Source organism: Camelus ferus, chromosome 25 (assembly GCF_009834535.1).
Source record: "Camelus ferus isolate YT-003-E chromosome 25, BCGSAC_Cfer_1.0, whole genome shotgun sequence".
Lineage (NCBI taxonomy): Eukaryota > Metazoa > Chordata > Mammalia > Artiodactyla > Camelidae > Camelus > Camelus ferus.
Window position 1 is genome coordinate 4065145 of NC_045720.1, and position 288358 is coordinate 4353502.

At 47.0% G+C, this 288358-nt stretch overlaps 1 protein-coding gene and 2 long non-coding RNA genes across 3 annotated transcripts; 1 reads left to right on the top strand and 2 right to left on the bottom strand.

The window, feature by feature from the left end:
* Positions 1-1276: 1276 nt before the first annotated feature.
* On the top strand, positions 1277-235903 carry FAM135B (family with sequence similarity 135 member B). Its single transcript, XM_032467566.1, has 20 exons — positions 1277-1793; positions 83360-83455; positions 117928-118007; positions 148111-148250; positions 151492-151562; positions 156623-156796; positions 160044-160170; positions 199497-199650; positions 201718-201767; positions 208565-208720; positions 209486-209559; positions 216395-216549; positions 220383-222402; positions 224301-224467; positions 228718-228809; positions 229489-229586; positions 230616-230767; positions 233263-233373; positions 234945-235058; positions 235405-235903. The coding sequence occupies exons 2-20, from the start codon at positions 83379-83381 to the stop codon at positions 235608-235610; spliced, it is 4218 nt and encodes a 1405-aa protein (XP_032323457.1). The 5' UTR covers positions 1277-1793; positions 83360-83378; the 3' UTR covers positions 235611-235903.
* LOC116659737 lies at positions 201015-211857 on the bottom strand. Its single transcript, XR_004315071.1, has 3 exons — positions 211540-211857; positions 207886-207890; positions 201015-201026 (listed from the first exon to the last, which is right to left on the bottom strand). It is a non-coding gene; the product is annotated as an uncharacterized LOC116659737 (long non-coding RNA).
* Positions 214704-228163, bottom strand: LOC116659736. The gene is made up of 3 exons (XR_004315070.1): positions 227774-228163; positions 217321-217326; positions 214704-214719 (listed from the first exon to the last, which is right to left on the bottom strand). It is a non-coding gene; the product is annotated as an uncharacterized LOC116659736 (long non-coding RNA).
* Positions 235904-288358: the final 52455 nt, after the last annotated feature.

Sequence of the window (288358 nt, forward strand, 5' to 3'; positions counted from 1 at the left end):
CTTCACAATAGATTCTGGGGCTCTTTTAACCCAGCGATGGAAACCCATCCCAGTACAAGCAAACCCTGTGCTCAGGGCACATCTGCACTGCTGAGGACTCAGAGGAAATGGTGGGGACTTGCATTGCTTTTCACAAACAAGTTTGCAGAAAAATGGAGTGTTAATAGCAAACGAGCTGGTCATGTGATTTTGACCACATTGTAAGAACCAAAATTGTGAAAGAAAGGCATACCATTTCTCTGTGGAGAAATAAATATCGATTTATTTGCCATTCACCAGACATTGACAGAGAACATGCACTGTCCAAGGCTTGGCTGGGTGCGGCGGGGCGGGCAAGCAAGGTGGAAGGACCTGGCCTTCCTCTGCCCTGGCCAGGCTGCAGCAACACCCTCCTCCTGATCCTCCTGGCAGCCTTAACGCCCTCTTTACCCCTGAGGCAGGCTGAGACCCGAGACCAGGACCCTTTGCTGCAGTGCCTGCACCTGGACAAGCATCACCCCATCAATAGATACAAAGAAACTATAAGGGACTAAAAATAACTGCATACATGCGCAGTGGGAGCAAATTATGTACAATAAGATACAAAAAGAACAAAACCCCAATTGCCACGTCTGAAATGCTCCCTGCATACAGTAGGGTGGGCCGACCCGCCTAAGCCACCCATCTGGCCCCACCCCTGGACCTGACCCCACTCTCACCCCATTTAAGAGACCAGCTTACACATCCCTGAACCCTCAATGTCCAGCATGAAGTAGGGGACCAGCAAATGACGAGTGAGTTGGTTGGTTGACAGCTACTGCTGTTTAGAAGGTAGAGAATGCTCAGGGCTTTATTTAACCTTTTCTCAAGCATCTAATGGGTTGCCCCGGGGCCCCTCTTCAAAGTCCACCACTATTCCCTCCCCTCCCGGGCCCCAGGCACCCATCCCCCTTCCCTGGGGGTCTGGAGAGAACCTTTTTATTTCCCCTGCGTCCCAGTCTTCCAATTCGGGAGGGCATCTCCCGACGTGGAGACTGAGCATGCTCGCGGCCAGGCCGGGCTGGCGAGGGCGGGTGGGCGTCGGGTCCGGCTGCTTGCGCCCCCCACCGGCCGGGCGGGCGAGCGGGCGGAGTTTGGCTCCCGGGCGGCGGGCCCGGCCCCCAGGCTCCGAGCGCCGCCTCGCCGCGGAGAGGGCCGAGGCTGGGGGAGCGGGCGCCGCGCCGCCCCGCCGGACGCGCAGCCTCTGGGCGGCGCGCAGGGCTGCGGGGAGCCGGGCCAGCCGGCGGCGGCAGGGCGGGCTCTCCGGGCCGCGAGGGCGCGCTGCGCGCGGCGCCGGGCTCTGGCCGCGTCCCGGCGAGCGAAGGAGAGGAGCAAGGGCGCGGAGGTGAGCGGAGCCCGGCGGGCGCGAGCTGAGGGGCGCGAGCGCAGGCTCCCGCTCCTTTCTCTTGTGCCTCGGCGGCGGCGAGTCCTTTCACCGTGTTTGCAACCTTGCCGCCCGCCCGGTTCACTGGGGCTGCCCGGAGGCCGCGGCTGGGCAGCTGTTGCGCCGAGAGGGGGCAGCTGCGGAGTTCCATAACCATAGCAACCGCATCAGCACCACGGCAGCGGCGGCGGCGAGGGCAGCATCCTCTCGCTCCTCCTCCAGGCAGCCTTGCTGCGGGGACCCGAGACCCAGCTCGCAGGTGCTCGGACTCGGCGGGCCGCTTACTGCCGCCGCAAGTGTTGGCGGCCGGAGAAGGCGAAAACTGCAGAGCGAGAGCCCCAGGAGCGGTGGCCCAGGAGGCGAGAGAGGGGAGCCCTGCAGTGGGAGACAGGTAGGTGAGAGCTCTCCAGGGTCGGCAGCTGCAAAACTCTCCTCTGTGGCAGTGACGTTTCTGGAAGCGTGGTTGCTAGTTGGATGGCTTTCTATTACTTAACAGGGATTCCGCCGTGAAATGTACTTTATCTCTTTCTGTCTCCCCCAGTCTCTTGTCCTCTAGTCTCAAGACACATCTGGGCACGTCTTGAGAGGGCAAGAGGGGAAATCTGATGTGATTGGTGGGGAGGTGCTGGGTTAATGATAACGAGGTGGTCCCTGCAGAAGCCCCAAATGGAGGCTGAGGGGGCACATCCGGACCCTTGCCGAGCAAGTCCTCTGAGCCCGTGAACCCCGGGCAGGTTGGGGAGAAGACCAGGGTGGGAGGAAAGGAGCAGTGGTGGCGAATCTCTGTGATCCAGGCTGACCCAAGGACCTGTTCTCTCTGTGGCTTGGCTGGGGACAGGGTTGGGGGGCATTGCAGCTCAAGTGTGACATGGAAAGGGACCAGAGCACACACCAGGTCTTGCTTTGTAAGGTCAGCTTCAAACCCAGCAACTGGAGGGGAAATTTAGATGAAGGGAGTAGAAACTATTACCATTTTGGGATGCAGAGGTATCCCTGGAGTTTATCCTGTTTATTGCCTTTGGCTGTAAGGGGTGGAGTGAAGGTAGATATGGAATTATAAACCAACAGTCAGAAAATCTCCCCTCTTTTTACCTTGTCTCACTTCAGGCCAGTCCCCCCCCCCAACTATTGCTAGCAAAACAAGACTTTCATGAAGTATAAAACAGCCTTTGTCCCCTTGGCCGAAGGGGACGCTAGCCATTGGCAAACTACCCCACTTCGAAACAGCTAGAGGATTCTGCTTCCGTTCTCTGTTTGAACCACGGAGGCATTGTTTTCCATCAGGTTCCTGACTATAAGCGATGTGTCAGAGCTGAGAGGCACCAGCGCTGTTCCCACAGAGTGATGGGCCGTTAACCTCATCTGCAGGCCAGAGAGAGGGGCAAAGGTTTGGGCATGACTTCAAACCCAGCTCTGCAAGGGCCAGGGCCCCTGAAGACCATAGAGGAGGGAGATAAAGTTAGGTGAACAATTTGGGTCTAAAGGCTCTTGCCTATGGGTATGTGGGTCTCTGGGTAATTTCCAAGATGGGCCACTGACTTTGATAGGCTTTTGCTTTATATCCTGGCCTCAGGGGACAGAGATAAGTCCCAGTTAAAAGGCCATGCTCTTTAACTGGGCTTTTAATTTATGCTGTAGTTGTGTTGCCCAAGGGGATGTGATTTGACCAGCATTTCATTTGGGATTTGTGTCATAATGAGGATGATATTACTGTATTCTGGGCAGATAGTAAGGTGTAGAGAAAAGAGGACACAGTTTGAGAGTCAGGAAACATGGATGTGAACTCTGACTTCATCATTCACTTGCTGTGTGACCTTGAGCTCCTGCACCTCTCTGAGACTCCTTTCTCCCATCTGTAGAATGGAGATGCTAACGATTCTTGCAGCTTGACAGCCTCTTGTGACAATTTAGTAGCACATTGGAGAGGATGGATGGGAAAGGACTTCTCCAAACCTAATGTCTTGGGCAAATAAAAGGAATTATCATTGTTTTCTAGAGAAACTTTCTTCCTCAGGTCAGCAAAGCATTAAACAGACATCAGCTATGAGAAGGGAGTAGAAATATTGGTCAATGACTCACAGCTTAAGCATTGTAGTCTTGTCCACGATACACTCAAGGAAATATAAAGGGGGCTTTGTCGGGAAAAACAGCATGTCACCCTTATTTACAAATGTTGAAGGTCAAGGGCTTTGGCATCAAATGCAATGCTTATCTAGTTTGGGAACACTGAGGTCTGCTCATCGCAGAGTTGGACTAAGTGTTTAGTTTACAGTGTAAACAGGGATTTGCACACAGTGGGGACTCATTTAAATGTTGGTTAGATGGAGACGTTAGATACATTGTGAGCTCCTTTGGGCAAAATTCACCTTTATCCAGCTGTGCTCTGTAATGCCGAGTGTTTACCAAATGTTTGTCCAATTTTGACTAAATGCTTACAGCTTGATGGAATGGCTGGGCTGTCTTATACTATTTCCTCCTCTTTTCTACCCCTGTTTTTGCTCATACTGTCTTTGCCTGGAGTGATCATTGCTCACTTCCTTTTCCCCTTCATGACCCAATTCAAATGCCCCTTCCTCCAGGAAGCCTTCCTGGGCTCTCCCCTGTGCTCCGGCAGTGCTTTGAACCGGCTCTGGGACAGCCTGTGCTGTGTCATGTTGTTCTTGCTTGCACCCATGCCTGCTTTCTCTCTAGATGTCATGCTTCCTGAAGGCAGGAACCTGGCCCTTCCTCCCATGAGTGAGGCCTCTGCTTGTAGCGTAGCCACGATGGGTGATTATTGATCACGTGCATGAGCTGTACCTGCGACATGACCACCTGCACAGGAAGAGGCTGGCACGAAGGCTGGCCTCGCTGCCTTCCCCGTCTCAGAATGTGCAGGAAGCCTGAAGGATGCTTGCTGGGTTGTTGTGCATTATTTAGGGTCAACCCACTGAAGCAGAGTGAAGAAGAACAGAAACACATACTTTGCCTTAAAAATGCTCATTTTTTTTCAAGTGGGTACTTTAGAATAGCTGTAATCTAGTGTTGAATGGCCTTCAATAGCATTGGCTGGCAACAGCTGAAGGAGAATTTTAACGTGAAAGTGTATTTCTCTCCCTTCAATTTCTTTCCTTGATTTCAGCTCCAGTGTAATGGAAAAGCCCATAGATCGGATCAAGAAAGCCTAGATTTGAATCCTGGTTCTAGGTGGATTGGGAGCTAGGACACTTGGTCTCTTTGTGCCTCAGTTTTCTCATCTGTAAAATGTGGACGGTAACACCTGTCTCACAGAGATGCCAAGTACCTGGAGCGCATGAAAAGCTATGCAGGAAAAGCAATTCCTAAATATAAAATAACTTACCCCAACAATGATTTCTTTCAATTTTTTTTTTTTTGTCCTAGAAAATGAGCAAAACCTCTTATGTCTGATTACACAGCATCAGAGGACGTGCTGGAAATCCTGGCTCGTTACCCACTTACAAGCTTGGTGTGACCTTTAGTAAATCATTTTGCCCCCCGCCCCCAGCCATTTGCCTTATCTGCATTCCATTATAATGACAGCTACTTTTCAAGATGGGCTGGGAAGACATACATTAAGAAAAGTGTCATTCTGGCACATAATATGTGATATCTGTAATTTCCAAATGACAGATATAATTGCCAAAAATAGAAGGTTCTAACTTTTTTTTTTGGAAATGTCCCAAAATGCATTGTTTCTGTCTATCCCCCTGTTTCACTTACCTTTTAGAGGGGGTGAGGGTGGAGAGAGAGGGAGGGAGGAACTACTAAGAAGAAGATAGTGGGAATATGAAAATGAACGTGTTCATGTGTACGTGTGACTGGGGCCTTGGGCTGCACACCAGAAATTGACACTGTAACTGATTGTACTTCAATTAAAAAAAAAGGAAGATAGTGGTAGTTTACAGAACCCTCTTTTCATGTGAGATACCGTGAAAAAGTAGAATAAGCTAAAGGTTCAGACTGAGTCCTCTAGCTCTGAGCCCAGCTGGCCACAGGACTGTAGACCTGACCTCCCCTTTCTGGGCCTCTATTTCTTAACCTGTAAATAGCCTAGGTGATTTCAATGGCCCCATCTTACTCTGTTTTCACTTTCTGCTTCCGTCCACTAATTAATGCTTCTCCTCACCAAGGTTACCTCTGTGGCCCTCAGGATGTCCTTTTGGTCAAAACTCACCACTTGTCCAAACCTTAGATTTTAACGCCCCTCCCCCATCCTCACCACCATGTTCTCCTCTTTTAGAATGTCCCCAGTTTACAAGGTTAGAGTCCCTAATATAATCCTGGGACGTAGGGAGGTGTTGAATACACCATGCCTCCTCTCCTTGTTCCCACTCCATTTCTTGTCTGACCTCAGGCAAGACTTGGTCCATCCTGGAAGATCTCCATTCAAAATACGAGAAACTGTATGAAGTCCTGTCTTACCTGCTAGAGCTGGAGGGGATTCATGGTCATCTCTAATAATCTTCCCAGACCCTGGGCGCTCAGCAGCATCCAGTGTTTCTGTTCAAACATGAATGATTTCTAGACGGCTGCACACTGATCGCGGGAGCAATTCCTGAGGGAGGGTTTTAGCATCGCTGGAAACTGGCTCTGTGAACCAGGGCTGTTTCCTGCAGCCCTCCACCTGTGATGTAAATGGAGAGACCCTGTGTGTGCCCAGTATAGGAATTCTGAATCAGTAGCCTGTCGTGGGTCACTCATCACGCCAGATCCTGGGGGTCAGCAAGCAAGGAGCCTGCCCTGTATAATTGGGGGCTCAGACTTGCAGACAGAAGAATGAACCAGGTAATCAATGCAGGGTTCCAGAGAGCAAAGAGAAAGGGCATTTGACACATTTCATAGGAGAGTCTGTCCAGGAAGGCTTCACAGAAGAGAGTGAGCCTGAAGGAAATCTGCAGGTGTTTCTATATGGCCAAGGGGCGCTCAGCAGCAGGAAGTAACATGAAAGCCTGGAGGCAGGAGGTAGCAAAGGAGTGTGGTCCAAGGCTGGACCACAAGGGGTGAAGTGGGGTCTGTGGAGGCTGGGAAGGTAAACAGGGAACCACATCTTTGGGAGTCTTTTGAGCCAGACTAAGGAGCATGCCTTCTCATCTGCAGATCTTGGGAACCATAGAAAAGTTTAGAGTCGGGCAGACCGCTTGACCCAACTTCAGAGTAGACGCTGGATTTGAAAAGAAGGATCAAGTAAGAAATACGATGGCCTCCTAGGAGACTTTGCAGATAAGAGCCTTGAATTCAGGAATGAGAGTTGAGATGTAGAGAAGTGATGGGCAGGAAGTAGTGAGAGAAGGAATACTAAGGAGGGAGAATGGAGGAGGGTCAGATGAGTGAACAGACTATCATTTCCCAGAAAAATACCAATGGAACATTCTAGGGATTTTGACCATGAAGGTAGGTCAGGAGGAGGGAAGGGATGCAGGTGACACCCAGGGGTTTCTTTCCATCTTTCCCATGATCACTCTGGTTTAAGCACCTTCACCCCTCACCTGGACGAACGTGCTAGGCTCTTAATGGACATCCCTGCCTCTGTCTCTGCTCCCCCAGTATCCTCTACACAAGGGAGCTAGAGTGATCTTTGTAAAACTGAAGTCGGGTGTGATGAGATCACTTAGGATCTACTCTCTTAGCAAATTGGAGTATATAATACAGTATTGTTACCAGTGTGTGCATTAGATCTCCAGAATGTGTTCATCTTGCGTAACTGAAACTTTGTACCCGTGACTAGCATGTTTCCGTCTGCCCGTCCCCCAGCCTCTGGCAATCACCATGCTGCTCTCTGCTTCTCTGAGCTGGACTCTCTTAGACTCCACATTTGAGTGGGATCATACAGTGGTTGAGTTTCTGTGTCTGGCTTCTGTTACCTAGCATTCCAGCCTCCAGGTCCGTTTGTATCGTCACAGATGACAAGATATCCTAATTTTTTTTAAAAGACTGAGTAGCAGTCCATTCTATGACTGCACCGCATTTCCTTATTCACTCATCTGCAGACGGGCACTCGGGTAGTTGCTGTACCGTGGCTGCCGTGAATATGCGGCCGTGAACGTGGCCTTGCAGGTATCTCTTTGAGAGCCTGATTTCACTTCTTTTGGACGCACACCCGGAGACGGGATTGCTGAGTCATATGGTAGTTCTATTTAAAATTTTTTTAGAAGCCTTCATGCTGTTTTCCATAATGGCTGTACTGATTTCCCTTCCCACCAACAGTGTGCCTCGTTCCCTTTCCTCCACATCTTCACCAACGCTTTTTTTTTTTTTTTTTTTTTTTTTTTGCTGTTGAGTTGTATGAGTTCTTTACATATTTTGGGTATTAACTCCTTATCAGGCAGATGGTTTCCAAATATTTTCTCCTCTTGTGTGGGTTGCTTTTTCTCTCGGGATGGTTTCCTGTGCTATGCAGAGCCTTCTGGTTTGACGTAGACCCACTTGTTTATTTTCACTTTTGTTGCCTGTGCGTTTGGTGTCATATCCAAAAAGTCACCGCCAAGGCTGATGTCAAGGAGCTTTTTCCCCGTGTGTCCTTCCAGGAGGTTTTTGGTTTCAGATATTAAGTCCTTCCTTTTCCATTTTGAGTTGATTTTGTGTGGGGGTGAGAGAAGAGCTCCGTTTTACACATTTGTATTCAGATACTCAGTTTTCCCAACACCACTTACTGAAGAGACTATCCTTTCCTCATTGTGTGTTCTTGACGCCCTTGTCAAAGATAAGCTGACTGTACATGAGTGAGTTTATTTCTGTTCCATCGGTCTATGCATGTGTTTTTATCCCAGTACCATACCGTTTTAATGACTGTAGGTTGGTCATAGAATTTGAAATCAGAAAATGTGATGCCTCCAGCTTTGCTCAGCAGTGGGAGGACTTTGAAGTGGGAAGGACAGACACACATACACGCTTTGGATTCTGGCTGCAGTGGAGAGGATGCAGTAGGAGAAGCCTAAAATCTTGATGGGAAGCTATTGCAGGAAACCCAGGGTGTGTGGAGGCAGTGGTGGGCCCAGCCAGGGTTAAGGTAATAGGGATGAAGAAGGAGGAGAAGCTTGAGAATGATTAAGGCAGTTGAACGTTGGGAAGTGGGGGTGACTCAACAGACAGTATCTAGAAGTGGAGGAATATCAAGGATGCCCCAGCTTCACACATTGGCCTGATGGCTTGGTGTCGCTGCTGTTCACTGGCCGGGGGACACAGATTTTGAGGAGGGGAACGCTGACTGCTCTTTTGAGTAAGTAGATTTTTAGGTCTCTGGGGAAATCCATGTACATCTTAGGCAATTCGAGATCTAAGTCAAGCTCAGAAAGGTGTTCTTGGCTGAAAATGAAGACAAGAGAATCCTTAGCACATAGGTGCCCACTGGGAGCACGGAGGTAGTGGTGACCACTCAAGGGAAGCATCTAGAATGAAGACATAAAAATGTTCTTTTAGACTCACAAGGTCAATAGCACTGCCCATTCAACCCATTCAAAAATAAAACAAAATAGACAAAGCACACGCTCTATAGCATCCTCTTTCTTTAAGGGCTTTTTACTTTGTTTCCAGTGCTGGCTAGGAAAGTCACCCCCTGATGTTTCCGTGGCTCCCTCTGTCCCCTCATCCAAGTCTTTTCTTTACGGAGGTCTCCCTGGACCACCCGTCAAACAGCCCCTTCCGGTCTCCAGCCTCGGAGCTTGCTTTATTTTTCTCCATAGCATTCATCACTATCTATCTGAATATGATTACAGATCTGTTTGTTTACTTAAAAAAATGATTTCTCTCCTTTGCAAGATAATAAGCTCCATGGGGCAGGGGCTTGGTCATGTTTACAGCTGCACCAAATACTTAACAAAATTCCCTGGCACTCCGGGAGCACTCAGCCAATGTTTATCAAAGCACATAGAGAAGAATTCGTACCAGGAATCCTCAGGAACGGAGTAATGCTTTTCCCATTGAAGAACCAACAGCCACAGCCCTGTGTAAGCACCACTTAGAGCTCCAGGTCAGCGGGTGGGCGTCCTGTTCGGGGACACCCTGAAACGTGCACCTGCCCCCTGGAATGGCCTGCCCTTCCTGTCTCCTCAGCCAGCCCGGACACGTATCTTTCAAGTTTCAGTTGAAATTAAAAAAAAAAAAAAAAAAGAAAGAAAATTTCCTCCCAGGACTAAGGGCTGAGGTGGATGCCTTCCACCGCCGTGCTCTGGTGAATGCAGAGCTGGGTGTTTGGCCCCTAAACTGGGAAACAGCTCTGCTTGAGACCAGTAAGTATGAGACATAAGTGCAGCTCCCCCACTGCTCTGCTTAATCCAGAAAGAAAAGCAGCGTGTTCTTGGACAATTGTTCTTAACCTTAATTATGTCAAGGATCACTTTGAGCAGCTGATGGAATCTACAGTCATGCTTCTCAGAAAAAAAAAGTTAATAACTGTATCAGACGGGTTCTGTGTCCCCTGAAGTGCGCCCCTGGACCCCAGCTCAGGATGCGTGTCCTTGGAGAGGGATGGGGCTGCCCTGAGCCTGCGACCATCCCTGCATCAGCGTCACGTGGTGATGTATTCTCTGGTGGAAGCTGAGATGGCAGGTGCCCAGGTTATCCACGAGGCCACTCTCACGTAAATGAAGGAGCACCGTCTAGGGTGAGACACCATTAGATGAGGCAGACCTGGGTTCGAATCCCGGTTCTGCCTAGACTGACCAGCTTGTCTCTCTTTTCCCCCTGCGACTGTTCCGGTTTGAAAAGGAAATCTTGCATCTAGGAACCCCCTCAGTCCCAGACAAACCAGGTTAGTCGGTTCCCTTCATTCTGACACTTATTAGCCAAGTGACCCCGGACAGCTGCTTGGCCTCAGTGGAGTGGTCCTACCTGTTTCCTGTCTCAGGTCCTGAGCTGTGGACCTACATCTTCCATCCTGAGAGGCAGAACCTGCAAGTGCTCTGGGCCAGGTGATTGACTGATGGTGTGCTCTCGGTAGAAACCTCAGAGGGAGCGAGGAAAGCAGAAACGGACAGGGAAGAAGGCGGGCATAGGTGCAGGTGCAGCCTCCTCTGCCCTTCGCCCCGTCACACAGGGACCAGGATCCAGGAACTCAGGGACGGGCACAGCAGCCTGCAGAGGGGAGCAGGGTGAAGCACCAGAGCGCCCACTGCATTCTAATGGGTATTTCCACTTATTTCCATTAGACCCCCCAAGTCTTCCTCTAAGAGAAACAAATGTCCCCACAGCTGCTTCTTGGGGGCTCATGACATCTAACCATAAACCCCTCTGATCCTCTTAGAATGTCTGTGCCCTAAAGGAATCATGAAAACATACTCTAAAAAGATCGCCTTAAACTTTATAATGTTGGTACCCAAGGAGCCCTGCTATAGACCCCCTTCCCTAGTTAGCCACGTCTCGTCGTCATCACTGGTCCAGGAGCATGGCGGTGGGGTGCCAGCTACACTGGTACCTCCCAGCCCGATCATCCATGTGCTGGTCTTCTGCTCACACACTACTGCCCAGTCACTGGTCATCCTGGCACCTGGGGCTTACTTTCCTCACCACCTCGAGTCTTGCCATTATCTTTGATGCCTTCCAAGTCCAGCTCAATGAGCCCTAGAGCAGCTTGGCCCTCACCCTCTCAGCTTGGATAGCTTTTCCTCGACTCCACTCAGCCATAGTCATTCCCGTCTCACGCTTGTTGTACGTACCAAATTACCTGTTGAACCCAGCCTCCCTCCTAGCTTGCTTGCTAGGTTTTTCCACTCATGCTCTTCTTTGACTTCGTGGAAATCTCTGGCCAGTGATCTGTCCTCTTTTCATTCATTAACCCTCTTTTTCTCCTTATTTCCCGTGGGGTCTATGGTGTGCAGTTTCAGCAACACTCTTGATAAGCTCGTCATAATCTCAGCTTCTCTCTAGGTGACTGTGTGTTACTTTACCTGTATTGATCTCGGTTTCCTTGACTCTGAAACAACGGTCAGAGGCAACCCATAAGAAAATTTTAATGAAAATTAAATGCAAAAAAAATAGAAACAAACCAAATCCAACATAACCTATTATGATACTTGACACACACTCGGTGATTAATCAGTGTTTATTCTGATTAAAGACTCATCTGTGTACTTTAAGATCAACGAAGAGGATGGTGAGATTGACATTCCACCATGAAAACGGGAGAACCTGAATGAGACTCTTCCTTGAGTGGAACCTCTCTATGGGGTGGACCAAGGGGTATCCATTAGGCAGGACCTTTGGATCCTGAGTGAAGGAACTCGGCGATGTTCAGCCCTTAGGGGTCTTTGAGAGCATCAAGGCATACCAGCACTAAGCAATAACTTATGTTTGGAAGTGTGACAATGAGTCATCAAGGAAGAACTAAATTATGGTCTGTAAACTCTGTTGAAACAAGGCATGGGAGAATCATTTCTAAAATGAGTTATATCAGAAATTGCTGAGATTGAATATAAAAGTATCGGTATTGAAAGGATTTAGTATAAATTATCTGGAAAATTAATTTCTGGGTGCACATCATCATAGCTGGGGTATTCCTGCAGGGAAGGAGTGGATGATGGAACCATGGTTTCTGTGAAGCCTTATTGATTTAAAATCAGAATATAAAATGCACTGAAGAATAAATTGCCCTTTTTAGTTTGCTGAAAGGAAATGTTTAAAGATAAGATTATCTTTGGAATCTGGCGCCCAAGGTAGAATTCATCACGCTCGGTATTTGAAACGTGCTGACTCGTGTTAGCCTTTTGGGAGAATCAAGTGAATATTAATATAATTGCTTCTGAATAACAGAATGAGATTCCCTCGGTTTTTTCTTTTCCCTTTCTTTCCAAAACCACGTGTAAACGGGGGACAGAAAATGATCATAAGTCACTGAATCAGGGGAGTCGCGCAGATGAGCGGGAAGGGACGTGCTTTCTCAGTACCTACTATGTGCTGATGCTGTAGTAGTTTTATTCAGTCTTCACGCAGGAACCGTCTTTAAAGCTGCGGCGACGCAGGCACAGGGAGGGGAAATAATTTGCTCACAGTCGCACAGATACCCAGGCGGATGCCTGAACCTGACCCTCAGATTGGTCTGATCCCAGAGTTTATTCCTCCTCAGCCATCCTGTAGGTGTCCCTTGTAAAGGGCACCTAAAACTCAGCTGTAGATTATTTTTAAAATGACCAAAAAAAAAAAAACAAAAAACAAAAAACACCCCTCAAAAACTCTTATTTGGTCAAAAACATTTAGCTTTTAAGCACTAAGCTGTTCAAATTTGGGAAATGTGATTAAGCTTCTGTTTTTGACTTAGAATATAAAGAGGGTTAGGGCAGGATTTATCTGATGACCCTTAATACCAGGTCTGCTTCTCAAATCTTTTGAATGTAGATTATGCATGACAAACTGCATGCGTTTATTTGCAAAGATGATTTATGGAATTAGGGGCCTGCTTAGGTTAACGAAAGAAAGAAGGAAAGAAGGAAGGAAGGAAGGAAAGGAAAAAATAAATCAGGGCGATGTGTGTGTCCCCCTGGTTGTTCAGGTAAAAGCAGTTGAAATTTTAAGTGTTTACTTTCCCACTTTGAACTTCATGGTCTGTCTCAAACCACAATGAAAGAAAATACATGGACTAAAATTGCAGAACTGTCTCTTCTTTGTGTGGTTTAATTGCATGCCCCCCTGGGTGTTTGCATTTGAAAGTCCGTGATGAATGTATGTATCAAAACTTCTGGGATGCTAATGTAATCTTCGTGTACATCTGAGCATAAAATCAGTATGTTCCTTGGAGACGCATCTCGTTTTAGTTAAAACTGAGGCCGAATTGGTGCCCAGCGGCATATGATGTGAGTTACGGCAGGAGTGAAGTGCTTGGTGCTTGAAGTTTCCTTTGCAGGAAATCTTGGGGTCCTGATTATGGCTGTCAGAGAGACAGGGAGTGAGGTGTCCCCAGAGAGGGGGTGGTGGATCCATTTATAATTTTAGCACAATGTGTTATTGCCCTTCCAGATACACCCTCCCAACCCCCACGCCCTCCCCCTGCCCCTCACCGCACACCCCGCCGCATCTGCGTCTGGGCAACTTCACCGATTCCGATTCACCCTTAGTTGTGAGGTCTTGATTCCTGGTGCTGGTTCTAGAGTGGTTCCGTGGAGTAGCCGCGAGAGGGCACTTGTGCAGACAGACGCTGGCTTAGATGGGACAGACACAGGAGCAAGGATTTGCAGTTACTACTATATATAAAGTAGATAAACAACGAGGTCCTACTGTAGAGCACAGGGAACTACATTCAGTAGCTTATAATAACCTATAATGAAAGAGAATCTGGAAAAGAATATATATGTAGTATAACTGGATCACTATGCTGTGCACCAGAGACTAACACAGCATTGTAAATCAACCATACTTCAATAAAGTGCAAAAATAATAGAATGGAGGGGCTGCCATTAAAATTGGAGCTTGGGAGGACACCTGGGTATAGAGTCGCAGAGCCAGGTGGGCTGTGTGGAAGCAAGCCCTGAGGGGCTGGACTCCCATGGCTGTTCCCACAGCCAGTCTAAACACTGGCCCCTCAGCAGAATGGAGAAACCACTAGTTCTGTCCCCAGAACCTGCCCTGCTGGTGTTTGCTCAGGCCCACTCCCTGCCTGGTCGCGCCCAGCAGTGACCTACGAGAAAACTGCTCTAGCCTCAATGTCCATCAACAGATGATCCGATGAAGTTGTGGTGTGTGTATACAATGGAATGCCATTCAGCTACAAAAAGTAACGAAATAATGCCATTTGCAGCAACTAGGATGGACCTAGAGATGATCATACTAAGTGAAGTCAGTCAGACAGAGAAAGAAATACCATATGATGTCACCTGTGTGTGGAATCTCAAAAAATGACAAAAATAAACTTATTTACAAAACAGAAAGAGATTCACAGACATAGAAAACAAAATATGGTTACCACAGGGGAAAGCAGAGAAATTAGGAGTTTGGGATTAGCAGATACAAACTACTATATGTAAACCAGATAAATAGCAAGGTCCTACGGTATAGCACAGGGAACTACATTCAATATCTTATGAGAACCTATAATGAAAAAGAATAGGAAAAGGAATATTTATATATTTATATATTTATATTTATATTTGTATAACCGAATCTCTGTGCTGTACACCAGAAACTAACAGAAATCATAAATCAACTGTACTTCAATAAAAACAAAAACAAAATCGAAACCAAACAAAAAAACTGATCTGAAGATTGCAAGGAAAGCATTTGGGTTCAGAAAGTCCTGGCCCTCTTCCAGCTTTGCCACTCACTAGCTCTGATTTGGAAAACTTACCACCAAATCTGTTTCTTCATCTGTGAATCAGAGGTAGCAAGACCACTTTTCTCACAGGTGGCCTGGACTGTTAAATGACCTACTGCCACATGCACAGGACTTAGACAAATGCATGACACAAAGCAAGAGGACTGAGAATGAATAACTACTTTATTAGTAAAAGGAGTTTAATGTCAAGTACGTGTGATCTGCCGAGCATCATGCTACATGCTGGGACCCTGTGGAGAGCAAGACAGCCTTGGTCCTTCTCTCCTGGGACTTGCATTTTCCCAGTGGGCAGAGGAGGGAGAGGCCGGACACAGCAGGCAGTAAGTCGTTTCTTTCCTTCCGTCCTCCAGATGGGGCACTTAAACGCTCCCTCGTTCGTTCATGCATGCATGCGTTCACGTGTTTCATCAACAAATGCGTGAACACTGTCCCTGCACCAGTCAGTCCTCGTGGATTGTTCTTGTGGAACCGCCACGACAGTTTTGGAGATGAAAGCATTCTTTCCAGTCCATTTTCACAAACGAAGAGATCAGGTAACTTGCCCAAAATTACACAGATGATCAGACTCAGAACCCAAATTCTAACTTAGGGTCCTCTGATTCCAAAGCTCTTTCCCGAGGGTAAGTTACAAAACAGGTGCAGGAGGATTGCTCCCAGAGCAGCGTTAATGAGGAGAAGCTGACCTGCTTCTCTTGGGCTCACTTTCCCCGTTTTTAAAATAAGAAAGGATGAAGAAGTAATTCCTGGTGGTCTTTCTGCTGAGCATTCTTCCACTTAGAAATAATTTCAGATTTCCTTTGAATTGTCCCTTCTCTGAGCCTCTACTGTTTTTTTCCCCCTTATGCTTTTCATATATGCTTCTTTTATTTTTTTTCTTTTAATAGAGGCATTTGCATACATAATTTTTCTTTCCTATTAGACTGTGGGCAATTTAAAGATGGAATCTGTGTCACAGTCTGTAGGCATATACTAAATACTTATAATTGCTCCAGTAGGATTTTCTTGTTTAACTTAGTGCAACGACCCACGGAAATAGGGTAGTCCCACTACGTCAAAGTGCAGATGCTTTGGAACTAGTTGGATCAGAATGACAAGCTCTGAGATTCCCTTGGAGTCACCAGCACAGGCTGAGAGCTGCTCACCAAGCCAGGCTCCCCGGGGCTGAGCACGGGTTGTGAACGGCCACTCACTTTTCTCCAGCCCTCATCTGTCCAGAGAGCCCTGGGGGAAGTACACAGAAAGATGAACATTTCAGAAATGGTAGATCCAGAGCTACACTCCCGCGGACAGCCAGTTCCAACGGACAGCCGCATTATTTAGCCTTGTTTTTGATGAGCCCAGTCCTGCCAACACAATTCATTCCACCAAGAACCTACCTCCTCGGAAAGTTCCTGCCCCAGGGTTGCACTGTGCCCGGAAGCAGACTGTCTTAAGCAGGCATGGAGTCTGCCTGGCGGGGTCAGCCCCAGAGGCTAGCGATCAGGAGCTATTTTGGTGGGAAAATTAGGCGCCTGGGGGTAACACCAGAATTTTGTTATTATTTTAGGCTGGGACTTCAGAGTGCTTTATAATTTAGAATCAAGAGTAAAAGACCTGGATTTCATTTTTTTTTTAAGCTACTTAAAAAAAAATTGAGGTATAGTTGATTTACAGTATCGTGTTAGTTTCTGGTGGACAGCATAGTGATTTGGTTACACATGTATATGCCTTTTCATTATGAGTTATTGCAAAACATTGAGTATATAGTTCCCTGTGCGATGCAGTAGGACCATGTTGTTTCATTTTACTTCTGCATCCAGGAAATACTGTGGAGCACTTACCTAGGGCCACGTCCACTGCTGAGGATACAAAAATACAGTCATTAGCATCATTAGCATCCCAGTGGCTAATATTTATTGAACTTATTTAGCAGGCTTTCCTGTGGGCACTTTTTATGCATTATCGTATTTAATATGTAAGTGCTCAACTCCCAGGATGCCAGTAGCATTTTACTCTGCACACATCCAAGGATGGGACACTGGTTAGAACACAGTACACTGTCCCTTGGAGTTGTGTTATATAGCAGCCCTAGGGTTATCTCGATTTTATTTATCTCTATGTATTATTTTAATAAATAATTTAGAGAGGAAAAGGTCACAGCTTCAGTAGGGAGAGGCAGTGGAGTTAGAGGCATCCTTACGCATGTGCTGAATGCCTGGTAAGGTGAGCTCTCTGCTCTCCAGGTTTCAAGTTATGGAGGAAGAGGCAGATGTTTAAACCAATAATTAGAAAGCAGTTCATTCATGGCTGTAGCAAAAACAGTCACGGGGGGCTCTGGAAGTTCCAGGTACGGAGGAACTATGGAATCAAGGAAGGCTTCCCAGAAGAGGTGACGTGCCCCCCAGGCTTGCTAGGCCAGTTTTACTTCTCCAGGTGAAGCTGGTGGGGAACAGTCATTCTAAGTCAGAACATGTGCAAAGACAAGGACCTGTAGGAAAATGGGGTTTTCGGGAACTTGCTAAGAGACCAGTTAGGATGATTGGGACTCAGAGAGCATGTGGGGTGAGGAGGTGGTGGGAGGTGGGAGTGATGAGGTATCCAGGGATGGAAAGCGGTTTCACGGCAGCGGGTTGAGAGTTAATCCTGTTGGAGAATGGGTCTCACATAGTTGTGTGGCAGCTGAAATGGGTTAGCTGTGGCAGTAGAAGCCTAATGAGAGTAGGTTGTCCAGATGGAGTTTTATTTCTCTCGGGTGGTGACGGGTCTGGCTTCTGCTGCTGGGTGTGGGAAGTCATCACGAAGATGGGCGCCCCGGGCTTCCTGCTCTGCCGTCTTTAGCACGCGGCTTGCTTTCTCAGATTCCTGGTTGTGGGGTCTTTCCTCTACCATCAGGCATTGCGTCCGTACTTCCGATGTATAGGAAGCAGGAAGAATGAAGAGTGAAGGACTTATGTCCACTAAGTTGATCTCTTGTTAAAGAAAATGATCGCTTTCTCATAATCCCATCCAATACACGTTCCCTAATATCTCCCTGTCCTGAAGTAGGTCTCATGACCACCACTGAGCTAAAGAATGGTCTGAAGACGTGCCTATTTTGGTAGGTGGCAGTGCCAGATAAAGTCTGTGTTCCATGGAGAGAGAAAGGGGAGATGTTTTTTGGATAAGAAACCGAAAGTGCCTGCCCTTGTGAGTGACATGACCAGCTTATGTTTCCAAAAACGGCTTTGACAACCATGAAGTGGCAGACCTTGCAACCATGACCGTCAAGCAGGACTCTGAGTGAGAAAGCAGGTCAATAAACAGGTGATGATAATACAGAGTGAGGGAGATTAGTGGTGATGGGGAGTCAAATGAAGGAGGGCTTTGCCCGGCTTGGGGCATGGTCTGGGGAGGGGCCCCAGAGGAGGTGACTGTGGGGCGGAACTGAAGGAAGAACCCGGGTAGGTGGCAAAGAAGTAAGGACACACAAGGCAGCTGGGAGGAAAGAGATCTCGTGATACTCGCTGGCAAATGTAAATAATGTTTTTCTTTTAGCGTAGGGCGGAAGGATGTGAAACTTGAAAGAAAGGCAAGGACCAACCAGAGTGTCTTCTTTATCTCAGCTAGGCACTCAGATTCACGGGACAGCCACAGGCTACGTTTGGTACTGGCCTTCGCAGAAACCACAGGTGTTCCCCTCAGCAGGAGTACTTGCAGGAGCCATTCAGCAGAAAGCTTGGGTGCAAAGAGGAACAACCCACTTTGGCTGATGGAGGTTTCACCCTGGCTGGAGAACCTCGTGCCTTCCCGGAGCTGTTTATCTCTTGTAACAACTCCATAGGCATTGCTTCTAAGACCCCTGAAAACATATGCTCCGTACAGGAGTCTTGAAATTCAGGGAAGTCCCAAACAAGGCACCCTCATCAAACATCCATAGTTCTCCCAGTCCAGAGATAATCTCCCCAACATGAGTCATTTTGCAATAAGTGGTGGTGTTTAGTGATACAGTTCACACACACAAAACATCATTATCTGTTTCCAGGGAAACAGGTTTATCCAGTGGTCAGATTCTTAATGCAGAAAGGGAAAGACATTTGCTAACTCTTTGCCCAGAGCCCTTTAATTTGTGAGCTACTGTAAAGACCGGAAGGGTTTTTTGATAGTGGATACCTTGATCGAATTTCTATTGAAAAGCCCTTCTAGGCTCTGTGGTGGATTGATCAGATAGAGCCATGATGGGTCCATGTAACTAGATAGGAGGCTATTTTTTGGTGGTTTATTTTTAATAGACTTTATTTTTTAGAGCAGTTGTAGGTTCACAGAAAAATTGAGTGGTGGGTGCAGAGTTCCATATGCTACCTGCCCCCCCCATACAACCTCCCCCACTGTCAACATCCTTTACTATGGTGGTACCTCTGTTACAACTTGATAAACCTGCATTGACACATCATTGTCACCGAAAGTCCGTAATTTCACATCAAGGTTCACTCTTGGCATTGTGCTTTCTGTGGGTTTGGACAAATTTGTAATGACATGTATCAAATTTATTATGACATGACAAAACCAACTTACTATCATGAAGAGTAGTTCCACTGCCCTGATCTTCCGTGCTCTGTCTATCTGTCTCTCATGTATTCTTGGCAACCTCTGACCTTTTTACTGTTTCTGTAGTTTTGACTTCTCCTGAGTGTCATGCAGTTGGAATCACATAGTATGTAGCCTTCTCAGACTGGCTTAGTAATACGCATTTAAGTTTCCTCCATGTCTTTTGATGACTTGATAGCTCTTTTTTCAGTGCTGAATAATATTCCATTGTCTGGATGTACCATACTTTATGGATTTTTTTCACCTACTGAAGGACATCTTGGTTGATCATAAGTTTTGGTAATTCTGAATAAAGCTGCTAAAAACATCAGTGTGTAGGTTTTTGTGGGGGCATAAATTTTCAGCTCATTGGGTAAATACCAAAGAGCAGGGTTGCTGGATTGTATGCCAAGAGTGTGTAGAATTTCCTGAAATACTGCCAGACTGTCTTCCAAAGTGGCTGTAGCAGTCTGCAGTCCCACCAGAATGATGAGAGTTCCTGTTGTTCCACATCCCCAACATCCTTTGGTGGTGTTGGTATTTTGTTTTCTGGGTAAGAAGTGATGGGGTCTGAACTAAGGCTGGTGCAGTGGGGACGGAGCAAGCAAATTCTAGAACTATTGCAGATTTCAGATTGACAGATCTTGGTGATGGATTGGCTTTGGGTGTTAAGGCAGCACATTGAATCTTGGCTGACTCTGGGCTTCTAGTTTGGGTGACAGGATAAATAGCAATGCTGCTTGGAAACACAGAAGAAGAAAGGACCAAGACGAGTTTTCAGAGCTGCAATATGGTGTCTGGTTATGAGATATCCACAGAGTCTGTGGATGTTGGGAGAGATCTGAGTTGGAGATAGAAATACCAGTGTTACTGGCATGAAGACTGTAGTTGAATTCATGAGATTTGATGTGACTCCCCAGTTAGAGCATTTTGGATTCTTTCCTATAGAAAGATAAAAGAAAAGGGCAGGAGAAAGAATTGTGGATGGTGTGGGAACCAGCTTCAAAGGGGTCAGGAGAGAAAGGAGAGCTTGCAGCAGACGACACAGCACCTTGCAGGAAGTTTGGAGCCTGAAAGAGTTGAGCTGAATTACCCAGTTTCTGGCTGCCTGTTGTGTTGGGAAACAAGTTATGACTTCAAAAGGCTTTTTTTTTTTTTGCTAATCTGGAAGCAAAAAGAGCAAAATGTTACACAGTTTGGTAACAGCACAAGATGGTACCAGGTCTTGTCCCAAAGTGAGCATGTAAATTATTTTATTCATTTACTGCTGACAACTGTTTCTTATCACTTACTGTGGGATGGGTACTACTTAACACACTGGAAGGAGAGAGCAAACACACCAGACCCAGTCCTCAGTCTCCAGAGCCTCAGATCTAGTGGCAGGAGTCAAACAATACGTAAGTTAAAGGAAAGAGAATGTGACAGGAAGTAATGCAGCAAAATGGAAGGTGGGAGGGCCGGCGGGGAGGCACTGCTTTAGCTCGCGTGCTCAGGGCCGCTCTCTGGGACGAGGACATCTGAACGAAGACCCCCATGAAGCAAGGGGCAGACTGTGTGCCTGTGGGAAGGACATTCCGTTTGAAGGAATGAAGCCAGGGATGCTCAGGACCGCATCTTCTGTGCTTCACCCAGAACCCCAGTGAACTTGCATCATTTCTAGCAGGAACAGGATAGGAATAAAACTCACCTAAGCAGAGGGGGCAGGGATGGAGTCCCCACTGTACTTACCCCTTGACCTTTTCTCCTTTGTCCCTGTGGCCATGTGAGCAAGGTAGTATGATTATGCACATTTAGCAGGAGAGAAGTTGAGGCTCAGAGAATGAATACTTTGCCCAAGACCACACAGTTAATGAACGAGAGATCCGAAATGTTACTTGGAGTCTGTCTGGCTTCAAAGTCCTCACTCCTCGGTCAGCCATCCGTATCATCCTGCACAGACAGCCCCAGCACAACGTCCACTGTGTATTCCATGGGGCAGTTTTCACCTCTCTCTGCCCTGGAAAGAAGGAACCAGGGCTGTCTTTGTTTTCTGTTGACTGGCTGACTTTTTAAAATGGTTTTACCATCCTCAGATGGAATCACTGAATCTATTTAAAGTTTTACCCAAGTTGATAAAGTCAAACAAAACAGGAAATATGGATCTTTGTGTAATGTGCGTAACAGGTCCATCCCACGGCACCCTTTGCAGTGTTGCGATCCCCAGGGATAGCTTGCGTTTGACAGAGCTCATTCTGTTTATAGTTTTATGCACATTTACACAGTGCTCAGACTGAATTAAAACAAGGAACGTGCAATCGAATAGAAAGGTTCTTAATCTTTCTCTCTCTTACATTGGTACGCCAAAAAGGAATAACCTAAAAATAACTACCACTTGGTCAACAATTCTGTTCTTGTTCGTTTTTACTGTCGTTTCATAATGGCTCTGAAGATGGCTGATCCCCTGGTTGTGTGCTGTGAATTACCAGGGCATCATTCTCACTGGCAGCAGACAGCTGCCTTCAGTATCCAAAGAGTCTTTGGGAAATTGGTTTAAAAGATGTTAGGCTGAATCTGGTCGGAACAATGACTTTTCCTCCTTAGAGTGTGATTCCCATTTCAAGAATGACCACATCTTAGCATTTAGGAAGGAAATGGTTATAAGAGTGTAGACCTCTCCAGGGTGTATATGTCCGTGGGGAATGTGGGGTCTGTGGTGGAACGGAGCAGGACAGGAGCCTGGAGGATCAGCAGGGACTTTACCCTAGAGGGCGTGGAAGGCACGCCAAGTGTGCTGTGCCTTGTTCTGTGTTCCTCACGGACACTTGAAAGATTTATAAGCAAAGAATGACATGAAAAGGGTTTAGAATATTTTTACAGATTGTTCAGTGGCAATGAGGGCGTGACTATAGGTTGAGTCAGGCTGGATGCATAGTAAGTACTTTTTAATTCTTTTTTTATAGTTTCCATTTTAAAATTAATATTTTTTAATTGAAGCAGAGTTGATTTACCATGTTGTGTTAGTTTCTGGTGTACAGCATAGTGATTCAGTCATACATATATATTCTTGTTCATATTCTTTTTCATTATAGGCTATTACAAGGTGTTGAATGTAGTTCCCTGTGCTGTACAGTAGAACTTTGTTGTTTATCTGTTTTATACAGAGTTGATTGTATCTCCTAATCCCAAACTCCTAATTTATCTCTCCCCAAGTACTTTTTATTCTTAACGCTTAGTTTCAGATTCTCCTACCAGATGTTTCTGTCTCTCATTATTAATACAAAGCTGTAAGTAGTCAGGAGACAAGCTGATCACATGATCAGTCTTAGGTGGAACAAAAGGTGAAAACATTTCAAGAAGAATTTAATTAATTTCAGTTTATTCTCATTTTTCCACAATGTGATAATTTGTATTAACAGCTGTGCTTCTGACTAGAATCCCTGATGCCCGTGTGCTCTGTGCTGGACTCACAGGGTTTCATGTCCTCTGGGTAGAAGGTGGCACCCCACCCCAAGCTGTGGTCCGTTTGAAATTCCCAAAATGCAGATGGGGTGCTGCACCCCCCACCTTCCGCTGGGAACCCCTCGCAGGCTTTCAGGTGCCATTAAGCATGAACACGGGCTTCAGTGTGGTCTGTGCTTATGACAATCTTTCCACCTCCCGAGCCCACATTTTCCCTTACCCTCTGCCCTTTATTTACCCAAGGCGGTGGTTTCCCCAGTGAGAGGCACACATGTCAGGGAATGCTTAAGAGAGTTCATGCGACCCCAGACAGAAAATGCTAGAAATTTTATTTATATTGGTTTCGTAATTATAAAGTAAGAAATTGGGCTTTTGAATGTTCAGTATTCTGCATGGTATTGGTACCCTCCCCTGTGCACGTGTCAGGTGACAACCTGCAGGGTGAGTGTCCTGAGGGAGGGAGGGATGGACCCTAACAAGGCAGATGGGAGGAGTGTTTTTACTTGTCCTTTCACACTCAGTTTATTGTGACTGTCATTTATGGGGCCCAGTTATGTACATTTGTGGGTTACTGTATTCAGTTTTAATTAAACTGCCCTTGCAAAATGGACAGGTGACTTTAAAACATTCCCCCAAGGAAACCTCAGGGTGAAGACAATGTTGATCATTCAAATATGAATGAAAATCAAATAGAAGCTTTCTGTCTGGGGTCCAACCACAAGTTAAAAAAAAATAGTTGATAATATTTTCAATGTATTATTTAATTAGATCAAGAAGAGCCTGCAACATAGCGGTTGGCAGTTACCCACACCTCCGGTGAGCTCTGCCTAGGCACACTGAGTCCTGAAACATTAGTGAGTACATGAACACCAAGTGTGCATGGAGTATGACATCCATGTGTCTGCCGCTGTGCGTTTGGACGGTCCCTGTTATCTGCTGGTCATGAACGTTCTGGAAATATTTAGGAAGCACTCCATGAAAGCTGCATGCTTCCTCTTCCCTTGCCTTAGGGCCTCTGGCTTTTTCCTATTTATGTCTTTCTGATTTCAGCTCAAATATTGAATATCACTTGTGAAAATTATCCTTCTGTTGCATTATTTATTTCTGTAGTGATTTCATTAGCCTGCCTGCTCCAAGTGGAAGAGAACACGTCTGCTTTTGCAAACCTCTGAAACTGCAGCCCCTGGTGTGTGCCACCCCGTCCTAGGTGTTGAATTAATAACTGAAGGTGTCAGTGAACTCCTGTCAGGGGCTGTGCTGGGTGCCTTGCTGCAATTACTGTGTTTTCTCAATTAATGCTGCCACTTGCAGAAGATGCTTGGAACTCTGGGTTAGAGACTGTCACCCAAGCTAGTGGATGCAAATCCTGCCCCTTCCTCCTCCAGTGCTATTAGGTAGCATTAGCATGAAGATTCAGAGAGATTGTATCCGCTCAGTCTTATCCTGGGCTTTGCTCTCCCTTCCACGACATCGTGCCTCCAGACATGTGAAGTTACCTGGTTAACTGGGGAGCCTCATACTTGAAGTTCTAGAGCAGAGGGCTCTGTATCCGTCTCTTGGTGTCTGGGTGAGTCCATTGTCCGTTTGTAATGGGTAACACTTGTCTTCCGACTTACCTCCCTAAGATGTGAAGGGTCATGTAGAATCACCTTCTCAGGGTGCCCAATTGGTACCCAGGTTTTGTATTAAATTAGCTGCCACCTAAGCTACTTGGGTCTGTTCTGAGAAGTGCCTAGTTACTAAATTGCCCTGTAAAAATGTCCTTGTCTTGCCTTTCCCATGTCTATTCATTGCCAGTTCCTTTTACCCTTTTATCACGGAGTTCCTTAATTGTAAGAACTTGGTAATTTTTTGTTTTCCTTGTCTCTTACTGACATGGGAAAACAATTCTAATTTAAATGAAAAAGTATGTATATTTAAATTTTAAAAAAGTTTGGATGTTTAAGAGGAGGCTTTCTTGTTAAAGCTGGCTGAATCGAAAGCGAGTGGTGATACATGCAGGCGCAATGAATGCCTGGTATTTAATGGGAAAGCTTAAATATTGCATGTAAACTTCAACACCCTGTTCACAAAGAGACAGGCAAAGTAAGAGGAGGAGGAGAATGGAGAAAATAATGGAAGCAAGATCGTAATGAAATCAGTTCCTTTGCGATTGGGAGAAGTTTGTAGAACATTTCGTGTTAGTAAACTGTGCAAGCTTTCTTCTGTCCATGGACACTGAGTCATCAAAAGCTAAAGGCTGATGAGTCACAAGGTACGATAAAGTTATTTCTCTCATTTGATCTCCTTGACACATGTAAATAAAACTGTTAGAAGAATGGAAGTCTTCCATTAGTAGGGAAGAAAAGAAAAAAGGGCTTTCAAATACAAACTGCCTTGGAGTTTTGACACATGTCAGGTTCTGTAAATTCCATAGGGATTCTGTATCACAAAAATTTTATTATGAAAATTTTCAATCATCCAGAAAAAAATGAAGAAAGGCACAGTGATTACCTACATTTCCTACATCTAGATTTGGCAGTTGTTAACATACTGGAATACTTCCTTTATCTGCATATGAATATATGCATTTTTTTCTAAAGCACCTGGAAAGAAACTACAGATTTCAAGACAATACAACTCAAATACTTAAGCATGCTTTACGCAGGAAAAATATTCTTCAGTGTGACTTGAATGACATCATCACACTGAAGAAAATTAACACAGTTCCATGATGCCATTCCACATATACTCCGCATTCATAATTTCCCAGTTCATAAAAGGCGCCTGTAGCTATTTTTTGGCTGTACCATTTTGCATTCCCACTAGGAGTGAAGGATAGTTCCCGTTGCTCCACACCGTCACCAGCATTTCGTGTCGTCTGTGTTCTCTGGTGTAATAGGGGTATAGTGGTATCTCATGGTGGTTTTAATTTGTATGTGATACGGTTTCATGTGCTTATTTACCATTTGTATATTTTCTTTGGCGAGTTACCTGTTAAGCTCTTTGTCCGATTTTTAAATTAGGTTGCATGTGTTCTTATTGTTGAGTTTTAAGAGTTCTTTGTATGTTTTGGATATAAATCCTTTATTAGGTGTGTCTTTTGCAGATATTTTCTCCTAGTCTGTGGCTTGTCTTTTCAGTCTCTTGACATGGTCTTTCACAGACAGAAATTTTTTCATTTTAATGAAGATCCGTGTATCAGCGCTTCCTTTCATGGCTCGTGCCTGTGGGGTTGTACCTAAAAGATCATCACCAAACCCAAGGTCAGCTGGATTTTCTTCTATGTTGTCATCTAGGAGTCTCATAGTTTCGTATTTTACATCTATGTCTGTGATCAGTTTTGAGTTAATTTCCCCCCAAGTTTATTAAGTGAGATGTTAGCTATCGTTTCTCTCTTTTTTTGTTTTTGTAGTTTTTTTTTGTCAAGTTGAGAAAATTCCTCTCTATCTTTAGTTTATTGAGGGTTTTTTTTTTTATCATGAATGGGTGTTGAATTTTGTCAAATGCTTTTCCTGCATCTAAAGATACATTCATGTGACTTTTCTTCTTTAGCCTGGTGATAGAATGGGTTACATTAATTGACTTTTTTAATGTTGAATCAACCTTGCACACCTGGATGAATCCAGGTTCATTGTGGTGTAAAGTTCTTCTTATATGTTGTTGGACTTAATTTGTTAATATGTGTTGAGGATTTTTGCATCTATGTCGTGATTTTCTGTTGTTGTAATGGCTTTGTTGGTTTTGGTTTTATAGTAAAGTGGGCTTCATGGAATGAATTAAGAAGTGTTCCATCTATTTCTAGCTTCTGAAAGATATTGTAGGAAACTGGTATAATTTCTTCCTTACATGTTTGTTAGAATTCGTCAGTGAACCCACCGGGCATGCTGCTTTCTGTATTGAAAGGTTATTAATTATCGATTCAGTTTCTTCCGTAGATGTAAGCCTATTCAGATCATCTGTTTCATCTTGTGTGTGTTTTGGAAGATTGTGTCTTTCAGAGAATTGGTCCATTTCATCTAAGTTATCAAATTTGTGAGCAAGGAGTTGTTGACAGGAGTCCTTTATTATCCTTTTTATGTCCATGGGATCTGTAGTGATGTCCCTGCTGTCATTTCTCTTAGTAATTTGCGTCCTCTCTTTTTCCTTTTTTTCTTAGTTACCCTGGCTAGAGGCTTATTGATTTTAATGATCTTTTCAGAGAATCAGCTTTTGGTTCCATTGATTTTCTCTAATGATTTCTTGTTTTCAAATTTAATGATTTCACGGTATATAAATTGTTTTTTAAGTGGACAAGTGAAAGGGTAAGTCTTGTCTTTTATTTCTCCTGACTCAGAGTCTGAAGAGAGCTGCATTTCTACGAGGTGATGTATGTCGGTGAAATTCTCTTGGGGATCAATGGAATATTTTACTGATATGGACTCACAATTTATAACTTTTAAAAACCTATTTCCATGATTATGACACTTCACCGTTTGCCTGTGTAATCTTCAGCCATGTCTTATCAATACTTCCTAGGTTTTTAATTACAAAATTTTTTTTTAGAATTAAACATGTAACCAAACAGCTTACTTCTGATATGCATTAAAACCAGACTGAAGAGGTTCTGTCTACTTTACTCGCTCTTCCTCTTTGTCTTAAACTGCATTTCAGCTAATATTAGTATATTTAGTTTCTCCATTTTCCATTTGTTTATTTTGAGTAATGCAGGAAAATATCATAAAGCTCCCAAATGGATCTGCAAATAAATACGGTTTTGATACACAGACGGTTGTTTATGGAAAGTGAACAAATAGGACGGGCAGGCAGAGACGGCCAGCGATGCTTGGCATTTAGTTGCTGGATAAAGGTCTAAATTTGAAATAAGGAAAATGGTCTAAGATTAGCAGAGTAAAAGTTGAGGTCTCCTAAGACAACGGATGTGTGCTAGAAATAGCCTAGCTGGTATTTTGGTTAAAGAATTAAGTCTTAAGTAGCCTGGCTGTTGGAAAAAGAAAAATCACACACACACGTGTGCACACACACACATGCCAGTTAAAGAGTTAGTTACAACGCTGAGGGATTGACATGTCTCACCGACACCAGCAGGCTCTATGCCACGTTGTCAGAGCCTGACCTTTCATAGCTATGTGATAGGCCCAGCACAGGCCCTCAAGTTTCTCTTCTCAACCTTCTACTCGCAACAGTGACTGAGAGGACGGGCCAGGTGTGCCATAAAAACTCCCACGTGCGGGAGTTGCCTGTTTTCTCATAATGTCATGTACCATGCTTCTCTGCCTCCTGTATTTCAGAAACACCGGAAGCCAGGTCTGAGGCAGTACTGTCAAGGCCAGCGTTGTGTGGTGACGGCAGGGCTCTGTGTGCACCGTCCAGCGTGGCAGCCGCTGACCACAGATGTTCACCGGGCACTTGAAATGTGGCTGGTGGAACGAAGGCCATGAGTTCTTACTTGCATTTAATTAATTTAAATTTAGATAATCGCATGTGCCTGGACCTGTGATGTTAGATGCCACAGGTCTAGGGGCTTGATAAATGCAGGTTAACTATTTCAGCAGTAGTGCCTCAGGAATACTTCAAGTATGTTTTGCAGTTTTAGAGGGTTTTGTTCTGTTCATCCTTAGGTGAACACTAGGGTTAAACTGATCAGCCACTGATGTGAGGCAGTGAGGCAGGCTGTGTTTTTCAGTTCCTTCTTCAGGTTGACAGCATAAGCCGAATGGGATCTCCCCGTCAGTATTTGGGGAAGACAAGGATTACATAGAAATTTAGTGACCAAAGACTTCGCCTCGGTCTGTTGTTTTATTTTGGAGTTCGCCCTTTGAGTGAGGAGATAGGTTTTTGGAAAACAACCAGGAAGAATGCTCTTTAACCACCTTCAGCGCTGGGATCTGCTTCCGTTTGTCTCACGTTGTCGCACCTCCTTAATACTTATTCCATGTGAAAACAGGCAGCGTTTCACTGATGACACAGCTTCCTGATCCTGAATCATCAAAGCAAGGCTTATATAAATTTGCCACACCGTCCTTAATAAGGAGGGAAAAACGCAACAACAGGGACTGATGCAAAAATGACGTTCTCTCGTCTCCTGAACAAGACGTAGAGTCAGTTAAACAGAACATCCCCACCTCACCTACGGTGAACGAGGAGCTTTAAAAACAGAAAGGTCTCCTAACCCAGGCTGGCGGCATGGGCGTCGATAGGTGAATTTGCTGCTGCCTCTTACCCTGTAAGGCATCATTTCATTCTTATTTTAGTTTTTACGTTCAGTTGGTCAGCCATTATTTCTTGAGCAAACACAAGTGAACAACTTCTAGTACCAGACACCGGCTCTTCCACGTAAGCGTCACCCAGGGGGCGTTTGGTGGCTCCGTCCGCGCTCTGGCTCTTACACAGACGCTGGACTCACCTGCCCGGCCGATCGCACTGCCCTTTGCTGTGTGCCAGTTCCTATTCTCGTCTGTTCACGGTGAGCGTACTTCACTCGCAGCCTAGGACTGACCTAATTCCCACTCCTGACCGAGATTCTGACCCACTCTCTTTAACTGGGTCACAGTGCGGCTCTCTGGCTTGCTTTGACTTGTCATGGTTTCAGGGCTAGAGAAGGCGGGTCAAGAGCAGGCACCGGTCCGTCTCCTGGACTTGGAGGCGCTGCGTTTCTGCTGGCCAGAGCAAGACGAGGGCTGAGCAGGGGGCCGGCTGCCAGGCCAGGCTCCGGGGCAGGCAGAGAGGCGTCGGTTGTTTGCAGAGCTGGGCTCCTGGAGTTTCCACCGGCTGCACGTGGCTTCATTAAGTGAAGAGTGGGCTGGACAGAGGCACAGGGCTCGAGGGGCGACACCCACCTGAGCCCCGACGAGTTGAGATTGCGTTTGCTGGTGCTTAGGCCAGACTCCTGAGCAAGAAAGAGGAGTTCAGAGATGCAGCTCAGCAGAAAAAGAACAAGGTCCCGAGTGAAGAGAGCAGGGTATCTGGCATTGGATGGCCTTCAGTTCCTCTTGTCATCCGCCCCTCACTTACCAGGTGATCTTAAGGCAAAGTCTTTGACCTTGTGTAACCCCAATTATTGCACCCATAAATGGGAGATACAGTTAACCCCTCACAGGAAGGTGAAGGTTACATGACAGGGTGTGTCCAAGAGGCCCTAGTGTGTGGGGCCAGGCTCAGAGCCGGAGTTTCACAAGCATCCCCTGGGAAAGGACCGTGAAGGTGACTGACAGGCGGCGTGCGGGTGTCAAACACCTGATGGCCACACCTTCGGGAAGCGCAGCTCCCTCCCTTCCCCACGTCAGGACTCCCCACATGGTGCCCCAGCGTTTACTTGGACGCTGGGAGGGCTGGCTCGGTCTGTGCCTCCTTTTCCCGCATTCCACTTGACAGTTTCTCTCTGAAACTGCAGCCTCTAATTTTCTTGATTGCAAAATTGCCCTCAAGCCTATGATTCCAGATTGTTGCTGTTTCCTTATTAATTGTTCTTTAAACAATGTGTACAGGCAACAGTTTTCCCCCAACTTCCAAATGTATTTTCCCTCAGGAGCTACAGTGTTATAATAGGGCTGGGTGAATGCTAAGTGCTCAGTTCAGGAAGAGACGGTTTCTGTTATTTTAACTGCCATATCCCAGGGCCTAGAATGGGGTGGGAGGCAACCCAGGCACTTAATGCAGTGGTACAGAATGTTTGGATGCGTTTTCCATGAGAATATGCTCTGACTTGTTTTTCTAGCATTCTGGGCAGCGGGCCCACTGCCATCCAGCCCCAAGGATCTCTGTTGGGGTGATGGCAGAATATCCTGAAATCCTTCCATTCTGTGTTTTTCCATCTCGGAGCTGCAGTCCCGCAAACCTCCTGTCTCCTTCCCTCCTTTCTCAGAGCGTTGCCCTCATCCTGAATTCTAAGGCTAACTTTTTATGTTTAGACTACACTGGGAGGGGCCCTTGCCCGTCCCTGAGGCCAGAGAGCTCAGAGATGCAAATGGGACTCTTGGCCCGTGGGGTGCACCCTGTATCCTGTGTAGGGGGGCAGTCTGTTGAGAAGTCCTTCTCTGAAGGTCTGGGTCTGAGCGGGGGCTATTTGATGTCATGCTGGGAACTAAACACAGCAGGCCAAGGAGGTGGCCGTTCCCATCTCGGGAGGGAGTAAGAACCTCTCCTGCGCTTCCTGTCCTCGCTTCCTCTCAGCTGCCCTTTGCTTGGTGACATCTTACCCATCTTACTGTCTTTCACTCTGTACTGCAACATTCTTGACGTCGAGGATGGTGCCCACCTTATTTCTTCATTTACATTATCTAGTGATGCCTGGCACACGGTTTTGATGGTCAAATAGTATGTGATGAAGGCATGAGTGAATACAGCCATGTGAGCTCTCTCGGTCTCCTAGTCTGTAAAAGTAGGTGGTGAGTACTTACTTCATATAATTTTTGAGCAGGTTAAATGAGATCATACAATTTAAGGGTCTACAAATTAAATGAGATGATACAATTTAAGGGTCTAGCATAAAACTTGCTATTTTTAATTGCCCAATAAATGCTGATTATTGTTATTGTTAAAATCTCCCCTCAAAGAGTTGCTCCACCAGTCTTAAAATCTTAACATCTCCTTCCACGGGACCCTTCTCAGAACTGCGCGGGCTCAACACTCTAGTCCCCTGCCCCCAAATTTCCCTCCGTTGGGCTCCATCTCCGATTACCATCCTATGTCTCCTTCTCTTTGTTAACTCGCTCCTGGAGAGAGGTGCCCACGCCTGCCGCTTCCTCTCTCTCCTGATGTGCCTCCAGGACGGCGGCTTGGGTCAAGGACCCCGGTGTCTTAGAGCCCCTGCTGTGCCTGTGCAGGACCGGTGTCGGGGGAACCTCGCCCCTGGATCCTCACCGCCACTTCCCGCGTAGGCCCTGAGGCACAGACTCCGCCTCCAGGAGCCGGTGGAACTGGGATTCTGTGCTTCCCCCATTTCACTTGGGCTTCCCAACTTATGATCACGGATCTTCGCTCTGTCTGAGAATCCCTGCACCGCCTTCCCTCTTATAATCCTCTTTCATCCTCCTTGAGTCCCCTGAAGCAACTGTCTCCCCATTTTCTAGCTCCTGGCTGGCCCGCCTCTCCTCTCTCACCATCCCTACCCCGTGGGTTCTGCCTTGAATCCTGATTGTTTGGTTGTTGGCCTTTTCACTCCGTTAGATTTTTAAATTTTTTTAAATTTATTTTTTGATTGAAGTGGAGTTGCTTTACAGTGTTGGGCTAGTTTCTTTCACTACAGGCCATCACAAGGCACTGAGTGCAGGCCCCGCGCTGTGCAGGAGAGCCTCGCTGCTCATTTTATGTGTGCTGGTTTGCACCTGCTAATCCCAGACTCCCCGTTTATCCCCCCACCCTTTCCCCTTTGGTAAGCCTAAGTTTCTTTTCTATGACTGTGAGTCTCCTTCTGTGTTGTAAGTAAGTTCATTTGTGTCACTTTGTAAAAAGATTCCACCTGTAAGTGATTTCATATGATATTTATCTTTCTCTGGCTTACTTCACTTAGAATGACACCTCCAAGTCCGTCCATGTTGCTGCAAATGGCATAATTTCATTCTTTTTCATGACTGAGTAGTATTCCATTGTGTGTGCATATATAAAAATATATATTTTATATGTCTATATATATACACATATATAAATATATATATACACACATATATAAATATATATAAATATATATAAATAAATATAAATGTAAATATATATATATTTATATATATATATATATATATATAAAATACCACATCTTTTTCCAGTCATCTGTTGATGGACATTTAGGTTGCTTCCATGTCTCGGCTGTTGTAAATAATGGTGCTGGGAACATTCACTCCCATTAGATTTTAAGGAATTGGAAGGCAGTGACCACCTCTTTTCTTTTTCTCTTTCCTCCACCTGCTTAGTGACAGAACCCGGTGAGGCGCTTACTTGCCCCGTGCTTTGACCACACATACAGGAGCAGAGCCTTCCTCTTGGGACTTCTCGGTCTTCGACTTTGTTTTTTAACACAGAAGCGGTGCTTGTGGGCTTGGTCACAATTTATTGTCATTTCTTACTCTCTCGTTTATTTAAAAAATGTGTTGTAAATGGTCTACCAGTTGTCTACTAGTAATTTTTGGCTGGGTATGTAGAGCAGACTTCAGATCCTGACCACCCGGAACCACTGGAGAGGCTGTGGGTGAAACCCTCAGGCAGGCTGGGCTGGGTAGTGGCTCTGCCCAATCTGGGCCCACATCCAGATGTGCCCTGGATCTCCCCCGCCTGTGTCAGCATCTTGACCCACCTTGCTTCTTCAAATCTCATGCTGGTCCTTGCTAGTGGATAACTATGCAGCATTTTCTAGGGAAAGTCACTAACTTATTTGTTAAAAGGCACCAACTCCCTGTTTTTCAAATGAAGTTGAATTAAAACCTTCCTGTAAAGCAGGTGGACAGAGGACAGAGCTGCTGGGGTTGCGTCACGAGTCGCCTCACTCAGTTGCCCTGGGTTTGACGCCGCCCACCTCTCCCCTGCGTCTCGGGGCTGCATTCTAGGCCCCACGGGCTCTCAGGAGGAGGGTTAGAACCTCCTGGCTCTGTGGTTCTTCCCCGCCTCTCACTGCAAATATGTACCTAACAGTAAAACGGCCTCCTCTGGAGATGACTTAGGTAAAAGCAGAACACTGGGGCCTTAACCCCCACCCTCTTGAATCCCTGAAAGAACGTGCTCTACCAAATGGGCAAGCACTCTGCAAAGCTATAAAACCACGAGTAAATGCGAAGGGCAGTAGAACAAACATGTTGTCCCCAAATGGCCTTTGGTGTATGAGAAAGTAGGGGTCAGCAGAAAGGGGAGGGAAATAATTGTAGTAGCACATATATATATATGTATTTTTCTTTGTCTCTGGAAATATTTGCATTGGATGGATATAGTTTATTGCTTCAATTATTGTGATTATTTGTGTCTATCCAGCCAACCTTGGAGAAGTAACTCAGCTGGCCGTGAAGGTGACTCAGGTTTCTGTGAGGAAACCAGCAGCTCTGTAAAGCTGTGTCGTTTGAGCAGGATGACGGCCACATGACTCATGTTGCTCTAGGTGGGTGGCTATTAGCAACTCTCTCCCACCCTGGTGGCTGAATGCAATGGAGAGAAGCTCATTGGTTTTGAGTATGTGCGGGTTTTGGGAAGACTCAGGGAACAATGTCACTGCCGCCGTGACTTGCAGACAGCGTCAGGCCGGGGCTTGGATGCCAGCACTGTCACAGTTGGGTGTGAGGTCCTGGACTGACTTAGATTTTTGAGGTCTGAATTTTGTCTTTTGTTAAGTACCCCACTCATTTCATAGGCTTCTCATGAGGAGTCAGTGAGAACCGTGAATAGGTGGGGTGTTTGTTAATGTTTCGTTTACATCTCTTAACAGGAGTTCATGTATCGTGGACTCCAAGAGCGAGTCAGTGTCAGTGCTGAGGCCCTCTGTAACTGATTTATCTGGTAATTCCTTGTAGGTATACACTGTCTTTAATGTGTCACACTGCTGCTCAAACCTTTTCTTTGGTTCCTCATTGTAAAAAGTGAAAATCTTCAAAGTGAAATGGACGTTTTCTGATACTTGATTTTATTTCCTTTTTAAAAACAAATGAGGATTGATTCTCCAGAGAGTGAGTGTTCCTTGGAGAACAAGCACCTGTCCCCTGCATCTGGGCACTTGCTGGCTCATGGTGAGTGCCTAGTACCCTGTAGATCTGAGCTCCTTGCAGTGTCAGGCAGATTCCTGTCAGCTCTAAGTAACAGTAGACTAGACCAAAGGTGGTGGCTTCAACTGTTGTTTAATTAACAAGCCTGGAGGTGATCAGTTCCTGACTTTTTTTTTTCTTCATACTTATAAAAAGGGGTCAACTCTCTGTTTTTCAAAGAAAGTTCTTTGCCATCCTTAGCTATGGTCTTGTTGCCTCATGTCACAACATGATGACCAAGGCTCCAGCCATCACATCTGTGTTCAAGGAAGAAGGAATGGGAAGGGCAGCCCCAAGCATTCACCTCCTTTGTCTGTCCCTTTATGACAACAAAAACTCTTTCCAGAATACTTTCCCTTTTATCTCATCAGCCAAAGTGGGGTCACCTGGCTATTTAAACTAGAGGTTAAATCTGGGGAGGTGATGCTCTGTCTTCCTGTCCCTAGCCTTTATAGGCGGGGCAGGTGCCCATGGAGAAGACTGGGAGTGAATTGCTCTTGGGTGAGACAGTCAGTAGCATCTGCCATGCTGGGGTGAACTGGCTCCCAGACTTGTACTGTGTCCTTTTCTCCCCTTCACTTCCAGAAGTAGGTGTGTCTCACCCTGGAGGCGTGTCTTCTGGACTCAGAAGTCAGGCTTCCAGGGCGGTGGGCATCTTGGGCATCGCAGCGCGGCTCTGGGTTTCGTTCTCATGGGCTTTAAAGCCACGTAGTCCACGGAGTCGTCCACGCGGGCCCCGCTGCTCACTGCTGTGCACCTCTCAACGAAGTGTGTCCCTGACCTGTGAAGTTTCCGTGATGCCTTTGCCTCGTAGAGTGGCCGTGGGGAATCACTGTGATAAGGAATGGGAGGTGCTTACTTAGCTCAGGGTCCCACTCATGTGAGTGCTTCAACTTCGGTAAAGCAAGGAACAATGGTTAACACTCCCAGGGTGCTTACTAAGAGCCCAGTCCCATCCAGAGTGTTTTTGCAACTGTTAAAGCAGTTAGTCCTCATAACAGACTCAGGAGGAAGGCTCCTCTGTGACATTCATTTTACAGCCAAGGGAACTGAGCACAGACATGAAGTAACGCCCTCGGTCACCTGGGATTCACATCAACCAGCGCAGTCCCGACCCAGCACCCATTCTGCTCACGAAGTTAAAGAGACTCCTAGACTTCCGCAGGGAGCCTTCTCCTTACCTCTCCAGTTCCCCTTGATCTCGGTTGGAGGAGGAGGCAGGAACACCTGAGCTCTCGGAATATAAACGCTTTGACTGTAGGATGCTGGGAAGCCCTCTGTGGTGGTGTCAGGCCCTACTGAGTTGGGATTTGAATCCGAATCTGTGCAGAACTGAGCTTCAGGGTGCAGTTATCTTTGAAGAGGATGGAGACTGACCATGCATCACTGTCCTCCACGTTTAAGTACTGTATTTGCACACCCTGTGGCCCCCATGATCACTTTGGTCCTTGAGGAGATTGTTGCTAAGGCGTTAAAGATCTCTGTGGTCGTCGATAATCTGAAAGCAGCCCTCTCTGGCTGCAGACTGGGCAAGAGATTGGGAGGATTTTTTGAAGTGCCTTTTCAACTTTCTGATTTCACGAATCAGAAAGTTTACAACACTGGGGGTTTACAACACTCCCTGACACTGAAGCCTTCCTTCCAGATCCCCACTGCTCTTTTGCCTTTATCTGACTTCTCCCCCTTGCAGCGTTTTGGGAGAAGCAATTCTGGAACAATACCAACCAGTTCCCTCCATGCCCGCAGGAAACGGGCTTTGGGAGCCCTGCTGCTGTTAATGACGAAACAGCTGTAAGTCCTGGAATGTCTTTTCTTTGATTGTTCAGTTACCACTTCTGCTGAGTCGCTGTCATTCTTCACCACAGAATATCACAGCCACTGTGGTCATCGCTTTCCCCCATTCCTTGTGCTCTGGGCAGACTTTTTTTGGGGGGTGGGGGTGGGTGGCTATGTGAATTCAGAAGCCGTGACTTCGTTTATTTTGCTGGGCATCTCTGTGTAAGGAATTCCCACACCCGGGCACTGTGTGGCCACTGGCACATGCTGGCAATTTTGCAAGTCAGCTATCCCACACGTCATTTTTCCTTTGCTTAAATTAGTCCTGTGCTGGCAGAAAAAGCATCATCTGCCACTCTCTGTGAACTCAGTGTAACTCGAAAGACAGCAGAGAATGAAGCGAGCCCAAGAGCAGCGTCAGCACACAGCTTCTGTAAACCGCTAGACAGATGGTGAACCTTTTGGGTTGTGTCTCAGGTTGTGCCTCTGTCACAGCTGGTCAGCACTGCTTTTGCAGTGGGAAAGCAGCCCTGGATGGTATGGAAGTGAATGGCTGTGACTGTGTTCCAATAAAGCTTTATTTAAAGAGACAGGCTGTGGGCATGAGATTGTCTGGGCACGTCTACTCACTCCCTTTTCCAGGAAATCCTTTCCAGAGTCTACTCCCCATAGTGACCTTTAACCATTATATTTTGAACCATAATCCTTTCATCTGGCTTACATAAGATTCTCCCATCATGCCTCAGAGCCCCATCTTTTAATTGGTCATTTAGATTCCTGTCAGAGTGCATTCACTTTTTTTAAATTTGTTTTTTTGTTGAAGTAGAGTTGATATATAATATTATATAAGCTACAAGTGTACAATATAGTGATTCACAATTTTTAAAGGTTATACTTCATTTATACTTACTATAAAATATATGCTGTATTTCCCATGTTGTCCAGTATATCCTTGTATCTTATTTTATACCTAATCATTTATACCTCTTAACCCCCTACCTCTGTGTTGCCCCTCTGCCTTCCCACTGGTAACCACTCATTTGTTCTCTGTATCTGAGTCTACTTCTTTTCTTGCTATTTTACTAATTTGTTGTATTTTTTAGATTCTATATATAAGTAATACCGTATGATACTTGTCTTTCTCTGTCTGACTTATTTCATGTAGAATAATGCTCTCTAGGTCCATCCATGTTGCCGAAAATGGCAAAATTTCCTTCTTTTTTAAGGCTGGGTAGTATTCCATTGTGTGTGTGTGTATGTATGTGTGTATATATAGCATCTTCTTTATCCAGTCATCTGTTGATGGACGCTTAGGTGCTTCCATATTCTGGCTATTGTAAATAACACTGCTATGAACCGTGGGGCGGGGGTGTATCTTTTTGAATTAGTGTTTTTATGTTTTCCAGACATATACCCAGGAGTGGAATTGCTGGGTCATATGGTAGTTCTATTTTTAGTTTTGAGAAACCAGAGTGCATTCATTTTTGAGTCTGTTCCTTTAGTCATTCAATATATATTGAGCTCCTGCCATGTGAGGGGCTGCCATTGCGCCGTTTTGTTTAGCGAGGAAACCTATAATGCGTAAGCCATTTTATGCTCATAAGAATACATAATTTATATGTAAAGTTGATGATTGTCTTAAATATTTTAAAGCATAGAGATCCGTATAAAAGGAAATATGAATGTCAAATCCCTGCTCAGAACCCCCCAGCGCCCCCTACCCCCCACCATGCCATCAACTTCGCACAGACAGTAATCTCCTGGGGCACTGGAAACACCAGAGCTGTTCACTGCCCTTCTTCCAAGTTGAGTTGTTGAGCCTTGTTTATTACCTTGCTAGGCCTACCGTGACAAAATGCCACAGATCAGGTGGCTTAAATCACAGACATTTGTTTTCTCACAGTCCTGGTGGCTGAAGGTCCAAAATCAAGGTGTCAGCAGGGTTGGTATCTTCTGAGACCCCTCTCTGTAGCTTGCAGAGGGCTGCCTCCTCCCTGGGTCCTCAGAGTCTCTCCTCTGTGGGCCTTTGTCCCAGTATCTCTTGGCCTGCAGATTTGCTCTTAAAAGGACATGAGCCACATTGGATTAACGCCCACTCTAATGGCCATATTTTAATGTAATCACCTCTTCGAAGGCTCCATCTCCAAATACGGTCACATTCTAAAGTACTGGAGGTTGGGGCTTCCATATGGGATTTTTGATTGGGGGGATGTCTAAGTCAACCTGGGCTGTGCTAACAAAGCACCGTAAACTAGGGGCCATATCACAGCGGAAACTTGTTTCTCCCAGTTCTGGAGGTGGACGTCCAAGGTCACGGTGCCAGCATGGTCGGGTTCTTCGGAGCTGCAGATGGCCGACTTCTCATGGCCCCCCACCTGGCAGAAAGGGAGAGCCCCGGGCTCTTCATTCTCCTATAAGGGTACTAATCCCCTCCTGGAGGCTCCACCCTCATGACCGCACTCAAACCTGATTAGCTCCTGAAGGCTCCACCTCCAAACACCATCCCCCTGGGGATGAGGCTTCAGCACTGGAATTTCGAGGGGACATAGACATTCAGTGCATAGCCAGGGGGCACGACACAGACCATGGCTCCGTACAAAGGCTCAGGATCTGAACTTCAATGCCCATCTCTGGGTGATGTTGAGGCGGTTGGTTTGCGTGTTACACACTGAGAGACTCTGGCTAGACAGCACGCTGAGGAGGACCCCGTGGGGCCTCCCGCACTCTGTGCAGGTTCCTCATGGATGCAGCCATCAGGTATGTCCGACTTCCTGGTTCCCCATGTCTCTGGGCCCTTGCCACCCTCCTTACATCTGTGCACACATGTACGCAGTGCTCTTTTCCCTTTTGTCCGGTTCCCAGTCACCTTCCAAGGTCTAACATGGACCTGGATGCAATCCCCTCTTGTTTCCAGAGACATCTTGGCTATTCTTTGATTACACTCTATTTTAAATTCTCCATGAAAGCTTACTTTGTATTCCTTTTATTTCTCCTTTTATATCTTCTTTGTGTCCCAGTTTTATTCTCCCCAAAGCTCTCTAGAATTTCCTGGCCCTTCAATTGTTTCATCTTTCCATGTCAGAGATGAGAGAAGTGGGAGAAGACTCAGGAAGGGGGTGTGGCTCGTGTGTACACCCCCCAGTTTCCCTTTCATCTCCCTGAGTGCCGGTCTGTGCCGAGCAGGACTCTTAGAACATGAGTGTCCTTTTCATCCTCTCTCTGATGGGGGAACGTGTGCTTCTAAAGAGCTTCAGAGGACTATGGGGAAACCATCTTTTGGTGGATATTCCACTGAAGATGAAGGCTGAGAAGGCTTTGTAGTCATCTGGTTTTACCTGGGAGTTAGCGGAGCTGCTCATAGGAGACCCAGATAAACCCACTGCTCACAGGCGCCGTGACTAGGGCACAGGGGCTGCCCATCTTAGGGCCAGATGATGCCACCTCTCCAGGCTGGGAACCTGGGTTACACAGAAGTGGCTAACACCTCTTAGCCTTGCCGTCCCTCAGTAAAATGCTTTCTCCCAACTCCCTTCACCATCTGTAGAAATGCACTTGTTTTTGGCAAAGTGCAAATCTGCAGTGGCAAGAGACAAAGGATTAAGAGGATTACCGTCTTTGTGGATCACAATTAGCAGTGAGTTCCTTTTGATGAGCTGAATGTCTGCAAAGCCCGCGAGTTTCAGCTGCATGCCCAGTGATGGGCATGAGGGTTTAAAATCTAAATCTGGAGATTTTCATGGTTTTTTTTTTTTTTTTTTTTTTTGCATTTGGGGGATTTTGTTGCTAAAATAATAATGTAAGAGAGACCCGCTGAGCCCTGGCTTTCACTCAGGCCGCTTGCCCGCGTGGGCGCCGTTGTGTTGCTGACTCTCTTGCACATCCTTTCAACATACATTTGCTGAGCGCCTACTATGTGCCGGGTCGTATTTGATCCTGATACACTCTTTTGAGTTGATCACCTATTTCCTTCATTTTATAGAGATTTAAGCTTCCTCCATTTTATAGAAATTGAGGCTCAGAGTAGTCACACAGAAGGGCAAACCTTATGTAAGTTGTAGAGCTGGCATGTGGGTGGATGTATCTGACTTCAGAGCCCGCATACACAGCCTCCATTCTTGGCCACCCCAACAATCCAGCAATGACTCAGCCCACACAACAGTGATCCCCACCGGGAGTCATGGATTAGGTTGGATACTTAGAGATGGTGTTTCCATAACAGTGACATTCCTTTAGTTGCTTCCTGTCTCTTTCCACTCTTTGACTCACCCATACATCTATCCACCCATCCACCCACCTTCCTCATCTATTCACGAGGACAGTGATGTCAGAGTCAGCATTTAGATGTAGTTGGTCTGTTGGATTTAAATATTTCACCCTTCCTTAGCTGCCTCATCTGTAAAATGGGGATTGTAATAAAAATAAACATAAATGATAATAATAACCTACCTCTTATGTTTGTTGTGAGGATTAAGTGAAGTTATATGCATAAAGCCTTTAGAACGGCGGCTGGCACTTTGTCCTGGTCATTATATCATTGCAGTTATTATTATTATTTCAACTGTGTTATACCCAGTTTCACGTAGTTGGCTGAAACTTACTAAGAGAGTCTGTCAGACCAACTGCTTGGAACTTACGGAATATGAGACCCTGGTTACTTTGGATTTCCACCGGCTGAGATCTGTGACAGTTCTGCAGGCAAGGTCCCGCTGGTTTTTGTTTCTCTGTCTGTGGCCAAAGAATTTGCTGAGCAAATGGGCAGAACCAGCATAACTGCTTGCAGACATGGTTAACCTTCAAAGTCCTTCAGAAGGACCCGTCTACCAACAACACTGTTTCTGTTGGATTTGAAGCAGTCTTACTCCCACATTAAAATAGATCCCCCAAAGGCATCCTCTTTCTGAAGGTCACACAGTTACTCCTAGTTCCCACATTTACTCCTGAATGGACTGGACAAATCACTCAATGAGGCTGAATCCCAGTTCTCCCCTTTTTACTCAGTGCTTGTTCGGTTTCTTAAATTTAAGTGAGATCATTCATTTACTCGACATGTTTGTTGAATGTCTGCTGTATGCCAAGCCCTGGGTGGGACTGATAATACAGGGTCAGAAATGGTGAGCAGAGTTCTTGTTTTTGAGGAGACGACACTCTTGTGGAGAACACAGGCTATGTATGGGGACCTGTAGCAGAGTACCTGGCACGTAGTAGGTCCACTCCAGTGAGTTGTTCTCATCCTTGCTGTTCCCAGGCTCAGTGATGCTCTCTGTCCGTGAAGGCACATGGTATCAGAGTGAAGCTTCTCCAGTGGACTTAATCTATGGGTACAGGGGTCCTTTTCTTTTTATTGTTAAGTGTTAAGTAATGGAGGAAGAAAGCAAGACCTGAGAACTTCTCCTGGTTCTGCACTGTTTGCTTGATAATATCAAGACAATTCTATAATATGTTTCTTCTTCTGTTTGATGAGGTGGTTCAGATAAATATAAACTCCCTGGTCCCTTCCAGGGGAAGATGCTGGAATTTGGAAGTCCTGCCAGGGGAACTCACACTGTAAATCCCTCAGCATTCCAGGGAGGGCAGTTATCTTCCATTTGATGGATGGAGGAGAAAATGGGACACTGTCACATGGCTGTGTTCCAGTCATCCACTTTCCTTTTGGCTCGGCCCATTTCTCAGCCAGGAGAATTGGCCTTGGAAGAAAACCTTGGCCAACGCAATGGCATAAGCACTTAGGCTGCTTGTCGCAAAGGGATTCTCAAAATCATTCTTTCTGTTTTTAAAACCATTGGACTTAAAAGGACCTATCCTGCAGGTACCTTTCCTTTCTCTTGCCCGAGTGGAACTGGTCTCCCCTTCTGCCGCCTGTCGGGACTAACGCGGCACCTACCCGTTGAAGACAGGACGCGTGACTCCTGGGCATAGCTCTCCCGTCTGCATTACGGTGGGAAACACCACTCGGGCCTCCCTGAGAATCAGTCTCCTTCAGTGAAGTGAGGAGAGTGGAGCGTTGCCAAGACAGCAGTGAAGAGCCTCCTGCTTTCCGTAGTTTGTACCTCACCTGGTGGAGGCGGTACTGTGGCAGTCTCCATTGTACAGATACTAAAACTGTGACCCATACAGTGTATGTCATCTGGCAAAAGTCATGACACTAAGGTGTTCTGAATGCTGGCAGCTGAACCCAGGCAGTTAGTCTCCAAACTCACTGTCTGAACCACCACACTCCACTGCTTCTAAGAAAGGTGCTCAGGGCAGCACATGGGAGTAACCTTGACTATGAACCCTGACCTCTAGCTTAAGGGGCTCCCCTGCCTTCTGCTCCTTTTCTGAACTGACCTTTATTATTCTGCTAATTGAGCAAATACCAGACTTCAGGGAGGAGCTCCTTTGGTTTGTAGAGCTGAGGGGTCCTGGGCACATCAGGACTGAGGGGTAAATGATGGACATCATTTTGCCTGTTTTATTTTCATTTTATTTTTTCCCTTGGACCTAAGCAGGAGAAAGGGGACAGTAAAAGGCAAGAATTAATTAGGGTACCTACAATAAATACACATTTGTAAGTGACAGGTGTTTTGTGGAGGGGATGTTTGTTACTAACCTCTCAGCACTGTCCCAGAACAAGCTGTTCCTAACGTGGCGTTTTCACATGAAGGATTCTAAATGTGGGTGAAGGAGGACCCTCCCCGGGTGGCTGTGGCGGGTGAGGTGTTATGGAGGTGGTGGAAGCAGCCCTGGGAGTTTCTGGTCCCCCTGTCTCGCAGACTTGCATCTTCACTCTGCTTCATTTCTAAGTTCTGAATCAAGTCCTTTTGGTAGATGGCTTCCAAGATGGCCCCAGGGTTCCCACCTCCTGATACTCTGTTCGTGTGTTTGTGTAGTCTTCTCCCAAACTGACCTGTGGAATCAGTGGGATGCGGCAGGAATGATGGGGCTGAACTTCTAAGGGTAGGTCATAAAAACGTTGTACCTGCCTCCTTTCTCTCCTGAACCATTTGCTCTGGGAAAAACCAACCGCCATGTAATGAGGGCACTTGAGCTTTCCTGTGGGAAGGCACATGGGAAACTGAGGCCTCCACCCAACAGCCAGCACCGACTTTCTAGGTGTGTGAGTGAACCATCTTGGACAGGGGTACTCCAGCCCCAGGTGAGCCTTGACATGACCACAGCCCTAACGGACATCTTGACTAGAACTTCAGGAGACACCCTGGCCAGAACATCTAGCTAAGCTACTCCCAATTTCCAGGTCCACAGAAACTTAAGAGAGTGCTGTTTTTAAGATGCTCAGTCTTGAGATCATGTGTCACACCACGAAGATGACCAGGACAGCCCTCGTTCCTATGGTGGGCCTGGAGGATTTCTGTAAAGAGATGATGGCTCATGTCGCCTTTCTGCCTCTTGTGGTCACATTCAGCCTTCCTGAGCTTCTCATTCCTCCTGTGGACCAGGGTCACCTCTACTTTCAAAGGTAGATTGGGTGGATGAAATAAGAAATTTGGGGTTATAAGATGATAGAATTCCTATTGTGTTTATGATGTTTATATCTACAAAGAGGTCATTCCTTTTGCAAATAGCATTCCTTTTTTTTTCTGTTTAAATGCAATTTACATCTCAGCCTCAGTCCTGGTCAGCTCCATTCACAGCCCTTTAGGTTGGGTGGGTTTCCCCGGCACAGGCCTCTCTGTGGCCTGTGCTTGCCTTTCATTCCACTTAATACAACTAAGTGAATGAACTATTTGCGTGAAGAGCAGTTGGTGCCTTTCTTACCCATGAGACTGTGAGTTCTCGTTCAGCATGCAGCCTTAGTGCTTGGCACACGCCTGATGCTCAGGTAGTAATTTTGTCTTGTGGGTAAACTGGGGCCTCATGGGCTCTCAGCTTATTTACAGTTAATAGATTATTGTTGAAATGACAATGGGGCAATACCAACAACAAAATGGAAGACATTGAAATATAAGAAAAGCTGCCAATGGCCGTCATTAAAAAGTCCACAAACAATAGATGCTGGAGAGGGTGTGGAGAAAAGGGAGCCCTCCTACACTGTTGGCGAGGATTTGGTGCAGCCACTATGGAAAACAGTATGAAGATTCCTTAAAAACTAAAATATGTGATCCAGCAGTGCTTCTCCTGGGCATATAGTGGGACAAACCTCTAACTCAAAAAGAGGCATGCTGTGCCCCAGTGTCCATAGCAGCAGTATTTACAACAGCCAAGACATGGAAGCAACCTAAATGTCCATCGACAGATGACTGGATAGAGAAGATGTGGTGTGTGTACACACACACACACACACACACACACACACCCGTGGAATAGTACTCAACCATAAAAAGAATAAAATACTATCATTTGCAGCCATGTGGAATGACCTAGAGATTGTCATTCTAAGCGAAGTAAGCTAGAAAGAGAAAGAAAAATACCATATGATATCAGTTACATGTGGAATAAAAAATGATACAAATGAACTTATTTACAAAACAGAAAGAGACTCACGGACATAGAAAACAAACTTATGGTTACCAAAGGGGCAGGTGGGGGAGGGATAAATTAGGAGTTTGGGGTTAGCAGATACAAACTACTATATATAAAACAGATAAACAACAAGGTCCTACTGTATAGAACAGGGAACTGTATTCAATAGCTTGTAATAACTTACAATGGAAAAGAATCTGAAAAATAATATATATACTTATATATTTAGTTATATATCTATACATGCATATATCATACATATGTATATGAATCACTATGCTGTACACCAAAAACTAACACAACATTGTAAACCAACTATACTTCTATTGAGAAAAAGAAAGAAAAGCTCCCAAAAGAAAACACAGATGGGTGAGTGAAAAGGGGTTCTCTCTTAAAGTGTAGGGAATCCTCTTTAAAATACTCATGTTCTCTCTGCTCATCTCAGCCATCTCCGTGTGGACAGTCACTGTCTCCCAAGAACTTTCTCTCTGATTCCTATTTCTATTCTATGAACCATCCATACACCCAACCCAAGTGGTTCTGACCTTCTCTGACCTCCCTCCCAAGCTTCTGTCCTTTGTGCTGTGGCTTCTGAGCTTTCTCATGTCTTCGTTGGATTTGTTCAGGACCCTGATTCAGCTCAATAAATCAGGTCATAGGAGAAGAATCAGCACGCAAGGCTCTTTCCCCCTCAGCGGAAGCAGGAAGCCGTGGGAGGGGGACTCAGGCTGCAGTCGCTTTAGCATAGACTGTGTCCTGTGCGTACTGACCTTCAGAAGGGCTCCTCAGCGCCCCACCCTTCGCTGTCTTCATAGAACCTGGGTGTTACCTGACATGCAGCGTATTTCTTTGTCGTTATTTTGGTTATTGTCACCGTCTCTTCCCTCCACGTGTGTTCTGGGTTCCGTGTGTCAGTCGTATCCACGGCTGTATTCTCAGAGCCCAGGGCAGTGCTGGCCATAGTCAGTGCTGATTAAGCACTTTCTCAATGAATTGATACAGTGAATGAGAATTTTGAAGATAAAGATGTCTTGGATTGACCAGTTAGCACCTTTGTGTGAGTTCTACCTTCTAGGTTTGATGTAAGATCTTAGAAGATCACACAGTGTCTCTTTTTGTTTGCTTTTTCCTATTTTTGTTCCTTGTAGTGAAAGGCTGAGACATCTCAGTGCACCTGATGTAGTACTGACTCAGTGAATTGAGTTGGTATTTCCTGGCTCCTTTTTGGAGATCCTCTTTGGAACCGGTATGACCGAGTAAGAGAAAAATATATATAGATAAGTAAGTTGTTTGTGTCAGATAAACTAGATTTCAGATTCTGTCTCAAACACTTAGTAGTTCTGGAACATTTGCTTCCTGTTCTACTGTTTGGGGTTAATACAGTCTGCTTCACCCAGATGTGATGGGGCACGAGGCTCTCACTGCCTGGAATTCTGGCAGCTCATGGACTGACTTCTCGACTTCACCCAGTACAACGAACAGACAGTTCTGTCTGGATGTAAGACCTAGTGGAGTCATTAACGCAAGCCTTAGGAGGAGTTCTGACCGTCATCAGGAGAAGCTGTCCTCCAACTGTGAGCCACTAACTTAGTTACAGGTAAAGTAAACCGTGAGGTGACGCAGGCGTGTTCTCCCGAGGACCGTTGTCTGGTTCTTTCTGACTTGTCAGTGGCATTGCATTAAAATCGATCCATTTCCCAAACCTCATTGCTGTTTTTTTCATATCAAATTACAGACCCAGCTACAGTGCATCAGCCCTTCCCCTGGGGAGTGGGAACCCCTCTGCATGGCAAGGCTCTTGGACATAATATGGTTCGCCTGGAATTCATTACTCCAGGGACTTGGCGAATTGAAGATCTATTACTTTTTACATTTTGCTTTCTGTGGAGTGTCTGGCATAATGTTCTGGCTCCCCTCCAGAATCATTTTGATTGTTTTTGTCTCTGTCTCTCCTCCTCTCTTTCTGTATAAACACACACACACACACACACACACATCTATATATACACACACCATTTTAATTTTAATTTTTGGCTTTGTTTTATTTTTTCTTTGTGTTTGATGGTGAAGGTTAGGTGGAGACAATATAATGGAAAGATACATCAATTCTAGGCCTGGAAGACAGAACCTGAGTCCTAGCTGGATACAATCATTGGTATTTTAAAACCCGTTGGAAGCGGATGATAATAGCATCTGTATGAAGGATATTGTGTGTACCTGGCACGTAACAGGTGCTCTAAATAGGTGTAGAGCGAATGAAATACTAAACACAGGAACACACACAGTGACTTCTAAAAAGATGCTCAACTGTCAACAGTTATGATTTCCATCTTCTTCACATTAAACCTGATTATTTAAAAATGGAAAACACTAGACTAAGACTAAGAAAAGCTGGATTCTAGTCATGCTACTGTGTGAAAGCATTGTTTTTGGTATTGAATAAAGCAGCAAACAAACAAAATCCTTGGTCTCCTAGAGTATATTTGCTAGGGGGGCAAAGAATAAAAAAATAATAAGCAAATAGCGTGTTACTATGAAGCACCCCATCTACAGAATTGGAGGATCTCGTGATGACCTCCGGTCCAAAGGAAGCCCCCCAAAGCTCCCTCCCCCAAGACTAAATCCTCCTGTAATGTTTTGTGGCTTTGTGTGAGACATTTCCTTTAGGATTGAAGATGCGACTGGTGCCCTGAGATCACACAGTGTCATGGAATGAGTGTGGGATTCAGGACCAAGCTGGCCTTGGTTCCCCCTTGATGGTGCCATGCATGATGAGTTACTTAACTCACAAACCTCTTTTATTGTTCTGTGTGCTGTCAGTTTCCCTTATACCGACCAGTCAGGGCCTTTATGGGATGACAGTTGCCCATGAGTGTGAAGGTGCTTTGTAATCTGGAAGAACACCACCTTTGTGCTGGTTCTCCACAAAGATTTCCCTGGGTGCACGCGCTGGGACCTTTGCCTGGTGAAGCTCCCCGTGGATAAATGAAGGCCTTCAAGCGAGCAGGAAATAATCGAATTTCTCTGAAAATTAATTGAGATCTGTGTTTTCTAAAGGTTAATGGCCTGGTGAGAGATGTTCTGAGTCAAGCCAATGTGATGGCCCACTGGTTTTTTCAGATACTAATTATCAAACAGGAGTCCCACCTGTCACTGTTCACCTGTTTGCACAGTGGCCTCTCCTGCTCCACCCACAATTGCCAAGTCTCCATGGCAATTACAGGGGAAGAAGATCATCCCATTAAAAGGCATGGAATGCTAACAAGTAAAATGCAGCCCCCGGGAAGCTGGGTTTTAGTCACTGCTCCATTTCATTAAGCAGTAGGACCAGGATGTGCTTGGGGCTACTGTGTGCCGGGAACCAGGCTGGACACAGACTCAAGGGGAAGGAGCCTTGGCCGCCATGCCCAGAGGGCTTGCCTTTCTATTGGGGGTGGGGGTTGGAAGAAGATTTAAAACCAAAAATCAGTGCATATTACAAGAGCAACAGCAATTCCATAAAAAGTAGGCATGAGGTGAGGATGGGCCATCGTTCAGGACACTGCTAATGCTGCTTCGGTGTCTTTAATGATTCCTAACTGCCCAAGATAAGGTGTAAATCCATATCATAGACTCACAGAAGGAAGCAAAAAAATCACCCACTCTTTACCCTTGGCACACTTTCTTCTACGTTGTTTATTGTCTTCGTATCACTTACCAGGGTTCAAAATTATGTTATTCTCTTTCTTTACACACCCCCCCCCACAGGGAGAGGCAACGTTTTGATACTAGACTGATAAATGAGAGCTTTGAGGGAGACTGAGGACAGGGTGCATAAAATAAGGTTTGAGAAGACCCAGATATAATAGTTTCCACTGTCAGTTGTGTGATGTAGACTGATAATCTAACACAAAGCAGTGGTAATTTATGCTGAATGTGTAACAGCAGGTCCAGGAAAGCTGGTAAGTGGTTTGGGTCAATTCTAGAACCATGCCTGCAATCTAGTGTGTGTTCAATCATATTCTGATTAATCAATTGATTAATTAATGCTTATACTAAGTTCCCAGGCTCCTTTAGCTGGTCTCTTTAAATACTTTGCCAGCCCCCACCCCCGGTGTAAACTTCCTTAAAACCAATATCTTTGTGAGATAAAAACTTCCCAACCTTATAGGAGTCTCTCATTATTTTTTCCCTTTGAAGTCTAAGGGGTATGCGAGTGCTGCAGCTGATTTTCACTGATTGTGAGCATATTTTCCATTATGTCCTTGAGCACAGTTAGAATGGCTGCTAATTCCAATACTGGGTCATCTTGAGGTCAGTCTCCATTGACTGTTTTTTAAGAATTACATTTTTACATATTTTCGCGGACTGAACAGTTTTGGACTCTGCCTTGGATATTTTGAGTGTTGTGTCATGAAGACAGTCACATTCTTCCAGTGAGTGTTGTTAATGTTCCGGTCAATGTTATTGTTGCTGTTTCTTGGCTTGTTTGTTTAGTGGGAAATTAACTTGAACTCAAACTGTAGCCTCTACCTTTTGGGCAGCAGCTCACATCTCAGCTCAGTTATTGTAATCTTCGTACAGCTACGTGGGGCCTGCCCCCTCCGGGCACGGTTTTGGGGTGAGCCGAGATTTGGACAGAACGTATGCACAGGATGTGTGAGTCCTTTCTCTGCTGCTTTGATGTCTAGGTTGCTGCTTCACTTTACAAAGGTTGAAGTTGCTTTGATTTCTGTCTTTTGGTCCTTCTGGCCGAAAATGTTAGAGTCTTTTATAGGAGCGGTACCCTGCCCTCATGCTAAAGCCGCATAGATAGGAAACAGGAATGCAATAATAAGAGTGCAGTTTGAACTTGATTGGTAGTTTTAAGAGGAATTGGAATTTAGCTGGTATTTGCATGCCTTCAAATTCTCCTTTCTTTCACTGTCTTTTACTATCATATTTTCCACTGGACTCCACAGTTTTGCCAAGGAAGCAGAATTCCAAGAAATACTGGGAAGTCTGTAGGATCCTAGCCCTTAAGTACATAACACAGTGCCTTCTCCTAGATGAGAGCTGGAAATTGTAGGAGCTCCGTACTTGAGAGTCCCTTGAGTAATAATCATGAAAAGATGTTATAATAAAACTTTGCATTTAAATTGCCTCTTATTCTTCAGATGTCAGAGTGCTTTACAAACACAAATTGCTAGAAACCTTTTAGGTTAATGAAAACGAGCAGATTTCCAGACAAAGAAGGTGACTCTTTTTGTGATTTTGGGTGGCTTTCTTTTTTTTCACAGGTGAGTGAATCGAGGCACAAGTAAGTTCTTTAACTAGTCACAGCATGATCTGAGAATGGGTGAGTTCGGCATGAGCGCGCCAGCCAGGATGCCGAATTCCATCGCTCTGCCGAATAGTGACGCTAGTTTCAGGGATTCACGAGCGCTGGTGTTCACGTAAGAGCATCCGTGCCACCGTGGGCTGGACAGCTGCCGTCAGTCGCCCGTTAGGTTCACAGTCGCATGTTGTTTCCTCCCAGTGCCTCTGTAAGCGGGTCTTCCCTTCACTTTATGCTGCTGAAACGTGGGTCTTATCTTCATTTTACAGCCCAGGAAGCTGGGGCTCAAAGCACTGAAGCAGCTGGCCATGGGTCCTCTTTCTAGGAACTAGCAGAGCTGGGTGGGGGTTTAGCTCAAGTTTGGGTTTTATGACTATACTCTTTTTTCCCCTCCAATGTCATTACCACATGCTGTTACCCCCCCCCCCCCATTCCTAAACTCCTGAGGAATGTAACATTCTCATCAGAAACAGCAGCTCGTCACAGTCCTGCCGACCTGCAGAGGTGGGTCAGTATTGGGGGTTAAAGGTGATGAAAGGCTATTGGCAGAAGTCGGCACGTGGGGTCCTGGCAAAACAAACTAAGGCGTTTGGACCTCATTCTGTCTATGCATCATCCCGTCTGCCAAGGCTGATCAGGTCCCAGAGGCAAAGGAAAGGAGATTTCCATGATCCTGATTGTATATTAAGGCAGACACTGTGGGAGACCCATTCCTAGATGTTAGCCTCACAAACCGTACCAGGGAGATTCTTGTCTTCATTACACAGAGTAAGAAACTAAGACTTGGAGCAAGGAAAGGGTTTTCCCAAGGTCGCGAGGCCCTTAAATAACATCACCAGCTTGTTTAATTCCAAGACATTCCAGTTGTCCAGTTCACACACTGTTTACAGAGTCACGTTCGAATCAGATCCGATGGCTAAATCGGTCTGAATCCAGCATGCCCACCTGTGTCCGTGTACTACGTAAGGGTTTCTGTTCAAGGTGGACACATGGCTGCCAGGTTTGGATTTGGAGACGATTGTGATTTTCCAGCCTGGTCACACCAGCAGAATCCAGGTTTTTGTTATGGGAGCACAGACCAGATTGCCATGTGCATTTCACAGAAAGCTGTACTCAGGATGCGGTGGCCACTGGTAAAAACCAGCAGACACTTTGATCCCTGCTGTCCAACCCAAATAAATACATTTCAACATGTATTTCCATAGAGTAAGCCGCTTCTCCACGCTGCATTCCCATCACTCTGCTCAGTCATGGTAACAACACATATAACATCGAAAACAGGGCAAGAGTGTTTTCCAGGGAAATTGAAGACATGCCCATTGTAAGTGGGATCTTTTCACCAGTTCATATGTATTGGTCCTACTACGTCATGGCCAGTGAACTTCCCTTCTTGTGGTTCTCTCATCATTTTATCACCAAGGGTGTTGCTTAGTCCTGTGTTGTCACAGCTAAGACAAGCATGAGATTACATGTTCCCTGTATGTCAGGTTGCGTGAAGGTCCTGGAGACCAGCCCCACCTCTTTAATGACACTGTTATTACAAAGTAGGATACACCAGCCCACCCAGTACAGCAGGGCATGCATATTGTCACAGATGGTGTAGCCCGAAGGGACAGGAGATGCGGTAGAAGGTTCAAACAGCCCTGGTCGACATGGCCGTGCTGACAAGGTGGTTCTGAAGTATCTGCGGAATCCAGACCGCAGCCTGCAGCTGTGCACTGGGGTAGCTTCCTGCAGTTCGGTGGGGGAACCAGATGAAGTCTCTCCTACAAGTTTTAAACAAAAGGGCAACGTGACTAAAGCGGTGGTTTAGAAAGATCACTTTTAGAGAAGAGCAGGGGGCAGTGTGTGGCCTTCAAATATGTGTTTTGATCAGTTTATGTGGATTTATTTAGAAATGTTTATTGTGGACCTGATTCTTAGAGAAAATTGAGACGGTGAGATAATGTAGTTGAAAATACATAAAATCTTTCAAAACTCTTATGCATAAGCTATTTCTAGATACTGTTACTGCATTTGATAATTAATGTTTAATTTAAGAATGTTATTCTTGCATTTGAGTAAGTAATAAAGTAGTAGCATTACTGTCTTTGACTGCGGCAGTGACACTGCTGTTGAAGCTGGTAAAATGAAGACGGCACCCTCGGTTCCCGCGTGGTCAGGAGGCGTCAGCGGGATGTCAGGGTGGAGGCTGGAGTGTGGCTTCAGCTGGACTTGGGAGAATGAAAGCTCTAAGAGCAAGGGAAGGGATTGTGGCTGGAGGGGCCTGTGGTCAGTGGCAGGTGGTGGGACTGCTCAGGGCATGTCGTGGAGCTGGGAGGTTTCCAGTCTGGCTGGAGCCACTGTTTTGTAGTTATGTGACAATGGCCTAGACCCCCCACGTACCTGAGCCATGCGTTTCATGTTAACTCTAAGAACCAGGCTTGGCTGGTATCTCCAACTCGTATCCAGTTACAGGTTCAGAGATGACTAGCTTTCCAAGTGCTAATGCAGTGTCCTAGGAGGACGGTAGACAATAAATGTCATAGACCTGTCGGGGAGTGCTGTGAATGTCACTTCCAAAGGGAGCCACACCATGGAGTCACCCTTTCTTGTGCTGTGACCTGGGGGTGGGGTGGGCAGGAGCATCAGGACCCCGGGATTTGGCGTCTGCACACTGTAACAGTAGCCTCATCTTCTGCTGCTTCTGCAGGTGTGTGATCTTGGGCCAGTAAATTACTATAGAACTCCAAGTTCTTCACTCTTCCCCTTTCCTTTCCTTTTCTTTTTCTTTTTTCCTTTCCTTTTTTTTTTTCTTTAATTTAAGCTTTCCTGATTATTCTCCCTTCCAAAGAAAATGAAAGCTCAGAATTGAATAAATCCGAGAGCTGCAGAAACAACATTAGATTCCTATTTAGACAGCAATGGATTTTTTTTCTTGGGTAAGAAAAATTATACATTTGCTTCTAAAATATGAAGAGTGGTGATTATGATTCATGCACGCATGATTCACAGAGAAGGCTGGAGCTAAAACACAGCTAAACTAATAATATTTCGCCCTTGTGACTAAAGCTTGTCTAAGCTTAGAATGCGTAGCCAGAGTCAGAGCAAAGAATCCCAAGGACAGTTTTGCTGAAGCTTTGCCTTCGTACCAGGGGCGCGGGCAGAGAAGGTTGCTTTCTCACAGCCCGCCTCCCCCAGGGGGTGCATTGGTACCATGTGCAGCGGTTCCCTTCTCTTCCCCTGACTGAGTTTCCAAGTATGATTGATTCTGGTAACAATGCCTAGAGCCAGACATGCTCCTCTGCTGTGAATTATTGCAGCAGCTCCTCACGGGTGCCCCGACCTATTCTGTCTCCCCTTCCCCGGCAAACCTGTTCTCTGTCTTCTTCCTGAAGTGAATGCTTAAAGCATCGGTCAGTTGAGCGGCTGAGAAGAAAGGTCATAGACTGGGGCATTTGTCATTTTCTCACCATGTGACCCTCAGCCCCCTAACCTTGCCGAGCCTGCATTTCATCATCTATGAAATAGAAATGACATCCATTTAGCCGTCTCTTTATGAGGAGTCAATGCATATCAGAGAGCTTACGCTGTTCCTGAGGCACAATAGGTAATCAGAAGTTATGTGTTCAGTGGTTTTTTATTGTCAGAAAAAATCAGACCTAATTTGCTTAGGGTTTTTGAGGCCCTCCACGTGTGTCCTTCCCCTTTCACTGTCTGGGTGCTGCCCGCTGCTCCCCTGCCTCCGCCTCCCTGCTCTGACTTGCGCTTTCCCCGTCAGAGTCTTCCAGGAACTGATGCTTGAATGGGGTCCATTGTCTTTCCTTCTGTGTGCCTTTTGCTTGGGCACTTGGACTGTTGCCAGAAAATGAAGGTCTTCTGGGGCCACTTCAGCCCTAACAAATGAGGCAAACAGCACCACTGCTGTGTCTAATTCAGTGCACGTTCATCAGGAATGTGCTACGTGTTCGTGCTGCTAGAGCTTATCATGGTAGCCTGGGTCTGAATCCGATACGGTCTCTCGTCGTACACAGTTTATCTCCTGAGAGGAGGAGAGAAGGCAAAACTAACCCACCCCTAAGTGTATACCGAGGAGACTGAGGAAAGTACCGAGACCGGCCGGGGAATGAGGCAGGGGGCGCATCTGGTCTGGAGGACGCGACCAGAGACTTCCGGGAAAACCAAGATGTGAGAGACGTGCTGAAGAGCAGGAGCAATTTCAGCAGGCGGCTGGGAGTCGCGGGGGCCACACACAGGCTCTGGGTCCAGAGAGAGGGCCTTTGCACACCGGCCCTGCTCCTTACCAGCAACTCGCTGTGCCCGCAAAGCCCCTTCGCACCATGTCTTTAAGGCCGGCTCCTGTTCTGTCATTCAGGGCTGTGCTCAGATGTCACGTCCTCTGAGTCCTTGTCTGAACACTCTTTCTGAAGGAAAAAAGGACCCTTTTGTCATCTGTTATTTCTCTTCATATCAGACACTGTAGGTGTCTGGTTCTCTCCTATGTTGCCCCCCATTATTTTGGGTGAATACCCCTCTGAAATGTGATTTGGGAGAGAGAGACCCTCCCCCCTGCTCCAGGGATGCTCCTGATTGGCATCCGTCCGTTTTGTTCGTCCCCTCCCTTTCCAGTGGCTGATTCAGGGATGGCTGCGTGAGTCAGCCCTGGACGGTGGGGTGTGGGGCATTGTGGGGACCTCGGGAAGGATGGTTCTCCCTCCCAAGAGAAGCAGTCTCGAGGGGCTGTCTCTTCTGATGTTGTGTCAGTACGTGGACTAGCTGGAGCCACCTTGCAGATCTAAAGGGACCAGCGTTGGATAAAACAGTAACCCAAAAGCCAGGGGATGAAAAGACCAATGAAGCCTGAGAAACGACCCAGGGCATGACGTCATTGTCCTCTGAATCTTGAGTTACTGTGTGTGTATGTGGAGGGGAGGGGACCCGGTAAAGACATTTGTTACATTTCTGTATTGTTTAAGCCAGAGATAGGAAGTCTTTTATGATTTGCTGGCCTGTGACCTGTTACAAGTACTCGAGACTGTAATTGCATCATGAAAGCAACCAGAAGAATATGTAAACACGCGGGTGTTGGCTGTGCCTCAGCAATACATTTTCACAAAGCAGGCGTCAGGCCAGGCCCGTGGGCCAGCACTGGTTTAAGCCATTGACTAGGAATTATCTGTTTCTTTCAGCTGAAGCCAGACCCACTAACGCATTTTCTCTTCCTTTACCCAGGCCCATTTCCTTAAATGACATATTACAGGAAACTAATTATTTCCTTGTTTGCCAATTTAGTCTGTCACTAGAAGGTATGTTCCACTGTGACAAGGGTGCGTTTCCTCTTGCCCAGCGCTTGGCATGGACGAGGAGTTCCAGGAGCGTGTGAAGGGTGTGCAGACCAGTGCATGAACCTGGGCAAGCTTACTCATCGCTTTGACTTTGAGTTTCCCCATTTTCAGTAATGATAATAAATTTGTTGGAGTTCAAGATTTGCAGATACTAACTACTCTGTAGAAAGTAGATACGCAACAAGTTTCTTCTGTACAGCACAGGGAATGGTATTCAATATCTTGTAGTAACCTATAATGAAAAGGAACATGAAAAGGAATGCATGTATGTATATGGATGACTGAAGCATTATGCTGTGTACTGGAAACTGATGCAACGTTGTACATTGACTATACTTCAATAAAAAACAATTTTTAAAGGTTAATGATAATATTAGCTGGAGGTGAATATAAATCTCGGTGTATACCTGTTGTCTCCACATAGTTGCACAAAGCCGCCCCTCCCGCTTTCACTCTCAGAAGTCTCCCAAATTGGATAATAAATGATATGGTCCCTCTAATAACAGCAACTGCCTGTGGAGCCTTGTTCTGCTTGGGGCAAGTGTTAAACTCATTTTGTGTGTTACTTTATTTACTCCCTTCGGAAATCTCGTGGGATAGCTGCTGTTCCCCATATTTCAGAAGTGAGGGACCTGAGGCCCAGAGAGGGAGATAACGTGTTCTTGGACACACAGCTGATGGCAGAGCTGAAATGTCTGACTCTGAAGAACGTGACTCTAACCATTATGCTCCAGGAGACTTCATTTCCATAGGTACGTGGAATGATATCTCCTGCCCTTTGCAAAGTGACCTCACCCGTCCCCTGTGGAGAGCCAGAACCTCTTCCTCCTCCCTTTAAAATCTGGGTCAGCCCTCTCACCTGGCTTGAAGAATCGGATGTAGCTGAAGGGCTGCCCTTTACCTTCCAAGCCTGGGCCTTAAGAAATCTGAGCTTCCACCGTCACCTTCTAGGGTGGTCCCTCTTGCCGACCAGCACCAACCTGGACTCTGACAGCCCCACCAGGCACCATTTTGTGCATTCCAGCCATGATGGAGAGCTCCCAGGCTGGGCGTGGGGCCATATGGCTGAGATCTGTGCACTTTCCTGCTCCACGGAATTGGGAAGTATTATTTCAGGGATAAATTGGAATATAAATTAACATATGTAAAGCATCTATCCCAGAGCCTGACGCACTGATGACCAACAATAAACAGCAACTGATTATGATGGTGATGCCATTATTGTTAGTGGAGGGACGGACAACGCATGAGAGTTAAAAAGAGAAGCCTTTGAGGAGGTGGCACGTGGCACCATGGGCACTGAGAAATTAGGGGTGCTCTGGACAGGCTGATGAGGTGGAAATTCCAGGCAAACAGAACAATCTAGGCCAAAACCAAGTGCAGAAACACACAGGGTGATTTTGGGATGAGTAGGGGGCTACTATAGCCAGAATGAAGGGTGCATCAAAGCAACACAAATTGACACATGGGGATTTATCAGGGCATGATATAAAAATCTCTTTAAAGACTGCATTCTGCAGCTAGGTTGGCATAGCTGTGTGATGGGATATGTAAAAATCTAATTGTAGTGGATGCTGCCATGTTGTTTTCCCCTCTGTGGGACATAGTGAAAGGACGGCATTGCTGAGGCTCACTCACTTCCTGCAGGCATTTATTGTGCCTGTAAATTGTTGCAATCTGTTTTCCAATTTAGTTCTCACATCGACTTTGTGAAGGTAGATCTTGCGACTGTGTCTTACAGATCAAGGCTCAGAAATTTTAACCTCTGTCTTTGGTAATGTGTTTTCATCTCGGGATAAAACATAAGGCTTTTGGAAAAATCAAGTTAAAAAGCATATCTCAATATGTTAGTGCCATGGAAGAAACTTTAAAAAAATAATTGAAATAATACACACTTGCATAATTTCAACGGATTTTTGTCAAAACTCAAAAAATCTGGTTTAACCAGCACCTGAATCAAGAAACAGAACATCGTATGAATTCTCCCAAATCCTCTTTGTGCTTTTCTAAAAGTAACAACCCCGAGCCACTGCCGAGGGTAGTTACCATCCTGACTTCTGACACCTTAGGTTATCGTCTTTGACTGTTTTTGAACTTTGTAGAAATAGGATTATATGGTATGTATTCTTTTGCATTTGCTTCTTTTGTTCAAACATGATTGTGTAATTCATCCATATTTCTGTGTATAGTAGTATTTTACCATTAAGTGTCCAAAGTATGAGTATGCCAGAGTTTATTTACCCATTCTGCTAAGATTTGTGTACTTCCCAACTGGAATATTACAAGACATAAGAAGAACATTCTTCTCCATGTCTTTTAACGCACATGTATAGGCGTTTCTGTTGAGGGTGTTACTAAGGAAGACATAGCTATGGTATAGGGTATGTGCATATTTAGTTCTAGTGAATATTGCTACATAGTTTTCCAAAGGGGTCCTATCAGTTCACACTTGCTCCAGCCATCCATAGAAGTTGCATTTATTTCATATCCTCACACACTTGGCATTGTCTGCCTTTTTCAGTTTGACCATCTGGTCAGTATGAACTGATAACAAATTATGATATTAATTTTCGTTTGTGAGATTGTAAAGAAGTTTAAGCACCTTTCCACACGGTTCTTGGTCTTTCGGCGCAGTGCTCTGATGTATGATTTGAGGCGTAGGTTCCTTTCTCGCTGTTCTTACCAGATTGTACTACAATTCTCCAGTTGCTGTGAACTCTTGGTTGCCGTGAACTAAGCCTCATTCCTTTGTGTGCCTTCAGCACCGAGGACAGTGCCTGCCAAACAGTTGTGTTTGACTCAAGCTCAGGGTCCACGTTGAGTAAGAGATGAAGGGAGGATGGAAAGCGGAGCCTGGTGGATGCTGACCCTGGGTTCTGACACTCTGAAGAGGGTGAATAAGGCTTAGTTGCCTCTTCCGTCTCCATTGCGCCGGAGCCATTCCAAATGGAACGCTCAGTGAAGCCAATGAGTGAAGTCCTTCTGAACAATGGGCATTCTGTAAGGGAGCACCCCTGCAAGGGATACAGCTGCATTCCCTCTGACCAGTTTTTGGGGTACAAGAATGGGCTCTGTCTCATCTCCCTCTGCCACCATGTCTCGTGTATGTGGAACCTTACTCAGAGAGATGCTTGATCTTCCAGCTGCACTTGATGCTTCTGAGTAAGTGCCTGTGGCTGAAATACAGTGCCTAAAACATATGCGCTTTGAGATCCAGTCCCACTTTTCATGTACTCTGAGTTTTCGTCAAGTTACTTTCCCTCTCTGAATCTTTTCCAGGTTTAATATCGGAGTGACTTCTTGCACCTCAAAGGTCTTTATAAGGATCGAATAGTCCATGAGTGTAAAATTACTCAGGAGAGCTCCTGGTAACTACTTATCGCTCACTCAATGCCAGATCTTATTATTAGTGGTAATACTTGGAGTGTGTGATTTTGAGATTCAGTGAAAGATAATAATGACCATGTTTGCCCAACAAGGCTTTGGGATGCATTTGTGATGGGCATATTTTGAAGTAAGAGACAAATCAATGCAGTAGATTCTGGCTAACTGAGCATTGCAAAGCTTATGTAGTGCCAGTGCATAGTAAGTATACTTTGAGAAGCTACCTGAGAATTAATATCCATAAAATGCAACGTGATGCATGTCTCAGAAAATGTTGTGGCCAAGGGAAGGAAGAGGAGTTTGCCTGGAAGGCTGGTGTGAGAGATGAGGCTAAGGAAATGCATTGAAGCCAAGTCAGAGAGGGCCTTGGGTGCTGTGCTGAAGAGATGGACTTCAGTTTACAGACGTTGTGAAGCCAGTGGAAATATTTAATAAAGGAGTAAGTAGATAAGGCCATTTTTCAGAGGATGGGCCTAAGGAGAGCTGAGGGGTTAGAGTTAAGTTACTGTATCACTGTCATTCATTCTTAGACTCTGGAGAGTAAAGGCTTTCCCCTGGGACAGTGTCCTCTTAATTAGCTCTTTGCACTAACGACCTCTAGACCGTCTGTCTTCAGCCACTTAAATCATTGATGATCTCCTGCAAAGTCATCTTCAGCTTTGCCCTTTAGGAAGCTTTATGGGAAATGGAAGGAGCTCTGGTGTGAATTAGAGACTTGGGTCCTGGCTTGCTCCCTGCTGCTGCCTTGCTGTGTCTTGGGGCATCTCTTCACCTCCCTGAGTTTCAGTTCCAAACTTTATATTGAGAGAGCTGGCCTGACACGTTCCCCACTGGGCAAAGATTCTGTGATGAAATCCTTTGTCACTGTCACCACAGAGAGCTAAACTGGGATCTGTGGTGCGTCGCAGGAAGTTCAGGGTCAGTTTGACATCGTAGGCAGGAAACTGGTACTTACTGCACACCTGCTCTGGACCAGATACTGTGCAAGGCCCTTAACTCATGGTGACATAGCTCACCGACACAGGCTTACAAGAAATACAGCTGATTTTCTGAGGTTGGACCTCATTTCTAGTCTAACCTCCAAGTCATAGATAACAACCATCACAGAATCCAGAATCTCTCCTCCCTCTTCTGTGCTGTTGAAGCCAAGTTCATGGGCCTGCATAAAGTCACAGAACTGGAGGTGGAGATGGAGGGTGGGAGATTGGCCATTTAACTCTTGGTTATTACCTGCCCTCCCCAGCATGTTTGGAGTTTTATATCTTCCTGTAAGATCCTGAGTCATTAACTTCTCACCCCCTATCCCAAGGACTCCTTCCATTTCTGTCTCAGTGACTCCTTATAAGGTCCTTCTGATAGGGCACCAGTCAGCCTAGGAAACCTGAGGACTTGCTGTCGACCCAGGGATGTTGACCCAAGCTTGACCCAAGGATGAGGACACAGATACACTCTGCAGAGATTCCTTCGAGTCCTCTGGGGGTTCTGATTCTCTCTTTAGAACAGGGATACTCGGCCAGGTTTGAGGGTGGGGAAGGAGCATGGGGCCTCTTAGCAGGGAGTGCACCAGAGGCACAGCCAGCTCCGCTTCCTCTCCAAGTCTCTCTCAAATGGGCCCATTCCAGTGAAACTTTAAGTCGTTTCTAGGTTGGGGAGGGGGAAGAATAGGTTACAATATGATCTTCTAAAAGTTACTATGTAGTCAAAATTCCTAGACTTTCGAAACTCCAGAATATTTGCCACCAGATTGCAATCTTTCCCCTTAGATTCAAAAGTGTTTTGAAACTTTAACTCAAGGACCAGCTTTGCTCTTTTTGTGCCTACGGTTCTGATGTGCGATCTCTCTCTGGAGGTGGGGGATGCAGGCTGCCCCATGGCCCCCAGTGGAAGGGAGTGCAGGGACAGCAGTCCGTGTGGAAGAAAGCGTCTGTTTATATTTCAGAGTTTTACTCCACTCACATGATCGCCTGTAATCATCACTGCTACCTGTGATGTGTGGCCCTGCAGGCACATGATGGTTTTGATTTTACAGATGAGGAAACGGAGGATCGGTGGGTGGGTAATTTGTCACAGGTCACAAAGACATGAGCATCTTCTGTATTCATTACTTAGGTGGAAACTGAATGAGCTCTTTTGGGTGATACTGAGCTTCCAGTTTTGTGGTGTGTGCATGCATACGTGCATGCTCACGTACGAATGTGCGTGTTTTTACGTGTTCGTGTGCACGTATATGTACATGAACTCTGTGTGTGTGTGCGCACGCGCGCGTGTGCACAGGCATAAGGGATTTTAAGTAGATTGAATTATTAAATTACACAGCAGTTCCTCAGTGTTTTAAAGTCTCTGATCCGTAGAGACATTTCTCAGGTTATAGAACTTTGGGTACTTTATGTTCTTGTTCTGGGGAGTAAAGCTAGCACGGGAGGTGGGGGGCTGGGAGGGGAGGATTGCTGGTCTAGGCAGGGTGAAGAGGGAGGTGAAAAATGCTTGTCGCCAGTCTCCCCAGATCTCCTCTGCGGTTTCACCCCGTCATCTCATAAGCTCTCCAAGGCATGAGGGCAGCCGGATCTTGGCCTTGCGGGGTACCACCGGTGACCGATCGGACGGTGGGCTCTGTGTGGAACTGGTTGAAAGAGTTGGTGCTTTTATTCCGTCTCCTCTTTTCCAGCACAGAAATGAGCAGCTTTCAGTTTCAGGTTGAACTTCTCAGCACAGTGTTCAAGAGAAAATTGTTTTTTTTTTGCCATTACTTTCCTGATTCTGTTTATCATTTATTTGATAATGAGCAATGGCACGCTCTGGTGCCAGCCAAGAAAAGATCTTTACCCCTGTCCCAGTTGAGTGTGCGGTGTTTTTTGAGAACAATGAATCATTCAAGGTGGACAGATGCTTGAGGTGCTTCAGAGAGCTCAGACAAGGGATGTGTAGACCAGACAGGGGTCTTCGGGGAAGGTGTCCTAGGTTACTGGAGAGGATGACCCTTTAAGTGTGTCATTTAGAGTACTGAGGAATTAACCAGAAGGCCGGTGGTTAAGAAGGAACAGATGAGAAAAGACTTGAGAGTGTGAAACAGATGGCGAGGTGGGGGAAACCCGAGCTGGGGAGTGTCAGCAAGGCAGGAAGGACAAGGGTGGGGGGCGGCGCAAGAAGGTATAGATTCCGGAGGAGAGCGTTAAGCTGGGAAACTCCTCATCAGTGTGATTCAAAACCTGTCCATTGCACAGGCGCTTTATTACGTGCTCTGGGAAGGTGAGAGGCTGTGAGAACAAAATTAAAGGATATGGACTTGTAAAACTTTAAGAGTAAAAGGGACACAGTTGGGGTCACCCAGCCACAGAGAGAGAAGGGTCAATAGTTCCCCTTGACAGGACCGCTCTGCTGGGATAGACACTGTCTATCTTAGCCTAGCTGGTCCAGGAAGCAGAGCTGGAGACGAAGGCTTGTGTGCGCACAGTATTAGGGAGGGTGATTCTTGGTTGCAGGAGACGGGGAAATAAAACAAGGCAGGAGAGAGAGCCAGTGCAGGCGATCCCCAGACGCTGTCTCTACGCTGTATTGCCTTCCCAGGGACGTGATCCGCTTCTGCTACTGAGGAAATCAGCTCAGAGGCCTTTCAACCCTTCGGGGGCCTGGAGCCCTTCCTGATCATATCAGCCCCACTGCTGCCTGCTTTCTCCCAGGCCTGCCTTGTACACGTGGCAGCACCAGGTGACATCCCAGGGCAGTGTATCCTGGCCTTGGTTCTCCTGTGTGTGCCGCAGAGCTTTGCCACTGCTACCACCGCAGTGAAATATGGACAGTGTCTTCTTCAACTGTGAACAGCAGTTTAGAATGTGGGTCTTGAAGCTGGACTTGTGGATCTGAATCTCGGTTCTGTGTTCCAGAGCAACTGCAGTAAACTCTCGGCTTCCGTGTCTTCCTCTGAAATAGAGTAGTATTTGTACTGATCTCATGATGCTGTTTTGAAGGTTGGTTAATTTAATACATGAAAAGCACACACACAGTGCAAGAATTTTGTGCAAGGTGTACAAGTTTCACTGTATACACTCTACCCAAGATTTCTCACCCTCGACACGATTGTGTTGTGCTTAGCTGCACCTCTGACCTCTACTCACTAAATGCTGGTGACCCTCTCCAGTTGTGAAAACCAAAAACGCCTCCAGATTCTGCCAGCAGAATTGAGGACCTCTGCCCTGTAGCAATCAAAAGTTCAAGTTTTGGGGGGTAGGGGAGGTAAGTTTGTTTGTTTGTTTGTTTATGTATTTAACATTTTTTTATTGAGTTATAGTCATTTTACAATGTTGTGTCAAATTCCAGTGTAGAGCACAATTTTTCAGTTATACATGAACATACATATATTCATAATGGAGGTACTGAGGATTGAACCCAGGACTTCGTGCATGCCAGGCACACCCTCTACCACTGAGCTATACCTTCCTCACCTTGTTTTTTTAAATGAATGGCTGGCTGGATGGGAGAGTGTGTCTTTGGGGAGGGGAATGGGCAGAGAGAGAACTGGAGAAGTGTGTAGAATGTGCTGAAGGGACTAAGCTTTCAAGGTCACTGTGCCCTGAGCACAAGGTCAGGGTATAGCCTGGCTCTTCATTGGCACTGGGAAGCCAGTTCCAGTCTCTGGTGCTCAGATTTGTCACCTGTAAAATAGGATTAAAAATCCTCTTTTTTTGGATTACATGTGAACAGTATAAATATCTGTGGAAATCAGGGCTCACCCAGCCTAAGTTCCCAGAATGCTGGTACTTTTTGTGAAGACCCAATCAAGCCAGACGGTGTTCAAAAATGATGAGGTGAGTTTACTCTCAAAACTTTACCCTGAAATGTGTTACCTGGATGTGGTACTTCTTGTCCATCAGTCACCCTCATCATCAGCTCCTGAGAAAGGAAATGCAATTGGTCATTACCTCTGCAGGAAAATACTAGATTAGATAGAAAGTCTCTCATCCTTGGACTCCTCAGGTCCCAGCGCTGTGTAGCTGGAATTAAAAGGCCATTTTTCTTCCCTTTTGCTGAAGGCTGGGAAAATAGATGTGAAAACATCCCTGAGACCAACATTTGGCTCAGAGCCTGTGCAGGCAAACAGATGGGTTCCTTTAAGTCAGTGGCTGTCAGTCTGGGAAGAGAGGCACCACGAGTGCGCCGTGCCCGCTGAGTCTTGCTTGTTTTATAGTTACTCCACTTCTGTCTGTAGCTGTAGGTTGGGGAGTCCAAGGAGGCAAACAAAGTTCAGGAAGCTTCAGTGATGTGCTGCAGGCTGCAGAGCTGGTAAATGAGAGCTTTTTTCGGGGATTTGATGATACTGGCTTTTCTCAAAGAGTGGATCCTAGTCCATCAGTGCAGGTGATAACCCACAAAGTAAAACCTTCATAATCAAGGAAGGTAGAGACAGATCCTGTACTAGATTTGCTTGGAGTATCTTAGAGGAAATAGTCATATCAAAGGCTCTGAGAAGTCCCGCAACCTTGACACCTGCTTAACCCAGTTTCTCCTCAGATTGGTTGAGCATGGAAACCTCTTTTGATGTAACACCAACAAATATTTCATATAAAAGAGTGTCCAGGCTTCATAATTTTGTAGAAAAAATATGCTCAGTTAGATGATCCCCAAGGGGTCTTCCTTTGGAACTCAAACGTATGATGAGTTTCCTGCATTCCCCAGCTGCTCGCTAAGCACGCTGCACTATGAAATCTCATCAGAGGTACTGACACGGTTGAGGCTTTAGTTTCTGCAAAGTCACCAAACTTTCAACAATAAACTGCAGCTAGTCTGCCAGGGTTTCGACTCTTCATCTAAGACAGTATTTCTCAAACATTATAGCTTCTTGGAACATGGACCCAGGGCATATTATGGGATTGTTGTGGGATATATGGGATTTGCAGGTGTCTAAAATTAGGGGAGGGACTTGGGGAGGTATAGCTCAGTGGTAGAGTGCCTGCTTAGTATGCACAAGGTCCTGGGTTCAATTCCCAGGATCTCCATAAAAAAAAATAAACCTAATGACTGCCCCCCCAAAATAAAAAAAATTTAAAAAACTTTTAAAAAGTTTTAAAATATTATTAAGAAAACATAAAAAGTACAATTAGGGGAAGGAGTCACCTTCCCATAAGTGTGGAGCGAAGCTATGGGTTGCCCAAAGAGAAGATGGTTATGGCGGCCTTGGAAGTAGAAAGTTCCCTGTCTTGTCTGGGTTTAAACAAAGGCTGAGCAGCAACCGGCAAGGAAAGAGGAGATTCCACCGGTTGCATCAGGCAGCTCCTTCCGCATCTGGGATGCTGCTGGGAGAGCAGGCGTCTGCCCTACTTTCCCCTGACTCATCTCCTGGTCCTCCTCCTCGCCTTCTTCCCTTCCTCCCACTTCCCTCCAAAGGTGGTGGGTGGCAGGTGAGACTGGGATAAACCGGGGAGGCGCTGGGACACCAGCCTCACGGAGATGCCTGGGCTTCAAGTCTCCTACCCGCTCTTGATCCCGGGAACGGCACCCTGCGCCCCGGCCGCTCCGGAGCTGGTGTTCAGCAGCGTGCCAGTCTAGACAGGGCCCTGGGTGAGCGGCTGCGTGATGTGCCCTGTGTCTCCAGCTTTATGCCCTTGCCAGGGCACACTTTTTACCAACGAGGTCGGGGAGCTCCAGGATTCCTGTAATTAGGACTTTTTGTTGTATTTCCACATGATGCGCTCTGAAGTTGGGGCTGGATGATTCTGACACGGTTATTTCCATGACTTTTGCCGTGACTGTAATTGGTCACCAGGAAGTCTGTGTCGGTCATGTTCAAAGTAGCCATCAGCCTGGGAAGATATTAGATGTTGATCATAGTTCATCCATTCATTTGATAAGTATTGGGACCCAACGTGCCCAGCATTGTTTTAGGCACTGGTGATCAGGAATAAATAAAACCATTTTGTTCAATTTTTAAAATATTAGACCTTTTCCCCCAAGGAACTCTTGCAGAGCCCTCCCCTCCCCCATCTATAAAAATAGAAGAAGGGCTTGCTCTGCTCACAGTGGGGCTATTAGAGCCTTCGCGCTGCACCCCCTTGGTTACCCTGAACTCCCTTGATGGAGTCTAAGAAATGTCTCTCCCCTGCCCTGGGGTCTGAGGGGTACCACTCACACTGAGAGGAAATGATTGAGGGAGATTCGAGCTCAGCCTCTGTTTCAGGCAAACTTGGTTGAGTCCTGCTCTGACACTCAGCTGAAATAATTCGTCTGTCTGGGCCTCATGCTTTATGTGTAAATGGGCAGCAGCAATGAGGCATCTCTTAGAGGGCTGCTGTGAACACGGCATGTCTTGTTCACAAGCGGCCGCTTCGAAGCCTGAGTGAGGACCCGTTAATAATTCTGCTGGGGCACGACGTTAACTGGGACATTCCCCAGAAAATAAGGACACGTGGGTTAGTTAAGATGGTGCTATGCAGTGAGAGTCCTAAGTTGGTGTCTTTTAAAAAATATATTATTATTATTATTGATGGGGAGACTAAGACCAAATGAGTAGGAAAGTGTTGCTGTAGAGTGAGCTGGTCCAGAGTCCTGGAGGATCTGGGTTCAAGTTCTAGTCACAAAGTGAATACTGTTCTCCTAGTCAATCTTCAAGCAAGAGTCTGTCAAAGAATTTACCAGATGGTGTATTAGGGAAACTAAAGGCTGGAGGCAGGCCAGGGAGGGGTGAGGACTGAGGACAAGAATGTTTATTACTTTCTCTTGGGGTCTGAGCGCTGTTCTCTCAATAGCATATTTTCCATGGCTGCTTCACAAAGGTTCTCATCATAAGCTAATTGCATCAACACGCTGCCTTAAAATGAAAAGATTCTCACTTTGGGGGAACTTCCTCCCATTCTCTGTTCCCCACATCTCCCCTCTCCCACCCACCTGTGAGACCTTATAACGTCTGCGTTGTCCCCGAATCAGGCCTTCACTCCCACACTCTGGGGTCGTGTCTGCAGGTTGATGAGCCGGTTGCCTCCTCTCAGGGGTCTCTGAGCTTGGCTGATTTCTGGTAAAACCCATGACTCACTCTTCCGTGCGCTGTGCGCATCTGCTCCTGTCACCCGGGGCCTGCAGGGCTAGGGGTGGAAGGTAGCAAGGTTTCCACATGTAAACTGAGCAGATTTAATGTGAAGTCACCCATAGAAGAGCTGCTATTTTTTTTAAACTGAAGTAGAGTTAGTTTACAATGTTGTGCCAATTTCTGGTGCACAGCATAGTGATTCAGTTATACATTATATATATTCCTTTTCATGTTCTTTTTCATTATTGCTGCTACAGGTATTGAATGTAGTTCCCTGTGCTACGCAGTAGGACCTTGCTGTCTCTGTTTTATGTACAGTAGTTAATATCTACAGATCCTGAGCTCCCTGTTTATCCCTCCATCCTCCCCCACTTCAGCATCCTTTGGGCTACACTGCATGCCCTTGAAAATCCAGTCCATGCCTCCTCTCTCCCCTGGGTGCTTTCCCCTGTGTGGACCCAGGGGGCCCGCACTCTGGAGTGTCTGTGCTGTGACTGCTTGCAGCCCCAGTGGGCGCTGGATGGCGGCACCGTCCCCTTTCACATAAGGTGTGAAGCAGCCCCCCGGAGGCCCCACAGTCCTTGAAGAGCGGAGGTGCAGAGCCGCCCTCTGAGCCTGCAGCGTCTGGGAGCTGAGGGAGGGCAGCAGACGCGGGTCCGGGAGAGCGCTACCCCCAGGGCTAAGGGTGGGCAGAGGCAGCCGAGGCTGGTGTGCGCCTCCGTAGGCTGTGACAGTAGATGCAGCGTCTGGGGGGGGAGGTGGCCACCCTGGCTGGTCCGGCTGCCCAAGAAGGGCTCCTTCCGGGCACCTGGGGGCTGCGGTGGGCGGGAGGAGACGGCGCCTCTCTCCTGTCTGGGGCTGGAAGACCCAGCGTGTGGCGTCTTCAGAGAAAATGTCCTGGGGACCCGCGCGCTGACGTCAGGCTCTCGGAGCTCTGGCCCCTGGGAGAAGGAGGCTTACCTGTGGGGTCGAAACAAGAAGTGGAACCAGGAGGGGCAGGCAGCCTTGAGGTCAGCTCAGACTTAAGAAAATCATAAGGTTATTCTCTTTTAGAATGAAGTGGTTTTTACCGAGCTGTTGGATGTAATATAAACGTGTGATATTGGAGATTGCATTTTTTAACTTAACCTTGGCTTTTTAAAAAAATTATTTTTTATTGAAGTGTAGCTGAATTGAATATAGCTCCTTGTGCTGTACAGTAGGTCCTTGTTGTTCATTTGTTTTATATATAGTAATGTTAACCTTAACTTAAATTTTTTTTTTTTGTTGAAGCATAATTGATTAACAATGTTGTGTTAGTTTCTGGTGTACAACATGTGATTCAATCACACATATATTATTTTTCATATTCTTTTTCATTACAGGTTTTTACCTGTACTGAATATAGTTCTCTGTGCTGTGTAGTAGGACCTTGTTGTCTTACCTGTTCTGTATATAGTGGTTTGTATCTGCTAATCTCAAACTCCCAGTTTATCCCTCCCCCACCGGTTTCTCCTTTGGTAACCATATGTTTGTTTTCTGTGTCTGTGAGTCTGTTTCTGTTTTGTAAATAAGTTCATTTGTGTCATTTTTTGAGATTCCACATATAAGTGGTATCATATATTTGTCTTTCTCTGTCGGACTTACTTCACTTAGTACGATATTCTCTAGGTCAGTCCATGTTTTGCAAATGGCATTATTTCATTATTTTTTATGGCTGAGTAGTATTCCATTGTACTTATATATACCACATCTTCTTTATCTAGTCATCTATCGATAGGCATTTAGGTTGCTTCTGTGTCTTGGCTGTTGTAAGTAGTGCTGCTATGAACATCGGGGTGCATGTATCTTTTTGAATTGAAGATTTCTCATGCATATATGCCAGGAGTGGGATTTCTGAATCATATGGTAACTCTATTTTTAGCTTTTTAAGGAAGGAGATTGTATCTTTTAAATTGAGATGAAATTCACATAATACAAAATTTCAGCTTGAAGCATACAATTCAGTGACATTTAGCACATTCACAGTGTTGTGCAACCATCCCCTTTATCTAGTTCCAAAACATTTCCATCACCGTAAAAGGACACCCCATTCTCAGTTAGCAACACTCACTGTTACTTCTCTCCACATCCCTGGAAACCTCACAGTGCTGTCTCCGTGGATGTTCCTGTTCTGGAATTTCCTACGAATGGAATCATACAATACATGACATTCTGTATCTGGCTTCTTTCATGTAGAATAACACTTTTGTGATTCATCCCTGGTGTGGGGCTGGGCTTTGCATGCTGGCTGTCTGGCTCCGGACTTCTTGGAAACACTTCATCTGTCACAGAGCCGGGCCCCCTGCAAGATCACAAATGCCTGTGAAATCTGAGTGGACTGAAGCAGCTCGCTGATTCTCGGGCAGCTCAGGATCAGAGGTGATTCCCTGGTTGGGTGATGAGCCGCACTGCTTTGCAGGCTGGGGGACTGCACGTCCCAGCTGAGGCACAGGGTAGCTGAGGTCTGGGGCAGGGAGGTCAAGGGAATGTCTTTTTATGTGTTTAATATGTTTCCTTGAATCCTCTGGTTCTGTGATTGAATGAATGAGCCATGTCCATCTTACAGATAAATGCTAGAGGCATATGTGTCCCTTGGAGAAGTGAGTGCTGGCTGGAGGTGGGTCCAGGGAGAGGGCAACCAGACGGGCTCCTGCTCTGTGCAGCTACGGATGCTCTCAGGATGCGGAGGCAGGGTGAGCTGAGTCAGTGCACCTCACCTTGGGTAAGGATTTCCTGTGTGTGGGGAGATGGGCAGATTGGAAGCTTGTGGTGGAAAAAAAATCTATGTTCCTATCAGCTCTGGACCTCAGTCTCCCCACCAAGATCACTGTTACACACAGAGTTGCTGTGAGGTTAGAATCAATCAGTGAAGGTATCCACACATGAATACTTAGCGAGCCTTGACTGACAGTATCCAGGGGCTGGTGCTGGGTGCTGGGGAGGGAGGACCCGGTGAATCTGCTCCTGCTCCAGCCCCTCTTCATCCTCCCCACCTCATTCCTGGATCCTGGTGGCTCCGTAGATCACATGGCGCCTGAACACAATCAAGAATGAGTGTCTGCTTGTTCACTACGGTCTTTATAGCCAAGCTGGGAAGTGGCTGCCAGCCTCCTCATTCTATCATTTTCTTCCTTTGTTCAGTCTCAGTGACAGTGCGGCCTGTCACATGCTGGCCCCCTGCTCCTCTTGTAGACACGTGGTCAAGGGCACACAAAGGACTCAGAGTTCTGTGGGGGGGACGTCTGTGAAAGGAGCCCTCAGAGGTCCCCGGGCCAGAGGGCCACGATGGGCAGAGCTGGCCTTCTGGTGCAGGTCTGACCCAGAGCCCACACTCTCTTTAGAAAGCCCACTTGTCCTTTCGTTGCACAGATGGGTAAATTGAGGTCCGTAAACAGAAAAAGTAAGTGATAATGAATTTTTGCCCGAGAGGCTGATACTGCAACCCCGATGCCCTGAGTCCTGTTCGTAGGATGTCAGTCGAGTGACTGCCTGCCTTGCTTTGTTGAGCACTGGCTGTGACCTGAAGGCCGCGATAGGGATTTTCCATATATTATTGTAATTGTCACAGACATATGAAAAGGTAACTATTATTCTCATTTTGCAGATAACAAAAATGAGGTGCCACAAAGTTAAATAGTCGGCCTAAACTTCTCTCTTCGTTAAGCAGCAGAGTGGTTAAAATCAAGGTCTTTATGAGTCAGAATTTTCTTGCTTTCTGCCCGCAAAGCACAGGGGCCAGTGACACTCTTTCAGGCTCGAGTGCCCAGAGCCAAGCGTGTGATTGTCAGTAAATGTTTGCTGCACAAATGGGACCTGTGCCCAAGGAGTCTCACCTGGGACCTGGGAAGATGAGATCCATCCTCACAGGTGCCCAGATCCAGAGCCTGTGATCTCATAGGACCGAATCTCGGAGACGGTCAGGTGATAGCACCACGGCCACCCAGGTGGTAAGGGGCAGAGTCTGGATGCGAACTCAGGTTTGTCTCACCCTTGGATTTTTCCCCTCCCCTAGAGCTCCTTTGGCTTTCCAAGCTCTGGCTGGCTCCGAGCGGATCACATCTGTGATGCCAGCTGGGAGACCTTTCATGCTAACCGAGCAGGGGCGATGTCTCACCGCCAGGCTCCTTCTATTCTGGGGCTGGAAGTTCTGTGGGGAATTCCTTAGAGGACCCTGAGGCCGTGAGGGGGGCTTAAGAGCAGAGATCATGGCAGGGCTGTGCTGGCCAATTTATTGTACAAGTGGAGACATTTAAATATAATTTATGTCAGTGCAGTCTTACTAGAAAAATCACACTTGGGATTCAGGGTGTGTTTCCCTGGAAGACACAGGTGCACAGAGGAATGCAAAGACGTTACCTTACTGTATCAGGCGTGTCCTGCTGGATCAGTGGCGGGTGGAGAAGGGCAACGAAATAGAGAAAATGAAGGTCTTGAGAAGGGACACAGTGATGTAATTGTATCCACACTATTAAATGATTTGCTTAGGTGGCTTTATGTGACCCCCCTGATCTTTCAGGGAGTTGCCTGAAACACCAGCTTCCCGGTGTGTGCCCAGCCAGCAGCCTGCCTCTGCACTACTGTTCTCAGTTGCACAGACCTGAGTTGGGACCTGTCTCCACCAGTCATGGCACTGGGGCCTCACTGAACCCAGTGAAATCGTTGGTAAAATTGGAGGACTGACCCTCACGGAGATGCTGTGGGGTTGAGTGAGTACCAGGGAAAAGGAACGTGGCTGGGGTACCGTGGGAGTGTGCCAGTCACAGAAGGAGGGTCTTCAAGGCCCCCAGCTGCATCTTGGTCCTCTGATGATGGGGACGTTGCTTAGCCTCCCTGAGCCTCTATCCCCTCATCTGTAAAGTGGGGATAATGGCTGTAACCACCCCTAGAACTGATGGGAGGTTGAGCAATGATGTGCTAGCACATAGCTGGAGTCCTGGCCCCTGGCGGCTGTTGAATGAATACTGGCTCACTCCCATCTGGTCCACAGCTCACTAACTGGTGGCCCTTGGCATACACACACTCCACAGATGGGTTTTGTTTGGACTGAAGATGGTTTTGAAAATTACTAAATTCATTGCCAATAATCGATACCAGGGGATTTCACCTAGTAAATAAGATGTCTGTCTTTTAGAAAAATAGGTTGTGCAGCTCCAGGTCTGTTCTGCTCAAGGCTGCCATCACTGGGGCTCAGGGGTGCTGTGTTCTGGTTCATCACATGACCCCCAGTCTCCATGCATTCATGCAGGTCACCTGCCTGGCCTGATCTGGCCTGCCTCCCCATTTCATAGATGAAGAGACTGAGGCCCAGAGGGGACTTGACTACGTCACAAGCATATGGTGTGCCCATGGAAGAGCTAGGTTCCAATATGGGTGGGATGATTCCTTGATCAGAATTTTGGCTCTCATACCATTCCATCTGTCTCTCTGTCCATCCATGCATCCATGCATATATGCATGCATGTGCATGCATAAATCCATCCATCCATCTACCCATCCATCCATCCATGCATCTGTCCATCCATCTAGCCACATATTCCTCCCTCCATCCTTTCAATGGTCATTATGTGGATACATATTTTATGCCACACTCTACCCTGCTCCCCAGGACATCAGAGACTCCAACTCGAGAGGCATGCAAAGGGGCAATGCAGAGGGACAAGGATGGGGGTGAGTGAGAAGAGATGTCAGGCAAGTGCTCAGTGGGGGCGGGAAGGTACACTACCGTTAAGGTTCCAGCCTGGTGCTACCTGTTGGGGTTCCTCTCCCCTGCAGAGGTCCCCACACTGACATCACAGTAATTCTTTCGGGCAGTAGGGGATTTTCTGCTGGGAAATCTGCCCCTTCAGCATGCAAACTAAGTTTCAAGAAGTATGTTCATTGTTCTTAGATAACATTGTTCAAGGCAGGGAGAACACTCTTAAAATGTATTATCATTATTATTATTATTATTATTACTACTACTACTACTACTATTATTATTATTATTTTAACAAATCAATGTCATAGTCTTCCTGCCTTGAAGACATGAAGTACCAGCATGTTAAAGACTTTGACAAGTCCTGCAGGGTCAAGGATTAACCTTGCTTAATTTGGTGATTCCCAAACTTATTTGACCAAGAGGTTCTTTGGGGAAGAAACGCCTGTTAAAGAATATTTTCTGAACACATTCTGGGAGGTCGTTTCTAAATCCTTTCCAGAGGCCTGCAGCACGGAAGGGAGTGGGAGGGACGGGAGAAGAGAAACCAGCGCTTAGCGCACCGTCCCCTGCTTGTGCTGGGGCTGTCTCGGGCTAATCTGATTTCCCCCAGACCCATTTTATAGATGAGAACCCAGAAGCCTGGAAGATACTGTGTTACTTGCTCAAAGTCACAAAGTTAAAAAGTGGAGGGATTCAAATTCAGGTCTAATTCCAAAACACTGTTCTTGTCCCATTTTGGCTCAGAAGAAGTCCCACGCCAGTAGACAGCAGAGTAGCTTAGCTCTGTGACTTTGAAGTGAAGGGACGAGATCGACAGGGTGGCTGGGAGTGTTCACTGAGTTCCAAAAAGATTACACGCTTGCAACATACAGGGTTTATTCGGCTCCTGCTTTAAAGTGCATCCTCCCCTCTGCTCCCCTCCAACTGTTGGCTTCATTCACACTTTAGTGTGAATTACACTATTGAGCTAATGTCTTCACACATAGCAAAGTGCTACTTAGTCTTCTTGGCCTAGAGAGTTCCCTGAAGCAGGCCTGGAGTTTCGTGCAAGTTGGGAGTAGAAGCTAGAATGGGTGGGAGGGGTTCCTGGGCTCGGGCCAGAAGATGAAGGAGCAGTTTGCAAAGGCTGTTGCAAAGACAGGAATGGCAAACATTTATTCAAATGAGATGCTTACGTTCCAGACTTTATCTGAATGTGTGACTGTGCGAGGTGTTTTCCATACGTGATCCAGGTCTTTTCAATTAACGAATTAATATCCCACGGAGCCTGAGGAGGCCCGAGCTCCCCGGCGTCTGTGCGGTGCTGGGAGTCAGGGCTGTGGGAGGCTGGAGGGAGGAACTGAGGTACAGACCCTATGAGGTGTGGCCCTTTAGGGGCAGGGCTGAGAGAGTCTGGCTCTGGGGACTCCCTTTCCTCCCCCCTCGGCCAGCCCTGGATGCCCCCCTTGTCCGGCGGCCATAGTGAGCTGTTTACCCTTGTCCTCCATTCCTGAACGTCAGATAACACTGTGTATGGTGTCCAGCTAAGTGGTGATGTTCACCTTAGCGATCCCATGTCACGCATGCGCAGGCTTCCTGAGGTGTGAGTCCTGTTAGGCAGTCTCCACCCGCCCTGCCTCTTACACACATGCGGTCCTGATGTGCCACCTTCGTGGCCCAGGAACAGGCTCCCCATGTGCTCCCCCCCACCATAGTACTTGACGGGGAACACGGTGGGCCAAGTGGGGCCAACTGACGCCCTTCCAAGTCCAGCGACCCCCACTCCTGGGCTCTCAGATGTCTGCCTGGGATCCCGCAGCAGATAAACCATGTTCTTTCCTGGGTGTGTTTCCCCCACCAGCTGACAGCCCTGGGTGATGCCCAAGCGCAGATAGCTCCGGCCGGCTTGTTTCAGCCCACCTCTCCACCGAGCTGGCGTCGTAAACCCCACCGCCCCCACCCCCGCTTCGTGGACCCTAAACCTCCTGTCTCACCTGCAGCCAGTCAGAGACTTGCGCACAAGCCGATCAGGCACCTTGTGACCGGGCCTTAGAAAAGACCCCCACAGCCAGCCCTCGGGGCTCACATTGGGCGCCTGTCGTCTGTGTGGCCACTGTTGGCTATGGCGGCTTCACCCAATAAACTCCTCTGCTCTTCTCCTCCTTCATCTCTGCTGAATTCTTTTACCAACCTGTGTGTCACTGTGTCACCAACCAGCCACCCTTGTGTCCCACAACAGGCCGGTGTTATGGGTGGTAAAAGAATTTACCAAAGACGAAGACTGGAAATAGAGAGTGAGGTGGGTGGTCTGCGTGGAAACAGAGACACACACACACGCACACACACACACACACAGGCTGAGTCACAGCCGCCCTAGGGAAGCTAATGACAGATGCAGCAAAATTGGGTCCCTCCCGAAGCTCCGAGGCCAGGGCACAAACAGACCGCGCGTCTGAAATGCCAGCCTTGACTCAGGGGGCGGGAGCCTCGCGGCTTGCTTTCACCTCCTCTCCTGTTTACACTGTGGCTTCTGGAAGGATAAACAGTGTGTCCCCTGCAGTGGCGCTGCCTTCGGCTGCTGCACCCTCTCCGACCGCCGCTGGCTCCTGCCTGGAATCCCCTCGGGCAGGATGGATCTTCCGCCTCCCGCTCCCCCTCCGCGGACACCCACGCCAGGACGGAAGGAACTCAGGCTTGTGTTAAGGCTGGGAGTTATTTCAGTCTCGAAGGCCTAAGTTGGGGCTGGTGCCGAGTGCTCGGGGAAACTGTATACTTGAGTGAAAAGAAGAATGATCGACCCATTCATTCACTTACCCATATATATGTGCATTTTTTTGCATTTGTTTAGTCTTTCATTCGTTCTCTCTCACTTGTCCCGCACACGTTATTGCATTCTCTTCTCTACTGTGGTTTTTTTTTTTTTTTTTTAATTTGCTAAACTCGGAGGCTGTCCTTCCTTTAAGGAGCTCGCAGGGCAACCTGAAGATGGATGTGCTCCCAGAATCTAAGCTGGTCAGGGCTGTAGAGGAGGGCTTGTGTCGGGAAGGTGGCGGCCTGGCGGCTCAGGAACGGCTTCCTGGAGGAGGTGTGTTGGACATTCCAGCACAGGGAGCTGGTCACGTAGGGAGGGGATAGGTGGACCATCTCCTGGAGATTACGGATTGTGCAGAGGTGAGATGTGTTCAGAGGGCGTTGGGGCGCTTTGCTGAGGCTCCCTGCAGAGGTGCTGGTGAGGGTGAGTGACGGCATGAGAGAAGGTAGGTTGGCAATGCAGGAAGGTCCCAGATTTGAAGGGCATGGTTTTTCTGCTGGAGGTTTGGGCTGTGCTGAGGCGAAACGGGCGACAGTCAGGAAGCCCCTGCAGCAGAGGCGGGTCTGTCTGTGCTACGTCGCACAGAGCATCCCACTCCAAGGACCCGGACGGCCCAGGTCCCGCGTGGATCCCCTCTCAGGTGGCTCTGAGAGAAAGCCCCGAAGCCACCCAGACATCCTGTTTCCTCGGCCCCCGTATAAGGGGCTGAGCCAAGTCAGCCCTGAGTTTCCGGTGAGTCTGAAGCGCTGAGATGCTGAGGAGTCTTGTCCTGCCCACTTCCTTCCCCATCACCATGCAGACGTCAGGGGGTGCCAGCCCTGCTCTTTTTCTCTCTTGGGGGCCACCTTCAATGATCAGAGGAGATCACGGAGGTAAAGACTTTGACTGATTGCTGTGATGAGTGAGAGTCAGAGACAAGAGACAAGGTGAATTCTGGCCTCCTCTCTGCCCCCTGCCCCCTGGGAGACCCCGCCAGGGGGTCCAGTAAGTCACAGGTGGAAGGAGATGATTGTTTCTTTCCTGCCGTGCCCACATCATGCTGGCTTGTACTTATTAAGCATTTATCAGATGCCAGGCTCCAAAGCAACTTCCATGTGGGGAAACTGAGGCACGGAGTGCTTACTGTACTATAGCTGCTGAGGGGCTGAGCTCTGTGTGGTTGAGACTGGCCAGGCTCGGGCAGGCTGCCCTGCTGGGCTGTGGCCTTCCCCCCGGGCATCCTCGCTTTCTCTGCCATGGTACCTATCCCTGTAGACCTCAGTTCTGACCGTGGCTCCCCGGGAGCTTGCTGGGCTGTGGTCTGGCGTCCCTTCTCTGTCCTCACTTTCTGCACCATGGCATCAGAAGGTCCTTTCCAGAACCTTCCCCACTTACCATGTTGTAATCCTATGACTTACAATCTTTTGAGCACAGCGACTTTGAGTGCCCTTTCCATAAAGTCAATGCTGATAACGTATTAAGATCAACATGCTTTTTTTTTCATTTAATCTTCAAAGGCCACGCACTTCAAAGATTGATGTTTTAAAAGAAAAATTACGTTTGAAAGGAAGATGTGTTTGTAGAAGGATTTGTTTCCAGGCACTATCTGATGAGGTATTGACATGGTATTTCTCCAAAATAGCCATAATATTTTTAACAAATCTTCTCAGGGGCCACTGAGAATGTTCTAAAACATTTTTGAAAATGTAAATAACTGAGGAGACATTTTAGAAACACAATGAAAAGTACAAACATTACCCCGCTTTAATTGACACGGAAACCAGGCCTCTAGGGAGCCCAGAACCTCTAAAATACAGCAGAGAGGATTTGTGCGTTGGGTTTGGATTGCACCAGGGGCCTTTTGCATTTCTGCCAACAATGTTGCAGGCAGGAATAAAAATACTAGCTGCTTCCACCGATGAGTGATTGACAGTTTGCCAGAAAATGACTGAAGCTTTTTATCTTCGTGATGATCTTTAATGCTCATTGCCACCGTGATGCACTGACTCTCCCCCCGCCGCTTCCCTGTGGAGAGACCGGACCTGGAAAGATCACGTGGTGTAAGAACCAAGGGAAGTGGGTTTAGGCTCAGCTGTGACATGGAGTGGGGAGTAAAGCTTTCTGCCTGGAGGTGGGACTAGCCCAGGCAAGAGGATGATGACCTGGACAACGAGGGAGAGGCTTCGGAGATGGAGAGAAGGGGTTGGGTTCAAGGAACTAAAGACAGTGAGAATTAACAACCATCTGTCTTCGGTGGGGTCTTAGTTCGTTCTGGCAGCTGTAACAAAATACCAGGGGCTGAGAGCTTGTAAACCACAGACATTTACTTCTCACTGTTCTGGAGGCTCTGAGTCCGAGATCAGGGTACCAGCAGGGTCACAGACTTCTCCTGGTGCCCTCACATGGCAAAGCGAGAAGGGAGGTCTCTGGCGGCTCTTTTGTAAGGGCATTAATCCCATTCATGAGTTTCTACCCTCCCAGTCATCTCCCAAAGGCTCCACCTTTTAGTAATTTCACTTTGGGGATTTTCGGCATGTGGATGTTGGGGGTCGTGTTCGGAGTTTAGCGGGAGCAGGGAGGAGAGAGGACTGACGGTGATGCCCCGTTGACGCTCGGGTGAGTGGGTAGATGGCGATGTTCTGCTGCACCTTTGGTGTCACTGGCGGTGCTTCCAGGGTAAGGAATGCACATCTATCTTCTGGCCCTGCTTCTGGGGCAGAGAGCTGCAGGCCATGCAGAACAAGGATTCTCTCCCACCCCCGCGATGTTGGATCCATTAATTCTGCACCTCTTTGTGAACCCGTTCCGAGTGCCCGCCACTGCGTTAGCCCTGGAGAACTCCGAAACCCGTAAATAGACCCGGCCCCTGTTTTCCAGAGACTTCGTCAGTATCTCCTAGTCCTCTCTCCCCTCAAGGAAGAGTAAGGAACGTGCTTATGGTTCCCAAGTAATTTCTCCTCATACTTTACTAAGAGCCTGTTGCCAATGAGAACATTTTAGTACTTTGCAGAGATCTCTTTCATTAGTTACCATTTCAAATCACTCTGTTAGGTGGGTTTTCCCTTGAAGTACAGACGCGGCAATCCAGGCTCTGAGAGGTGACGTATGAGGTGGTGGGAGTCAGGGCTGAGCCGGGGTCCGGGACGTCACAGCCTGCTTCTCTCTTCCGCTCTCTGACTTAGGAGTCATTCCTTGTCACACAAAGGTAAACATGACCTGCCTGGGGATTATGGAGTCTTTGGTCCCTGTGGCTGAAAGGACATTCAGTTGTCACTTAAACACAAGGCAGGGGCCTGGGATTCCAGAAAACGGGGAAATAGGGACCCCTATTCTTTGCCTGGACACCCCAGTGATATGGGAAGTTCGTCACACGATGAGATGACTCCATGTCCAGCTGGGTGGCCGTGATGGTTAGGGAGCTGCCAGGACAGGGCAGGACTATGGGGGCCACTCAATAAAGAAATTTTTTTTAAACAAATGCTATTCCACTCTTTCTTCTGGTTCTGCCTTCTGTGATAAAATTAACTAGCATTCTTCTTGGGTTTGTTACATGCCAGATTCCATTCTAAGTGGCTTATGTACATTAACATTTTTTATTTTTATTTTTGTTTTATTTTTTTAATGGAAGTATAGTCAGTTCTAATGTGTCAATTTCTGGTGTACCACACAGTGTCCCAATATGCATATATATGTGTATGTATGTTCATTTTCATATTCTTTTTCATTAAAGGTTATTACAAGATATTGAATATAGTTCCCCGTGCTATACAGAAGGAATTTGCTTTTTATGTATTTTTATATATAGTGGTTAACACTTGCAAATCTCAAACTCCCATATATATCCCTTCCCACCCCTTTTCCCTGGTAACCATAAGATTGTTTACTATGTCTGCAAGTCTGCTTCTTTTGTAGATGAGTTCATTAGTGTCCTCTTTTTTCTTTTTAATTTAATTTTTTTTTAGATTCCACATGAGTGCTATCATATGGTATTTTTCTTTCCCTTTCTGTCTTACTTCACTTAGAATGATGGTCTCCAAGTCCATCCACGTTGCTGCAAATGATATTTATATTAACATTTTTCATTCTCACAAGAACCCTATGAAGAATGTATCATTATTATTATGCCCATTTTACAGAGAAGGAAGATGAGGCACAGGGAGGTTAGGAACAAGTCCAAGGTCACCCCGTGTGAGGGGGACCCACCGCCTGGTTCTCAGCCTGTGTGTGCAGTGCGCCAGAGATAAAGGTGATTCTCCCATTGGCTAGGGAAGGGCTCTGAGGGTTGTTCATCTTCCCTGGAGGATGTTTTGGGGCCCCCCACTGCCCTCTCACCTTTCTCTCCAGGTGTGTTTGTCTGGAAAACGATACCCCAGGTGCAGACTGCCCCACACAGGTGCAGACTGGTGGTGATGCAGCTGAGTGAGGAGCAGGCCAGGGGCTGGGGGTCCAGGAGCCTTGCATGGAGTGCAAGGAAGTCCCAGGGAAGGCGTGCAGATGCCAGGTGAGCTGAGGCTGTGAAGACCCGCTGGAGGTGGGATGGGGAACGATTCACTTTTTTAGAGGGAAGCTTGCATATGTGAACATGGATCCATGCACGACCTGGTCACTCAGAAACCAGCCTTCCCAGGGAGGCCTTCCCGGCCCCGGGCCCGTCACTCTCTCTGGGACGGCTGCTTGATTGCCCTTCCCCAGTCTTTGAGCATCATGAGGGCAAGGCCAGCTTTTTTCTTTCTCTCTTTTTTTTAATTGAAGTAGGGTTGATTTACAATGTGTTAGTTTCTGGTGTACAGCATAGAGATTCAGTTACGTGTATATATACACACACATCATTTTTCATATTCTTTTTCATTATAGGTTATGATAAGATATTGAACATAGTTTTGTTCTGTTTATTCTGAATGTAGTTTTGAGCTCCGTCAGCACAGCACCTGGACACCCCACATCCCTGCAGGAGGTGCTTGTGTGACACAGCATCCCAGGAGCACACCACGTGTAGCAGAATGGTTGAAATCACTAGACTGTAGGTGGCTCTGGTTGTCATAGGAAGTGAGTACAGAGATGTCTGCAGTGTGTGGGGTGTGTGCGCATGGTGTGTGTTCTGTGGGTGGGGTGTGTTGTGTGTGTGGGTGTCGGGCGTGCACTGGGTGAGCACCGTGGCAGCTGTGGGTGTGTTGAGTACTGTGTGTGCCGTGTCATGTGTTGTGTGTGTCTGCTGGATGTGTGAAGCATGTGCCGCGTGTCTGTCCTGTGTGCGCATCATGCCCATGTTGTGTGTGTGCGCTGATCGGGAAAACAATCTTATGGGGCAGGTACTCTTATTATTCCCAACTGCACAGGAGGGAACTGAGGAACAGAGAGGTTAAGCAAAGCCATGGGCTCAGAGTCACACAGCTCACAAGGAACCAAATGCACTCGGATCTGCTTAACTCTGCAACTCTAGTCTCTGCACCAGGGGTTCTCAGATTAGTGTTTGCTTCAGAGTTCCCTGGAGGACCTGTGAAAACACAGATCCCTGAGTTCACTCCTGCAGTTTCTGATTTAGTAGGTCTGGGTAGGACCTGAAAATGAGAATTTGCTTTCAGAAACAAAGGGGTGCTGGTTCCGCCGGCTGGGGGACTGCACTTGTAAACCGCCCCTGTAAGCATGCTCCCTCTGTTCCAAAGAAGGGTTGGGGAGGGTTGGGAACAAGCCAGAGCTTTTGGATTCCTGCAGATTCCTGCGCTTCCTACAAATTGGCTGTGGCACGGTGACCAGCAAAATCAATGTGGAGCTCTCAACTGATATTCTGAACGGGAGCTCATCCTCATCACTGAGTAACTGAATGTTTGGTTATAACGAATCACATGGTGTTCAAAAGGAAAAGGCAGTTTCCCGCCAAGAAGCTGCATTTGCAACTGCATGTTCCAGGATTATATCCTGCTAGTCCTGAGCCATAGGATGCTACAGTGCATCTTCCCAGTAGAAAACATTATTCCGTACGGTAGTCTCTATGCATTAAATCTGTTTTCTTCTAAACATTAATTTCTAAGACACACACACACACACACACACACACACACACACGTTGTCTCAACCATTCTGCAAGTAAGGAATGGAGCTAGAAAGCTGAAGTCGTGGGCTCCTGGATCAGAGCTCTCCCCTCATGTGGCATTGACACACCCCTGTGTGAATCGGGGTCAGTCTTACCTGCTTCAGAGAGGTTTTGAGGCAACATGAAGTCATGGATGGGAATCTTGGAGCAGGATTTAGTGTGTGGTGGGCTGGGGTGTTGGCGTGTACTGTTCTTCTTCTCCCTCTGTTCCTCTCTAATCTCCCGCCAGGATCAGAGAGCACAGAGGGTCCGGGTGTTACCGCAACTGAGAACCACAAGCGCGGCTTTGCCAGTTCTGCTGTGTTTTGAGGACTGAGACTGATAGGGGTGATGAGAAAGTGGGGAAGATGCAGTGGTTGCTGTTTAAGGTGACAACAAACTGAAGCACAGAGTGGCTTTCTCTGCTGGCCCCTCCACCAGGCTTTTACTGGAAATACCTTGAAATCGAAACTGAAGGGCAGTTCGGACCTTGACTGGCTGCGGTGCATGAGGCGGGACCAGGGCGCGCCTGGATGGCTCTCCCATTAGGGAAATGGGTTTTCAGTGCATTTTCTGAGTCTGGCCTTTGCAGGCTTATCATCCTGAAATTCCATCCTGCAGATTTTACAGACGTTGGGTCCTTGAATGCTGCATTTTAAATTTGGTATGCAGAATTCTGTGTCCTCAGAAATGTTTACCTGTGGGGCCTGGGAATGTGCCCTGGGAGGCACCCTTGCCAGAGCTGAGATTCAGTGAAGGCCTGATTAATCCCTTGTGCTCTTCTTCTTGGGAGCTGGCCTAGCATGACCCTGTCAGCTGCAGTGAGCTTGGGCTCTGAACCCCAGTAATGGTCTGGTCCTTGAGGTGTCTTGCGGGCAGAAAGAAGAGGGGTTTTGAAAGGAGACTTAGGTGCCAGTCACCACTTGCCAGCTAGGAGAGACAAACCTCCACTTCCTTCTCCTCCTCCTCCCTCATTCTCCCCCTTCCCCAAGATCATGCCAGCTCCTACCTATTGAGAACCTTCTAGTTCCCCCAGAACCTGCTCAATTGCAAGTAATCACCTGATATCTTCCCTCCAGGTAGCTTATATCATCCCCATTACACATGGTAGTAACTGAGGCTGCTTACCAAAGTAGACACCACTAGAACATTCTAGAGTCACAGAGGGGCTCCAGGTTAGAGACGTTCAGATCCTTTTTAAAATCTGTGACATGGGGCAAGATTCTTCTTGGACTCAGTCAGACAACTGACATAAAATGCTTCATGCAGCACCAAGAATATAATTAATACTCACTAGAAGTCAGTTTCTTTTCCTTCTCCAAATGCCTGGTATCTAGATGATTTCATATCCTTCGAAAATCCAGCCTGCCTTGAGTCTCCCTGTCAGTTTATTTCTCTTTCTAGACTGGGAATATTTTAATTTTGGACTCTTTCGTCTTTCCTATCCAACTTTAGTATTGGCCAAGGGTCTCCTGGCTTGGGAAGTTAACAACCTGTCAAGTTGGGTTTAGCATCTGCTTGGTGACTCCCTCTGCTTCCCCTGCTCAGTAGAAAACATATCTGTCCGTGCTACTCCAGACACCTTAGCTCTGTGGATGCCATATGCTAACAACGATAAAGCCATCTTCAGTTATTATTATTAACTATTATTAATGATAGCTACCATTTGTGGACTATTTACTACATGCCTAGAACTGGGCACCATGCTCTATGTCACAGATTTAATCTTCCCATCATCTGTCAGTTATATGCCGTTACCAGTCCTCATGTTACAGATGAGGAAGCTGAGGATGGGAGAAGTTGAATGACTTACTCCAGGTCACACGAGCAGAAGGTGAAACAGCTGGGGTTCCTGCCCTGTCGGCCATGAAGCGGTGCTCCTAGCTGGGGGGTGGCACTCTCCATGGTGCTGACAGATGGGGAGAGGCAAAGGGACTAGCCTAGCTTTAGAATTAGGGTATCTGGGTCCGAGTCCCAGTTCTTGCAGGTGTGAGCTGTGTGACATCATGGAAGTCACTTCATCTCTCTGTGTCTTTTCCTACAAAAGGAACCCCTGAGTGATGACATCCAGTGGACACGTCGTGGTCCCATGGGTCAGATCCTCTTGCCTGTCTAAGTTAGTGCTGTTTGGGTTCCTGTTGCAGAAGCCCTAGCTCTCTGTGTCTGGCTGATGTGATCTCAAGCTGCTCATTTCCCTCTTGTTTTTTTTTTAGGTAATGAACCAAAAAGATCATGTCTGAAGTACAAGGAACGGTTGAGTTTTCTGTAGAGCTACATAAATTTTATAATGTGGATCTCTTTCAGAGGGGGTGAGTATGCTTCCTTATTTGTATTTGTTTATATGTTTGTTGTTTTGTTTTTTCTGTGGCAGGGTGTGATGGTGGTGAGCTCAGGTTATAGGACATTTTGGGTTGGTGTGATTTTTCCTGCCAAGTAGAAAATCTAAACCTTTAGTGCATTTGAAAATAAGCCGTAGATTGACAAAGACTAGAAAATGCTAATTTCTCTCCTCCTCCTGCACCTCTTCCTACTTGCTCTTTCCATTAAACCTGTCAGTCAGTGTTACAGGAAAGTGGATTTACTGGAAATGAAGCTTGCCTGTGTAGCTCTGATAAAAAGGTGTCTGTATGATCAATATTTCTAAGGGCCATCTCCCCAAACCTCATGTCATAAAACCTGTGCCCAGATCTCTCAAAAACGGAGAATTTACAATGTCCTCCTTAAATGAAAACTTAAAATATAGAGGCTTCCAGTTTTTCTGAGGATGTGCTCTGAACTTGGTGCTTTACACGTATGATCGCAGAAAGTCCTCAGGACAGACTTACATCTCGGGGTCACTGTCAACAATGGTGATGTGAAGTGGTTGTATGAAGCATCTGAACATGGACGAGAACTGCCTGTACTCACAGAGGCTGCTGGTCCTGCCCCTGTGTTACAGATGAGGAAACCGAGCTCATAGAAACTGAATTTGAGATGTGCCCAAGGTAACAAACTCGTGTGCAAAACAATAGGTATCTGCTGGTTTGCATTTTTCTGTATAACGAGCGACCCTAAAACTTAGTGGCTTAAAACAACAATTGAGTTGAAGAGTGCGGACATCTAGGCTCACACTTTGATGTGGGTGAGGGAGCAATCTCATGGTCAGACTTGCTTGAGGGTGGGTTTCATCTTAGCTGCATCCATAAAGAGGCCAGGGCAGCTTTTGGATGAAGGGGGATGGAGTGAGTTCTAGGACCTCTCAGGTCCCATCTGCAGTGAGACCTTGAAGTTAATAATCCCCAGCCCCCAGCTTCTGCCTGCGGGGAGCTGTGGACAGGCTGGGCATGGTGCCAGCCAGGATCCTGCAGCTGCTGGGGGAGTTCCTGTCGGGCATGATCCCTGACGCTCAAGTGCTAAGGACTTTCTTCTCTGAATCCCGCAGGAGCCATGTGTATGGTGAAGTGTAATTACTTTACCTCGCAAGTACCCCGTGGGGACATGATGGCTGCAATCCAAACCCAGTCGGCAGGGTGGGGGCCTGGATGAAAAATGATCTCCTGATGTGATCAAAGAGAAGGAAGGTGGGGTTTGGGGAAGCTGGCCCATTTTTGGGGTGTGAGGATGTATGATTATGTGCTCCACAGTGTCCCCAGGTGGTAGAAATCAGAGCGAGGGGCTGTGAGAGAAGGAGAGTGCCCTTCCTTGGACTGAGTAGGACTGTGGTCATCAGGTTCCGCCAGGTTCCTCTGGTTAATGAGAGGCGCCTCCTGTGCCTCCGTCCAGGCGTGCCAGCTCGCCCACCCCATCTGCCCAGACAGACACGCAGCCCTGACTTGCTGTGAGATGCTGTGTTGGAGCCACCTGGGTGCAGAACTGAGAATAGCGCCTGAGGGTTTGCCCTGCTCAAGGGGCTACTTGCTTTTAGCACATTCATAAGTGTCAGTAGGGTTTGCGGTCCCTCAGTGCGTGCTGCCTTTGGTGGTGCTTGCTGTGAACAAACAGGCCGCTTTCCTGTATCCAAAGTGTGTATTGACTGAGGCGAATTCTCAGAGGAAAAGCCTCTCTTCAAACTAGTCAACGAGCATCATGAACTGTCACCCCTGCACTTGGAAGCCTGACAAAGAGGCAGGGGCAGGGAGGCACTGGGGAGCCTGGCTTTGGGGTCAGACCTGACTTTCAAGCCGGGCGCTGCCACTCATAAGCTCTGAGAACGTTGAAGTGTCCCTTTAAAGCCTGTTATCACTGTAAACTGGGGAGGACAGAGCCCATCTCATGGGCTCATCTGAACGGCTGGGAGGGTAGCCATGAGACAGGTGCTGTTAGGGGCTATCACTTCCACGGGTAAACCCTTGCCTCCACTCTGGCCTTAACCCTGTTAGTGGAGCTATTACCCCAAAGGGTTGATGTGACCATCTTGTTCCCCTGTTTAAAAATTCTCCTGCTTTCTTGGGCTCACACCTCAGCCTAGTGCTCAGAGCCCGAAAGGTCTGACCTTCAAACTTCCATCGTATTGTCTGTGCTCGGGCCACTCTTGACCTGCGTCCTCTGAATACCTGCCTTGAAACTTCAGGCTCCAGCTCAGGCTCCCAGCTCACCTAGAACCTCCTCTCCAACCCATTTCTGTATATTCATGTTCACCTCCTGTATTCAGCCCAGTTTTTATGATGCTTGCTTCTCTCTCTTTCTAAAGCGTATCTTACGTGTTTTATCCTGTCGCCCACTCGCACACGCGTGACTGTAAACACTAGTAAGCATGTTACGGGATTAGGCTCTACAAGCGTGGAGACGAAGGCTACTCTGCCTAAAGTGTTTGCCAGCTGATGAGGGACACGGATACGTCCATAGGAAATGACCCTGATGTGTGATACGTTCTCTAACAAAGACAGATTTGGGGTTCTGTGAAGTGAAACAGAAGTGGGGAGCCAGCCTGGGGGTGAGGTCAGAGAAGGTGTCCAGGGAGGAGCTAAGCTGTCACTTGAAAGATGGGTGGTGGAGGGAGGGTAGAGCTCAGTGGTAGCGTGCGTGCTTAGTATGCACGAGGTCTTGGGTTCAATCCCCAGCACCTCCATTAAAAAATAATAAATACATAAATAAACCTAATTATCCCCAGCCTTGCAATAAATAAATAAATAAGTAAACAAATAAGTAAATAAATAAATAAGGAGGATGGATGGGAGTCTGCCATGCAGAGGACCCGGAAAGGCAGGAACAGAAGGGCTCGGCAGGGGGTGTCAGGAAGCAAAGCCCACCTGAAAGGCTCAAGTGAAGTGATGAGTAAGAATGGTGGAGTGGCTGGGGGTAAGAAGGTAACAGAATTTATTCCAGGCTGTCTTTTTTTTCCAATTGATGTATAGTCAGTTACAGTGTGTCAGTCTCCGGTGCACAGCATCATGTCTCAGACTACCTTTTATTAGACTTGTGATTATAAGGATGCTAATGGGAGCCACCATAAACTTTCTTAGATTGCAGTGGGAGTGGGGGGAGGGCTGGGTTGCAAAAGGAAATGATGACGATGTCATGTGTGGCTTTACTTTCTTCTCAACTGGATTCAAGCTCCTTAAGGGTAAGGACCCCGTCGTGTATGACCGTATACAGCCAGTGCCCAGCATAGAGCCTGGTGCACCCTCGCTGACCAGTAACAGCTTCGGTGTGGGCCCACACGGGTCTTTATTAAATGATAGTCATGAAGATGAACATTCCTAACTCCTAACATCCTATTTAAATCAGTACAATCCCAAACGTGGCCAATGGACCAGTATTATCATCGTTACCTGGGAGCTGATTAGAAACGCAAATTTTCGGGCCCCATCTCAGACCTGCTGGGTCACAATCTCTGGTCGTGAGGCTTCGGAAAACTTTTTTTCCTTCTTCTTCTTCTTTTTATTGAGGTATAGTCAGTTTACAATGTTGTGTCAACTTCTGGTGTGCAGGACAATGCTTCAGTCATACATGAATATACATATATTTGTTTTCATATTCTTTTTCACCATAAGCTACTACAAGATACTGAATATAGTTCCCTGTGCTGTACGGTATAAACTTGTTTATCTATTTTATACATACCAGTCAGTATCTGCAAATCTCAAACTCCCAGAGGAAACTTTTTTTTAACGCGTTCTCCAGGTGATTCTGGTTGAAAGCACAGGAAGCACTGCCAGAAAAGTTTCTATGAAAATATCAACCTAGGCTGTGTACTCAAGTCCTCTGGAGAACTGAAAAATCCACCCTCCAGACAAATTAAGAAACGAAAAATGCTGGGGTGGGACCCAGGCACCTGCATGTTCTCAAGTTCCCTAGGTAACTCCAAGGTTGAGAATGGCTGGATTAGGACTGAGTGTGGAGACACATGCCAAGTAGCCTCAGCCTTGATAACCTCTTCATCATAAAAAAAAAGGAGACACCGATCTCTTCTTTCCTAATATGATCATGACATCTCCTCTTCCCCAGTAGGAGACTGGATCTTAACTCTCTTTGTGATGCCTTCTGCTTGGAAACCTATAGAGAGATTCCATGTTAACTTTCTAGCATGGGTTCTGGGAGTCACAAAGCGGAAGAGAAGATCTTATTTCATTTACAATAATTTTCTCATAAGGAAATGCTTAAGTGAACAATTCATTATAAAACCCATCGCATGGATATTTGTAAGTCATTAATATATTAATAACTCATTTATACCTATTTATGAGAGCATGAACCTTCATTTCTAATACTGTTGGTTGAAAGGGAGCTAACATTCATCCTTGAAAATGAATTCAAATTTCATTTTGAATCTTAATTCAGGCTGTCACCGGAGAGCAGGTTCTTGACTTGCTCAGGGAAGAACTCAAGAGCGAGCCATAGTAAAGTGAAAGCAAGTTTATTTAGAGAGATACACATTGCATAGACAGAATGTGGTCCATCTCAGAAGGGAGAGTGAGGTGCAGGGGTGGTTGGTTTTTATGGGCTGGATAATTTCATATTCTAACAAGTAGGAGGGTTATTCATATTGTTTTAAGGAAGAGGTGAGGATTTCCAGGAATAGGACCCCCTGCACACTTTTTGGTCTTTTATGGTCAGCCTGGGAACTGCCACGGTGCCTGTGGGCATGTCATTCACCATGCTGATGTATTGCAGTGATTGTATATTGAAGTTCAAGGTCTATTGGAAGTCAAATCTTCCACCATCTTGGGCCTCAGGGTCTACTGGGAATTGACTCTCCTGCCATCTTGGTCTGAGTTGGTTCTAACCAGTTTATCTCGTATCCTCAAGGGCTATGTTGTGCCCTGTCCCCTTCCCTCCTTTCTCAAGACAAGGCTCTGAATCAAACTGATTTTTTTTCTGAGTGAAGTTGTTCAGCATTTGATACTCAGATTCATCTCCTGTCTTTCCTCCACTGCCTTCTCTATCATGTCATTGAAAAGATTTTTCTGCCCAGAGGGTTTAGATGATTTTGCATATAAATTCTGTCCTGCCCACAGAACAGTTGCACCAAAAGGACCTACAATCAACGGTATACCATCCAATGTGAAAGGTCGAAGGCTCATAGAAATGTTAGGGTTGAAATCCTCTGTGAACAAACTCATCTGCCTTTTTAATACCAGAGTGAAAAATGTTAGGTCCTAAGTCAAGTGATTCCCAAAAGAAAATGCCATCTTATGTTTGTGCCCTGACATTCCCCCTCGCGGCCTGATGCCCAGTGACAACTGTTGCCCTGGGTAATCAGCTAACCAGCCCTGATGTGCCTTAATAGACTCAGAAATACAATTATCTCTGCTTGCCAGAGATCAATTAATTGATTTGTCTCGTTCTGTCAGAGACCATCCCTTTTTTCCACTTCTCTTATTAAAATATGTTGAGATCCTTTCCATTCATCCCCATGCTTTTGAAAGGGAATGGGGATCACACACGGTTTGATTTGGGGTTTTTATCGCTTGTAGTCAAGGGTTCCACCTAGCAAGGAGAGGAGACAGGCTTGATGATCTTTAAGAGTCCGTGGAATTCTGTAATTATTAGTTTAATAAAAATCTTATCTTTTCCTCATAAAAGGGTGTTTTAAAATAATTATTCCTATGGGGAATGAACAGACGTCAGCTACCCAAGGGCTTATATAGATGGACCCTCTAGATTATTTTTCTAGCAAATCCATATTCCTGTTAACATGACTTTGTCCCATTTTTTCCTTTCTTTTTTTTTTTTTAAACCTTTGAATCTGTGACTTCATAAACCTGCTGCTTTAAGCCTTTTATCCTCTTAACCCCTGGCTGAAGACATGCTCAGCAGGTCTGTAGAGAAAAGACCCTTCCAGGGGGCTGAAGCGTGCCCTGCAGAGATTAAAATGTGTCTCTCTCTGATGGGCTCAGAACCACCCACAGGGTCTAATAACCTCCTGGAGGAATAAAGGCAGAGCAGAGAGCCCCTGGGTAGTGTGGGCCTTTCTAGTTTCGGGCTCACAGTGGTTCTCACTCAGGCCTCTCAAGGACGACGAAAGGGCACATGGTCGTGAACACAGTGCAGACAGAAAAGCAGGCACAGACCTGGTCTAAGGGACAGATCTTGGATCTAATCCCATGTCTTCAGTTACTAGCCGGGTACCTGGGGGCAAGTTACTAATATTCTCCAGCCACCTCAGTTTCTTGACTTCTTTCGCAGCATCTCTGTTAGAAATCACGAGGTGATATTTATAAAGCATCTAGTTAGAGAGCCAGCTTTGCCATGCTGCCAAGATGGGCTAGACTCACTCTACCCTTTTTACCCCATTGATTCCAGCAAAAACTGCACCAGGCGGTCCTCAGCTGGTTAGTGCTGGGGCTGGGACAGACCATTGACCTGGTTGGACTCTGGAGTGAGGGTTCCTTTTTACATTTTTAGCAGGGGCTTAATGCTCACTCATAGTGGTCACCCAGGTCCCCTTGCTGGTGGGAAAGCGAATGGACTCCATGCTGATTTGTATTGGCTTCAGTGGGGGAAATCCTGCTTTCTGTTCTTGACCTCCTATTTGCAATCTACCAAGTGCAAGTGTCACATTTCTTTTCTTTCCAGCTCTATGGAAATGCAACTGACATGTAACATGGTATAAGTTTAGGGTGTACACGTGATGATTTCATATATGTATATGTTGTTAAAGGATTGCAGTGGGGTTGACACATCCCTCAACTCAAATAGTTACTGGTGTGTGTGTGTGTGTGTGTGTGTACTCTCAGCAACTTTCAAGTACACAGTGCATTTCTAAAGAAATAGTAACTTTAAGGACACTGCTGAAATACTGTAGTTCATAAAGATATTCTCGACTGCAGGATGTTTCTTTTCCAGAAGGTTCTTTGAGAGGATCTTGGGTCAGAGTAGGTGTAAGAGAGTGAGGTCCTTAACGGCCTTGTACTTTTCCTTGTTCTTCACAATACACTTAATCACTTTAGTCACCAGAACTCTATGTGTGTGTGTGTGTGTGTGTGTTTATATCTCTTTGTCTTTCTCTCCTCTTTCACTTAGCAAACAGCGCACCTCTGTTTCCTGTGCACTAGTGTTTTCCTTTACGAAAATATAGTATGTCAGTTTGTTCTATATTTTTCTCTCTTTCCATGTTGTGACCATTTTTCATAACCCTGCATGTTCGTTCCTTCACAATATACTTACTAGCTGCAAAGACTCCCATCACAGGATCCCATCATAATTTATTTAACCAGTGCTCTATTTTTGGACATTTTGCTTCTTTTATTTCTTTAAATATGAAAATGCATTTCCTTATTTAGAACTCGTCATGACATTTTTGTTCTTGAATAGTTTGGAAACTATTACAGTTAGGAAACAGGACAGCCTGAAAATGGATAACTTTTTTCATTTGTCTTGCTTCTAAGTCCATGGTAATGTTGACGGAGATTAATTCTGTTTGACGAAGCACTTTTATCCTCCAGCAAGGTGAGGGAGGAGATGACTGCCAGCCCAATGGTCCTCACTTTACTCCCAGCTCTGTTTATCCATCTCTGTCTAAACTTCTGCAAAAGGCATTTTACAAGCTCGGAGGAGTTACACACTGATTAAGAATCTTGATGGCATCAGGCAGTGACTCTCTCCACCTTTTGAGTAGAGGAGCATTTGTGAACAGTGGAAATCTGAAAATCTCCCATGTAGCTGATGTCTGGGTCTCCATGGCTCCACAGATCCCAGGAATTGACACTTGGGTCACTGACATGACTATTTGGGAACTTTGGGGAAAAGACAAGACACCCTTGGAAGCCTGAGCCTCCGTCACACCTCCTAGAAGTGGGCAGACGCTGCTTTCGTCAGTGTGCTTCGTGTTCCCAGAAGAGGTGGAACTCTACGCTTTCTTTGAAAAAAACCATCTCTTTAGTTTCACTGCATGAAACTGTCTTTTATGTCTTAACCCACTAAAGTCAACCAGAATTTATCTGGAGTAGAAAAAAATGTAAATTCTCTATAATGACAACCAACCTCATGTGACCTCATGATTCTACAAATAAGGTAGTGTCTTTCCTAAATCGCAGAGGAAGCTGAGGCGAACACGGGTCAAAGTCTGGCTCAGTTTTGCACATTCTGCAAGTGGCGAGGTGGAGGGGGACTTTGGGGGTGCCAGCACCCCGGAATCCACGCGTTTGCTCTCCACCCCACTAGGCAGCAGGTGTGGTTTCCCTTGGGCTAGACAAGGGCGTTCAGATGTTGTGATGACTCCCCCGCCGGTTCCTTAAGCACCACGCACTGCTGCAGACAACATAGCTGCAGAGCACTGCTTCCCGGGGGGCCTCCTGCTCAGGCGTCCTTTCCTGGCTGCCTGGCACCTCCCTGGATCTTTTCCTTGAATGATGAGAGGATGATGTACCAGGAGTTGAATCCTCCCAGCTAGTGACTGACAGACCCCAGAGGCATTTTCTTCACCAGATATATTCGCACCCCCTTGACAAAAGTTCTTTCCTTAAATAGGACCCTCGGAAATGACCTATCCCTCCCCCAACCCTCTTTATCCATTAAAGCTTTTCCTGGCGTCTTCCTCCTCAGGTGGGGATGTCTGCCATCCCTCCCATGGAACTCCTGTGCAGATCACCCTGTTGTGAAACAGACCTGGGGGCCTCTCTTGTTCACTTGTTTATTTGCGCATTAATTCACTCATTCAGGAGACATTGAGCTCTTGCTCTTGTTTGGCTGTGTCCTAGGATTTCTGGGCAGAACAGCGAGAAAGACAGTTGTGAACTCAAGTTGTTTCCAAGGTACCGTGAGAGACAGAGATGTAAGTCAGCAAGGTGATGTCAGAGATGGAAGAAGCAAGCATGGACAAGGTACCGAGGTGTGGAGGGAGGACAGGAATGCCCTCTCCTCACCCAGGAGGCTTCAGGGCAAATCACCTGGAAGAGGAAGATTCTACTAACGGCTGGAAGGGAATCTCAGGCATTGAGAACAGCATGTGTGAAGTCCTGGAGATGAAAAAGATACTGGCGCCCCCTGGGAAATGCCACGCTGCTCAGGCATGCTGCATGGAGACGGTGTTGTTGATGGAGTGGGAGGGTGGGGACTAGCCATGCTGCAGGGAGACTGACCGTTGAAGGGTGGACTTGTTGTGTCCTGGAGCCCAGATTGCACCTGGTAGGTAAAGGAGGGCTATGAACAATTTAAGTAAGGGAATTACTTGATTACTTGCGTTGTGGAAATGACACTTGGGAAGCAAAGAGGAGGACAGGTGGAGTGGGGAAAATGATGAAGGTGGTGAGGATAGCTCAGAGGAAGAAGAGTTGGAAAAAGCTTGAAGCAATGGAATGGGAAGGATCGGTGCTTTTATGTAATGTTGAGGGTAAGAGAATTCACAGTGATAGCCAGCTGTCCCCCGGGGTGGATTAGTAGATAAAACTGAGGGGGAGGAGGACCAGACAGCCAGAGGAGATGATGCGGGTCCAGAGGTCCCTGGAGGCAGTAGGGTATCTGACTCCAGAGAGCAGGTAGGAGCCAGGGCTGTGGTCTAGCTGCTCATGGGCATGGCTGAGCCTGGTGGAAATCGTTCGGTGACTTTGGACACTTTGTGAGCTCAGACTGTGTGCCAGGACCTCTGCTGAATCAACTCACTTGATGCTGTCGACAGCCCTATGAGCTAGGTGTTATGACTTTCACTTTACAGCTGAATAAACTGAGTACGAAGGCCACCCGGCTGTCCCATGCCAAAGTCAGGGTTTGAATTCGTGGTTGTTTGCCTCCAAAGCAGTGTTATCAACACTGTTCTTTATCCTGTTGTCAAGGCCAGACTTCAAGAGAGAAACCACTATTTAAGTACATTGGAAGGTGGAGAAACATGCCCAAGTGTCTGGTCTAGAGAGGTGGGGGAGGTGCCAAAAGCATCAGAGGAGAGAAGTCACAGGAAGAGAAGAGAGGGGACAGTCTGGAGGAGGGAGCATCCTCAGATTCTGATGTTGCAGAGGGATCAAAGGGTTTGGGGACCCTGAGGGATCTTGGATTTGGCCTTGGGTGGTCAAGGCTGGCGTTTGTCAGAGCTGTTTCTGTGTTTGGTGAGAGCAAGGAGCCAGAGAGCTTGGTAGCACATACAGATGTGAACTGGTCTTGCAGAGGAAGAGCTCACCATGTACCGGGAGGGCTGACCCGTAAAATGGGTTTGCTATTCAGGATGCTTAAGCCAAAGCAGAGCGAATGGGCACAGGCATCTGCCACTTGATGCCCTGTCCCAGCTGAGGCTCCCGAGCAGGGGGAGAGACACAGAGCGGGTTCCCGGGGGAGGTGGGAGTGCACCCTGGGGAGTTTGAACTTTCTCCTCTAGGGATGATGCAGGAGGGGAGAGCATGGACCATTTTCAGTAGGGGAGTTGGCACATCATTGGATGCATTGCAGCAGGGAGAGAGTGCACCTGCCTGGAAGGTAGTTGGCACTCGCACATTTGAATTCCGATTTCCTGAGTGGGGGTACTTACCTGAACTGGGCAGTGATGATGAAGGAGACGTTTCCTGAGCTGTGTGACAAAGGGGTTTCTTCCTGCGCTCCAAGCCCTACTGGTTGGTAGTGGCTGGGGTTTGTATAAAGCTCAAAGCCCGCCACCGATTTCTCTCTCCACGTGACTTAGTGAGCCACAGAGCCGTAAGGAACAGCAGTGAGATGGAACCAATGTCCTTTGTTTATAGCCGGGAAGGTTCCTAGTACTCTCCTAGTGCAGGGCATTGAGAAAACAGAGCGAGCAGTAAGGAACGGGCGTAGTCATGGATGGCAAGATGGGATTTCGTCCTGCCTCTGTCCACCCCAACTGAGATAAATCTTGAGACTCAAGTGTTTAGGGACAGAGGAGGGAGGGGGGAGCAGAGAAGATGGATGGATGGATACCGGGGACTCAGGAGATGCCCAGGGTTCCTAGGCTGAGCTGCGCTTGCTGAACACGAGGAGTAAAGTGTGGCTGGAAGACCCTGCATGGCTCTTGATGTTTAAGGCAGAGGAACCCTGTCTGTTATTGAAACACTTCCCTTTCAGTGCCTCAGGGACTCACCAGTCACTTTGGCAGTGCTTCGCCACATTCACTTCCTGGGGCACCCAGTCCCGTGGATTTAAATGCCACCTGTGAGCCACTGGCTTCCCAATTTACGTATCGGCTTCTTCTCTCTTCCAGACTTCCGACCTGCCCAGCAGGTGTTGACCACCCACTGTCATCTCACTGTCTAAAAGGCATCTTAAACTTGATCTGTCCAGACTGGAAACCTGCCCTCCTGCCCTCCCAAACCTCTTCCACCAAACAAGCCATCTTAGTTAACGGCAACTCCATCCTTCTGGGTGTTGAAGCCAACATCTTAGAGCAATTCTTGACTTCTCTGTTCCTCACACCTCATGTCCACACTATCCAGAAGTCCTATTGGCTCTGTCTTCAACACAAATCCAGTATAAGATGTTCCTCCCCTCTCTGGCTGGTACACTGGTTCTAGCCACCGTCCTGTCCCATCTGGATTTGCACAGTCGTCTCCCGTCTGGTCTCCCCGGTGCTTCCCTGGCTCATGTCTAGTTCCGTCACAGCACAGAAGCCGGATGGTCCTTCCAAAGCATGAGCCAGACCATGGAGCTCCTCTGTTCCAGCTCTCCAGTAGCTCTCCAGTTCACTGTGAACCAAGCCAGCATCCCTGCGACGGATGGCTCGCTCTTTCTCTCCTTTACGCGTCTCCTGTTGCGGTAGTTTCTTTGTGGTTCCTTGGTTATTCCAGGCATGACCCTGCCTGAGAGCCTTGGCACTGCCTGTTCCATTACCTGGAATGCGCTCCCATCAACTCAAGTTTACTTAATATACGAATAAGGAACCTGGGTGCAGAGAAGAGATACTTTGCTTTGCAATAGCCAGACATCTGGGTGGTGGAAGAATCCTGGATCTCAGATTTCCTGATTCCTTAATTAAGACCTCTTCTCTCACAGCCAAAAAAACTCATGTTCAGTGGAACGTGAGTCCCTCAGCGGTGGCCTGCCATGGTCCTCTCTTGGGATTTCCCTGTGGCAGTCTCTCTCTACTGGTCATGTCAGAGATGTGCCACACACTCGCGTGTGTGCGTGTCCATGTGTGTGGCACACTGCATGCATGTGTGCACGCGCATGGGTGTGTGCGCGTGCGTGTGTGCACACACGTGGAGTGGGCTGTGTGACTAGGTTCCAAAGAACATCTCTTGAATGTTGCTCTTTTCCCCATGTTCTCATCCACCTGTCGAAAGGGTAGATTTGCAAAATTGTCCAAAGTTGGGTTTAATTAGCGGGTGAGGACGGCACATTGCCTCATGTCCTTGTCGTCCGGCAGTCTTCCTTTCATTTATAAGGAAACAGGAGTGTTGACTTAGGTGAAGGAGGTGAGTTAACGTGTAGTACCGTCTGTTTATATTAAGAACGTCACGTGGGATTTGTAGTTTTCATCTTGGCGGATCGTGTGAATGAGGAAGCTTCTTGGACGAGAACATGGGGGAGGTTCAGGGGGTCTGCTCAGTGGCTGGGACTTGGGCTCTGCTGTCAGAGTGTCTGAGTCTGAGTCCTGATCCCAAGGCCTCAGAGTGATGTGGTCCGGGACAAATTACTTCATCTCTCCATTTCTGAAAAAGAGATAATGGCAGTCTCTACCGCCTGTGGTTCTCGTGAAGCCAAAATGACACGCGTGTGTATTGTTCCCAGTGACTTTTAGCTTTATATTTATTATTTACCATCATCATCATTATGATTATGACACAGCTCGCCCGAGAGAGCTCCACGGCTGGTAGCATCAGTCCAGGGGTTAAGCTTGCCCCGGGCTCACTGCGAAGCTTACACAGTCTTGTCCGTGCTTTGCAGACAGGGATGCATGCCGGGCCACAAAACTAGCTCTAGTGAGAATTTGTCCGTCTGTCTGTTGACATATCTATTCATTCATTCTCCCATTCACTCTTCCTCTCCTCATGAATATATCAAATATGTAACGTGTGGCCCAACCTATGCAAATACTGGGGAACTAAATGAACAAACACAAAAAGAAACCAAAAAGTGAATGAGCCAGAGCTTAGTGCCTGCTGTGTCCTCGGGGTGGCCTAGGCACTTGATCTGGGTGATTTCAGTCAGTTATCCTGGAGAAGCGGGTACTACCTTCCCCATTTGACACGTGAACAAACCACCTCAGCCAACAACAGACTAACTGAAGCCATGTAGGCTACGGACGGTTCCGTTCCCAGTCGGTCTCACTTCCATCCCACACGCTCAGAAGCCACAGTGCTTCCCTTCTGAAACCCACACCGTGGGCCCTCTGCCCCCAGATGTCTTACTGGGGACTCGAGAATTGAGGAGGGTCAGAAACACACTGTTCGTTTTGTTGCAGTAATGTCTCCAGCGGCACTGGTCCAGAGCGAGCTTGAGGAGGATCTGCCCGACTCAAATGTCTTGGCTCGGGTGGCTCATTCCTGGAGCCGTGGGGAGGCTGGGCAAGGCTCGCTCCTCTCTGCTCTGGTCAGACCTCTGGGGCTTTGCATGTCCCATCCAGGTGTCAAATCCAGGACACCTGGCAGTGCGTTGACAAGTGAGTCCTCTAAGCCTGCAAACTTAAGCCCCAGCCGTGCCCAACAAGGAGGAGTTGAATGAACTGAAGAGGATTCAGAACCGTGATCCCCGTTTCAGGAAAACCCATTGGATTCACACTTCGTTTCTTCAGAGGCCAGAATGAAGACCCTTGCGGTGAAAGGAAGACGCATTTTAAGTCCTTGGTATCAGGAGATATTTCCCAAGGGCGTTGTCTTCAGCGGGCAGGGCTGCTTTGCGCATCAGGAGCGTCCTCACTCTGAAGAAGGTGGGGTTAAATGGCTGAGAGTCTGAGGAAGCCACACGTTTGGTGGCAGGAAGACGATGCTGTCTTAGGTCAGACAGCTTCACACGCTTCTGAAAAGCGTTGACGTCCTTTCTTCAGAGTGGACCTTAAAGAAAAGCCTGGCGTATTAAAGCAGAAGGTGGAGAAGGTCTGGGCGACATTTCAAGGCTGGAACCTCCGAGGCTGCTCATCGGAACCTGGGGGCTCATCACACCTGTTTGAAAACCCCTGGAGCAATAACAGCAAAAGCCGCAGCCACCGCATCGGCTAGCATGCACTGAGCCCCGAGCCTGCAGCTCTTCTAGGCTTTGTATTTATTATCTCATTCAACTCTTAAACAACCCCGTGAAATCAGGGCCGCGGTGGTGCTGTGTCACTGTTACGCTGGTGAAAGAACTGAGGGTCACCCACGTGCCGTGACTCACGTGAAAGGACAGCGCTGGTCTGAGGCAGGGCTGGGCTGCGTGTTCCTGCACGGACTGGAGGATCTCTGATTCTCCCGGACCTGGTGTGCCTGGGTCCGGCCCCGACTAGCCAACCCCTGGAGACACACAAGCAGAACAGATGGTGGGTGACGGAAGGCTGCTACCTGGATTATCTACAAAGCAATTTAAAAATCTCAGAAGAATGCAGGAGGGCTGTTCACCATGGAAGCAGCAGGCTGCCCCTTCCTGTGGGGTCAGAAGCAACTGGGCGCCCCCTTCTTTTTGGTTCTTCTTCCTTGGGATCTTTCTCGGTGTGATCGTTCCTGCTGCTGGTGCCAAGGACCTGAGACTTCCTGGAAGCACTGTCATCCTTTTCATCCTCTCATGTTGAGACTAAGCCAGTCGTGGGATTCTGGATTGTTGATGCCACAGGAAGCGGTGGTTTGCGTTCTGAAAAGCTGAGCTCTGCTTCCACTCTTGTGTCTGGAAAACATATGGACACATGGTCTCGGAGGGTTAGGACTCGGTGCTGGCGGGATCCTGTTCTGAAAAATTCCATCTCCGGGTGAGCAGCCAGCTCCTCCTGGAGAAGACCTCTTCCTGCCGCAGACCTGCTGTCCCCACCCTCCAGGGAGTCTTTCTTTTGCTCTTTTATGTATTTGCTCATCCAACTGCGATCAGTCCCTGCATGCCAGTCGGGGGGCGGTCTCTTAGGGACCCAGAGGTGATGAGTGCAAGACCTTTCCCTTGAGCTGCCAACTCCTAGAAACAGACCCACGTTGTGGTGCAGTGTGCCTGGGATGAGCATTAGGAGCCCTGGCTACGTGCCAGGCCCTCTGCTGAGTGCTTACCCCGTCTCACTTACCCTTCGCAGAAACTCAGGCAAGTCCTCTGCACACCTACCACCTGGGGGTGGAAACTGAGGCTGCAGAGGTCGTGTGAGGCAATATGGGAGCTCTTCTGAGGCAGAATCCATTTTGCCCTTGGAGAGTCCAGGAAAGACTGAGAGTCTGAGATTGGGGTCCCCCCTTGTTTTGAGACGTCAGATGCTTTAGCTTGAGCACTGGGTGGTTTGGGGTGGGGAGCGGCTCCAGATAGAGCAGGGGGCAGGAAGCTGGGTTCATATCACCAAGCCCTCAGAGGCCACGCCAAAGGGGTCTGGATGAATACACTCGGGGCACCACCGTGTTCAGCCAAGGATTATCTTGTGATTCCAGCAGCTCACTTGCTTCCCACCCACCCTGTCTGCTGGGAGCTAGCCAGGATTCTGTACATTCTGTTGCTTCCAAGCTTTGCACCTTCCCCTGCGATTGCTAGGAGCATTCTTTCCGTTGGCAACATTCTCCCTGCTGACTCCTGTTTACGATTTGTGTCTGTTCTCAGATGTCACCTGTTTCTTATGGCTAAGCCTGGGTCGGGAGCCTTTTCCAGGCTTTCCTTTGTCCTACCTCTGTGTTAACACCTGCCTACTACCTGCAAAGGCCTGGCATCCAGGGTCCATCGATTCCTGGTCCCCAGTGTTGCCACTCAGGGCTGGCGCAGAGTGGAGCTCAATTAAAGCTGGCTGACGAATGGATGATTTCTGCTGAAATATCTGGACCCTCCTCATCTTTGTATTGAACAATAAAACAGTACTTACTGAGTGTCTACTGTAGACTCGACACAGCTCTGGGTGCCATTTCCATGATTATGACCCAAGCCAAACAGTCCCTGCTCTCACAGAACATCGGTCCAGTGGGGGAGAGTCATTAAATCTGAACGCCCTTTTCTGAGCCGCCAATTCAGTATGAAAAAATACGTGCTACGATGTAAAGTCCAGGTGGCAAAGGAACTATGACAGGAGGTGCCTCATTTAGACCGGGGGCTCAGGAGAGGGCTCTTGGAGGAAGTAGCACTTAAACGGAGACTTGGAAGTTAATTAAAAAATAGCCAAGTTTGAGTGGAAGGAAAGAGGCTGAAGGAAGGACAGGCATGAGGCTGGCCCCAGGCAGGGACAGGGTCGTCCAGAAAATGAAGCGAGGACACTGTGGCTGCTGGAAAGGTGAGCTGATACCGGATTCTCGTAGGTGTTATTGCTTGTGCTCAGTCTTAGCAAAAAATATGTGTATATCTACATATAAAGTTATTAATCACCTCTGTCTTTGAGAAAGTGTTGAATGAACTGAGTATCTATTCCACTGCAATATTTGATTGTACAGAGGTGCACTGTTCCATCAGCTAAAGAAACAAAAAAGCTGTGTATACACCACTGTATATAAAGTAGATAGACAGCAAGGACCTACTGTAGAGCACGGGGAACAATCTTCAATATCCTGTAATGACCTATAATGGAAAAGAGTCTGAAAAAAAATGTATGTATGTTTACGTGTAACTGAATCGCTTTGCTGTACACCTGAAACTAACACAACATTATACTTCAACTGAAAAAAAAAACAACAGAGCAAGTTAGAGAAAAAGGCTGTGTGTGAGGTTTTGGTACAGCGTCCCAGCTCTGTTATCCTTCTAAAGTGGAGTATTCATGGACTTAAACAATATTCTGTTTAATTGTGTTTGATTTTTAAAAATACATGTGAATTATATATTTTTTAAAAAGTACCAGGTTCTGCATGGCCTCGATGGGCCGCTTGAGGATCTTCCATTATATCCCACTGGGCATCCTGCCTTTGAGAATTACAGGCAGCCACGCACGATCGAATCTCAGCCTCATTCCTGACACTTCTTCTTATCCCCCAGGAATGCCTTTGTCTCTCATTCACAAGGTACCCCAGACCCAGCCCCTCTTCTCACTGTCTTCACTGCTGCCCCCACAGCTCAAGCTGCTGTCCTCTCTCACCCGATGCCTTCCGCTGTCTCTGCCTGGTCTCTCTGCTTCCTCCCTGATCCTGCGCTCCCCTCTGGGCTCAGCACAGCAGGCAGAGGTTCTTTTTAAGACCTCAGCCAGGGAGCATCACGTCTCTGCTCAGAACTTCCCAATGACTCGACTCCTCATTACTCAGGACAGCAGCCCAAGTCCTCACGATGGCCCCCGAGACCCTTCCTGACACTCTGGCCACTCTGGACACCTGTCTGTTCCTCCAACCTGGGTATTTGGGGCATCCTCTTCCATCTGGAACATTCCTCCCTAGCATGTCTGCAAAGCCCAATGTCTTACTTCCTTTCAGTCTCTGTTCACATCACCTTCCTCATCACACTTTAAATCTGCAGCAGCAAACCCCCTGCCCTGCCCAGTGAGACCCTCTTTGCCCTCGTCTTCTTCCAACGTACCATGTCCATAACTCAGGTGTCCTGTTTTTATGTATTTGACCCTCCTGTTAGAGTGTCAGCTGACAGAGGCAGGGATTTTGATTTGTTCTTCTCACTGCTGGCTCTCAGCACGTGAGGCACTACCCAACGGTGGGAACACGTAATGGTTTGTCTAAAAATGGGATGAATGATGTAGGGGAGAGACACGGCTCAGTTGCCTCTTTAAAGGGGCCCTCTAGCTGTTCTGTGGGGACCCTTCACCACTTCCACACGTGAAGCAAACACATCCACCTTCTTTGGGACCCAACTATGCTCCGTTATGCTTTTCAAACAGAGGAGGGGTCTTGCTTCCCTCTGAAGTCCACTGAGTAGGGATTGAGGATTCTGATGATGTCGGAGTGGCAGCTTATTGAGCAGGTGACCTGGAGGGAGAGGAGGTGATGGGCTGGGAATGAATGCAGGAATAGGTGATTTTGGATGTTGAGGAGTTTCTGTTATTAAAAGCACCAGAGTGTGACAGACAGAGAGATTTGTAGAGATGAGATGGAGGAGAGGAGGGGGCTCTCTAGAGGTGAGGAACTCAGGGATCTGGGAGTATCTGATGATCTAACTCAAATTAGGATAATGGCAGCGTTTGGACCGGAGAGGAATATCACAGGTGACCCGCTGTTGCGGTTCCGGGCGGAGGTCAGTGGACGGCGGGGAGAAAAGGGATGGGGTGATTTGGCCAAGGGGCACAAACTCAAAAGTAAAGCTCGGACAAGAGGATGGGGTCCCGGTGGTCTGGAAGTGGCCATGGAAAGCACAGAATCCCTGAACTCCGCTTCCCAGTCTCGTGGTGTCCGGATAAGAGAAAAACAAAACCAGCGCCTCCTCCAGAGGGCTTCGGGGCCAGAGCCCTTCAGGGACTCAGGATTTCGCTGAGGACAAGGGGATGCAGGGAGTGTTTGGGCAGGTTTGCCGCTTACGAAGTGAGACTGCCGGAGACAGGGCGGGCGCAGTGGGAAGGTGGCCGAATGACTGGGGGCGCAGTCGAGGGAAAGGAAGAACAGAACGTCACGGGACTCCTGTGTGGGGAGTGGAACTGGGCAGGTGGGAGCCCGCCGTTTGGACATTGGCTGATGGGAGCAGGGTACGGCCGAGTTCGTCTTTAGCGGAGGCTGGCCCTGGCGCTCGGGGTTTCACCGCGCGTGCTGCGGTTCAGTGTAGGAGCTGGGGACGGTTCCTCAGCTTCAGTTCAACCACCTGTGGCTGTAAATAGAGACTAGAGGTGGGATGGAGCTGGCTTTGGAGCCTCGGAGACCCTCGGGGCCCTTCTAAGTTCCGTCTGCAGCCGGAGGTAGAGGTCTGTGGTTAAAAAGACTCATGCACCGCAGTGCTCATAGCAGCACTGTTACAACAGCCAAGACGTGGAAACCACCTAAATGTCCATTGACAGATGACTGGGTAAAGAAGATGCATTATATTTATACTACAGAATACTGCTCAGCCACAAAAAGGAACGAAGCAGTGTCATTTGCAGCAACATGGATGGACCTGGAGATGGTCATACTAAGTGAAGTCAGTCAGACAGAGAAAGACAAATATCACAGGACAACACTTATATGTGAAACCTAGAAAGTAATACAGATGAATCTATTTATGAAACAGACTCATAGACAGAAAAAAAACTTACGGTTACTCGGGTCGGGGTGGGGAAAGGAGGTGCGAAGGGATAAATTGGGAATTTGGGATTGGCTGATACAAACTACTATATATAAAATAGATGAACAGCAAGGCCCTGCTGTACAGCACAGGGAGCTTTATCCAGTGGCTTGTAGTAACCTATAATGAAAAAGAACACATACATACACATCTCTACACATATGTATGTATAACTGAATCTTTATGCGGGACACCAGAAACACAAAGTTGTAAAGCAAAGAAAAAAAAAAAAAAAGAAGAAGCTGGGATCAGTGGCGTCCTTGCCTTTTGTGTGGCTGCTTGTGGCAGCTGTAACGAGGGTGGCAGTGGCCGGGAGAAGTGAACAAGCGGAAACATGCCACTCGCTTCTTCCTGCTCCCACATTTCTGGAGACGAAAACCGCAGGCTTGACGAGAGCCAGTGCCCCCCTCCCCCGACAGCTCTGGTGCTCAGATGTCCTGCCCTCCCTCTGCCTTGAGCCCTCAGGCTTGGATTTTCCCTTGAGCTTCAAAAGGACACTCCCAGTCTTTCAAGCCACAAGTGGAAGAGTCTCAGTGTCTCCACATATTTTTCCTGGTGCAAACTTTTAAGGGGAAAAAAATGCATGCACTTTTTTTCAAGAATCAGTGCATTTCACTGCAGCACGGAACTAAAGGAAAAGCTGACTGGTCAATGAACACGGAGACTTCCCTGCAGTCGGTTCTGACTCCGGTGCATGCATGCTGTGTGCACGCGAGTGTGTGAGCATGTATGCTTCCATGTGCACACGCCTGTCGTCGTGTGTGGTTCCATCTGTGGGCATGACGGTTGCGTGTGTGCTTGTTTGTGGGCACCTGTGCATGCTTGTGTAAACAGAGGGACTAGCAGACATCTCTGAACCCTGTCATAAAGACCTAGGGACTCTGGGCTTTGGGAAGGGACCCTGGTTCTGTTGCTTTCTCCTGTCCCTTCCCCCACGTCATCCTTTAACTGTCCACCTCGACGTGCTAAAAGAGTGTCAGTGCCGCCCTCTCAGACGTCCCCCTTCTCCCAGGGGTCTACGTGGCTGTGTTCTCAGAACAGTGTGATTACCACCGGCCCTTTGAAGTCGCCTGGAGGGCTCTTTGTCACAAGCACAGTTTAAAGCACCATCCCCCTTCTCTGATCTGAAAGGAGGCTGTGCCTTTTGTGACCTTGCAGCTGCCTGCACGGACTCAGAGATCAAGCAGGGACGGATGGTCCTGCTGCCTGGGTGGGGAGGAGCTTCTGGGCGGGTCCTGCCTTGCTCGGTGGTCTCAGAGGAGTCCACGTGTGTGATGCAGGGACACAGGGCTGCCTTTGGAGAACAGGCAGGAACAAAAGATCCTCCAGGAGGGTGTGGTCATTTATGGTTGTCAAGAAAGTGAGCCTTGAACCAACCCTTTGGAAGTGAGTGGGTGTGGAAGGCATTGGGCCGGGGGAGCTTCCCGGCACGGGGCTGGCACATCCCAGGGTGCAGCAGGGGAGGAGGTGACGCGTGTGGAAGTGCCGGCTGGCAGGAACGCTGTTCCAGGTGGAGGAACTTGGAGGCCACCCACTCGGGAGGGTCTCCAAAGGCGGGGCTGCCTGATGGTCAGGGACTCAATGCGGAGATGAGGAATAGTGGGCGGGGGCACGGGCCCTGGGATTCAGGCTGTCCTGGGTTCACTAGTGGGTAGGCTAGCTGTGGGACCAGGGCCTGCCCCCCACTTCCCAGTTGTGTCGTGTCCTGCTTGCAGGTGACAGTTTGGACAATGACATGGACACAGGGATGTGGACATAGGGAGACTGTAGTGCCTCTGGGACAGGGCTCTTGGGAGGCTTTTCTGAGACACCAAATAAGATGCTCGTCACACTGCTGGGGCGCAGGCAGGGGCTTCAGTGACTGTCACCTGTTCTGTGCTTTGTACACTGTTCTTGTGGCATCACGGTAGTTTTAGAAGGAGCTCTGGCATTGGCCGTGGGGGCTGTGAAGCAGGTGGTGCTGCCTGCAGAGGTGCCCCGGGTGGCAGTGCTGCATACACCCTCACCGTCCGTCCCAGGCCTCCCCGTAGACAGCTGACTGGGGCCTCTGGGAAGGGCTGTAGTTCTCCACACGATAGGGGGTTCCTGCGCATCCTGGGATGGTTGAGTTGGGCTCCCAGCAGGTCAGGTGCTAGGAAATCAGATGGAGCATCACACCCACTGCAGGCTGGACTGAATGGTGGTGGGACAAGGTACAAACTGCTCCCTCTCCATCCCCCACGTCTGTCCCCCTCAGGAGTCTGCTGGACAGGATGCACTCAGCCACGTCTCCTTGGAGGCCACCTTTCCTGCAGTGGGCACCCTGGGGGCCTAACAGCGGGGCCTGGGGCAGGAGGCGTGAGTGGGCAAGACTCTTCGGTAACACGGAGCAGGGAGGGATTGCCTTTAGGTTTTAGAGCTGGGACTCTGCAGCTCTCAGCTGAAGGCCTGTCCTCGCCACCGTTTAGACACAGTTCACACCCCACGTTTGTCAAAGGTCATGGCAGCTTCCTGTCTCCACAATCCACCCTCCTTTGTCCTGCTGCCCTCGAAGTCTGCTGGATGTATTAGGTGCCCCTCTTCTTGAGTCCAATCCATTCTTGACCACCGCCCGCCCACCCGGCTTCATGTAGCAAGGAGGTGAATGCGCTGGGGTCGGGGGGAGAGGGTCGATATGGTTTATGTTTAAAATACAAGTTTGGCTAGTTTTTTAACATGATAACAGTCGGCTTCTCGAATCTGAATTCATGCCCCACAGCCAGCCAACACATGTATGATCCTCTGGGGTTTTAAAAATATGTGCAATGCATGGTGGGACTTTTCAAAGTTACATGAAGACCACAGTAGAAGGAGGAAGGGGGCGCTGGGTGAGCCAGCTGAGACGTCATTTAAATACTGGCTGTGGCTCCCTCGTCTGTCACCTCCACAAAGTCTTTGGTGCAAAGCCACCAAAGTCACAGTGAATGCACCTCGGTGAAGTTCTTCCTTTAGTCATCAGCAACTCCCTGGGCACAGTGCTGGGTGATCCGATGGGCACCAACCTGACTTCTATGACGCGCGAGGATGGCTCCATGGGGCAGATCGTTTTCATCATGAGGCCGCGGGTGTGGACAACAAAACTGGGGCCCAAAGACCACACTGAACTGGGGAGTCCTGTCTAGTGCTTTGCATGGGACTTCCCGAGGACCATGTTATTTTTGAGGCATTTGTCCTACTGCACAAAATATGCATTTATTTACACAAATTAGGAAATGCAGAATAACAAAAATCCTATTTCTCAAAATCTTTCTAAACTTTTACAAAACGTACAGACTTCTTTTCTGCATATATACGTTCCCTGCGTATATGTACACACACATGTATATATACAAACATGCACTGATGTAAGCATTTTAAACAAAGATAAGATTGTACACAGTGAACCCATTTTTTTCTGCTGGTTTGCTGGCAGTTGAGTGGATGAATGTTTTCTGAGATCTACAGCTGTTTGCTGTAAGGCAAAGTCCGGGTGACATGAAAATGGAAAAACAGTGCCAGAACAGTATTGCTGGAGGTCAGCAGCAAGAACCCTGGTGGCCGTGCTCTGGCCACCGGAGAAGCCTTAGGGCTGCCACTCATTTCCCTGAATGAATAGGTTGGAGAAAGAGGCTGTAGGAATCAATAAGGCACAGGTTCCTCTAGCAAAGGGCTCGCGGGCTGGCTCTTGGGCTAAGCAGATAAAATCCAAGTGGGTTTTTGTTTGTTTGTTTGTTTGTTTGTTTTTTAGATTCCACATATGACTGAAACATTATGCTCTACACTGGGAATGGACACACTGTAATTGACTATACTTAGATGAAAAAAATTATTTAAGGCAATTTCCTATCAACAGGGACGAAAAAATCCAAGTGTTAATCGTTTCCCTAGTCCCTGCTCTGAGGGACGGCTGGACACCAGGCACGGTGCTGGGGGTTTGGAGTGGACAGGAAGGGGCAGGAGATGGTTCTTGCCCCTCATGGTGCTGGGTTCCCCTAGGGCAAGCCCTCCTGGAAAGCATGCGGGAGACGCAGGGTCACCCGTCTGCAGCCGTGGGGCCCCAGGCACTCAGAGGACGGAGGATGGGTGACAGGTGGTACCCAGCTCTTCACGTGCTGGGGAGGGAGACTTTGAGTCGAGTCCTGACAAGTGAGGACAGTTCTGGAGATGTTTGAGACAGTCATCCCGAGGAAGGGGAGTGGGCGTGCAGAGATGGGGACGTGGGGAGGCGCAGGAGGCATTCACGGGACAGCAGCACGTCACACTAGGAGCAGAGGCCGACGCCTCGGGAGCATGAAGCAGGCCCCCCGGGGGTGTCAGACGGTGGGAAAAGAGACCCTGATGCAGAGAAGGAACTTGGTAAAAGGCAGATCCTGTGTGGAGGAAACCGGTCTAGGCGTTAGCTGTTCCCGTGCAGGTGTTGGAGATAGTTCATTCCATGGACTGGTCTGAGCCTAATTCCCGTAGGTCCCTGACTGATGGTTCCTTATCTCTTCACAGGTGACTGAGCCCTAGATCTCCTTTGAGTCAATAGCATCTTGCAGTGTTTTTTTTTTCTCAAGGTGCTTTAAGGCTTGTTGAAGGACAGTCATTCTTATTTTTTTTCCCCTAAACTTCCGGGCAAACTTCCTGCTTCCCCAAGTCTTTTGGAGGCTGACTCCTTGCTTTCTACCCGAGGAGTTCTGCAGTGACAATTGGCTTCATGTAACAATCTTTTGATTTAAAACCCCTCCCCCACTGTAATTACAGAGCACACGTCTTGGTCAGATGGCGCTAAGGGACTTCTTTGTTGACGTTCTGTCTGAATGGTTTTGTGGAGATAAAGATCTGACTGATGAAGAGATGGAGATTTTGACCCAGATCAGGAAACCCCTTGAAATCTCCAGAATGGCTTCAGGCCCCTGTTAGCTTTTATATCAAAAGGCAATTAAGAGATATGGCAGCCGAGGGAAGAAAATGAACCGCGGTGCGGTGATGACAGTTTCTTCTCAAAAGAGACACATTCTGATGGGAAGGGCTGGAAATTGGTCAGGGGTCCTTCCTCTGAGAAAACAGTTGGCAGGTGTGTTTATTCATCTCTGTCTGTCTGTACGTCAATCATCGATCGAACTGTTTTTAACAGAGGTTGAGTAACTTGCTTTACCTGTCGTCACAGCCCATGCAGGAAATGTGACTCATGCTAGATTTCCTGTGCCTTTTAGAAAGGAAGCAGGGCAGAAGGTGACATCGTCCAAAACGATGCTTGAGGCATCTGGTATTTTCTGAGTATATAGCGTGTAGGTGCCTTTCACACACGATCACACTTATTCCTGCAACAGACCTCCCGGTGCGTGTGGCTGTCTCTGACTAACACAGAAAGGGAGGCTCAGAGAGCGGAAATGGTTTTCCTAATGTCACACCCCTGGCAGGTGGGAGAGCCAGGATTCAAACCCAGGTTCGATTCCAAAGATCATTCATCCCCAGTGTGGCACAGTGCCTTCCACGAGGCTATCTTGATTAGAATAATGATGATAATAATTACTTCAGCTAATGATTGTTGAGGACTTACTTTGTGTAGAAAGTCTTATCACTTAATGTCAATATATATCCCAGGACTAAATTTCGTCCAGATGTATTGGTGCAGTAGATTGGGCAGTGAGCAAAGTGAGCAGTCTTGTATTCTGGCGTGGATTCTGCAAGTTAGCTCGGTGGGCTTGGCCAGCTCCTTCCCCCTTTCTGCGTCTACTTCTGGATGGCAACATCTGGATAAGGCACGAAGATTTTAATCATTACAGTTAGAGTTTTAAAAGGAATTGGTGCTGACCATGTCTCATACACTGTACCAGGAGCTTTACTTGGAGTGTCCCATTTGCCCTTTACAACCATTGGTTTTTAAGATGAGAAAACCAGTGCTCAGAGAGGTCAGATGAATTGCTCAAGGTCACGCACCCCTCGTAAGTGGTGAGTCCAGCGTTAAACACCTGGTCTGTGTGAGGTGCAGGCAGCCCTCTTGGGATCCACTGCCCGTTCTCCTTCCATGCCTTTGATCCCTCCGCATGAAAGACCTGTGAGTTGTGTTTGCTACCCCACCCTGGCCCACCCTCTGAGGGCTTGGACCTGGTTGCTGGATTGGGTCTCACTCATTAGAAAAATTCTCTCTGCATAGACCCTGGTCCCAGTGTGATATTGCAGAGCAGATTTTTCTGGTCTGAGGTTTTAAATTTCCCATGTCATTTCAAGCTGTGCGAGAAGCTTGCAAGCCTGCTTCTACCCGATGTCATTAAATCAAGCAACACAAATGCGAAGAAAATCAAAATTGCCTCCAATCGAAAGGGAAGAGAACCTTCACCTCTTGGGTGTGCACTAGGTGCCAGGCATCCCTGATGACATCCCATTCCACATTGGCTGTTGAGAAGGAGCCTTCACTTTACCTGCCAATGTTGCTTTTCTGGGTGACGTGGAAACTGGCACCACCAAGTTTTCTGAGAGCAACATTGACACATGGCCACTCATGCAAATTAGAAACCCCATCTGGGTTGACGCAGTAGGTAGGAACAACAGGTCCACCAGCCAGTGCGACTAAAAACAGCTGAGGGAGGTGCCAGGGGAGGCACCTTCCAGTTCAGCGGCTCTGCGACCTCATTTGTTCTCCAGAGCATCTCCACCAAGGCTGCTTGTGTTACTGATTTCAGTTCCTTAAGTGGCCTGCTTTTGTGAACAGGAGCATTTGCTTGTGAACCTATTGGGACTGATATCTAAAAATGACAACAGCAAAGATAATACCCATTGTTTATTGAAGCCCAGGGTTGCTCTGCACATCGATTTTTATTTCTGTCTGTATCAACGCCAGGAGGTAACGGATATCCCCCTTTGCAAATGGGAAAACTGAAGTTCAGAGAGTTTTTGCATTGTCTTAAGTTGCACAGAAAACGTCACTGTTGGTGTTACTGCTGCTGTAGTTTTGCTGTGGTTTTTAATGTGCATGAGAAAAGGTGAAAATGGGGGAAGAATTATCGATGTTTTGTTCAGACTTGCAAGTCTGTATGCCGAGGGCACACCTCTTGTGAAGGTCATTCTTTGTTCCACCTTACAGGAGAATTACCCCAGACGCCTAATTAGTACAGCTTTATTCAGTGAGGTGTCTGAGCAATCTAGTATTCTTCCTAAAGGCTTAGCAGTTGGAGTCCCACCCAGCAGTGACTTTCTTAGAATTGTTCTGAATTGCCCTCTCTGGGTTTCAGATTCCCCTTGGTTAAAAGAACGGCGTGGTGCTAGTAACGAGAGGAGGGGGCAGCAGTGATGTGCTGATGAACGTTTAAAACTGGCTCTAAAGAAAAGGAAGAGTCATAACATTTCATGTTTCCGTGATGCGTACACTCGCACCATGGCCAATTTCACGCTGCCCACTTGAAGTCAAAGAACATGACATTTTGCACCATTGACACACCACCGCCTGGTAGGTGAAGTGCCAGTTAAAGTGCAATAACTGTGAATGGGCTTCTGTAGACATTCGATTTAAAAACAATTTGATTGAATCCAACTGCAACTCAGTTTTGCCATTGTTGTGTGTGTGTGCGTGTGTGCGTGCGTGCATGCATGTGTGTGTGTGTGTATGAGAGAGAGAGAAAGAGAGAGATTGATTTGCAGTTTCTGCCTTTGACCACTTACTTCCTGGAAGTGCTCAGGAAATATGCACAGAGAGTTAAGCTGCGAGCAATTACTGTCACTTGGGACTTTGGCTTCAAACCCTGTTGGAGAATTCCAGTGAGTTAGGTTCAACTACACAAAGAGATCCCTTTTCCTCCACGAAGTAGCTTTAAAGTCTGGTGAACTGAAAATATCTGCTTTGTTTCAACTAAGAAGTCCAACTTGGGATCTTAGATTTTATTGGCTGACTGCAAGGAAAAGCTAAGCTTTCCACTGCCAAAGGAAAAGTCAGTAAGAGGAGTCAGATTGCCTACGGCAGTTCTTCCGAGTTTTCCCCTACAGAAAATACGGCCCCAGGGGGGTCTGGAGTCAGATTCCTTCTGGAAGGATTGTGTTTGGCTTCAGGCATATGACCAACCCTGGCTTAAATGTCATGGGTGTCACAAGAAGTCCAGAAGCAGATGGCGCCTCCATGCCACTGATGACATCAGGGACTCAGGCTGCTTCTGTCTTTTTGGTCTTCCGTCCTTTTCACACAGCTTTCGTCCTCACAGCTGAAAGGTGGCCGCTTGAATGTCCACTATTGGTTTCCATTTGTGTTAAGTCAGAAGACAAAGTCAGAGAAGGGACACGCAGCCCAAGGGCCATGAAACTGAGTCTTCTCCTTCCAGACTTTCCTGTTTGCTGCACGTGGCAGTGTATGCTTTTCTCTCAATAGCCAGGGAAGGATGCCAGGATCTCTCCTAGCTGCAGGGGAGTCGGGAAGGAGGGTACTTTCAGGGAGGTGCACCGCTTTCCCCAGCAAAGCCTGGTTTTCTTTTTTTTTTTTTTTTTAAGGAAGGAGGGAATTGTGGACATTGAGCAGACAATTCACAGTGTGAGCCAGCCCACACAGACCCTTCTGGATCAGCAAGGAGATGAGGATAAAGGAATGAGGAGGGGTGTCAGAGCAAACCTCTGTGGAATCTGACTGAATGGCTACAACCATTGTTTTGACCATACTGAAGTATCCAGACAAGTTTGCTGAAATATCAGAGTGGACTTTTCTTAAAAAAGCATCTTATCATTACCAAGGCCAATAAAATCCAACAGAATGGTTTTGTAGTCTTGTGGTGGGTGGACACTGTCAGAACGGATGAATCAGTCTATGAGTGTATAGTAAAAATATGTTGGCCATTTCCTGAGTCTTTTTGTTGCTGTTAGTTTTCTGGAACACCAAGTCCTCTCTTACTGACAGGACTTCCCTGGCGTCCCTGCTAGGCCAGAGACTTCCGCCCTGGGATCAACGAGTCTTCCACTGTCAGGCTGTACAGGGTTGCACGGCCAGCACCAGGCAGAGTTCCAGAGGTCACTCCTGACTGCTGTGCTGCATTGCCTAGGGCGGCTCAAAGACAGGTGACCTTTCCCCCAGCCGCGTGGGCAGAGCCGTGTCAGTGGAGCATTGCAGCTTGTGCCCGCCGTTTTGAACTATGAGGTGCTGGGCGCCACAGTCACCTCTGCACCCTGTCCCGCCTGAGCGTCACCTTTGCCCCCGCTTCGCCCCAGCTGTGAGGCTGGAGGGCGGACTAGGCTCATGTCTGGGGGCAGGTGTCTATTTCACACATGTCCTAGGTAACGGTGACACGAGTATTTTATCTTTGATGAAACGGGGGCTGAGCGTCCCCCCTAGGGCTCTACACACACCATCCTGTTCCTTCCTTATGACAGTTCTGTGAGACCATGACAGGTGTCATCTTCCATGAGAAAACAGGCTCAGAGAAGGCCAGTTATTAAGTTTGCCTGCTGGTTCTGGAACCTAGGCATTCTGACTCCTGAGAATCAGTTTTGACCTTTTCACAAACACAGTGATTCGTACTTTGGGTCATGTCAGATGTCCCTGGGTCACAGTGATGGTTTCATTATCTGTCTGGTAGGAAAGTGGTTATGACAACATGACATGGGTCTCTGTCTTCCCGTTACAGAATAATATTTCTGGCTTTATTAGTATTAGAAGAATTGCATGTGGATTCTGAGCCACTTACACGCTTGTCGGTGTTGGGACTGGATTGTCTGTCCCTCTGGTTTATTGAGGGGGTCTCTGTGATTGGAGTTTTCATTCATTCATTTACTCACGCATCCCTCTGGCACTGAACGTGTGTCAGCTACGTGCCAGCACCACATTAGTTCCTGGAAGTACAGAAACGAATAGGACACGGTTTGTCTCCTCCAGTAGCTGGTGGTAACAGATATCTCTATAATCAACTGAGAACGAATGTTTATTAGATGCGTTTCTCCCTTTAGTACGGTGCTTTTAGTAACAGCTCCAAGGGACACTTAAAGAAGTAAAAAGCAGCGTTCTTATTCTTAATGTGTTTCTGAGAAAACAGAGGGAAGTACATTAGCGATCAGAATGGGTCGGCTTGGGCTTCTGGGGATAAAACGGTGATGAGGAAATTGAGGTGACCTTCTGCAGGGGAAAGCGCCAGGCTTTACCTCCCCCAAATAAGAGCTTGGTTTTAGTCCAATGACCCTGCATTTTAATCCCTAAACTTCCCGTTAACTAGCTGTGTGCCTGTGGGGAGATTCAGTAACCTCTCTGAGCGATAGTTTGCATGTTGTTAACACAGGGGTGGTCATACGTAGGAGTTCTGTTACGAGGAGGAAATCTGAAAGCCTCTATGCGTGCATTTACTATTATTGATGCAACACACTGCCGTAAACTTAGTGGCTCAGCTTATGACAATGTATTCATTACCTAGCGATTTATTATCCAACAATCCAGGAGGTCAGAAGTCAGAGGTCTGACATGAGTCTCCCTGGGGTGAAATCAGAATGTTGGCAGGACTGCACACCTCTGGGGAGGCTCTAGAGGAGAGTCTATTTCCTTATCTTTTCCAGCTCCTGTTGGCCGCCCCCATGCCTTGACTGTGGTCCTTTCCCTCCTAACAGCCAGGGATGGCTGGTGGAGACTTTCTTACGTTGCATTCCTCCGTCCCTCTCTTCTCTGCCCCTCTCTTTCAGTTAGGAGAAGCCTGGTGACTACATTGGGCACCCCTGGGTAATCCAGAATCACCTCCTGATTTCACGGCCGGTTGATTAGCAACTGTAATTCCACCCACTACCTGAATGCTTTTTCACAGGTTCTGAAGATTAGGGTGTAGATATCTTTGGAAGGGACAGTGTTTCACCTACCATGTTATGTAAAAGGCATAGTTCCGTGTTTCACTAACAGATGGGGGGCAATAAAGGATGACTGTTTTATTATTTCTTGAAAGGAGGCCTGTGCAGAGCTAGACTACTCCAGTGTGCCAGCACATTGTCTGAAGTTTGGTCTGCGCTTCTCTGGTCCTTCTGGCTGGAGCTCATTTGCCCATCTTCTCCTACCACTTGCTTGCTCTCCAAGGGTGTGACCTGCCTCTTCCCTTCTTTATAGTGTCTTCCTTGAATCACCACAGCTGTAAGAAGGTGGCTCTAGGATGGCTGAAGGATATCTACTTATGGAAGAATAAGGTCATTGCAGGAGATGTGCTAACAGGATTTACTGAATATGAGACTTGGACAAATGCCTTCATCTCCCGGGGTTAGTTTTCTCATCTTTAAGATGAACGTGGTGGTAAGTTCATGAGAGATTTCCTGAAGGGACCGAACAACGTTGTGTGTGACGTGTGTGACATGTTTATGAATTTATGACCTGGCAGAAACTTCACGTCAGACAAAAGAGAATTGCTAAAGGGGATTGAACATTCTGTTTAATCAAGACAGAAGCCAAATGGGCCAACCTAATGGAAATATTTCTTTCAACATGTGCCTATAAAGCATCTGAAGTTGCAAGATGACTGGTTACTAGAAGTCAGGTTCAGTAACATCAAGTGCTTTTAAGGAGCACAAATTCAGACAGTGCTTTGAAGTTGGTTACACAAGAGTTACAATTTTTGCAACAAAGCGCGACTCCTAGGAGATGTAGCAGGCAAAACCAAATTGCTGTTGTTTCTGGAGTTAGGACGCGGTTACCCCTTGCCAGCTTCGTTTGGCTAAGTAGTGAGGTATCTCCAATGGCCCAGAGTCTTCTTTGCTTAACACGTGAGGTACTACTTTCTTTATGGAGGCTTACTGGAGGAGCAACCGCAGTTGCATCTGCATCCATGGAAGCTCCTAGAAGGGGTCCTAGCACAGAGATGCTTACTAAATCTTGAGCACAACTGTAACCGCTCCAAGCACACAATCTGATGGAAAACGGATGCATAGCCTCTGGCAATGACCTTATTTTATGTTTGGAAAAGAAACCGTTAGACGATTACAACTGCTCGTGGTGGTGGTGGTGGTGGTGGCGGTGGCGGGATTTGTGCCCGTTCCTGTGATGATGAAATCACTGAAATGCATCGGTCTTTTCTTATAGAGATGCTGAAAGTGACATCTTGCATTTGTGCAAATCAGAGTTTGCCAGTCACTGGCCCACGGGGACTTAGCTTGCAGATGTATTTTACCTTGTCAACACAGCGCTTTGTTGTTAACGCCGTGGCTGTGGTTGCTGCTGCTAATTGGTTTTGCTTTTGCTGTTGTCATTGTCATTGATTTATGAACCAACATATAAAAATGTAAAGACGTTTTATTAAAATTCCGAATTTCCGTCTTCCCTTGAAGAACTGAACGATTGAGCGTTACGCAGCTAACATTTCTGCACAAGGGTAATTAGCTACTGCGAATGGTAATTAGCTGTCTCCTGTAGACGGTGCAGGGAGCTTCCACTCTGCCTCAGTCTCCCTCACACAGATGGCAGTGCCCGTAGTTATTTGTTACAGTGTGTCTTCTGTGGATTTCATGATGGTCGTGAGCCGTTGCTCCTAAGGGACATACAGGGCTTTGTTCCTGGGAGCTTCCGGTCACAACATTTTCATCAACTTGTCAATGCATAACCTTGTTTTAGGTGTGTTTCTGTTTAAAGGCATGTATATAAATTATATATATATATATATATATATATATATATATATATATATATATATATATATATATATATATATATTTGGCTCATTAGCATTGCCCTCATGGCTGGCAGCGGTACGGCTCAGACTGCGAGCCCACCTAACACACTATGTCCTGTATAAGGTACATCACAGCCTTCCTGCTTTTAGAAACACTCGGATAGTGCTTTAGCTCTGCACTCAGAGGCCGTTTCCAATATCAGTATCACCAACAAAAAGCAAAACAAATAGAAAAACAAAAAGTGGCAATGGGTCAAGGGCAAGGAGACACTTGTTTACAGTCTGAGAGCTGAGAAAAGACGTGTTGTCTTGTTCAGCTCAGATGAAAACCTGCACGAGGTGACTGGAGCTTTTTGCCTCTGTGAGTGTGTTTCTGAATGACCACCAAGGAGCTGTAAGTATCGTATGTGAGGTGACAAATAAACTTTAGCAAGTAGGAAAATTTGCAAATATAGAATCTGCAAGTAATGAGGATCCACTGCATGTGATTTGCAAATACTCTCTCTCTGCCAGTAGCTTATCTTTTAATCCTCTTTGTAGCACATTTTACAGAACAAAAGTTTTAATTTTGAGGAAGCTGAATTTATCAGTTTTTTTATGGATCATGCTTTTGGTGTCAAATTTGAGAACTCTCTACTTAGCTCTAGATTGCAAAGCTTTCCTCTGTTTGTTTTTTTTTTTTCCCTAGAAGTTTTGTATTTTGCATTTAAGTCTATGATCCACTTGGAGTGAATCTTTATATGAAGAGTGAAGATTTCAGTTGAATTTTTGTTTTGTTTTGTTTTGGCCTGCAGATGTCCGTTTGCTTCAGGCCTGCTTGTTGAAAAGGCTTTATAGAATTGCTTTTGAAACTTTGTCAAAGATCACTTGGGCATGTGTGTGCCCTTGTGCCTGCTGTGTGGGGATAGAAACCCAGGCTCCCCAAATGGTGTCCACTTAACCCAGGCTAGTGGGGTTCTCATTGCCATCTTCTCGTACTGAGAATCTAGCTCCCTACTCCAGACCTTCCCTCGCCAGGGTGGTGGGGGAAGGTGCCTGGTTACAGCTGGGCAGTGGGGGACACCTAGGCTCCCACTGGCCTTTGCCAGTGTGGGTGGAGGCAAAGCCACAGTGATTTCCGTGTTGGTCAACTAGGGTAGAACGACTGTCATCAAATTTTTCTGAGGCGGCTGCTTTCCTGGTCCTTTGTCTAGAGAAAGCAGAGTTTTGTTTTCTGTTTTTGTTTTTTTGTCTTCAGCCATTAGCATTTCTGGGTGGTTGGCCTCTCTCTGTGGTGTGTGAGGCAAAAAGAAATGCAGAAGACTCACCATCATGTCTTCCCTTGGAACTTGAGGTCCCTAGACAGCTTGCTTTTTTCTTCACCTTTAAGAATCTTCTTTTGTGTGTTTTCTGTCGACTGTCTAGAGCCTTTAGTTGAACTTAGTGGAGGAATAGGGAAAAGTATGTGTACTCCATCCTTCCTGGAAGCAGAAGGCATGACAGTTCCCCTTCCTTCTTTCCTTCCTTCCCTTCCCTCCCCTCCTTCCTCCCCTCCTTCCTTCCTTCCTTCCTTCCTTCCTTCCTTTAATCCTCATTTTACAGATACAAAAGTAAGTTCAGGGAAGTTGTGTGATGTTCTCAAAATCACACAGCTCTCACACGATGTCAGCCAGGCTACATGAACGCAGGGCCCGTGCTCTTCACTTGCATCTCCTTGGATCACCAGATACACATAAACACATCTACTCAGACACATTCTCTGTGTGTGTTCACAGTGCGACAGAGTCAATAGCGGAATAGCTCCCAGCTGCGAGTTCGGTGAGCCGTGAGAGACCGATGTGTTCCTGGTCTATTTTACTTCTATTTCCCTTCGTTTTATTCACATTCTGTTACATCATGGGCTTGAAATCAGTGGAAGGGGAGAATAATTACGAGGCCAGAAATGCTCCCAAGTGCTTGCAGACAAAAGGGTCATTAATTGCAAGGCACAGAACCTCATAAAGGGCTTCTGCGTGTGTGGCAAAAGGGGACAGAGGAGCGGGCTTCCTGATAGCATGAGAACGTGCTTGAAGTTCTGAAATGACTGAGTCCAGACGTGGGGTAACATGATACAAAGAAGGGCCCATAAACTCACTGGGAAGAGTGTTTGGCAGTAGCCACAGGATTAGCAACTCAGCCGCTGTGTTTCTAAAGGAAGACTTCGCTGCAACATGATAGCAAGTCGGTTTACCTATGGATTGCCCACCATGCACTGAAGCACCTATTTTTCCTATAAAATGGATTTTTTTGACTAAAGATAAATCATACTCCTTAATGTACCTGTGCCTTAAGACCTGTTTTTTCCCTTTTATCACTCCATCGCTACCGACCTTTTATGTATCTCTCATGATCTCGAATGAACTCAACTTCCTGTCTCCAGCTCGGCCCGTCTCACCCCGTTCTCCCTGTGCTGACAGCATGCATCTCTCTGCGATGCTGGGTGACCGTGCGTGCTGCCCAGACGCTTCCCTGGTTCCTTCCGACCTTTAGGGTTAAGTCTAGGCGTTTTTAGAAGAAGCCGACAATAAGAAATCTGATATTCAGCAGCCTGTCCTCTGTTCTCTTCTTAGGTATTATCAGATCCGAGTGACCTTGAAGGTGTCCTCAAGGATCCCCCACAGACTGAGCGCCTCCATCGTTGGGCAGACAGGTGAGCAGGAGGAGGGCAGTGGGGCACCTGTATGGCAGGGCTTAGCAGAGTGCAAGGCATAGAGAGGCACTCAGTAAATCGTGGTTTATTGTTGAATGAGTGGACTTTGCAAATGGAGACCTACTGTGGTTTTGGCCATGTGCGTACGTTGTTGCAAGGGGAACCTGGCTGAAGGGAAAAAAGAACACTCTTCTAGGATCAGCTGGCATCTGAAGGTCAACCTGGCTATAGGGGCTTGGCTAACATCAAGTCAGGGAGGAAGAAGATGGGATATGTTTAGTTAATCAAGTATGAGATACTGAGAATGCTCTAGAAGGAGTCAAAACACTTGATGTCTTTGATAATTATTAGTGGAGTCATCTTGTGGGGACAAATTATTTAATTTGGCTTTTTTGGGTCACATTTATCTCAAAAACAGAAATAGGAAAATCTTGCTGTGTTTAGAGAGGCAGAATTTAGTTGTGGGGAGGGCCTCCCGTTCTGAGAGTTGCAGGTTCAGATCCTACTCCTGGCGCTTCTCAGCCCTGGGGATTTAGAAAAGTCAGTTAACCAATTTGTTTTTCTGGGTTCTTCGCTTATAAAGTGGGGCTGATAGGAAGTTTGTGTTAAGATCCGAATGACTTATGCGGGGAAATGACTGGAACGGTCCTGGCACATGGTCCGCTCACCATAACCATTAGCAAGGGTAAGTGTTGCTATTACGCATTCAGTGGTTGTTCACTTGGCAGCATCTGCCCCACGCTTGCCCTGGGGACACAGCCCTGGGGAGGAGACGCTGCCTGCCTGCTCTGGAGGTGCCCACAGTCTTCTGGGGGAGACAGAAGTGTCACAGTAATAAATACAGCAGAGGTGGAACCTGAGATGTGGTCTCAAAGGAGACCTGGAGGTGTGAGCAGACGTCGGCCCTGCAGGCAGAGGGAGGGAAGGCTACTCCGGGCAGAGGTGGCAGGTCCTGGTATCTCTGGGACTGGACTGAGCCACGGTGTTTATGGGGTGATGAGGGAGCTGCTGAGGTGGGTGATCTGGACGGGGCCAAGGTGAGAAGAGAAACGTCTATGGCCGGGTTTGGAGGCCACGTTGGGAGGGCTCGTTGAAGCCAGCAGACTGATTTCGTTTCAAGGCACAGCCAGATGAAATGACAGCAGTTGGGAGACACAAACCCTGTGCTGTTCAAACGCAAGATGTTGCCTCGTACATCAAGGGGCAGAATTACCTGCTCTGGTCCTCTTTTTAGAGACATCTGTTCTCCGGTAGCCGTGTCACATGGAAATGCGTCTCAGTTACGGGGCGACTTAGACGTCACTTCTCTGGATGTGCAGTGCTTTCAAGGCAGGTGTTTGTGTTTAGATTCTGTGGAGTAAGTAGAAAGGTCATCGCTGCCTGGGCGACGTGCGGCCGTAACTTGTACCCTCTGGTGTTTTCTTTTTTCGGGGCTTTCTAAAAGGTGACTTAGGAAAGGTCTCTGGAAAACTGGAGGTTCCGGCTTGTCTGAGTTAGTTCCATATCTCACAGGACAGACTGCGACAGACTCTGAGCTTGCAGCCGTCAGGAGCAATCCTCCCCTGGGCATTCTAGCCAGATCCCCGCCTTACGGAAGGGGCAGGTGTGCGAACCGGTGACCACATTACAGCCGTAACAGAGAGTCACAGCTGCTCAGAGAACTGGAGGCAGGGCACAGAGGGGACTACTTAAAACAAAAAACCAAGCAAAGCAGAAGGGAGCCTCTTCTCTGTGGATGTGGAATTGTGAGAGGTTTGGGCTAGCAGTCAGGATGACTCTGAAAGGCCACTGGGTCTAGGTCATCACCAAAAACAGAGAAGTATATATTGGAGGTGATGCTCGAGCGATTCACTGAGGCCAGGACATCCCTGGGCTCTTCTGGAACTTTTCAGATTCCTCCTATGAGCCAAAGCCTTAAGCTTGAGAGGTGGAGGTGAATGATGGTCACTTAAAATATGATGGTTAAGATATTCCAGAAAGAGAAACTGGACGTAAGGAATCTTTAAAAATTACGATGCTGCTTGCTTCAGAGGGTTGCCTGTGTTTTCTGGGTCTCACAGTTGTGTTTTCTGTTTTCCTCTGAGTTCAGGGTTCCAGGTAATTGGCACATCTGTGTCTGTGAATGAATGTTAACTATGCTCAGCCTTGGCTGTTTTTTTCCACCAAAATGACGCTTTGCAGTCTCTTCCTACCTGGAGAAGTTAAAAAATATTATTTTCCCTTAGGGAGATGACCAATTAAGTCAGACATCGGGGAGGGCCGCCGTTTAAGCTTACTGAGGCTGTGCTAAGTGATTTGGTGCAAAACAGCCATCTGCTAGTCACTGCTCATCAAAGCAGGAGACGGGATGGCACCTTGAATCATGGAAACGTGTGAAATTTGCCATGATTAGTTTTCTTAATGTTTTGAGAGGTAATTTCCATTTCCATTAAGTGGAAGCACTTAAGAGTGTCACCATGTAGGGGGTGGGGAGAGACATTTATTCTTCAAATGAATCAAACAAATTTCTTTTTGGGTCCATTAAAGTGCACCTAAATATCAAACAGGCCTGTTTGCATGGTGCATATCAAACAGGGAACACACTCCAGCCCCCAGGCTCCGAGTGCCCTCCTCGGGCGGGAGGATTGCTCAGGCCTGTCAGGAAGGACCAGCCTGGGGGAGCCGAGACTGAGAAGATGCGCTCACCTCTGCCCCGCGCAGCAGTCAACTCAAAACACTGAAGCCAGGGCCCCCCACCTTTGACTCGCAGTCTGCTCTGCCGGCTGGTCTGGTGACCCAGCTCCTCGAGTGGCCAAGCCAGCTTTGTGGCCTAGCCTTTGTCCTTGAGATCAAATCTAAAGTCGGCTTGACATCCAAAGCCCTCCTTTGGGAAGAGTCTTCAGCTGCTGGTCCCATGGTTTTGCGTCTCTGCCTCTGCTCCTGCTGTTCCTTCTGCTTTTAGTGCCTGTCCCTTCCTTCCTCACACGTCCACCCCTCTAGTCCACGAGGCTGGCAGAAAGGATGTAGGCCTGTTCTCTAAGGGCAGTCCCCTGCCCCCGTCAGAATTCCTGATTCCTGTCTCACTCCCTGCACACACGCAGCAGGTACCACCCCCCACATGTGCCTCTCCTGCCCCTTTGCAGGTGCTCTCAGTGCCTGCACCCAGGACTGTGCTTCGGAGGACCCCCCCCTCCAGGCCCCTGGAAGCACTCTCTCCTAGATTCGAATTTCCCTGGGAATTGGAATCCCGCAGCCCCCCACCCCCTCCCCCTCCCCGAACCAGTGATTATTAGCGCAGGGATGTGGGCTGCCTGCTCTGTCTCAGGATATGGCTCACATCCCGAGCCCCTGCAGGATCGGGCAGGCGCTCCCTTCTCGAGGACCTGTGTCAAAATGCGCCCAGGCCTGTCTTCCACCTGCCCGTTCCCTGCCCTGTGTCCCTACATCCCGTGTGGTCTCACTGAGCACATGGGAGCTGAGTCACCTGCCCACAGGCCCTCCTCTCTGGTCCACTCTCCATCATCTGTATCTGGAATCTACTAGAGGTAGGGTAGCAGCTCCTCATAATACAATAATAACAGGGTGTGAAGTTAGCCAGACCCGAGTTCACCTGGGTTCCCAGTGACCCCGTGCCCGTGGCCTCTGTTTTCAGTCCCCTGTAGAAACGACCCTGGAGGGCTGTTTAGGGATCAGCTAAGGATACGCATGTGGGTACTAGCCGCATGCACACCCGCACCTCAGGCGACCTCCTTGATTGCCCTCCTGCCACGTTTGTCAGGGGTAATGCTCTCATCTCCCTCACGTGTAATGCACTTTCTGCAGAGATACTGAAGCATAAAATCCCAGTTCCTAACTGGGCACGGTTGCCCAGAGCTTGATGGCTGACCCTACTCTCATGGCTCAAAGGCTGGTGTGGGGAACAGAGGGGCTGAGTGACAGTCAGGATGAGAGGACGAGGGCTCAGCAGGAGGGAGGCCTTGAGGGCTCCGGAAGCCTCACTGGGAAGGCCCAAGTGCTGTCTTCTGAGTCTGTCTCCACTCCCCTGCCATCAGCACACCTGCCCTGGGGCTTCCCTCCACCCTGTACAAGGCTCCTGGGCCCCCTGCCCACTCCTCACTCTGGCCGCATCACCACCAGTCTGCACCTGTGTGGGGGCAGCCTGCACCTGGGGTACCGTGTTCCAGGCAAACACACCTGGAGAGAAAGGTGAGAGGGGAGTGTGGGGCCCCGAGGCATCCTCCAGAGAGGATGCATGAGCCGCAGAGCCCTTCCCTAACTGATGGGAGAACTAGCTTTGTCTCTGGCTCACTGCACACACAGGCTGAGAACTAGGCGGTGGGTCCCCCTCACCCTGGGTGACCTTGGACTTGTTCCTAACCCCCCTGTGCCTCATTTTCCTTCTCTGTAATATGGGCATCATCATCATCATCATCATCATCATCATCATCATCATCATCATCATAATCATCATCATATGTTGTTCATGGGCTTGTGAGAATTGAAAATGTGCATACACACCAGTACTTAGCCGTCCTCAGCCTGAATAAATGCTGGATACATTTAGTTTTATTACAGAAGCCAGAACCTGCAGATGTGGGTGAAGGTCCCATGGACGGAAATGTTAGTCCTGCTGGGTTTGGCTTATTCAGTACTTACTTCTTGAGTGCCTCCTGTGCGCCCGGCGATGTTTCTGGAGCGCTTGATGCCCCGCTGCAGATGCTGTCTTCAGAGTCAGTGAGCTTCCCCATCGCTGGAGGCTCCAAGCAGAGGTTTCCACGTGGTATGAGACAGTGGCCGATGAAAAGAACTTTGTATGAGAGTGTGCGTATATGCAGTCTTTCTAATTTTTTTAAACTGAAGAGGCTTTATTATTATTATTTTGGTGGTGGTTGTTATTATTATTTTGGATAATATTAATCCTCAATGTGGAAGCTGAGGATTACATTTCTACCTCAGAGTGCTGGTACCATGTTGCTTTATTCCCTTCTGGCTCCCTGTTGCCTGCTGGAGTACCTGGGGTGCAGTCGGCATAACAGGTGTATTTATTGAATTAGTAAATGCAAGACCAGAGGGCAGAGCTTGGACAAAGAATGAAAGGAAGAGGGAGGCTGAATTGCATGCCATTAAAAAAAAATAACAAGTTTTTGAATGCTCAGCAAAACAGGTTGTTTATGGGGGGGGAGGAAGCATTTCAGCGGGAAAGGAAGCTGTTTCGACTTCTCAATAGTCATTAAACTCTTGTTAAAAAGAAAAAAAATCCCTGATTATTATTTAGAAACAAAAAACCAAAGTATCCAAAAGAAGCAAGATAACGTCTTCCTGATTTGGCTGCGTGGTCACTGAGAGCCTGAGAATGCAGCCTGGTGTGTGGAATTTGGGGTACCCGTGGTGAAGGTGTCCGGGATGAGGTCCTTCTCAAACCTCAGCAGAGTTTCTCACAATGTGGTCCAAGGACCTGCCCTCACAGAAGCTCCTAGGGACTTGCAAACAGTTTCTTAGTTCTTCCTCCCCCGCCTCCTAAGTCACACCCTTAAGAGTGAGACTAGGGGATACGTGGAGAAAAGACTGAAGAGGAAATTCACACGTGGACGCACGAGGTCCATTCCGCTCTGGGAGACCCTGGAATCCTGTGATTGCCGCTAGTAAGCTGACGCTAACGGTGGGTAATTGGCTGATTTAGTCTTCTCCCCACAGTGACTTCCAGTTACAAGCAGAGATTCTGAAGTCTTAGCACCTTCACGTGAGAGACAGGTCCCTTGAGGAGGGACCTGTATGACAGAGGGTCTTTATGCCTCATCTGCTCTCAGATGCATTTTTATCGGTGCCAATGGCAAACAGTGTAATCATGCAATGAAAACAAGTGTTTCCTTCTGAGCTAGCTGAGGCTGATAGAAATAGTGACCACTGAACTGCAGAAAGCCTGCTTCTGTTTGGTCCAGACTCTCCTGGAGATTCATTCTGACTGGGGCATAAACTCTCTTTTCACTGTGCGGATGATAAAATCTGTTCTGTCCAGTGTTCTCTCATGTACAGTGAGGGAGTCTACACCCCCATTTACGTACAGATTTTTTTTAATCCAAGGGAGTGCACAGTGGGAAGCACAGGTATATCAGAACCCCTGGAACAGAGGGAGGAGGAACATTTTGAGGGTACAATTCCTGCTGTTTTACCAGGACAGAGGTCCTGCCCTCCCCGTACTGGGTCCAAGAGCCGTCTCAAAAACTCCCATCATGTCCCAAGCACTCTCATCCTTAGTGACCCCACCCCACTTCCTAGGAAATACATAAAAATGTATAATTTCCCATCCTGAATACAGTTTTTTTTCCTGTGGAAATGGGGTTTTTGAAATGAATTAGCGCCAAATAACTCTTTATGCATGAGCAGTGGTGATTTTCCTCATACTTAGGAAATGTTGCAAAGTGAAAAAAAGAAATTACCTATAAAGTCTTTGCAAATGGAATGAAATTTCTATGAAGACTAAATGTGATTGTATCATATTATTTTGAGGAACTTCAAAAGAATAACATTATTAAACATTTATCAATTTTGACTTTGCAGTTTTATCTTCAAATTTGGATGCCATTTAAAAAAAAATGTTGATCATTTCTAGGCCCTTGGGCAACTTGTAGACCCCAGGCATCCTGCCAGTGGTGGCCATGGCCTTAAACAGTCTCAGCTGATGGGACACACTGTACGAAGTGTGGAAAAAGGATGTCCTGTGTGTGGAGTAGAGCCCAGGACTACCCGACTGGTTGATATGCTGGTTCCTTTGAATAATAAAAAGTGAAAATTTCAATTTCTCTGTTTCGTTTAAGAATCAACTTTGATCATGACCGTGGGTTGAACTGGACTGCCTGCCAGAGACAGGATGGTTGGGGGCAGGGGCTACAAAGGCAGAGACAGCTGGACTCACATCTTGGCTCAGTCTTGTATGGGTCTTGTGCCTTTGGGCAAGCCACTTGATCTCACTGCACTTCAGGCCTCTTATCTGTAGGATAAGGAGCAGCACACTCAAAGACTTAACTCGCATTTCCCACAACACGTTGTGAGCACCAATGTTGGTTAATACTTGTATAGGACTGTAACGGAGACAAGACCTGTAGGGGCTTTAACCAGGTAAAAGGTGACTCTTCACCCACATTAAAGTCCAAGGTGAGCTGACCACATTGCATGGTGGTCCCACGTGGTCCCCATCAGGGACCCAAGTTGCTGCTGTCTTTCTATTCTTTCAGCTTCCACCTTTAAGGTCACCTTAGGGTCCAGGCTGACTTCTGAACCACAGGCCAGAGGGAGAAGGAAAAACAGAGTAAGAAGATACGCAACCTCTTCCTTTTGAAGGTCCTCCCGGGGGCTGCATGCAGCTGTTCCGACATCTCATTTGTGGGATGTATTTATGTGGCCATGTCATATAACATGTGGGAACAGGAATGCGGAGAACGGCAGCCTTTATTCTAGGATTACCTCTTGGAAAGAAGAGCCTTTCCCTACTTCCCTTGGTGCTCCTGGGAGTAATCAAGATGGAGTTGGGGGACCTGTGAGATAATGCTCCTGAATATTAATTCCCATGGGAAAGTTTCTTCTTCAATTTTTTTTCAAGACCTCTGTTTAATTCAAGGGAAAAATGTGTTTTAGGCTAATAAGTCTTTATCCTTGACCTTTACCAATCTTTCATTTTAGCAAACAGAGCAGGCAAAGATCAACCTCTCTTGCTGTCAAGAGTTCCTGGCTAAACTTTAATAATGTTGATTTCTTTTCACCAGTATCTTCCATATCTATATATGGAAAGTAACTGTGGGTTAGTTTTTATTTAAGAGAATGGCATCACATTTCCCTTTCAAATACATTTTAAAACAAAACAAAGAGAGAAATGCTAGGTAACGCTAGTAGACGTGCTTTGAGGGCACAGTGAAAGTCATGATAGTTTTATGTAAGGAACTGAAGTTGGGGAAACGGCAACATTAAATCTATTAATAGATATAAAGCTCCCAGCTCATGTTCCATTATACTTTTAGTCATTTTTATTTCCTAAAAGATCAGGAATCAAAGGCTCTCTTGCCTTCGCTAGAGTGCCTTTGATTCATTGTGCTGTAAATGTGTGCCCAATAAAAAAAATTAGGAAAATATTACTTGAAGCTTCACTCAAAGCAAAATTCCCTGACAGATGCAAAATGATTTGAATAAGATCCATTTTAAAGCAGAGTAGGGTTGCCCTGGAGAGCGGGGTTGCCCTGGAGAGTGGGGTTGCCGGGTCAGGCTTTCCCACAAATTGGCTTTCCACGCACCTGTCAAATGACCCTTTCTTTCCAATGATAGTTCAACATAAGAGGAAGGTTTTCGGTTGAAATTGCTCATGCAAGAAAATTAACAGAAAGTACCTGTCTTGACCTTTTCATATCTGTAGTGTGCTCGGACAGCTGTGGACACAGGATTCCCCGTTTTGTCTTGTTAGCTAATTGGGAAGAACCCAAGGAGAGGCTCTGAGGAACACATGATCTCTGAAGAGTATGGCTTTTACTCAGGATGTTCTTAAAGGAAAAGCATGAGAGTTTTCTTCCACTTTATTCCATAGTTTTTTCCCTAATAATGCATCCACTTTAAGTAGGCAGTGATTTTTTAAATGCTTGACTTAGCTTGACCCAGTACACACATATTCTCAGGGAAACTTGGAAATCTAGATGCCCAGAGCCATCCGGAAGTCAGGTTTTTCAGTCCATGTCCAATGCAGTGATCTCTCTCCACCATCCTCTGGACTCAGTTTACTTGAGTCGCAATCACTGCCCAAGGCGAACCTGCATCACCTTCACACAGAAGCCAGGGTCGTGTTTCTTACAGACAGTTTGGATTATGTTGGGCCCCTACTCAGCATCTTCTAATGATGATGATAACGATGATGACATAGCAGGCTGACTGTGCACCAGGCACTGTTCTAAGTTCTTTGCATATATTGAATTTTCTCGCTTCTCACATCTCTGTAGGGTAGGGGTTATTATTACCCTCACTTTATAGATGAAGATACTTGTGTGCACACCTGGGAAGAGGTGGGGTCAGGATCCCATCCAGGCAGCCTGGGTCTTAACTAATACATCACATTGCTTCTTGTAGACCTTGAAACAAAATGCAAAGTCCTTAGCAGGTCCTGGGAGGCACCTGCTATGACCTGTTCCTTGACCTTAAATGCATTTTTTTCCATCTCCCCCAACACTCTACTCCTCCTTTTTTATTTTTTATTTTTATTTTTTCACTCTTCCTTAAATGCACCAAGCTTATTCCCAACTCAGAGCTTCTGAACTTGGGGCTCCCACCTCCTGGAAGTTAGCAGTTCCTCTCTTGCTCCTTCAGTGAATTCAGGTCAGGCCTCTGCTCAAATGTCACCTCCTCAGAGAAGCTTATTGCCTAGTGTTTTAAAAATAGATTTCCTATTGTCACTCAATTTCTTATTCTACTTCCTTTTTCTGTAGACTACTTCAACTAATTTTATTACATATGTATTTATTGTCTGTGTCTCCTCTAAAATTTAGAAATAATGCTAGTGCCAGTAAACCAACACTGCATGTTTTCTCTGTGCCAGGAAAGAGACTGTTATTTCAAATATTTTAGGTTTTTATGTGTATGAATGTACTTCATTGTCACACCTTCCCTAAGTGATAAGTTACATGAAAAGGTCCCTTTTTATAGGAGAGGACATTTGGGCATGGAAAGTTCACAGACTTGCTCAAGGCCCCCAGGTAGTGATCATGGAGCCAGGATTCTAACCCAGTGGGTGTGGCTCCTGAGTCTGGCCGGCCTGGTGTGTTCCCTCCTCCACCCGCAGTGCTGAGCACAGAACTTGAGGTGAGTGTTACTGGAAGGAATAAATCAGCTGTGTTAATAAATGGTCCTGCTGCCCAGTTGGTTCAGCAAGATGGACCAGAACTGCTCCTTGAACGCCATCCACATCCCTAAAAACTTCCAGCCTTATCAGTTGGGACGTTCTCCTCCTCCTAAGGTCTTTTGGGTCCCTTCCGTGCCCAGGGACGTCGCTCTGGTTCAGGCTCACAGTCTCTCTTCCTGGGCTCAGCCTCTCACCCGGCCCCCTTCCCTTCAAGCCTCCACCCTCCTCAGTCCCTCCCACTGCTGCTGTCAGAGTCACGGCAAAGTCTGACCCTCAGGGGCTGCCCAGCCAGGGTTCTGTGGATGTGCTCTTAGGGTCCTGCCTGTGTCTTTCCAGTTTTACTGTTTAAATATTTTTAATCTCTTCAAAAAGATGCAATGAAGGAAATGTTTATGTTGTTATTTTCATGAATGTTTACACATGGAAGATCTACAGAGGAGCACAAGACAACTCCTGCAGTCTATCTGGGTTCCCGTCCTCGCGCCATCTCTCTGAAGCAGTGAGGCAGGTGCCCGGTGCCTCGGCTCCCACAGGCGCAGAGCCTCTCTCCCAGGGTCGCCTTGACGACTTGGTTATAGTGATGAAATGTCAGCTGCTCTCCTCCTCCTCACCCTCTATCTGTCTTTTTTTCAACTGTCCGCCATTGTGGGACTGACGTAGCAGGTCCAGCCACCTTTAACCCGCCGTGCACAGATCTGATCACGTGACACCGTACACACAGGCACCCCCTCTGCAGCACCCAAGTGAGGGGTCCGGATGCCAGGTCCGGCTGCCCCACCACTCAGCACAGAGTCGTGCAACGACACGAGAGCCGATGGCATGCCGGGTCATCGTGGTCTGGTTACCTGTGATTTCAGCACTCACTCCCAGCTCCCCATGCTTCACATTTCACTTCAGTATTCATGAGGAGGAGCATTCGTTAGATGTAATGATGGAGCTTAGAAACTAAACTCGACCCTGAGCTTTACTTATTGAGTCAGTTTTAGAATTCTTGAGTAATCTCAAGGCAAATAGTGATCATGGGGGGATTAAAATGAAACCAGAACCAAAACAGTGCGGGATGGGGACAGGAGTAATCAAGTGTTTGTCACGCAAATACAAACAGTGGTTCCTGGAAATGCTCAATGTGTTGAATCTTAAGCAATCAGGGAAAAAAAAAAGCGTATCTATGGCTTTGTGGCTCCTGATTTCAACCTTGCATGTGAATCCTGGCCTCATGGTTTCATGGGTTTTCTTTAGCAAACATTATACACTTGAAATATACAAGCTACATTACATTAATAAAATCACGCTTGCATGTTTTACTCATTAGCTTTGCATATAGGATTGAGTTGAGGGGATTGGGGCAGGGGGTAGATGGGTCGCCACTGCCTTAAAATGATTCAGTGTGACAAGATGCACACATGGCCCAGCCACAGGGAAGTCACAGCTGGTTCCAGGGAAGATCTGAGCTGAGGTTCATCTGTGCAGAATCAGCAGCAAATACCCAGAGATGAAAGCCGGCGCTGGGCAGAGGTTTACACGTGAAGGTTCTGTGCGTTTTGAAGAGAAGGCAGCCAAGGACTGCTGGGGCCACATGGACGTCCGGGGTGAGCGGATGAAAAGCATCCTGAAGATGCCTGAGGAGGAACAGCCGGAGAACTGAGAGAAAAAGCAAGGACGAGGGCAGGATTGGACTTGAGAGAGCACGTCCCAGGCCACAGTGCCGAACGTTACAGAGAAGTTTCTGATAGGGAGTAGAAAGCATCCCGTCGCCGAACATGTCTAAGCTTTATCTTCAAGGCCTTTGACATAAAACTCTTCAAGTTTCCCCTGACACATGCCCTGGCTCAGCCTGGATGACTTCTTGTTTCCCCCAGGAAGTGGCTGCCTTTGCTTGTCCTGTGATACCTACCAGATACGCTCAACCCGCTCCTTTTTTCTCGGTTATGCCCTGGTATTGCCAGATCAGCACTGTCCCCAGCTCAGTTTCTTCCTCCTACTTACACAAAACTTCTCATCTTTTCACTTAAGAATCACCTTGCTTCTTATAATCTTCCCACAATATTTTATCCGAACATTCCTCACGATTCCTGCTGCTTCTTACCGTGCGCATTAGTATCGCCACTAACGTGCAGGCACCTAGAAGGTGGGACATTTACGTACCTCCTTTGTCTTCCCTCCCCTTTGCCTCCTTGCTCCCACTCCTGCTTCATTACTTTCCCGAAGTCGATTTCCCCCAGGAAGTGTCCCCCAGCCTGGCCATGTGCTGGTGCCTTTGTGCCTTTTTGTAGTCATCGCTGCGTGCGTGTATTTACGGAAAAGCCACCTGACCCCTCCCTTGGTCCCTGCAGCCTGGAACTCAATGAAGGAAGGGACTGGGCTGTTATGACTCCTCTCCATCCTTAGCATAGATGACCCAGTACCCAGTGCCTGGTATCCATCAGGGTCAGCACCCATGTTCTGTAGATAAGGAGACATTGTCTCTTTGAAAATTGTAGACCCAAAGAATCAATGTCAAAACCCCCGTGGGAACCGCATGCCAGGTTCCTAGATCAGGGCCCTTCCTCTCTGATGAGACAGTTCCCACCCTAGGAGCGCAGTCTGAGAAGCCCACCCCCTGGGACCTTTGCTGCTTTTGGTGTCAGCCTTCTTTGGGCTTGTGCATTTGAGGAGTCTGGGCACAGGATTTCTAACCAAAGGATTGAACCAGCCACGGTAGGATTTTGGAATCGAATCAGGAGTTGTGAGGAACTATTAGGATCTGAAATCTCCTTTCTGGTAGTTAATTTTCATTGAGAAAAGACTCTCAATATCATTGCCTTGAAGTCATTGAAATAGGAACAAGAGAAAGGAGATTTAAATGCAAAATACATCACAGTTTTAGGACCAAAAGGGACTTGAAAGATTAAGTGGAAACCTTGCAGACCCAGAGCTATTAGACAAATGGACCGAGGTCACTAGTCCATGGAAAAGTGGCTATTATAATTCAGGAACTTGAAACTTAATGAACATTTTTACCTTACATAATTGTTTTTGTTCCATTCTGAGAAAGGCCTTCCGTATGCAGTTTAAGTAGTGGGAAATCCATTTAAAATTCCTGAGGTTTAATTTCCCTGGGGGAAGAAGAGGCCTCGTTTTTTTTGTTGTTCAGCTAAATGGATCAAACAGCAGGAAGTTCCCAGCCTCGCACATGGCACTCTCGAGGAAGCTGACTTTCTGGATTTGGATTTTTCTACCAACATTAACCCAGTTCTCCTTCGGACGTGTATGTCTTTCATATGTCCAGCTTTGTGGCATATTGATTTCCAACTCCAGGCCTGGCTCTGATTGGCTGAGGACAATCAACATATCCCGAGGTCCTAGGCCAAGACCTCTGAGGGACCTCAGAGGGAGGGACCGGTCCTCACTGTCTAGTCTCCTGGTTACTGGGATGTTAGGATGAGAGTTCTGAAACTGCTGTATCCACGGTCCTGTCGTGTGAAGAACAGTCAAAGGCAGCTGGAGAAAGGGAGAGCAGAGAGGGCCTCAGGTTTCGGGTTTCATCCCCCTGCCAGTGAATCAAGTCACACCTGAAGCTGGAGCTATTGCTGGGTTAGGAAGTGTCCTTTCTTGTTGGAGACAGTTTGAACTTTCTGGCCCTTGGCTTTCTGGCTTTCTCATGAATACAGATGTTTGATAAATAAGAATTCCCTTAACTTCCTCTTAATTTTAAAGTCAACCTCTTTGAAGACTAGAATAGATAGTCTGATGGTTCAGAGTACACCTTACTTTAAAAGCGAGTGATTTAGCAATCCTACTCCTGGGCGTGTATCTGGGGAAAACTCTCTAATTCGAATAGACACATGCACCTCAATATTCATAGCAGCACTATTTACAATAGCCAAGACGTGGAAGCAACCTAAATGTGTATTGACAGATGACTGGATAAAGAAGTTGTGGTATATTTATACAATGGAATACTCAGCCATAAGAAAGAGTGCAATAATGCCATTTGCAGCAACATGGATGGACCTGGAGATTGTCCTTCTAAGTGAAGTAAGCCAGAAAGAGAAAGAAAAATACCATATGATATCACGTATACATGGAATATTAAAAAACACAAATGAACTTATTTACAGAATGGAAACAGACTCACAGACATAGAGAACAAAATTATGTTACCAGTGGGGAAAAGAAGTGGGAAGAAATAAAATGGGAGTACGAGATTTGCAGACACTAACTACTATATGTAAAATAGATAAACAGCAAGTTTATACTGTATAGCACAGGGAACTATATTTAATACCTTATAATGGCCTATAATGAAAAAATAATGCATATATATATATGCATATATGTATATATATATCTGAATCACTATGCTGTACACCAGAAATTAACACAACATTGTAAATCAACTATGCTTCAATTAAAAAAAATAACATGAATGGAAGAAAAAAGCCATGCATTTAATGGATGAATGAACAACCCTGGTTTGCTTCCCCCAGAGTGCACGAGGGCTGCTGGCAGGAGGGAGAGTAACACAGGAGGCAGCACTGAGTGGCCATCTCAGTAATTTTCTGCATAAATGACACAGCTCTGTCATTTCAAAGATTTCACCCTTTTATGAGTGGGAGTACATCAGAGATCTATGACTAAAGCCGCCTTGAGCATATGACAAATTAGGCCACAGACATTTCTGACCACCATCCAAAGGCAAGACCCCACCTGTCCCCAAAGAAACCATGGCTAACTTGTTGGTGTATATTCTCTGCCTTTCTGCTAATGGGTTGCACCCCCAGGGTCCCACGTCAGCACCTCTGCACCACCTCCCTGCTGGCTCAGCCTGCGCTCGTCTCCGTCTTGTAACTGGACTTACTTCCCTTCCATACTTTCCCTGTTGAGGTCTTCTTGTCACACCACATGGTCCCATTTGACTAGCCTTAAAGTGGCACCAGGTCAACGCTCATCCCTACGAAACTCACATCTGGTCCATAATAATGTCTCCTTTGCCTCAATAAATTCTGAACGTCTAAGAGCTTATCCCAGTGCGTTAGCCTCTGTCCTGCTGCATGGGATGGCCTTGACTTACCAAGGAGGGAAACACGCACTGGTCCTCTGGTCCCCAGCCGGGGGGGTCTGTATCAGGCTGTTCGGGGAGGCGCTCCGTGCTGGGTTGAGAGGAACCAACACTGCTTTTCTCTCCTCCACTGGAGGTGGTGTAAATAGAGACAGACTTCATAGCAACAGCTTTCTCGAAACATCCGTGCATATGCCCTCTCCAAATCCTTTCTTCCTTCTCCACCTGATGCCACGGGACTCCTCTAACCTAACGGAGGAGCTCAGAGCCGTGGTTCTCACCCACTCCCTATGTGGACTCTGCTTTTGAGTCTAGCTTTTCACACTGGTTTGCAGGATCTGTTGTGGCCTTTGTCAAACTTCAACTTTAATGATCCGTCAGATGCCTGTTTTCATCTTTGCAAGCTCACGCGATCCTCCATCCAAGTCGTGTGCCGTGTTTTCTTCAATATCTATTCTTGTAGCATGTATGACACTGTAAGTGAGTGTTTCCCCTGAGTCCAGTGTAAGTCCTATGAGGATGGAAACTCTTCCTCACGGCCACAGCTCGGGCACCTGTGGTCACACCTTTGTCGCTCAGTGCCGACGTGTTGAGTCAGTGGGTGGATGGGTGGATGGGTGGATGAAAGGATGAGGAGATGAACGACGAGAATTGCACATCACTCCCAGACCTCACTGAAAGACACTTTCCCTCTCACCTAAATCCTCTTTGAAAGCCTTGCCTGAGCCCACGTTCTCCAGGATTGATGGCTTTGGTTTAGAGCCGTTCTGGTCGATATCGTTAGTTTAAAGTACGATAAAAGTCAAGCCTCTTGAAAATGAATGTTCTTGTTTATCTTCGTTGAAGTAAATGTACTTTGCCTCAACTTTCTGAAATAGGTGCCAAAGAATGACCTGCATTTTCATGGATTGGTAGCAGTGGCACTAATAAATCTCTATTGATTTTATAACAGAATAGACCAGGCACTGTGCTAGGTATTTTGTAAATCCTATTTTATAAATCCTCATAACAATCTTTGGAGAAAAGTACCTCTGTTTCCATTTTAAAGGAGCAAACAATCTCAGAGAGTTTATACATCAACAGCGTCAAGGAGTTGGGTGTTTTTGAATCATGGCCACAGTTTGATTGTTGTTCCATCAAGTGGATCACTTGACTTCTCTATATTTTTATGATTTTTTGGGGGGTCCTGATCAAATGAGAATGAAATGATTTCTTTAAAAAATATTAAAAAATCAATAGGTTAAAATCTTTATATATATTTTTTCAAACCTAAAAATATATATTTTTCAATTTCACGTTCACCAAAGATCTATCAAGCAGATACCTGAGCAAAAAAGAACCCGTCTTTCACAGAAGATGTAGTCTAATGTAGGGGATGACTCCGTCAATCAGCTGCTTTCACACCAACTAATGTCACGACACCCAGAGAGACGCATGGTGTCACAACAGCCTGTGACCACGGGCTTGATGGTGTTAGGGAGATGCGAGAACATTTTCTGGGGAAAGGGGTGGATGCGCAGAAGTCAGCGTGGTCTACAGGGAAGGGGAGCACCACTCCAGGCAGAAGGAATACCTAGGGCAAAGGTGATGTGGTGACTCGGGGGGGCGGCAGGCCCCTGTGGTTGCAAAACAGTAAACGAGGGAGCCCCGAGCAAGACGAAGATGAAAAGGGGCAAACTGGCTTCAAGAACTCTAGCAGGAGGAAAAAAAAGGTTTTCTTCCTTTATCTTAAGAGGCATGGAAAGATACCGAAGGATTTTGAGCAGGGAAGCAGATTGATCCTATTTGCATATTGAAAAGACTCTCCTTTGGCAAGATTGTGGAGAGACAGAACCAGAGGCAGGTGGAGCAGAAGGAAGGCCATGGAGGCGCCCAGAGGAGAGGCCAGGCGAGCTGGGGCAGGCGCGTCAGTGGCTGAGATGGAGAGGAACGAGCATTGGGTGAGGGACCACACTCGGAAGGCAAGGGAGAAGGAGACGCTCAGATTTCTGGTTTACACGACAGGCTGGAGCATAGAACCATTTACTAAAATAAGGAATGCTGGGAAAGAAACCAGAATCTTCGCTTTTTTCTCTCTCTCTCTAGTGGTGCTATGGAGAATTTACTTTTCAACATGTAAAGTAGGTGGTGTCTTTGAAAATCCCGACAGAAGATCTCAAGTAGGCAGCTGAACGTAGAGGTCTTGAACCTAGAGGAAGAGTCTGGGTAAGACACGTACATTTCATTGCCTGGCTCTTGTGCCGTCTTCTGTTTCATGACAGAACTTGGGGAATGTGTGAAACAGGCAAATTCATTGCTCTCCTAGGGCTCACCTTCTGGGTGGAATAGAAGACAGACAATATGCCTCCAATAGTAATAGACACTACGAAGTCAGACAAACCACCGTCAGGGAGGTGGGGGGTGACACTGGGGCAGGGGGGTGCAGGCCTGCTAACTGTCAGAGAGGTGCCCCTGAGGAGGAGGCAGACAGAATCTACCAGAGCGTCAAAAGGAAAGGAGTGGAGCTTGATTGCACAGAGGCCGAGGGAAGAGGATGTTTCAAGGAGGAAGGATTGGCCAGCGTGACAGAATGCTTCTGAGGATTCAAGCACGGTGTGCCCTAAAAGTTTCCTAGAAATCTTAGTGACATGTAGAGCACTAATCACCTTGATAGGAGCTCTTTGGGTGGTCATAAGGGGCCAGAAACCAGATTTTGGGGGGCTGAAGAGTGAATAAAATGATGAGAAGTGGCGATAGCCAGTAGGGACATTCTTTGAGTGAGTGTCACCGCTAAGGCAAGGAGGGAGAGAGTGGTGGCCAGAAAGGATGAGAGTTTTGGCTTTTGTGCGTATTGTATTTTAATGAGAGCAAGTGGGCTTCACTTAGGGGAAGATCTAGTTTAGGAGAAGTTAAAGATGTAAAATAAGGAAGTGAAAATAATTGAAACCCTCCAGTCGTGAAAAGTTTACTTTTTCTCGGGTCCAGCGCCCAGTCCTCTGGCTGCTGAGATGAGTTACAGCTTGAGCGAACCCCAGGGACCACATACAGACATGTACCTAAATAGCCAGCAGATGCTGTGTGCTCATGAGGAATGTAGTGCCCAGCACTGGGTGGGGCTGATTCTGCCGGGATGTCCAGGAGGTGAGCTGCGCCCCCTCCCTGAGCCCAGTGACACTGGCTGGGGGATAGTGGCCATGGTTCACATCAGCAAGTTTGCACAGTCACCTCTGCACCAAGGTGGAGGCATGAAGGAAAATGAGCCTGAGAAAACAGGCCATCTGGTGATTGAATCTAAAGCTGCAATAATTGATTCTGAGGACGTAGGTCTGGGCGTGCATTGATTTTGGAGCCAACTGGCTAAGCCTTGGCCAACACCCAGGCAGGTGCCTCTGTGACTTTCAGATGCTCTTTATAGAATTTGCTCAGACACAAAGGCATTGAAACATCCTTGGAAATAGTCCTTCAGTGCCCCAGTGAGCATCAAGGAGGGGCCTGGACTTGGAGGTAGGATTCTGGATTCCACTGCTTGTTCTGCCCTTGGGCTGGATTCTTCATCTTCTTGAGACTCCCAGTTCCTATCTGTGAAATGGGTGTAGGACTACGTACTTTTCTTTTGGCTATTAGTCCCCATATTGATGTGTGGATTCTCAGACTTAGGATAGAGGCTCAGATGAGAAAAGAAAAGTTGCCTTCCTTAATGAGGACTCAGTCTTCCTTTGGGGATGGCCAGGCTACCACCCCACCTCGTACCTTGCCAAACTCCTGTTAAACATCTAGTTTATTGAGAGCACTTACCTAGGTCCCAGGAAAGAGACCATCCTGTTGTCTAAGCCTTCAGGTAGCTTACAAAACCATGAGAGGGGGCACATGGGTGGGGATACAGTGATTCCAAGATGAATAAAACAGAAGACGGACTATACACAGCACAGGTGTGAGCACGGAAGGATGAGGTGAGAGCAGGTATGCGTTTTTAATAAAAGTAATGACACCCATCATGGTCTTGTCTGACTTCCACAGTGACCTTTAGAGGAAGAGGCTCTCATGATTAGTTTAATATGAAGACTGTTAGGCCCCCAAAACATAAGTAATTTGCAAGGGGGTGTATATCTCGAAAAAACAAAAACACTAATTTGAAGAGATACATACACCGCAATGTTCACAGCAGCAGTATTTACAATAGCCAAGACATGGAAGCAGCCCGAATGTCCATCAACAGGCAAATGGATAAAGAAGATGTGATCTGTATAGATGCATATATAGAGATGTGTACACACACACACACACACACACACACACACACAATGGAATACTACTTAGCCACCAAAAAGAATGAAATTCTGCCATTTGCAGTAATATGCCTGGACCTAGAGAATATTATGTAAAATTAGACAGAGAAGGACAAATACTGAATGATATCACTTATATATGTAATCTAAACAGTAATACAAAGAAAGGCATATAGCAAAACAGAAACAGACTCACAGGTGCAGAGAATTAGTGCTTAATGAGGGGAGGGGAGGGGCAGGGGAGGGGCAGGGGAGGAGTCTGGGATTAGTGGAGACCGACTACTGTGTATAAAATAGATGAGCAACAAGCGTCGCTCGAGGACTTACACCCACTATCTTGTGCTAAGTAACCTAGAATGGAGTCTGTACTGTATATTATATTTCAGTACAATTTGTTTTTGAAAGAATAGGTGAAAAAAATATAAAAAAAATTATAAATGAATGGAAAGCCTGAACTCAAATGCAGATTTGATTTCAGAGCCTGGGCTGCTTGTAATAATGTAGTAACTACACTAAAAGGGAACATCTCCAGGAAGCGGTGACATTTGTGAGGAGACACAGGATTCTGAGATAAGGATGAGGCTATCAATTCGTTAAAAAATATTAATCGTGTGCCTTTGATGCCAGAGTCCTGCTAGAAGCCAGGAAGGCACTGGTGAGGGATGCACTCTGCAGGCTCAGAGGCCAGTCGCACAGAACTGTAACTCTGTGTGGCAAGCGTTCTAAGTAAGTTGGTGCAAACTGCTCTGGGAACAGGCCGGAGCAGTCACCTCTGCCTGGGGCACTGGGACAACGTCTGAAGAAGGGACAGAGCCGGGGGCCCTTGATGAACGAGAAGAAGAAAGCTTAGTGGGGAAAATGTCATAGGAAAAAGAATATTCAAAAATATAAATTACTGGCTTTAAGCAAGCTCTATGCTAGGACCTCTGAAAATGAGCAATACATAACCAGGTCCAATCAGAAACAAACTTGTATTTAGCATGGTAAAAGTTGCTGTCAATCTGTACCCACTTCCAAATAATTAAGAAAGTAATTAGAAGACTGAACTATAGTGTTCGTCTTAGTGAACCACAGGCATTTGTTTCCAGGGTCTAATACTGACATGACAATACTGCAATTAAAGATGATGGCTCCATTTTACAGGAAGCAAAGGGATTAAAGGGACATCATGTCGTTGTCATGGGGAAAAATCGAGACACTAACCCGGGCCTCTTAGCACCACCCTGCATCCCAGAGGCCTAAACCATCCTCTGACACTCCTCCCGCCATCCTGCATATTTCTATAATTGACTGAACTAGGTCATAAGTACCAGATTCAAAAGGTGAAACGGTGGAGGAAATGGTAACGTTTATTCGAGGGAAGAGAATGATTAACAGGCCTTCTTCAAGAGCAGGGACTGTCTTGTGTCTCCGGTCCCTGGAATCCTGTGTTTTTGATGGATGGGGTGTTAGTGTGTTGAGGGGGTACAGCCAAAGATGGAGCATCTTCTGTCTCCTGGAGGAGAGGGCTGAGGAGTAAACGTGTAGGATCCAGACGAGGACATTCTCTCCAAGCTGGGATGGTCAGAGACAGCTTGCTGAAAGGGCGAGTGTTTGAAGTAGGCCAGGAGGATGGGAAGGGCTCAGATCCCACCTCAGTCCCTGAGGCTTCCGCTCCCGCAAGTGTCAGCACCACAGTAGTGGGTGGTGGGTGGTTACCATCCACGCCAGCTGTGCCAGATCTGGTCCAGTTGTAGGCTTGAGCCGCGGAGTTCAGATCAGCAAGTTCGGTCAGGGTGCGCGGGAGACACCCCCTGTACTGCGTTTGTTGTGTGTGAAGTTGAAGGTCAGTTGCTAGGTTCAGCCAGTGCCAGGTCTGAGTCAGGCTGACCCATCGGAGTCCAGGACTCTAAGGTATGCTGAGCAACTTCGAGAGCCTGGGGGTATCTCGTGATGGAGGTGGTTTGAGTTGGAGGGAGGAGAGCTGGCCCTGGGATGATTCCCAAGTCTGTGTACAGACGGCCTGTGCGTCTGTGGCACTTGGAGCAGATGTACGGCAGGAAGAAAAGGAGCTGGTGGAGGGAGGGGGAAATACGCCTGCAAGGCCACCCATGCCCTGGGGGACAGGCTCGCAGCTTCCTCTGGGCTGATGCTGGAGTTTAGAGGGAGAATGAGTGAGGCGAAAACATGGGAATCTGGAGACAGCTCTCACTGCAGGGACGGGTCTCAGCAGGGAGGCTGGGCTGACCCGCACATGGCAGGGACATGCCGTGTTCATTTTAACCAGGGGTGATCTTCAACCAATGCATCTGGCATGAACACTTGTCACATTTGCCACTGCACTCACATCTCTAAGCCACTCCTCCACTGGCCAGCTAGCCTGGCCCCTCTCCCAGACCTTCACATTCCCTCTGGTCCATGAATAAAGGATGTGTGCCTGCAGGACACAGCACATCACTGTGCCTACATGCATTCTGATTGGTTGGTACCTGTGCTAACCATGTGGAATATCCCGCCCCCTCTCCTGACTCCTGGCCCGGCCTAAATACATGCCCTAATGGATGGAGGGAGCGGTCCTGATAGATGAAAGGTGAGGCATGGGAGGAGAGACCAGGTGAGAATGCCCCTAACTGCGGCGAGCACCGCTCGTTCATGGCTTGGGGAGGGGACAGTGCTGGGTTCAGCCCTTCGAGAGCTGGGGCCTTGGGGTGCTGATCTCCTTCTGGACTGGACAGTCTTAGCTCAGCCCTGGTAGTGGAGCTGGCCTTCTGGAGGGATCCTCCATCCCTGTTGGAAGAGAAAGGCAGAGCGACCACCTGGTCTGACCTCGTTGCCGTGCCTCTGGGGACTTCCTGACATTTTCATAGCAAGTCACAACTGTCCCCTGCGTGCTGTGGTCTCCCACTAAGGCCAAGGTCACCGTGGGCTGGAGAAGGGCCCTGTGCTCCTTGGAACACACCAGGACCGCCGTGGGGCGGGGCCTGCAGGTATCTGATTAGCTGCAATTGTGGCTGTACTTAGTTCTCCTGGGGAAGCATATGGTTGAGACAGATGGTTCAGGAAAGTCTGAATCACATAAACAGGGCTCTTTGCCTCCCTTTTGCTGGGGCTCCCAATGACTTCTTAACAGAATGGGTTTCAGGATTAGAAGAGGCAGCCTGGGTTCTACCTTTCTCAGAAAACCCCACGTTGTGTGTTTCAGGCAGACCTAGTCCCTTTTGCAAGGGAGCGGGATAGCTGTGGCTCCAGGGTCATCGTGAGGATGTAGCAGGGAACAGCCTCGGGGAGCTAGCTGCCTGAGCCAAGATTCAGTTCACTTCCTCAAATGCTTATTCAACACTGCTGCCAATTCTCTGTGATCCGGTCACTTGGAGCCTTGGTCAGTCCTGCGTTTTATAAATATTTGCCCGACCTGGACACCACGAAAAGAACTGGCTCTGTGCTAAGCCCTCACCTGGACGGCAGCTTCCGAACTGGTCATTTGGGGCCAATTAAACTGCAGCAAATAATTTCAGTTCTATTCTAAGAGCGACAGTGGGGGAGTGATGGAGTCTGATTTATATTTTATATTAATAGACTACAGAGCAGTAATGGGAGAAGTCAAGATAAAGTTTTCCATATTCTGTATGGGGAGAAAATTAAGAAGCGATGCCAAAAGGATTAGATTAATCAGAGCTGGATTTTTAAACGTAAACCCAAGTATTTGGGGGGAATTTGAAGAGAGGGTGAGGGTGAAAGGGGAATCAAAGGTGGCCCGGAAATTCTTTCCTCCTTGTGGTTAGGAGATGGGGGAGGAGCATGTGTGGGAAATGCATCCGGAGGTCCTCTGTTGGATATGCAAGTGCATGGTGCGTTTTGATGTCAGAGGAGTAATGTCACGAGGGTGAGGGACCTTGTCCACTCAGGAGAGAGATGGAGCTACAGCCAGACATCTGAGAGTTTTCAGCTTATCAGTGGCGTATGAAGTCTTGGAACTAGCAAGATCTGGGTGGAACGCACAGAGGTGGGAGGTTCGGGAGGTGCCGTCCAGGGGAAGCAGCGAGGTGAAAGGGAAACCATGAACTTAGCTACTTGCCGTCAGCAGGCGGGGTGGGGGCTAAGCAATCCTCTTACTACTCTGTTGAGTCATATTACTGTTACTGCCATTTGGGGATGTGAAAGAACTGAGGCTGGGAGAGTCAAAATCTCACTCAGTGACTCCCTGGCAGGGAGATTCTTGATTCTCCATCTTTCCAGGCAGTGCCCACTGCCCTGGCCCAAGCCCGCCATCTTCCCAACATCAAGAAACAGTTAAGGGTGGGCAGGGCGAAGCTCAGTGGAAAAGCCCGTGCTTAGCATGCATGAAGTCCCGGGTTTGAGCCTCAGTACATCCATTAAAAAAAAAGAAAACAATTGAGGGTTCCCTTTCCACCTCCCCTGAGGGTTCTGCTGGTAGCTGCTAGGGTTCTGTTGTGGATATGTTTAAGAGTCACATCAGCTACACACGCCCGCCCACCCAGAAGCGCATTCGCTGCAGCTTCTCTGAGCGCCTGCTACATGTTAGCCTCTGTGCCTGGTACCTTCCCAGGTCACCCCGTCCAACCCTCCCAACCCTTGAACTCCCGTCCCCAGGTCACAGATAAGGAGATGGAAGTTCAGACCAGGTAAGTTCCTCTGTTCACAGGTGCATGGTGTATGGATGGCAGAGCCCAGAGCAAATCCATGTCTTTTCACTCCAGTCTGTGCATTGTCCTTACAAAAGCGTGAGGTACAAGACCGGGCACCGGGCTCTGTCATCGGCATACGATGAAAACACCTGAGACTGGGCAGCGCTTAGGACTGGCCTGAAGGACGCCCAGCAGGTGGCCTGGAGCACGTTAAAGATGACACGCCGGCCTTTTACTTTTGAGATTATATAGCCATGCACATTATTGGCTAATAAAGTGCGCTCAAGTGCTGACCTTCCCGGGCTCACTCTAACAGGCAGGGCCCAGCGGCTTACAGTTAGGTAATTAAGCCCATCAGTGTTGATGGCCGAATGCTTACTGATGAGTTACATCAGCAGCCCTTGTTCATTTTCAGGAATTTAAATGGTATTTTTTTCCTGCGTTTTTTTTTGTTTGGTTGACCTCCTTCTGCAAACACGAATCTCTGGCAGCCCACGGTGTCGGCTGTGCAGATCAGGTTTTCTTGTGGAGTAAGTCAGGAAGTACCGCCAACGGAGGGAGCCTTCCAGAAGTCACCCCTCCTCATCCCTGCACTCGTTAATGATTGATTGATTGATTGATTCCGGGCATACTTGAGGAGTACAATATGAAAAGCCAGCTGTTCCATCGTTCTAGGACTTCAGTTCTTTTTCTGCAAAATAGGGGTGATGGTGAAAGCACGGGTGCTGTGAGGAGAGAGCAAGCTGGGGAGTGTGGCACTGAACGTGGCAGACTGTTCCTTATCATTGTTGTTCCGTCACCAGTGACTGGCGCTGTGTCTAGTGTTCTGACTGGCGTCACGCCTGTGTGGTCCTTTAGTTAAATAATAAACACACTGAGACGTGAAGGAATGAAAGCAAACCCGCGCTTTGGAGCCACCGTTCTCCCATCTACGGCCCGTGCTGCTGAGGATGTCAACCCCCCAACCCTGAGTCCCCTCACGAGTAAGATAAAGACTCATGCCCAGGGTCAAGTGAGATAAAGGACGTAAAGTGCCTGTAACTCAGGCCACCCGATCCCAGGCTCACTTCTGTGGAGCAGTTTGAAGTGAGCAGAAGAGTTCTGTGTGTATGACATCTTACAGAGAAGGGACTTTTTCAAATCATTGTTACAGATAATGACATGTATGCAATTTTGTGCAGTTTGTGGTCCATAATCTGCCACCTCAGTTAAAGTTGTCAAAGTGGCCTATATAAGATGTTGTAAATAACGTGATGTATCTGGAGAGATGAGAAATTCGCTCAGACCAGGAGACGTCTGTGGAGATGAAAGACTGAGGGACTCCTCGTCCTTACTCCACAGACAGATGTTGCAGACAGACACAGCCCCCCAGGAGCCCTGTGATTGCAGAGGACTGGGTCCCAGCTTTTTGTCTATGACCTGATGCATAGTAGGTGATTAATAAGAATTTAATGAATTAATTAATGTATTTTATAGCAGAAACCACAGAAACATATTAATTTGGGATTGTGAATAAGGCATACACTCATGTTTATGTGCATTAAAGTAGTCAATATTCCATGCATGGATGGGTACTTCAGTAGAAAGTAAGAAAGACATGTGACATCCTTTCAGATGGCAATCACCCGACAACTAAAATGCAGCTCTTTGTGGATGTGTCATCAATCTGACATGCTTCGGAAGTGGAAGGTGCAAGTATATTGACATCTCTTCAGATGGTCCACAAAAGGGCTTGTGTCCCTAAATGCCCTGTGGGCAGAAATGCCAACCTGCTTCCCCACCTCATACTGTCCAGGAGGCTCTGGGATTCCACAGTGGAACGGGGTGTTTTTTCTGAATGCCAGGCTAGGAGAAAGCTGGGTCTGATCAGTCCTTGCTCTGGGAGCTTCTCGTGGCCACACAGGTGCCCTCTCCATGGTGAACTTGCTTCTGCAGGCATCTGCACGGGGGCCTCGGGGGCACCAGCCTCAGAACCCCAGGTTGTTTCTCTTCAGGTGGAACTCACATACCCAGATGTGGCTCTTCAAAGCACAGCCTTTGCGCTAGGTTAGATGGGTCCACAGAACTTATCAGCTCACGGTGACACCATATCTGCCTTCTACCTGTAAACCATTTGGTCGTGGGGAACGTCCAGTCATCATCTTGGACTCCAGCTTTCCTCAAGGTGCTTCTCTTTCCAGGAACAAGTTCTCCATGCCTGATCCACGTGGTATGTTAATACCTCCTGCATCAAGAAAAAGTCTGTCGCAGTCTAACAGTCTCCCCAACTTCCAAACTCCAGAAGAAGTCACCAAGACCTTCGTCCCTGGGATCCCAGGATTTCCTGCTCTCTCGAAGCAGACTGTTCCACTTGAACTCCTGGGAAAAGGTCTGTGGGGAAGGTAGCAGCCTTGATGGAATCACAGAAGGTCACTTCATGCCTCTCTACCCTGGCAGTGAGCATTCACTGGTCTTTCCAGTCAGACACTGCTCCTTTGATCCTGGACATCATTCTGGTCCTGCTCTGGGAAAACTGAGCTTCAGGGGGCTTTTTCTTCTTCCTCTTCTTTGAAATGGTTAGAAACAACAATAAAGCTTGGCTTCAAGATGACTTTCTGTCCTTCCTATTCCTCGAAATGGCCAGAAAATTATCTAGTATAGGCATCATCCTTATCATTTTCATCCTACCAGGAAATCAGCTTGAGTTTGGAGAATTTCACGCTGAACCCACACTTCTTTAGTCCTCATCTCATCGGAGCCTCACATCTATGTAACATAAGCAGGGCATGGTTCTTGTCTCATTTAAGCCCAATTTACTGTCCTGCCCAAGGCCATACAGTGAAGAAGTGGTGGGGCAAGTTCTAGAACATACATCTTTGTTTTATTAAACGAGGTCCTGTTCCTAAAAATATCCAAGGTCCGGACCTTGGGTTGCTCATAATCTAACTTGGTTTTTTCCACTTCCATGAACTCTAATGTTTTGGAAGGTTCTCGCATGTGAATGTGGCCTGGGTTTGAAGAAATTCTGGGATAGCTTCTTAGCATCTTCATTTTCAAATAGCCCAGACTTTGCCCAGCTGTCCTCAGGCCTGGCGGGTTGGAGGGGCCCCCCAGAGTATTGACTGCTTAGCACAAACCCAATCCTCTGGGGAGCTCCTGTGTGCAGACAGAGCCACGGCTGTGTTCTTGGAATGGGAGTGGGTGCAATCCATAGCTCATGAAGGTGCTCTGGCGTGGGCTCTGGGGCAGGGGTCCATGTCGCATGAATACCGCCTGTGCTTTGTGATCTGTGCTCAGAGTCCTCTGGGGCTGGAGGAGAGTCTCAGCAGAGGGAAGGTCATTGCTTGAGTTGTAAACCCTGAGAGATGCATCAATGTGCGAAGTACTGACCTCACACATTTTTGGGGAAAAGAAACAGCAGAACCTCAAAGTTTCTTTCCTCTTGCTTTCCGGCCTGAAATTCCAGATTAAACTGTTTGAAATGAACTCTTTGGACGGTGGGAGCCGTTGAATACTCCTCTCCCTCCTCGGCCCTGTTCTCTTTTCTCTCCTCCTCTTCCCCCCTCTTCCTTCCTGTCCCTTCTCGTGCTGCTCCCACCTTCTTTCCATTCGTCTTGTTTTCCCTCAAAGTTCTGACTCTCCTTTCAGATGATGCTTATGCAGGGTGTCAACCCTGATATATACAAAACCCTGATACATACAAAACCCTGATATATACAGATGTTGGGGAAGATTCTGATCTGCCCCTTCCCATTGGACCACTTGGGTCCCATTGGACCAGGTAAAAACCTGGTCAACACGCAATGAGTAAAAACGGTCCAAAGAGAAAAGTGGCTTTTTACCCCCACACCCTGGAAAGGGTAACTTCCCAAAGTGTGAACAGGTCTTTAAGGATGGAGAGAGTGGGTACTGCCCTCACCCCTGGGTGCCCAGCGCCTGGTGCAGAGAGGAGGGTGAGGGTGCACACGATGTGAATGCGCGCCCTCTGTCAGCCAAGGACGGCTCTGCAGAATGAGCGGGAGAGCCAGTCATAGAAAGTTCAGGTGGCCTGGCCAAGGAGAAGAAAGGAACATTTCCTTCTGGGTGCCAGGAAGAGGGACCCAGGTTGATGAGGAAGGTGTCCAAGCGTGGACTGCCGTGTTGAAGAAGGGAGAATCCCAGTGGGGACAAAGCAGCCAGGTGCCGTCCCAGTGATGCCCTCAGGCCAGGAGGGTGTCTCCTGTTCAGTGAACCTTCCTTTGCAGAAGGCACAGTTCTTTTATGTCCTACTTAATAGTGATGAGGAAACCACAGAAGGTCCCCTGGGGCATCAGAAATGCCTCATCCTGGGCTTCATGGGGCACCTTGGGTTGTGATGACCTTCTGCAAATACTGTTGAGTCCCGTGATGTAGGTTGTCAATCCGCTCAAAGTCAGAGGAGCTCAATCTCCCGTCGATAGGTGGCCCACAGAAATGTACTCAACAGAAAGTGCTAAGACCTTTTTCTAAACACAATTCAAAAGTCATCCTACTGCATTTTGCATGCCTAGTACGTGCCTGGTCTTCAGATCTTGATTTATTTTATTTTCATGTCTCCCCTGATCCCAGGGAGTCAGTGTGGTCATACCCGTTTTTTTTTTTTTTTCATGTGGAAAACTGCTGTTACAAGGCATGATGTCATTTGCCCAAGAAGACAAGTGATGGAACTGTTTGGCTGGCTGTCCCTCCAGGTACTAGATGGCTTAGTGTTGCTCTGACCTTCAGAGTATTTACCCCATCCATCCTCTGCCACGTCGTCGGTCTGGCTTATTTATCAACCAAGGCCTTGACAGTGACAGAGAAAGGGCTGGTGTAGCAAATAGAACGGGAAGGCATTTGCACATAAGGATCACTTCTGCTTAAAAGCCACATCAATTTGAAGCCAACAGGTCTAAACAGGGCTGCATCCGGCCAGTCATTTTATTTCCTTCATGATGAAGTGCAAATTAGATCAGGCACATCTGAGCAGCGTTGGAAACCACCTGGGATTTTGCACTTCTTTTCCCGTGCTCTGAAGCTGCCAGGCAGGTGGTGTTGAGGTGTCACTGTGCATCGGGAAGTGACAGTGACCCTCTGTCCCTGTGTCCAAGGGACTGTGTGAGCCATCAGGGGACAGAGCACCAGGCACTTAAGCAGCTTCCCTTTGCTGGTTAGGCCGATTTTTCTTATTTTCTCAGCTCCCTTGGCAATTGTGCTATTTCAGGTTTTCAGAAGGGCTTTGTAGAGTTTCCTGCCTCTTGCTAGGAAATGGGTGCATTTCAGTTATTCACCTGAGACGTCCTTTCCAGTTGTTAGTTAGGTGGATGTGAGGATGAAGCCACACAATGCCTCGTCACATAGCAGTCACATAGCAGCGATCACGACACCTGCCTCTCCTTTTAGCTTTGGTCTCGTCATCTGCGGCAAAACTTACCCTAGCAATTTTCTATGATGATTAAGGAAAGAAACGCATTAGAAAAGCACTTAGGAAGTTGTGAAATACCACATCGTTGGCCATTATTATGAATAGGAAATCCTTGCCTTATATTATATAAATATTAGCATTATTTATTTTAAAATATTTCTATATTTTTTCCAGCTGTGTTTAGTGATTTGTGTGTTAAGTGATTTAGAGGAATCTGCCCATTAACTCTCCACAGTAACCCTGGTCAGCGGATGCAGGAAGGTCTCAGCCTCAGTGGATAGATTCATCTTCCAAGTTCAACTTAACTTTGGGACAATGTTTAGGGGATTAGGGTACATTGAGAATGTATTGGAAAACGTGGAGCTGAACAAGTTCCTGAAAAACTTGGATCTCTAATATAATTAGAACAAGCACGTTTACCTAAAACTCAAGACAGAGTGTCCTTTGTCTCCTGTGTGATATGCAGAAAACACTTCAGTAGAGAGAGGTTCTGTGGGCACTCAGACGTCCTTGTAGAAGAAAGACCAGTTTCTGTCTTTATCTCGGTGCTTTTCTCATTATTTCCAGGAGGCGGGGGGGGGGGGTGGAAGGCTTTGCAGAGGGAGGGGAAGTTGTGAGCAGGTGAAGACTTAGCAGGTACTAATTTTCAGCCAAGGAGCAACGCCCACAGCATATGAAATGATTTAGCCATGATCCTATGATTTAGAAAGGATTGAACACGGTTCTTTCTGAGAGGCCAGCCCAGTTCACTGGACATAAATCTTACATGGTGGAATCTCATTCACCTGTGGGTTTTGAGCTTTGGAAATTGGGATGCACTTTGGGGCCACTGCTTTCCCTGATCTGGGCTGACAGCCGAGCAGGCTGCAGGTCCAGGGCAGCCCGGGAGTTCACGGGCTCCTGCTGGTCCTTGTTTTGCAGACGGCGGCAGCCTGCACTCAGCCTGCGTCCACGAGAGCACCGTGCACAGCCGGGTCTTTCAGATCCTGTACAGGAATGAGGAGGTGCCTGTAAATGATGCCGTGGTCTTCCGTGCTCACTTGCTCCTAGACGGTGAGAGGGTAAGTCGTGGCATCGACTGCCAGCCCCGCCTCGCCAATCCCTCCTGGTGCCTTTTGCCTGGAAAACGGGAAGGGAAGGAGGAGCTGTAGATCGGCTCTGAGATCTGACAGGTCGGGATGTGATTTTAGAGCCTGCCTGCACTTATACGTGAAATACGAAAAAAAAAAAAAGACACAAATGAACTTATTTACAAAACAGAAACAGACTCAGACATAGAGAACAAACTTATGGTTACTGGGGGGGAAAGGGAGTGGGAAGGGATAAATTAGGCATTTGAGATTTGTAGATATTAATGACTATAAATAAATAGATAAACAACAAATGTTTACTGTACAGCACAGGGAGCTATATTCAATATCTTGGAGTAACCTATCATGAGAAAGAATATGAAAAGGAATATATGTATGTATATGTATGACTGAAACATGACGCTGTACACCAGAAGTTGACACAACATTGTAAACTGACTATACTTCAAAAATGATAGTTAAAAAATAAAAGAAATTAAAAGTGGCAGAGCGTAAGAAATGTGGAGTAGCTTGGGTATTTTATTTACATACACTTTGTGAGCCACCTCTCCCCACCAGAAGATTTGGGAAGGCTGATAAAATACATAGACTAGTACAAGGAAAAAAAAATAGCAGCAGAATGAGCCAAAGTAGAGGAAAAACAAAAAAGGGGACTAAAACCTGAGTTAAATGTAATGTGAAGGCGCAGGCGTAGCTCTGGACCTTTGCTGGTGGTGGCCCGCACGTTCCGTGCTGAGCTTCCTGCAGCCCAGGCGGAGGAAATACGGTTGTTAGCAACAAGATGCTTACCCTCCCGAGGAGGAGGAGGACCAGGTTACAGAAGATAACCCCGAACTCCCGGTTTGCCCCTTCCCACCTGCTTTCGCCCCTGGTATCTGTAAGTTTGCTTCCTGTGGGACATTATTTCTTAATTCACAGGTTTATCCACATTAAGTAAGATAGCGTAGGGACAGTGGTCACTGTCGTATGCAGTGTCCTACACTGGAACTCTTCCGTAAATACTAGCTACTCTTAGAATTTCCACTACTCTACAAAACTGATGCCTGGTGCTAAAAAACCACCCTTGAAAGGAAACAATCTCTTTAATCAAAATAAGGCAGGGCACTGGAAGGGCATGTGTGTGTGTGCACGTGCACGTGCGCGTACATGTGTGTGTGTGCATGTGTATATATGCATGTGTGAGTGTGTGCATGTGTGTGTGGATGTGTATACGTGCATGTGTGAGTGTGTGTGTGTATGGAGGGAGGAGTGGGTAACCAACAGCCAGCAGTGAAATAAGTGATTTGAGAAACCAGGGACCACATTCCAGAGCATCTTGCAATTCAAGATTCACTGAGACATCAATGAATTCGTAGCCAGGCTTAATCCAGCCACAGCTTGTCCTGGGCCTGGCTTTCTCTCCTTGTTCCAAAGAAATTGCAGCAAGTTGAAAATGGGAGCCTGCCGCGGATGTTTGTTAACGAGGCAGATCCATACTCCGAGGCGGTTAGGAGGGCTGGCTGTGCCAGCCTCACTGCCCAGAAGCTGGTGTCGAGTCTGTGTTGCTCGGGTGGTGTGCATGAAGCTGGGTTCATGATTATGCAAAACAAAGCTTGGAGAGGAAGTTATTCATGGCACTTGGATTCAGCAAAATGTTAACTTTCAAATGCTTAAAAATTTTTTTAAACAAATTTTAAAACCCTGGGGAGCTAAAGATAAATTCCATCCATATGTCTCTGCCTGAATTATACTTCACCAGGAACATGTTTCCAAAGAGGCCTTTGGCTAAGAGATTTCCATCCCTCCAGAATGAGGATATTCTTGCAAAGAAACAGAAACCAACCAAGAGGTGGGCGTGGAGAGGAGCCTTATTTATTCTTCAAGACGCAGGAATACTTTCTATGTGGCAGGTGCTATTCCTGGAGCTGGAGGACCGGAATGGTGAAGACTAGTCTCTCCTTAATGACACCAGATTACAGGGACACTAGGCAGGAGAGGGCCAGGGGGATTTAGCCACAGGCTGGATGGGTATTGTCACTGAGTCTCCCGAGCCCGATTCAAATGCAGCTTTGGAATGCCAGCCCAGCGTAGCCAGATGCAGGGCCTGTTTTTTCAGAAGCTGGAAACCTGCAGTAGGAATGTGAAATTGCCTGATTTTCCGTTTGCTCCTTGTTTAAAACATTAAAAAAAAAATACTATGAGGACTAAACGAAACATGGCTGCAGATGATATTTATCTCATGGGCTGTCAGGTTATAAACCTGAAACAGTTTTATAGGAAGCATCGAATGTTAAGATGGACGAAACCACGTGTTGTGTATTACATAGGAGAAGAGGTGCGTCCAGCCTGGGAGTGGGGAGGAGACAATGTCCTGTCACAGGGGGGCAGTTACTTACCTGGGTTTCCGGAGTTAGGGGCAGAGCGAGTTCTGGAATTTAGCAAGTGCCTCCCTGGGAGGTGGCGGTGATGTGTTTAGTGCAGGAAGGAAGACTGGGGGCTACCGTCTTTTAGATGCACGTGAGAAGCTGGCAGGTGGAACAATAAATTCCCGTGCTAATGAATGAAAACAGATTTTTTTTAAAAAGCTAAAAATGGAAATAGCCATGGGTAGGACATGAAATGCTGAAGATCTTGAAGCATAAATGGTTAAAGGCAACGGATCTCAGGACAGAAACGAAGGACAAGCTTTCTTTGTGCAGCTGAGCCATCTTGGGAAATGACTTCACTTCCCTGAGCGTGAGCTTTCTCCTCGGTGAACTTGAAGGAGAGGAGGTGAAGGTGCCTGAAGTAACCTCACCTGCACCGTTATCCCATCTCTGGCTAAGTGGGGTTTCCTCTATGCAGATTCGCTGCTCCACCCTTTCCAAAGCAGGTGCACGGAACACTTCACTCCTGCTTAAAAGGATTCCAGATCAAAGCTGTTTGGGAAATAAGGTTCTCAAAAGTCCTACGATATAGAAAAATTGCTTAACTTTTTTTTTTTTTTTTTGCAAATTGGCTTTTCCCCAAATTTCACTATGGAAATCCCTTCCTTCTAACTTGCATGTAATACGGATACCCTCTTCAACCGGAATTCCATAGAACACGCGCTGAAATTCCGCTTAACACGTAAATGACATTCATTTTGTGGTGAGATTCTTTTTCTAAACTTAGGGAAATAGACCAGCAATTTTTTTGTTTCATTTGGACTAGATTTGACGTCTCCAGTCCTTATACTGTGCTTCTCCTCTAGGTGGAAGAGGCGCTAAGTGAAGTTGATTTCCAGCTCAAGGTGGACTTGCACTTCACGGACAGCGAGCAGCAGTGAGTGGCCCTGGAGCCCTCGGGCGGTGATAGTGCACCTTCTTCTGCTCAGCCCTTCCCCAGACCTGGGGTATCCCCCTGGCCACGAACATTCCTCAGAAGCCCAGGTCCTGATGAGCTGTGGTGTCCCTTCAGTGCTCACATATGTGGGCAAGGAATACGCGGTCATTTCAAGCTGCATGCATGTTAGGCGGGTAGCTCGAATGCGGCTTGCACAGAAAACTCCTGACCTCCTGAGTGTGTTACCTGGTAACTTCTCCTGTCTGACCCCTCCATTGCAGTACTCATTAGGTCTTTAGATTAATGACCTTATGAGGCTGCAAACCTCAAGACCCCTTCAGAATCAGAGATTCTGCCAGAATCCTCATCTTTCTACTAAATATCCGCTATTGTATTTCAACTCTCTGAAAATTGGAAATCCGTTTAGGGTGTAACCTACTGATTAAATCAGTCGGAAGCAGCGCTCTTCTTTCTCATAATTGCTTCCTTTAAACTTGTTCTGAGGCCTCCTTCTCCTCCCCCGGGGTAAACCACCAGGTCACGGGGCCTCCCCGTGTTATTTCGTGTAATAGATAGATGGTCATTTTTTTTTCAGGTATTAAAAAATCCAGTCGAATGTATTGCCCAAACTCCAAACTCTCATCTGATTTATAACTTCTCATTTGCACTGCCCCCTTTCTCTGCTGCACCCCACCTCCTGGCCCCAGAGTAGGGAACCCCCAGTGCAGCAACAGGGTATGTTGAGCGGCTTTATAGAGCTTCGTGCCTCCTTCCCCCCGGGGCATGTGGGCCTTGCAGGGTCAGGCGCAAGGAGGAGGGAGGAGCTTGCGGAAGAGGCAAAGAGCTGTAAGCGATGGGTTCAGCTGCCTGCACGGCTCCTCATAGGGCAGATGCAGAATCCTGCTTTCTCTGCTCTTGGGGTGTTCTTGTGCGTTCCTTGCAGATACACCCCTGTGGCAGTCCCCCTCTCCCTGAGCCCCTGCAGTTCTCTGATGCAGTGATGCCTCCTACGGTTGAGTCCTTCACTCCTCGCGGGAAGCTCTTTGGGCTGATTCTTCTCCAAGGAACACGCATCTGGCCCTTGGATGTTGGACAAATGAGCACTTTCACCCTCATGTCGCACTGGGGAGGGGCTCCAGCCCAAGCTGCTCGCTCTTCCTTCAGCCAGCCCAGCCACCCTCACCCTCTCTCCTGAGGACCTTTGCAGGACGGGCACCAGGACCTGTGTTCTGGGGGACATGGGGTATGCTCATGTAGAGACTCCCCTCATTAGGCTTAAAGTGAAGACGGAGGCACTTTTCATCTGTTCTGCTAGCAGAATCTCAGCCCATGCCGACCACTTTCTGCAAGTTAATCCTCACTTCTGATCTCTCTAAACAACCTCTTCAGCAAGTGCTCCGCGTTCTCCAGTGGAGAGTGGGAGATGAGGTTGGGCTAATGTGGGTGGAAAGGTTCTCCAGCCCCTTCAAATTTCAGAGTCCCTGTTAGCACTTTCATTTCCCTCTCAAGGACTGTCCCAGCCCTGAGATGTGTCTGATTGCTATGGGAGTTTTCATAACATGGGAAGTTGAATCGGAGGGGATCTGAACCACCGATGGACTGAAATGTCAGAGACCTGATTGTGTCTGTGCTTTGAGAACAGGCATGTGCCATTGTGTATGTGAATGGTCGCGCCTCATCTCTGGGTGGGCAGGAGGATCTGTCCATGGTCCTGCCACTGTGTCTGGGGCTCAACACTGCAGATTCCTCACACTTGTCTTTATCTGGACTCCAAGCCCCTCTGCCCACCTACTTCTCTCATCACTTCTGCTTTCCTCTTGGTGGGATGGTGGATGCTTGAGAAACCCTATCTTCCTCACACCATCCCCAAGACTTGATGTTCTAGCACCATATTGGACTCAGAAGCCCCTCAAGAGGCTGAGCTTCTTTCTAACCTATAAACTCAGAAGTGAAGTCCCTGCCTCTATGGTTCTCATATTTCCCCTCAACCATCTGAGATTTCTATCACTCACTCATTTTATTAATTTTATTAACACCTCCTGTCCTATCTCCTTATGCCCACTTCCCTCAGAGGCGTTCATCCATAGCTCCACGATAGACATTTTCGTTTGCTCACAGAACCCTGCCATTATCCCAAACAGCCTATAAGTCACTCCCCACCCAGCCCTCCAGGCAGCCTCAGTGATAAGTTATGGTGGACACAAGGAATGTGACCTTCTTACCATCAAAACAGTGGTCAGTGGAGGGGCTGGGTCCAGGAGATTGGCCCAGACAAAGTGTACAAAATTCAGCAACAGGCCTGTGATCCTTGACTGTGAGACACTGGGCCCATCCCTGTACTTTTCTAGATCTCAGTAGCCTTATTTATAACATGGACATTATTTCAGATCCTGTACCTCCTAGGTCTGTTATGAAGATTAAGGGAGGTGATGCCAGGTCAGGGGCCTGGCCTCTATGGGATCGATGTCTTCTTCCTCTTCGTGGCTTTCTAGATGCAGGCGGGGCCAGGCTTCCTTGTGTCACTTCCTATGGTACAAAGCATTTAATAACAATCAGAGCTGTGCGTTTTCATGCAGTATGAGATTAGCTAACAGGAACAGGAAGCCAGAGGCTGGGGAGGAGTTGAAAACACCATATTTTTTCATTTTCATAAATTGGGTTTAAGGATGACAAGGCATCTGTAGCAGATCCTGGGGGTAAACTTTGGGCTTTGAAACATGACCCAAGCGGTCAGCTTCTTTGGAGCCGTGTAATCCTGAGCGGGATCAAAATAGAGAATGTGAATCTAGTATCAGGGGTGAAAAGGCTCTTCACGTCCATCTCGTCCAGTGGCTCTCGATGTGGCTGGGACGACCCTGTTCCCCAGGGAAATGTGGCCATTGCTGGAGACATTTTTGATTGTTACACTGGGGGGGCGGGTGCTACTGGCATCTCGTGGGTGGAGTCCACAGATGCTGCTGAATATCCCACAATGCATCGGACTGCACCCCACCCAGCAAACTTATTTGGTCCCCAAGGTCAGTATCACTGAGGGTGAGGAACCCTGCTCGAGCCTACCCTCACATGTGAACCTGCTACTCTGCAAAGCCCCATGAGCGTGTGTTTACACAGGGACAGGGGCTCACACCTCCCCGTCATCTTCGTTCTGTCCCTGGACAGGTCTGCCTGTCCGGAAATTCCTCTTTATTTCAAGGAACAAGTCGTGCTTGTGTGCCTTTCTTCAGTTGCCCTCAACTCCTTGCAACCACTCATAGATTCTCAGTCTGGATGGTGATTCAGATAAACAAGATGCTTTAAGCCATCTTTTCATCTCCAATTAAACACCGAGACTCTCTTTGTATTTTTTGTTTTTTGTTAGTTTGATTTGTTTGTTTGTTTGTTTGTTTTAGTTCCTTTTCTAAGGACCCAGACATTCTCCTCTCAATGCTGTCTGGTTTATCTCTCTTTTTTTTTTTCTAATTGAGACCTCCTCCCCTAGACTGAGTTTCATCTCCATTTATTAGCTCTATTCATTCCTGAGCAACAAAGAGCTATCACCTCCCTCATTCTGAATTCTTCATTCCTATTAAAGTGGCTTAAATTCTTGTTAACATTTTGGACATCTTTGCTACCCGGACACGTGTTTCACCCCCTGCTGCTCAAGCCCGGAGGCTGTTCCTCGGATTCACAGGAGCCTGCGTCTGAATGGATTCGAAGCAGTCACAGGCAGTAACGCAGAGCAAACTGTGCGGCCAGACAGACCTGGGCCGAGCGTTTCGGTTTTGCTTCCTGACTTTGAACAAGTCAGTTAACTGCTGCTGGCTTTGCTTCCCGTCTAGAAATGAGTAACAGCACCTAATACCTCTGTGATTGTCATTTGCATTAAGGGCAGAAGCACCATGTTCGGTTCATAGGAAGGCCTCAGTGATGGTTGTCAGGACTGAAGTGAGTGCTAATGTCAAGGACGTGCTGAAACTCGGGTACACCCCACGGTCCCTCTTCATCACGTTTCTTCCCGGAAAGCGAGGCGGCCATTGTCCGTCGGCTAATTGTGGAATCACACCGGGCTCCCCCGACGGAATCGGCTCTTTCGTCTGCCATTCACTTGTATCCAGGCTCTAAGCAACAAGGGCTTCTGGGAGTAAAACCCCTTAGGCGGGCTTGGGGGCTTGCTCCCCTCTCCTTCTTCTCGCTGTGTCTCTTTTTCTCATCTGTGGAAGGACGGGGAAGTTTCTGCCCTGAACGGCCTCTCAGCTCTCCTCTCTGCTCACGGAAGATGCTCCGTCCGGGTTTCTCCAGTGCTCTGGTTGAGGGACACCCAGGCCGCCTGAGTGATGGGTGTGCAGAGCTGGACATGAGCACTGGATGGCTTTTATTTAGAGAAAATTAACCCCATTTTTATAACCAAAGATTCTGGTCGGCTTTGTCTGCCATTTGGCGTATCTCTCAGGAATCAGACACACACGCTAGGGCAGAGGTGGGGGGGGGTCTTGATGAAACCGTTCCCACTTTAAGCATTCCTTTTTGAGGGGGAAGGTCATTCATTTGTTCGTTCAGTCAGTTCTTCCTTGTAATAAGCAAGTACTTGACTGGTTTCTACAGTCTGCCTCATTCTGTGCTTGGTGTTAGGGGTACAAAAATGAATTAGTCACAGTTCTTGCCCTTGAGAGGTAGGAGTCTAGCAGGAAACACAGAGAGACAAAGGAAGTTCTGTGCAGGGTGTCTGGGGGAAATACAAGAGCAAGCGGCTAGCTGGGGTCCAGGGGGGCTTCCCTGTTGAGCCTGGGAGAGTGTCCTGGCATCTCTCCATCACTGACAGGTGAGTTTGGTGTTGGTGATCACAGAGTGTGTGTTCCAACTCGGTGTAAGGTCCCGTGAGTTTTTTTCCCTCTCTGAGCCTCCATTTCGTCATTTGCCAATCACGGGAAAGCGATGTCTACCTGGCAGAGTATCTGCAGGGGTTGAACAGGCTGATGTGGGCACGGGGGTTGTGCCTGAACAAGGATGCGGTGGCCCTGCCAGGTGACAGCCGGGCCCGCCTGCCCGCCCCCACTCACTGAGCTCACTCGCTTGCCTTCCAGGCTGAGGGACATGGCCGGAGTGCCCGTGATCAGCAGCCGTGCGCTCCGGCTGCACTTCCACCCCCGGAGGGGTCTGCACCACCAGGTCCCCGTCATGTTTGACTATTTCCACCTGTCTGTGATCTCGGTGACTGTCCACGCTGCCCTGGTGGCTCTGCAGCAGCCCCTGATCAGGTATGAGGTGACGGGCCTCGCGGTGCGGGAGCGGCTTTAGTTTCTTGTTATGCTTTAGTCTTGGGTGTGGCTAAGATGCTGAGAGCTGGCGGGGAGAGTTCAGGACAGACCAGGGGAGCTTCTCCCAGGTGCAAGATGTCAGCTCTGAGCCTCGAGCCGGGCAGGGCCGAGGTGGGCAGGGGTGTGGGGAGGGCACCTGGGGTTAAGAGGACATGGGTAGGGAGCCTCGGGGCTGAAAACCTGCAAACTGCTGATGAGACCTGGAGACTGTACGTGGCCTGGCTTTTATTCCAACTGCACCTTATTTAAGGACTCACTTAACATCCCTGAGATACAGTCTTCATCTCTAAAACAGGAACACTAAAGGGTTCCGTCTACATAAGGTTTTAGTGACTCTCACTTGAGGACAGTGCCAGGCACACGGTTTCCTCCCCCCTCATCCAATGGCTGTTTGTTTGAACGCAGGACCACCTGAGTGGCCCTGTGCTCTCCCTTTCAGTGAATGGTCCCAGAGCATCTCCATGGCCCCATGAAGCCCTGAGGTCTTAGGAATTCTGCAGCTGGGGGCACAGAGCTGACAACAGTTAGCACATTGTACTGTGCTCAGATGTCTTCACATACGTACCTGGCACGGCCAAATGTGTGCATCAGCTCACTTCAGAACCTTCCACATGCACGTGGGCATGCGTGGCACACGTGTGCAAAGGGGTGTTTTGGGATGGAATCTTGCAGCATTGAGTTTCTGGAAGGGAACTTTCCCAGTGTCCCTTTACAGGACACTTCTCAGTGCCGGGGGCTGAAATGCCTGTGGGGAGACTCCAGTCCCCACTCACTGTTGGGCAGGGGTCACTGTCCCTGTCCTCTGCAGAGGTCAGCGAGTAGGAGATGAGATCTGGGCCAGGAGACGTGACAGGAGGTGCTGGTCCTGGAGGCCTTCACCCAGTCACGGTGCCCGTCTGCTGATCCTGGGCTCCACTTGCTAATGGGCTGTTTCAGATCCTCTTTGTAGAAAGTTTAACCTTCTGACAGAAACAGTCCTTTGCAAGTTTATCTGTGGCAACCTTGCCGGAGAGGAGCTCAGTTAGTAATTCACCATCAGAGTTTCGGCTTCTCCAGGGATGGGGGTAAAAATAGACCTGTCTTCTGTTCTCTGGATTCTGCAGGAAGGATTTCTATTAATTCACTCGCAGTGGTTGGGAACAAAGGGAACCTTTAAGGTTATGGGAAATACCTGTCAAATAGGGCCAGCTCCAGTTTTTTTTCCAGAAAAGCAGTTTTAGCAGCCTCTGTTAAACCCAGTCAAGAAGAAGCAGGTGTGAAATTAAAATTTAACCTCCAAAGATCCTTCACCTCCCCTGAAACAGGCTGATGTCTGTTTAACCTTCAGTGTTTAACCCTCACGTGGGGACTATGGATTTCGCTTGAGGGATTCAGCTAGTCAAGGCCACACTTGAGTCAAATAACGAGTTCTTTTAGTTATCAGTTTGCAGTCTGCCCCTGCCTGCGCGCTGAGCGTCGCCGCTCACACACGTGGTCTTCGTTTCTCCTGTTCTCCACCTTCGAGCTAAGCTGCAGACTTGCTTCAAATCTCAGTGCTAAACAAATCTGAGTATTGATTCTGTTCTACTGGATTGTGTTTGTGGTGTTAGCAACAGCAACTATATAAAGCTAACAATGGCTAGATTAGGTTGTATTGTTTTGCGGTATTATTGACAATAACTACCCGCGTTTATTGAATTGTTACTGTTTGCCAGACACTGCGCTGGAAGGCGCACTTGGCCCAGCTCAGGGAATCTTCACAGCAAAGCCACTGTTCAGGTGCTGGTATCAAGCCTTCTGACTTACGAGGAAACAGGCACTGGGAGGTTTAAAACTTTCCCCACGGAGCTTAAAGACACTGCACTTGAATTTCAACCCTGGCAGACCAGCTCGGTCGGCTGCCTCTTAAACCCTGGGCCAAACATACTCTGATTATGTGTCATCCTTCACTGTTCATCCCTTTACTCAGTCTGGTTTATAAACTGCCCTCCTGTGCTCCCTGGACTGAGTTTACTCCACCCCCCTCTCTAGGCCCAAATGCCTTTACAAATAGGACCATACCTTAATCGCCTTGCCCCCGTATCGCCTAACGTGCTGCCTGACGCACGGCACCAGCCTGATAAGTATTTGAATAAGTGGGTTAAACCAGAATGTAATGGGAGCTTTATTTCCCTGTCCGTATTTTAATCTGGAATGTGGGTCTCTTGAATTAAGTCCTTCTGCAGATATTTCCTGAGCACCTCTGATGGAGACGATACCTTCTGAGGCTGTGTTATCAGGACCCTCTTTGCCATCAGAGGCTGTGACTCTCCCTGGGGGAATAACACAGGCCTGTCAAATAGCATTCACAATATAAGGCAGTTAACCACCAGCGTGTTTTATAGAGGGGTCTGAAAGAAAGGGAAAAATGAGTTTAAGTAGACTTTACCGACATGTCAGTTGGTGAAAATCAGAAAGATTAAAGGAGAGGGAGATTATCATCCCACCCAGGTGGGATGAGTTCAGATCACACAGGCTTTTCTGACATCCTCTGATCCTACAGAGGATGGTTGCCCTCATACCATGCCAGGGGGTCCTGTGAGGACAGTGCAGAGCTGGGCAGGGTCTGAGTTTCTGTCTGTGGGACAGATTACAGTATTTCCAGCCAGCACTGACACAGTGAGTGCCTCGTCCATCATGACAGCCTTTGAATCCACGATCCCTCTAGACTCTAGCGAGGGTCATGGCCGTGGACGCTGGTTTACGTTCTTCTGCAGAACGGAGGTTCGCGGAGGGGACAGAGGTTAAAGAGTCTCACTCCAGGTTGTGCCAAAGAAAGGAGCAGAGGCGGGACTGGGACCTCCCCTTGCCCGCCTGGACGGGAGCCCAGGCCATCCGCCCGTGTGGTTACGTGACCTTGGAGCTCTGCCTCACTGTGTCTCAGCAGGCATGCCGTTGGCATTAGGAGTATTTCTTGGCACACACAGTGGGATGTGTTTCATCCTTGGCCCCCAAGTTCACATGCCAGTTGCACCCACGTGTCATGGTGGCATCCAAAACTGTCCCACCCAACACCCCTGGGGGGGTGACCTACTCCTTCTAAATGACTTGTCTCATGGGATCCCCAATAACACAGTCCAGGGGCTGACTGCATGGCCCCATCATTTTCTTAATGTCCTTTTAGAAAAATTATATACATTTTCAGTTCTTTCAATTCCCTTCTTTTCAGCTTTACTCGTCCAGGAAGAGGCTCCTGGCTGGGTAGAGGCGGCCCAGACACGGGACCAGAACAGTCTAGCCTTTCCCTGGAAAACCTGGTCTTTGGAGCCGGATACTGCAAGCCGACTTCCTCAGAGGTAATGTCTGTGCTGGAGCGGTGGCCCCGAGACTTGCAAATCTCGCTTTCCAGGCTGTGTATGGTCTATGAGATTTCCGCTCCTTTCAAATGTCCCATTGAGAGAATCTGTTCATCCATTCCTTCTTTTAGTTACGGTTACATTTATCAAATGTGTGCCTAATGCCAGGCCCCTGGGTAGATGTGGGTCATAGCGTCTTCACACGACACCTCTTCTGTATGGTCCCTTGAAGAATATGGTTCCATGGAGGTCATGGGACATGATGTAAAGGGCGTCCTCTGGACTGTGTGTCACCTCAGAAGCCCATCTACATTGAGCTCATTTCAAAACCCAGCTCCACCCTTCATTTGCTCACTTCTCAGAGCCTCAGTTTTCCCACCTGTAGAGTGGGGTTGCTAATACTTACAGCCTCCCCCGGTAACATGCGTATCCATTGCTGTAATGGCTATAAAGTCCCCAGACTAGTACTGGGTACTCAGTAGGCGCTCAGTAAATATGCATATCCTGTTCTTCCCCTCGATCCTTCTTCCCAAGGAACACCTGTTGTCACTCTTCTGTGATGCTCGGGGCTTTGGCACACATAGCATTACTTTGTCCATATTTCTCCTGAGCCAGTACATAATTGTCATTGTTAGGAGCCTGCTCAGAAAGAACCAGACTCCATTTGTTTGGATTCGCCAGTGAAACAGAATCAATAAAAGATAGATAGATGATAGATAGATAGATTTAAGATATGTGTGTGTGTGTGTGTTTCCCTTATATCTGTAATAAATCTTTTAAGATAAATTTAAATGGCTTATCTACACTAAAAATGTGTTACAAGAAGTTGGCTAACGCGATGATGGTAGCTGAGAGTTTCTACACCGTGTCTGCCCCCTGGAGACCTGGGCGAGACAGTGGTGTAAGCGTCTATCTGAGTCTGAGTTTTAAGGCTGGAGAAAACTGACGTCTCAGTGCAAAGAATGACAGAAAGGAAACCCTTTCTCACTTAGCCCTTTTGTTCTACTCAGACCTCTGGTGGATTGGGAGTGCCCGCCACACTGGGGAGGGCAGTTTGCTTCACTCATTCCACTATTTCAAAGGTTAATCTCATCCATAAACACCCTCCCAGACACACCCAGAATAATGTTTAAACAAATATCAAGTTGGCGCACATAGCTAACCATCATGCAGCAGGTGTTGTAAGTGGGAAAGGCCGTCCACTCAGCCAGCCCCCCACCGAGGTGCTGCATCTCCCTGTGCAGCCGTGTCCTGTCCCCAGACCCTCCAGCGCGGCGGGTCCTCTGCTCAGTTTGCTCTCCTGGGACATCACCTGTGAGACCCAGGCAGGAGGTCTGGTGGAAAAAGCTGTCCCAGTCAAGTGTCCCTCCACCTGGTCCAAGCTGCCATGTCACATGTTCTCACTGCGGGGGCTAAGGAGAAGGCTGCCAAGTTCCTCCCGAGGAGCAGGAGACCTGAACTTGGGACGGGGCTCTGTGCCCAGGAAGGAACAGACTATGAGCAAAGAGCACTGCTTGAGGTGGACTCCTGTGGTTACAGGACCCTGGGCCACCACAGAGCATCTAGGAACCAGTGTCCTCAGCTTTGACAAAGGGCCTGGTGACATAAACAGGGAGTGGACTGCAGCCGGCAGGGGTGGTGGTTTCCATGTCATCTCCAGAGCACAGATGGCTTCAGGGCTCCGGGGTGGGTGTGGGGAGGGATAGAAGCCAGGGACTTCCCACTCCCTCCGCATCCCCAGGGCCGAGCATCCTCCTCCATCATCAGGGGATGCTGTGTGCATCTTCTCCATCACCCCGACCCCTGCAGGTTCCCCTGCTCCAAACTTCCCAGGGGTTGACCGAAGCCTTGCTTGTGACCACGTCCCAGCTCAGCCTCTCCCCCTGCCCAGTCTTGCTTCTTATTCCCTGACACGTGCTGGCCCCAGAGCACCCCCAGACCCCCAGATCCACCTGGAAACCTCCAGCTCAGAGTGTTTTCCCGACGTGGCATGAAACATTATGGGACATCAGAGGCCATGGATCAATTCAGAGCGTCTTTGACACTTACATCCAAGACAAGGGCCTTTGCTGGGGCCACACGAGCATGTGAGAATGTTAATATGGTGTCTTCTTTGAGGGGACTCTCACGCATGCCTTTCTGACCATCCTCCAGTGCTTCATTCGGATGCCACTGCCTCTGGGGAGCCCTCTCTGATTCCCTAGGAAGAAGTGCTCTCTCCCAAATGCTTTCCGTGCAGTCAGCTCTAGGCATCTCTGTCTCTCCTCCATTGGGCTCCGAGCAGCGAGGGACAGAGGCTGTTGCCTTCAGCACCACATGCCCAGGGCCCAGCACCAGTGCCTGGTACACAGACTTAGTGCTCAAGAAATGTGTGTTGGATGAATGGCTGATACAAGTGCACGATTGTGTTCATGCAGAACTCTGAGCAGTGAGAGATCTGAGCCGCCCAGGCGCTCCTTGCCTTCCAGGGCGGCAGACCGGAAGTGGGGAGGGCAGGAGAGAGAGGGCATCTCTGTGGACACGTGGGTGCCCAGAGGGGCTGCCTTTGGAGACTGGTGTGGGGTGGGGTGGGGTGGGGAACCTCGTAGGTCATTCTGGCTCATCTAGTTCTGTTCCATCTGAGGATGCTGAACGCGACCCAGCCAGACCTCTACCTTTGACGTGTCAGAGAGAAGGTTCTGGCTTCAGACGCCTGCCCTGCTGCATACACTGTGGCATGGGGACTCTCTCCATCCTGTGGGAATTCAGGCTCCTCCGCTCTAAAACGGGATAATGGCTGTATTTTAGAGAGGATTTCAGGAGTTAACGTGTGTAAAAGCAGTGCAGAGATGGACTCACAGCAGGAGCATGAGACAGTATAGTTTTTGCCCCCCATTCTCTTCTTGGCTATTTTGGAGGAAAAAGGTGCATATCAAAGAAACATCCCTGCCTTCCACAAGAGTCAGATAAAAGAGCTCATTTGTGGGTGCTCCGCAGTGAACTTGCTCCCTGAGCTCAGCTCAGTGGGTTATTTTCAGGACCTGATTCCTTTCCGGTGCGTTTTCCATTTGGGTCCCATCCAGTTATGCTGGCACAGAGCCCTGTGCCCACCCTGTGCCCTCCCACCAGGCCAGGGCTGCCAAGCGAAGAATGAAATCCACTCCCCTGCCTCCCATGGGAGCTGTGCATCCAAATCCCCCAAGAAGCCCAGAGCATTAAGCAAATAACCTCGGAATCCGTGCAGATTGCAGCATCAGCCGGAAGGCTGAGAGAACAGGTGTTTCTTCAAAATAAGCCTTTCGGTGCAGAGACATTTGCAGAAACGAGAGATTCACAGCAAAATGAGCTAAGTGGTGTGCACAGTCCCGGGGAGGGGAGGGTTGCCCTTTCCCACTGGACCCAGGCCCCTCTGGCCCTGCCGCCCCGCTCTTTCTTGCAGCCCGTTAGGCAGGCAGAGCTTCAGATTCAGGGTTGGAGCAGGAGCTTCTGCCCCCCGCCCCCTCCCCGCAAGCCAGCAGCTGTGCCCTAGGAGAACTGTTTTTCCTCTCTGCTCTTGACTTATCTGTCAAAGAGGATTCTGATGCCTGCCTCCCAGGGTGGCTGAGAAGATTAAATGAAATAAGCGTATAAAAGCCTCGAGCGTAGAGCTTGGCACCAAAGTGCTCGATAAAACCCTCTGCTGGTATTATTTTTCTTTGAGTTCATGAACATAATTAAATCGAATGTTACTCCAAGAGCCCCAGTGTTGTCTTGTGGGTCGGACATGGAATGGAGGGTCTTAGATGTTTCCCGTTCTTGGCTTCTGCTCCACCTGCTCTATGACCCTGAACCAGATACTTGCCCTCTCTGGGTCTCAGTTTCTCCATGTTTAGACAGAGGATTGGATGGCCTCCTTCAGTCTTTGCTCTGCTGTTTTATACTGTGACACCTCTGACACTGCTTGCTACAATTGGGGACACTTGGCACATGCTTGATGTATTAGTTTAGATTCTCAAGAGAATACAGAATCAATGGGATAATAAGAAATAGGATCATAAATGTACATATATGTGTGTGTGTGTGATTGATTCATTTTTTAAAACATTTTTTATTGATTTATAATCATTTTACAATGTTGTGTCAAATCCCAGTGTAGAGCACAATTTTTCAGTTATACATGAACATATATATATTCATTGTCACACTTTTTTCTCTGTGAGCTACCTTAAGATCTTGTGTATATTTCCCTGTGCTCTACAGTATAATCTTGTTTATCTGTTCTACAATTTTGAAATCCCATCTATCCCTTCCCACCCTCCACCCCCTTGGCAACCACAAGTTTGTATTCTATGTCTGTGAGTCTATTTCTGTTTTGTATTTACGCTTTTTTGTTGTTGTTGTTGTTTTAAGGAATTCTCTCACGTGAATGTGGAGTCTGGCAAGTCTAAAATCTGCAGGTCAGACTAACAGTCTAGAGGCCCAGGGAAGAGTTACAGTTTGAGTCCCAAGGCAGTCTGCTGACCAAATGACCAAATTCCTTCTTCTTTTAGAGTGGGGAGGGCAGCTAGTGCTGTGTGTCAGTCTTTATCTTCTACGATCTTCAACTTATCGGAGGAGGCCCACCCCTATTTCGGAGGGTAATCTGCTTTACCCGGAGTCTAATGATGTACATGTTAATCTCATCTGAAACATACCTTCACAGAAACATCTAGAATAATGTTTGACCTGGCATCTGGGTACCGTGGATTGGCCAAATTGACACTATAAAAGTAACCGTCATCCTTAATCAGTGCTCAGGATCTGGCAGATGTTTTCACTGAAGATCAGGAATCCAGTGACTCAAAATCCAGAGAATCCCTTTCTCCCTGCAGGGACACCCCACACCCTCTTTCTTCTCCCTGAGATGAGTGGGGTTGTTCCACTGCCTGGGGCAGGAACGGCCACATGGCAGACAGATGCCACCTTTAGGACTCCCCTGTGTCCAGAGCTCCGCCTCCTCAGGCAAGGGCATCAATGTTTATTTATCCATCTGCCAGTCATTTATTTAGCCCCTCCTGCATGCTGGCCTCTGTGGGCTGCAGGGGCTAAAATGCGCACAACTCAGTCCCCACCCTCAGTGGGTCATGGGACCGAGTGTGGGAGGAAAAGGTGTAAGTAGAATTTGTAAATCCCACGACTGTGTGGAAAGGGTGCTGCTGGTCACTTGAAGTCGCATTTTTGAACACGTGCTCTGCACTAAGGTGCTCTGTGAAGCCGTGAATGCACCTGGACTCTGTCAGTTCCCACCACTGCTTCCCACTTCCTTTTAAGCTGAAGAAACTGAGACAGAGAGAGGTTAAGTTATGTCTCTAAAGTCACACAGCTGGGCAGAGACCAAGCTGGAGTTTTAACTTGATCAAGCCCGATGCCAGCTCCGCCCCCGGTCATTAGCCACTAGGCTGATGGTTAACCAGAGAAGGGGGACTTCGGCTTGTCTGCATTGCCAGGGCAGGCGTGCTTCTGACCGACTCACCTGGGTCTGCCCGGCACAGTGCACCTGCCTGGGAAGCCTTTGTTGGGTGTCTGAAACCGTGGAATCTGAGAACATCTGAATGCAAGAGAACAAAAGCCCTTGCAAGTAGACTGTTAGGCATTTAACTTTCCAACAGATCTTTCCCCAGCCGGGGCGCTCAGCCTCCCTGGTCCTCTGCCCAGCTGTGGAGATCACGGATGCCGTGCGTTGGGCCAGGGCAGATGACTGCCTGTGATTCCCTCCACCCTCTGCTTCACTTAGAAGGCGGTTTCCCAGACGGAGGAACACAGAGGAACACGTGTCGTTGAGAGGATGCGCCAGCTCCCTTTTAAGTCGGATTACTGAGGATTGTAGGATGGCATCTTCCTTGAAGGGAATAAGGCTCATGTGACACGCAGGCGCACACAGTGCATGGGTTACAGCGTCCCTCTGTGCCGAGCCTTGTAGCAGGACAGCCTCTCCCTTACTGATGGGAGGCGTGTGTCTGGCAGGGCGGGATGGGAAGGGAAACTGAGGCACGGATCTGACTTCTAGTCAGACATCTCCCCTCTCCCGGGCGTGCTCTTGATTTTTTTCTCCTTTTGCTCCATTTTTATTGGGCTCTTTTCCTCTTCACCCTTTACTTGAAATGCACCGTTGCTTGTTATTGTCACCCCCAGGCCCCTTTCACAAGGATGTGGAGTCACACAGGGAAGACACAGACACTCACTATTACTGTTAAGGCTTCATTATTTTGCCTCTGGACAGTGATGTCTCCAGTAGCAGAGATGCTGCCGTTGGTTTGTTCACTCATCAAATACTTAAGAAGCATCTACTGCGTGTCAGGCTCTGTGCGAGGAGTTAGTGATGTGACGTGCGCTAGCGAACACAGCAGCCTCCACCCCCGCCTGCTGGGGCACCTTCATTTCTGTCGCCCACGGTGGCCATTCTAATGGCTGGCACATCGTAGGTGCTCAGTTAACACTGGAGGCACAGAGCAGGTGCGATGATACCTCCCTCGGTTCTTGATTACACAAGAGAAGTGACTGGGCTGACTCAGCCATCAGTCACAGTGGGCCCAGTACCGAGGGACCACGGTACTTTCAGGGGCCAATGAAATGTTTTAATTTCTTTTCGAATCAGAACAACACCAACAAAAGGATATAATATAGTCTGGGTTAAAAAATGGATATCATACAATCTGGGTTATTTTCATCTTTATATCAATGCAATTACACAAATTTAATTTTAAATCTATTTTTTTTTAATGGGTGAAAACGCCTAGGGCCCACAGTAGCCATAATTTGGCCCTGGGAACAATGATTCTTCCTTGGCTTTTGTTTGCTGATTAGAGATGTGAAAAAGCACGGCCGGGTGAGCCCAGATAACTTCCCCACGACGGGCAGGCATAAACCTGGGTCTCAGCTCTCTCTTTGGCCCTGTTCTCTGTAGAAACTCATTCCACCAGCACGATACCTACACACAGAGTGTGTTACACAAACACTCGCGTGTGAATGAGTTGCTGAGTGCAGGACATCTGTTCGAAACTTGTGAGTAATATACCCTGAGGTTAACCACTTGGGGAAGGGTGAGAAGTTACGAGGAAAACAGTAGTTATTTAATGGGAAGCATGTTTTACAGTTAAGAAAAAATGTATGTAATGCCTTTCACTGTTTTGAGAATTAAGATGGCAAATCCTGTTGCGTTCACCCTCTCCATTAAAATTAAATAGTTTTACAGTTCTCATTTAAATGATGATCTGATTTACTAAAATCCTTTGAAATAAACAGCAGGTTGCTAAACGCTGCATAGGCTCGGGTGGGCTCTCAGTATGTGGTTCATTACATCAATCCGCATATGCATCCAACATAATTCCAGGTCGTTTCTGAAGGAGGGTATAAACAGTGGAAATGGGCTTTTCAGGCTGAAGTCTACAGTATCGCTTACTTACCCGCCATCCTTTTCCTTAGTGAAAATTCCCGTTAGTCCACACTGGCGGCTTTCAGATGCCTTGCTCCTCTCTAAAGTTCCTAGGCGTGATGGGTGATGTCACGTAGCAGAGATGAGGTAGATGTGCCCCTTTCCAGACTGCCCAGTGTCCCCCCTGCTCTGTCTTCAGTGTCCTGTGCCGCAGACACTCCATAAACACGTACTGAGTCAGTGCACGATGAGGGAGCAGCGGGGCATGTAGGCAAGAACAGAACACCAGATTTGGAGGGCTAAGGCCGGGTTCTTCCATGGATGGGCCGTGAGAACTTGGGCAAGTCGCTTATCCCCTCTGAGCCTGTTTCTTCTTCTTGTCTTCATGGGGAGGAGGAAACCTGGGACTCTAAATCTTGCCTGATTGCAGATGGGAAAGGTAGTTCGATCTTTGAGCATCCCTGTCTCCCCGCTGTCTTCTCTCCCCTCCTGTTCCCACCCCAGGGATGGCGTGATGATGACACCACAAGTCACATTTACCTTCTAATGTGATTACATCAGCCAGTGCAGCGATCATGTACTCATGGTAGGCTCTGTGCTGGGTATTTTTAGTAGGCTTTCTCACATGACGTAGTTGAGGAAACAGAAGGTCTGATAACTTCAGCGCGTGGTCCCTGCAGGGCTGGGTCTGACCCCTGCCTTCTGCCCGCTTGGAGCCATGGCTCACCTGCTCATCTCCTGTAATCCTCCAGTGAGTGTGGAGGCGTGTCTGTCACACAGCACCAGGCGCTGAACCTTCAGCACAGGTCTGTCCTTCCTCAGGAGTTACATTAATGTTCGCTCCTTTTTGCCGTTGAGGAACTCGAGTCTAAGCCGTTCTTTGTGCACTTAACTCAGACCATGGTTATCGTTAACCTTCCAGCGTCAGGAGGAGTGAAGTCACCATGAACAAACTAGCCCCATTCCTGCTGTTGTGGAGTTTGCAATTTTGACAGGAAAAAAAAATTTTTGAAAAAATAATTTCATGTGAGATAAACAGAAGGAATCACCTACAGTGTGATAGCTCTGCTAGAACATGTAATGAGAGGGGTTCAAGAATACTGGGGTGACTGAGGGAAGGTTACTCTGCAAGAGGGAATTTAAGTTGACTTTTCAGCTCGTAGGTAACAACGCAAGAGGAGAGTGGCAGCAGAGAAAATGCATGATCTCTAGTGCCAGATACCTGTGCCGAGGCTGGATGTGCACATTTGTATTTGATCCTTTGTTTTACAGACACTCATTGCAGATCTGACATGCCCTGCTTACTGAAGTCTGGGGATTTAGATCAAAGCAAGATGTACACGTTGTTTCCTGTTGTCAGGGAGGAAGAAAGAGAAAACACAAATTCTTGCTTAATATTGTCGCAGATACCGAAGAGGCTGCTGTTACGGGGGACCTGACCTGGTCTGAGGTACAGGGGAGCTTCCCCGAGCAAGGGGAAGTTGGGGGGAAGTAGGGTTGCCACGTAGAGTTGCGTGAGTTGTACACTGTACAAAAATGCCCAGTGGAGCAGGCAAATTGGGTCTGAAATCCTACCCACTTTCCACTTGCCAGGCTATGCATTGATAGGGTTGTGTCCACCCAGATGAGCGACTTCCCCCGCACCCTGCCCCGATTTACCACCTAGGAGGGAGATCTCTTTCTGATAGCATGAAGGCGTCCTCTGGGCTGACAGTGGTCCTGGAGGAGGAAGAATGAGTTAGAAGATTGCTGTGGCAAAGGCCTTGAGGTGAAAAAGTGGTGTGATGAAGGATGCTATAGTCAGTGGGGCTGAGACCTAGAGACCAAGAGGGTTAGGGTTAAGAGTGAGGCTGAGGAGGTAGCTGGGATCCTGCAGACGGTGTACAAAGGGTAACAGGGTTGACCGCTCAGGGTGACTTAAGATCAAGTGTGGCAAGGATCTGAAGCTCCCCGACGGTGGCTGACCAAGAGCCTGGGCTCCGTGATCCAACAGCCCAATCCTCCAGCATCATCTCCACGCAGCTTTGCTGGTCTCACCATCCCATATGCAGTCATTCTAACAAGATGACTTGTTATTTAAGAAAAATAGCTTCATGAGGAAAGTCAATGGTGGGAGACCAGATGCAGGGGGAGGAGGCTGCCTAAGAATATGAAGGTTCTTAACCGGAACATAGGTGTGTGGGGTGATTTGAGACTAGAGTATCGGCCTGACTGGGGCTTTGGCCTGTGAGCGGGTCCACCACGTGGAATCTGGGAGGTGGCTTTGTTTTTCAAGCGCTTTGACCAGCGCGGATCCAGATGACCCAGTGAGGGAAGGGGGCACAGTTACAGCCACGAGGGGGCTGGCTGCGTGTGCGCTCCAGCTCTGCCGAGGTACGGTCAGTGTTGCGTGAATTTGCAAGCGAGCTCTGAGCAGAAGGCGTTCCCCCTCAGTGGGTGTGTGGGGCCCAGCTTCTCCGCCGGCTCTTCGTGGTCAATAGCGGGAGCCTGTGATTGACTTTGCCCAGAACAGTGGTTACTAGTTGGGTTCTTTCTGGGCATCTAGTTGGAGCATGTCCCCCAGTGAGAGTCTTGATGCCAAAGAAAAGGCCTTTTCTATTTAATGTGGTCTTCTTAGTGGAAGGGACGTTGATGTGGGAGGAAGGATTTGGAGATTCGAGAATTGATGTCCCCCGAATCCGTGCTGTGTGACCTCGGCAGAGACCACCCCATGCAAATGGGCTAAATCAGGAAATGCAAACCTTGGGCAGGGTGGGTGTGGAAGGAGAGGCTGTGGCAATGGTCCCAAAGCCCCTCTGCTCTTCTTAGGTTCCCCTGAGGACCACATTTCCCAAATGCACCTCCAGTTGCCTGTCGCCTTGAGACTAGGTTCTGGACAATTAAACGGGAATGAAGCCTCATCCCCTCGCTCTTCAAACATCTGGCTTGATCCTCTGGCCTTTCCTTCCTTTCTGTGGTGACGTCAAGAGTCCTGTGTCGCAGATGGCAGTGACACAAAACCAAAGAACTGGATCTCGAGACCTCATGTGGAGAGCCACTGACCTATCTCAGACTTTGGGAAAAAACAGAAAAGACAAATGACATTAAGAAAGTGAGATTTATCGATGGCTTATTAAGCAGTTAAAATTAATTAAGAAAAATGTGTTTCTTTCTGCGAGCCATGCACAACAAAAACCTGAAATGCATGGCCCTGACCTTAGCAATGAAGAATCGAGAAATGGGGCTTTGATATCAGGAAATGGGGGTATGAGGACTGTTGTTCCTGGGTGGCAGAATATTTGGTAAACTGTCATCTCTGAGAACTTGGATGGCAGACCACAGGCCTGCTGAGCTGTGTCTCTCAGGGGACGGTTCTGAAGCTCAGCACTATCGACATTTGGGGACACTTTGGGGACACTTTGGGGTAATTCTTTGCTGTGGGGGCTGCTCTGTGCATTGCAGGGTGTTTAGCAACATCCCTGGTCTTTACCCATGAGATGCCAATAGCACCTGCTTTTCACCTGTGACAACCACAGATATCTCCCGACGTTGGCAGATGTCCCCTAGGAGCCACAGTCATCCTGGGCTGAGAACCTCTGCTCTGGGGAAAGAGGTTGGAAAACAGAACATTAGCACTGTGTTTGCACTGTGTGTTTGGTGGCGCGTCACAAGAAACAGGTGAGCTTAGGGAAGAATTAGCTGTCTCAAACAGGCATGGAAAGGAACAGAGAAAGTCTGTGCAGAAATTTGGGGGTGGCAAAGTTGGAAAAGCCTGTTACTTTTTGAACATAAACATTAAGATGACTATTTTTTAAAAAATCAAAAAGAAAAACAAACAAACATTGATCGACAGAGCCCAGGAAAACTCAGTTAAAGTGATAGTGACTCAGGGCAAAAATCAGATGAATGCCCCAACTCTCCCACATATCGACCCAGAAAGCTTCAAGTCAGCTTCCATTTAGTCTCTCAGAGAGATTGGGAGGCAGAAAATCAAAGAAATGAAGCAGATTTAAGAGCATATAAAAGATCTTCTGCCCGTTTTTTTTTTTGACTGAGTTGCTTGTGTTTTGTTATTGTTGGGATGTATGAACTGTTTGTATATTTTGGAAATTAAGCCCTTATTGGTTGCATCGTTTGCAAATAATTTCTCCCAGTCCGTAAGTTGTCTTTCTGTTTTGCTTATGGGCCTTCTTTTTTTTTTTTTTCTGTGCAAAAGCTTGAAAGTTTGATTAGGTCTTATTTGTTTATTTTTGCTTTTATTTTATTTTTTGCCTTGGGAGACTGACCTAAGTAAACATTGTTACATTTAGGTCAGAGAATGTTTTGCATGTATTCTCTTATAGGAGTTTTATGGTGTCCTGTCTTTATGGTCTCCTGACATTTAAGTCTTTAAGCATCTTGAGTATATTTTTGTGTGTGGTGTGAAGTGTTTTAACTTCATTGATTTACAGGCAGGTGTCCAGTTTTCCCAATTCCACTTGCCAAAGAGACTGTCATTACTTCCTTTGACAAAGATAAATTGTCTGGAGGTGTGTGGGTTTATTTCTGGGCTCTTTATTCTATTCTGTTGATCCATATGTATGTTTTTGTGCCAATACCACACTGTTCTGATTACTGTAGCTCTGTAGTATTGTCTGAAGTCTGGGAGGGTTATTCCTCCAGCTTCGTTCTTTTTCTTCAGGATTGCTTTGGCAATAGACAGTTGGTGATCAGAATGACAGTGGTGGCAGAGATTGGCTGTTTTCTCACCAGTCCCATTTCCCTTTAATATGCACATTTGAAATGATCTTTCCAAGCTTCCCTTGCAGTTGGTCTGGGGCTAGATGCCTGGATTCCCACCAGTGGAATACATAAGGCATATACCTTTAGAATGTTTTGCATGGTGCTCCAGGCTTTCCACTCATTCTGTGGAACATTTGGAGAGTGCGTGTTAAAGGTGGGAGTGTGGGAAGATGAGGGGACCCTGGATCCCTGAGTCCCTGCTTTTAGGAGGACTGCTTGCAACATCCACAGTAGCTTTTGCATTAGTGACAACTCAGCTTCCATAGTGTTACACACTAAGAGTTCAGGGTTTTTTGTTACTTCAGCACTGTCTGACCTACCCTGAGTGTAACTATGGGTCTCTGGAGAGAGGAGTCCATATTTATCAGACTAGAAGTCTGATGTACAAAACCTGTTTAGAGGCTGCAGTGTGGCCTGAGATCTAGGATGCGTGGTGGGGTTTTGTAGAAGATGGGCCAGACCATGGACGGTCTCCAATGTCAGGACCAGGCATCCTGGGTGGTGACAATTTTTTACTCGATTTATTGCAAGCCCCGTGCCGAGGGTATCAAAAAGGAAGACACGGCAGATATATTGCTGGGAGAGAACAAGTAGGGATATGAACCCAGTGACCCTCCTTTAAATGACTTCCTCCAATAACGAAAACACACAGCAAAGGGCCAACTGACTTTTTGGTGATGCTCTGGCCAGTGTTCGTGTGGTGTGTGCAGACACACACATGTGAGTGCTTACATAGGCACGTGCGGTTATGTTTGCCAGAAGGATGAAGCAGTCCTCACAAAGGAGCCGTGTTCTGTTTGGAGCCCAGTCAGCAGACTAGCAGGACCAGTGCACACTCATTTCCCCGAGGTCCCTGCTTCTGTCCTTGGTCTAAGATGGTAGCTGGTCCAGGAAGAGCAGATGCTGTAGCAGGTGGCTGGAGAGAGTCCTGGGGGGCAGGGGGTGGGCAGGGCCTCTTGCTGCAGCGCAGGCAGCACTTGCAAGCCTCGCCCCGCTCTCCCCTCCTTCCTCCTTGTCCCAGGTCTCACCCTGGACTAAAGGTACACGTGCACTTAAAAGGAAGAAGGGGGAATTAAGATAGGCAGCCCAACGCCTGGCATGTGTACCGTTTACCCCCAGTAAGCTGACTTGGGAGAGCCTGTTGTTCAGCTCAACCTGTCAAAACTACCTTGTCAGACACAGGTCTCCCCACCGCGAACAAACGCCTGTCAAGCTTCATGGCTTCTTAGCTCTCTGTGTCTGTTGCCATGAGTGTAACCATCAGCAGTCCAACACATTTGCGCTTCTTATTTCTTACTGACAGTAAACAGTCTTGAAGATGAACCTGGCCACAGGCAGAAAGAGCCTTTGCTTGGGGCTGCCCCTGCTGTTGGGGACCGTGCATAGTTACTAACCAGCGGTGCACATCAGGACCTCCTGGGGAGCTTTTTTTTTTTAAGATTATGCATGTCCGAGCCCTATTTCCAGAGATTCTGATTCAGCCCAGCTAGAGTGAGGTTTAGAGAGCAGTAATTTAAAAAATCTCCTGGGTAATTCTGACTTATCCTTCAGTGGAGGTCTCCTGGAATGAACCAAAAAGGTGTGGACTTCGGAGTTGGACACACGTGGGTGCAAACCCAGAATCGGTCACTTTAGTCCTTGAGTTTGTACCTCACTGAGCTTGGGGTGATGCACACATACCAGTGCTCAGTTTGGAGGCAGAGCTTAGTAACATTCCTGTCTTGACGGGGATTTGTTTCATGTCTGTGAGGAAGGCAACTGAAGCTTTAAAATAAATGATTCTGAATATTCTAATTAGGCGCTGTTGATGGCAGCATTTTTCTGTCCAATTCCCACCCTCTTCTCTTTCCCCAGAGGCCCTTCTTGGGATCCCAAACACCTTCTTGCTCATCCTTATCATTGCAACCTTTGTATTTCATGGTCATTGCTTGTTTTCTAGCCAGTCTCTTACTAGACTTTGAGCTCCTAGATTGCAAGTATTGGGGGCAGTTACTATTCCTCGTGTGCAGTTCCAGACCAACAGGCGCCTTCAACGTGGACCCTAGGGGAACAGACATTGTCACGTGGCTCTGGAAGCTTTGTAGGCTTTATCCTATTTAATGCCCATGGTAACCCTCTCAGTTAACTGTCATCACTTGCAGTTTGGACACAAGGAAACTGAGGCTCAGAGAGGTAAACTAACTTGCCTTCCTCCAGTCATTCAAGTAGAAAGCTGCAGAAGAGAATCCAGTGTGGCAGACTATGTCTAATACTTGTGTGCCTGACCTTGGAATCTGCATCTGGGGGAACCTAGTCCATCGTGTGAAGAACATCATGTTCTTAGCAGCACCCTCCCACACTGCCACGCCCTGTCCATCCCATTGCCTCACCCTCACCTGCACCTTGCACAGAATGTTTCTCTCTCCTAAATGTAGCAGAAATGCTCCCTGGGCCTCTCTGTACTCATAATTGCTCCAGCTGAGGAAATGAAAACTATAATTTGGACATAACTATTCATTGAGGAGTTAAAGACTTGGCACTGGTTACTGAAAAGAATCATTTTATGTTCTGGCTCTTAGGCATGCCTTAGACTTGGAGTAAAGACACCCATATTTAAATTGGACTCTGCCCTTTACTAGCTTTTGTGCTTGAGGAGGTCAGTGAACCTTCTGAGACTCAGAGCCCCCGGTCAGTAAAGTAACAGTGATACTTACTCCATTTCTTTTTTAACACATTCAGTACCTTGGACACCTCCCTGTATCCTTGTACGTGTTCATCTTTGGTGAGAAAGACAGGTGTTGTCCTGCTGTCACGGGCAAGCAGGATACTGGTAGGGGGAGATTGATGGGGGGTTCTATATACTAAACAAATAATTATATCAATAAATCATACATTACAATTGTGATTACTATTCTGCTGTCTCGCTGTCATTACATTTATGTCTCTTTTTGTCACTTCCTGTTCCTGCCCCTAAGTCTGTCTTGTCCTCTTGCCAGGCATCTCTTTTCTCATTTCTCTCTTACTCAGATGGCGTACTTTGTTTATCCCCTTTGCTCTGTGTTCCTCCTGCTTCAGCCTCTTCTCAACTCCTTCTCTCCCTCCCTCTCCATCTCCTCTTGTCTCTCCTCCAAGTCTCCACCTCCCACTCTCTACCTCACCGTCTTTTCCTCACTGTGACTCTCTTTGCTGAGAACTTTTTTTCTTAAATCATTGTCAATCTGTATCATTTTTGGATCCATTTCTATTGTTTGATTTTTTTCCCTCATTATGTGTTTTGTTTTCCTGATTCTTTGTATGCCTGCTAATTTTTGATTCAATGTCAGGCATTGTCAGTTCACTTTTTTCATTTTCAGTGTTCTATCATACTACATATCTATTATATATTTAGAGCTTTGTTATGGGAGGCATTTAAGTTACTTGGAGTCAGTGTGATCCTCCCAAGACTTGCTTTTAAAGCTTGTTAGGAAGGACCAGTGAGGTCTTTACTCTGGGACAATGCCCTTCTGAGCTCTCTACCTGTCTTGTGATGAATAGTGAGGTTTTCCGATCTGATTTGTTGATACACCAGTTATTCTCAGTTGCGCATGAGCTCTGGGAATTGTTTGCTCTGCTCCCCTCTCTGGTATTCTGTACTGTAAGCTCCAGGATCCTTGCTCTCAGCTCAGTCTCCTCAATTCAGGGAGTCTTCCAGGATTTGCTGAATTTCCACTTTCCTGTGTAATGCCCTAGGAGCTCCCTGCAGGCAGCCTGTTAGGACAGTGGTAGGACTCGCTTTGTTTGTAGTCTCTGCAGCCTGATGCCCAATATCTGAGTACTGTTGTTTCATATGTTTTATCAGGATTTTCAGTTACTTCCAGTGGGAAAGTAAACTTGGTCTCTACTGCTCATTGTTGGCTGGAGCAGTTGTGCCTGCCCCGCCATCCACCCCCACTTTTCGTGGGACCTTTACACAATGATATGTGTGCAAGTTCTTCTTGTTGTTATTCTATTTTCTATTTCCTTGTAAAGCATGAGCTGAAATCTACACCAGCTATTTGAATAAAAAGCTTGACAGTGAGTTTTCTCAGAAGCCTTCTGTGGGTAAAGACACAGCTTGTTGTAATCCTCAGCACCACAGCCATCACTACCACCACTGGCACCATCAGCATCACTGATGTGCCAGATATACTTCATAGCTCTTTATATTTATTTACTCATTCAATTGTTATGACAGCCTATGAGCCAGGTTATTCTTAGGGTCGTTTTTAAGTTAAGGGAACTGAAACACAGAAAGCTCAAGGAATCAGCTGGTGGGCAGAGGTCTAGAGTCTGCACCTAGGCAGTGTTGCTTCAGACTTCCCAGACGAGGTGATTTGTTTCTCAGCAGCAGCTGAACACGGTAGGGCCTTTCCAGGGTGCCCCAGAGGAAGGGTAGCACTTTAGCTGCTGGTTGGAGTGATATTGGAGCTACATTTGCAAGAATGCAGGTCTGGATGAAACAGCAGGTCATCTCCAGATTCCAAGCTAAAAGGATGACCCAGCCACGTGTCAGAGGACTCTTACTGTAATAGTGGCATCTTTGGGGAGCCCAAGCATTTCAGATTATACACCTGCTTAGTGCCTGTGGTATCTGCTGTGAACCCTGGACTCTGGATCCAGGTTGGCCCTGTGCCATTCTTGACTCTGTCCTTTCTGTGCGTGAGTGTGTGTGTCTTTGGGTGTCTGTGTGTGTGTGTGTGTGTGTGTGTGTGTGTGATTTTAAGTAAGTTACTTATTCTCTGTATACCTGAGTTAAAGTCATCTGTAAATTATAAATAATATTAATATGGAACATTTAGAGGTTTAGAGTGAGATGTAAATGTGTTAATATATTAAAACATATGACACAGTGCAAGGCACCAGGTCAAGCTTCCATAAGCTGTTATACGTGTGCTAGTTTCTATGAGCAGCTTATCACCAGCACATGCACACTGTGTGTCTGCTACACGGATAATTCCTAGAAAGGAGGAGTGGACGAGGCAGAGGGGGGCTTGCAGTAACCCCGGGAAGAACCTGCCTCCAGGTAACGATAACAGGAAATGGGAGGAGGAGTGTAAAGAGTAAGAGGCATTTGAGGGGAGAATAAGGAGATCTGGGTGAGGGAGAGAAAATTCAGGGACGACTCTGTTTTTCCTGCTTCTGGCTGATGGAGGATGGTATGGCCTTTCCCACTTATTATCCTAAACTGTTCTTTTGATATTTTCTCAGTCTCCATCTCAAATATTTAACCAGACTCAATGCTCTTTACTGTGTAATTGCTCAGCATTCTTCCTGCGTTTACCAGGGCTCGGCATTTGCTGGTACCTGGGGGGCTCTTGTTAAATGACTGAAGGCAGGAAGTCAGTCCCATAATGAAAGCTGCCAGGGGCAGATTCTGGGCTTAGCAATTCTAGAAGTTACAGGAAAACTGGATATTGTGATCTTTTCCTCAAAATATCAGCCTGTTCTCCCAATCACTGCCCTCTTTTTCTCACTGAAAAATGAGCAGGACCAATGGAGTATTCCAAAACCCCACACTCTCTATCTCCAATGTTATGCATAATAGAATATATTTGATAGTTTCTATCATCTTGAAAAATTGCTTTTCAAATATTGAAATAATAAAAGATCCATCAGAGAACAGTAGTGGAATATTACCTTCTGTTCCCATGGAGACCAAATCACTAGGGTTCGGCTGTGTGATTATTAATGGCATCTGCCCATAAAGCGCATGTTGAGTTAGCTTGGTAAGTAAGCACATGATATTTATCATTGCCTGCGCTGTGTTCAACTCATTTCAACTTACGTTTGTTGTTGGGATTTTATAAACGTTTTAATTTTTCCACTTTGGTTCCATTTTATTTTTTGAAGGGCACGTTGCCAGGGCCTGGTAAGAAATTTCTTGGCTGTGTTGCTTTATCTGATGGGGAACATTTTATTCGTGTGTGTTATGTGTGTGTGGGTGTTTGTGTGTGTGTTTGGGGGAGGCAGGTCATTGAACAGGATCTCTGGAGTGTAGACTCAGCAGCTGTAGCACACTTAAAGAGGCGAGAAATCCAGTTCCCGGAAAAAAATAAAGAGGGATATTTATTGAGCTACTACTGGGAGTTGTTCACAGTGCTCAGTTTTTGCAATCAGGGTCTCTTCTGAGCCTTCTGATATCCATGAGTATTTCTCATTGTGAGACACATTTTATAGATGAAGAATCTAAGGATCTGAGATGCCAAGCATTTTCCCCAAGGGCAGTTATTTGAAACAAAATTCTAACCCATCTCTATATAACATTTTAAAAAATTATTTATTTATTTATTATTTTAAAATATTTTTTGAGGGGGGAGGAGGTAATTAGGTTTTTATTTGTTTGTTTTTAATGGAGGTACTGGGGATTGAACTCAGGACCTTGTGTGTGCTAGGCACGCGCTCTACCACTGAGCTATACCCTCCCCCTGTCTATATAATTCTAAAGCTCTCTTTTGTATATTGCACTAAATTACATTGTGCTTCTGAGCAAAATATAACGCTAGCCCTATGGACTGTTCTTGTGGCTAATGTATCTAAAGTGATGGGGACTTGGCCAATATCAAATACATGGTAGATCTCTTCTCTGATTTTCATTCTATTGTTTTAATTTTTCTCATCGTTTTTAGTACCACTACAACTGTAAGTAAGAGAGGTTGAATTATTGCTCTTTTGCTCATATACACAAAAGAATTTTAACTCAAGAACTTCATTTACGTGGATTCCTTTTTGTTTTTCCCCAAAGTCTCATTGCTCATGCATTTGGAAGTTATCATGTGTCCCTGAAACACTACATTTGCAGCCATTAGCATCTGTCAGTTATACTTGGAAGAGAGAGATAAACAATTTTTTGTTACAGAAACGAGAATTCCCTGAACTTGGAAGCCTGCCTAGAAAGAACACTTGAGATTCCTGTCTTCACCTGGTGGCTGTTCCATAGTAACAATCTACTTCTTAAGTTTTATTCCCATCCTGTCCCCAACACTACAAAAGCTGTGAGGAAGGAACCGTGTCTTTCTTGAATGTTGCTGCATCCAGCGCCTCATTAGCTATTGCCGTGGGCAGGAATGATGAGTGAGCAATAAATAACTCATGGGACGTCCAGAGGCAAGGCTTGTTTTCCACATTTTGCAGAGGAGGCTTTTAGAATTCCCAAATCCATTCTTCCAATGCGTAAGCTACAAAGAGATAGGAGTATGTGGAGATAGATAGCCAATTCTAGCCACAAAGCACATTTTTTAATTGCGTTACTCTTTATGTGCACATAGATTGTGGATTGATCTTTCTGGGCTCTTGACCTACGTGGGCATCTTTGTCAGGTGCTGATTTTGATAATGTTGACGACAGGCAACACTTACATAGACTAGCTCATGTGGCCCTTACAACAGCTCTGAGGCTACCATTCTTATAACTATGCTGTGCATCAGGAAACCGAGGCACAGAGAGGTGGAGTTATTTGCCCAAATTTGCACAGCTGACAAGTGAAGAAGCTGGTGGACTCTGTAGCCAAGAGCCTGTATCAGCGCTACAGCCCGCTGGTTACAGGGTCCCAGCGCCCAGCTTTTAAAAAATGGTTAGTGTCGGGACAGCCATGTTTTTCAAGTAGCGTTTGTTAGCAAACATAGCAGGGGACTGAGCATTTTTTTTCAAATGAGTGAGAAAGGCAGCACATTAGGATTTGTCCTTTTTTTCTTTTTTTAGATTTCTCCTGGTGCATCTTTCAGGATCCAGGATGAATGTTACTTGCCCAAGGAGCGTTTACCTGACAACCTAGACAGGTTGTACACCCCAGTGATCTCTCTCTGCCCTTTTCGCCCTGTGCACTGCCCATCTCGCTGGAAACGGCTGTGTCTTCCCTACTAGACGGAAAGCCCAGTGAGGGCAGCCCACACCTTCCTTGACGCTATAACCCTCCTCATCTGCGTGAGCACCTGGCACTCAATAAATATCACATGTATGGATGTGGATGTTACTAGAATTGATTCTGAAAAGTCCTACCCCTGAATCGATCAGGCATGCCCTCTCTTATTTAACTACACCCCCCACCATAGTTATACATAGTTGTAAATCTTGGTCGTGACCTCATAGAAAGTTTTATTATGGTCATTTATATTTTTATTGGCAACTCCCTGCCAGCATTCCCTCTGGACCTCCTATTGCAGGAGTAGACATGACGAAGAAACCCTCTTGGAATGAGTTATACCTTTAGACTGTTCCAGGTGTAGACTGGCTCCCTGTCTGTGGGCCTGTGCCATGTGGATGGCACCTCTCACTTTAACACAGTGCTCTACTATTAATTAGTGGAACTGAATCTCATCCCTCCCTGGCTTTGGCCGTCCTCTCTGCCTCATGGGCTGCTTTCTCTGGGTAGCACAGAGTCTTGTTTCATATTGATTTCATTCTCTTTCCCAAGAGGACTTTCAGTGAAAATGGTGTCTGCTCCTGGCTGCCAGGATAGCTGTGGGGGCTTTGGGGAATGCTGTGACCTTGGCTTAGCCTTGCCTATAGGATCCGAGCCATTCCTGCAGAGGATAGGGTTGGATAGCGGAGGGCCCCTGAACACTTCCCAATGCCTTAGTTCAGCTTTTTGAGAATCAGCATTGATGCTTTGAGTGATGGTGACGCCATCCCTGAGTCCCACAGTGCACTCCCTTTCACCCTGTTTCATTTAGTAGTCGTAACACCCCTGTAATTTGTTAACTCCTTTCATAGAAGGGGCACCTGAGGACCTGAGAGTGGAAGTGACTTACCTAGGACTGTCCCCATGACAAATTTTGGATCCTGGTTTTAAGACTCTACGTTTGCTACGTAACAGTTGTCTTGGTGATGATGGCAGTGAATTCAGAGATATAGGGGGTGTGTTTCCATAGATAATATTTGGGTAAGACTCCAAACTTTCAGTGAATTAATAGAATAGTCTTAGCTAAAATATATTGAGTCCTCATTTTCTCCAGCCCCTGTCTTAAGCCGTTGCACACGTCATCTGATGTACCTTCGCTAGCGCCCTATGAAGAAGCTGTTAGTGTTCCCCTCGTTTTAAGATAAGGAAACAGCTAAGGAAACCACACAGAGGTAAGTAAGTGGCCCGAGAGCAAGTAGACTGTGAGTGATGGGATTTTAACCCAAGCTGTTGGACTCCGGAAATTGAATCTTAACCATCACATCTGTTTATCTGGTCATCTTGCTGGGACCTAAGCTTTTTTTTTTTCCCCTACGTTGCTTATTTGAGTGAGTCACCAGGAACCTCAGAACTGCCTTTGATCCCTTCTGTCTTACGTCCACATCAGTGACTGATCCCTTCAGACTCTATTTAAGGCATCCTGGGTTGGTGACCCTCCTTTCCCCTCTTCCACTGCCTAACCAGATGCCCTTCTGCCTGGAAGATGGACCGCTTCCCAGTTCACCTCCTGTCTTCTGACCCTCTTGCCTCTGCTCCGTCTCACCTAGGGTGCTTTGAGATGGTGAGCCTTAAATGTATCATCATGACAAACCAGAGAGGTCTTCCTGCTGCCTCATCTCCTGCCTCTAAATCTAAACACAGCTTCAGCTTTATCCCCACATGTGTGCTATTGCTATGCTGACACCAAACTAAGTTTCTTTCACTTTGGCAAAAGGATCTTCCTCAACATAAGCCTTCACATGTGTGCCTGGAATTTTCATCCTCCTTTTTAAAATCTATTTTTTAAAAATTATAGGGTCGTTTCTTACGTGACATCTTTCTTGACTGGCCCAAGAATGATACAGGGGTGTGTGTGTGTGTGTGTGTGTGTGTGTGTGTGTGTGTGTACGTGTTACAGTAGCATTTGTGTATACATTTATCATAGCACTTACCAAGCTGCACTGAAACCATTCATCTGCCTGCTGATTTACACACTAAACTATGAAGGGCTGGAACCCAGAAATCATGTACCAATAACCTTTTAAAAAAAATTTCCTAACAGCATTCCACTTAGTGCCTAGCCCTGAAACAACACCCAATAAGTGATTCTTGAAGAAATGTAAACATGCTTGACTTGGGCATGAGGCTGAACGTTGTATGTGTGTACATTCGACTTCTCTCTACGATGTGGCTGTTTGTAGTAATATCAACCATAACTAGAGTCAGAACCCCCAGAACTCCTCCTGAAGGAGGTCTCTCTTGCCTCGATGTAGAAGTATTGTTAAAGGTAACATCTGAGTAAAGGAAATGACAGAGGAGTTCCCAAGAAGAGAAACATTCTCATCCTAGGATCTCTGTTGAGAAACAAGCAATCTCTCGTGTTTTTAAAATATCACACGTAGCAACTGTCTGGTAATTTTTAAGAAACTTATATATATCCGATTGAATCGAAGAATAGTAATTTATTTCTTTAAGTCGGAGCCTTCCTTCAAACTAGACTTTAAAAATAAAGACATTCATCAGAAAGGTGTTTGGGGTTTTATGAGGATCTGACAACTAAATTGCTTGTTCAGTTTGAGTTGTGTGATGTTGCTCTCAAGTAGATTAAATATTAAGAATCCAGTGTGCCAACTGCTAACAAAATTGCTGAACATTGCAAACAGTTTGGAGAAATGCTTTTAATGAAGAACAAATGTAGGTAAAATACTCAAAAATGAAAATGTCAAAGTTGTAAACGTTTTAACAGAGATTCAGCATTTTCGAATGTAGAGTGTTTTTAAGCATTTTCTACATTGTAATGATGCATTGACTCTGGTCACCTTAATTAGGGAATCTACTGTCTGCAGAGTTCTCGTTGGTCGACACAATTTTCAAATGGTCTGTTCATCTCGTTGAAAGGCTCTGTCTATAATACTGAAATTCAGAAGCCCAGAGGATCACTTATATTTGGAAGACCAGAGAAATAGGATTCTGGTTCTCCCTTACCTCCACTTTCTATGCCTTGACATCTTTCGCTCAGAGGAAAGGGAGGCAGTGTCTGTACAGTGTGGTGGCCAGTGCGATGGCCAACAGCATCACCCTCCCTGCTGGACCCTCTGACCTCGCCTCTCTTTGCATGTTAGGCTCTGTCATCTCTTCTGTTCCCGTAATACAAATACCTATTCTTTGCCAGATATTCTTCTAAGTCCCCTACTTCTATTTTGTGTCTTAGGAAACATGCTCCCCACCATGCTTCTTGGAGTTAATCGCTCTTATCATTACTATTTTATAGCTGAGGTGATAATCACAACTATCAACTAGGCTATGTGTCATGCAGAAGGTGCTCACCGTACTTAACAAAATACTAGCCAATAATAAGCAGCCAGTAACTGCAGACCAGCACTAAAAACAAGTCAAATTCCTGATCCTCATGCAAGAAATACTGAAGTGCAACACCACTGCTGCCACTTCAGGGGCCTTACTGTTAACGAGTTGGTCCTGAACCCTGAGGCAGGTGCAGCTGCTAAAACTGCACAGCAGTGTTTGACTGCAGCATGGTCAGGGACACAATCCAAATTTTACTTAAAATGGGTTCAGATTATTATTGGTCTGTTAATTTTGATAATATTTTTATAGAAAACTCTCAACTCCTGACACTGTGTCTAGGAGATCCACCTGTCTCTTGATCCATAAAATGAGGACAATAATGACACATACTTACAGGGTTGATTTAAAAGCTCTAGATACACTATGATTTATTATGCATATACTCTTACTTTGGTTTTTACAGTTGCTCTGATCATTCCAAAAAGAACAAAAAACCAAAAATACCCCAGACATACTCCGAGCTGATTTCTTATGGAAGTAAGCATTCAGATAGGACAGTATTCATGTGGTGGCCTCCCATTTGCCTTAATAATCTCTCATAACAGCCTGATCCGTTTTCTGCAGGGGCTAAGAGGGAGCCAGGAATTGTCAGTAGTTAGGAGTGTGGGCTCCGGGAATCAGGCACACCTCATTCAAGTCATAGCCATGCCCTGTAGGCACCGTCTGACATGGAGACGGACAGCCATCCCCCACCTCACACTTAGAAGTGATTCTGAGTTCTCTGTGTGTCTCGATAAGAAGGTTTGTAAGGAGCCACATGGATGTTTGCAAGTTTGCAGTCAGAATGTAGAGTCTGTTTTCATTCGTGGTCTGCTCTGGCCTCCTTTCCAGGTTCCCTACAGAATGAACTATATATAGAAAACCCACCAGAAGGACTAGGGGGAGAGATAAGGACCCAATTCACACAAGAGACCTCAGAACTCAAAGTAGGAGAGTAATTATGGATGCCCAGGTGTCAGCTAAAGGAAGTTAGTACCTTCCATAATTAAAATCACAAAAGCGTAGAATTTGACATCTTTAGGAGACCATAGTGAACCTCTACAGCTTCCAAAGTAGAAACACTTAGGGTGCTCACGATATCCCAAGGCACTGAGACTGACAGCTCACTTACTCTGCAGAGAGATCTGAGTTGATGATCTTGGAGCTGGCCTCTGGGGGATGGGAGTATTAATCGGTTGACCCTTCACACGCTGCATAATTAATCCAGTGTATCTGATAGCCATGTCACCTTACTCCTGCTGTTTTTATGGTCCCTATTCTCACTGTCTTGCCCTCAGTTGAGAAGATGTGGATTCTGATGAATTCAGAACGGCACCCTGTGGGAGAACAGAGCAAGGCTGGGCTGTTTTGGAATCCTGGGCTTGTCACTCAGTAATTAGGGGACCAAGGGCCATTTACTTAACCTCTCTAGGACATTCCACTTTCCATTCCACTTTTGTAAATTTACATCATGAGTTTAATTTCCCTGAATGTTTGGAGGGCAGATGCAATGACAAGTGAGAGGCCAGAGTCGTGGAAGGGGGGCCCCAACATGTCTCCCCATCCCCCACTGATGGGCACACCAGCACATTTTGTCCATGTCTTATGTGTCTCTGGGTGTCTGGAAATTGATTTTTGATCAACATGCTATGCCTGGCCCTCCGTGACCAGATGCCAGGCTATTTGTCTAGCATCATCTCCTTCTTCTCTCTCTGGGATTCATTTTCCTTAGCAGCATACTATTGATTATATTTCCCTGTACTTTATTAATTTGTTAACTCCATGTCTTTGTCTGTGATGGTTCCTGTGCTTGGCACAGTCTCTCTCATCTGTGCTTTACTTGCCTAGCCTTTCAGGATTCAACTGCAACACCACCGTCTTCCAGGAAGCCTTCCCTACCACAGCTCTCCACACACTCACAGCATCCTAAGGTTTCTTCTAGTGTGACATTTAGCACATTGCACTACAATTTTGCTCTTGTGTCCCTGGTTCCTCTAACTTAAGAACATTTGCCTCCAGGTGGGGGCAGTGTGTGTTAACATCTGGAGCTCAAGTGTTCAGCACAATGAGAGGCAGATAGGAAGCACCAGATACAGAGTAATTAGGATCATGATGATAAATGGAATTGGACTGACCCTACTGATGTGCTGAAGAACTTAGAGAAACCCAAAGGGACTCCCAATCATAATACCTCTAACATAAAAATGCAGTTCTGTAAAGTCAGACGGATCAATAGCAACAAAATATGCATTCACCCAAATTACATCATGGGCATTAAGGTAACTTAGAAGATGGTTATGAATTATTGAGAGTCAATATGTCAGTTTATGCAATTACTACTGAATTATTACTTTTAAAGTTGTAAGTAGGTCAGAATCTCTTGGTGATACAGGAATTGACCAATTTACTAAAGAAAACGCCATCTCTTAAGTACATCAGTGGAAAAATTCATATGGAGTTCTTACTGATAATAATTATAAGACTAATTGACTGTGTGTTTGCTGTGCTTTATGGAAGGCAAAGAACATCTCCCCTTTAGCCTCATCCTTGTCCGATGAGGACAAGTAAGTGTACTGTCCAAGGTGCTGAAGCTGGTGTGCAGCAAAACCCCTTTACCCCAGGACATTTCCGTAATCCCTTGTCCACTGAATTTTTGTGGAACTCTGTTGCTTTACCCCCCAAAATGAAAGCAAAACAAACACAAACAAACCAAAAACCCTGTTATTTTGGATCAATTTGAATCAAAAAGTATCTTTTAAAAATTGCTGTTTAAAACAGCCTTATAAACAGAGAGGAGAAAAAAAAAAAAAAACCAGTAACTGGGAATCAGGAATGAAAACAATGAATGCCAGGGCTTGTTGAGGTCTGATTTTCAGCCACACAGTTTGTACTTGTCTTCAGGACCACAGCAGAAAAGCTGAGCACTCAAGGGGCATTAGCTTAGCACAGAGATTTTCAAAATTTATTTATTTATTAAACAAGGACTTCTTTTTCTTTTTTTTTTTTTAACATTTTTTATTGATTTATAATCATTTTACAATGTTGTGTCAAATTCCAGTGTCAGCACAATTTTTCAGTTATTCATGGACATATACACACTAATTGTCACATTTTTTTTCTATGTGAGTTATCACAACATTTTGTGTATATTTCCCTGTGCTATACAGTGTAGTCTATTCTACAATTTTGAAATCCCAGTCTATCCCTTCCCACCCTCCACCCCGCTGGTAACCACAAGTCTGTATTCTCTGTCTGTGAGTCTATTTCTGTCCTTTATTTACGCTTTGTTTTTCTTTGTTTGTTTGTTTTTGTTTTTGTTTTTTAGATTCCACATATGAGCGATCTCATATGGTATTTTTCTTTCTCTTTCTGGCTTACTTCACTTAGAATGACATTCTCTAGGAGCATCCATGTTGCTGCAAATGGCATTATGTTGTCGGTTTTTATGGCTGAGTAGTATTCCATTGTATAAATATACCACCTCTTCTTTATCCAGTCACCTGTTGATGGACATTTAGGCTGTTTCCATGTTTTGGCTATTGTAAATAGTGCTGCTATGAACATTGGGGTGCAGGTGTCATCCTGAAGTAGATTTCCTTCTGGATACAAGCCCAGGAGTGGGATTCCTGGGTCATATGGTAAGTCTATTCCTAGTCTTCTGAGGAATCTCCACACTGTTTCCCATAGTGGCTGCACCAAACTGCATTCCCACCAGCAGTGTAGGAGGGTTCCCCTTTCTCCACAGCCTCTCCAGCATTTGTCATTTGTGGATTTTTGAATGACGGCCATTCTGACTGGTGTGAGGTGATACCTCATTGTAGTTTTGATTTGCATTTCTCTGATAATTAGTGATATTGAGCATTTTTTCATGTGCTTTTTGATCATTTGTATGTCTTCCTTGGAGAATTGCTTGTTTAGGTCTTCTGCCCATTTTTGGATTGGGTTGTTTATTTTTTTCTTATTGAGTCGTATGAGCTGCTTATATATTCTGGAGATCAAGCCTTTGTCGGTTTCACTTGCAAAAATTTTCTCCCATTCCGTAGGTTTTCTTCTTGTTTTACTTCTGGTTTCCTTTGCTGTGCAGAAGCTTGTAAGTTTCATTAGGTCCCATTTGTTTATTCTTGCTTTTATTTCTTCTAGGAGAAAATTTTTGAAATGTATGTCAGATAATGTTTTGCCTTTGTTTTCCTCTAGGAGGTTTATTGTATCTTGTCTTATGTTTAAGTCTTTTGTCCATTTTGAGTTGATTTTTGTATATGGTGTAAGGGAGTGTTCTAGCTTCATTGTTTTACGTGCTGCTGTCCAGTTTTCCCAACACCATTTGCTGAAGAGACTGTCTTTATTCCAATGTATATTCTTGCCTCCTTTGTCAAAGATGAGTTGACCAAAAGTTTGTGGGTTCATTTCTGGGCTCTCTATTCTGTTCCATTGGTCTATATGTCTGTTTTGGTACCAATACCATGCTGTCTTGATGACTGTAGCTCTATAGTATTGTCTGAAGTCTGGGAGAGTTATTCCTCCAGCCTCTTTCTTTCTCTTCAGTAATGCTTTGGCAATTCTAGGTCTTTGATGGTTCCATATGAATTTTATTATGATTTGTTCTAGTTCTGTGAAATATGTCCTGGGTAATTGGATAGGGATTGCATTAAATCTGTAGATTGCCTTGGGCAGTGTGACCATTTTAACAATATTGATTCTTCCAATCCAAGAGCATGGAATATCTTTCCATTTTTTAAAGTCTTCTTTAATTTCCTTCATCAGTGGTTTATAGTTTTCTGTGTATAATTCTTTCACCTCCTTGGTTAGATTTATTCCCAGATATTTTATTACTTTGGGTGCTATTTTAAAGGGGACTGTTTCTTTACTTTCTTCTTCTGTTGATTTATCGTTAGTGTAAAGAAATGCAACTGATTTTTGAACGTTAATTTTGTAACCTGCTACCTTGCTGAATTCTTCAATCAGCTCTAGTAGCTTTTGTGTGGACCTTTTAGGGTTTTCTATATATAGTAGCATGTCATCAGCATATAATGACACTTTTACCTCTTCTTTTCCAATTTGGATCCCTTTTATTTCTTTCTCTTGCCTGACTGCTGTGGCTAGGACTTCCAGGACTATGTTGAATAGGAGTGGTGATAGTGGGCATCCTTGTCTTGTCCCAGATTTTAGTGGGAAGCTTTTGAGTTTTTCACCGTTGAGTACTATGCTGGCTGTAGGTTTGTCATATATAGCTTTTATTATGTTGAGATATGTTCCCTCTATACCCACTTTGGCGAGAGTTTTTATCATAAATGAGTGTTGAATTTTATCAAATGCTTTTTCTGCATCGATTGAGATGATCATGTGGTTTTTGTCCTTTCTCTTGTTGATGTGATGTATTACACTGATTGATTTGCGTATGTTGAACCAGCCTTGTGTCCCTGGGATGAACCCCACTTGGTCACGATGTATAATCTTTTTTATGTGTTGTTGGATTCTATTTGCTAAAATTTTGGTGAGGATTTTGGCGTCTATGTTCATCAGTGATATTGGCCTATAATTCTCTTTTTTTGTAGTGTCTTTGCCTGGTTTTGGTATCAGGGTGATGGTGGCTTCATAGAATGAGTTTGGGAGTATTCCCTCCTTTTCAATCGTCTGGAAGAGTTTGAGAAGGACTGGTATGAGTTCTTCTTTGTATGTTTGGTAGAATTCCCCAGTGAAGCCGTCCGGTCCTGGACTTTTATTTGTAGGGAGGGTTTTAATTGCCATTTCTATTTCCTTTCTAGTGATCAGATTGTTCAAGTGTTCAGATTCTTCTTGATTCAGTTTTGGTGGACAGTATGTTTCCAGAAACTTGTCCATCTCCTCTAGGTTATCCAGTTTGGTTCCATATAGTTTTTCATAATATTCTCATATGATATTCTGTATTTCTATTTTGTTTGTTGTAATTTCTCCATTTTCCTTTCTTATTTTGCTAATTTGTGCTCTCTCTTTTTTCTTCTTTGTGAGTTTGGCCAGAGGTTTGTCGATTTTATTTACTTTTTCAAAAAACCAGCTTTTGGTTTGGTTGATTTTTTCTATGGTCTTGTTAATCTCTATTGTATTTAATTCCTCTCTGATCTTTATTATTTCCTTCCTTCTGCTGCTTTTTGGGGCTTTTTGTTCTTCTTTTTCTAATTCATTCAGGTGGTGGGTTAAATTGTTTATTTGAGATTGTTCTTCTTTTTGAGGAAGGCCTGTATCGCTATGAACTTCCCTCTTAGCACTGCCTTTGCTGTGTCCCATAGGTTTTGAGTGGTTGTGCTTTCATTATCATTTGTCTCAAGGTATTTTTTAATTTCAGCTTTGATTTCCTCATTGATCCATTGTTTTTTCAATAACATATTGTTTAATCTCCATGCTTTCCTTTTTTTCTCCTTTGTTTCTCTGTTGTTGATTTCCAGTTTCATGGCATTGTGGTCAGTAAAGATGCTTGAGATAATTTCTATCTTCTTAAAATTGTTGAGGTTTCTTTTGTGCCCAAGTACATGATCGATCCTGGAAAATGTTCCATGTGCACTTGAAAAGAATGTATATCCTATTTTGGGGGGGTGTAATGCTCTGAAAATATCCACCAAATCTAGTTTTTCTATTGTAGTATTTAATTTCTCTGTTGCCTTGTTTATTTTCTGTCTGGAAGATCTGTCTAGTGATGTTAATGCAGTGTTAAAATCTCCAACTATGATTGTATTCCCATCAATATCCCCCTTTATCTCTGTTAGTAATTCTTGTATGTACTTAGGTGCTCCTATATTGGGTGCATATATATTAACGAGTGTAATATCCTCATCTTGTATCACTCCTTTAATCATTATAAAATGTCCTTCTTTATCTTTCTTTATGGCCTTTGTTTTAAAGTCTGTTTTGTCTGAAATCAGTACTGCAACACCTGCTTTTTTTGGCTTTTCCATTTGCATGGAATATCCTTTTCCATCCTTTCACTCTCAATCTATATGTGTCCTTCTCCCTAAAGTGGGTCTCTTGTATGCAGCATATTGAAGGTTCTTGCTTTATTATCCAGTCTGCCACTCTGTGTCTTTTGACTGGAGCATTTAGTCCATTAACATTTACAGTAATTAATGATAGATATGTGTTTATTGCCATTTTGAACTTATCTTTGCAGTTGAATTGGTATATCCTCTTTGTTCCTTTCTTCTTCCTTTTGTGGTTTGGTAATTTTCCTTTGTATTATCATGGATTTTATTTAATTTTTGTGACTCCTTTGTAAATTTTTGGCTTGTGGTTACCCTTTTTTGTAAATCTGTCAACCCATTACTGTAACTGTTTTTATTAAACTGATAGTAACATGATCTCAAACCCATCCTACTGTTAAAAAATTTTTAAAAAGAAAGAAAAAAGTATTCTATATTTCCCTGCCTCCCTCTCCCACTCTCAGTGATTTGTATGTCTTCTTTTATAATTTCATGTTTACTTTATTTGTAATTCATGAGTTATCACCTTTCCAGTTGTGTGTTTCTCATTCTGTAGCATCCTGCTGCTTTTCTATTTAGAATAGCCCTTTCAATATTTCTTTTAGCATGGGTTTAGTGTTGCTAAACTCCTGCAGCTTTTTTTTTGTCTGTGAAACTCTTTATTTCTCCTTCTATCCTCAAGGAGAGCCTTGCTGGATAAAGGATCCTAGGCTGCATCTTTTTTTCATTCAGGGCTTTGAATATATCTTGCCACTCCCTTCTGGCCTGTAGTGTTTGTGTAGAGAAATCAGCTGAGAGCCTTATGGGGGTTCCCTTGTAACTTACTCTTTGCTTTTCTCTTGCTGCCTTTAGAATCATTTCTTTATCCTTGACTCTGGCCATCTTGATTATGATATGTCTTGGTGTGGGTCTATTTGGGTTCTTCCTGTTTGGGACCCTCTGAGCTTCCTGTACTTGGATATCTGATTCCTTCTTTAAGTTTGGGAAGTTTTCAGTCACGATTTCTTCAAAAACCTTTTCAATCCCCTTTGATCTTTCTTATCCTTCTGGGACCCCCTATTACGCGAAGATTGGGACGCTTTATATTATCCCATAGGTCCCTTATGCTATTTTCATTATTTTTTATTTGCTTCTCTTGTAGTTCTTCTGAATGGGTGCTTTCTATTGCCCTGTCTTCTTGATCACTAATTCGTTCCTCTGCATTATCTAGTCGGCTTTGCACAGCTATTAGATCATTCCTCATCTCTGTCAATGAGTTTACCCATTCTACTTGGCTCTTCTTTATAGCTTCAATTTCATTTTTGACATATTTTATATCTCTAAACACTATCTCTTTTAATTCCTTCAGCAATTCGATCACTCCTTTTTTGAAATCTTGATCTAGTAGGCTGTCGATGTCTATTTCGTTGATCTTTCTTTCAGGGGATTTCTCTTGTTCTTTTAATTGGGAAAGGTTTTTCTGCTTCTTCATCTTGCTCATACCTCTTTGGCACTGTGGTTTATGGAGTATCAGTTATTTATTTTGGTCCTTAAGGATTTTATCTATCTGATGCCTATTTAGGAATAGAACTTAGGAAAAAAAGAAAAAAAAATAAGAGAGAGAGAGAAAGAATTTTAAAAGAAGGGAGAAAGAGTTTGAAAACAGTGTATAATGAATAATAGAAGAGTGAGTTGAAGCAGAGTATTAATCGGGTTGAGACGTCCTTTTGAAACCTTTACAAAAAAAGGGGGGGGAGATGAATAGATGTATCTGAAACCTGTGTCTAATCAATAGCAGGACATCAAAACCCAAGAGAAATAGAAATGAATTAAGAAGTAAAGATTAAGAGAGTAATAGAAAATAGAACAGGTAAAAACAGATTTGAAAAAAAAGGGGGGGGGTTGTCGGTGTTCTCCTGGAGTCTGTGTGCTTTTAATGTGAAGTCTTTCTGTCTTCGTCCTGTTTTGGAAGCTCAGCTTGCTGTTTTCAGAGGCCCTCCGTTGGCGCCCTCTTCTGTGCTGCTCCCAGCACCTGTCGGCAAGCCGATCGCGCCTCCTCCTAACACTGGGTCGGGTGCAGCTCTCTGCTGTGGGCGGGCGGGTCGCTGCCCCTCCGGATGCTGCAGTCAGATGTTGCAGACTGGCCGGGTAGGAGGGCGGGTCTTGCCCCCTCCCAGCAGCTCGGTCAGGGGCTGTGTTCCTGCCCGAAAGGCGGGGGGCCCGCTCTCCCTCTACCTGCGCCGCCGGTAGCTCCGCTGCTCTGTGCGGCTGCGCGCTCCGCCCTGGTCGGCGCTCCGCAGGTGGGCTCGGGGAAGACGGAGGGACAGCCCTGTCCCTGCTCCAAGCCAGAACCCAGCTCCTTGTTTGTCTTTGTGGAGCAAGTTCTCTGAGGGACCAGGATGGAAGGATCCTATCTGCCCCGGGCTGCAGGCCAGTCTCAGTCTGGCCTTTGAGGCTGCTAAGCCCTTCGGTGCGGATGCCGGTTTCGCCCCCGCCCCCGCCTGAGTGCTCAGCGCGGAGGATATGGCGGCTGTGCCTGAGCCCCGCCTCTCTTGCCCCGAAAACTTTCCGCAGGTTTTCAGAGATGGGGGTGTGCACCCTTCCCCCGAGAGCACATCAACCTTGCTGTTTTATGGAGGGCCCAGGTTGTTCTGCCCTGTGCACCCACAGCCACGGCGCGCAGCCCCTTGCGTTCCCCCGGGGCTGCCTCCGTGCAGCCACTTCCGTCCTACGCCCGGCTTGTGCAGCCTGGCCCTGCCCGCTGCTGCCGGCCCGCGTCTCAGGCTGGGTGTCGGAGGGACGCTCTGTGCCCGTTTAACTTAGTTCTGTTAGTCAAGGGCTGCTCTGTACAGATCCGATCCTCGGAGGCTCCCCCTCCATCCCGCTGGCCTCTCAGTTGGAGAGGGGAGACCCAGCGAGCGAGCGCCAGTCCTCCTTTGCCGCTCTCTCCCCGCGGGACCCGTCCCGCACTGCTTTGCCTTTTGTTCTTTCTTTTTTCCTTTTCTCCTACCAGATTTTTGGCGTCTTTATCTTTTGAAGAGGGCGATGTTCTGTCGGAGTTCCACAGGTGCTCTGGTTGGCTGAGTGGTTCTGTAGATGTGGGTCTTGCTGTATTTGTGGGAGAGGGTGACATGCGAGCGTCCTTCTACTCCGCCATCTTCTCTGTCTCCTAAGGACTTCTTTTTCAAAGGAATGCCTATGCAGAACCCATCATTAGAACTACTGGGAACAGAAAAGCTCTGATGAAGTGGGGACCTTACCCACCTTGTCCCTTTCTTGCTGCTTATTGCACCCCCATGATTTCTTAAAACAGTGGTTGAAATCCACTGGTCTATTCTAACCCTCCACCAACACTGGCCAGCTCTCCTTGTTTGCTCCATTTTGTCCTGAGCACCCCAAGTAGCCAAATAATATGACACAGGGATACAGTAACGTCAGTGACTTCATCATCAAAGGAGATCAAATCTGCTGGGAGTGACGGGGAACTGATACACAATACCTTCTTCTCCCTAACTGAGTGTTGAGCCAACTGGAAAGTGAGACAAAATAAGACAAACTTGGGTTCAAGCTAAGTTGTGAGATCATTTGGTTTATATCTTTGATCGGGGGTTCCCGGATGTTGAACTCGAGAATTACCTACTTAATTAGGTACAGCTGTGCTAGACAAATGTGGGTCTCCCTTGCAGACCACCTTGTCCACCAGGCTCCTGCCGGGGCTGAGGAAGACGGAGATAAATGCATCTGAGGGAGGACTCGCTGCCAAGAGGAAGACAGGGAAGTCTAGTTTCTTATCCCAAACTCACCATCTGCACAATAAACGGAGAGAGGAGCGGGGAGTATAATGGTAATGAGTGTCCCTCCGTGTTGAAAACACACCAAGAGTGAAGAAGCAGTGCTCTCATCCCCGACGCGCGCCTTCCTAGAACGGCCATGCACTGGCTCTCGCTCCACTTGGTGGGACCTTATGCAGTAGCTCCCCCATGGTGGCCCCCATCAGCCACTGATGAGGGGATTGCCCACTGTGTGAAAGGAGATGGGAACAGAAGATGAAGAATATTCCGTTCCTGATTTCCAGGAGGGGAGGTGGGAGCACAACAAACATATAAAGGGAAAGAAACACAAAACCAGTTTACTTCTTTTACGGCTGGAGCCTCGTAGCGTTGTCTGTGATCACTCAGGAGTCATTGTATGAACCTCCAATGATGTAGCCACGTGTGGGTGGAGGGCAGCACGCATGTACATGTAGAATGGAGCGGATGCCTGGGCGGGAATATGACGCAGACCTGGGCTATTAACCACCTCCCCCACCCTGCGCCCACCCGTCTGTCCAAGCCTGTAACTCTCATTCTCTCTTTCTTCTGCCTAAGGAAGCTCTGTGGGGTGCCAGTAATAAGGCAGTAGGGACAACTTTGCATGAAGTCATATTAATATGAAATCATTTGTGATTTCTACATTTTAACCATTTTTGGAAAGACATACTTGTAGTTCAACTCACAGCTAGTCACCAGTGCGTTGTGGGGCACAGAACTTGGGAACCCCTGACTCAGATAGCAGCAGTGTGTTGCTGGCAATGAAAAGGCCAGAGCGTTAAGATTGTTTTCCTGGAATCACAGCGAGTTAGTCACAAAGCTGAGGCTAGCCCAGGAGGGTTTGAGTCCCTTTGTAACTTATAGAGCTGGTTTCCTTCGTAAACCAAGGCTTTAGTATGGGCTGGAATCTCAACTTCTCTGCTTCCTAGTTGTATGAACACAGGCTGTTTCATCCTCCTGCAGCCGAATTCGAAGAGCAAGCTCGGCATCAAGGCTGAGAGTGTGTCTGACTTACTGATTCACCTCCTGAATGTCGTGAGCCCTGCAAACACGCTGTTTACCACTCTGGGGTTTAGTTTTCCAGTCTGTAAAATGGAGATAAATAATTGTGCTTATTTCATAGGATTGGAATAAGAAACAATTAATATATATAAACGCTGTAGCAATTCCTAGCATTTAATAGGGTCAAACAATAAATGTTATTTATTAATGCTGTTGAGTTATTATTTTCTTACTGGTAAAAAATAAAGATAATAATGAGAAACTCACTGCATCATCAAGAAGAGGAATTCAGGGATCAAAAACAAAAAACAGAAAACAAAAAAACAACAGTGCCAGCCACACAGCAGGCATACAGTGAACAGCAGCTACTATTAATAGGATTTAGATTTTGAGGTCTGATCAAGCTTTCATTCCTTTTCCAAATAAACATCCAGAATATTGCAGACCCATTCCGTTTGTACATTCTCCCATAATCATAATACAGAAGATGGATGGATATTTTTACACAAAAACGTGTTTTGCATTTATGGTGGGTGTGTTTGAACTAAATGGAAAGTTACCAGTGTTACCACATGCCAAATAAGAATGAGGTTGTGTACATATGTCATATAAAGTGTACATTTGTGTAGGACGTAAATATCTATAGCATGATTATTATGGCGGCCTAGCAAATCCAGATCCCAGAATCGTGTGGAACCTTTGAGGTCTGAGCTGCACAATCCATAGCCGTGTTTCCCGAGGCCATCGATGGGTGTGTCCTTGTCAAAACGAGTTCCTTTTAGTGCACCCCGATGTTACACTGAAGCACCACGCAAGTCCGCAGTTAGTCCTTAACGGCAACCCTGAAGGCCATATTGTGAAGATCCCATTTTCACAGGTGTTGAGCAGATGATGACATGGGTTGGTGGGGTCTCCCACCTGAGTTCACACCCAGCCTAATGTCCTGCTTGCCCTGCACGAACCCTGCTGTATTATTTAGGGTTTCCACTCCAGACTGTGGAAAAGGAGGGACGCTGAAGTGGTCTTTCTTTGTGCTGGGGAGGTTGCACAAGGCTTTTCAGTCCACTTCATGCATGTCTGACGGGGGTGCGCTGGTATTTCTGCCCTGGCTCTGCAGGCCTGGAGGGCCGGCTAATGGGATTTTCTGCGGCAAATCATTCACTTTCTAAAAATCATGCTGTTGAGTATCTATGGAAAACAGCATTTGTTTGTTTATAATGATCTCCAATCATATTTTTTTTTTAGGATTTCTCTTTCGATTAACATTCTGACTTCATTCTATCTCAATAATCATATTGAATCAGCCTTATGAAGATTGCCCAATATTTTCTTTCTCTCTCTCTCAAAAAATCCATATATATTGGCGTCTAGTCTTAAAAGTGAAACTGAATAACATACTTTCTAGATTCCTTGCCATTGACAATGGGTCTGGGAGGACTTTCAAAAGGAGGCATCGGTGATAAGAAAATGCAGTTGTGAGCAGGTGGCAGGACCAGAAAATGGGAAGTTCAGGCGTGTTTGAAGCCAGCAGACTGGAGACTCGTAGCTACCAGATCTGATGCCTTTGTTAATCTCCTGTCTGCTTCCCATTCTGCTTAGTCACAGCTAATGGATGCACTGCAGGACTTAAATTAATGCCTCTGTCAAAGTAAGCAGACCTGGTCGACCAGCTGTCCTCCACCAGCCGTGGTGACCGGAGGCACACATGGCATATGAGACAGGACTGCCTTCATTTAGCACCTGAACTTGAGAAGCCTTTCTGCTGCGGGCAAAGCCGAGTGACCTTGTGCAACCCCCTAGATTCTTGGAGCCGCAGTCGTTGATCTGGGAAAGTGGGCACTGGCGTTCCTATCACTTACTTGGTCCAATAAGAAAGAACTTTAAGGCGTAAGTGATCAGAAGAAGTAAGAGACATACCCAGAGCGTTTCCCAGCATGTGAGTGTGTCTGGATGTGTTTTTTTAGGACAAATATGCATATGAGTGCACGTGTATACACATACTGCACATGTGCATATGGAAATATTGCAGGAAGATATATAAGAAATGATTGGATTCTGCGCAGTAGGGAACTTTATATGGTGTTTCCTTTGGTAATACTGAGATTTTTACCTTACCTGTATTCAATTTTGAATATCAAAATCAGAGTATCTGCTTTATAAGGTGCTTGTGAGAGATCAGATGAGATGAAGTTTGTGGGAATATCTAGATGCTTCGTAAACAGTGGGTTCCTTCTGGCTCCACAGACTTGGGGAGTTCAACACACCTCCCTGTTGTGCACAAGCTGTGCCGGTCTTCCTACAACTGCACTGTCTTCTGATCTTAATATAATAGAGATGAGAAACGGGAATGTATAGATTACCCTGAGTGTCTGGTGAACACGGATGTCCCCGCCAACTGAATGTTCTGCTTGTGAAATGGGACAGTCTTTTGATGCCAAAGCTTATTGACAGTTTCTCTTAAGTTCAGATCAGAAGGGACTTAACCATGCAAAGCCCAGTTCAAGTTGAGGCACTGGGGGAGGGAAGGGAGCTGCTAAGGGTTTCTCTGGTGAACTCTGTGGGCCCAGTTTCCATCTTCAGACCTGATTAACTCACTGATTTGTCACACTGTCAAGGATGTTGGCAGCCAACAGCATACAGCCGAGTCCTTCTCAGGAGGTGACCCTCTCTGAGAGAACTGCTGACCAAGGTCACACCTCTTCCCTGGGGTGACCCACACCCAGTGACAGTCAGTGCCCGGGCGCAAAGACCTGGCCGCTGTCTCTGCAGGTCCAGAGCTCCCCGTGGGACCGACTGAGGTCTCTGTGTTCCCACGTGGCAATGCAATGTGGCTCTTCCCTCTGCCCCATCCCCCTCTCCCATGGGTGTTACTCCTGGGAGCACACGCCCCATGCCCTTTCCGCAGGCCAGTCTTTGTCTTACAGCCTTTTCCCAGGGCACTGACTTAAGGCCACCTCAGCTCGGTGACAGCAGACCATCCAGGTTTCCTCATCTGTACCACTTTGCATCATGTGACCCAGTCATCACAATGCAGTGATTCATGTGTATATGTTACACCCATCATCGCCTTCCTTCCTGGCACGCTAGGAGCCCTGATGACATTCAGATGACGGCTGACCCCTATCAGACCCATCCTGCTCCACTGGACCAGCTCAGTCCTCTTAGGTGTCAGCAAGGGATGAGAAAGGAAATGAACGAGGCAGGAGGCTGCCACATCAGCAGCTCCACAGGTCAATTCACAGACGCCAAGAGGATGGAGTGACACCAACATGCCACCTGGAGTTTCTTCTGCAGGACAGGCCCGGAAGCACGAGATTGTGAAGGGACATTCGCTCCCTCCTGTCACAGCCACATGAGCAATTGATTCCTGCATCCAGGGTTTCTCCAGCTTGCTGCTCAGTAACTCCCTTTTTCTGCCCAAGTCTATCCCTGTGAGGGTCCTTTTTTTGCTCTTTAAACAAATCCTTCCTGAAATTCACCCCAAGACATCCTTCTCTATTGGGCTCGCAAGAAAGTCATGACTGCCCTGGCCCTCCTACTCCATCATGTCTGAGTCTCCAAGTAAAGTGTGGACTTAGGCATCTCCTCCTCATCAGACAAATTACATCTGTGTAATTCTGCTGGTGTAACGTGTCCTACAGCTACAAACAGAATGCAGTGACACTGCACCTTCACATTCACAGCCTCTTACAAATGCACTTCCAATATTGATTGTTTAAGCTCACAGCATGAGTCCTATTTTACAGCAAAGCGTTTTTCTCCTTCTCAGCACTATCCATCCACCAATACAAGAGTCTTCCTAAATTCATTTCTCTGTGAAAAGCAGCCCACCTCTGTCTGTCCCATGGCCTCTTCTTATAGTGGCAGGAGAAAGAGGCTTGTAAGTAGGTGATGTTCAGTTGTCCCAAACCTGTGAGGTCAGAGCCGTCTTCATCACCACCACCATCATCATCACCATCACCACCATCCTCACCTTCATCTTCATCACCACCATCATCATCATCATCACCATCTTAATTATCTTCATCATCATTGTCCTCATTGTTACTACTGTTAATATTATTTTAATTTTGACAGGATAAGACAGAGGCTTGGCCAATTGCAGTGGTTTTCCCATACAGAGGGATAAGAAAGAGATTCAACTTCTCTCTTTTATTGGAACCTTGAACCCCTTCCCAGCTGTCCTCAGGGCCGGGCCACATGTGGCAGCCCTGAGCTTTTGTTTCTGTCTCTGCACACAGGGGAGCTTCTACGTGCCCTCGGAGCACTGCATGCAGCACGCCTACAAGTGGCACCGGGAGCTGTGCTTCCTGCTCTTGCACGCCTACCGGGGGCTCCGCGCCTACTTCCTGACCATCATGAGGGACGTCCCGGAGCTGCCACACATGGAGCTGGGTAAGGGGCCGGGCACGGGGGGACTCACCCAGCCGCTGACCTTCCGCTTTCGGACTGGGGCTCAAGAAGAGCTGCCATGCTTTTGTACATGTCACAGCAAGCCCCGTTCCTGGCAGGTTTTTTGGTCTTCTGTCTCCATCGTTCCAACAGGAGGAAAACGTGGACGTGCGGCTGCAGAAGGAAACGACACGGCGCCTCACGTCAGGTGTTTTTACTCGTTCATTCATCCATCGAGCATTAACCAAACACCTACCGCCCACCTGGCGCTGTTGGTCCATAGCCTTAAGCTGCTTTCTAAGGGAAATGTGTCCATCGCCTTTCCTTCATTAGGCTGTGGTTGTGGGATTGCAGCTTACAAGAGTATAAAACAGTCCTAAGAGATGCGGACGTACGTAGTTTTCAATCTGGATGATTCTCGGGAGCTCTTAGTGGTCATCGTACTTGGTTTCCTGGGGATGAGTTGCTTCCTGTACGTCACTGGACTTGGGCGTCTTGATCATCGGGCCTGGGTCCCTCCTGATCGACAGATGGTGGAACGGAAGCGCGGAGAGGTGAATGGACTGCGCAGGGTCACATGGCGATGTGAGGCAGGACAAGACAGGAACACAGAGGTCCTTCAGTGATGCCTGGGACAGGGGTGGGGTCAGGGTTTCGATCGTGTCGCACTCATTTAATGAGGCCCTTTGCCCCAGAACAGAGGCCTGGCCCTCGGCCTGGTATTCAGGGGTCATAGCAGCCTCGCCTGGGTACCTTCCCTCCCTGCACCTGCGACCTTGCCTGCGGAGATAATCGTGGCTTCGGCAAGTGCTGGCGGCCTCGTGCGTTGTCTGTTACTTACACTGAACATGCCACGTAGTCATTTATTCTCATGTTTCTCTTCCCCGCGAGGCTCAGGGTCTTTGGGAGCAGGTGCCCCAGCTCCCTCACACACAGCGCGTGGCGTGTCGGGTGGGTCAGTAGGCGCAGCCCTGTTGTGGCTTCAACTTCTGCTGCCGTCCTAGCGGCTGACTCAGCTCTGATGCCCTAGACAAGTCAGGCCCTGCTCTTTGAATCACGGGATCTTGAAGTTGAAACTTTTCCAGGTCAGTTTTGTGCACTCAGTGGAGACATGCACAGATCAGGGCCAGCTTAGCTCAGAGGAAAACTGGAGACTGTGCAGTAACAGCTGGCTTCTTGCTTCAGCATTTTTTTTGTTTTACCCAAAGGAGCTGAATGTATTTGTTCCTTCACTCACTCACCCTGTTTTTATTGAGCAGCTACTATGTGCCGGGCATTGGGTCGGATATCAAGGGCATGGTCAGTGACGAAAGTCCACTGTAGCTGGTGGGGCTCGCAGGCCTGGGGACAGCTGCGGGGCGGGCAGTGTGTGCTCATCCCTGAGGACCATACTGAGCTCAAGGTTTGCTGCTCTCACCTTGGCAACAATTCTTTAATTAAAGCCCAGGCTGTGGCCCCGTGCAAGGCCTGGCCACAGTGTCATGGAACTAGGGGAGAGGTCTAACACAGGCAAAACGGCAAATGCGAAACCATGAAGGGCCAGAGTCCACCCAGTGTCTGCTGAGAAGACGGCCAGGTTGCAGGCTCCCTTTGCCAGCGTGAATGGTTGAGATGATCAATATGAGGGTCGGTGGCGCTGGGCAGTAGGCTTGGCTCTGCCACTGCACTTCCCTGGACTTCTGAGCATCCACCTGCAGGAAGGAGACAGACAGCCACGTCCCAGGTGTGCCACGTGGACGTGTGTGCTCACACACCTGCAAAAGCACGACAGGACGTGGAATCGCATCGGACCCCACAATGTGCATGTGGGATGGTCTCTTTCTCAGAAATGCATCTCTGGGACAGTGCTGACCTTCATCCAGTGCAAAGTCACGTGGCTGCAAATCAGGGCCACCCTCTTTATAAACATGACTGTTTAGACAGAACCGAGAGAAGGAGGGTTCACGGGAGCTGCATTTTTTTCCCTGGAACTTCACTGCCAGCTTGGAATCTATGCTTCTTTCATTCCATTAGCAGCTGCTGCATTTCCGCGCGGGTCCATTTACTTGTGTTTTTCTTTTTCCTTCCTAGAGTCACTTGCTGTTGAAGAAACCCTCTCCCAGCTGTGCTCAGAGCTGCAGGTAATTAGGGAACTGACTTCTTGCTTCTGAATGGCAGTCGTTACACTGGGGTGAACAGGGTTGCTTGCTTGGTATAGAAATCAGAGAGGAAAAGACACAGCTTGTAACCTCACGTTAGTTGTTAAACTGAAGAAATACTCTTCCATCCCGTTACCCTAAATCATCGTGTCTGTTAGACACCTTTTGTGTGCCTAGCCCTGAGCTAGCTATTTTGAAAAAAACAAACAAGCTAACAGGTCTTGGTTTCCCTGAAATTCACACTTTTTACTTGTCCATTACCCATCATTTAACAAACATTTATTGAGGACTGGCTACGTGTTTGTCACAGAGGGTGACAGAAACCTCGCACCTGTGCTCAGGCGGCTCCCAGATGGCAGGAGGCTAGCTTCCATGACAGGGATGATGTTGTAAATAGGAGTGTGCCTTTGCCAAAAGTTCAACAAGCATGTGTTGAGAATATGTGCTTAATACGTCCGTGGCCAGTGCACGCTGTTGCTGCTTACAAGCTCTGGATCGCTTTCACATCCCGTGCTGCTGGATGGTCTGGACGAGCACTGTAACCCTCGCATAGAGAGAGGCAGGTACAGATGGAAGGAGTGTGGAACTCAGGGTTGGTGGCGCAGCTAATCAGTGCTATGGGCCGGACTCAACAGACTGCCTCACTGCAAACTGTTACTTCTGTCTGTTAAGCCAGTATTTCTCAGCCCTGATCTCTCAGTAGAGACACATTTGGATCTCAGAGGTGCACCTCTCCTGGGTCCCATCTCAAAGGGTTGAAACAGTATATTGTCGTGGAGCTCAGGTATTTGAATTTTCATTAAAAGCTCCCCAGATGAATCAAAGCCGTGGTGAGATATCACCTCACACCTGTTAGAATGACTCTCATGAAAGACAAGGGACAGGTGTTGGTGAGGATGTGGAGAGAAGGGGACTCTGTGCACTGGTGGTGGGCATGTGAATTGGTGCAGCCACTATGGAAAACAGTATGGAGAGCCCTCCGAAAAATTAAAAATACAACTACCATATGATCCAGCAGTGCTGCTTCTGGGTATTTACTGGAAGGAAACGAAGTCCCGGGCTGGAAGGGGTATCTGCACGCCCACGTTCATTGCAGCATTATCTACAATAGCCAAGACATGGAAACCTGAGTGTCTTTCCAAATCCATAAAGAAAGCATGGTGTGTGTGTATACAGTGGGATACTATACGGCCCTAAACAGGGGGGGGGATCTTGTCATTTGTGACAACATGGATGAACCTTGAAGGCATTATGCTAAGTGAAATAAGCCATTCCGAGAAAAACAGATACTGTATTATCTCACTTATGTGTGGAATCTAAAAAAAAAAAAAGCTCCTAGAAACAGAGACCAGATTGGTGGTTGCTGGGGGGATGGGTGGGGGTGGGAGAAACGGGTAAAGTGGCTGAAAGTACAAACTTCCAGTTATGAGTAAGTTCTGGGAATGTAGATTACTGCCTCCTTTGGCACTGGGCCCCACACTGCAGGGTAACAGCCCCTGGTTTTGAGTTGCCTCAGGGTGCATACAAAGCCACCAAATTCGCTGACTGCGCAGGGATGCAGCTGGGTGACGGAGGGAGAGGTGGAGTGGGGTGTGCATCAGCCCGCTCTGGGGTTTGATAAAAGGCTGGTTCGCTGCTGGGGGCGAAAGAAACAAAGCTTCCTCCCGGGCACCCCCTAAAAGGCACGTTCACAGCCCAGAGTGTTTAGAGGGAGGACATTGCCACCTATTGGCCAACCGTGCACATGGACACAAGTGCATCCGTCTCAAGGACGGATGGGGCCATGGAAACTGTTACAAGTGATTTAAGACGGTTTGAAAACATAGAGTGCATGGAGCAATTCGTATGCACCTTTAACTCCATGCAACTGTTACAAATGTTTCTTAAGCACCTACTGTGTGCCAGCTTCTCTGCTGTTTGTTGGGATTGCACAGATGGCAGAGACCGTCCCAGGACGAACAGCCTGGTGTTAAATAGACTTGTTCACGCCTAAGGCAGGCGTTGTCCATAGTGTCGGTGCTGGACCAGCAAGCGTAAGTCGAGGGGACTGGGGGAGCCCAGGAGGGGGTGCAGCAGGCTCTGTGTGAAGTCAGCCAGGAAGGAGTGAGGCAGGGAGGGGGCAGCCGTGGAATGACAGGGCAGGAGTCTCCCTGACAGAAGCACTGTGGGTGCCCGGGGCCCAGGAGGGTGGAGTGGGCACCTGAGGCCGGTTGCAGGGGGCTGGGCTGGAAAGGTGAGTTGGAGCTGAGGATAGGGAGCCCTCCTGTGCAGCCTGATGAGAAAAGGGATGAGTCGTGCCCTCCAGGAAGGGTGGGAAAGGCCCTAATAGAACTCAGCCACATGCTTCAGTCCAGCAGGCGGGTTCGAAACATGCTGAGTATCTACCAGGAAGCAGCTGCCGAGTTTCTTTTGAAATTCAGCAGGGTAAGGCTTTCTTCCACACACAAGAGTATTTCCTGGCTGTCACCATACACTTTCAGGAGATCCCAGGTTACCCTATGGTCTTTCCTTGAGTTGCATCCTCCGAGAAGGAAATATTACAAATTACTTATTAGGCGTCAGTGAATGACTCCTGATCGGGCAGCTGGGGCTTTGCTTCTTTTGTTTACTTAGTGGGTTTTAGGCAATCAGTCCCCTTTCCAGGGGGTTTTTGAATTATTTCATCTAAGCCTGAAAACACCTTTGGAGGTGGTTTAAGAGGAGGAGCCCACTGGTCCGGGGGCTCTCGCACCAAATTCTTGTTTTGATTCTGAGGACACAGGCTTTCCCAGCAGAGGAAACTACAGCTTTAGATGGTGACTGCCCCCCGTGGTCGCGGCGATCTCCTCCTGCCTGGCCCGCCACGGTCCGCGGCACTGTGGCTTTTCAGCACAGATTCTAGAGGGCGACACACAGCTGGGACTGTTTTGAGCCCCTACCCCCCCCCCCCCCACCGGAAAGACTTAGTTTCTTTCTTCCATGTCACCCTTGGTCCTGAGTCGTGTGAGTAGATGGGCTTGTAGAGTTGTTCCGGGACACTGCCGGATAAGAGGCCCTGAGCATCCGGAGGGAAAACGGCCGATGAAGAAGGTCTGCGTCCCAAGCCAGAGCCTCTGGCTACAGCCGGGAGCTTGCAAGGCTTCTGCGTCAGTTGGAGGGTTGGACAGACACGTGGCATGCTGTGGGGTAGGAGCCGCCATGCCGGTCTACGCGGCGGGTGGTGGGATTCACGCAGCCTAGAGCGTGTGGTGGGTCCGGGAGCTGGACTTCCTGGGTCCAGGCACTGGCTCCCACGTGGTGACTATGTCTGTAACCTCGGTCATGTCACTTAGCCTCCTGGTGCCGTGGTCACCCTAGCCATCAGATGGGGGTGGTGATAACAGTGTCTACTTACAGGATTGGTACGAGGACTAAGCAGATGCATTCCTGTAAAGCACTTAGCCCAGCACCTAGCAAGGCTCGGTGTCATCCTTGCCACCGCTATTATTAGACACCCTCTTGTGTGATCAGAAACAGCCGCCGCGGTGAGCAGCGCTGAGCTGAGATCTGAAACAGGAGCGGACACAGCAGGGCCCTTGTGTGGGTGTGATTCCAGACAAAGGGGATGACAGGTGCATGGCAGGGGCTGTGATCCGGAAGGGATACGCAGCCCTGACTGCACACTCAGATCACTTGGGAAACATTTGAAAAATCCTTATGCTGGGGTCCTACCCTCAGAGATGGGCCCAGACACTTTGTGGTCTCCCGGTGATTCCGTGTGCAGCCAGGACTGAGGACCATGCTGAGAGAACACGGCTAGTTCAGGGGATGTGCGGCAGGCTTTTCTCAACCTGACACCTGGTTACTTGAAGACGCAATGCAGGTGTCACCTCCTCCAGGAAGCCTTCCATGACCATTGTACAGCACTCAGGACCTATCTTTCTTAGTACATCATAGATACAACTTTACTGATGTAAAGAGCTGTCACTGTGACCACCTGCCCCTTCCAGGACTGGACGTATTTATCTTTGGCTCTCCAGAGCTCAGCATGCTGCACACACATAACAGACATCAGAAAACAGAGCAAAGGGGGGTGAGTGGGGAGTGAGTGTGCAGAGGAGCAGGGCTAGACCCAGCTGAAAGGCGTGGGAGGAGTGATAATGTCCACGGCTGCACATTTTTCAGGCAGCTTCACCTGAAATGGCGTTGGGTCCAAATTGCCTCCTTGTTAGCGTGAAGGGCCTCTCCTCGACTCCCCAGACAACCCTTCCATACCCGTCACCTGTTAACTGAACAGGCCCAGGCATCCGTGAGAGTAGGGAAGTCCTCTTGTGGCTTAATTAGAAGCTTCCTTAATCTTATCTGGAACCATTTGTGTAATCAACTCGGGAGAAAAAATAATTCTCCGAAAGACACATTTAATGAGCGGCTTTTCCTTCCCTCTCTGGTGGCTGAGCTCACAGCTCACGCTGTGCTGGCCGGTTCTGCCGGAGTGGAGGGGACAGGGCTGTGGGCGATGGGGTGAGAAGCTCAGGAAGGGAGGCCCAGTTACTGAGGGCCGCTCACTGTCGCGGTCCCCGCTGTAGTCAACCAAGAGCTCCCAGCGTCCGACAGCCGCGGTGCAGGCACCGAGAACGTCAAGGAGGCTGAAGCTCCGAGTGAAGGCAGAGGAGGGCAGCCTCTGGTGAGCGGGGCCCAGAGAGCAGTGGGAGCAAGGTCAAGTTGACTTCAAGGAGGGGGAGGCTCCTCTTACACGTGGAGCACAGTAGATGTTCCCCCTCAAAAATCATCAGAAACAAAGGGACTGCGCTGGCTCCTTAAACAGTTGCCTGCTGGAAAGCAGGCATGTCCGAATGGTGAAGGGAGGGAGAAAGGAGATTGGAGGATGTGAGGAGAAGGCGTTCCAAGGAGAATGTGCAGCCTGGTGCTTGGAAAGAGCTGTGTGTTCAAGCAGGTTGGTGAGGCCGGAGCAATGGGTGTGCACCGGGCCAGAGAGGAGGTAGCCAGAGGGAAGGCAAGGAACTTAGGGGCTGATGCAGGAACTCAGCATAAGGGTAACTAGTTGGAGAATAAATGTAAGCCAATGATACTCCATCTAAAAGCCTCACTCTCCAGCATGGAGGCTTTTCCAGTGGCTGACCACGTCCCCCACTTTCCCCAACCCAATCCTTCCTTTTCTGCCTCTAAATACTTCGGGCCATGCATATGGGGCTGAACCAGGAGTGGATGTTCCCTGTTTGTTCCCTGCCTCCCAACAGAGCCAGGGATGGAAATGATGCTTCCGTCAGAAGAAAGGAAGTGTCATCCTCTCACTTGGGAGGTTTGTAGCTTGCGAAGTCATCAGGGATGGATCTTTTCTCTTTTAGGAAGCAGCTTAGGGATGCTGCAGTTGAATGATACCTTGTATCCGGAAGCTGGCCGTTCATTACAAAGCAGCAATAACCAACAATTAAAGAGTCTTGCTGGGTGTCGAATTTCTTTGCATCTGCTTGTCTCACTCTTAGATACTTCACCCAGCATGCCTTATTCTAGCCTTTAATCCAAGAGTAGCAAAGGGAGCTTTCAGTGTTTCAAGCTAGGCTTTGAACTTAATCTCCCAGCACATTATGACATCCAATAAACAGTTATTTGCTTTGCGTACTCGTTTTGCAGATGAAGAAGTGGGGACACGAAGCAAAGAAGGAATGTTTGAAGTGGCTATGGTTGTGTGTCTCGGCTGCATCCGAGACAGACAGCTCCCCACCACTCGTTTTTATCCCGTGTTCTTATTTTTAAACGTATCTTAGGGGTAGGGATAGTCTAAACATGTTTTCAGTGAAGTATAGTTGACAGCCAATGTTATGTTAGTTCCAGGTGTGCAGCATAGTTTTGGATGTTTTTATAGATTATACTAAATTTAAACTTGTTCTGAAGTATTGGCTGCAGTCTTAATTGTTAACCCACCTTCCGCTGAGGGGTACCCTCCCCTGAACACGGCTCTCTGCAGGCAGAGACAGGCTCTTATTCATCTGTGTGATCCATTTACTCTAAACAGGAGCCTGGGGCCTGGGAGATGCACTTTAAATTCTTGTTGAAAAATGGTGAAGGCTCGGACTCCTTGCTGGGCTTTGCCCGCTGGTTCTCGGGCTGACCTCGGAGGCACGCTCTCTCTTCTCACCCCTCCAGAATTAGAGTTGTCCCGAGTAGGTGGCTCTCCTCGTTGTAAACTGAGGGGTTCCCCGGAAGGCTCCAGGCCCTCTGTGGGCTGGGCCCTTCAGGCTTTACTTAAGGCAATCTGGGATCCTCCTTAAAAAATTTGGAATGACGGGGGGAAGGTGCTGACGGTACTGCTGAGCACGGCCGAGTGGAAAGCACCTCGCTGGGCAGGTGCTGCGAGGGTGCAGCTTCACCGCTTCTTGGGAGATGGTTTACAGCACCTACTGCATGCAGGCAGCATGGCGCTCCGGCTTTGCGGTTGGACAGTCTTATGGCTTTGTGTGACCAGGGGTGTGCTATTTAATCCTTTCTCATTTTATTTTGGTGTAAAATGATGGTTACAACAATGATGGTTACCAGAGGTTAACTGTAGGGGTTCCATAGGAAAGGGCATCTGTTAAAAAGCCTGGTGTTCTGCCTGCCAAGTAGTGGGTATTAACAGGTGGCCGGTGTCACGGTCACGCCTGCAGAGTACTGAGCTCACGACATACCGGGATATAGAGGAGAGTCCAGAGAAGGCAGAGGGATCCTTTGAAAGCTGAGAAGCCCAGTCAAGACTTCAGGAGGAAGACTGCCGTGGCTTCACGGAGCAGAGGTCCTTCACCACCACCGTTTTGCCTCCCCAGATGCTGAGTAATCCAGAGAAGATAGCTGAGCAGATAAGTAAGGATCTCGCCTGGCTGGCCTCCCACCTGATGGCTCTGTGGACCCAGTTCCTAGACACGGTGACGCTACACTCCCAAGTGACCACTTACCTCACGCAGGAGCATCACACCTTGAGGGTAAGGTGTCAAATGGTTTCAGTTCTCTAAGCACGTGCCAGTCATCTCCCGAGGAAGCTGTACAACCGTTGGTTCATTGGGCAGAAAAAAAATGGGGACCGACCTGAGCGCTAGTCCTGGCTCTCCTGTGAACTCCCTTAGGCTCTCAAACCTGCATTCATAAAATTCCTGCCTTGGCTCCCAGGTGACAGCAAGCCAATCTCAAGGGCTATGCCAGGTGCTTTGAAAGTGTTTTGAAGAAGTGTTTTCAAATGCAGTCCATTGTTGTGAGTGCACTTGGCCATCGCTTGAGTGTGCGTGGTGGGGAGGCGGGTATTCATGCATCATAAGAGACGCCGGTCTTCGCATTTACTGCGAGAGGAGCAAATAGCTGAGCCTACAGAGTGCTTAGGGGACGTGCTTACAGGACTGGCTTTGCAAATTCCGTTTCATCTGCATTTATTTATGGTCTCTATTTTCAAGTGTCTTACATTCTAGTGGAGGAAATAAGACCTAAATATAAAAACAACGGAAAGCAGTGCAAGAACGGACGCGTAAACGTGCATGAAATTGTGTCCGTAAATCAAGTTTGTGCTAAGAGCTAGAGATGAGCGAGGGCAGCTGTGGAGGGGTAGAAAGGCTGCTGTTTCAGAGCCAGCCTCTAGGCACTGGGCTCTCTTCCTATTAATGTATGTCACATCCCTCCTCGGACCTCAATTTCGTTTTACGAAAGTCAAGGCAACACCCACCCATGAGATAAATTGCTAATGCCATTTTACTCCTTAGGTCCGAAGGTTTTCCGAGGCCTTCTTTTATATGGAGCACCAAAAATTTGCAGTCCTGACCTTTCAGGAAAACCTGTAAGTAACCTCTCGCATGTCCCCATCACACCCCGAAAGTGAGCACCAAGGACATTCTTGTTCAAAGTTACTTCTTCCCTTCATGTCTGACCTTGAAGGAGAGAAGTCTGCCCACCTCTGCACATCCAGGTGCATCTTCTCTGAAGGTAGAAGAGTTAGACAAATTGCAGAGCTGGCAGGTGGCAGAGGAGGTCAATAGCCAGAGATTTTTATTGTTCTTGTTGAGCATCATTATGGCTCTATGGACAGAATCAAGCCTTCCGAGGTCCCTGAAGACATCTATGCTGAGTCTTCTTTGCAAGGTGAATTAGAAGCAGGTGGTGTGGCCACAAGCTATGTCAGAAAAAAAAAAGCCCAGAATTCACCTGAGACTTTGCAGTAGTTATGAAATGCATTTAGCATAAGAATTAAGATTGAACTACCTAATTAGGAGGATGGATGGATATCTAAGTTTGACTTCCACCGGAAAAACACACTTAGGAGAGTCAGCGGGCTGACAAAAGATGAGATCATTGTCTCCCATCGCGGCTTTCCCTGGGGGACAGAAGCAAGTGCTTCCTCCAAGATGTTTGGTCTTGGTGACACACGTCTGAGGGTTTCTTTTTGTTCTAAAGAGTATGTTTACCTCTGAAATAAATGTGGATGGAATATGTTTGAAATCCCACAGTCAGTCCAGCAGGACAAACCCTTGAAATTCATCCATCACTTGAGACAGACCTGAAGATCTTTCCACCCTCATCTTTATAACCTTACTTTCTCCCCACTCTTCATTCTCTTTGGAAAGTGCAGCAACATTTAAAGTTGGCCTCATGGACTCTGCAATGGAGAGGGGCACCAAGGAAAAGTTACCTGCACCTTAAAATGGCTTTTCTAGAAATCTAGAGTCTTTCACTCACTCATGCGTTCATTCATTCAGTCCAGCCCCCTGCTGGGACCAACAATGTATTTTCTAAAACTAAAATTGGAAGAGTTAACTTGACAAATATAAACTCACTTTGAGGGCCCCTGAGCAAAGTCCTGCACATCAGGGCTACTGCAAGAAATTCGCTTCCTGGGTCATCACAATAATAGGCAAACCTTAGACTCCCCGGCCCTGGCTGTGTCCTGAGGAGTGTGGACACACATGGAGGTGACAGCCATACAGGCAGGTAGTGTCCTGGAAGGCAACAGCTTGTACAAAGTCCAGGTGATACATATTCCTCAGACCTGGCTTCAAAATCCTGCTCTTCCACTGATTTGCAGCCGATCCTTGAGAAAGTTCGTTTTCTTTTTATTTATTTTCTCCCTTAAGCTCACCCAGTCTTTGTTTTCTTAAAATGAGCAGGATAATAGTGTGAGGACCGAAGGAGAACCTCCACGCACTTGGCCCGCCCTGTGCGAGCCACAGACTCTGCTCAGACAATGTTAGGTGAGGATGCTGACTTGCACAGGTGTTTATTGTACACACGGACGCTGGGGACCCAGCAGGGAGCAGAGTAAAGATGCTGTCCTCATGGGTCACTGATTCTAGTGCAGAAACAGGCCAAGAAGTACCTTACAGCATTTCAGACAGTGATAAGTAAAGACAAATAAGTCAAGGCAAGGAAAATGAGGAGCAGGAGTGTGGCCAGCATCGTCATAAATGTTTGCAAGTAGTTCTCAGAAAAGAAAAACAGACAAACAAAAACTCTGGTCTGTGGTGTTTGCCGATTCCCGTGTGTCCGTGCTCCCACCAGGGTCAGGGGTGAGCTCCTGGTATGTTACCACTGAACGTGGATTGGGGGGAGGTGTATACAGTTGGTTCTTGGAAGCCAGTATGAACTGGCTCCAACACAGCACGGGGTGTGGGGTAAAGAGTGTTTTAGCCAAAGCGATGAAAGAACATCTTTCTGAGGATGTGGCATCTGAGCAGAGGCTGGGGTTACAACAAGCCATACCCTGACGTGGGAGACTGTTTAGTCAGAGGGAGAGGCTGCTGTAGAGGTTCTTACATGGGAGCACAGAGTCTTTGAAAGCGTCAAGGAGCAAGTGTAACTAGAATGGAAGGAGCAAGTAGGAGAAGGGGGGGTGGGCAGCGAGGTAGGTAGGGGGCCTGCGTGGGACCTTGTGGACTAGGATGAAGAGTTCAGACTTTGTGCAGTGATGATTGTAATGGATGCCTTGAAAAAAAATTGACAAGTGACTATGGTGGAAAGACCTTGGATTTCAAATCTCATATCCGTGCTTTGAAACCTTGCTCCTGTAACAGAAGACTCGTGACATCAAACTAGTGACTGAACCTCTCACAGCTTGTTCTTAGATGTAAAAGGGAGATTTGAAGGAATGTCTACAAATAGCTGTTTTGTGTTGATTATGTGCCAGACACCATTTTGGATATTGGATATCCAGCAGTGAGCAAAACAGACAAATTGCCCGTCTCGCAGGGCTCATGCTTTAGTAGCTGAAAGCATACGTATAGGTAGATAAGTATATAGGACATGTCAAATGTAGTATATGCTGTAGAGCGATGTAACAGTGTGGCAGGTACAGAGGTGTTATTTCACAGAGTTGTCAGAGACGGGCTCCCTAAGAAGACATCTGAGCGGAGCTCTGAGCCCTGCCGATAACAGGAGATGATAATTTTTGCTGCATGGTGTCGATTCAGAGATCAGATAAACTTGTTACTACTCAATTCATAGTAGACATTAACCTGTAATAGAAGGCATACACCAGGATAGCAGGGAGGCTAGTTAGGAGGAGGAGGGAAACCTTTAACCGGGTCACTAGGACCTGTGGAGCAGAGAGGGAGGTTTTATTTCAGATTGAGATACTTACTAAGGGACAGACAGATACAGAGCGCTGGGGAGAGCGTCCCACCTCAGACTGAGACAGCGCGCGGGCTCTCTGGCAGGCTGGCCGCTGGGCCTGGGCATGGCGTGCTCATCTGGCGCAGAGCGGGGGAGAGGTGCTGCGGGGAGGGCCTCCTGCGTGCTGGGAGGCGGAGCCCTCCTCCCGCATCAGGGTGGGCAAGTGAGACTCGCCCGCCAGGACCCATCTTGTTCAGGCACACGTGTTGCTCAAACAATAGGTCACAGCCACTTAGTGGACTGTGAAATCGTCTGAGTGGATTTGGAGCAGCACGTTTTAAATGAAATAGGATCAGATACGATAGGTAGTAATAGTGAGAAGCGTTTTTGAAACTTTTGTTTCAATGTATGTGTTTCCGGGAGAGAGAGAGAGAGAGAGAGAGAGAGAGAGAGAGTGTGTGTGTGTATGTGTGTGTGTGTGTGTGTGGGGTGTGTGATGGTCCGGGTTGCCATGTAAAATGAAAACTCTTTCTTGTGTGGGTTGCAATATTTAAAAAGCATTTAAAAAATGATTTAGAACTGGCTAGTAGCAAGGGGGTGCTTTCCTGTGCCCCTTTCTGTTTTACCATGTCAGCCAGTGCTTTTCACCCAGTAAGGAAGTGTTCAGTGAAGGTTCGTTGATTGAATGACCGTGAAAATGTTGATGCATATGAAGGCCTGTACTGATGACTCAGTTCCTGTAAAATGATAATTGAGGTGTCCTTCTTTTATGTTGTCTGTAGTAATCACTTTAACACGGTATCATTTTTTAAAATCATTCATTCTACAAGATGCTATCTGCATAGGGTTGAACATAGTAGGCACTCCCCCTGCCTTCCTGGTGCTGATGAGTCTAGGGAGATGCTTCTGGTAAGAAGCTGTGCTAAGTACTGAGTTCTTAGCTCATTTAATGTTCACACTAACCCCATGAGCTAAGAACTGTCATTGTCCCCACTTTACAGAAGATACAAGGGAAACCTGGGCTCAGAGGGGTTAAGGATGGAAGTTATAGACCACACAGCCAGCACGTGGTGCAAACACGGATTTGTCAGAGTCCGGATGCCAGGCTCCCAGCCTCCTTGCTGTGGCTCTCCTGTATAGCGCTGAGCTGTCATCCCAGAGGATACACCAGAAAAATAAAATGCAGAGTTTTCTCAGCCTGTGAAATAGAAGTATCTGTATGCTGCTGGGCTGCACTCCTGCAGTCAAGGTCAACCTGACATTGAGACAACAGTGAAGTGAACCGAGCCCCCTACGCTCTACTAGAACAGCAGGTCTCTGGAACTTGCTCGCTCACGTCACTGAGACGTATGCCCAGTGATTAGCAGTTCTCCGTTCCCCCTCTCCCCAACCCCTGGCAACTGCCATGCCCCTCTTTGACTCTATGAAGTGGACCGTTTTTGATACCTCGTGTATAATGGAATCATGTAGTGCTTGTCTGTCTGTGACTGGCTTATTTCGTTTAGCAGAATGTCCTGAAGGCCCATCCACGTTGCCGCATACTGCAGAACCTCCTGTCTTATGGCTGAATAATACTTCATTGTGCCACATTGCCTTCATCCATTCACCTGTCCGTGGGGATTTAGCTTGCTTCTGTGTCTTGGTTGTTATGAATAGTGTTACCATGCACACGGGAGCACTAATATCTCTTAAATATCTCGATTTCAATTATTTTGGATAAATGCTCAAAAGCGGGACTGCCAGATGATATGGTATTTCTGTTTTTCACTTTTTGAGGCACCTCCATACTGTTTTCCACAGTGGCTGCACCATTTTGCATTCCCACCAACAGTGTACAAGGATTCCAACTTCTCCACATCCTCGCCAACACTTGTTTGTTTGTTTGTTTGTTTGTTTGAATCGTAGCCATCCTAACAGGTGCGCGGTGCTGTCTCATGGTGTATATGCCCTGGAATTTGTAGTTTTTTTTTTTTTTAACACATGATAAGCATTGTTCTAGGCATGTGGTCACATTCACAATGTCTCCAGGCTCAAGAAGCTACATTCCAGCAGGAGATCACTCCCTGCATAGAATAACTTAGCTCTGACTCTCCTGTCCCATTGATTTATCACCTGACTTAGTCATGAGCCTGTAAGCTCTTTAGGTCCAAAATCAAGTTTCATTCTTCTAGGTGTACCCCCTAGCCTGTCTCCACAGCCCTATACACATTGGTGTTCAATCAATATACTGTTTTAATAAACTAAAAACTGGACCAAAACTTCCAGGTTCAGGTGATGGCTGAAAATTTTGTTGCAGAATTGCTTGCAATAAAATTCCATTTAAATATTCAGACACAGGGTCAAAGAATGATGAAGTGGCAGCAGCCTTCATGACTTGGAGGGAGGGAATAAATTGCTTATCTTTTTCTTTCATTGGTTACGGCCCAGTTGAGAAATAAGAAAATAAGATATACACATTTCATATTTATATTAGATGTACGTATATAAAATAGCAGATAGGCAGACATGTTCGTCTTCATCATGTTTGCTCCAGGGGATGCTGAATTGCAGAAGTCGCTCTGGTTTGTGCCAGGTTGCACAGCTACAGTCCTGTGTGGTTGGGGCCTCCAGAGTCAGGCTGCTCAGAAAAAGCTGCAGCTGGACAGAGAGACAGAGAGGCCACCAGACGGTGGCTGTGCGTGCTTAATTCTCCTCCCAAACTCACCGACCTGATAAAAGTATCATCTTCCCTCGGGCAAGAGTGACTGAGTTGGCATGGAGAAAAATGAGGGAATTGTTTTGTAGTTTCAGATTTTTTTAATTTTAAAATTTTTAATTTTTAAAAATTGAAGTATAGTTGGTTTACAATGTTGTGTTAATTTCTGATGTACAGGATAGTGATTCTGTTATACATATATATATATATATATATATAGATAGATAGATAGATAGATAGATAGATAGATGTTTCTTTTCATATTCTTTTTCATTATAGGCTATTAGAAGATACTGAATGTAGTTCCCTGCTCTGTACTGTAGGACCTTGCTGTTTATTTTATATATAGTAGTTAGTATCTGCAAATTCCGAACTCCCAGTTTATCCCTCCACCCACCCCTTTCCCCTCTGGTAATCACAAGTTTATTTTCTCTGTCTGTGAGTCTGTTTCTGTTTTGTGAACAAGTTAATTGTCTCAAAAAATGATGGAATGTTAATATTTTCCTGGAATGGGGGAAAAAGAACTATTTTCTTTGTTGTAAGGACTTGAGGATAAGGGAGGAAGTATTTTCCACCAGCCAAGCCTCTGAATTAGGGATACTGATAATTTCACAGTCTGGAATCACACCCTCCTTGTGGAGTGATATTTGGGCTGTGGAGGAACAACATGGGGGCGTTTTAAAGTCTTATGCGGAGGAACCGAAAACCACAATTCCTGAGCTAGGGGAACTTTTGCCCTGATCAGGGATGCTGGTGTCCACAGAGCAAGCAGTAAAAAAAGAGATTTTAGATGGTTCTGAATTCAAATGCGTGAAATATGACTCAGACCCTAAATGCAACAGGTGGTTTGAGAAATAAGAATAAAATATGTATAGATTTAAGTTTTTCCTTCAAAATACTAATTTAGGATTCCTAGCCATTTAGAAACTCAGCCCACACTCCACTGGAATAGTATTTATTCCTTTCTACTAATTGGCATGTGGTCAGTACCTTGGTGTTTTGCTTAATCATACAATCCATGTCCTTTAACCTTGGCACCCAGACCAGTCCTGAGGCAAAGCAGACGAGGGCTGTGGGAGCTGGGTAGGGAGCTGGGAGGAAAGAAAAGGTAGACAGACAGATGGAGAGTGTCAGTGTCTGCTGAACATTTTCCGAATGCTGCCTTGGGGTAAGGGGGTAGGGGGCAGCAAGTTTAAAACATTTAAATCTTCCTTGGGTGCGTGAGCAGGGTATAGCTCAGTGGTAGAGTGTGTGCTTAGCATGTCCAAGGTCCTGGGTTCAATCCCTGGTACCTCCGTTACATAAATATTACCCCCCAAAAAAAAATTTAAAAAAAATATCTTCCTTGGATGCTCACCTGCTCCGCGTTTCCCAGAATACAGACCCACAGCCAGCTGTCTCTGGACATCCGGAACTCGGAGTACCTCACCACCATGCCCCCGCTGCCCGCAGAGTGCCTGGACATTGACGGTGACTGGAACACCCTGCCTGTCATCTTCGAGGACAGATACGTGGACTGCCCCGCAACAGGTGTGTCTTCTTTGTTTTGGAAAGACTCAAGAGTGGGGCTTCCCGCTGCCTTCCTGTAGGTGGCTCTGTTTGGATCCCGACAGCAGTGGGAACACAGTGATGGGCTATTTTGCCTGTTCCCAGAGGGGAACGAGAACTCAGGGTAAGTTAGTTATTTGGAATGGCTTCATTGCTGTGAATTGACAACCAAAGGGAGATGAGACTGGAGACTCCTGGGGTGGGGTTGCATTTAGTGTCTCACCTGTGAAGTGGGAACCAGCTTCTCCCCCTCACAGGAGCCCTTTGAGAGTCAGACGGGGCTCCTTTCTTATCTCCAATGTGCAATTCAAATATGAAGTTATTTCTGGCTGAACCCTAACGGCTGGTGTGAACCAGGCAGAGTATTGCAGAAAGTGGGCTGCATAAGTGTATGGACGAATGAATGAAGAGCTCATTTCAGGGAGAAGAGAAGACATGTCTGTGTGTACGTACACAGATTACAGTCTGTTTTGCTGGTGCTGTGCAGAGTTTGTTTGTGAACTGATCAATCAGCTGGAGACAGCCTAGTGCACACCGGGCACACAGTGATGTCAGTGTCTGTCCCCTGCACAGCCCTGCTTATGAAAACCCAGCAAGCTTTCACAGAGGACAGAGCCAGACAGACCCATGATCCCTTAAAGCAACAACAACAACAACAACAACAATAAAGAGAAACACGCCAGCCTCTATGCTGGAGGTTTTCTATGCCTTACGTTTTTAATCCTATAGACACCCTCAGAAGCTCGGTGTAACAAAGAACTGAGGCAGCATGAGGATCAGTGTTAATCTGAGATCCCCCAGCCTGTAAAAGGCACCATGCAAAGCCAATTCGCTTCAGCTCCAAAGCCAGCGTCTGCCTTGTCCTCTGTTTGCAAAGTGTTTTCAAGCCATTATTACTGGGGTGCCCATAATTTAAATGACGGGCCATTTAAATTTCAGAGTTTCTGCAATCTGAGGTTCTTGGGATGTTTGAAAAGTCTAGGTGATGTCCAAGGACAGTGCGACCTTGCCAACAAACGATGTTTTTTTGGTTCTCAGTTGTGCCCTGACATCTAGTGTTGACAGTGTGTATGACGGCTCAAATGTGTGCTAGTGATACAGATGCTCGCCTGCCCAGCGGGTCCCAACAAGCTTAAATATTGGATTGAGACTGTGTGTGTGTGTGTTGATCTTCATTATAGTTATATGATTGAACTACAGAAAACTGAACAAAAAGTATTTAAAATAAGCACCCACTCTCAGACCCCCTACTTTTATCATTAGACTGTTGCAGATTACTTTCTAGGTTTTTTTTTACCATACATATTAATAGATACTCTCGTGGATATAAATCTCAGTCCCCCAACTCATGTGTGCTCTGACACTGCACATCTTTATTTTTTATAAATCAACCTCACTTCAGCTGAGCCCCATCCATCCTGCAGCATTAGCTGGAAGGTCAACCTCCGTCTTCGTGGGGCTCCCCTCCCTAACCTAACCCCTGCCCGCCGCGTCAGCACCTGGCGTCTTAGACAGCGGCAGGACGTGGTTGGGGGAGGTCTCCTAGGGCCAGCTGCCCGTTGCAGGTTCCTGTAAGCCACGCATTGTCCATAACTACGGAGTGTTTTAGGACCCGCATCTCTCTGCAGCCGCTGTTCGGCGCTGGGGGCATGGGGCTCGGATGAGGCCGGGACCCCAACATTGATGGTCACATCTCTCTAGAATAACCTCAAGACAGTTGCTGGCTATCCCCCCAAGACTGCTTTCTCTCCCAGGCCTCTCACCCGATCCATCTCCATCCCCCAGACTACGTTTTCAGAGTCACCTGCGTCCGTTCTCAATCCCAGAGCCAGGCTCGACCTTCTTGTTCTTTTACAATGTGCTTTGGTGGTTCTCGAATCCCAGAGCAAAAGCATTAGCAGATAAAGTTATTTCCTTCGTCCTCAAGGGCTTGGTGGCCTTAATTTCTATGATTTACAGGGAGGTTATCAGATTTGTGTTGCTTTTTTTCCTTTTTTGGTGTAATGCAAAAAGGGAAGTAAAGGAATTCTGTTTCCATGTGAAAATAGTGACGTTTGTTCGTGGCCTGCAGTAGAACCATGGCTAGAACACCCCCTGTGTACCAGGAACTCGCAAGTTCTGTCTCTGTGCTCCGTAACCCTTTCTCCCACCCACCTTTCCCCCTCCTGTCCCAAGGCGACCGGGCCATTTTCCTGCGGTCTTAACAGTTGGCCAGATGGCCTGGATCTGCATCTCTTTCCCCCCGACAGTTAGCAACTGTGTGAAATGGGCAGCAGGTGCCGTGGGTTCTGGTCCGCAGGGCTGCTGTGCGTGGTGGACGGTTTTGTCCACCGAACACTTAGGGGCGACTGTGCAAGTTAGGACGCACGTTGATGGTGTCGTTAGCATGTGAGTCTAAATCCATTCTCTGCGAATCAGATCCTTCGCTGCCCTCGTTTTTCTGTAGTTGCAGTAGTGAGACTAAAATTTCTGTTTGGACAGTCTCCTTCCTCACTGGGCTGCCTCTGTCCTGTCTCAGCTGTCTGTGATAATTCTGGTTAACGCTTTCATTTTGGTTTCAAGAACCCACCAATCTACCTGTTACCTATAATATAAAGACCAGAGTCCCTATTCATCTAGAGCATTCGAGCTCCTCTGTGTTGCCCACAATGGATTTCTCTCTACCTGTACCACCCATGCCCTCCCCCACTTTCTCTGTTCACTCTGGTGATCCCCCAGTGCCCGACCAGACTGCACCTCCCAGACTTCTGGGCCTCTGCCCACACTGTCCTCCCTGCCTGGTATGACCCGCATCTCGCCATAGTCTCCAGGATACAACCCATATGCTTTGCTGAGAGAACCAGCTGTCCTGTACCCATGTTTGTTTTCCGATATTTTGACACAAATTACCCTGAATTTGGTCAAACTTCACAGATGGTCTCTCTCATTCTCTCCTCTAGTCTCTGTTCTCTTCTCTCTCATTCCCCTCCTCCTCCTTCCTTTCCTTTCTTTATTTCCTTTTTCTCTCTCCCCGCCCCCCCCAATAATGCATAATTGGAATAAAATCCCTGCACCACAGATCTCTTGAGAAAGCCATCTGATATGTTACTCAATTTCCATATACACCAAACAAGCAAACAAAAAGAAGACTGGCCTTTTTCTTCAGAAAGTTTTAATCTTTCATGTGCTTTGATTTAAGTTATATTACTATCATAATCATTAACATTATCATGAAGTAAACTGTTGAGACACTTAAAAACTACATGGAGCTTTAAGACATCATTATCTCATACCTTTGAGTGAGCTTTGATTGGGTCAAGAATTAGCACAAAGATTGTGAACAATGAATCTTTTTTACCTGGACGTGTGCTTTGCATCTTGAGAGACTGAGCAAACCTCCCTTCCTCTGGGCAGCTTACTCAAGGGTTCCATAATGCAGGCATGACTGATCAGTCTGTGGGCCACACGGTGGACCTCAGTCCCCAGCCCACTTCTCCTTCCGAGATGTACCGATGTCACCTGACTCAAAGTCCCCGTCAACTTAACACATGGTTGGTCTTCCTGGCGTGGCCAGTCCCTGTCCTGAGTCACCTCCTTCGCATAGGCTGTCAAAGGGCTCACTGTGAGCCAGCGGGTCAGCATTAGTGCTCAGGGCCCACCATGAGGAGCAGACAGTCCAATCGCTTGAGAAATTTCAGGAACTTAGGGGTTATCTCCCAGGAACCAGAAGTCCAGACAAATTCTTTGTTGTAGAATCAGGTATTTGGATAATTTATGAACATAGATTCTTAAACTATAACACATATTTCTTCCTTTTTTTTTTTTTCTTTTTGTAGGGCATAATTTGAGTGTTTACCCTAATTTTGATGCTCTGGCAACAAGTCCTGCAATAATGAATGTAAAAGACAGAGAGGAGAGCCATGTGGTAAACCGAACATCCCCTCTGACGGAAGACCTTGTCTTGCCCACCATGAAACCACCCCAGATGGACTCTGATGAAGAGGTTATTCGGTGTCCAGAGCCAGATGAGAATGCCGCCACCCCGAAACGCCTGGATATGTGCTCTGAGTCTCAGGTGTACCTGACAGTCGGTGAATTCCACAGCAAAGCAGATCTGCCCGAAGATGAAAGTTGGAGTGGCCGAAGGCCTGACGTTGGGGTGCGCCCCCTGGCAGACGAGGACCTGCCCAGAAGGAGTCCCAGCCCAGAGGACGGCCAGGCCCCGGCGCTGACCTACATTGAAGTGACATCCAGCAATAAGGAGCCCCGCGGAGCCGAGCCCACGGTGGTCGTCAGTGCTCAGCACGAGAGTGGGGCCTCTCAGGAAAACTATGAACTGAGCAGAACTGAGTTAAGCAAAGGGGTAGCCGGTGGAAGTCCTCGAAATGCCATCTCTTTGGAGAAGACCACACTCCATGAGTTAAGTGCTCTAGGGAAGGGAGCAGACCAAGGGGGCGGGGTGGCGCTGCTAAGTCTGAGGCTCATCCCCTCGGAGCCCTGTGACCCACTGAGCTCTTCTTTGAGGGATCCCTTGGACTTCAGGGCTTCCCCGAAGGACCCTCGCACGGAGGAGCAGGAGGAAGTGTCAGTGCTATCTGGGGTCATCAAGAGATCCTCTTCCCTCATCTCTGATTCAGGCATTGAGAGTGAGCCGAGCTCCGTCGCCTGGTCCGAGGCGCGAAGCAGAGCCCTGGAGTTACCCAGTGACCGGGACGTCTTGCACCAGCTAGTTCGAAGACATGCCCTCCACAGGAACTCCCTAGAGGGTGGACACACCGAGAGCAACACGAGTTTGCCAAGCGGGATCCAGGCTTCTCTCACCTCCATCAGCTCTCTGCCTTTTGAGGAGGAGGAGCGGGAACTGGCGCTCACCAAACTGACCAAGTCGGTGTCTGCGCCCCAGATCAGTAGCCCAGAGGGGACCAATGAAGATGTGGACTCGGTGCAGCAAAGCGGAGGTCTTGCTGAACCTTCAGCTGCGCACACTGAGGGCATGGATGCCCCAGGACACTGCCTTCAACTCAGTGGTGGCTCCAGAATTCAGGACACTGGGGTTGACCACTCCCTTGTGGAGGTAGTTCCAGATGCTGACAGCCCGCAGGGCCCTGGTTACATAGATATCCCCAAAGGTAACGAGAGTCGGTTTGATCCTCAAGGACCCTGTTGTCTTGATGGCAGGACTGATAACCCTCCAGGTGTTGAAACCAAAGGTCTTAGTTTAAAAATACCACGCATCATAGCACTTGAAAACCCTAGAAACAGACCTTTTCCTAGAGCACCCACGGAGACCCCAAAGGGCACGCCTGAAGACGCTAATGTGGGAGGAAGAGCTCTTTCTAACAGCAGCATCTTGGATGCTGAGAATCTCACTCACCATAAGGTGCCTGAAGTGAGCTGTCCATCAGCTGCCAACACCGTGGACCTGGATTCAACAGGTGAGCAGAGCAGCTCACCTTGCGTCATTGATGGCCCAGTGCTGAGCAGAGGAGCTGACACCTTCCTGGAGGATGGACCCGAAGAAGGCACCGTGTGCTCCACTGTGACTCACTCCACTCACTCCCAAGTTTTGGGAACCCAAGAGCCAAGGGCAGGCACCTCCATCATGGTGTCCCACCTGAGCCCTGCAGAGACCTTCTCTCTGGACAGCCTTAAAGCTGTCGAGGTCGTCAACTTATCTGTGTCTTGCACTGCCACGTGTCTCCCTTTCTCATCTGTGCCCAAGGAGACCCCTGCCAGGGCTGGATTCTCTCCCAAACAGACCCTGTTTCCCATCACTCATCAACCTTTGGGCTCCTTTGGAGTTGTTCCTACTCACTCCAGCAAGTTGGAGGAAGAAGTCAGTGAGAGGATGTTCAGGTAAGCTTGCTGATGGCTAACTCACCCCAGCAGTCTTTGAGATTTTTTTTCCTACATATTTCTCAATTTCATGCATCCTGCTTCAACATTGAGATAGCAGTTATTTTCTGATTTATATAAAATAATATATTCGTATAACCCAAGTCAGAAATGCAGAATAGCATATGGAAGTAAAAATGATCAATAAGCCCATCTCTCAAATACAGCCACTGTGTAAGTCTTCCATATTTTCCTATGTGCACCTAAATGTATATATTATTATTATGCAAAATTAGGATAATTCTTTAAAACTCTTAAGTTTTTCCCCAACTTAATATATTAGAAACATCTTTCTGTGTTTATCAATCTATCCCTGCATTATCATTTTAATGTTTAAATACTATTCCATTGTGTAAATGTACCATGACTTAATAATCCTTTAGAGATAGACATTTAAGATTTTCTTTTTCAGTTTTTGTTATGATGAACAACTCATATACATGTTGTTGTAGCTCCATCTTTGCAGATTTCGAGGGGGCAGTTCTCTAAGAGCCTCTGGAAATAGGACTACTTCATCAGATTTTCTTCCTATTCTCCTTTTGGGTGGTTCTTAAGTTTATCATTTCTTTTAAAATGGGAATCCATCCACTTATCCTTGTGTTGGGTTGGCATTCACATTACTCCCTCACCTTTAAACTATCTATTTGATTAATTCGAGTATAGAATGATTTTATCAAAATATCTCATCTCATCTACTTGTTTGAAGAATGCTGAACAGTTACACATGAATGATATCCCCAAAAGGTATCGCACAGGCAGGTCAACTTGGGGTCCCATGTTTCATAAAGAGCATTAAATACCTGTCGTATGCCCATGCCATCCACTGAGCCAGTGCGCAGCAGGCGCTGTCCAATGTCCTGGTTGTTTCTGTGTTCTCAGTCTTGCGAGGAGACACAGACAGACACAAATGAGGGCAGCTGAGTAAATGGGGTGGTCCCTGTGTGCACAGCTGAGCCAGAAAGAGAGGGACCTGATTTGGCTGGGGACAGTGAGTGTGAATAGAGGTGGTGACCCGGAGAAGCTGTTCAGAGACGACACCTAAGCTGAGGACAAAGTATGAAACGTCATGTTGATGATGATGACGGTGATGATGGTGTTGCTAGTAATAGATAACATTTTTTTTAAGTATTTAATCTGATTTCAAGTGTTCTAAGCATTTTGCGTAGCTTATGTCACTGAATGCACAAAACAAGATGACTTTGTGAGTCGGATAAGGGTGTTATTCCTCTTTTACAAATGAGGAAACTTGATGCAGAGAGGTTAAGCAGTCGGCCCACAGCTAGTAAGTGTCAAAGCTGAGATTCTGACCTTGGAAGTCTGACTCCTGAGACCGTGCGCTTAACCACCACCGTGTCAGATAGCCAGGCGTAGGACATGGTAACCAGGCGGGATTTCAGACAGGTAGACCCAGATGCGCAAAGGCATGGAAATCAAGACAGGAGATGTGATTCAGGCAAAGAATTATGAGAAATGTGTTCTTTTTGGAGGCTGGGAGATGATGCTGGAGAAGTAGATGGAGGCCAGGTTAGTAAACTTTCACTCCCAGGAGATGTCTTAAAGATTGTGTGGATCCTTGAAGCTGGATGGAATCTTAGAAGTTCTGTTCCCTGCAGGAACCACATGGAAAACCGCAGAACTCACATACTTACAGACCTTGGTTTTCCTGGGGTGCGTTCCTGCCTCCTTGTTCAGAACAAAGTTCCTTCACTAGCGGCTCCCCTGACGTCTCACACTCAGCCTTTGCCACGTGGCTGATGCCTCCCTGTAGGTGTTCATCTCTCTCACATCCCAGCTCGACTCATCACCTGTTCAACATGGAATCCACAGCTTGGCTTGTGATTAATTAGTGTATTCTCCAGTTTTTATCAGGCCAAAGAAAAATTTAAAAAAGAGCTGAAGATTGATGGATTTCTGTACAGTGACTTATCTGTACTAGCTTCTGACATGCCGTATTTCCCACCAGAGGAAGAGGAAGAAAACTTGGAAGATGGGATTCACCTGGTAGTCTGTGTCCATGGCCTGGATGGTGAGTTCTGAAAAGGTTTCCTCCTCAACATTTTGTGCTATAAAAAATGAGAGTATTTATGAATTAATTCAAATCAGGTGCAGATGTTCAGTTAGCAGGTGTGGAACAGTAGCAGTGTGCAGGGTCTGGGACAGTGGCGTGGCCTTGCTCCCAAAGGGAGGATTGCTCTGGCGCTAAAGTATGTTGAGTTAATGAAGTGCAGAAATGAATGAATGAATGAATGAATACTATCAAGGAATGAATGGGATAAATCAACCACGTCTACTTTACATGGACTCCGGGAGGTAACTGAGGGTCAGAGAAGTGGAAGGACTTTTCTAGGGCGTCACTGGTGATGAAGAGCAAAACCTGTTGTGAAAGAAAATTCGTGTTTTATGGCAAGACAAGAAACATTTAAACAAAAAAATCTCCGCCCTTTGGCCTGCTGTCTCCCCTCACCTGGGCACCTGCATTATGCATCAGGCCAAACCTTCTCCATTGGCAGAAATGCCCGCTCAGTCACAAAGGGCAGTGTTCTTCCAGCATCAGCAAGACAACTCCCTGAAGATAACACTCCTTCCTGACCTTGGGAGAGGTCACATGACGCACCATGAAGACGCTCAGATCTGTGCACTGTCAATTATACGTCGTTTAATGTACAGCTCTCTCTGTCTCGAAAAACTTACATGCCTTGACTTCTAACAGGAGGAACAGCTCTCGAGGCTTTCTGGGATGCTCTTCTTGGGTTATAATCCTCAAATTGGGCTTAGAGAACACGCCCCATCTCTTTCTTAGATTGACTGATCAATATTTGATCCGCACTGTGGTTACCTTCTTATGATGATCAACTAGGGAACGGGGATGCGTTTACTTGCATGATAACAGTCTTCTCGGTATCCTGAGTTTTTCTCGCTCTTGGGGCTAATGCATGTAATTGTCTGCATCAACTTCTGGCTACGTGCATCGCAGATCAGGCCGCTAAGTCAGCAGGTCTGTTTGGTGGAGTGTTAAGGAATCCCGTGGTGGGTCACTCTAGATGGTGATGATGATGGAGACCGGAAAGTTTACGTCACTCACCCGGGACTAGGAGCCATTCTAGATGCCGAGCATACATCAGTGCTGTTGATCCTGACAACAGCCCCGCAGAGGAGCTGCTATTGCTACCCCCATTCACAAGTGGGAGAACTCAGTAGGAGGGAGCTACGTCCCTTGTACGGGGTCCCACGGCTGATGCGATTGAGCCAGGATTACAGCCCAGCTCTCAGGCTCCAGAGCCCACGTTTCGTTCTTCATTTTCCCAACAAGCTCATCTCTTCCCTACCCAGACCTTCACCCACACCCCCAAGTCACCTTCCTAAAATCTTACTAGATCTGGTCATGCCATTCCATTACCTAAAACCTTTCTCTGTAGCTCTCAGAAAACAAAATAAAATAAACTCCTATCTTAGAAAGCTTAGAAAACTCCTGGCATAAAATGTTCTTTATGTCTGACCCCTGCATCCGCCCCCCATTCTCATCTCCTGTTCTTTTCCTCATTCAGTTGCACTAATTCGCTCCCATCTCCAGGGACAGAGGCCATTTCACACCGCGGTGTCTGTCTGTCTTTCTGGTGAGCTCTCCTCTCTCTGCTTTGATTCTTACGCCCCCCAAGTCTCAGCCATTCACACATTCCCTTCCCCATATTTACTCTATCCATGGACCTCGTACTATTAATTTCAAAATTTGTGTTGAAATGGTCTTATTTTTTGAATATATTTATTAAAAAAATAAACTTCAAGGGGTTGGGTATAGCTCTGTGGTAGAGCACATACTTAGCATGTGTGAGGTCCTGGGTTCAGTCCCCAGTACCCCCATCAAAAAATAAAATAAAATAAAACTTCAAATCACTACCACAAATTAAATACTACAATCACATGCAACACACAAAGTCACACTGAAAATACTTATAAAGGAAATAACTGTGCTGGAGTCTGACTTGTCCCATTGCCAGGAGACTTTGAGCTTGAGATTCACTTTCTCTTTAAAAAGTATTAAGGTGTTGAAGACAGGCTTGTTTTTAACTGGGATTTGCAATCAGAAAGATTTCAAGAAAGACAAGGAACAACTTTCTCACTCACCCTGTGAGTTTTTAAACACAGGATCTGTGGACAACTTAGCTTCATGCCTTGCATGACGAGTGTCCACCTCTTATTTACCTGATACTAAATTAAAATGAGATGTGCCTCTCCATCTCTTTGTTAAAATAAGAAATCTGGTCGGGCCACAGACTTTTATTTTTTTCCCATCACGCAGGTGGGAGAAGAGGAATGTTGTAGAGAAAGAGCAGCTTCACCAGTGTCTGTGTCAGAAAAGTGAGCTGTCAGCCCTAGCGTTATCCCTCGGGCATAAAGCCACCCAAAAGGCAGCCAGCAATCAAGCACCCGTTTCTCTTGAAGGTGATGCCTCTAGTTCAAGGTGCATGTGCCTAAACTCTGCAGAGTTTCACAGGATCCGTTTGTTCAAATTCTACTTCCAAGGGTGTATTTACATGAACAGAGGACTGAAGACGTTGGTAATGGGCATGAACATTTCCACAACTCTTCATGTGCAAAAAGCCCAAGAGGTACATTCTTGTAGATGTCCTCAATTGAACACACTATCAAATCATATTTTCTGAAAAAGTTTTAAGTTGCAGAAAGTTCTTTCTTGCTCAGTAGCTGAAGAAGAGGGGCCCCCGGCATCTCCTGTTTAGACTCCTTACACTAATATAGACACTTGAGATATCTGTCTATCTGCATGTATATATAGTAAGGCCAGATCTTAGAATGTCGTTAGGTAGCTTTAAACAAGAACAAAAGGACCAAAGAGCCTGCTTTCATTGTCCGGAATGGAAGGAATGAATAAAATTTAACTTAATACAACACCGAAACACTTCCTAGAAGCACCTAAGTGTCTGATAGCTCTGCCCTGCATCCCTGGCCTTGTGCTCAGACGGGCCACCGTCGCGGGGTGGGTGTTTATTTATACTGGGTCATCCTTAAAGATTAGAGAGATTCTATCAAATATCTTTAAGTCTCCCATATCCTGTGTGGCATTTTCACCATCCTTTGAATTGTGTGGTAGTTTCCTAAGGAACAACATAAAATTGGTTGTAAATGGTATCGTTTATAGTTTATAAGCTGCGCGGAAGCTACAGTGACGTGGCGAAGTGGGTCACCTATTTGGCCACATAAGCAACTTCTGACTTTCAACTCTGCAGGGATCCCTTTGAGGAACAGATTAAAAAATTCATGAAGCTACAACTGAATTCTGGCCCCGGGGTGAAAGGGGGTGGGTGGAGGGGTAAACTGGGAGTTCTGGGTTTGCAGATACTGACTCCTATATATAGAACAGAGAATACAGCAAGGTCCTGCTGTGCAGCACAGGGAACTATATTCAATACCTTGTAACAGCCTATAATGAAAAAGAATATGAAAAGTGACATACATGTATAATGTATCACTGAACCTCTCTGCTGTGCACCAGCAATTAACACAACATTGTAAACCGACTCTACTTCAATTAAAAAGCAAAAGCTACAGCCGAACCCCGTGGCCTGCATGAAGTTTACTGCTTAACGAAACTTGAATACGGAGTTTGTTCTGTTGTATCAGAATCACTTCCCACCTGATTTTTACTTCGGGGATGCGTTCTCCATCCTCTGCGCTTAGCAGCAGCCTCAAGTTCTTAAGCTCCTGTTCCTCAGCCCCTGCTGGTCACTCTGGAAGATGGTACCCATGGAGTTTGCACTTACCTGACTCGGGTTCCCAAGGGTGACCCTTGCTCTGCTGTGGATAACTATGTCCCTGCTGGCCTCTGTGAGGGACTTGCTGGCTACATGTAAGTGGCAGAACTAGACAGTCTTTGTACTGAGGAGCAGATTTGAGAGGGGACTTGTCGATGTCACACTGGGCCTCATCAGCCGCAAGGGCCACCACTCTGTTTATCCTGAGTGAAGAGAACTGACTTGGAAGAAAAGGGGGGTGGAGAGTCTGCAGCCATTGCTGTGTCAGAATGTTCACAAGCCACATATTTATAGATGGAGGAATAATTCCATGGAGGGGGGACCACCAGGAGGGGCCTGACCCGTGTGGGCAGGGGGAGGGGGCAGCACAGGACCAGTTGTTCTTATTATCAGCTTAATAAAAAAATGGGAAGTGGGGGGATGGGAGAAGAGTGAGAAGTAAATCCTTGTGCGTCAGCTTTTATGTGATTAATTGTGGGTCCCTGGTGGGGTTGCTTGTCGTTTTTAGGGAACAGTGCAGACCTCCGGCTGGTAAAGACTTTCATAGAACTGGGGCTTCCGGGAGGAAAACTGGACTTCCTTATGTCTGAAAAGAATCAGGTACGACAACAAACTTCAGAACTGAGACAACCCCTGATTCAGGTCTTAGACGGGCTCCTGAAGTCGCCATGAGAGTCTATGGCCACACAGGTGGGAGGGGACCTTGTCAGAGAACACTGACCAGACACGTGGAAGGTCTGGGGACAAGGGACTCGCTTCCTTCTGGGAGGAGGCAATAGGAAGAAGTGTGAACGTGTGAGTCAGGTGTCTTCTGGAACCTTCTCAAAGCCGACGCCTGCCTTCGGGACGTGGCGGGGCAGTGCGGTCTGAGGTCTGCGCTGGGGAAGGGGCCGGGGCTCGCCTCTCGGGCCTGTTCCCTCCTCTGCGAAGCGGGGCAGCGGTACCCGTGCGCCCATGTGAGCCCCCGGCCCGTGGCGTGGCAGCCGGCACGGCACGCCCGCTCTTCTCCGTCTCTTCCTCCTGTCCCTTTACTTTCCACCCTCCCAACTGAAAGTTCTCCAGGGTCCCCAAGGCTCCTCACCAGAGCCCCACTCTGATGCCGCCTCCTCACTGGTAACCCTCCCATCGGGCCTGGGCGCCCTCCCGGGACGCGCCCTGACGGTTAACGAGGAAGCCGGGCCTGTGCGCAGAGCCCGGCCCCGCCCAGCGCCTGGCCCCGCCCAGGGCCCCGCCCCGCGCCCGGCCCCGCCCAGCGCCCGTCTCCTCCCTCTCCTTCCAGATGGACACGTTTGCGGATTTTGACACCATGACGGATCGGTTACTGGATGAAATCATTCAGCACATTCAGCTGTACAACCTCTCCATATCGCGAATTAGGTAAAAGGAAACCACAGGTAGTTAATGCCGGGGGGAGGGGTGCCATGTTTGAGTGTTTGCTGTGTACAAGTTCAGCGTGATGCCTTTTGTGTACGAGTCTGGGACAAGTTCACTTGTGACTTTTGATGGAGTGGTTTAGTTTCAGGGCAGAAATGAGGCCAGGGCTGCTTGACATGCCCATACTTGTGTGCAGGACTATAACATTTTGTAGCTCAGTAGAAAGAGAATTGGACTTTAACAGCCATCTCTAGGTTTTAAATGTGTTCTGCCAACACTTACAAGCTTGCGTCCCAGCTCCACTGTGTAACCTTTTACAAGCTTCCTACATCTCTGAGCCTTTGTTTTCCCATTGACTAAGTGGGACCAGCACTGAGAGATGTATTGCCTGCCCAATAAAAGGATTTCAGTCAGTGCTAAGTGGGTCCTTCCACTATGACAACTCAGGGTCACTGTTGACGTGGTTAAGGTGATAGTCAACAGCTTGTGTGGTTTGTTCTCTAACAAAATTACTTAACATTGACTGAAAGTAGTGATGTGTGGAACCCATAGACCTGTGGCAGCAGTCCCGCCGGAGCAGAGCTGTTGTGGGCTGAGAGCGGGCAGCTCAGAGCTGTGTCCTGAGTAAAGTCAGAGAATGCAGGCAGAGGTCAGGTCAGGAATAACCTCATAAGCCAAGCTCAGGAGCTGGATTTTACCCTGTGAGTGACTGGGATGTCAGTGCTGAGATGCGTATGTCAGAGAGGACCCCCCAGTGCACCGAGGGAGACGTGGAGACCAGAGTTGGGGCTGCTCTACTAACACAAATCTGGGAAGATGCCCACACTCCTCCTCCAGCCACCGTGGGCCAGAGCTTCCATCTCAGGCTTCATGTGGCCAGCGTCCGGAAACCCTGTGGGGATGGACTGGCGGTTTCCCTAAGTGCCATGGGAGGTGGAGGGCGGTCACCCCTTGGTGTTCCCAGTGCAGCGCGTTCCGGGCAGCTGGCCTCCTGCTGTCGCACTCACGTGGACCACTTCTGCCTCTCAACAGCTTCATTGGCCATTCTCTCGGCAACATCATCATCCGATCGGTCCTCACACGGCCCCGGTTCCGGTATTACCTCAACAAACTCCACACCTTCCTGTCGCTGTCCGGGCCTCACCTGGGGACCCTGTACAACAACAGCACCCTGGTCAGTACAGGTGAGACTCTCCCCACCCCCTCGGTTCCTTCAGGGCAGAGGGGAGGTGACAGCCGAGACAGATGCTCTCGCTGCCTGATGGAACCTCCTTGGGACTTTGGAGCCTCTGCAGAGCATGAGGTGGCAGGAGACCCGGCTTAGAAAGGCGTTCTTCCGGTCGTGAGCTGGGTGAGGTTAGATTAGAGGTTTCCCCGGATCTCTTCTGCTTCAACTTTCTGTGAATAAATAGGTGATGGCCCTGGGGTTTTGGCTGGAAAAAACTGAAGAGGTGTAATGATGTGGGGGTGAGAGCGTGGGTGTCTCAATTTGCAACAAATCACCATAAACTGGAGTGGGGGCCTTATAAGCAACAAACATCTATTTCTAGCACTTCTGGAGGCCTGAAAGCCCCAGATCAATGCATCGGCAGATTTGGAGGCCCCACATTCTGATTCACACACAGCCGTCTTCACACTGTGTCCGCACATGGAGGAAGGGTCTCTCTTATAAGGGAACTAATCCCACTTGGGAGGGCTCCACCCTCATCACCTAATCACCCCCCAGAGACCACACCTTCAAACACCATCACACTGAGGGTTTAGTTTTCAGCATACGGATTTTGTGGAAACAAACAGTCTATCAAAATGGGCTTTGAATCAAGTCACTTCCATGACAGGCCTACCGGTAAGTTCTAACCCAGACGTTCGGGGCCTCCTCTGGCCAAGACCTTTAATCTCCATGCTACTTAGTTTCCTTATTTGTCAGATGAGGCCATTAGTTTCCTTATTTGTCAGATGAGGCCAATGTGGATATGTATGTGTGTGTGTAAGTGTGGATACACGTATGGTATATGCTTGTATGTGTATATATGCCTGTGTGTAAGCATGCACATTATATATGTGTGTGTGCTATTTATAAGCATGTATATTTTATATGTATACATGTGTATATACATGTCTATAAGTGTGTATTATATATACACACATATATGTTTACACACACACACACACATATATATATATAGTATGTGCTTTTGTGAATGTGTGTATTACAGAATTATTGAAGATTAAACAGGAGAAGGAAAAAAGAAGTTAACTGACATGTATGGGAGGTCGTCTTTAGCCAGCTTCTAAACTTCTTTCTGCAGCCTGAGGCTCTCATGGTTTCCTCTGTGTTGTAAGGGAGGGACGTCATGGAGGGCAAAGAAGTGAGGCCCAGTGAATCTCGGAAGATGAGTAGAATTTCCAAGACAGTGGACGGTAGGAGAGTTTTCTGTGCGGAAGAAATAGTGTGTTTAGTAACTGAGAGCACGGTGTCATCAGCAAACTGCAGGTGGCTCTCTGTGACAGGAGCACAGGATGGCAGTGACACTGTCAGGAGGAGCCTGATGGTGATAAAGGACCTCGTGTGATGTGACGGGGGTTAGACTGACCCTCTAGACCGTATGGATGCTACTGATGGGGTGGTTACTGGCAGGTGACGAGATTTGGTGTTGGCAGCCGAAGTGGGTCATTGGGGTTTGTACGATAGTGAATAGTTTATTAAGTCATTCCTAACAAAGACTTCAGTGGTCCCCAGTCGGCCAAATCCATTACGTGTTATCCGGGGGTCACCCCAGTAAGCTCCAGCGCCCTGCCCAGCTCCTGGCTCTCTACCCCGGCTCCCCTGTACCTGCCCCACACCCAGGCCAGACCGGGCTGCTTGCTGCCCTCACATGAGGTGGGGCCAATGTGTTTGCTTTTACATTATTGTAGGACATCATTTGTGACCCCGAGCTCTTTGACACATTGATACAGTAACAAATGAGATTCTTTTCCCTCTGTCACGCTGTCTGTCCTCCCAAACCAGGGAAGCTCCTTTAGGCAGAAACAAATGATTTTAACCACCTTTGACTTTTTCCCATAATAATAAAATAACCTTGCAACACTACCAAGAGTTGAAAAATGAGTCATTACCAAGAATGCTTGCAGTGCAGCGTGTCCAGAGTGATCTCGCATGCAGACACGTTTACGTGGCAGTCACCATGATATATACACACCCTTGTTTATTTCCTTGCATTTTTATCAAATTCAGTTTTTGGAGGTGGTGACATATGCTCACACTCCTCAGTGTTAACGTCAGTGTAGCCACTGTAAATGGGTGGACTCAGTAAAGGATGGTTGCTTTTCCCTCTTCCATTTCCTAAATAGATCTTTAAGGAACATTCTTACTTTTTTTTTTCAATTTTATTTAGGAGTGTTCCATTAGGCTAGATTTATGGAAGGGGATTGAAAAATCAAACGATTTGGGTAGTTCCTGACCCCCGAAGCCTGTCCCATATGATTTTCCGTCACTGCCACCAGGACATGAGAAGTCGGACGTCCCTCTGACTCCACAAGTATTTGCTAAATTGCCCAGCGTACTCTCATTTTTAAGTTAACTAAAAACCACAGTTTAATGTTAATCATTCCCTGTTTCTTTTTTTGCCTTTTGTTTGATGTGTTTGATTTTTGCTTTGTTTTGTTTCTGTCTTTCTAGGCTTGTGGCTCATGCAGAAATTGAAGAAATCCGGGTCCCTTTTGCAGCTGACCTTCAGGGATAACACAGATCTGCGCAAATGCTTCCTCTACCAACTAAGCCAAAAAACAGGTGCGCGGCCCCCTCCGCAGCCCCTAGCGGCAGTGATGCGTGTGAACTGGAGATCCCAACCCCCAGACCCGGATTAGCGTCAGCGCTAGTTCACTGGCTCCTGGAAGGGCGGAGTCAGGAGGCGCAGGAGAGGCCCGCGGGCCCCTCGGGAGTGCGGCAGCCCTTGGGCCATCTGCCCCTGGCTGTGAGCGGCGTCTCCAGGGGAGCTGGTGTGCAGTGCCCTCTCTGCAGCCGAGCTGTAGCCCCTATGTCCTGCCAGGCTTTCAATGTCCCAATGGCACAAGCCCCGAGGTCTGTGCGCCGCTCACAGCTCCTTCACCCAGGTGCAGAGCCACCACAAAAAGGGGCAGGGAGACACTGTGCATTTCTGTTGACAGTGCTGGGGGAGATGGGGGTTCTTCCCGCAGGCTTGGTGTCACACCTCCTCCCACATTCTGGGGTGAGGACATGCACATGGCTGTTGAAGACCCTTCCTGCCCTGGGGATGAGCAGGTCACGCACAGCATGACCTCCCTGTCCACAGAAGGGGCAGAGGGGCCGACCCATTGTCCTGCCCCGTCCTGCTGAGGAAGCTCTCCTGGCCCAGGGTCTTGTCTCGCGGTCCGCGTCTTCCATCAGTTTATAGACACTGACTCTGATGGTACCTCTGCCTCCCTGCATGTGAGCTCGGCATAGCCCTGGGCTGATGACAACTGTGGCCAGGCTCCTTACTCACTTCCGTCTTTGTGTGCTGTGCTGAGCCCGCAGGGTATCCCTCCATGGGGAGGCAGGCTTGGGCAGGGCGGGCAGTTGGACCACAACGTGGTCACCCTGGAGATGTCAGTGGGCCCCACCCACTGGGAGCTCGGGACCTGGGGCCGCCCCGCAGTTATCCTGAGTGAGGGCAAAGGGCTAGTGTTTATACCCCTGCCCTGCACCTGCGGGTTACTGAGGCCAGCCAGCCAGCCCCCAGCACACGGTCTGGGGTTGTGATCCTGGATGAGAAGACTCAATTCAGTGGAGGCAGCCGCACAGGGTCACTGAGTCCAGGTGGAGGACCTGGGGTGGAGCGCTGCCGGGCCTGGAGATCCCTGATGGGCTCTGGGGGCAGAAGGAATAGGCTGGGAGGCTCTGTCTCAGTGCGAGAGACTGATTGCAGGGAGGCAAGACTACACGCAGGGGATGAGGTCAGAGACTTTTCCTGAAGCAGGTGACACAATCGGGGCTGGAATGAAGGGCACTGTGGGGCTGAGAAGGAGGAGCCCCACACTACATTGACTTCCTTGTGGACCCCGTGGCATTCCCTGCCCAGAAAGGCTTTCTTGCCACTTACGTGTTACTCAGTGTTCACAGTAGCGAGCTGTGTGTCTCCCTAGCTTCCAAGGCCGATGAGGACAAAGCCATCATCTTCCCACTAACGTGCAAATCCCCTTTCAGCCTCCCAGAGCGGGAGGTCCTCCGCAGCGGCTCGGCTGCTGTGCCTGGTGTCTTCCCCTTTCCCTCTCTCGGGGGCAAGTTTGCACAAAGTGTGCAAAGCTGAGACTGTAAGTTGAAACAACCTGGATAAAAAGTGCCCGCCTGGCTTGTTGCAGGTCTGCAGTATTTTAAAAACGTCGTGCTGGTTGCTTCTCCCCAAGACCGCTACGTGCCATTTCACTCAGCCAGGATCGAAATGTGTAAAACTGCCCTCAAAGACAGACACACAGGTGAGCCGCGTTGCTTCTATTTTTTTTTTTCTTTTCATTTCATTTCACTTCACTTCATTTCATTTCTTCTTTTTCTTTCCCTTTTCATCTTCCTTCTTCTCTTCTCCTCCTTCTTTTCCTTCTTCATTTTCGTTTTGTGTTTGTCTTCATCTTCGTCTTTGTCTTTTTCCTCTTTTAGTGACTTCTCAATTTGAAAAAGCCAAAGGGACCCGTGAGAGTGACTATGCCTGTGAGGCACATCTGCTGTTCTGCCCAGGGATAGGAGAAAACCCATCCGGTGTTGTTTTTCTCTAGATTCTGCCGCTGAACTCTGCCCCGACCTCCTATCTGTCTTCCCTCCTTGCAGGGCCCGTTTATGCGGAAATGATCGACAACCTTCTCCGCCCGCTGGTGGAAGCCAAGGGCTGCACTTTAGTCCGACACAACGTGTTCCACGCCTTGCCCAACACGGCCAACGCCCTGATTGGCCGAGCCGCTCACATCGCTGTGCTGGACTCTGAACTCTTCCTCGAGAAATTCTTCTTGGTGGCGGGACTCAATTACTTCAAGTAGTGGCTTTGGAGGGGCTCTGCTGGAAACATTTAAGACCCGTGAGAGCTCTGGTTGAGACATCCTTTTACAGACCTCCGTCATTCCAGGGTGGCGCTCAGAGAGGGAGGCACTGAGGGCTGGAGGGTGGGGATAGGACCGGACAGCCGAGGTGCTTTCATTTGGAGACTGGGGAAAGCTGAACCCACAGTGTAACAGACAACAGACTTTGGCCGAACCTGGCTAGCCACCTGGAGTCTCATTCAAGAAGCTTTCTAGGAAAATTTTGGGAAAAATAAAGAAACAGAATACTTGGAGTTGGTGAGCCCACCTTCCTTGCCACCACTGGCTCACAGGGAGGTCACTCCCGTTTAACTAGATTTGTCCAGTCTGTTACCAGTTCATAGCTTTATCATGTTTGATGCACACAAGCATTTCAGAACTCAGGTTAACCTCTGTGCAGAAGTGGAACATATTTGTGTAAATATAATCCTCATAGATTCAAATGTGCCGCTGGTTCAAGGCAGTGTGTTGCCCACTCTCTCATTCTCTCCTCATGTTTTCTCAACGAGGGACAAAGCGAGGCTTTAGAAACTCCAACTTGATTTTGTAACAGCAGTGGGCGGGGCAATTTAAGGTATTGGGGGAGATACAGGCAGTGCTACCGGTAAATGCAAGTTTGTTACAAAGAACGTAACTGGAGGGGGACAGGGTAAACTAGCTGCTCCACCTTCTTCCCCAGACTCTTTCTATGCATAGCCCTGGTCCACAGGTCGTTTCTGTGATGGCTTGAATCTTTGTCTGCAATAGAGAAGACTGACTGAGCTAAAGCTAGCAGAAGGAGGCACTGAGATTAATGCACACATGTGTGAAGCTCCTGCTGATAAACTTCCAAAGACATGCTATGTTAGCATTTGACGCACTTGCAAAAAACTAAGACCATTATTACCATGGCCAGCTCTCCTCTCCGTGCAAGGGGAAAGACATCTCGTTGGAGGAGTGCTGGGTTTCAAACCTCAGGGGAGCTCTCAGAAGGGTGCTGGTTATCTTGCACTGGAAATGTCTTCTTGCCTTAGGAAAATAAAAGGGCTAGGAAAGGTCACCATTGATTAAAAACCAATAGACAATGGGGACAAACGTGAGAGCAGAGAGTAGAAGCAGTCAGATCGAGGACTCAGCCCCAGTTGTTATTGGTCGGTGACTTAAGGGGAAGTTTGGAGTTACCAGGGTGTTTAATACGGTCCCAAAGGCTGAGTGCACTTTGTGGGCTAAAGGAAGCCTGCAGAAGCATCATTAGTCATACTGCAGGGACACATGAGCTAGGACCGTAGGGATAGCTGACCTGGGAGATCTGTCGTCTGGAGGCAAAAGCTCCTGCTGCAAAATTCCCTCCTGAAAGTATGGAAACTCGTCTGGGACCAGGTTCCTGGGCCGTAAGATTGGTGATGGTCACCAGTGCCGTGGTGAGAAGCCAAGTGATTCTTGACTCATCTGAGAATTTTAGTTTCTCGTATGTTAAACAATGTGACTCTGGAAAGCAAAGTAGACCATGGAAAACAAGTCCAGGCAGACGACTTTGAGGAGAGCAGACTAAGGAATTTCTTAAGAAAGGAAAAGGTGGGGAGGGAGCTGACAGACAGACTTCCACGCAGCAGACTGCGGGTTTCTGTGTGTCTTCTTGGAACTCTCAGTGAATCCTAGTCTTGACATGTGTAGGGTCCGTAAGTCCCCTGGTCACTCTGCCACTGGGCATTTTTCCAGTTCCTGGTGGGCATAGCCTGGTTACCTGTGACCCAGGAAGACTTTGATTCCTGTAGAGCAGCCCATGATGTTGTGTTTCCCGGCCCAGACAAGTGCCCACGGACCGTATGTTTGTAGCAACTTCTGCTTTTTGGCCAGATGAGGAGCTCTGCCCCTCTGGTGAGCATTTCATCTTCGTGTTTCCAGTGCCCATCAGCAAAGTTTGTCATTCCCTGGTCATTTGAAAGACCATGCAGCCAGAGGTTATGGAGCCAGGGTGAATCAATGACCATCGTCTTCTCCAATAACCAGATGCCATTTTTAACGTCAATATGCTGTCTGGACATAGAACTAATGGCAATAAACGTCCAGTCGCATGGTGCACCTCTTTTTTACAGGGGTGCTCTGCTGTCTTTGTAAACCCTCTCTGGCCTCTGAGCATCTATTATAATTGTGTAGAAAGTACATCTCTATATTATAAATAAGAGTGTCCAGTGTTGCGTGTCATGCCTCATTTGAAAAGGCTTTTTTATGTCTCTTTCTATCAAAGTATAGATATATAATATATATACACAGAAAAAATATATATGTAATGTAAGACAGGGACATTGTCTAATTGATTATAAAATTATAAACAAAATGCCTGCCAAGAAAATAGTCTAGTATGTCTTCGTTCTCAACGTAAATTTTGTTTTTTTTGTGGTTTTTTTTAATGAGTTGTTAAGTTTCTCAGAACTATTTAGAAGTAAAAATGACTGATGTTGAGATGAATTGGAATTTGTTGTTCATGAGCCAAATATCCCCAGAGAAGTTGATGCAAATCTAAAGTCACGCTGGGGCAAAATAAATACCTCCATGCCAGGTTGAGAACAACCAGAGTGCTATGCACCTGGGGAGAAGAGGGGGCAAGAACAGACTCTGTTAATTTCTAGAGTCCGCAGATATTTACTGAGCAACTCCCACCTGTGCCAGGTGGGGGCCCAGGGATAGAATGCAGAGTCCCTGCCCTCGAAGAACGCAAGGAAGATCTGGCTGTGTTATTACCACATGATGCAGTGAGGGCTTTGGTGGGGCATGTGCCGGTGCAAGGTGATTCTAGAGGTCCGGTCTTCATTGCCTGGAGGAGGCTGAAAAGGGGGCTTTGAAAGTGAGACTTGAAAAATGAGATACTTCCGTTGCACAGTCTGTTACCACCAAGTGCACCTGCTCATCAATTCATTTATTCATTCAATCATTCATTCATTCAACAAATACGTAATGGGGGCCTGCTGTGTGCTGGGGGTGTATTGGTAAGAATCGGGAGTTTATAGTTTAGGAAAGGACAGTCAATGGGAAATTAGAGCAGGAAGGCCCCAGGGAGGTGGTAGGGATCTGATGGGGCTCATACGGGGGACAGCCAACCTGCACTGGGGATGTGGGGTGGCGTGTGGTCAAGAAGGGCCTTGTGGGAGACTTGATGTCCAAACACAGACACAAGGCTGGAGAAGAGTTGGCTGGGGCCCTCAGGGAGGGAACAGAATGAGTAAAAGGTTTAAGATGAGAGAGAGAGAGCTGGGAGCCTTGGGTGCGCTGGACAGGCAGATGGAGAAACGATTTGGGTACAAGAGTGACAAAGAGGAGGAGTGAGAAGTCAGCTGCCACGCGGGATTTTCTTCTTATGTAAGGAGGAAATCTCCATGGTTGACACTAGTAGGAAAATTTCTGCTCGGTAATGAGGGTCCTGCGGGAGAGGAAGGTCCACCCCCTGCCATCACTTCGCTCTCCAGAGTTGTTGAATTGGAAGCATACCCTTGGGTACTTGCAAAGCCCCAAATGTAATTGACACTTTTTCTGCCACGCTGTTCTCTGACTTCAGTGTTTACTTCTGAGCATTGGTAATCACAGGGCTGCCGTGTACAGGTGCACAGGTTGTGTAAAAAAGAAGAGTGGTCGTGGCAGTGAACACATAGAAGAAGAAAGCTGTGCTTTCTTACTTCGTTCTTACCAGGTGTCCGTCCCAACATCCTTAGGAAGAGTGGATGGTGTTCTTTAATAAGCCAAGCACCATGTCCTGGCGTCTGGATCAACTTGATCAACTTTTTTCCCCTGATTTTTTTCTCATTTAATTTTTCTTTCATTGTTTTATTGAAAATCTATTTTATGTTGGGTGTTGTATGAGGCTGTAGAGGTATTAAGATACATCGTATAGTCCTAAACACTGAAAGGGTCCGGAGCAACGACACAATGTAGTGTTTTATTCTTAGCCGTGAGTTTTTAAATTAAAACCGTGGAATCTCAGAATTGGAAGAGAAACAATGGGTCGTTTAATCCAGACTCTGTCTGATCTTTAGCGTCCTGAGCTGTGCTCTTCCAACCTCCACTGACCCCAGGGGTCTTCATCCAAGTGTGACAAAGTGAGAGTGGTGACATTACTGACAATAATACATGCATGCGTGCTTTTTTTTTTTTTAGATGAAGAGCTGTCCCCATGAAGACTTTTCTATACATTCAGGGTGCCTTCTGAAGTCTTTCTGAGTCCCTTCCTCTTTTACCTTTTTTTTTAAAGCTTTATTTTCCATGATATCTCTTTATCGTTACACATCATACCAGAGATACCCCAATAGAAAGCTCTGTGGAACATCTAGAAAAGCTGGACTCTTCCCAGAGACTCTTCTCATGTTGACTGGTAGCAACGCACCTCACTACTCAGTGGGCCAAGTTCTGCAAACCGGTTTTAATTTTAGGGAAAAGTGACCCAGTCACACAAAGGGATGTCCTCACCATAGAGAGCGGGGCTGCTAGACCAGATGTAAACGTAAGGACGTGCGGGTTTGTATCTAAACCAGGCTATTTCCCTACAGCTGATCTTTTCACAACCAGATTGTCAAGTGGAGAACGTCTGTGGCTTCATTTCATAGATGTGGCTATGATTGTATGACTGTAAGACCCAATCCTCAAACCCAAAACTTCATGACTCAACACAGATTTCAGAGATTTTTAGAGGTAAGACACATGTGGGCTCTCATTTACCTTTTTAGAAACCTTTTTATTGAAGTACAATGTTGTGTCAATTTCTGGTGCACAGCATAATGCTTCAGTCATGTGTATGCATACATACTTTCCTTTTCATATTCTTTTTCATCATAAGTTACAACAAGATATTATATATAGTTCCCTGTGCTTTACAGTAGAAACTTGTATCATTTACCTTATTTTTAACAAGTGAAGGAGCAAAGGAATGAAAGAAACATCCAGTGCTCAACTTTGATTTGCTAGGTCGTGTGCCTGTATGATTTCATGTGTCCTTTAAAACTCACACAAAATACAGAGGATGTTGGGAGAAGTCAAGTAACTTGACGAAAGTCAGTGGCAGAGTCGAAGTTGGAGCCGTGAGCCTCCACTTCCCTCCATTTTATCCTTTGTGCTACAATTCCTCCAACGCAGAGAAGGTAATAAATTGTGAGAGTCTCGCATCTGTTAAAATCAATATTGGAATTCAAGCCTTCATCTCTTCAACCGTAATCTTACGAGTTTTTTTCTTGTCACATAGTCCTGTACAAGGCACCCACATAACCAATAACTTAGGCAGCAGAGGGGAACATAAGTCAGTGGCAAAGGGGGTTTTATGAAGCCCTGTCCATGAGCACGATGGGGTGGCTGGCTGGCCTGTTTGGCTCTGGGTTAATCATCTATGTTTCTCAATCACTGTTTCAAATCCTCTTTCTCCTGCAGCCCAAGGCCGCCCCTCCCTAGGCCCTTCCATAGCTGCCCCAGACCGTGCTCTTCCATCTGCTCTCCCCACATGGGAGTGGCTGGTCAGGCCCACCTGGGGATCAGTCCCTTGTACGATCGGTTTGGAACCTGCCCTCGATGGTCCATGAACCATAGATTCCTGCATCAGGCTGAGTCTCAGCTCCATGTCTTGCCATCAGACCTTGGTTTTCTCATGGCTCCGTTAGCCCACTCCCCCTCATTCCTGTGTTTGTGTAGGTCTCCCGCACGTGTCCTCCTCAGAGCAGGAACCACGTCTTGGTTGTCAGCGCCTCCCTGCCGCTCTCCCCAGCGCCAGGCGCAGAGCCGGGGTTCAGTCAGTCAGTGCAGAAGAGGCTGTGCCTCTGGAACGTGGTGTTTTCTTCTTGAGCCTCTCATCCAATGCACAGCGCCTGGCTCCCATGCAGGAAGGGTCTGACCTCGGCTCACGTTTACCCTCTGGCTTCTGTGTTTGCGAGAGAAAAGCAGTTTGATGAGCGAGGACATCAGTGGTGGTATTTTTCTGTAATGGCAACAGCCACTGTATCTCTGGGGCATACAGAGGGGGATAAGGTCGAGTTTCCTCATCTATAGAACAGGTTTAAAAATGTCTATTTTGAAAGGCAGTTGGAGGGTCTGGATGAGAAAAGGAGAAACAGAGCGTCTGGAGCAGTGCCTGTGCCGAGGAAACATCTTAACATTTGGTAGAGGGGGTGGCGGGGCTTAGCCCTATAAGGGATTTTCTTTATAATCAATCAATACGTTTTCACATGGCCTCAGATTGATTCATTAAGTTACTTTGTTTGAAACTTTAGGCGTAAGCTTCCAGAAGTCAGAACGTTCTGTTGTGGTTCCAAGAGCTTCCGCACGGACTCTCCCAGCTCCGTTCGGTGCGTGAAGGTGTGACCTATGCAGCAGAACGATTTTCCTGCTGAGGGTGTAGGGGAAGCCTGTTGTGGAGAGGAAGGGCTGAGACCTGACACACAGCTGAGAACAACTTTGTATCAAAGTGAAGGAGTTTGGAAGAGTTAATTCTGTGAATGTCACTCAGAATATTTTTAATGCATCAAACTGAAAAGACTTGAACCCTTGGGCTGAAATGTCTTTTCTCCCAAGGTTAAGCTTACTGCATTTGGCAAAATTCCCTATTTCACCTTTTTTGCTCCAAGGAAATTTACTAATAACCCAGGTAGATCTGACCACCTGTGTGTATGTCTCTTACGTGTTTTTTTTTTTTTCAATTTTTTTCTTAGAAGAGTGCACCGCACTGTCCCAACTACTGTCTTGTTTGTACAGAACAAAATCAAAGTCTGTGGCTTCACTTTCATTCCCAATTTCCCTGTAACTTTCACTTGGATGCACTTCTTTTTAAACAGAGTTTATTTAGTCTCTGCCTGGCTCTGTGCGGAGCCCTGGTGGCTACAGAAATGAATCAGATGGGACCCTGCCATGTAAGAATTTAGAGTCTAGTGGGGGCACTGGACACCCACAGAAGTAGACGAATGTTCACGGAGAGAGAGTAATATGGCCAGAGAGCAGATGGGAAACACTGAGAACATTGCCTTAGAAGAGGTCCATCTCCTGATGCTGGAGTTCCAGCATCCCAGCAGGGTCTGGATGGAGGAAACCAGCCCAGAGGAGATGCCACCGTGATCTCTGCTGTGCCGCTCGAGCAGGACATCAGAGCTTCCTGGGGCTGCCGTCCCCCAGTCCGTGTCAATAGGAAATTAGCAGAAGGAGCTCAGTGGTGCAGATTGCAGCTCAGCCTGTCACAAAGCACCCTGTCCTGCATCTGTAGTGCAGAGTCTTTGGATGCTCTGTGAATAATCTTTCTACTTATTTTCAAATTAAGAGACAAAAATAAGATTATCAGCTATAAAATGGCCCACCAGCAGTGTCCATCAACAGGCTCACACTCAGGCTGGACCGAGGGAACCAGCCTACGGCTTTTGTGTATTGATCTTGCAACACAGGGCTCTGGGGTTTATTCCGTTTTACTCTATTTTCGTTGAGTTTTCCGGTGTGACCTCCTACCTTCTAGGAGGTAAAGAGAGGCAGGGTCTTCAGCACGGTCCCTTTCTCTGAAAAAGAACCTGACTGTGTAGCTTGATGCCACTGTGAATTCCTAATGCGTATTTATTCTGGGGACAATGTCTATATACAGTAATTGCAACCTCCCCCACACCCTTGGAAATTGTAAAATCGAGACGATGGGAATAAGTCGTCAGAACCAATGCAATTCTACTATTTTTCTACATCTGCTCTTTGGTTGGCATTTTGTGTAGCTCGTGATGTGTATCAATGATAAACAATAATAAAAAATCCTTTGACTTTCTTTTGTTAAGACTCCGTGTTTCTGGAATGTACAGCAGCCACTCTTTAGGAATGCACTGACGGCTGAAGAAGTCATTTCTGTATTCAGTCGGAGGACATGTGCCCACAGTAACAGTGTTATTTCTGGGATGCACACTAGGGCCCCTGGTACCCTGGGATGGCTGAGCAGAGCAGTGAGGAGACTCTGAACTGGAACTTAGGAGGATCAGGACAGGAGAGGATGAGGCCCAGGTCTTCATCCCCATGTTCAGTGCTCCTTGATTACTTGAACAATTTAACAGTCAGAGATGTTTATTCAAAATGCCCCTGGAGGGACGCATTCTTGGTCTCTGGCTGGGGGTTTGGCTGAGCATGCCTAGGGGATCGGAAGCAGCTTGTCCTGGGAAGGAGAGCCCACGGTTTCCTGTTACACGGAGAGGTTCTTCATGAGAAGTACTGGTACCCACTGCCCCTTCCAGTAGAAACTGCCCATGAAGACAGCCCCTGCTGGAAAGGAGCCCCCGGGCAGTTCTAATCTGTGCGGTGTGGTGTCTACACCACCTGACCCTACTCCCACTGGCCACAGCTCATAGGATCGGGGATGAACAGCTGAGCCAAGGACAGAGCTGCTGTAGACTGGCCAGTGATCTGTAATAGACAGACAGGCAGAACACGGGTGGGGAGAATTAGCCAAACCAGTAAGGATATCTCTATATTTCTAGAAGCTAGACTAGAGAATATAGTAGGGGCCAGGTCTTTGTAGAAGGAAGAGCCTGACCAGATGGCGGAGTCATTGCCAAGTAGGGCGCTAGTGAGCAGAGGCTCTGATCACAGAGGAGATGGCAAGGTAACCAGCCTGGAGCTGCCTGGATGCCTACTGCCAGTCTCCGTGGGATCCCGAGAACCCGGTCCTGGGTCTCCCAGCATGGATTCTGCATCTGAGTGATGTCCAGGAGCCCCGGACAAGGAGAGTTCAAAGGTAAACAAATTGGAGTAAAAAGCATTGGCTTAAGCTGCCAGTTTAAACACATTCTTCCCAGTTTAATAGTCTATGTTCTTTTTTTTTTTTAAGATCCTTAACACGTTGTTCCAAGTCAAGTCTGAAATGTGAAAAGCAGGAAATATTATTTTCCCTGACTTAGATGGAAAGAAACTGAGACTCTAAGAGGCTTAAGAAATTAATCATCTATTTCCAAGATAATTAGTGACAAAGTCAAGACTTTAATCCAACTCTAATTTTATGCAAACACTGTAAGAGTCTCTGGAACCTGAAACTGATGTGGACGGTGTCAGGTAAAGACACACTGCAGCCATCACAGGTTACAAATGGCGCTCACGTCCATTACCCTACCGGGCCCTTGCCAAGCTCTATCAGACGGGACCGTCTGGTGGGTGAGGAGTCCAAGGTACAGGAGTTTAAGTATTCGACCAAAAGTATGTCTCCAATAAATGAAAAAAATAAAGCACTCCATCCTTATTTCCTCCTTCCAGGTCTAGCTGTATTTTCTGCTAAAATGTTAGTGGAGATGCAGTTGAAGATGCCCTACGGTGGCTGGTGTCTCAGAACAGCACCCCAGGGAGAGACAGTGACCTTGACCAGGAAGCGGGAGGTCACCCAGGTGCAGGACGAATGGAGGGCAGGACTGGTTTCACTACCCGCCTCGGGCTTCTGTTTCAGAGATGCGAAATCACTGAGCAGGTGTGATAGGAGGGGCTGTGCACGGGCTCTGAGGGTCAGCAGTGTTCCCTGGACCCCCCTGCAGTGTCGGACAGTGGCCAGGCACTTTTTTTTAATGAAGGCCCTGGGGATCGAACCCAGGACCTCACACATGCTAAGACAAGCTCTACCACTGAGCTATACCCCCACCCCTAGAGGCACTTTCTTAATCCTGTGAGCCAGTGTCATTTCCAATGTCATTTGTCTCAGAAGGCTGGTTCAGCAATGTGCCTGAGTTCACGCTGAAGCTTACCTTGGTCTCTGAGGCTCATCTCCTCCTGATAATGACTTACAAGACCTTGCTTCACCTGCCCCTTGTCACTTCTCCCGTCCAGTCTGCTTCCCTCCTTGTGCCCCCTCCCACTTCCCTCCTTGTTGGCTCCCGCCCAGACACATGGGCTTCTCGGCTGTTCCTTAAACATATGGCACACCACTGCCTTTGCACTGGCTGTTCCCTCTTCCCGATGCCCTTCCTGCAGTCACTGCTTCTTTCTCCTGCTCCTTCCCTTCCTTCTGGTCTTCATTGCAAAGTCGCCAGCCTTCTTTGGGTTCCGAGAACGTCTAGTCTAAAATCTCCCTGCTCTCCACCCCTTCCCCACCACTCCTTGGTCCTGTGGGCCTTCCCTGTCCTTCATTTTTCTCTCTTGTGCTTCTGCTGACCTGTCCCATGAGATCCCGGACAAAGTGGTAAGGTTGCCCAACTTTGTTGCATCCCATTGGGAAGCGCAGGGGCGGGACAGTGGGAGGGGTTCCTCCCCAAGCACTCAGCCGGGCTCAGAAGACAAACGTCCCACGTGATGCAGCTCACTCATGGGCCCTAATTCCTGGACCTCAGCTCCCACAAGCAACTTGCAAAGAAGCAAGGGTGAAAAATTCTTCATGGAAAAAATCAATTCGGTTAATACAATTGTGTCCGTTCAATCTAACCCCTTTAGTCCTCCTATTTTTTCTCCATGAAAAATATTAGAAGAAGCATCATTTAAATCTCAGAGGCAGCTGTGGGTCCAGCAACCAAAGCAGTGGCCAGGCCAGATCTCCTGGTCTAGTTTTCTATTTCCCCCAAGGGGCGAGAATCAGCTTTACGCTTGTAGATGTTGTAAAAGAAGGACGTTCTGTAACTGTTGCCGGAGAATGGGAGAAAAGATTCTTGCCTTGTGCAGGAAAGAATTCAACAGCAAGGCGTAGTAAAGGGAAAGCAAGCTGATTTAGTGAGAGGCATGCTCCAGCAGACAGAATGGGGTCTGTCTTGTACAGAAGGCAGAGCGACTTAAGAGATGCACACTCCGTAAGCAGCATGCAGGCCTTCTCAAAAGACGAGAGGGAGAGAGGCCAAGAGGTGTGGGGTGTTCAGTTTAAAGTAGAAGCAGACACACACTCCACGGACAGAGTGCGGGCCGTCCCAGAAAGCAAGAGAGAGCGACCACGAGGGGTGGCATTACTAGTTTCTATAGGCTTGGTGATTTCATATGATAATGAATAGAAACATTATTCCAACTATGTTGGGGAAGGGGCAGGGATTTCCAGGAATTGGGCCCCTGCCCTTCTGGACCTTTTATGGTCAGCCTAGGCACTGTCATGGCACCTGTGGGTGGGCCATGATGCTCAAGGTCTACTGGAAGTTGAGTCTTCCACCATCTTGGTTCTAGCCAGGTGGTCCTGTCCTCAATGGCTGTGTCATCCCTTCAGTGCTTGTGCCCTGCCTCCCTTCCTCCTGTCTCATAGCCATTCCCTGACTCTGTGCCCCTGTCTCTCACCCCGAGGGAACTGGAGTCTCCGTCCATCCCCAAGGCTAAACTGCAGTGCCTCACAAGGACACCTTCCAGAGCCCCTCCCAATGCCATCCCCTACTCCTGTGTGTTTCTAAAATCTTTGCCCATGTAAAGCACTGGTGACATTCTTGCCTCTTGAAGGACCCTGTTTTTATAAAGCTTTCTGCTCCAAGTTTCCTTTGCTCTATCCTGTCCCTTAAAAAAAGAATGTACTCCTGACAGAAAGGCAGAGAGTGGCTTTTACTCTTATATGAATCAAGAAGGATCTCTAAGCCCTTTTAATGGGAGACCAGGAGTCAGATGGGTTCTCATAAAGTCCTGGGCTTGTAGGTTGAACATTGACATTTGCTTTTTGGTGTCATATCATTATTAATCCTGCCAATAATATATTTTCCAATAAATTAAATGAAATTTTCTCATACAATCAATAGAAATAACTTTTGGCCATGTTTTCCATGTCCTTTCCATAGTCACCCTTATCAACAGGGCTATGGTGGCCTCTCCTCTAGTCTTGAGGATGATAATTATAAACGAATCAGTGTAATTAATGAACATCGGAGTCAGAACACCATGGGGGGGGGAATTCAGCCCTTATATTTGTAAAATCTCATTTCACAAATTCATCTTTAAAAATGCAAATGTGATATGTTGCTTCCTGTTTGAAACGCTTCCATGAGTGTCCATTGCTCTTAGGACAAAAACTAAATTTCTTGTAAGATCTGACCTGATCCAGCCACCTATGAGCTCTGTCTCATGCTTATCCGTACAGCTCTAGAACCTAGCACAGAGCACAGGCCGCGGGGCTTTGTAACTATTCACTATTATCCATTCACCCACCATTTACTATGAACCTACTTTGTGACTGGCATCAAGAATACACATGGCAGGAGATGGTACAGCTCAGTGGTAGAGTGCGTGCTTAGCATGTGTGAGGTCCTGGGTTCAATCCCCAGTCCCTCCATTAAAAATAAATGAATAAATAAATAAAATAAACAATTTAGAAAAAAAAAGAATGCACGTGGTGGGGGAGGGCATAGCTCAGTGGTAAAGTGTGTGCTTAGCATGCATTAAGTCCTGAGTTCAAGCCCCAGTACCTCCATTAAATAAATAAATAAATAAATAAATAAATAAACAAACAAACAAACCTAATTACCCCCCAAAAATTAAAAAAAAAAGAAAAAATCCATTAAAAAAAGAATGCACGTGGGGATAAGTAAACCTGGGAATTGCCTCAGCCTAGGGTGAAACATCGCGCACAAGGAGTTGAGACTTCTGGAACGGTGGAATCTGCAGCGAAGCGGACACCTTCCCCAGCAATTTAATTGGTAAAAAGTATATAGAAAACAATCACTCAGAGTGTCACAGCAATGGCACTGGACCAAGTTAAAGACAAAGAATATTTTCTGCAGGGCTATTGCAACAGGGGAGATAAACCCGAACTCAGGCTGAGCTGAGGTTGGGCAAGAGGGAGCTCATGGGCCACCTGCTTGCTAACTGGCTTTATCCAAAAGGGAAGGAGGGTTTGTCCTAAGTTATGGCAGGAGGGAGTTTTGCAGCTTGGAGCGGGGCACCCCCCAAGCTGGGCTCCTAAACCTTCACGGAGACCGGGACAAGAGTGACACTGTCTTCCTTGATGATTGCATTTCAAAGAGAAGTTTCCCGGGTCTTTGAGAAAGACTTCCCTCGGTAGTCAAACTGGGAAAAGGCTTTTAAGAAGATTTACATCTCAAAGGGGCAGAGGAATAATTTATAATTGCAAGTTTTCAGACTTGCTCTATGAAAAAGGAGGTCAGGGGCCCAGAGTCAGGAAGAAGTCTACCTGAAGTTCAGTCAGGCTGAGGGAAACCTGAAGGCCTCCTGGGTCAAAGGATTTGGGAAATTGTCCTAAGGGCGTACAGAACTGGAGAGGCACTCACTTAAGAAGTTTTACTAAATCTCAGCAAGAACAGCGGCAGTGCACAGGATTTGAGCCTGAATCTGATTAGCTGTCCCTTCCCCAGCTCCTTGTCATCGATGCTCTGTCCTGGGCACATGCAGCCGAGAAGATGGGGGCTCCCTGTCCCTTCAGCCCCAGCCTGGGGCTGTGGCTTCACCCTGGGAGGGGAGCTCTGCTAATGTTTCCTACCTCCACCCCCCTGCCCCCTCCCAGCCCCAAGACACTGAGACTGTATTCCAGGCAGGCACAGCTGAGAAGACTGGCTCTTCCTTCCTCCACCCAGCTCCAACGTGTCCTGCGGAAGGTCTACCCCAGGCATGGGTGCCCGAGAATAGTGAGGCCAGTTTTCTCCCATCCCAGCTCACTCACAGTGTGAGAGGCTCCGGGATGATGACCATCATGAAAACAGAATGTCAGTCCTGCAACCCCAAGGAACTGAATTCTGCCCATAACATGCGAGCTCCTGAGGATTATGAACTTACAGAAGGGAACACAGATCACCCAGCACCATGACTGCAGCCCTGGAGGGCCCTGAGCAGAGGAGATTGTGAACCCATGGAATAAAAAAGGTGTGGTGTTTTGAGCCCCCAAGTTTGTGGTAACTTGTCATGCAGCATGGAAAGCTAACACACACAACTGACACCCATAATGCTCTGCAACATGCCACACCGAGTCCTCTCTGATGTCCACTTTATAAATCAAGAATCCACAGTTCAGAGAAGGAGCTTGCCTAGAGGCACACAGCTCACCAAAGGGCCAAGGTGATGGAGGCTGAGTGTTCCCCCTCCGATGTGGGGGTTCCCCGGTTTACCATGCTGTCTCACAGCTGGGTGACTTCTCCTGATGCCTGCAGAAACGTCGTATGATGACAAAGTAGAGGTGGCAACTCCCATTTAACAGTTGGAGGAAATAAGATTCAGAGAGGCTTGGGGACTTGTCTAGGATAACACAGCTACACTGAATATCATCACCCACCCACCACTGTTTCCCCCGCCACGATTCTTCTGTGGGAGTTAGAGGAGGGGGGCTTGGTTGGGCAGTGAAAAAGCAGTCTTGGAAATCTATAAAATCTTGACTTTCTGAAAACTAGGGGCATCGCTACTGCAGATGATGACTGCTCAAACCAACTTTGGATAGGAGATAATCAACTTCTACATCTGGAAAATGAAAACAAAAACAAACTCCTCCTTAATCTGTTGCACAGATTCCGTCAGCACCTCCTCTGCTACCATAATAAAAGAAGGTGAAGCAGGAAAAGAAACCTCTCCGTAACACGTGCACTTAATTTAGATTTTTTTTGAGCTGCTGGTTTATCCTGCTTCTAGTTAGAGCAACAATGAGGCTTTCTGTTATTCCTGCCAGTACCTTTGGTAAAATGAATTTAAAAGGACAGAGCCGATCTTGCACCTAATTGAATGAATGCATTTGCAGAGTTTGAACCGATACAGTTCATTTAAAGTTCCAAGTCCCAAGGACAAAAAATCTTGAGGATCCAGGTACAGGTCCGCCCAGTCCCGCCTGGACTCCCCATGAGGGTAGAGTCCCGGCTCTGTAAGAAGACGCCCCTGGGAGCACCGTGCACTGCGGCGCGGCCACCCGCAGTCCCCGGGCTCTACACCGGCTCCCCAGCTCCCCGGCTCTCATCCGTCCTAAAGCCGCAAGTCTGTATCTTTTCACCAAACTCTTCCTAGTTCCCCAGCTCCCTCAGCAGTTGGCAGCCACTCTTCTACTCTCTGTTTCTATGAGTTGAGCAGTTTTTTTTTTGTTTTTTTTTTTTTTTTTACGATTCCACATGTAAGTGACACCATGCAGGATTTCTTTCTTTTCTTTTTGATAGTAGCCATTTTAACAGTGCGAGGTGATGTCTCATTGTGGTTTGATTTGCTCTCCCCTGACGTTACTGAGGTAGAACATCTTTTCCAGGACCTGTGGGCCTATTTCTTCTATGGGAAAAGTGTCTATTTAGGTCCTTTGCCCATTTTTTTATATGGATTTTAAAAAGTTTTCAGTTTCTCTTCTCCAACCAGAATATCAATTTCATGGAAGCCAGGATCTTGTCTGTTTTGTTCATCTCTATCCCAGGCATTTAGGACAATATGCAGCATAAGGCAGACACACAATAACCCCTCTAATACGCCCTGAGGTGAGATTAAGCCCCCTCCTCCTTATTTGCTGGTTGAAAGTGGTGCCCTGAACAAGGCTGAGATTTTATTATGTAGTGTATGAGTCTCTGCAACTAGACTTTTCTCCACTAGAGGGCAGAGTACACCGCTTCTTTTTATTTGTCCTTCAAAGGGTTTATTTAGCATGATGCCCCAGGCAGTATAAACAACCCCTTTGGTCAATAAGGGGTTCTTAATACCCACAGAGTAAGTTGCCTGGTGTAATTTGACGCCATCCCTGCCAAAGGTAGAAATGAATACAAACCAAATTCAAAACAAAACAGAAACCCAACATTTCTCTATTAAACGATTTTGTCTTCTTATAAAACGCTGTCACAGCCGTAAAATGCCCAAAACAAACGCATCGATGTGCTCACATTTTGCATTATTAACAAATCAGTCACTCCAAGCCCCTATTAAATAAATGTTATCTAAATATTTAAAGACTGTCCGTCTGAAGAGCAGCCCCAGCCTCTGTGGGGCCGTCACTGGGAGGAGGGGCCGGCGGCTCTGACATCCTCTGAGCCTCTTGCAAAATCAGGCCTGTTGCCACTTCCAGGCCTCGTCCTAATCCTAGGACGGGAGGTACCGTGTCAGCTGCCTCGCGCTTCCTGCGGCGATGCCCAGGCTTGCTGGAAGGCAACAGTCACCGGGTGTGACTGTTAAAAATCCACGTTCCCGGCCTCCAAAAGCAGCCACGCAAGCCTTAGCCTTGCCCGCTTCACCACGCAGCCAGGCCCAGGGGAGAATGTCCTCTCCGCTAACCAAGCGGTTCCCCAATCTGAGTGTACGGCAGTGTCATCTGGGAGTTTCTATTTTTTTTTTTAAATTATTTTTTAACTTTTAATTTGTCTATTTTTGGAGAGCTTTTTTTAAAAAAAAAATTCGAATGCTCACGCCTCACCCCAATTCAACCAGAATCTCTAGGGGTGAAGCCCATGTAATATAGGATTTTAATTTATTTATTTTTAAACTGTTTCTGTTTTTTGGGGGGGAAGGTAATTACACTGATTAATTAATTAACTTTTTAATGGAGGTACCGGGGATTGAGCCCAGGACCTCACTGCTTGCCAGGCACGTGTGCCACCGCTGCTGCTGTACCCTCCCCCCTATAATTTTAAGCCTCGGCAGCTGTGCGAACGAGCAGCCCGGCCTGAGAACCACCGCTTCCGACTCTGATGTGACGGTCAAGCCTGGTAACTGGGGTTTCATCTAGTCATTTGTTCAATCTCTGACCCATCCATCCATCCATCCATCCATCCAGTTACTCATTCATCTGAAGTGCTGTGGCGTCAGACAGACAGGCCTCAAAGCCCAGCTGTGAGACTCCTGAGTCTGTTTAGATCTTTAGTGAACAGTTTTCTACAATGACCTCCTTGGGCCCCTCTCGTGCCCCGGCCCCTGGACCTGGGCCGGCACCGGGTCTGTTCTTCCTCACTCTGGGCGTGCACGAACAGGCCAAAGGCGGCAGTGCTGGACGGCCACGTTCACTCTGTTTCCCTGCGGAGTCACCTTAAATTCTGAGGGGTTTTCGCAGTTGCTGCCCGCACCGGGCTCGCTGCTAGCTCAGCTTCCCGGAGGTGAGTGTGCGCCCTCACTCGGGGCTGCTTCCCTCTCCTCTCTCCACAGCCTCCTCAGCACCCCGGCCCTGCCCGGAGTCCCACCTTCACTGTAACCAAACGCAGTGGGACCACCTGACCCCTCGCCTCCAACCAGTCCTCTGCGTGTCTGCCTCAACCCACAAACAGCTCTCCCTTGGGACATCTCCTCCATGAAAAGCAACGACGTTACCCAGACTGGCCCAACTTACACTTTGCATCTGTCTTGACACACACTCTCTATTTCTCTTTTTCTTAGAAGTCTGTAGAATTCACTCTCTATTCTCACAAACCCCAGTTTATGCCCACAAAAGGTGCTAGTAAACAGCTGGTGCCCTGCACGGGGCCCTGCACCTCCTTGGTGAGGAGGAGCATCATAAATGCACACTGAGTGGTAGACTCTGCTCACTAAAGAGGTGAAGTGCCTCTCCGCCATTCCAGCCTCACCCGGACCCCGTGCCTGTCACCTGTCCAGCCACTGCCTGTTCCCTCATTCACTCAGAACGTCTTTGCTCAGATCCTCTTCAGCGTCAGGTGCTGGGAGCGGTGCTGGGGGTATTCGAATAAATAAGCCACTTGGAGTCACGTCGAGAAGATGAATGTGGGGGCACGTGAGTGACAGCGCAGTGAGACAAAACAGAGCAGAGGGATGTCAGAGGTAAAGACAGCCCCGCGAAGGAGGCGGGCCCCTCCGTCTGGAGCACGGAGGAACATCCCAAAGAGGTGATGCTTGGCTGGTGAATGACAACGAGGGCTCTGTTAGATCATCACGGAGAAAAGAAGGCACTCCAGGAAGAGGGGAGAGATTGCGCAAACCCCTGGGGGCGTGCGCTGTGTTTAGTGTTCACTTACCCCTGCAGCCATTGTGTGCTGAGCACCTGGGGATACAGCAGTGAAGAAAACAGAAAAAAAAAAAAATCCCATCCTCCTGGAGTTCACAGGTTTTAATGTTTCAGACGTGAGGTCAGGAGGATGGAAGAACAACACGCGAAAGGGCTGAGGTATAAAATGGGGTTGGCGTGTCAAGAGTGGGTTCACAGAAGGGTCTGCGTGCCAGGCTCGGGGTCTGACACACGTGTGTTTATGGCTGGGTTCTCGGCCTCAGCACTGCTGGCATTTTGGGCTAGACCATTCCTTGCTGGGGAGGACCGCCCTCTCCCCCATAGGATGTGTAGCAGAAGCTCTGGCCTCTACCCGCATGATAAAGTGCCCTGGCTGTGACACCCGGTGTCTGCTGATACCGCTAAGCGTCCCCTGGAGCTGCAGCAGGGAACCCCTTGGGCTGAGAACCACTGGATTCTGGCGAGGTTGATTCTAACTGGGAAAAACAAGGTCCACTGGGACTTGCCCTAGAAAGCAATGTTTTAGTCCCATGGGCACATCTGGAAGGGCAGAGCATATCTGGGAGAGGTCACGTCTTGAGCAAAGGCATGGAGGAGAGCCCGGAAGGTTTAAGTTGGGAAATATCCTGGAGGCTGGTGTGGATGGATGAAGGTGACCGTCTAACTAAGGAAATTCCTTGGGGTCCAAACATGAAGAGGTAGACTGGCAACGCTGATAACCCCAGGGTTGCGTTCAATCCTCACAACTGGCCAGATTGATGGTTTTTACTTTCCCATTGTCCAGAAAGGTAAACCGAGGTATGTAGAGGTTAAGTGGCTATCCCAAGGCAACAGGGGGCGTGGTGGGATTCCTCTATGTCTCTTCCGTCCAGGAATAAAGCCCCTGCCTTTGACTGGAGCATTTGAGCTCTTAGACCACATGGGCGTCTGGTCAGGTCACAGGAAAGTGAAGGAATTCCACAAGAGCCGAGCAATCAGTGATGTGATGAAACGGCAAACGTCTCCCGTGCCTTTTGCTCACACACACGTTGAGAGAAGGAGATTGTGTGGGGTGTGGGAGGGCTCAGCTATGAGGTGGCTCTGTCCCAGAGCACCCTCTGGTGTCCCCCAGCATCTGCAGGACAGGCACTTGCAGAGTAGAAAAGGTTGGGAGGGTGAGGGGGGACCCCTTCTCACAAAGCTGCTCTCCAAGCGTCTGTGCAGAACGCACATGCTGCTGACTCTAATGAGGCACAGATTGAAAATGGCTAAACACTCGTGTAGTGAAGCCAGGGTGATGGGACCCAGAGGCACTGTGAAGAAATTCCTCTAATTGCAATTTTTAGTTAGTATCAACATGGTCCCCATACTTCAGGGGTAACTACCAGAGAGCTGTTTTCATTTTTTCCCTGCAATCTCCAGGTCTTTCAGAAAACCAGGAGATGTGGAGCAATTAACCTACTTCAGGACCAAGGATAAGTCTGCTTGTCTTTAAAATTTCCATGTCACTCTTGAATATTCATACACAAACCTTTTTAAAGAGTGAAGAAATAAGTGCTAGGCACTGGGCTAAAATTATTTCCATGTTAGCTTTGCTAATATTAATATAAGGGTTGCTGTTAACGTTGATTACCTACCACGGGCCAGATATTGTCATAACTATTTAATACCCATTGACAACTACATATAAAATTTCTGGGGTATATGGGGTGTCAGACGCTGTGTTAAATATTATGCACCTTAAATACATGACTTAACTTACTCCTGATAATAATTCCTTCATTTGAACGATTGTCATTGCTATATGCAGGATGAAGGACGGGTTTGGAGATACTAAGTGTCATGCCCAAAGCCACAACAAGAAAAAGTGAAAACTCAAGATCTGAGCCTTTTGACTCCATCCTGCGCCGCTAACCCTGGGAAGCTGCCTGAGGGCCACGGCTCTTGGTTGACACTTGTTCTAACACCGCAATGTCATGAACAGCTCCTACTGTAGCTTTGTAACAAGTCTCACTGCCTGCTAATGAGCCATCCAGCTCCTGTCCCTGTGTGAGTTTGCCTTAGCCGTTACTGTCACTTTGTAACCCCGTCTATATTTAGAATCAGCTTATCAGTTCCCAGTTTTAAGTGTTTGGTATTTGATTACAATCACCACAAACCTGTGGTTCAATCTGAAGAAAGTTGAAATATTTATGATAGTGGTTCTTCCAGTTCATTATTAGGATCTCTCTCTCCTTTCATTCATTCATTCATTCGTTTATCCTATATATTTTTCTCCTCTGCGTCTTGCAGTGCTACGAATCTAGGTCATATATGACACTTATTAGATTTACTGTTAGACAGCTGACATTTTAATGGTATTTTAAATGACATTTCAAAATGCATATTTTTGATGAAGTATAGAAATGCAATTGAGTTTTGTATATTGATCTCATCAAAGGCTTTCTAAATCCATTTCTTAATTCTAAAGAATGGTTGGTCAGCATTGCTATGTATTATTCTACTTTTGCAACTATATTATCTGCAAAAGGTATCACTTTTTTTTCTTCCTTTCCAATCCATACATCTTCTTTTATTTTATTTCTTTGTACTGGCTATAGAATTATTTGTGAATACTGTCTATTAAGGACGTTTGTTTCTATTCTTTGCTAGGAGTTTTTCATTTTTATTGTGAAGTGATGCTGACATTTATAAAATAATTTTCTTCCATTGACTGTGATGACAATGTGACAGCTTTATTATTCTGTGAATGTGTAAATTATATTGATTCATTTGCAATCAGTAAGTCACCTTTGCATTTTTGAAATAAACCCAACTTGATTGAAAAGTACTTGATGCCCATTTTTTATTAAGTCTATTACATATCCATTAGTATTTTACTTAAAATTTTAAAATTTTCTGTCTATGGGTGAGATTGGCCAGTAGTTTTCATTTTTTGTGATTCTGTTTTCTAGTTTCTGTGCTGAAGTTATATCTAGGCTTTATCAAGAGAGTTAGAGAACTTTCTCTGTTTCCCATTTTCTGAGGGGCAGAAAGAAGTGTGCCGTTAGTACAATACCTTCTCTCAAATGCCTGGAAGAGTTTATTGGTCTGGCCATCTGTCCTGAAGATATTTTCATGTATATCTTTGACATATTTAGTAGGATTATTCAGATTTTATTACACTTTGTTTCAGTTTGGGGGAAGATTTGTTTTATAGGGATTTGTCCATTTTATCTGTGTTTTCAAATGCAGATGTTAGTAATTTATTTATCATATACATATTGTTAATGTCTGTTGGATTTAGAATACTGGCCGTTTTGATCGCTCTGGATATTTCCCTGTATTCTCTGTCTCTCCCATCATTCTTGCTGGGGGTCTCAATTCTGTTGGTCTCCTCAAAGAACCAACTGCGTGCTTTGTTCATTTTTATGCCCTAAAAGTCTGTTTTTCCTGTTTTGTTACATTGTATTCTTACACTGGTCCTTCCTTTTGCTCATTATCTTTGGCTTTCGTCTGCTCTTCTTTTTCTAAATTCTGCATACATACTCAGAAGACTGATCTTTAGTATTTTTCCTTTTATTTTGTACTTAACTATCACTTACCTATGAGTTCAATTATTTAATAGATAAAGGGATATTCAACAATCCATGTCGTTTTGGTTGAGCTTTTGCAGTGCATGTATTTTAAGGAGTTTAAGGAGTTTACATCAAATAATCTAATCAAACTAGATTGTTTGATGTATGGGTGTAACTTCATCTGTCATGTTTCGTCTAATCCTGTCCCTGTCTGAAGGGCCGGTGTCTAGAGAATTCCCCTCTTTCAGTCCCGACATTAGCAACTTGTGTCCTCTCTCCTTTTCCCTTATTCAGCCTGGCCAGCAGTGTATCATTTTTACTGATCTTTTCAAAGAAACCCCTTTCCCCCATTGATTTTCTTTTTTTTTTCTCTTTGCAATTTCATTGATTTTTTTTCCCCCTCTTTATTTTTTCTTTTCTTTTGCTTAATTTGGGTTCACTTGGCATTGCTTTCTAGTTTCTTGAGGTGGAAGCTCAGATCGTTGGTATAAGAACTTCCTCCTGCCTAATATAAACATTTAATGCTGCAAATGTCTCCTTAAGCCCAGCTGCAGATGCGTCCACGTGTTTTACTATGTTGTATTTTTATTTTTGTTCAATTTAATATGTTTTCTAATTTTCCGTCTGGTTCTGTATTGGACCCTTGATTTATTTATGTGTTCTTCAATTTGCAAATATTTGACTATTTTTCTCCCACATAGCTGTTATCAGTTTCTTATTTAAATCCATGTGACTAAAGAACATACAGTTTATCCCACCACCCTCCCCACCCACAGCCTCCCATTCCCCTCAAAATATGGTTTATGCTGGTGAATAATCTCTAGTCACTGGGGGAAAAGAAATCTGTTGTTGCTGGATGTTCTATAAATATCAAATAGATAAGCTGGCTGACGTTGGGTTAAGTTCTTCTGTATCCTTACTGCTTTTCTCTGTTTTGTTCTGATTACTGAGAGAGGAGTAGTGAAATCTCTAATGATAACAGTGGATTTGCCTATTTTTAACTTTAGATTTACTGGTTTTGCTTCATGTATTTTGAAGCTGTATTGGTAGATGGATATAAAATTTGGTGTATTATGCCTTCTTGGAAAACGACTCCTTTATCATTTAGTAGTGTCCCTCTTTATCTTCAGTAAAATGCCTTGTTTTCAAGTCTTCTGTATGTGATATTACTGCTGAGGACGCTAAAGCCCCAGAATGTTCAGGGACTTACCCAAGGCCGCGGGGCAGGACAGCGCAGGTTCAGAGCTGGCAAACCAGTCTCCTGACTCCCAGAGTCATGCAAGTCTCACTGCCACACCCTTCGTAAGATCGAGAATTTGTGACACACAACAGAGCATGATGTCTGTTTGGTTCGGGGTCCTACTGTCCCCCCTGCCCTCCCCGGCCTTCTCCAGTGCAGGGCCAGTCCACACTCAGTCCTGAACCGGTCCTGCGGAGGGCTCCGAATGTATTAAAACCTTTCAACCATCAGTCAGGGAGTCCTGAAATTCATTCTATTGCCCTAAACCTAAAGTCATTGTATGTTGAACAAGCTGGTTAATGGCTGTGACCAGTCTTCTCTTAAAGCTTAGATGGTGACTAAAGGGCTGTGCTTTTCCATGCCTTTGTTATTGGCGTCGCCAAGGAGTGATGCTAAAATTACCAATTTTGCATTGATTCTAGGAGAGGAGAGTAAAGGATGAGGAGAGGGTTGTTACACTAAGTAGGACCTTCACATGGAATCATGGGGGTGAGGCACAAATGGTTTCCCCACTAACAAGGAGATCACAGAAGAAGAAACGCCCCAGCCACTCAGGAGTGAGACTTCTTCAGCTGGACCTTACGCCCGCTGGTTTACCTGGCGGCTTCGCTTCAACACCAGCCTCACAGTTCTCTCCTGGGACGGCGGTGTTCTTTCCTAAGTCATTCCCTAGAGCAATGCTGTCGTTGTCATCGTCTCTTTACAGTTTTGTGTCCCTGAATTGTCTCAACCTTCCTGAATGACGAGACCCTGGAGGTGCCCAGAGACGTCCAGACATCACTTTTGTGTGAGCCCACTTACTACATTAGGCACACGGGAGAGCGATCATGTCAGTGATAAGCTCACTGTCCCGTTTCCCAGGAGAACAGAGTGCAATGACTACATGCTGCTGGTACATTTCCCCCCCCCCCCAAAAAAGAATAGTTATCATATTGCAGAAGTCCTAAGAGTTTGTACTTTTTAAACCACAATTAAAAATCTTGGATAATGACCATCTTGGAGCCACTGAAGCTGATGCAGGAGCTCCAGATGCTGGGGGAACATCTGTTTCAAAACATCAGCCTCCTCTTCTCTTCTCAGCAGGTGTCTGCAGAGAGATAAGAATGAGTGCAAATGAACATGGAGAGCGTGGAGAGAGGGCTGGACTCTGCCGAGTCTCTTTTAGACTTTCTCCAGTATCTCACTGTGTATACGCAGCATGAAACGCTGCGGCCATTTTTTCTGAGATTAGCACAAATAGACCCCTTTGTAGACAGATGACTTTTCATTTCTTTATTATTTATACATTATTACAGGTTTGGATGTTGCATAGTAAAATTTTGAAAGAAGGGAAAAAAGGGAAAAAGTAAATAATGGATTCTCAACTTTTTTTTTTTTTTTAACTTGAGAGCTATTTGAGGGAAAAAACCCCAAAAGCTGCTTCTAGTAAATACCGTGGATTGGCTCAGCTGATATCCACGGCAACCTCCTTCCTGTGCAGCCCGTCCTGCAGGGGTCAGAAACTTAAGTTTTTGCTCGTTTTTCTCAGCTCTGCTTGTTACTAAAGTTCTGGATATGATTTGCAGCGTCCAATTAAGTGCATTCACCTAAATTCAGAGCGGAGCTAAGAAGGCATCTGCGGGGTGAGCTGGCCATGGCCTGGCTCTGGGTCCCACCTTGGAAGCGGCTTCCCTGACTGGCAGGCGACGTCCTCATTCCAACGCCCACAGGCCCTGCAAGCGTGGCTGCACCGCCGGGCCAGCGCCCCGGTGGGCCCCGGAAGCCCAGTCTAGAAGCTCTGTTTCAGCAGCTCTCCCGTGATTCTATTACCTCCTTCACACTCTGCAATAAGTCCCCTGGAACCAGCTGGAGGAGATTCTGTTCTCAGCCAATGAACCCTGATTGATAAAGTATTCAATATATACATTTAAAAACAGGAAGAAAATCCGGTTCCTCTGCTGGGCCCGGGAACAAGCTGTGCTCACTCTGAGGCTAAGCTGACTTCCGGCAAAGTTCTGTTACTTGACTTTTCCAGTAGATACTCCAATCAAAGTCGTGTGATGAGCGGGCCGGCTCCCGGGCCAGCCCGCAGACGCCACTTTAGTTCATAATACAGCTGGACTGTGTTCCCTTGTAACCTGCGATCTGAGTCCTAAGGCCCGTTTAGAAAAGCAGAAGCAAAGGGAATACGTGTAAAGGAAGTTCTTGCACATTTTCTGAGTGTAAACTCAATTTGAGCAAAATTTAAAAATAGGCAAAATTTGCATTTGTCTCTGGTCTACCCAGTAGACAAACGTCAATCCAGAAACAGGATGATGTGTGGTAGATTTTAAAATGTAATCGATACAACACCCACCCTCCCCCAAGAGATAGGTATCGTCCTTTCCTAAAAATCAAGGGGGACACAGTGGCCTGGCCTGGGTCATCCAATTAATATAAAAGCTGAAATTTGACTGAAGAGCTGTTAAGCGTCATAGTCTGTGTGCTTTTTGTTATATGAATCTTTCTTTCCTCATTCGGCCAACCCTTTTCTCCTGTGCCTGGCACCCAGCGAGACAGAGTTTACTCTGGCAGAGAGGACAGACAACACACTTTCTTCTTCCCAAAGTGCTGTTCTGTCAAAACTCCCTCCGTCTCTGCTCAGGGAACAGAGAAGCCACGTGGTTACGCGCAGTCTCGTGCTGACCGCCTAAGAGGTGCTTGTACATGTGTACATGTATACGTGTATGTAAGTCCACTGTTCTTTTAAAAGCTGGTGACTTGAAGTGTTAGACCCTGTTTCACTGGTAATCCGTGCCTTTTCATATACATATAATTCTAAAGACTAAACCTGTTAATCCAAACCAGCCTGTACAGCAGGAAACAGGTTCTGTCTTCAAGCATCTTAGGGGCTGTCATACAGAAAAGGGAGAAAGGAAGGCCTTAGTAACTACGCATGTCCTCACGGGACAGAGTTAGTATGAGTGAGCAGAGCCATCTGTATGCTTTCTAACTTTCTAACCCTAAGAACAGCCCCGGTGTGTATCAGGACTCTGACAAGGAACGGAGGCCTGCTGGGGTCAGGGTGCCTGCTGCAGGAACGAGGGGCTGTTTAGCTCAGTTGCTGCAGGTTGGAGACCCTGGGCATTTCTGCAGTCTTCTTTATGCTTTTTCAGAGGTGAAAAACAGAGAGGTCCCAGGAGAACAGGAAGCAATAATTTCTTAGGTGAAAAAGAAGTGTAAAAGAAAAGCCATTTCTTCGTTTGATTAGCTCAAATAAACCATGCAAATGCGTGTTAGCTATTGACAGGTAAAAGGTGTAGGAAGGACAGATTTCAGGTTGTCGGTCAATCCAGACAGACCATCTTGTTCCGCTAGCCTAGTAAATGCGTCCTCACACTCTCCTAATCCAATCTTGTACCTGCTTCCACACCATCTCCACTCGCCTCCCATTCCCAACCAATCACCCCCTTTCGCATTTCACGGAGACATGGAAGCTCCTTAGTCATCTCAGCATGTGGTGCTGGGGCTTCAGAGGGTGATGCCTGAGTCACTTGTTTCCCTGCTAAGTACACAATCAACGGAGAGCGACAAGAGGGCTGATCAGGGCGGTCTCATTTGGGCAGCCTTAGCTCAATGACATCTACAAAGACTCTATTTCCAAGTAAGCTGTATGTACAGGAACTAGGGAGTTAGAACTTGGCCATATTTTCTGGCTGGGGCACTATTCAGTCCATCACCATAGGGGTCCATTAGCCTTCTAGTAATTGATGATTTGAAGTGATAACACCCTGTTTCGCTGGTGATATGTGCCTTTTCTTCTTTTTTTTATTAGACTTGATAGAGATTTTTCAAGTTTATTTCTTAAGGAACTAACTTTTCGTTTCATCACTTTTCTGGGGTCCCAAACTTACTCACCCCCCCTTACAATCTTCCGCAAGCCCTCCTTTGGTTGTTTCTTATATTACTTCCAGGGTTTGTAGTTGTAATCAGCTGGGAGAAGAAGGGAAACTAGAGCCTACGCCATCTTGTTACAACTAAGAAAGTAATTCTCATTTTAAAGATGAGAAAGCTGAGTCTAGTGTGGTAAACGATGTGCCCAGTTCTCCCCAGATGTTAACCGGAAGCACTAGGCTTGGTGGGTAATTCTAAGTCGAGTCTTCTTTCTCTTCCACATCATCCCAAGTGTCCTCCCCGTGATCACACAGAAAAGGTCCTCTTCCCACCCCCACCTCTAATATTCACAACCAGAAATTTCAAAGCTTCCCAGGAAGGAAGCAGACTAGCTGGGAAGAGCTGGCATTGGAGCCAGGACTCGGACCCCCTCGCATAAGACCATGACCCCCCGGGGCGGGCATTGGCAGCAAGGTTGGTCTCTAAGAAGAAATGGCCTTCCCTAAAAACTCACATGGGGAGGACTCTTAGTATGCAAAGCACTCTTCTTGTTTGGAGTGAAAATACTGCAGTTATTAGCATCCTTTTCATAAAGTGCAAAGGTTGTTTAATGAACCCATCTGCTTGCTTGGTCTCCAGTGTGCCCCGCTTTTCAGTGTGCACCCCTGCATTATGCAAGGTCCCTCTTGCGGCTCCGGGCTTGTCAGCTCCTTTGTCTTCTCCTGATAAGTCAGCCATGACAACGCCTTTTGTTTTTCCCACTGGAAGGTGAGTGTTTTTCGTTTGTTTGTTTTCCTATTAATTATGTAATAGATTCAGCTTCTGGAAATTCAAGTGAATATACGGTGAATGAAAATGAAAGGAAGATGGCAGATACAGTACTGAGAGCAGAAGCTTAGCAACGGAGAGACTCGACTTCAAACCCTGTCTCTCCTGCTTCCTGCTGCGCTGAACTGTGAGGAATGTCCCCGAGCCTCGTTTTCTCCCCCATGAAATGGGGGATCACTAACGTCTCCTCCTCTTCATTTTCTTTCTCAAGGACACTTGGTCGTCTGTTATAACCACTGTAATGATTTTGCAGAAAGCTGGGTCTTTAGGATGAGGAGTGATTCTGTATCTCCGCCACCTTCTGTCTCACCTCCTCCTCTCTCACGACTCACCCTTTCCTTCCCCTTTCCCGTCTCTTTTAACTTTTACTTCACCCGCAGTCTCCACATTTCCCTCGAGACTTCTCTCGTTTTCCTCTTCCACTCCCCTTCTTCCTTCCTTCCTTCCCTTTCTCCTTTATTTTCTTTTTTCCCCTCCTTTCTCCTTCTGCTCCACTTCCTCCCCTACCTCCTGCTTCTCTGCTCTTCCCAGTCCTCAGCATCTAACACCATTGACTGCTTACTGCCATCATACCCAAAATCTGAGATAGGACAGAACTATCAGCCTAGACTTATTTCCAGGTGCCTTACTCCAAGGGGTGGGGGGAAAGCTTCGTAATCCAAAGTATTTCCCAAGAGGAAAGAAGTTACATCCAACGACCTTCCTCCAGATTTATTTTCATCACATTCTTATACAAGGTCATCAAAAACAAGTTGGCTGAGACTATTAGAAAGATTCTGTGCTTCATCTGGTGATGACATAGACCAAAAACAGGTGCTGTAAGTCAATGTAGGACAGATAGAGGTGGACCGAGACAGTGGTCACTGTAGATGAAATAATAAATTGGCTTCCCTGCAAAGCACCCATTTGTAGTTTAAGCTGAGGCCTTTCTGGGAGAAGAATTTAAAAAAGAAGGCTCTCTGGTGGCAGAGCTGTTCTGGGTGGGGGGTGCATTACTGTAAAATTTGTTGAGAAGATGCCATGCTAAATAACTCAGATTGCTTGTGTTTATTTCCCAGCGCTTGCTTGTTGAATGCCTGCTCCGTGCCAGGTGTGCCTCTAGGTGCCGGGGGCGTGGCTGTTAATACCAATGAAGTGTCCTTGGGGAGCGTCCATTCTGGTTGGGAAGATACAGAAACAGGAAGTGGACATGGATACAAGAAATAATATAAGGTAGCGATAAATGTCAAGGAAAAGAAAGTCAAGCAGTGAAAGAGGGTAAGGATTAAGGAAAGATGCGACTACGGGCAGAGTGGTGGCGAAACTGGTGAACAAGCAAGCGTCGGAATAATGCAGGGGCGTGAAACACAAAAAGAAGAAGGAAAACAGCATCACAGGCACAGAATAAGGAGACGCAAAGCCTTGCCCAGGGACAGCGCTTAGCGCGCATGAGAAAGAGGAAGAAGCAACAGCTGAGGGTGGAAAAAGGGAGGAAACCAAGTGAGCGAGGTAGCTAGGCTCCAAGTGACCTTGGTCCTTGAAGTCTATGGGAACGTTTTTGAATGTTATTCAAATATGGAAAGAATGCAGTGGAAGATTTTGAGCAGAGGGTTCTACTTACACCATAGAAGGACTCCACTTTGAGTCCCACGCAGAGCACAGGTAGAGGGAATCAATTCTATTAGGAAGGGGACCATTTAGAAGTTATACGAATGTAGGATAGAAGTGATGGTGATTTGGACTAGTTCAGATGGGGCGCATTTGGGATTTATTTTGAAGGTACGAAATGGCAGAAACTGATGACTGCTTGAGTTTATATCAGAAAGAAGTCAGTCAAAGATAAAACTAAATATTTTCCCTTGAGGACCTGGAAAATGGTGCTGTCAGTTAGGAAGGATTCACGGAGAGGATCAAGCACTGGGGAAGGAAGACTCCAAAGGTTTGTTTTGTCCGTGTTGAAGTTAAGATGCTTATTTATTCAGGTAGATGTATGACCTAGGTACGGCATCAAGAAACTGCATATATATGCAGTTGATTAAAAGCTCTAAGAAGTTCCGCAGTAATGCAAGCTGCTTTATCATTATCTGGCCCAGAGTTTCCCAAAGCAATTTGGCTAGGAAACCTTTTTGTCTTATGACACATATATATGTACAGGGGAACTGGTGTTCCACAGAACACATTTTGAGATATGCTGGCAGATAAAGCATAGAATGGAGACCGAATAGTTATGTATCTTGAAAATTCGCTGCTGAACTAAAAAAAGAAGAAAGTCATCCTTGTTCAGGCAGAGCAATAACTGTAGAATCAGTGCTTAACCGATGTGTCTCCTCATTCTGTTCATCCAGTTGAAATTAGTGAAAAGTCATTGTTGGGGGGAAAATACGCTTAAATCCAGTGGAGGCTACACACCAGTTTTTCTCCTGCCGCCTTGTAAATTCGTCGAAACTCTCGAGTGCTGAAGCAATTGATTCTGAAAGCAATTGATTCATTTGTTTTTCAGTGTATTTTCTCTCCATTGTTCAGACTGAATTCTATTCTGTCCTTAATTTCACCTCAAGTTGTATGTAGAGAGTTTACCACCATTTAAATACATTTATCCACCAGTTTTATGATGTAGTTATCTTAAATATTATATGGAAGTAATATTTGGTGCTCATTGTGTGTCAGATGGTACCACGTTTTACACAAATACTTTCGCATTAATTTCATAAAAGAGCTGTTAATATTGTTTTGCTATTTTTGCAGATGATTATTAACACTATTTTCAACATTTTTATAAATGCAGAAATTCAGATTCAGAGACTAAATATTTTATCTAAAATTACACTGTTGAATGATTAAGTCAATCTGTCACTCAGGTGTTATATGGATTTAAAGCATAGAACCTTAATTCTGCATTATTGCCCTTTTCAGTACGGACTATTCAAGGCTGCCACCCAAACTGGGAAGTCAGAAATACTACTAGGCCAGGAGACAGGAGATTCCACCTTGACTCCACCTCAGTAGCTCTGAATGTGGACAAGAACTTGCACCAGCCTGGAGCTCACACCTTATCTGCAAAAAGCAGATGTTCACATCCAGCAATTTCTACCACAATTTGCATCTCAGACCCTGTGAAACGATATTGGCCAGTACACTTACTATTGTCTATTTCAGTTTTAACATTAGATGGAGATATCTGTGTCACTGACAGAATCTAGTCCTTCCCCTTAGCTCAGGGAGTTAAGTGTCAGAGGGTTTCAGGAAACATTAACCCCCAGGATGCTGTATATTGGATTGGAAGGCCTGCAGTCAGTGTGGCTGGGAAGGTAATGCCCTTCAGTCCCCTTTGGAGAGTCAAAACGTGCTTTTAACCCACCACGTCCTGGCGATAGAATCCGCTTTAATTTACACTAATCCAGATTTTCCACAGTGGAGTCCGTTTTCACAACATCTACTTTGGGAAAACCTGGGTTGGATTTATCCGGCTTGAATGCAGGGGCCTAGACTTACGATTTCTCAAACTGCACACCTCGCGAAATAGATAGAGGTAGACTTTACCTTATAAGGAGAAATAAGAGACGCTTGTTAGATGGCTGTTTTAGGTTTGCCTTATTCACTTACCAAGAAGAGAGAGGCCGTGACTTGCACGCTGGATGGTGGTTTATCGGGAGATCTCTGTGGGGTCCTCATCCAGGCCGTGCTTCGTTTGTTCTGAGTAACGAGGCTCGGCCTTGTGTCCTTCCTGTGTGCAGGGCCAGGTGCTAATAAGGGTGAGGGGGAAACAATAAACGCATGGATTCGTTAAATCAGTACTGTCAGCTGGCTTTCTTTCCATCCTCAGAACCAGGAGCTTTGGTCACCTATATTCTAGGAACTAACTAGGGGCTTTCATGTTTAGAAAAGTGTGGTGTATTCACTCAGACTAACAGCTGCTGTCCGCAGCTCTGGGTCACCAACATGGTGTGTAAGGACACCGACACCCAGGACAAATGCTCGGCTCTTCAAGGTGCTGCCCATTTGTAGAAAACAATGTCTCATTTCTAGTGGCCTCAGTCTCATACTTGAAAATACTTGGAAACGATATATAGGGTAGACAGGCAGTTGTAAGAACACCTTCAATTTCCTGTCGACAGGGTCTAGGTGTAGGATATGTGGCCAAGACAGAAAGACTCTTCGTTGGGTCCGTGACAGTGACAACCTGCCACTCTGTGCCTTCAAGCTGACCATTGCCAGCAAGTAGCCTAGCACCAGGGAAACACTCGTGCGTAACTGGAAAGTCCACGTCAGAGGACTTCCTCAGCCCTCCACCATGCATGTTCCATCCCTGCTTTTGTGCACGACGTACAACCAGCGTAGGATGTTTTTCCTTCTATTTACAAATATTTCTATCCTGACCGTTGTTCCAAACCTCCCTTGGGCAGCTCCTCCTCTCTAAGGCACCCAGATCACTCCAGATGGGTTCATTTCCCTCATCCCTCTCAGAGCCCAGCATGTGAACATCATTTATGTCTGCGTCTCTTTATTTCCACACTGTGGTCACTTTTTAATGAGTACATCTTCTCTGCCCCCCCAGACTGTGAGGCCACCATCACCTGGCCCCATGGTAAAAACACACGTATCCCCTTGTCGTGGCCCCGTGTGCAGTGGGTGTGGTGGGGCTGTGAACGCCTACAAGGCCGGTACCTTGGACAGAGGTGACAATTCTCCTTTGGGGCATTCCCAGGGGAAGGATCCTTGACCTAGCATCAGGGCGGGACTGTGCCAGATCAGTAATAATGGCAAAGGCACTCTGGGGAGAACAACGGGGGTATATTAGAAACTCTTAGAAGTCAGGGTGTGGACTAGAGTGGCAAAGGACAGGTAGTGACCAACGAAGGTGCAAGATTTGGCAGAAGCCAAACCATGCAGCAGCTTCCTATAGCCCATGGCCAAGCACATGGCAAATATTTCTTAAGCACTTTATGGGCTGTATACCGTTCCGGGCTTTGTGGACCCGGTAGGGAAGAGTGAAGCCCCTGCTCTCATGGACTTATATTTTTGTTGGTAAACAATGTGAAGCATTTTCAGAAATGATGAGTGCTATAAAGTATGCAAGGCCAGGTACGGTGACGGTGAGTGAGAGTGTGAGAGACTGCGTTAGATGCGACAGTGAGGAGGCGCCTTACAGAATGGAAAACTGAACCCCGAGTCAAGCACTAAGATGAAGATCCCTGGGAAGAAGAGCATCCTGAAGAGAGGGAGCAGCTAAGGCAAAGGTCAAAAAAAAAAAAAAAAAAAAAGAACGGAGCTTGGCCAGATAGCCAACAGCTCCAAGGGGGCTGTAGCCGAGTAAGCAGAGGGAAGAGAAGAGGGCGAAGGCTGACCGTGGTTGTGGAAAGATGGGCCACAGAAGTGGGAGGCGTGAAGGATGAAGGACACCTTAGAAGCGGAGGGTGATGGTGGCTTGGGGTAGGCGGTGATGGAGACGGGGAGAGTGGCTTTGACGACTTCTTAGCACCTTCCACCAGCTAACCTCGTCCTGGTCCTCGCTGTCTATCACCAAGATGGTGGAGTTAGCCTCTTATCTGGAGTCCTGTATCTTTTCTTCGGCCACCTCTTACCCCTACAGGACCCACGGGAATATTTCCTTTTAAACTTTTTATTAACATATCATTTACATACAGCAAAGGGATGAGCACACAGGAGGATAAGTTTTTACAAATTGAACGCTCCTTCTAACCAGCATCCAGGTAAGAATTAGAACCTGCTCGTTCATTCTCAAGCTGCCTCCTGCTCCCCGCCAGGCACCATCTGCTCTCGACATCATCCTGGCTTCTGACAGCATGGAGGGGCCGTGCCCACTTTTCCACTTTGCACAAGTAAATACAGTGTGTATTCTTTTGTGCCATGTTCCCTCTACAGTGTATCTGTGAAGTCTATGTGTCTTGCACGTGAAACCCTTTTAAAAACATAACTCATACCATGTCATTATCCTGCCCCCAAACCCTCTGATGCTTTTTTAAAAAATCACATTCAGAGTAAAAGCCTCGTGTTGAGGCGCAGACGTCCCCCTGCTTCTGGCTTCTGTCCTTCCCCCTCCTTGTTCTGCTTCTTCGTCTACTACTGCCCTCTATCTGCCGTCCCGGGAATTCACCAAGGTGTTCTCCGTACGCCAGAAGGCCGCTGTCTGAGGCTGGAAGCATGATGCCCAGTTTGTAAGCGCATACATATAAGTTTATCTGGGGTCACAGAGCTCCGTGAACAAAGAGCTGACGTACAACCTGGAGTCTGCCCCTCAGCGTCCAGTGTTCGTCCCCTCCCTGCAGAGCTGGGCGTTCAAGATGCTTCAAAACATCCCTCCCGTTCTCCCTGCTGCCTCTCTCTCCGTGGGACCTAGTGACAGTCACCCTCAGTCACTCTTTACTTCAATAGCCATTTCTTTCCCATGTTACTTCTCCCCCTGGAATGCACCCCAACCGCAGCCTCACCACCTCACCCGCCCACTGTTACAAGTTAGTTTTAAAAGATCTTGTCCGTTGGCCATGGCTGGGTTGAGAGAAGGTAGTTCTCTTCATATGGAATCAGGGGGTTTGGAGTCAAGGAACTCGGATCTCAGGCCCTCTCAGTTTCTGTCTTTGATTTGAAACGCAAACTGCTATGTAGCTGCTACCAACTGGCATTATTGCTGAGTCTTTAGGGATTCGGGAGTCAGACCACCTGGCTTTGAAGACCAGCTTTCCCCGTGTGCTCACTGCGCTTTTGTAAAGATAAACGAGCTAGCTCACATAAAGTGTTCAGAAGAATGTCGGGACTGAGCCTTCCTCAATGCATGTCGCTTATTGTTGTGACCTGCCACCTCCTCCAGGAAGCCTCCGATCACCCCCCTAAGCACCTTTTCCCCGGTGCGCGGGAGACACCCTCCTGACAGGCTAAATGGGCCCCTCCTTCTCTCTCAGCCAGTGGTGAACGTGCACATCTCTCCACGAGGGATTTTACTTCTTGAAGTCAGGGAGGCTGTTTGGGGCCTCTCTATCCTCTGTGTCTGGCAGAGATGAAGCCGTTGTTGGATTTTCTAGTCTGGAACAAGCAAAGGAAAGTCCACAGATGCCCACGAGATGGAGCTCTGAGTCCACGATCGCAGTGAACAGTGAACAGGGCATCCAGGAGAAGGCGCGCCAGAGACTGAGACCCCGGACAAACCACATCGAGCCCCTCTCTTGGGGGCGGGGGCAACCGAGCCTTGGAATTTACCCAGCACGGAGACAAGCCGTTTCTCACACAATATGTGTTTTATCAAGCTCTCTTTTCAGATGTTAGGGAAAAATTCAGAAAGAGCCAAGTGAGAAGCTCTTATTTTATTGAACGACTGTATGACACTTGTGCATTTATGCGATTTCATTTCATGGTTACTGAATGAATAAATCCTTACAATCACTTTGCAGAGCATGCACTCTTATCCCTGGTTTATGATGAGCACACTGAGGACTCCGGAGGTGGAGTTCCTGGCCAGCGCTTGCCTACCACACTCTCATGCTGCCAAGTCAATATCTGAATGTTGCTCCTTCCAAATTTCAAGCCTGTGTTCTTCTCAGCTCCAGTGCCCTACGTTTCCAGAGAATGCCGGCATGAACTTGGATGGGTACCGTTCGTGGGTGTAACTGTCCTCTCTGTAGAAACAGCCCCTGCTCCTATGGGGACTGGAGGGTGGATTGGCCACCCATGGCTTTGTCTAAGGCTTCTGCAAGTGGTCATCAAATACGTCTTTTTGACACATGGGTGCTGTGTCAAAATTACTAGTTCATGCTCTAAATGATCTCCTGTGCTACGTATAGTCATGGCTCTGCCTCTTCAATGGAGTTTCCAGTTTTTCCTGCAGGCTACTAAAATGCAGACTGTAGAGGGTCAAGGGGTTAGATCCCTGGTCTCTTTTCCTCCCTAATTTACTACGTGATCCTGGGGCAAATCACTTACTGTCTCAGAATTTCAGTTTGTTGACTTCTGAGATGAATTAGGCTGGTGAGAAAGGCTCTCTTTCTGTGCATGTGACCATGCTTTGGTTTTTCTTAAAAAAATAGACCACATAGCAGGATATCACATAGCAGGATATCACATGACTGAGATCAATCCAAGGGTTTTACACTCTCTTATTGCAGGTCGACTGCACTGCCCCAGTAGTTTTTATTCTTTGGAAAACATTTCTCCACGCCTGCTGGCGATAAGCCAGGCAGGGGAGACAGGGTGGTGAGTGGGGTCCCCGCTGCGTGCTGCTGGGTCAGACAGCCCCATCCTGCGTTCAGCCGTCCACCTGAAGCTGAGCATCCGGACCCGGTGAAACGGTCCTGAGCCTGAGCTTGGTGACCGGAAGCGTGTGACAACCGAGTGCTCGTCCTCAGCCTAACAGACCAGAAGCCAAACACTCCACCAGGCAGCTCTGTCCTTCCAGCGCTGAGAGGGGCTTCCCAGGCCCTTTCCATTACCCTCCTGCATGCGTTCTCTATACGCTGTTGTCGCAAACTACCACGCACTTAGTAGCTTGAAATAGCACAGATACATTATCCCACGGCCGTCCACACTGGGGGTCTGATGGGGGTTACCTGTGACATGGTGTCGGGAGGGCTGCCGTCTGTTGGAGGCCCCAGGGGAGGGGATGTTTCTCTGCCTTTGGGGGTTCCAGAGGCCACCTGCCTGCCTTAATTCATGCCCCTTTCCTCCATCTCCAAAGACAGCAGCACTGCCTCTCCTGTGACCGTCTGGTCATGACTTCTTCTGACCACATCCAGAAAAGCTTCTCAGCTCTGAAGGAGCATTGTGCCGACACTGGGCCCATCGGGAAAACCTGGGATCATCTCTTCATCTCGAAGCCTGAAATTTTAATCACATCTAGCAAAGTCCCTTTGTCCTGCAAAGTGACACACGCACAGGTTCTGGGGATTGGAACGAGGACATCTCTGGGGCTCCAAAAATCTTCCCATGACACCATCTCAAGGTGGAAACTGCGTTCACAGCAAAATCCATCTTCTACTTCTTTTTGCCTTACTTGGAAATGAAGGGACAAGTTTCTTCTTCAACTATATGAGAATGTGCACATCAAACAAGTAAGTGGAGAATTGGAGCAATACTCGTTTTTCCTTAGTTCAGGTATTTTACGGGAAAGGTCATCATGAGTTCAGTCTGTCTTGCTTAAGAATCATGATCTTCTTCTATTAATATCTTCCCTTCCCACAAAAAGGAGAAAAGAAATCACAAGATGGGAGTCAAGGCCTTTGGGGCACATTGAGACAAAGTTATCAAAATAGTTAGGTATTTTCTCAGGTGGCTTCCAATTTCTGAGTAACATACCTCTGCTTCTATGTCCTCAGGCAAACTGTTTCTAGGTAATGATAATAAAGGTCCTGGTGAAATACAGGGTTTTAACTAGGGAGAGTCGGACGGTCCCTGGGACGCATCAGCCCTCACACATTCTTCTTAGAGGGGATTTAGGTAGGAAATTAGAGTCCTCTGCTAGAGAGAGAGCGAGAGAGAGGACAGAAGCCTGATTTATGATTACTGCAGTCATTCAACAAACAGTCACCGTGTGTCTTCATGAGACAAACGACGGGTCAGGTGTGACGGACAGGGAGGAAGATCATGTGCAGTCTTCCCATTCTTGAAGAGCCCACAGTCCAGCACAGAAGAAGGAAATTTGAAGGTGTAATGAGACATTCCAGCAGAGAGAAGTCCAATAAGGTGCCTGATAAAAGAAGTTCAGGCAGCCATGGAGAGGTGTGGTCTTCAGAGGTGTGGGGGGTGTATCGTGGGGCAGTGGGAGAGGCACTGGGTGAGACAGTGGGCTGAGATTCAATCCAGAATCCACCGTTAATATACTGAGTCCATTAATCATGCAAAACAAATTTAGTTTGGAATAACTTCAGTGTGGTCCTCTCCCCCTTCTGGGGCATCTTCTTTGCTCCTGAGGGAGTTAGATGATGTGACTTTGAAGTCCTCTTCTGGCCATAGGAGTGGGGGTTCTCGCGTAAAGAGAGAAGAAGGCTCGGCGGGGGGCTGAGCGGCCTCAGTGAGCGCAGCTCTTTCTTTTGAAACAGACGCCTTTCAGCCGGTGATGGGAAGTTCTGCTTCAGAGCCTACCTGCTGGAAATGATGAAATCCATTTCTGCGAAAAATACGTGATTCATTTTCTCTTCTGTACTCATGTAATCATACCATAATTCACCCTGAGGTTTATGGCTGAAGGGAGGAAAAAGGAAAGAAAGAAAGAGCAGCTGTGTTCTCCCTTCCTCACTCACTATCCTTAACCTGAAAAAGGAGCCTCTCAAGCACTGGTTCAAAAATAAGTTATCTGGGAAGTGGGTACCACAGAAAAGTAGGCTTGTAGAAATAAGGTGCTTTTAAGAGAATCACTGATCCTATATTTTGTCTAGACAAAGAAATTATCACTCTCTTCATAAAAACCCATTAAAAAAACATAAACCAGAATATTGGCAGCCAACAATACTCCACAAGGAGATATTGAAACCATGTGACTGAAATTATTCGTCCAGAAGATAAGGTCATAGACATGGGGGCGTGGTGTCTGCCCTCAAAGAGCTTACAGTCTAGCTAGACAAGGAGAGAGGCGAATGAGAAAGGCAGGCGTGTAATTACTGTGATGAGGAATGATAAAGGAAGATGAAAAGTGCCATTTGAACCAAAGAAATCAGTGAGTATCTCGCTGCTGGGATGAGGGGAGAGTATGCTGATGTTTGAAATTAGTTTTGAAGGACAAGTAGCAGGACCTCGCATGGCATAGAAGGGCAGCCCAGGCACTGAGAAGGGCACATGGAGATCAGGAGTATGGGAAAGCGAGGCATGTCTGGGTGTGCGTCCGGGCAGCGGCAAACTCTGCGTGGCCAAGTGGTGGGACTGGATGGGGCTTTGGAACTGCGTGGTACACAAAGCGTTATCAGCCCTAAAGAAGCTTGATCTCTGGCTGGGGAGATGGAGCTTGAGACACCAACTCGTCTGACTACTGATACAAAGAGGAAGAACGAGATATTTCAGACACAGGAGGGTTGAAGCAATCAGATACAATTATTCTCACTGTTTTAATTCAAAGCTGTCTGTGTGGCGCCATCAGTGCGACAGCCCTGCTCCAGGAGCTAGGGGTACGTGAGCAAAGGCAGGGGAGGGGAGCAACATCCCTGCTGTGATGGAACTTACAGTAGTGAAATAAAGATAATAAATAAGTTACAACAAATAAACAAAAAGAAAAACTAGATATGAGATAATGAATGTTGGGTAAAAACTTTGAGTAATGCGATAAGAAGTAACAAGTGGCTGTTTTAAATAAGTGGCTGGGGAGGCTACTCTTATTGGGGAGAAAGTAACGTTTCAGCCTGGTTCCGGTTAGCCAGTAGGAGCTGGACACACAAATATTAAAGGGAGGAACGTTCCTGGAATGGGGAACATCTGGTACAACTGTCTGGACATACGCTGAGCAGGACTTAGAAGAGTCTAAGCTCATACAATAAACCTAGTGCGGCTGGGACATGGGTAAGGGGGGGGGTTTGAGATGACGTCTAAGGTATTTTGTAGGGGGAGTGTGGTCGGGTAGGGCTGTGTGCCTCTGACTACAACGGAAATGCTGTGGAGGGTTGTACGCAAGGAGATTGTATTAACACAAGTATTCATTAAAATCACTCTGCTGCCGCCTGGAGATTGCGCTGTCAACAAGCAGACGTGGTGACGGGGAGGGGCTGTCAGGCTAATCAAGAGAAAAGAACGATGGGTTGGACTGGGCTGCACAACTGACAACAAAAAGAGGTCAAGAGTTACAGGATGAGATTTGGACGAGGAATGGAGCAGGCTGGACTGGCTGGTGGGACAAACAGGAGGAAGATGGCAGAACAGACGTGAAGAGGGAAGAGGAGGGCCGAGGACGACTCGTAGAGCGTTGTCCCGAGGAGGAGGATGGACGACAAAATTCGCCAAGAAACGTAAGCCTGCAGGAGGGGTCCGTTTTCAAGAAGGAAGCACGAGTTTTGTCCGTGCTTTGTGCACAGGGCATATTTGATATTTACGAGGACTTTGGCGCAGAGGCCTACAATCCCGGGTGTTTATGACTGTAGACATGGAACGGGGAGGCTCTATAGACCACGGGTTGCCCGTGGCCGGTTGTGACAAAGGGCAAAACTACAGCTCGGAAGGGGAGCTTGTTGTTCTCACACGTGAAACAAAGACCTGTGGGCACAAAGCTGTGAGTTCGTTTGGCGGTTTGGTGTCATCAAGGGCCCGGGCGCCTTCTTGCTTCTCCATAAATCTTACTAAGCAGATTCAACTTTTAAGCCGGCTTCACACACAGAGGTGACTTCTGGAAATCCAGCCACCTTGCGTGTGTTCCAGGTAGAAATGATGCTGGCATGGGGGGCAGAAAGCGGTAGGAGGGACTTTCCTGAAAGCTCAAACAGGAGATTTCTAGTTTTTTGATTGTTTTCCTTATAAGCCATGTGATCTGCTAGGGAGACTTAGAAACAGTCTAAACTTTGTGTATATTGACACTTAGAAATAAAATAAGGATTCTGCTGTAAATAAAAGGGGGGGATTGGGTACTGAGGAGATAACCAACCATTTCTGCCATATGGACATTGGCAAACAGATGACGCTTAAAGCCTAATGCAGACAGTCGGCATCTGAGGGGAGGAGACACAATTACATCAAGAGAGTAGTAGGTGGAGAGGACTCGGGGTCTGGCTGAGCCTTGTGCCCATCACCATGGAGATGCGGAAAGGAGGGAGTCGTACCCACCGTGGAACGCACGTTGACTACGACAGGATCCTGACCACAGGGAGTTTGCCATCTGGATGTGAGAAATAAACAATCTAAGTACATCAACAGTCAACATCACGACCAGAAAGACGTATTTCAGGGAGGGTGTGAGATTCTGAGGAATTCTGCCTCAGCTTCACTGTGGGCTTCCTGTGCCAGAACGATTTTTTACAGAGAAAGACACAGCCATGGGAAACAGAAGCCAATGACATTTCCTAAGGTCCTGCTTTAATAGTCTTCTATGGTTTTTAAGTATAAGGAAAAGAAAGGAGGCATTTGGTAAATATCTGGTTTTGCATCCAACAATTTCATATACAGAATTTCATGTAATATTTGTAACGGTGACCTTCTCTCCATTGGCCCACATATAGAAACTTAGGCTGTAGAAAGAGAAATCAAATTCTCAAGGTCACAGAGCAACTCAGTAGCAGATCTGAGACCCGATCCAGTTATGTTTTACGCCACAGTTGTCACTCTGTCAGGTCTCATTTTAATTGTAGAACAGGTTACTCAACCTCAGCGCTGACATTTGAGTTGGGGCTGGATGATTCAGCCGTGCAATGGGGGATGTTTTGAATCATCATTGGCCTCTTCCTCCTGGAGCACCCCCTCTAGACATTGCCAAATGTTCCCCAAGAGGCAACACTCTTCCTTGTTGAGAGCTGAGAACACTTTGCACTTTTGTAGAGTGGGCTTCAGTCAAACTGTCTCTCTTTCCCTCCATCTGTTTCTGCGCGCACACACACACACACACACACACACACACACACACAACCAGCTTCCTGAGGAGCACAGTCCTTCAGTCTGATGGCTCCCCAGGCACTCATTATCCTCCCCCCTAAATCTTCTCCTCTTCTATGATAGACTTTGTGCAATACTATTACCCACCCATCACCTGAAACAGAATCTTGGGAGTCATCCTAGACGCCTCCTTCTGCTGTTTCTCCACAGTAGATCAGTCTCCTGCTTTTGAAACAGCTCTTGGATTGATTCTCTTCCCTGAAGTCCTATTATTACCACCCCAATCCGGGTCTTATTCAGTCTTTCCCGGCACCCTGGCAGCAGTTCAGTCCCTAACAGGTCTCCCTGCTCCATTCCCTCTGCCCTTCCCTCCATCCTCCGGAATGCCGGCACACCAAACTCTCTAAAATGCAAATATAATGCCTGGAACCTGGCCCTTGTTACCAAGCTTTCTAGCACAACAGAGGCTCTTCAAACTCAACCCCAGGTTGTATTTCCACCCTTAATACTTAACAATTTCCGCGCCTGGACCTCAGTAGACTCTGGCCATTCCCTGATAAAACTTGCCTTCTCAGGACACAGGAGTTTTATTTGGGGTGATAGTTCTGCCTTTAATACCATTTTGTTTCAACTCTGCATGTCAAAATTCTAAGAAATCCTCAAGGCTCAGCTTAAATGATGTATTTCTTTGAAAATTGTCTCAGTCCCTTCTCCATGCCTTCTGCTTCCTGGAAGAGCAGTCTGTTTCCATTTTATTTGTACTTCCACCCAGGATTATATTTATGTCATATTAAGTGCTCAATAAATATTTAATTGAGTTGAATAGTTTCATAATCATGATCTAGATAACATACCTCAAAGATGTGCACTAATGGCTAAAAATATGGCATTCGTGTGGCAAAATAAAGCTGATGGGTGAGTAGTGTTTAATTGCTAGAGGAAAATGTAGGAACTGAGAGATGAGACTAGTATTAATAGGGATGCCTTTGAACGATCTGATGCTGTGGTAAGAGCGTGGGTCCCAGCATCAGACAGACTTGGGTTTCACTTGCAACACTCAGTGGTTCACGTGATGCTGGGTAAGTCTCTTCATCTCCAGTATGGAAAACAGGAAATAGAATGCCCACTTGGAAATGTCAAATCAGAGTGTGTGTGTATGTTTGTATAAATATATAAATCATAATACTGATTGTCTTGTTCACAATGAGAAGCCATTGATCTGTTTTTAAGCACTGGGATTTGAGTATGGAACGATGGAGTGGAATGGGTGAGTAGTAGAAACAGGCTATAGTGAAAACCAGCCGAGAATGACCTGATGTAGGGTAAGAAGGAAGGGATGTTCCCTTGGGGAACAGATGATAGGTTAAGCCTTGAGCATGCTGGAAAAGACGTGGCCATAGCATATCCACATGGAGATGTCCAGATCACAAATCCTATTCAGGCTTTGATGGAATAAAGTTAATGATGACAGTAAACTCAAAACCTGGCTGACCTTCAGCTCAGTGCTTGGATCACAGCTCTCCTGTCTCACATCCCTTCGCTTGCACTGGATGAGTAAAGCTATTCAGCTGCTGAAATCACAGGGGGTAGAATTCATCATTCTCATTCTGGCCTCAAGTCCCCGGAAATATGCCCTCAAGTTCACCATGTAGACACTGTGTTTTTAATTCTGAAATCACACTCAGAGAAAGGCTGTCCTTCAGTTTAATCTGATTCAATCAATATTTACCAAAGGTCAGCCAGGTTAATGCAGTTAATCTAGTAGATTCCACAAAAAAGAATACCAAAATGAAAGGTTGAGCTTTCCGGCTTTTAATAGTTTACAATATAATTGGAGCCAAAAGTAGAGACAACACAGAAAATATACCTTTTAGTAGAATGCATTGTCTGTCTGTGAAACATATTTAAAATGACACTATGTTTTATTTTATGAATTTAAAAGGTCCTAGCAAATTTCTATAAAGTGGATCAGATTTCACTAAGGGTTTCCATTATAAAATGACAGTCACGTACCTTTAGGGGAGGGGTTCTTGCTCCAATTAAAAACCTTCAGAAAGATGGCACAAGTTATTCACCCACGGAGCACAGAAGGGAGGTGGAAGGCAGCCCATCCACCCACGTCCAGATAAAGAAGGAAGAGCAGTCAGGGGGAGAACGCCGTCACGGCAGAGGGCAGGATGCCTCGCCACCGAGCGTCAGAACCATGTGGTTCTGCTGACGGCCTGCGCTCGCCCCCAGAGACCGCCCACAGGTGGGGCAGTTCTATGGATTGACCACGATGACTGTGTTGTTTTGTTTTTGTTTTTTTGAGCCTATTTTACATAGAAATGACTTCTCTGAATTCAGGAAGCCCCCGCTGAGTCCTCGGCCCTGAGGAGAAGCCGTGCGAAGAACATGTGCCTTCTAACCGTCAGTAGGACTAAGACTTAGATCTTTTTTAAAAGCGAAAATTAAAGAAAATCTAACTTTATTATAACCATACCAGAAGCTGGGGAAGATCACCAAACTGGTTACGCTTATAATTTTGCTTGATTCAAACCATGTTAAAGGTCTGACATCCACTGATTCTGAGAATGGAATGGAGGTGTCTCCCTTCCAGGGTCAGCCTAGCATGAAGGCTGCAGGTAGCCACAGAGACATCCAACCAAAAAGGGCGACTGATGGCGGTGAGTCCCAGCTGTGCTTCCCTCTCCCCTTCGGATTCCAGTTTTATTCTTAGCTTTTGTTCTTTTTGATTGGTTTGACACATCCTGGCCTCTGGGGGAAGGATGAGGTGCTTAGAAACAGGACTTAATCCTTCTTCATCTTAACCACATTGCCTTAGGAGAACCACGATCACATTGCACTTGGAAAATTCAGATGCACTATTTGGTTAGATCCGATGTTGGTGCTAAACTGACAAGGACATGTCTGCCACCACTGCACGTTTGCGAAGAAAACGCTCAGGTCTGGAAAGGCAGATTTCTGCGCCCCCTGAGAGGGAGGAGTCAGAAATGGGATCAGAGCCAGAATTTACCATGATGCTACGTGAAGTCATTTACAAAGTATGTTCTTTTAAAATTGTCATTAAATCCCAAGCATTTGAGAACTTTTTAAAAATGTTTTTTAATGGGAAAAGAAGTACTTTTTGGCAGAACATTAAAAAATTTAACATTTGCATCAAACACATCTATTTGGATTCACTCGGGCAATCAGGTTCGATTGCAGTGAGGGGTCTCCGTGCACCAGTCCAGGTTTCTATGTCCCAGCTTGTCTGACTGAGTCCCAGTTACATTAAAGGTGTTTTTGGTGTTTTTTTTTTTTTTTTTTTTTGACTCAAGCTCACTTTCAGGTTTAAAGAAAAAAATATTTTTGGAGGCTGGACGTGCCATGAAATGCAAACAAGTAAAACGTTTAGAGAACAAGCGTTTTACATGCCTTCTACACGGTCATCGCTGAGGGAGGATTCCCACGCCAGGGCTGGGGGATGGCCAGACATGACACCTGACATTGAACAGGTGAGATCCGCGGCAGGTTACTGATCACAGGTACTCACGGCCCAGAGGACGAGCACACGGCACCCACTCAGGGCACACCATGTGCCACAAATATTGCATTTGAGGATGGAACACTCAGCGGCTATAGGAGGCAGGATCTGTAGTACCAAGAGGGTGAGGGGGTACGATTGGGAAGGGGTACGATTGGTCTGTTCGAAGAATTCCATGGGCTGGCAGGGAACCAACACTTGCCCCTCAGGTATAAGCAGGTGCAGTGCCCGGTCCCTGTGACACAGGAGGGTTAGCTGCCTAAGTGACCTTGTCTACAGGAGCAGAGTGGGGAGCGGACCTTGTGAATTAGGTCACTGAAACTTACCCAGCTTCGCTAGATGTGAAGGCACCACTTACACTGAGCCTTGATTTTAGACCTTACACAACAACAGTGGGGATTTTGGACGTCCCCTGCCCTCTCTGCTGCTGACATTTCTCTCCAGCAGACAAATGGCAGTTACTTTTCCAAAACATTCAAAGCCAGTTTTGTTTTGTTTTGTTTTGTTTTGTTTTGTTTTGTTTTGTTCTGTCTTGTTTTGTATCTATTCCTGATCCAAATTTCAGTTTTTACAGGAACCGCCACATTAGTAACTCTCATTAAATACTTTTAAGGATCAGCCACCTTTTCTCTTGCAAAATGAGCAAGCCAAGACCTGCCGTCTCCTGTCTGGTCCCGTGTAAGTACCTGCTGATTAAACTACATGTGGACTGGCAAACCCTTCTACCTCCTGCTGGAAGCTTGCAGTCCCACAGGACAGTGACACTGACACAGACTCCGTTAACAACACCCATTGTCCCTCAGCCTATCAGGAAAGGGGAAGGTCATGTTAATTTACCAGGTGATGGAATGGAATACAGAAGAAGGTTAATTAACTTGCCCGAGGCTACGTTGCCGGTGAGCGTTGGATCAGGGACTTTATGCTTGTAATCGCTAATACAGACTGCAGTGTGTTGATTGCTGACACCCATCTCCCTTGCTTGTAGCATGTTTCCTGGTGATGGAGATCATTTCATAATTCTCTTTGTGTCTACTGCAGTAACTTCGTGATCAGGGCAAAAAAAAATGTCTGATGAAAAGAAACTCTGTTGTTGTAGTAAGAATGAAAAGAAGAAGTTATTAAGGAGGAGCGAAAAAAGACTGATTTACTGAAGTATGTGAAGCTGAGGGGACGCTGAGGGTCTGAGTGAGTCCCTTTGGGCAGGTCTCATACTGCGTATATAAAAGTTGGAGGTTTTATGACGTTCGGTGATTGCCTCCCTCTGTCCCGTAAGTCTTAACCAGTTGTGGACTGACTAAGGAGTCAGATCAAGATAGAAAGAGTGAATTTATTAATGACAAGTCTGTACTGGAGTCTGACATGAAACCTCCTATGAGCTTCGGTGAGCCTAGACGTTGGAACACACCTGGGGAGAGACATTGTCCATCTTCAGAAACTCAGTCACTGCAGGGCAGACTACCACCTGCCTCACAGCTTGGCCTCCGGAATAACAGAGAGAAACGGAAGTACAATTCAGGGCTGCGTCGTCTTTCTGATGCAGGGGAACCGTGGAGTGGGGACCACTCTGAGGACCTGATGCAAATTATCCCACGAAATCCTCACAACAGCTCTCTAAGGAAATGACTATTCTTTTTTTTTTTTTTTTTTGGTTTTTATTTTTGATTTTATTAATATGCTGAGTTATGTTGATAAAATTTCAAAGGTTTATTTTTTTTAATTTTTTATTGATTTATAATCATTTTACAGTGTTGTGTCAAATTCCAGTGTAGAGCACACTTTTTCAGTATTACATGAACTTGTCATTGTCACATTTTTTCTCTGTGAGCTACCGTAAGATCTTGTGTATATTTCCCTGTGCTATACAGCATACTTTTGTTTATCTGTCCTACAATTTTGAAATCCCAGTCTATCTCTTTCTACCCCCTGCCTCCCTGGCAACCACAAGTTTGTATTCTATGTCTGTGAGTCTATTTCTGTTTTGATTTATGCTTTTTTTTTTTTTTTTTTAGATTCCACATATGAGCAATCTCATATGGGATTTTTCTTTCTCTTTCTGGCTTACTTCACGTAGAATGACGTTCTCCAGGAGCATCCATGTTGCTGCAAATGGCGTATGTTGTCAGTTTTTATGGTTGAGTAGTATTCCATTGTATAAATATACCACCTCTTCTTTATCCAGTCATCTGTTGATGGACATTTAGGCTGTTTCCATGTCTTGGCTATTGTAAATAATGCTGCTATGAACATTGGGGTGCAGGTGTCATCCTGAAGTAGGGTTCCTTCTGGAAATGACTATTCTTTTCTTCAGTTTTTACAGCCCACCGGCTGGCCACATGTGGATTTGGTGGTTAAACTAAAACAGGGTTGGAGCCCTTGCCTTACTGCTGTAACTTTAACGAGGAACCTGCTGAGAGCTAACTAGGGACTCACTGGGCATCCCCTGAGATGAGATGAAGGACGCAGCGTTGGGCTGACAAAGCTCCTCTTTGGACTAAAGAACCTGATACCAAAGCCGAGCGTCCTCTCCCACCTTCCCTTCCGCCCGCTTCCCAAGGCCATGGGCACGTGGAGATGCCAACTGCTGGGCTGTCAAAGGATCATCCTCCAGAAGACATTTGTCAGATATGTCTCTCCCTCTGACAATTTAATTAGAGCAAATTTTGGAAATTTCAGAAAGATTATTGAAGAGGCTTTAAATGTCTCGTAGAAGAGCCTATAATAACTCTCCCAAATGGCAGGGAATGAACAAGCAAAGTGGTCTTTCCACAGGTGCCACAGCCGTAACTCCTTCCTCGCCACCCCCACCCTTTGCTTTTTAACATAAGTGACAGTCTTCAGCTTCAAAATTAGACATTAAAACACAGCCTGCTCCAGAATGATGAGTCCCCAATTCTCTCCCCAGCAGAAACTTCCCGTCCTAGTTTTTAACCACACACAAGTTTTCGTGTTTGAGGCTCACAGTGTATTCCATTGTTGAAAGTTGCATTTTGCCCAGAGTCACAGACCGTTTGCTCGTCTGTGTCAAGGAAAAGTGACAAACGGATTTTTTTCCCTTTTAGACTCGAGAGAAGAGGAAACACCTGCGAGCTGGCGTTATGAAACACCTCTCTGAGTCTGGCACTCCCCTGAGGAAAAGGCAAGTTAATTCCCCCTTTACCCATCCCCCCCGGGGGGGGGAACAAGGAAGACAGTGGCTTCAAGTTTTTTTAAACTCTCCTCGAATTAAGAAGGATAAATCATGCTCTGATTCTTTTGATTAGGGTGAGATGGAAAATTCAGAACTTCTAGGGAAAGAGAATGGTAGAAGCGTTTCATTCTCTGGGACATGGGTGTTCATCAGAGAGGACACCTGCCTGCTTCCCGTCCCAGCTCGTCAACCTGTACCTTGGGTGGAAGCTCTGTGCCCAGACTTAGGCTCTTCAGTTGTGCACACAGCCCTGCGTTCCAGACACTGTCTGCTTCCTGAGAGATGGTAAATGAAGGAGACAGAGTTGCACCCTGAGTCTAACTTCAAAATTCCACACATTCCAGCAGGTATCCCTTTCAGCAAGCTGAGGGTGCTTCTAACTCCTTAAATGTCTTTCATGGGACAGAAATTGTGACCACTTAGAGCTCTCCTGTGTCCCACTTGTGATCTCTCTCTCTGATCCACCCATGGGACACACATGTTCACAAATGCAAACAGGCAGAATTTCATTATTTAAAAAATATAAATAGTGCCTGGTTATTGCGAGGAGGGAACAATTGCTTAGAGATGCACATTCTGTCTTTACATAAGGGACTTGGGGCTGTGTCCACCGAACTGAGGCACAGTGGGTCCATATTAGGTCCCCATCTATCCCTGTGAAAAATGGAAAGTGTCATTCTTTGGCTAAACCAGGTTGCATCTGGGGATTTTTCCAAGGCTGTTCATAATACAGGATTGCTTTTAAAATGGGTATTGCCATGTATTGCGTGTACATTGTTTACCTCTCTCGTGAGAGATGGACACATTATCTACACACGTCAGGAGACTCTTCGTTTCTAAGACGATGACTTTCCTCATCTGTTCCATGCTTGGCTGGGGCCAATGCAAGGACCAAGGGAAATTCAGTTCCTCCACTGAATCAGCAAAGTCTCTGCCCATTGTTTTTTAATTGAAGTATAGTTGATGTAAAATGTTGTGTTAATTTCTAGTACACAGCATAGTGATTCATTTATACACACACACACACACACACACACACACATATATATATATATATATTTCTTTCCATTTTCTTTTTCATTATAGGCTATTACAAGGTATTGAATATAGTTCCCTGGGCTCTACAGTGGGACCTTGTTGTTTATCTATTTTATGTATAGTAATATCTACAAATCCCAAACTCCCAGTTTATCCCTTCCCACTGCCCCTTCCCCTCCTGGTAACAGTAAGTTTGTTTTCCATGTCTGTGAGTCTGTCTCTGTTTTGTAAATAAATTAATTTGTGGCCCCCCCCCCAGCACACACACATAAGTGATGTCATACGGTATTTCTCTTTCTCTTTTTGGCTGACTTCACTTAGCATGATGATCTCCAGGTCCAGCCCCAATGACAAACCCCTCTCTTTACTCTGCTTTATCACAGCTACTAAAATCTCTTTGGCCAAAGCTAATCATACGGTCAAACCCAGGGGCCAGGAATTACACTCTGCAAAGATTTGTCCAGCTCTCATATTTGAAAGGATTCACCAGACTCCAGAGGGAATACTCATGTGAGACCTTTATTTAAAGGCAAAGGAAATGATGCATCAAGATAAAGAAAATGCAGGGAAGCGTCAGGAGTCAGAGAGTCACCTCCTGCACGTTCCATGGGCCTGGGGCGGGACCTCTGTTCTGAAGCCCCCAGCGGATGCCAGTACTGCTGGCACAGGAACCCTGGGCTGCAGGTTAACTGATGGGCTGCTGGGTCAGGAATGTCAGTCCCCAGGGTACCTGAGGCGCGTGGTGAGAATCCAAATCAAGGCAGTGTGAGGAAACCATAAACATCACTAGTGCCTGATTGCTGGAAGGAGGACAGTGTTTCTTCACTATTTGGGATCGCAGGCATCTTTAAAAAAGATTATGGTTTCCTGGGGGGAAGGGGGTGGGGAGGGGTAAATTGGGAGTTCAACATTTGTAGATACTAACTAATATATATAAAATAGATAAATAACAGGTTCATACTGTATAGCACAGGGAACTATTTCAATATCTTATAGTAACTTATGGTGAAAAAGAATATGGAAATGAATATTCGTGTGTTCGTGTAGGACATTGCGCTGCACACCAGAAATTGACACAACTTTGTAAACTGACTACGCTTCAGTGAATATATATATACACAAGAATTATGAAATCTTTGAACTTCTTTCCCCCACAGAAATGTATCTATTTACACAAACACACAGTTGAGAACAGGATTTTTAATTTTCCTTGTCTTGATGCCAATGTAGAGAGTCCCTGTGGTGTCCATGCATCTCAGGTTAAGAATTATTGCTGGGACTGTGGTTCCGAGAACTGGGAGACAGAGCTGCTGTTGACTGGGGGAGGAAGTCAATTTCAGGGGGTTTTCTTCAGGTTGGAATCAAGACATACGCCTCTCCCCCTTCTCCAGATGCTGCAAACCATGCTGGAAGACGTTGGGGAAGCCATTTGTAATATCGGAGGCTTCAAACCATAGGCTTGTTTATGTTTTTCTCACAAAGCATTACAGAATGAGGTCTCTCTGATTCCTGCACAAATTTCCCCCCCTCTCCTCCGCTTCTGTATCTCTTACAGGAGAATGAATGGGCTTTGTTTTCACTTTCCATCTGATTTGTAAGGGGGAAAATATCCTTTTTCCCCTCATAGTGTGGGCTCCCACATTGGCTGCGAGTACCAGCCCAACCCTTGAGTCTCTGTGCTGACTTTGGGGTTTCCTACTGTGCTCTGTTTCCACCCTCCGGCCATATCTCACTGAAACCATTCAGTTTTCCTTTGTTCATCCCATGCAGTCATGGAGTGCCTTCCATCCTTGGAATCTGCAGGAGTCCACAGAAACAGAACCAGCACTTTGTTGTCTGGCTAGGGCACAAAGGGTTCTGTTGTTACTTGTCATGGCCGAGATGACAGTACCTGTCTTCGGTGAAGGAAGGCGGCCAGCAAACCTAGCGCTAAGGCTCAGGAACTAGTTAAACTGCTTATAAAATGGACTTGGATCTACGGTGTCTGAAGATGAGGCGGCTGGCTTTATTTGCCTTATACTTTCTAAATCATTCTTGGTGACAATGATTTAACTTAACGCTCTGCCTCTCAACTAGCCTGGTCTAGTTACTGGCCTATAATCCATGAAAGCAGCCAGCACCCCAATAACAGTCCTGAAAATTGTCCAGAGGTCCCTGTTCCTACTTCTCATCTAACGCTTTTTTTGGTCCCTGATCCTTGGGGGTTTTGTCCCAGTTCTTAGGTCTCACTGTTCACCCACCCAATATCTCCTCAGCTCGAACTTTGGCTTCCTCCTCAAGGAGCTGGATGACTTGAGTCAGACCCAGCTCAGATGAACACAATGTATGAAAAGCTGACCTGAGGTCATGCTGAATTTTGTTATCCTTCCAAGGAGAATGGGCATCTGATCCAAATAGATGTGGATTGAATCTCAGCTTGGCTATTGGTTCAGCTTCTGCATTTGGAGAAGTCGTGTAACCTCTCTGAGCTCACCTTTTCTTGTCTATAAATGTCACTTATTAACTCTCTGACCTTGATCAAATTATGCAACTTTCGTGAGCATCCATTTCTTCATGTGTAAAGTGGGGGTTCTGACAGCACTGAGTGTGCCCACTTCATAGATTTGATATGAAGATTAAATACATTCATATGTGCAAGGCATGGGGCATTCATCCCAAGACAAGAAATGCTCAACTCAAGTTAGCTAAGATTATTATTAAGCACACACCTGAGGCTCTTTTGCTTTTTCCTCAAGGCTACCTGGCCAGGTGACAATGAGCATTTAAACAATATTGTGAGAAAACGCTCAGGGATTTTTAAAAGGAAGAAGTGAATGTAGGACATTCTGAGGACCTAGAAAGTTTAGCCGATTGAGGGCAAATCCATCTGTGATCAAGTTGCCCGCTGGGGCTCGTGAGGCTCTGGGAAGCAGAGGCCCAGGGAATGCCCTCCCTGCTGTCCTGTTTGATGTGTCACTAAAGCATGTTCTTACAGTTTGTCTCCTGACCTGCTTGCTTCAAGTTGCTCCACTTAAATGGACGCTTTCAAAAGACGGTGGGACACGGCTTCAGAGCACTTGCTTTGGCAGTGCTTGGCTTCCAGAGATCAAAAGGAAGGCCTGGCAGCCAGAGGGTTGGAAGGACCTTGCAGCAGGGCAAGCGTCGGCGCCAAAGGAGCCCCTCGCCCTCAGAGCAAGAGGAGCACGGCGGCGGCGGCAGCGGCGGCCCTGCAGGAGGCCGAAGGAGAGATCAGAGCTCTTGTTTGGGCTCTGTCACTTTTTGTCTTTGTGACCTTGGGGTGAAAAATGTCATTTCACAGCTTTAAACTTCAGTTGAACCACCGTGAGCCACACTGCTCGTAGGATCCCTTTGTTTTGTGCTTCCTCCATTGAAGGAACGTGCTGTAGCCAGAAGAACATCAGCTTCAGAAGCCGGGGTCACAAATCTGAGTTCACGTTACACCAAAACCATCAACGACGTTGAGATTTTCGGAAAGTTCCTCGATGTCTCTCCACGTGTCTCCTCATCTGTAAAATGGGGATTGTTAGTATTTCGTGGTCATTCCAATGATTAAATGAGTTCGAGTGGGGAGAACACGTAGCTTAGAGATCAGAGGGAAGCGCTCTGTCCTTCCCCTCCTGCGTGCTGCTGACGGCTCCAGGTGAGGGATCAAGCAGCATCATGAACATTTAATTACACAAGTCTTCTAATTCATGCATGGCCTAACCACAGGTGTACACAGAAAGGAGGTTATTAACAAGATATATATTAATATAAGTACCAGAAAGCTCCAGTCCCTCTAACACCGAATATTTCCACCAACTCCCCATATAAATGATTGAAATACCACCATTGGGGACTGGGTGGATTCTCCGTTATTAACAGGTGAATATGTACCCACATAAATGTGTGTAGGCCGCTGGTGTGACACCTGTTAAAAATAACTGTACCCTTGACAGTGCTACCAGATAATGATATTTACATAAATGTATTGATTTATCTTTGGGTCCCTGTGTCTAATCTAATTCTTGACACATAGTTCACAGTTAATGTCTGTTTGGAACTTGGTTTCTAATCTGTAAAATGAGGATGATGAATGTTGCGAAGCTTTAAGAGACTGAAGTCGGACATGTGAAATGTGTAAAGTACTTCAGTCAACTCTCAGCAATGTTGAGAATTAATTAAAGGATGTTTGTAGGAAGGTAAAAAGCTCTTCCAATATAGAGAATACAATTTCTTACATCTGGGGTCCTGTGGGATGCTGCATCTTGGTGATCTGGAAACATTTTACTTCAAGG

Coding starts and splice junctions, on each gene's coding strand:
- FAM135B (XM_032467566.1), top strand. CDS start 83,379: ATGTCTGAAGTACAAGGAACGGTTGAGTTTTCTGTAGAGCTACATAAA. Junction 148,251..151,491: donor TGCTCCTAGACGGTGAGAGG/GTAAGTCGTGGC, acceptor CTTCTCCTCTAG/GTGGAAGAGGCGCTAAGTGA. Junction 209,560..216,394: donor CTGACCTTTCAGGAAAACCT/GTAAGTAACCTC, acceptor CGCGTTTCCCAG/AATACAGACCCACAGCCAGC.